The 207857-nt window shown below is 45.9% G+C and overlaps 10 protein-coding genes, 1 long non-coding RNA gene and 1 other non-coding gene across 17 annotated transcripts; 5 read left to right on the top strand and 7 right to left on the bottom strand.

Moving 5' to 3' along the window:
* Nucleotides 1-976: 976 nt before the first annotated feature.
* On the top strand, nucleotides 977-24673 carry LOC135383468 (uncharacterized). Its single transcript, XM_064612907.1, has 6 exons — nucleotides 977-1150; nucleotides 1261-1401; nucleotides 14192-14370; nucleotides 15659-15717; nucleotides 16166-16231; nucleotides 24306-24673. The coding sequence occupies exons 2-6, from the start codon at nucleotides 1297-1299 to the stop codon at nucleotides 24425-24427; spliced, it is 531 nt and encodes a 176-aa protein (XP_064468977.1). The 5' UTR covers nucleotides 977-1150; nucleotides 1261-1296; the 3' UTR covers nucleotides 24428-24673.
* Nucleotides 11616-13016, bottom strand: LOC135383467 (transcription factor Adf-1-like). The gene is made up of 3 exons (XM_064612906.1): nucleotides 12671-13016; nucleotides 12405-12567; nucleotides 11616-12097 (listed from the first exon to the last, which is right to left on the bottom strand). The coding sequence occupies exons 1-3, from the start codon at nucleotides 12861-12863 to the stop codon at nucleotides 11692-11694; spliced, it is 762 nt and encodes a 253-aa protein (XP_064468976.1). The 5' UTR covers nucleotides 12864-13016; the 3' UTR covers nucleotides 11616-11691.
* LOC135386418 (uncharacterized) lies at nucleotides 18573-19483 on the top strand. The gene is made up of 3 exons (XM_064616331.1): nucleotides 18573-18805; nucleotides 18922-19079; nucleotides 19158-19483. The coding sequence occupies exons 1-3, from the start codon at nucleotides 18573-18575 to the stop codon at nucleotides 19481-19483; spliced, it is 717 nt and encodes a 238-aa protein (XP_064472401.1).
* LOC135386417 (uncharacterized) lies at nucleotides 19859-22425 on the bottom strand. The gene is made up of 6 exons (XM_064616330.1): nucleotides 22391-22425; nucleotides 22040-22215; nucleotides 21806-21965; nucleotides 20987-21113; nucleotides 20795-20929; nucleotides 19859-20713 (listed from the first exon to the last, which is right to left on the bottom strand). Exons 1-6 carry the CDS (start codon nucleotides 22423-22425, stop codon nucleotides 19859-19861), a joined length of 1488 nt encoding a protein of 495 aa, XP_064472400.1.
* A 13638-nt stretch (nucleotides 24674-38311) lies between the features above and the next one.
* Nucleotides 38312-67281, bottom strand: LOC135385394 (uncharacterized). Of its 4 annotated transcripts, none has more exons than XM_064614682.1 (6): nucleotides 67165-67281; nucleotides 57645-57758; nucleotides 55902-56080; nucleotides 38762-38820; nucleotides 38603-38662; nucleotides 38312-38484 (listed from the first exon to the last, which is right to left on the bottom strand). In XM_064614682.1, the coding sequence occupies exons 2-6, from the start codon at nucleotides 57747-57749 to the stop codon at nucleotides 38369-38371; spliced, it is 519 nt and encodes a 172-aa protein (XP_064470752.1). In that variant the 5' UTR covers nucleotides 57750-57758; nucleotides 67165-67281; the 3' UTR covers nucleotides 38312-38368. The 4 variants fall into 4 exon arrangements, with proteins under 4 accessions (XP_064470752.1, XP_064470753.1, XP_064470751.1 ...); XM_064614683.1 differs by lacking the exon at nucleotides 67165-67281 and adding an exon at nucleotides 67074-67159; XM_064614681.1 differs by lacking the exon at nucleotides 67165-67281 and adding an exon at nucleotides 66884-66996.
* Nucleotides 67282-84835: 17554 nt separating this feature from the next.
* On the top strand, nucleotides 84836-109186 carry LOC135383465 (uncharacterized). 2 transcript variants are annotated; one of them, XM_064612904.1, is made up of 6 exons: nucleotides 84836-85052; nucleotides 99527-99640; nucleotides 100917-101095; nucleotides 105258-105316; nucleotides 105514-105579; nucleotides 108950-109186. In XM_064612904.1, exons 2-6 carry the CDS (start codon nucleotides 99536-99538, stop codon nucleotides 109069-109071), a joined length of 531 nt encoding a protein of 176 aa, XP_064468974.1. In that variant the 5' UTR covers nucleotides 84836-85052; nucleotides 99527-99535; the 3' UTR covers nucleotides 109072-109186. The 2 variants fall into 2 exon arrangements, with proteins under 2 accessions (XP_064468974.1, XP_064468975.1); XM_064612905.1 differs by lacking the exon at nucleotides 84836-85052 and adding an exon at nucleotides 87037-87245.
* Nucleotides 109187-118716: 9530 nt separating this feature from the next.
* On the top strand, nucleotides 118717-141688 carry LOC135385391 (N-acetylneuraminate lyase-like). Of its 2 annotated transcripts, none has more exons than XM_064614677.1 (11): nucleotides 118717-118894; nucleotides 119488-119543; nucleotides 121219-121289; nucleotides 128215-128302; nucleotides 128398-128455; nucleotides 129551-129626; nucleotides 131804-131896; nucleotides 131964-132109; nucleotides 132991-133122; nucleotides 133451-133490; nucleotides 141385-141688. In XM_064614677.1, the coding sequence occupies exons 1-11, from the start codon at nucleotides 118874-118876 to the stop codon at nucleotides 141549-141551; spliced, it is 948 nt and encodes a 315-aa protein (XP_064470747.1). In that variant the 5' UTR covers nucleotides 118717-118873; the 3' UTR covers nucleotides 141552-141688. The 2 variants fall into 2 exon arrangements, with proteins under 2 accessions (XP_064470747.1, XP_064470748.1); XM_064614678.1 differs by lacking the exon at nucleotides 141385-141688 and adding an exon at nucleotides 137242-137550 and having other exon boundaries at nucleotides 118730-118894.
* Nucleotides 141689-143161: 1473 nt separating this feature from the next.
* Nucleotides 143162-163427, bottom strand: LOC135385392 (uncharacterized). Its single transcript, XM_064614679.1, has 6 exons — nucleotides 163300-163427; nucleotides 159924-160034; nucleotides 154885-155063; nucleotides 152465-152523; nucleotides 147904-147969; nucleotides 143162-143601 (listed from the first exon to the last, which is right to left on the bottom strand). The coding sequence occupies exons 2-6, from the start codon at nucleotides 160023-160025 to the stop codon at nucleotides 143276-143278; spliced, it is 732 nt and encodes a 243-aa protein (XP_064470749.1). The 5' UTR covers nucleotides 160026-160034; nucleotides 163300-163427; the 3' UTR covers nucleotides 143162-143275.
* A 265-nt stretch (nucleotides 163428-163692) lies between these two features.
* On the bottom strand, nucleotides 163693-167598 carry LOC135385390 (uncharacterized). Its single transcript, XR_010420400.1, has 3 exons — nucleotides 167396-167598; nucleotides 164280-164359; nucleotides 163693-164154 (listed from the first exon to the last, which is right to left on the bottom strand). It is a non-coding gene; the product is annotated as an uncharacterized LOC135385390 (long non-coding RNA).
* Nucleotides 167599-168911: 1313 nt separating this feature from the next.
* Nucleotides 168912-171461, top strand: LOC135383464 (uncharacterized). The gene is made up of 2 exons (XM_064612903.1): nucleotides 168912-169045; nucleotides 169791-171461. The coding sequence occupies exon 2, from the start codon at nucleotides 169907-169909 to the stop codon at nucleotides 171140-171142; it is 1236 nt and encodes a 411-aa protein (XP_064468973.1). The 5' UTR covers nucleotides 168912-169045; nucleotides 169791-169906; the 3' UTR covers nucleotides 171143-171461.
* Nucleotides 171462-179458: 7997 nt separating this feature from the next.
* LOC135383463 (uncharacterized protein K02A2.6-like) lies at nucleotides 179459-183714 on the bottom strand. Its single transcript, XM_064612902.1, has 2 exons — nucleotides 179919-183714; nucleotides 179459-179865 (listed from the first exon to the last, which is right to left on the bottom strand). Exon 1 carries the CDS (start codon nucleotides 183533-183535, stop codon nucleotides 180098-180100), a length of 3438 nt encoding a protein of 1145 aa, XP_064468972.1. The 5' UTR covers nucleotides 183536-183714; the 3' UTR covers nucleotides 179459-179865; nucleotides 179919-180097.
* Nucleotides 183715-192604: 8890 nt separating this feature from the next.
* Nucleotides 192605-192678, bottom strand: Trnat-agu (transfer RNA threonine (anticodon AGU)). The gene has a single exon. It is a non-coding gene; the product is annotated as a tRNA-Thr (tRNA).
* Nucleotides 192679-207857: the final 15179 nt, after the last annotated feature.

The raw sequence follows: 207857 nt of genomic DNA, 5'->3' as shown, positions 1-207857 counted from the left end.
GAGATATTCAGAAAACTCTGAATTTTCTTTTTTCAAGTTACAGTATCACGTGCTAGCAGTGTGGTGTTCGTGCGAAGTAATACCTGTGCAAAGTGGAGACGCGCCATTGGGCCTGCTGATGGGTTATGAATATGATGAACGTGGCAGCTGCTTGAGGCGGATATTTTGCCCATCAAGAGTACATCAGAAATCCCTGATGGGGTAACATATTGGTCCATCGCAATCCTTCAGGGCGCCCTGACGGAGCACCTAGTAGACCACGCTGTCCATTACAATCTGCCAGGCTACCATCAGGTTCACTTAAAAACTCTTGATGGGTCATGAGACAGTTTTCCAATAGGGTCGTCTTGCGGGAGACGATGTGGCAAGGATGAGGGCTAACGTAGGAACAGTTGGGTGCAACGGCAGCGCGAGCAACCTTCCTTGCATTTCCTCCTTCCACATTCTCCCTCATCATCACCATCATCATCATTCCTGCTGCAACTGTCGCTGCTGCTACCACCAACACCAGTAATGGAACATACTGAGTTTCCACAGATATTTAGAAGCAACCCATAATTATTTGCGTTCATCACTATACAGTACGCGTGTTAATAAACACAAGCTTTTTATTAAATTGCCGGCTCATGGAAGGCCTCCTACTCGTTGGCCGGGTGGCACTATGGAAAAACTGACTTTTGGCCAGCTCATTGTATGCCAACTCGCTATAGACCTTACAGTATCTGCAGTTTTACCAAAGTTTTACCAGTAGTTCCACCAAACCAAACCAAATCTGCACTTTGGAATACTGCATTAAGAAAGAAAACATTCCTACGTATACCCCCTACCTTTTCCTGGGGGTTAATGACGTCTACGCACGTAATCTTTCTTTGGTGATGGTCATCAAACGTATCGTTCATGCGTGATGTACTTGTGATCTCCTTATTTTCCAGCCAAACCAACTGTGATGCGCTCAGATGGAGGGGGCGAGAAGGGATCCCCTTTGCTGTAAATCTTCGCTGATTTATTTTGCATCAGCACCACACACGAGTGCTCTTCAATGCCGCTGGGTTTGAGAGCACATAGTCGACGACGCAGGGCATTTTTGTCAGTTTTCCGGCCATTACTTATTGACTACTGACTCAGAAGAGGAAAAACACCGACTCAGCAGGTATTTGTTTCAGCGTGCAGAGCATCAATGTTCAGCTCTCGCGGACGATGTACATCCATCTCTTTGTGGGCCCAATATTCGGCCTTGCCATGAAACGATCACTCTTTCAGTACTGAGCACCGAAACCGACGCAGTAGAATATAGCAATGGGGTGGCATTGCAGCACCAATCTCATAGCGCTGGCTTGCCTACTAGGCATGCTCACAACGACTAGCGTTCATGGCTGTACACCACTTGGGAAATTCTACAAAGTAAGTGCACAACGCTTTACCCTGTTCATATTTTGCAGATATCCGCGTCACTCAAGTGCAGTGGTTACTGTATTGAAATTATATCGAACTTGTACTGCACAAGTTTATTTGGTCATATTAAATATCCTGATCGGTGCTTACCTGCACACAGAGTGCAGGTTTTCTTTGCTTAAAATCCCAGAGGGAACAAAGCAATCCATGGGACATCCCACAGATGTCGTGTGGGGAGATCAGGATGTCCATGGAGACATGAACATTTTAGAATACGTTCGTGTGCAGGACATCCTGAGGACATCCAGGTGGCCGCATTTCTTGAATTTTGTGGATATCCTGTAATAATCCTTACGGACGTTGATGTGTACGGGGTCTTATGTGCAACATGTATGGTGCATCTGCATCAGTTATTGCTTGGTTTAGATGATTTTCGAAAGCCAAATGCAAATTTTCAACAGTTTCGGATTAATAAATGCAGCACTCTTAAAAGTACATATCATCATAAAAAATTTGTAAATCTGAATTTTGTTTGTTTCTCGTATTTCCAATAAGAGACAACAACGCGGCGTTTCAGCGTCTTACAAACAAAGAACAAAAATATAAAAGTTTCCTGGACCACTAAGTCCAAAAAGCTCACTTCGAAGGGCACGACAAAACAGGTACTATATTTTAGTTGTTCTAGGTGGCGGGGGGGGGATGTAGGGGGAAGGTGCGGTCAACGTGCTCTGAAGTGGCTGCTCGGTGCACCCAGGGTATGGAGAAGAGGGGAGGGTGAAAGAGGGAGGGGAGAAATGATGGTGGCACAGGAGCGGGAGAGGTGTGCTAACGCTCTCGCTCTGCGATTTGGAACCTATCGCAGAAAACATGCGAGCATCCCTCAGCAGTCTTCATTGCGATGCTCCCTGTACCACGGTAACCGCCAGGATTATTGGCGAAGTTACCCCATCTTCTTCTGCAATCGACCGCAACTTGAGTGTCCTGCTCGCCTCTGAGTCAAAATGAAGGATGACGTGCCTACGTTTAATTAGGGCGTGAAACTGCCAGCGCGACGCTCTGAAATACGCCCCACGCGGTTCCAGCTTGGTACGCATGCCACGCTGTGATTGCCACGTTGCCGTCCCCCTGAGATATGAAAAGGCTGCCGACGCGCTGGAGTACGCGCCAGAAACCGGTTCTCCGGGTGAAATTTTGCACCAAGAGTACTACGGCGCGTTATTCGCGCTGAGATACGTGCCATGCGGTTCCAGCTTTAAAGGGACGGTCTCGTACACCCTGGCCCATCCACAAAGCGCACCATTCGATTCCTCATTGCTGAAAACGTAATATTGTGAATTCGCTCGTCCAGAATCGTCACGGTTATTCAATAAAGAAATTAAGTTGATAAGAACAGCGCCAGCACATCGCGATTTCTGTTGGCAACAGCGATATCCGCTACGATGGCATACCGCTTATTGGATGAACAAATCGTCTGCTCTCGCGCCTTTTTGCAGCGGTGAGAGCAGACGACTTCCAAAAGGTGCTCGAGGATCACGGCGACGGCAATAAATTTGATACATATGGTCTGGTCAAACGAAAGACGCGTATTGTAAAATGTGGCCGAACAACAATGTCAATACGTCTCGCATCTTCATTTCGAGCGGGAGTTTACGTGGATGACTCCACCTAATACAGGCTTTTGACGCTTATTTACTAACTTGTATCGTATCGTTCGGTATTTTGAGCACTTCTAGTTCGTCTTACCTGCGAAAAGAATATTCCGTATGGAAGTGGTGAAAACGTAACCCGGGTGTATAACAACTCTTTTGTCGACGACAATGTGACGAAAGTGGATATAGAAAAGCACCTGTTGGGAGTCACATACTCGAAGCATCTTCAACAAAAGGTCTGATTGTCACACGCGTGCGTGTACTCCGCACGTTTCGTTCACGATACATATGAGGTAAGAGACGTTCTGCGAGTACGATATGTATGGGACGGCGCCGGACACAGCTCAAACTAAAAGCTGTCGACCGTCACGCAGTCAACTGTTAGCGGCAACGGTGTCCAAAGAACTGGATACGCAGTATTGAAAGGTAGGTATTACTTTGTTGACAATAGTCAAAAGTGATGTGTACAGAAATTGTCAGCACCGCACGAAACGGCAGTCCCGCATACCTCGGTAGTACTGCGAGAAGGAAGTGCTTGATCCAGCAGGCTACATCAGTTTGCTTTGCATATAGCCTCTCTAAGGTATTATCCCTACCGGAGCAGTATATTGCCAAACTATGCCCAATAATGTTGTCTTGTACCCCTCCGTAGCTGACACTAACTGATGAGAGTAGCACTCCTTCCTGCCAGAATCAACACCTTTTAATGGGTCACGAATATAACAACTCAAATTCGCAGGCTCCACAGCTATATTTAATTTTTCCCTGCACATTGCTGATGTGAGAAAAGCATTGCATAATATAAATATATTTACGTATAAATATTTAGTTACGTATATCCACAAATCAGTGTTGTGGTTATATGATGTTCGAGCAGCAAAAGACAAGACAACCTTGTTGACAGGACAGGGCGACTGGTTGCTCAGAGCTTGCTGCTTGAACATCATTATGACTATCCGATACCAACAACCCAATTTTAACACAACTGGTCAGTGCTGTGGACGTATATTACAATAAGGGACAATAAAATATGACTACATAAACACTCAACTTCCGCAACCTTTATGATCAACGTGCTGGAATATGTTAGCTTGCAACCCGTAGCTGATATCGAATCAAAATGTGAGCCAGTATAGGCTCATGAACACACCGGTGTATAACATGAGCAAAAATAAGACTGACGACATGTCGACAAGTTGCAAACCGCTGGTCCATCTTACAAATTTGTCGTCCACATCTAGGTATTTTTTATATTTCTTAAACATTTCCACATCTTTCATATTCAACGTGGTGGACATGTTAGTGTGCAACCTAATATTGTATCAAAATCTGTGCCATTATGGGCTCATGAACACACCGGTGTATAACATGAGCAAAAATAAGACTGACGACATGTCGACAAGTTGCAAACCGCTGGTCCATCTTACAAATTTGTCGTACACATCTAGGTATTTTTTATATTTGTTAAACATTTCCACATCTTTCATATTCAACGTGCTGGACATGTTAGTGTGCAACCTAATATTGAATCAAAATCTGTGCCACTATGGGCTCATGAACACACCGGTGTATAACATGAGCAAAAATAAGACTGACGACATGTCGACAAGTTGCAAACCGCTGGTCCAGCTTACAAATTTGTCGTGCACATCTAGGTATTTTTTATATTTGTTAAACATTTCCACATCTTTCATATTCAACGTGCTGGACATGTTAGTGTGCAACCTAATATTGAATCAAAATCTGTGCCACTATGGGCTCATGAACACACCGGTGTATAACATGAGCAAAAATAAGACTGACGACATGTCGACAAGTTGCAAACCGCTGGTCCATCTTACAAATTTGTCGTGCACATCTAGGTATTTTTTATATTTGTTAAACATCTCCACATCTTTCATATTCAACGTGCTGGACATGTTAGTGTGCAACCCAATATTGAATCAAAAATGCAGCCACTATGGGCTCATGAACACACCGGTGTAACATGAGCAAAAATAAGACTGACGACATGTCGACAAGTTGCAAACCGCTGGTCCATCTTACAAATTTGTCGTGCACATCTAGGTATTTTTTATATTTGTTAAACATCTCCACATCTTTCATATTCAACGTGCTGGACATGTTAGTGTGCAACCCAATATTGAATCAAAAATGCAGCCACTATGGGCTCATGAACACACCGGTGTAACATGAGCAAAAATAAGACTGACGACATGTCGACAAGTTGCAAACCGCTGGTCCATCTTACAAATTTGTCGTGCACATCTAGGTATTTTTTATATTTGTTAAACATCTCCACATCTTTCATATTCAACGTGCTGGACATGTTAGTGTGCAACCCAATATTGAATCAAAAATGCAGCCACTATGGGCTCATGAACACACCGGTGTAACATGAGCAAAAATAAGACTGACGACATGTCGACAAGTTGCAAACCGCTGGTCCATCTTACAAATTTGTCGTGCACATCTAGGTATTTTTTATATTTGTTAAACATCTCCACATCTTTCATATTCAACGTGCTGGACATGTTAGTGTGCAACCCAATATTGAATCAAAAATGCAGCCACTATGGGCTCATGAACACACCGGTGTAACATGAGCAAAAATAAGACTGACGACATGTCGAAAAGTTGCAAACCGCTGGTCCATCTTACAAATTTGTCGTGCACGTCTAGGTATTTTCGATATTTTTTAAACATTTCCACATCTTTCATATTCAACGTGCTGGACATGTTAGTGTGCAACCCCTGATATCGAATCAAAATCTGAGCCAGTATATGGGCTCATGAACATACCAGAGTAACATATGAGCAACAATAAGGCAGACGACATGAAGTTGCAAACCGCTCTTCCGTCTTACAAATTTGTCACGGACGTCTAGGTATTTTTGATATTTTTGAAAGTTTTTAAACATTTCCAAATGTTTTATATTCAACGTGCTGGACATCTTAGTGTGCAACCCCTGACACAATCAAAATCTGAGCCAGTATGGGCTCATGAACACACTGCCATAACATTAGCAAAAATAAGGCTGTTCCATCTTGCACATTTGTAATGAACGTCTAGGTATTTTAGATATGAAATATTATAATCATCAATGATGATAAGGGCTTATTCGATGCAGAAGCATGGTCATTGATGCAGACATGTGGGATGGTCCTGAAAAGGTTTTTTTTTTTTTTTTCATAGGCCAGGGGTAATTGAAGACGTTGACGTAGATCAGCTCATCCTTGATTTTGTCATTTACTCCAGGTGTAATGACATGAATGGAAAGCCTTACTTATCACGTTGACAACCTCCTGCCGCTTGCGGGAATGGATAGAGAGAGCAGCTTTCTGCAGAAGACTGTCCAAGTTGTGATACATATGACGAAATGCCCAAGTCTGAAATTTTGCATAACGTACCATATGAAACACACATTTTTATATGCAAATAAAAAGCTGCGCAACAAACACAAACCTTACGACACCTTCCAGGAGAATACAACACCATGTGTACGTGACGGATCGAAACAGGTTCCGGATTGTGCGCACAACACATCCTGGTATTGGCGAGCAGTGGCTACACACACACACCTGCAATGTTTGTACAATTTAGAATGGTGTCACGATCAGGCGGAACATATATACGCAAAAAAGTGCGCTTTTATGGATGAGCCTTACCCGTCAATCGATTCGAGATCATCCATTATTTCCACTGGCTAACCACGTTGTTGTGGCAAAGGGTCAGCAGCTAAAGGTTCATCGACGTCCCCGTTACTCAATCGGTCGGCGCCGATGAGCTCATCTTCACCGCTTAGTGACAGGGACCCGTCACTATCGCTAAATTTGCTGTCAGACATTACGACGTCGCGCGTGACAACTTCCAAGCGCAAAGCGCATACACCTCCGACTGTATTGTGCATTGCGCTTCGGTCGCCCAATGGGCGACCTGCCACCATAAATCCCATAACCACGTCACATGTGACGTTGCATGAGAGGGAGTTGAATCTAGCTGCAACTTCCGTCGTCTGCTGTCACGGCATTCTTCAAATTTCTCGAAAACCACTTCGTTGTTCTGGATGAAACTTCGCGGCTGTGTTTCTGTAGCACTCTTGAATATAATTTCAGCTAAGTTTCGGAATCGCTCGATATGTACGAGGCCGTCCCTTTAATGCAGGTCACGCAGCGTTGCCGATAAAAATTGCATACAGCGATCCCACACCGCTCACTAAATAAAAGATGTAGATTAGTTATTCAAAGCTGTTACTAAAATGTGGTCCGATATACAAAAAACTGAATAATAATGCATAATGGCTGAGTATACCAGATAATTTCATACGAAACGGTAAATGTCCTATTCACGCCCAGATGTCCAGCATAGGCATTCATGGGACGTTCCCTGGATTGCAAAATGAGGAAGGTAATCTGTTCCCCTGGACGTCCCACGGTGACATATTTGGTTTACTGGAATATGACAGTAAATCTTTTCTCTTCGTGATAATCTCTCTTGTGGGTGTTTTTTTTAGCAATTCTTTGTGATGCTCTTTCTTCATCTTCTAGTTTCACCCTTGCAATAATCATATTTGCGTCATATCTTCATTTCGTTATTGCACAGGAGTGCGTTGCTGAATATTTTGGTCCAGTAATTTGTGAGGTACCACTTCACTGCCTTGTCTAAAGAATGCGCGAAAATAATTTATGTGGCCAAATTGTTCTAGATGACTGCAAGTGGCACTATAGGAAAAACAAACAAAGAAAGTTAACAAATCTGCTGAGGCGAACGCGTCTCGAAAAAACCATCAGCCGTATCAGAAAAAAAAAAAAAAAATCTCGTTGCGCATGAGGCATGAAAACTGAACTCTTAAGGCGCAGATATAGTCCGACGTTTTTGGCGTCGCAGCCAGCGACAGCCGAAGTCGGACACGTCACGTCAAGCCAGCCAGGAAATATGCGTTTATAGTCAGACGCGCGTCAGCAACGGCCGGCGGCCGTGGCGCATGCGCAAGGTCGCAGAAGCTGTCTGCTACCTTTCCCGCGGTTTCCGACAGTTGCGGCCTTTCGCGCGTATTGCGTGTTTTCGTAATAATTTGCTCTTGAAATGGCGTGGACGTATCCAGCGCGGCGAAAAATCACTACAGCATTGCTGCTGCGTCGTCTACGACGGAGACGGAAGCGGACTATGTACATCCGAGAGATATTCGACAAGCGGCCTTACATTGGGCAGTACCACAACCTCGTACAGGAGCTGCGGCAAGTGGATCCAGAATACCATTTCAAGTATTTCAGGTAATAATTGAAAGCATGCTTTCATAATAATAACAACAATAACAATAATACTAATAATAATAATAATTATAACAATAATAAGAATTTATTTGTGATCAGGCGCTCATAAACAACCCTAATATGTTGTTATGCATATTAATATGAATAAGTCCCTGCCTGTGGTTACCCTTATTTACTGCTTTAAATGATTTGCTAGCTGCTCCTGTTTGAACGCATGTAAAGACCCTCCCTTCCCTGCTGGGGAGTCGTTTTCCTGTGCATTAGTGGTAATTGCCTATTCCTGGGCACATGGTAGGTGCCAAGAACAATCTTCTTTAACGCAGCCAGTGTGTGTTCTTTATGCAGGATGACCAAGGCATCATTCGACCGTTTGTTGGGCCTGGTGTACTACAGGCTGTTGCATCCTCCAAATCATAGAAGACCCATATCTCCTGCGGAGAGACTAGCAGTCACATTGAGGTAAGCCCTTAACGATATTCACCCGAGAAGCCGTTTTGAGTTAAATGGCTTGGATTAAGGCGACTTCTGGAAACTCATATCGTATTTCATTCATGTTCTCGTCATCCTTGCGATTAAATCTTTTCGGATTCATATTACACCAGGAGGTATGGCCCGTCTTCTCTAATTCAACACTCAAAATACGCACAAGAACACATAACTGTGAAATAACCCAACAATGATGAACTTACATGAAATAAGGAGAAAATTCAGATTGGTTCTGTGCTTGTTCATTAATTTGCGTTTCGTTCTTTCTCGTGCCAGCCCTGGTGTTGTATGGACGTTTTTAGCGGTTTTCATACTCATTAACTTTTACAGATTCCTGGCAACCGGCAGTTCCATGCAGGACACCGCCATCAATTACTGTATGCATGTTTCAACCGTGTCCAACATATTGAGCGAGACCCTTGCGGCAATATGGGACTGCCTCTCACCACTCGTGTTAAAACCACCAACAACAGCCGAGTGGGAGAAAATCCGGCAAGTGTACAGCTCTAGGTGGAACTTTCCGAATGTCATTGGAAGTATAGATGGCAAACATTTTGCTATTCGGTGTCCGGACAAAAGCGGCTCTGACTTCTTTAATTACAAAGGGTTCTATTCTATTGTACTGCTTGCAGTGGCTGATGCAGAATACCGCTTTATCCTAGTTGATGTTGGGGCTCAAGGGCGAGTATCAGATGGTGCGTGTTTCAATGAAAGTGGTATCAAGGAACACTTTGAACGTGGAACGCTTGGACTACCTTCATCAGCCTGTCGATGTCCTGTTTGTATGGTAGGTGACGCAGCATTCCCCTTGCGACCGTACTTAATGCGGCCATACCCTGGGAGGAACCTAAGCGAAACAAAAAAAGTATTCAACAACCGGTTGTCGAGAGCAAGACGGTGCATTGAGAACGCATTTGGGATCTTGGTGTCAAGGTGGCGCTCATTTCTGTCTACTGTCACCGGAACGCCGGACTTCCTTACTGACATGGTGAAGGCAGGCGTCTGCCTACACAATTTCTTGATGTTGGACGCTGCATACTGTCCAGAAGGCTATGCTGATACTGTGTGTGGGGAGAATGTGCAAGAAGGCCTTTGGAGACAAACAGTAACACAAGTAGGATGTGAGGGTTCGTCTGGAGCAAACCGCCCAACTTCAGTGGCCATGGCAATCAGAGATGAAATTGCTGGTTATTTCATGTCTCCTGAAGGTTCCCTACCATGGCAGCTAAGGGTTGTTAGGAGAAGTTGAAAAGTGGTCTGTGCTTCCTTGGTACTCTGCACAAAACATGTGATACAGAACTGTGATAGATAAAACGACTTTTTGTCAGAACTATTTTATTACCTTACACACTGAACCTCAAACAATGCTGTTTTGTATGCTCAAAGTTTGTGTTAGTACAGGCATCTGTACACCTTCTTTGTTTTTCAGTTTTCTGAAATAAAGTACTAGGCATTTATATTTTTTCCGATAATCTACAGCGTTTTGTTTTACGGCTTGCGTGTCAGCAAGAAGGCAACAAGTTGTCTAACTGTGGGATGCATTATTATGAAGCAGACAAAAACTGCATATCACATTTAGTTTGCTGGTACTTTCGTTATTGTTTGGCACTTGCGTAGACACTGAATGCTTTTTTCTTGCATATCAGAAGGGCTTTACAAAAATTAAATGCTGTAGGCTAGACTAGAAACGAGACTAGATATACTGACTAGGTATATAATTCTACACAAGAAAATAACACAAATAGTACATTTGTAGTCATTTGTACAAATAGTAGTAGTCAAAAATAATTCAGGTATATCAAGTATATCAAGTTCAGGTACATCAAGACAAAACACTTTGTTCAGGAAGTGCATATCACATTTGGTTCATTGGCTCTTCTGTTATTGCTTGGTGCTTGTGTAGACTGCTTTGTTCTTGCATATCAGAAGGGCTTTACAAAAATAAAATGTTGGCTGAATTCGAAAAGAGACTAGATATGCCATTTTTTTTTTTTTTTATATTCATTACAAAATTTTATTTCAAGAGAAACTAGTCGCGCAAAATAGATGGCGTTTCAGCAGGTGGTTTATAAGGCCAGACAGACATCCTGTAGGACAGCGCATGCATGTGCTGGATGACTAATTAGCTAAAATTCATTAATTAACTGATATTAGTAAGATTTTTTCTGGGAAATGTGGGATAGCAGAATTGCAGCCAGTCATTATTGAAACCCATTGTCCTTATTAAACAGCCTGAGAAGCAACCATACTTCGAGATATAAATTGCAAAATTTCTCTATGCAAATTAGCCGAAACCAGAACTGAGCAGTATTCAAGCACAGAAACAGCTACAGGCAATCACGGGGAGAGGGCACATGCCTTGGAGCACTGGAGCTGGTTGGAGTAGATGCAAATCTGTGATCGCTCTCCTACCCAGATAAGGTGAAGGGTGCGTGGTTGTTGCGCTCGAAAAGTGAATAGTTGTAGTTTCGGCTCATTTGCATAGCGAAATTTAACATTTTACGTTGCTTCCTGGGTTGTTTAAAGGACGGTGGCTTTGAATAATGATTGGATCCAATCCTGCCATCTCGAATTTCCCCCTCTCCCCCCCCCCAAAAAAAAACACCTAATTATGAAGTTAATGAATTTTAGTTAATTAGTAGTACAGTAGATGCAAACACTGTCCTACAGGATATTTCCCTGGCCGTATAACCCACCTGCTAAAACGGCATCTATTTTGCTCTGCCACCTTTTAAGAAAAATTCTGTAACGAATAAAAAACACCTGTATAATCCTACACAAGAAAATAATAAACACAAGGCTAACTGCTTCAGGGTTATAAAAAAACTACAAGCCTTGTTGTCATTTCTACAAAAACAGGTAGTCAAAAATAATTCATTTAACAAGAACACTATAGGTCATACTCCGAAAGTAGCAACATCATTTTTGCTTTGCATTCTGCCGCGGTTGGCTTCGACAGCCTGTCCAAGGTCATCCCTACAGATAGGGCGAATGCATCATTCTCCGACATCCTTTTGTCTAGGTGTTTCAGCAGGTCTTGTTCAAAAGTGTCTGATTTTTTTCGCTTGTTCACTCTGTTTTCTGGCAGCTGACCTGACTGGACCGGTGTCTGTTCTCCTCTGTCCGTTGCCATCGTGACGGCTGGTATAAGGGAATCCCCCTGGGTAGACGTTGTGCAGGATGATGTTGATGATCTCGACACCATAGACTCGAAAATGCTTTCTGCAGTGCCGCTGGAATCGTCGTTTCCAGGATTCTCTTCGAGTGTAGATGAGCCATCCAGATTGCATGTTGTCCTCCAGAAAAACAAACAATTTGTCATGTAGCTGCAATGTCAATGAATCACGACGATACTCTTGTCTGTGTCCTGTATAGCAAGCATTGTTTATACGTAATGGCTGGTGTGCATTCAAGGAAACAAAAATAGCACTTGGAAGTAGTGGTCTGGTCATGTTTGCAAACGATTTGTACCCAGAAAGTGGCAGCAGCAAAATGCAAACTAGACGCGTGAACGTAGTCGACAGAAGCGTCATTGGAAACTCGTCACGGAACGCTATACGGAACATACCTGCACTCAGCACCTCAACAGACGAAACTACTTACTTTCTCGGACGTCCACAGTCTTTATAAAAGGCCATAGCCTCGAAAAATTCCCAGGCACGCCTGGAAACAAACGCATTTCCACTTCGTTTCATCACCTCCATTGCCTTGATCTCTCTGGAGTACCGATCTCTTAGGCGCTTCCACAGCTTATGACATTCTTCAACTAAACAGAGGGAAAGACAAAAGACAGGACAAGATGTGATTAATAGTGCCGCGAGAGACAAACGCCACTCGAAAGAACGCACAAGGTGGTCCGAACAACTTACCTGTGGCGAGGCCACATTGTTGTCTTATTATTTCCCAGGCGTTTCTCTTTCTTTGTGAATCCCTATAGTCCATTCTCTTCGTGTCAAACACACATGGATGTTGTCGTACACCCTCCAGTAGACGCTCTACCACAATATCTGATGGCCCAAGCCGCTCAACTGTCACTTCCGTGCCCGAACTGTAGTCCGCCATTTTGATAAAGCGCGGTGCATTCTGGTCTGACTGCTCGAGCGCGGCCGGTGAAAAATAGGAGATGCTGTATTCTGAGCGGGCGACGTTCTAGCGCGTTGAATTCCGCCGGCCGCGCTAGTGGCTGAACTATAAAAGGTGTGATTTTCCCTGGCGTAACGCAACTGTGCTGCGCGCGGACGCACAGCACTGTTACGTCGGACTATATCTGCGCCTTTAGGGGTTGTTCGTACTCCAGCGGCAGACAACGTAGCTCGTGCAGCGTCGCCCTGCGCGATCGGGCGCTTACGGCACGCTATGCTGGCGTTGATGTGCTGTTTATACTATGGTAACCTAGAATAACCCGCCATAGTATTACTTCGTCGTGAACCAGCGTGACGTTTGCTTCCTCGAGCACGTGCGTGGCCATATCAACGTCTGTGTCTACTTGTACATCGCCTTAACACCGCCATTTTTCTTTGCTGCTGCTTCTTCTCTTCGCGAACCACACGTGTGATTGGGGTACAGCGCGTGCCGGCGAATGCTGTCGCGCAACGACAGCATGAAATGCACCCATCACTGCCGGAGCACGGTTATTGACGTTGCACGTTCTCTGCCGCTCGAGTATAAACACTCCGGCGGCAGTCAACCTTTGAGCGGTAACTGCATACGACGATTTCGCGACGGTGAAACGGCTAACTTTCCCACCGGCACGACAACACAACGGAAAAACGGCGGGACCAACATGCACAGATTTCCCCTGCGGAGGACGGTGGCGCCCTAGCGGGCGTTTCGTTAGACCATCTTAAATTTTGACTTAAAATTAACTGATAAATATTTTGTTACACATAGAAAAGTTATAGTGGGACAGAGAATAAATTCTTGCGGTCAAAGCCTATTCGCGAAGCAAGCGCTACAAAAGCGCCCTCAGACAGCGTCGGGTGGGCGACACCATGCTTCCCAGTTGCCTGCCACGTCCGCTCGTTGAACGATAGCGCGTGCTATTGACTGCCGTCGAGCGGCCGCTTCCGCTCTTCGCCGGATTTTTCTGTCCACCGCTGTCGTCGAGAAATCGGTGAAGTTCCCATTGCTCGCGTCGGCTCACCAGAAAAACGGTGACGGTGGCCGGTTTTCCGTCGAGAATTCGTCGTATGCGGTTACCGCTTTGCGCTCGCTCTTCGTGGACGTTTCATAGGAGTACAAACAGCCCTTCAGATTGCACTCATTTCAGACAAAAAGAGAAAAAGTTACAGTTTGTAACTTCGGAAAATGTGTCTGTCGTTTCCAGTTTTTCTGTATGCAAGGAACGCGGAACTGGAAACACGTGTACGTTACAAACTTCTCACCTTCAGGACATCAAAGAAACTCCAATACTGCTCAGACAGTGTTTCCGAAATGGAACAAGCTTGGAACCCATTGATGCAGTCAGCATCACTGTAAACTGGACCGGCGCGGCATATCCACCAGACGAATTGGCTTCTGACAATACAGTTTCTTTCGCAAGAGCTTTGGATCCAGATACGTACACTTGGTAATTATCATCTCGGTATCTATCGTCGGCACTCAAAGTTCGACATCACTTCCAATGTACCCAACCATCGTCACTCAGCTTTATTGCTTACGTGATCGCCATATTTTTGTGTTTTCAATCAATCAATCTTGCTTACATTGCGCATGGCTGCCAGCGTTCTAGGATCTACTTGCTTGAAAAAATCAGATATTTTATAATCAGGCCTTCAGTGGTCGACACCAACACTAATTGCCAGGGCCATCTAGAACCAAAAATACAACAATTACACAATTGTCGCGATACAAACCTTTAAAGGCTTTTTGTTCATATGTATTTCCGTAAATATCACTATCAGAACACTTATTAGTATTGGCATTACCAGTAATAATAATAACATTTTATTACATAAAGATAAACTTCGGGCACTTGTATTGTAACAGCGCCGCGTAACCGATAGGCTTTAGTCGCTGGACCCGGTGGCGGTGAGAGACAAGCGCGATGAACCTCACATCAAAACATACTGCAGTTAGAAATAGTAATCTAATATAGAAGCTACTGATAAAAACGCAATGCGCAAGCAAACCGTTGTACGGCTGCGTCCTTTTGCCGAGCATTCTCCCTGCTTCTTCCTGTACGGAAGATCGGGCGTCCTGTGCTAGCTTCACAGAGAACTACGCAAACGTGTGCCTTGGAGCGTCTTAGAAAAATTCAGAACCTCATTCACAAAATATTCAAATATCTGTCTGCGACCAATAGATATTTATTTGAGTGTTGCTCAACGAACATTGGCAATGAACAGTTTGGGAGTATGGAGGTGCAGCGCTGCACGCCAGTCCAAAAATACGCAATCGTGCCTGTGTTGCCAGTATGTCAATACGAAAATCTGTGCGGAAAGTTCTATCGACAATAATACTAGTGATCATATGGCAGCATAAAGCAGAGCGTGCTTTTTAAGATAAAGGTTTGTCAATGTATCTACTTATGATACGTCGGTAGTTCGTACAACTGTTTCGCAGATTGGTTACATTTGAACGGAAGATACGACTACATAGGCACACACGAGCCACGCATGCCATGGCGTTGCTGCACATGGGAGCGAAGTCATCCACAGCGTCTTTAATGAAAGTTTGATGGCAATCCATAATGTCCAGAAGAGAATTTGAGTGTGCAGGAAAGAACGGATGGAAAAGTGCACGCCACTATGGACCAGACTACCCCAATGCAGAATTGGCACGCATGCCAAACTGACGAATGCATGCATTTGCTAAGAGTACCTGCGTTTCCTACTAATACCAACGTTTCTTCTCAGCATGAAGACAAAATCAAAATACGACAACGACACTGATACGGCAACCATCATGAATGAATGTAAGTCTCCTTTTCTAGAGCAAAACACTGCAAATGTTAAATGTAGTCTCTTGCTGCGTCATTTAATGAATTTGCACTATCGATTATCATGTTTTAAATGTGAAGCCCTAGTAAATGATTGCTTGTTGGTTGCCCTAGAATGCAATTATATCTTGAGAATAAATAACAACAACAACTTTATTTTGAGCTGATGAATGGGGAGCTTCATCGCCAGGGGCGATACTCTACCCCATTGCTAGTGGTGATGGGGGGAATGAGATATTCAGCCTCTTCACAATAAGGAACGAAGTCCGAGATAGTAAGATCTTTAATATGGGGCAAGCACATGCACAATATAGTGCAGAGTCGATATTCTTTTCATAACTCAGAAAACAATAAAAACGCTTCATACGGGGTTAAAACGAGGAAGCCATCATGCAACATTATTATTTTGTCATTACTTTTCCAGCAAGGATCGTCGTCTTTGTCCTCTTGCGAGAGCCTTACAACGACCAGGCGTACTTCATGAAACATTGTAAGTAAACAGATAATCTTTTCCTAGACTAGACAAACCGAACAAGCCGGTCCCAACAGTGTCAGACTATCGTGCTTACAGAGATTTCGGGAGCCGGCGCGGCACGTGCGGTCGGTGAGTGCGTGGTAAAGCGGCAACGAACTGTTCGGAGCCGCGCCAGGAAGTTTTCAAGAACGAAAGCGGAACACCGCTACGGTGCATGTGGCGCCATCTCTCGTTACGAATACAGAATAGCGATACTCTTCCGATGCACGGTAATGATTATTTCAGAGAACAACAACAAACGAATTGTCATGTATATTGGACCGATAAAACATAGTACAATTTACGAAGTAAAACGTCTGAACAGTTCTAAACGAGCAGACAGCAACCTCGCATCAAATGGCATTCAAAATAGGTGCAACAGTCTTCTCGGATAATTTTTACTGCGAGTTCCAGACTTTTAGTCTTACAGAAATATTGATACTCCGGGAGGTGAGGAACGAAGTTTGTGAGGAACCATTACGCCATCTGCTCTGCAGGATACGTGGCTGCTGCAGAGTAGGTGGAATCCACCGTATTTCAGCTCCGTTCGGGAGTCCCCGAAGGAGAACTATAGGTGGTTTGCAACTTCCTGTCAAGATGACGTAGGGGAAGTTGCGATGTCACGTGGGTTTACGCTTCCGGTCCGAAGTTCTGCTGAATTGTCATTGTGTTAGCAGGTTTTGGACTTACTTGAGGCGAAAATGGGCGGATGTTCAGCACTTAACTGTACTAATTCGGCGGAAAAAGGTCATAAAATGTATCGTGTACCCTGGGATCCTGCGCGGAAGATGCAGTGGGCTGTCGCAATTCGCCGCAAGAAGAAGAATGGTGACTTGTGGATACCGGGCGTCGGGGCTCGGATATGTTTCGCGCACTTCGTTGAAGGTAATAAAATTTGCTATGGTATCTTTACAGTGTCTGTTTAGTCTGATGTACTGTCAGGGACACTTCTAACTTTCTACTCGTTTCCGTGGTCTCGCTCCGATAAGCGCCACGCTAGCGGGCAAGGCCGCAAACAAAAAGTGGACTCCTCCGGAGGTGGCCGGGTGCCGACGAGGGATCGCATTGCCGCACGTTGGCCTTGGAAGGAACGTGTAAAAAAAAAAAAAAAACGTCACAAAAGGAAAGCAGACGGTGTGAGAGGGAATTATATCACTATCTTAATCTGTTGTCACGTGCCGTGCCCTGTTTTGTAAGGAGCAAGAAGATCGCGGTTTGTTATCGCGTCTGCTTTCTCTTGCTACGTTTTTCTTCATTGTTTTTTAATCGGTCCTTCCAACGCCTTCGTGCGGCAATGCGATAGCTTGTCGGCACCCGGCCACCCCCTGACGAGTCCACTTTTGTTTGCGAGCTTGGCCGCTAGCGTGACGCTTATCGGGGCGAGACCACGGAAACGAGTAGAAAGTTAGAAGTGTCCCTGACAGTACGTGTCTGTACAGGATCCAGGAGCGACGATCCAAATCATGTAGACTACGTGCCATCCATTTTCGAGTATGACGATGCAAGCCGCGCACGTTCATACCGCAGGATCCAGAGGTAATTAATACTCATGCCTCTGAATTTTTCCTTTTTTTCTAGGAGTTGTTCATAGTGAACAGCCATTGTTTCACTTATTATACTGACTTTCAGCCACAGGCGCCACGTCGCTGTAGAGAAGAAGCGTGCGACGGCGAGGGAACACGAAAACAAAGCCCCTGAATACACTGCGAATGAAAATCTGCCATCCGCATCGGTTGTGTCGGAGGCTCATGACTGCGGTGCCTACAATGACTATTTTGACTATCAACTAAGCCCTACAACATCGAATAGCGGAACAGTGGATGCAGGTAAGCTTCTGGTGTCTTCTGTGGGAGTAAGCTAGTGCTATTTACAGCGTTACAGTGTTGAAGTTCAGGAAGAAAAAAAAAACCTATGTATTGTGGGGGATGCAGTACAGGCACATGGAGTATACTTTATTTCCATAGGAACACAGACCTCAGATTATCATGGCTTCTGCTCGAACTGTAATACACTTGCAAGTGAGTGTGAAAAACTAAAAGAAAGCCTTGAGGCGTCAAGAAAGCAGTGCCAGAAGCTATGGGGTCGTCTTGCTGCTCAACAGAATGTTGAGAAGATGAGTGAGAAGAAAGTGGCCTTTTACACGGGTATGGTGTACTTGCAGTTCCACATCACCTAGGTTTCACCATCACTTTGCTGTCTGTTACTACTTACAGGACTCACAAAGACAACATTTCTAGCGCTGCTGGCAGTTGTTGCAGCTGTTGTGCCATGGAAGCGTAAGAATCTGCCTTGTGAAAGCCAACTTCTGCTACTGTTGATGCGACTGAGACTTGGGCTACAAGTTACAGACCTAGCCTACAGGTTCAACATCTCCATTGGTACTGCAAGCCGCATCTTCAAACTGTGGCTGGGACCAGTGGCATCTGTGTGCCGCACGCTCATTGTGTTTCCCAAACCGGACGTTGCTAGAAGCTGGCTGACAGACAGGGAGAGTTCCCATTTCCCAAATTTGAAGGGAATAATTGACTGCAGTGAGGTACCCGTTTCCAGGTAGGGGGCTCTAGCTTACAGTTATGATGATAGTGCACCGTGCTGCAAAGGTACCAGGTGGTACCTGTGTAGTTGAGGCTGGTCACAATACACAACTGTTTGTTGTATGATTTTAGGCCTTACAACCTGTCGACGCAGCAACAAGTGTGGAGTAACTACAAACAAGACTCAACACTCAAGTTTTTGGTTTGTGTAAATCCACACGGGTGTATTACCTTCATCTCCAAAGCATTTGGTGGAAGGATATCTGATAAAGAAATCACAATAGAAAGTGGTAAGAACTCTAGCCTAGCAATAGCATAACACATGTAGGCCACATCAGGGCCTTAAACCAGATCTGATCTTTGCACAGGCTTTCTGGAATTGCTCCTGCCAGGGGACCAAATTTTGGCTGACAGGGGGTTCCTGTTGCACGAAGAATTCTTCCTTCGCAACGTGCAACTCATCACGCCTGCATTCACAAAAGGAAGGACGCAGCTTCTACCAAGTGAGGTGGAAAGCTCCAGAAGGATTTCGTCCTCACGCATCATTGTAGAAAGGGCCATCGGACATCTTAAGAAGTGGAAGGTGCTCTCAAACACTGTTCCATATACGATGGTGCAACACTTCGACGACATCCTTACCATAATCGCAGGACTGACGAACACTGCTCCTTCTCTTTTAAGTGAATGTGAGTAGTTGCAAGAAGAACTATGTCAAGCGACTGGATGATAAATTACAAAGAACGTATACCATTCAGACAATTTATTTGAAGAAAGCTTTTGTGTAGTAATGTATACTTTATCAGGTTACAAAAATGTCATTAGTCGTTATGTAGGATGAGCAGGAGAGGAGGAATACATTAGTTTGCAAAAGCTGGGGTTCACCAATATCAGTTAACATTTGGACTGGGATCAACGGTTCCTTAACCTGAATTTCACGCTTAACTCTGCTTCACTAAAGGGAGTTTCTGTCACTGAAACATTCATCACGTCACAAACGGAAGTATCGACTGCTGCACAATGGTTTGTTCAACTAAAATTTTCTGGATGTTTATAACCATTATAAGGTCCTTTAACGCAGAGAACACAATCTTGGAAGCACAATCTTCGTGAAGAACTCTTCTAGTTTTGGCTTTTTGTGCACCATGAACTCGTTGTCCTTTTCAATAGGCACTAGTAGTCCACCCTTATCAACATGAAGATAAAGATAGCACATGTCACATCCAGCAGTGTTCAGGTGTATTTGAGCCTGCACTTGATAGTAGTATTTGTGTGTATGTTTCATTTGCCCATGTGAGTCCAAGCAAAAGTGTGCAAGCTTTTGCCCTTCTTCTATCATGGAGGAAGGGTCGACAGACTTAAGTGAATATATGCATTTCACTTCAAGCACAGCAGGCGCATGGCAGTCACAATGCAGTAGTGCATCTGGGCTACAGCCAAGGTAGGGGTAGCTGGGAGGAACCATGAGTCCGCAATCCTCCATACGTGCATTTTGGTGGCTCAACGAAAATATTTCAAGGGCAGTTCGTTTGGCACTTTCTTCATTTTCAATGCCATACTGCACAGCGGCAGTGTTAATGAACGTAGGCCGGAAGATTTTGTTGATGAGGGAGGTGCACTTAGTCATTCTCGATGCGCACACCTCTTTAAATATGGAAGCTGTTATACGACCTTTCCTGTGCTCAAACCAGGCGCTGCTATTCCGCTGCTGTCGTGTTGCTGCCTCAATAGCTTGTGAATCTTCATTTGTGATTCGTAACATTGTTAGAGCAGAGGTACAATCTGAGGGAGGTCGAAACTTGCTTAGGGGCTGACTGAGAGTTATATTGTAATGGAAACATTGCTCAGGTGTTTGCACATGTTCAGGTAGATTATTGTGCGCTGGATTTACATCCACTGCTGTAAAAAATCGTGCAGTTGGTGCTACCTGCAATGATTAATTTACACAGGGCATGAGTTGCATGATGATATTAATATTATCTTGATGCGCTTACTCTTGTACACTGACCTTTCTCAGTGCTGCTATGAATGCGCTTGAATCTGGTTCAGGTGTCTGCTTAACCGGCTGGGGGAGCACAGACTGCTTGTGCCCATCACGTGTGTCCCGTGTGTAGTTCAGTTGGTTGGCAGCCTTGGGCTGTACCTGTTTGAAGTTGTACTTAAACATGTTTACTTCATTTATGTTCATTAAATGGTTTACCCTTTTCAGACGGGGTGCCAGCCACTGACACGGAATGTCCGTAGGCACTGGTGTCTCCACCTTCTCCTTATTCCACGCCTCAAGTACGAAACATACTGCGGCTGCATGACTGCAGCACTCTCCGAGCCTTTGGAAAAATTGTAATCGTCAAGCAAAATCGAGCTACCTGGTGTAGGCACTTCTTACCAGTTCCTGTGCAATGTACTTACTGTGTGGAATTGTGCGTGGCTGTGATACCATTATAAACTCAAAATATGAAAATATCACTAAAGTCACGTCTCAAACTAAAAGGGAATGACTACATCTAACAAAGCAAGTGTTGGGCTCGTTGGTGCATATTTAATTTAAAAATGATTAAATTATTCGTCCTCGTCCTACCCAGCACTGTTTTTTTTATGTTTTTTAAATTTAACGACTACATGTGTATGGTCCTCAGAGTGTGGAAGATTGTTGTGTAAAATAGTGCCTGTATGCACATGTGCATTCATGTGAGGATTGAATTATTGAGGTTTTCTTTACAAAGAATATGAATACACAAATGCAAAACTACATATATTGTATAACTACGTTTTCCTAATGGGAATAAATTTTTATCCATATTCTTTACTACAGAGAACAAACAAACAACATAATAAAGGATGACTGCAGGGGGTCTAATGCTTCCAGGCCACGTAGTCATTCTTTAGAGGCGTTTTGAGAGCTGGGTAACGCAGGCAGCAGTTGTAGCCCTCCAGTAACTGCACAATATACAAGATGTCCAGACTTATTTAATGTTGTGACAAGTTCACTTTGCTGTGACCACATAAGGGAAGTACCTACCCTGCCATGCATGTACAGGTGGCATCCCTTATTTTGCCACATGTTTCAATCACCACCCAGCACACATAGGGTGCTGATGACCTTTGGGACGGGCTTACAGTTCCTTTCAGTATGATGTACCCTGGCTCTGGCACAGACACCAGTATGCTGTGCACTTTCCCTGTTTGTAGAGTGAACACAAAGTATGAAACATTGAAAGCAATAAACTGACAAAGAAATACCAGAGTCGCTTACCCGACGTAACGTATAAAAATGCATTCAATGATTTATACGCCTTCACGGCTTCGCCGTCAAATCCGGGTCTCCCTACAAAATAATCGCATATGTTGTCGTATGTGACACTTGGCCACAGCTCTTGGCATTCCCAATAATTTCTTTTCTCGTAGTGGTAAGTTTCCAGAAGCTTTCCACTGAAACATCAAATTAACCGCGTTTTAATGTAGCGGAACATTTCGCACTTCGTGTTAGCAGAGATCGCAACTTCAAAGCGCGCGCCAAACGGAACCGAAACATGCACCAACTGTGACGAAATCTAAACTTTTCCGAAAGAAAAGTGTCGGCAAAGTATCTACGTAGGTAGCTTACCTGTTTGGGGGACAGGCGTTTCCAGGCGTACTCATTTTGATTATCGTTGAAGCCCTAGATTACAGACTTTTCCTTTGCTCCAATTCAGCAAAACAAAAATTTCGGACCGGAAGTTCGAACTCCCAGCATGCGTAGCGCCATCTCTCCACTTGAAAACCACCTATTGGGAGCGAGCCGGTCGTCACCCCCAAGCGGTCAGTAGGATCGCCGCGCGGGAACGATAATTACCACGAGGTAAAGTGAATGCGCATCTCTTGTGTCTCTCCCAGGCTTGTACACGTTACTGCAAAAAAGCATTGATTACCGATACCGTTACCCTGTACGAAACAGTAATTTTTACCGCTACAAATTACTCGCCGGAAAAAGTAATGGAGTAACGTCTAGAAAAGTAATGCCTTATTTTGCCAATTACTTTCGATATCTGAGAGAAAAAGTACAAACAGAAGTGTCTGAACGCCGTCGTGCTTAACTGTTAGCGTACTGCAAGCTGCAAGGCACCGAGAAATTGCGTGCGTTAAAGCTTTTTTTTTTGTCCGTGCGCCATAAAAACCGGAATCATCATCATCATCAAAGCTGACCGGGATTTGAACGTGATATCGTTTTGTCCTTTCTCTCCACCACTCTGAACATGCCATATATAGTGAGGCTACGGCGACAAGTCATTGCAAATCGTCGACATCTTTGTGACATCGACAGTATTCCGCACAAGACTGACACGAGCTCATGAATGCTCAAGTCAAGAGTCGGCAATAGGTTATCGAGGTCGTGATTTATGTGTTCTCTGTGGATCCCACATAGTGGAAAAAGACAAAAGAGTCCCAGCTGGGACTCCCACAAATGACTCCTCAGGTTCATAGTACAACCTACATTCCAGGGTACTGAGGGGGAGGAGGGGGAGTGTCGTTGGGAGGAACCCGAGAGGTCTGCCTGCCTGATTAGGCGGCATGTTTCTCGGGAAGGGAAAGGTGGTGGAGAGGAGGAGAGGAAAGGGTGAAGTGGAAGACCGAGCGGAATCCGCTCGGGGGGAGGATACGTCCATGGGCCGACTTCAGGGGAACTGTGCCGGCATACGCCTATTACACATCTGAGGGAAACCCAGGAAAAACCCCAAACGGCACAGCCGGCCCGCGGATTCGAACCGCGGACCTCCCAGTCTCCAAGCGCACGTGTTACCGCTGCGCCACCGGAGCTGGTCCAGCGTACTGTATCCAGGCCGGATTAGGGAAAGATAGTGGACATGAATAGGGAGAGGACAGTGGTCTCAACAATACAATACACGTGCGGAATACTGTGGCAATTGACGTCGGGTGAGAATTTGTGGCAGAAGACGACTGTCTTGGAATTTGCAGAGTACACTTGATTTGGTCTTGCCGAACGATGTGGATTCTTTATCCTTAAAGTAATCGATTACTTGGTAATTGATAACTGGAAATTGTAAGTGAATTACTCGACAATTACTTGGCCAGAAGAGTGATCAATTACGTTACAAATTATTCAAAAAGTAATTGATTACTAGTAACGCAGTTACCTGTTACGTACAAGTCCGGACTCTCTCCCAACAGATCATACCTGACGTGCTCGGCGGTTCCTGAAAACTGTCTATTGAGTCACACGAACCACAGTACAACGATTCTTTTTGTTGTTTCTTTTTTTGTTTTTTAGTTTGCAAATTTGCAAACGTGACGCGCTACAGAATGGCTGGTAGGTTTGCAACTGTCACTGCGGGGTGTGTGAGAGTGAAAATTCGAAACTTAAATTTGCTAATATTAAATCTTGCGCTCGCTTTCTTGTTGCTTCTTTTAACATTGGCCACCTGGCATCGCATACCGAACGTAAATGCATTTGAAATACAGGGCATTTAGAAAGAATGTCGAAGGAGTGTCCAAGTTTATCTGTTGTGTTCAAATTTTTGCAGACGAACCGGCCTCTGATGTGGTCAGCTTCAAGATTTACGACACCGATGAGACCTGCGTAAACGCACGCCTGCTGTTTGACAGTCTTGGCGATGATTACAGTGGCATGGTTGCAACCGCATGATGCTGCGGATTAACTATCTGAAAGCGTCAGATAGAAGTGAAGTGTCCGAAAGACAAACGTGCTTATTTTAGTAGTGTTTCTAAATACACATGCCACGCAGCGAAGCTTGCTGACTAATTAGTCGAATAACTATGCTTCCTTGATCATTTTGTGCCTACCACACAGAAGCTTTTTGTCGTCACAGGAATTATTCTAATACTTCATGTATTCTGCAACATTTCAAACGCTTTCAATAAAGTGTTGTGCTAATAACATCTGGGCTTTGTACTTTTCTGTCCTGTCTGCGTGTAACTCCAGTTTTATTTGAACAATACCTAACGGAAATTGCTGACGAAACAGAAGAAGGTCTGCAAATAACTGATCGGCTGTTGCAGTTTGCATACCTTAAATTTTACTGGGCTGCTGTTATAGCGCAGCAGTGTTACCATTCCCCTCTCTTCCGCCCTCCATTTTTTACATGTTGGTTCACGTTCTTTGTCTTTTCCAAATCGCATGTAAAGCGCACCAGCAACAATTTTCTACTTGTCCTGTCTACTTGTTTTTGGTGTTCCTCTTCCTGCCACCACCTCAAGCTCAAAGAAATGATATCATCAATGTTTAGCTCCACGAGCCACTTCTTACGGGGAAGAAGCAGAGAGGTAGATCAGGGTGGGTGGTAACGTAAATGGTAGAGGTGAAACAAACTACAATTAGGACAACACAACATTTCATTATTCTATCATCTCCATATTTTTCTACTTTAATCCTAATCTAATCTAATCATCCTTCTTCCTCCTCTTCTTCTCATATCTGGATGGATTCTGGAGCCATGTGGTTTCCGTGGTGGGCACCTGAAGCACCATTTCCTTTAAAGGAGCACAAACGACTCGAGAACAAAAATGTGTAGGGTGAACTAGAAATTAGGCTTACAAGCCCTAGGACACGCATTCGCACAAAAACAGTAGTGCGTAATCCTGGAGCGCAAGAGAGCTTTCAATCTCCCGGGTCAGAAAACTTGCTCCCTCGGCTGCCAGTCTGCAACGTCATATGCCTCGCCAGTACGCGAGACTCTTTTCGGCTGTAGTTCGAGCACGGAGTAGAAGGAAGGAGACTGAACTCGACGGGAAACATGGCCCCTAATTCGCCGCATAGTTTCCGACCACGCCGTGGCGCACGGGCGCCCTGGCAGGCTGGATTACGAAACCATTAGCCCCGGCAGTGCAACAGTGCAATATTAACAACCTCATAATGCTTTATTATTGCACACAAAAAATTCAAAGGGCAAGCTATACGGTACGTGAGCATATACAAGCAAGAATACACATGAGTTTCTTTACCGTCACTATTAACGCTTCTTAGCTTCGAGCTGTCGAATTTCTTTAAGGTTTCGCAGTATTGCGCAATGTTTCACGCTCTGAAAATGTGAAGTTCGCATGGCTTGGCTTTCCCGTTACATTACTGGAACCAAACGCTGCCCAGTTAATTTGATAGATAACTGAGTTTTTCAAGAATTACTCACGTAAAGCATTCTCAGGCGCTTGACACTTTCGAAGGTTGCTTACACACAGTTTTGACGTTTGGGCGTCGTGAAACCAGCGGGCTACTGCGTCACATATCTAATGCTGTCGCATCTAACTAGACCTAAGAGCGTACAAAAAAGCTTATGAAGGTCACTACTCCTTGGAATTGATAGCGGTAATTAATCCAGCAGACATACGTGCAACAACCGAAGCACGCGCAGTTCGAGAGCGATTTGGAACCCTCTTTTAGAAATCTTGCACACATAATCAATGTACACTCATACTTACGCATTACATAAATATCATTTTCGAATTTAGACATCACTGTAAGTCGAATTTCTTACAAGCACAAACCTTTCTCCTACTTCGGGTACAAACCGACATATTCATACAGCTTCTATTGCCAATCAACCACTCAATTGTTTCACAAACACAGTTTATTATCTCAACCCGTCATTTTACCCGCACCACGCTTTTACTTTTCTCTTCCATTTCTAAAGCATACAAGCATTTGGAAAGTCGAAGCTACTTCGGAGAAACTAGTGAGCTATTCTTGTGCCTACACGGACTTCGAATTTACAGCATGATTTGCAATGCACAATGCGTCATCTGTGGGGAAGTATTGTGAAACAGTGGAATGAATCCGGCAAGCCTCAATCAACACCTTGCGATGAAACTAAAGAAATTATTGTTAAGCAGTTACATAATCAGTTAAACATAATAAAATTTCGCCTTGTAGTAGAACATCTGGTTCGCCTCACCCACTCCTACACCTAGTGGGTTCCTTTGAGGTCGTGCTGGCACAGTCACGGGTTCCCCCGACATCAGTTGAAAACCACTAACGTATACCATTGAGATTTGATGTCCAAAAAGTTTAAATATTGTCACGTGGTCCGGGACTTTGGGCATGACGCTAGACAGTGGAAGACGTCTATCTGGAAATACACATGTCCGGGACCTATGTCTTCTTTTATCACGTACATCTGCCTTGGTCCTTACCACCTGACCTCATGTACAGCAATGGTTGTGCAGGCATTGCCGCGCTTCCACAACTTCCACGCACAGCTCGCGATGCGCTCACAAAAGTGTATATACAAAAGTGTAAGCTATACGCTTAGCGACGTACTACATTTTAGAGTTAAGTAAATACGTATCAGGGGAGGTTGAAAAAGCCGGCGCAAGTGGTACACAGCATTCAATTTCAATTTTCAATTTCAATTTATCTTCCTTGCGGTTGGGAGAGCAGCAAAAAGCCAATGAGGCTTGACATTCATGCGTAATAAGCGCGGGAGTCAATATGGCGGCTTTGCGGCATTCATTTCTACAAATGGTGACTCCACCCTGTACAGAGGAAGCTAGTATTCAGGCACCATAAGCAGGCCTAGGGTGCCTGCATACGCACTCTCCTCCTCCGTCGTCATTGACAAGATGGTGACTTCATAGTGACGTGTCCGCGCTGGCGTATTAGGACAGCCGCCATTTTAGGTCATATCTTTCAGTCTTTCTTTCGTTTGGCTCATCCGAATACAATACAGATGGCAAAAATACAAATGAAAACGGTGGTGTGAAAACGCACATACATGCCAGGAATTTATGCATGAAACACAAAACGGTGGTTTGCGTTGTACAGGTCCAACCAAACAAAATTATGTTACGAGCAGATCGCTTTCCACGCCGAGACTGGGAGGTGACAAGGGTTCGAATCCTGTCACCGGCTGTGCTGTCTGAGGTTTTCCCTGGGTTTTCCGAAGACTTTCCAGACGAATATCGGCACAGTTCCCCCTGACGTCGGCCCAGGACGCACACTAACCTCCCGTGTCCCACACTCCTTCCTGCTGTCCTCTCTCCATCTGTCCACGTCTGTACGCCGCTCATAGCCACAGTTGCTTCGCGGCGCAAACACGGAATTAAAAAAAAATGTTAGGAGCAACTTCTATTTAACACGGTAAAACAAGATGGTGATTGTGATGTATGGTGGTGATATAGGGTGGTGACGTTAAAACAAGACTTTCGTGCAGAGCCTACCCTTCATCAGGTTGATGAACCTGATGAAGTGCGGGATCCGCACGAAAGTCTTGTTTTAGCGTTTCAAATAAAAGTTGCTCCCCGTCTTTTCGTTATTGTTGTACTATAGAAACGCGGATTGTTGACGTGAACTTGTTATCTGTTCTGTTGTGACTCCGGGACCTCAAGGTTTTTCTGCGGAACGGTATTTTGTGATAGACCCGGCATACATCCTGAAAAATATCCGTGGGCATCTCGTCTGTTCAGATGTGTTATTCCTAGACGAGGATACAGATCGTGAGCTTGACCTTCCGTTCAACGAGGTGTCCGTAAAATATGTTATGGCAGTGATTATGGAGTGAGGAAGAGAATGAAAATGGACCAAGAGCGGCCCATCGCATTTCAAAGCACCATGTCAGCAATGAACTTTTTTCCTTTTAAATTCAAATTAAGGTCTCAATTGCACTGCAACTGTTTCGAGAGGCACCATCGGAAATTCGCTATTATGTCAAGCAAGGAGTTTGAGAAGGTGCTGCAACAACAACAGCATGTTTTTTTAGTTTGTATTCGCTTGGTACACTATTATGTCATCACGTTCTGCCTGTACCGCACAATGCCTTCACAAGCCTGAGAAGCACGCCGAAGCTATTAGGAAGCTGCACGAAGTAATCGCAGTTATAATAAAGCTCAAAGTGAAACCTCTTTGGATTATGAAAGCCATTCCAAGCAGGCATACTTATCTCAACTAATGCGATATTGAAACTGCAGTATTACCTCTTGAACACACTGGAGTATAAATTTGTACTTCCATGACGATTCCGGCAGGATTGTCTGGAAAATTTATTTTCTGTTATTCGACTAAAAAAGTCAGTGCCGAACGCTTCGTACTTGAAGCACGCGTTGAATGTCATAAGTGCCAGCCGATTTGTGAAGACACCGAAGAACACCAACTACGACCTTGACGACAGCGTCTACATAATTGACCTTCTTCAGGACAACATTAAAGGAGCAATGAGGTGACCCCCAAAAAATATTTTTTTAGCTTTTCGGTGCAGAGTGTTCTCCAACAAATAAAATGTGCTCCTGCTAAAGAACGATAAGCGAAGATGACCTACAGAGCGAGCGCGAGTGCTCTGTTCCGCACACCTTTGAAACACCCTTCTCCTCGTGAAAAGAGCGCATCGGAGAACAAGAGGACGTCGTCAGGGAAAGGTAACGGAATCTTTTTCGTTTCCGTTACCACCTCCGTTACTGGCCCTTATTTCTGTTTCAGTTTCGGTTACCACCATTGTTGCTTTTGTTTCCGTTACGTGTCTGTTTCAGTTTTCGGTACCGCCCCACGCCCCACCTCCAGCTTTTATTTTCTTCTTTCTTTTTTTTTAAGACCATTGAGACCGTGTCAAAACTTCTCTCTCTACGTTCTGAAGTCTATTTTGAGGACTCCAGGGACACATGCATACATGAGACAACGTTCATTCAAAATACACATATAGGTCCGTAATTTCTGTGAACAGCTAATATGAACATGGCTTCCAGGAATGTTACTCACGCCTCCACCTTCCAGATCACCATAAGCGTATAAGAGCTCTGCTTCTTTTATTTACTGTATACTACTTACTTATATGGTCCAGTTTGATAGTTCATTTTAGTTTTAGTTCTTCAGTTAATTTTAGTTTGCTTCATTGAGGTTTATTTCATAAATTTATCTACATCATATGGTGAAAAATTGCAATAATTCGATTCCTGCGGTACCCGAATTATTACCGTAAATTATTGTTGTTTCCGTTTTTGTTCCAGGTATTCTAACAGTGCGATATCCGTTTCCGTTTCTGTTACCGTTACCTGCTATATTTCCGGCATAATACTGTTTCCGTTTCTGTTACCTTTCCCTGGACGTCCTCACGTACTTCCCTCACGTGACCAGTGCAGAGCTCGGCAGAATAACTCATTATCGCGATAACTCAGAATACGCACATTCACGATCGCCGTGAGTCCCGCGTGTTTTCACACCGCGTGGCAGCACCTCTGCGACAAATCTGCCGTCACGTTGGGATGGCAATGCGAAGGACCGCGATTATTGTGATCGCACTCACGCTGCGCTCAAATATCGTGAGCTCGCTTAGTGCACTTGTGCTAACGCGTCTCTCAGCAGTACAGCTGGGGACAAAAGTTTACGGAACACGGCGCTGGCGTATTTCTTCATCAGAACGCTAGATATCTGGAAGTGATCGAATAAGAAACGGATGACCGGCCATTCTGTCCATCTGTCAATGTGTGTGCGCTCCTGTTTGCTGCTAGTGTGTCACTCCAATGGAGAAATTCGGCCCCTCGATGTTCCGTAAACATTTGTCCAAAGCCGTACTAACGGGAACCACTGTGTACGGTTTCGAACAAAATCGTTCCCTTCAACGCCAGTGTCGCGTCAATCCGCGATCATTGTCCTTGCGTCTCTGTCTGTCGCTGCGGCAGTCTGACGTTGACGTTCAAATTGCTGCTGCACATTCGCACTTGCTTTCTTGAACGTTTTGCATTAGTCCATCTTTATTTCCATTTCTCCCTGCCAGAGGCAAGAGACCATGCTGTAGAATTAACTAATAGGGTACCTGTGTTTCTGTATTGCAATCGCGCATGCCGCTTACTCGCACATTTTCTCGCAACTTTTATTTCAGCTTTGAAGCAGGCGATTTTGGACAGGCACGCGTGCGTATGCATAATGATTCTGCCAAACGGTTCATGCTGCCCGTGTATTTGAATTTGATTTGATTTGAATTTGATTGATACTCGCTGCAGTAATTCAACTCAGCAACAATATACACGACGATGATATATAAGGAAATTCGTTAGGTGATTTGTGGTCCATCACACTCCCTGTGGAGTGAGCCTCAAATGACATGCATGTGCACTGATTCTTAGGTTATTGGGATGATTTCTGTTTTTTGATGTGTAGGTTTTCACACGTTCGGCGTGCAAAATCGTATCTGATCCGTGATTATTCCGCCAGGCCAGCACCTGCCGCTGGCTCCTGATGGTCGTATTTTAAAATGGAAGACAGCTGGTGGAAACTGAATCAGAACTGTACCATGCACACAGTGAACGCTCTGCTCCAGGCTCTAGCTAGGCCGGTTTTTGATGAAGCAGTACTGATTTTAAACTGGACAGGTCCTAAGCATAGCCCTAGTAGTTTGACCCCAGGTGGGAGAGTAGTTGATTACAATTTTCCTGGAAATTATTTGATTTCTTCCGTCCATTGTACAACAACAACAGCTTTATTGCGAGATGATGAATGGGGAGTTTCATCGCCAGGGGCTATACTCTACCAGATTGCTGGTGGTGATGCGGCGATTGAAATAATGAGCCCATTTACAATAAGGATAGAAGTCCTATGGTATCCAGAAAGGTGAGGAGAGCTAGGGCATAGCGTTGGCGGGCTGGGTGTGGCCATGAAGCCAAAGGAAATAATGCTGAGCGGGTTGAAGCGCTCATTCCAGAGATGAACGGTCTACAAATCATTTGCATCCACCACGTGAAGACTGCAGCGTTCAACGTTTATCGATGCCGCTTTTCGCTAAATACCGAAAGCCGGGAACCCTATACCTACTGACCTAACCTGCATGCAAGGAGATTTCAAATCGTTCAACACTTCTCTCCTCCCCTTTTCTAGTACACACTACTGAGTATTGTATTGTGCACAAAATTTTCTTTTCCCTTTTCTTTTTTTTCCTTTTTTCTATGTAATCAAAATTTCTTTTTTCCTTTCTCTTTATCCGTTTTTTTTCTACGTAATCAAACTTTCTTTTTCTTGTCGTTTTCACACGGCATAATTGGCAATACGGCTTCACGAAATAAAGCAAAACAGAAGAATTATTCAGTTACCAATCTGTTTATGAAGGTTCTAACCACATGCGGTCCAATCCCAAGCAGCACAATGTACTGAAAGTCGACTGCAATGGGGGTAGACGGTATATGTCTTATCAATGTTCTCTACCCGAGCAGCACAATGTACTGAAAGTCGAGTGCAACAGGGGTGGACGGGTAGGTGGAGGGCCTTGAACAGACTCATGAAGCTAAAGAACATTGATAAGACACATACCGTCCACCCCTATTGCACTCGACTTTCAGTACATTGTGCTGCTTGGGTAGTTTCACAGGTCTGTTCGAAGCCTCCCACCTACCTGTCCACCCCAATGGCACTAGATTTTCGGTACATTGTGCTGCTTAGGTTGTTCATGGAACATATGCATAAAAGAGAGATACGTTTTTTTCGAAACCCCCCCGCATGGCAAGGTCAAGGTCGCGCCAGAAATAAGTTTTGATATCAAGTAACTTAGTTGTACATTTACGGGTGTGATTCTTTACATTCCCTCGTGAGTGCCGTAATATGCCATAACCGATACCGCGTGTATCTTGACACCTGATATCGCAATTGCGAGAGTGCGATACGTCATAATCATTCGTATGGAGTACGCCTGGCGACGTAATCGTCTGCGAACGGCAACTTGTATCGCCTCGATCCGTTTGATTATTTCAACCTGCTGGAAATATTGTGATCACAATATTGCGATACTGGCATAGGTCGGCGCAATCATGATCGCAATGCCTTATCAAAGCCTGATGATCGCGATCATAAGTGCGATCACGAAGCACTGGCAAGGCTGCCGCGATCATGATCGCGCCGACCTATGGATACAGGGCGCGATATCGATGTTCGCGTGAGTTCATAATGAGTGTGAGGTCGATACGCTCTTATCAGATGATTGTGAGCGTGATTGTTCAGGCCAATATGCCGACCTCTGGACCAGTGACGTACAGCGGCACAGCTCAAGCATGTATAAGCGGCGCGTGAGCTGCGAAGAAAATACGAAGACACAAGGCACGTATCCTTCACTACGTCATAAGAGCATCGTGTCGCCCATCCGCGGCAGCTTTCTCAGACTGTTTTTTTTTTTGTAAATTCGATATCACAGCTATACGCAGCGCAGAGCGTAAAATATTTTGCATGGTGACTCGTGGTGGATAGCTGGACAGACGAGGCAGGTATCCGAGCGATGATAAATGTCACCTCATTTAGAGAGGTGCTTGACAACAACGAGGAATTACTCGATCAAAATGATGAGCTACCTGAGCTCACAAGTGCAGAGTCTGGCATTGTCAATCATCTGACCGGTTTCCTTATGAACAGCGTACTCTCCCAAACAAATGGCTGTCAGACGTGCCATGGAACCCTTCTAGCGTCTGCTTCCACTGACGAACATACTTTAACGATTAAGAGCTAGCTCCAGGCAGTATGACCTACCTAAGTACGGCGGCGTTAGCTACGACACAAGAATGCGAGCAGATTTTCAAGGCAGCATCTAACTCGTGCGATATTACCAAACTTCGACAGCCACTTCAGTGCCGTACCAGAGCCGTAGCGACGGGGGTGCGAGAGGGGCAGCCGCCCCGGGCGCCCTCGCCAGAGAGGGCGCCGAGCGGCAGGCCCTGGCAGGTTGGTTGGACAGTATCAAGCGGGGATGAAGAGAATTTCAATTCACGATCCCGGCAGTGCAAATAAGCGTTTTCTTTCCTTTGTTTACCTGGGCGTTAACTCGCCTCGCTACGGCTGGCACCAATATCCAAAGCAAGCTCACATAGGCACTACCGTTTTGTGATTCCCACAAGGGTTGTTGTAATACATTTCTGAAGACGTTTGCTCGCGTTCGTCTTCGAATGTACCTGAGGAACGGGAACCAAAACAGTGCACAAAGTTCGTACAGCAGGAAAACCTGTGCGGCTGTCAACCTACCGTGAACCACTCTACATATACATTGTCCCCTTGCTGGTGTCTAGTAAAGCCGATATAATGTTGAACAGGAATTAAAATATGCACTTCTGTGAGCTGCCCTATTGTCTATTTGTTGCCCATAAGTTGTCAATTTCTTGTTGTCCAGAAGCTGTACATTTGTCCTCGCGTGAAGCCGAATTGGGCTTCGCGGAACGCCCATCTTCCCGTAATGTGAAACTGCATCAGAAACGGCGTATGCTTCTTGGTTACGTCGGTCAAGTTGAATGCGTAGTCCCAGAAACATCTCATTCACAAGATGAATAAGAGCGAGGCCATGGCGGTGCCTTTTCATGCAGATACCACTCACAGAAAAAAATTTAAATGAAAAGAAACTAGGGGAAGGCTGACAGAGACATAGATGGACTATCGCAACACACTGCTACCAGCGCAGTTTATGACCGGAAATGACGGTGCGCTTGGCGCTGTCCCCATCTTGTCAGCGGCGACGAAGGAGGAAGGAAGGAGGAAAGCGCGCATGCAGACACGCTGTATTCATTCGAGCGTGTTTTCTGACGGCGCAGCGCCTGAAGGAGCGAGAGGGGTAAATGATAAGGCGCTGAGGCTACGCCCTTTTGGAATGCCTACACAGATAGTGTTCCAATGTGCTGTCAGCGCAGATGTTGGGGAAGCCGGGGATAACGTTCGCGCTGCGGCTGAACGTTGCAGCATTAATTTTATGTGCACGGCGCTTGGTACAGAATGGACGAAAGAAAGCGAAAATTGGTGGCTCTTGCTTTTCTCATTGACGATAGTGAATGCTGCCACGAAAAGAAGCGGTTAAAGAAGCTATGGACGAATGAATGGGTGCTTAGGAAAGAGTACGGTCTGGAAAATAGCCTTCTACGGGAGCTACGACACGAGGACCCATTTGTCTACCGCATAGCAAAGCACAGGAGGAGAGTATAGAGGCCAATATGCGGGACAGTATACTAGCCAGTCTTTCCGTAACCCGTCTGCAACAGGTTCGTTCGAATTATGTACGCTTAAACATGCCTCTAAATGCATAAAACCTTCGTAAATAAGAGTGAGCGGGAAAGAGTGTAGGAGAGAGTACTGCGAAAGCTGTGCGTCGTCGTTTTTTACCGTGACTCCGCAGCAGTCTGACGGTGTTGAGTGTGGTGTAAAGCAGAGACGGCTGTGGCGTAAAGGTCGCACCTTTCGAACACAGTAGAAACAGCTTCACCGCATAGCAGGTTCTGCGCCAATCATTGCCGTGAATGATAGAGCTCTCACTTCTGATTGGAGGACAGAGTGGGGCGTACACCTTTTTGTGTCAGTTGTGTTTGGTGGTTCTTCTGCCGCACGTTCCGCCAAAGCAAGAAACCTTGTCCTCTTTCTGCAGAAGGGAGGTCTTGCTCAACGGCCCATCTAATACTTTGCTCTCCCCGACGAACTCATGCACCCTCAACGCATCTCCACCCTTCATCCTCTATCCTCCATCCGTCTTGCTTTTTTTTTCGGCTAGCTTTGGTAGCTTCCAATTCCTGCGTTTCATTGGCCCCATTGTCTTAGGCGTTGGACAGGCCATGTTTTTGTGTCTACTACTCATTCCCAGCAAAACGTTCATCGCGTATACTGGTGGCATAGCGAGGCAGAGTTAACACCCACTCAAACAACCCTTATGATCTTTCCTGTTTCTTTTTTTTTTTTTTTTGTTGTTGTTGTTGTTGGTGGTGGGGTACGTTACCGTCCCATACATACATATAAAATTATGGAACAAAACGAAATTCACGAATTGGCACTTTTTGCATATCGCGTTATATAGGAAGCTCCCCTAGTGAATAATTATGAAATATGTCATGACAAAGCGAGACGCTATCACGTAAGTGTTCCATTTTTAGCACTATAGCTTTATCCAGGGGCAAAGCACGTTACTCTAAAGCGCTGTGGCAGTTCCCAAACTGTGTGGCCGCGATGAATGGGAAACGCGTAAGAATAGTGAAACCGCGGAAAACTGGCTCCCTTTATTACAACTGATCGTTCTCGTTGATGCTTGTCAGAACACAATGTATGCACACAGTGGCCCCCGCGAATGCGCTGCATGACGTGATGATGACCCCGGGGGGCTACCATGTAGGCTTGTGTAATGACAGCCCTAAAATATTATACCATTACACGGTTAATTTATGATGACAGACAACTATGAATATGCGTGACCCCAGAGTGGCCGGCTTGGGGAATAAATTTTGCCCCCCTTTGTCTTACCCGGCGTGCGGCATACTGCTGACACATTTCTCGTTTTTAAACGAAACTGCTAGTGTCCTGATCGGATACCTTTTGGTTTGGAACGCGAATCCTGCCAACTCGTTATTATTAATTAACAGCAACTGATACAACGACTGCGCCGTGAATATGCGGACCCAAGAAGTGTTTTGATGTACACATCTACCGTTCCTTCGACATCCGGGTGTCTCTTTTCCATTTCAAGAGCGATCTTTTCCCACATGGCATGTTTCCTCGGTACATTTCGGTTTTGCTCATCGGCAAGCTTCCACAAGATCGGGTGTTGCTCTACCTGGTGTATTAGATCAAAAATAATAGAGCTTGTAACATTGGCAACAGAGGGTGGCTTTTCTTTTTCGCTCCGTCTTCCTTCTGCGCGTCAGTCGTCAGATTGTGCCGTGCGAACAAACTATCCGTGTGGTTCTTTCTGACGGACGGAGCTGCTGAGCGCAGTCATGTTGCACAAGGCTCTTTGATATCTCGCCAAAAATACAATAAAAACGTGCGCGCTTCATAGATTCTGCTGCGCGATAAGCTCCGCACGCGACCGAATGGTTGGATGATTGCGTGAGTATGTTGATACCTCCTTCTCCTCCTTGAGTCGCTGCGCAGTCAGAAAAGGCGCTCGTGTGAATACACGGTTAGCAGGCCACGCGCTCCCGCGCTACGGTTAAGGGTGGCGACGCCTGTAAGAAGTTGTTTACAATGAGGACGGTTAGGTTTCGCTGTTGGTGACACTACGGCTGCATCATGTCAATCTAAAAATCCACTGTACACTTTGGCCCACTGCCTGCCAAGCGCGTACGGAACGCTAGCATTGCAGCTTGCGAAGGACAGTACCTCCGCTGTGACCGCGCATGGTTTGGATGACTTGTGAGCAGACTTGTACGTATCTTGAGTACGTACTCAAAATACAGTATTTTAAATACTTTTTCCGGTATTTTGGTACTCTACTCAATACTTTTTCGCGGCAAGTATTTTTAATGTATTTAAAATACTTTTTTCGGTATTTGCTACTCAGTACTCAAAATACTTTCCTTCCTCGTCAAGCCATATCCAGCACGCTTCCCGCCGTGCCGAGATTTTCAGCTCACTGGAATTTAACCCCCTTTTTCTTCGTTTTCTTTTTTGCGGGAATTCGCGAATCTGTCATTTATCCTCTTGTACAATAGGCTGGTCCCAAGCCTGGCCTTGCTTCTCAATAGCCAGCTTCGTCAGAAAATTTATTTCCTTGGTCATCAAAGCAATAAACACGTGCCAGAGGTTGAAAGACCCGAACCGACATACAGGAGGGATTACGAAGTTTTGGGTCAGAACATATCAACAAAGTTTACTTGGGTTCACCAAAGTTCACCAAACATTACTTGACACCAAGATGTTGCAAATGAAAGATATGCATGGCTGATGAAGTTTATTCCTTTCATTTGTAAGGCCACGTTCAGAATACGCGTTTCATTCACTGCTAATACGAAAGTACTTTAAATAGTATCTTAAATACTTCTTAGAGTATTTAGTAGTCTACCTAAATTACTTTCAGTTTTGAGTATTTTGTACTCTATTTTAAATACTTTTACCGTAGAGTATTTAGCATCTTATTTTAAATACTTTTGCGCAGTATTTTGTATAAGTCTGCTTGTGAGCGGCGCGACCACAAGCCTACACGTAGTTGCCATGGGCCTCGCGCAGAAACACGGGTGTCGTCTGCAAACGCCTTCATTTCACCTTGTCGGAAGTCAAATGCATGTAACAGGCAGATGTACGAAATCAGCTGTATTCAGTGACGTAGCGTGGGGGGAGGGAAGGGGGATGGTCGCCCGGGCGCAAGGTTTTTTGGGGCGCCAATTATCGCCAGAGAGAAAAAGTTCCAAATAGAAACAGTGAAACTGCTTATCACTTGAAAAAATTTAACATTTCTGAACATTTCTTTAACTTGTTTTGACGTTTGGGCGCTCTTGGAACGATTTTCTGGGCGCCTCAAAGACAGGGACGATTGAAGTGAGGTTCGAAATACCACGCTGGAGTAAAATTGCTTCGGCAGTAGACTGTGTGCGTTGCGACAGCAGAGCATATTCTCAAAGTGAAGCAACCGAAGCGCAAAGTCCATGAAGCTCTTTGTACTGGATGGGGGGATTCCGCTTATGCATTTCTGTTATATTTCATTTTATTTCATTTTATTTAACCTTAAAGGCCCTGGTGCAGGGCATTCCATAAGGTATATCTAAGGTATATGTAAGGCATATGTCTTGTTTGGGGGCGCGATACTCGTTTCGCCCCGGGCGCTGGGAACTCACGCTACGCCACTGGTTGTATTGCATCATTCTTGTCACCTTTTCTACACACGTGGCTATATATTTACTAATCTCAACATTAGGCTTCTGCAACTCATAAGACTTTTCAGGCAATGGTAGCCAGATCACCATGGGACTCGCTAAGACTCTGGAAGAGCTGGAGAGCATTCACACAACTGAAGTCTGTGTCATAGATCTTGAAACTTGTAGCTCTTGGTGCATCTGCGTGAGAGAGTGTAGCAAATTGAAGTATTTGTGTACATGATGGCACATTATGACGCCAGGGTGACACACTGAAAGCGAAATTTACGACGAAAAAAACAGCAAAACTGTCACCTACGTTGCTTGAAGAAGTAAGCCTTGCCGTTGTATCGAAGAAGGGAAAGCTTGACTGCTTTTCCTGAAACAATAGCAATAGACACGCACACGTTAAAGCAAGGTGTGCCTGTTTTCTAAAAAGTACGCGGTTTTGTCTCTCCAGATCCTGACTTGTGCTTACCTTTTCCTGTGATAGAGGCGCTGTCCGTGTTGCGGTTATATTTAGCTATGAATGTTGTGCTGCAAGAATACAACACCATTGTAAAGCTAGTTTCATCTAACAGCTTCATAACGTACACTCTAAGGAAGAAGGGTGTGGAGAGGTGGTAACTTCTATAGTTACCACCTTGGTCAACATGGAGTCTGATAAAGGGTGTAAAAGGGAGGTAAAAGCAATTATCAAATATCCAAATTGCTACAAAAAAGGCGTACGCCCCCTGGCTCACCCAATGAGAAGCTGTAACCCCACCATTCATACGTAGCAGGTAGAACTTTGCAACCTTTTAGGCACAACATATGCGACAGCTATTACCTCCTAAAAGGTGTAACTGCTCCACCCTTTTTTCTAGCTGCTGCTGTATAAGGAACACACAGTGTAACAAACGAAAACCAGAATGTGCAGCACAGTAGATTACCCCCGTGCATACTCTCGTAGCCTTGTGATTTTATTTATTTATTTTATTTATGACAATACCTCACGTGCCCTCGGGGGGCGTTGTGTGAGGGGGAGGCTACATCAACAAGTATATGATACAGAACAGAAGCAATTGAACACTTTGCAAAAAAAAAAAAACCTCATGTGAAAATGTTATGAAAACATATGCGATGATAGGGAACCGCTGGGACGCTGCATGTAGGGACGAATATTGAAGCTGTCGAGACGACACAGATTCGAAGGTATACAGGGTAGAAATTCAGAAATGTTTCATGTTCGTCTCATTCAACGTCTGAATGTCAGCTCGGAGCCACGCTTGTGATGGTGATTCCGTGTCATCGAACAGGAGGGTTACTGTGAACGAGCAGTTTATAAGCGAAAGTCATCATTTTTACAATACCTTATACAGGATGTTTCACAAAAATCCCCCGGCTGAATAATTCGAAAACGGCGCCACCTATCGGAAAACGTTTTTTGGTTAGCATCTTTGATGTGCCGACCACAAACTGACCGCTAACTTACTCATTTGCATTAAATAAACATCCTGACTTTTTTGTTCTACTTCGCCGTGCCTTGGTACACTCTTAAAAAAAAGGGTGTACTATAAAGACTTTTTTTGCCACATATATAACACCCTTTTGGAGAGTATAATTACGCTCAAAAGGGTGTCTCCTCACTCCCTCAAGGGAGTAGCATAACACTTTTCTCCCTACTGGAGAGTAATATTACTCCCCGGCAGGGAGAAGGTGTTATGCTCCTCCCTTGAGGGAGTGAGGAGACACCCTTTTGAGCGTAATTGTACTCTCCAAAAGGATGTTATACAGGGTGTTCAAAATTAAGTTTTCACTAGCACTTTATAAATAGGCGAACAAATGAAGACTGGTGCTACTTTTTCTGCTCCTTGAGTAAGAAACAGGTGCTACATAATTAGCAGCACCTGTTTCTTACACAAGTAGCGTAAAGTTATCATCCGGTTTCCTGTCATCGCTGTGTTTGCGTAGCGCTCGTGAAAGCTTAATTTTGAACACCCTGTATATGTGGCAAGGAAAGGAGTTAAAGTACACCGTTTTTTTTTAAGAGTGTACCTGTGCCGTAGCAATGGTCACTCTGAGACACTGACAAACCAGTAAGAAAACAGCTTCGACTTTTAGAGATTTTTTCGAGTAATTAACTGGTTTCGGTTTACAGATCTCTTGCGCAGAGCAGTGCAGGAATGCGCTCTTTCCCTAAACTATCCTGCGCTGAACTTCGTCTTCATAGATTCCAACTCGTCAGAAAAAAAAAAAAAGAAAAAAAAAACTCACTACACAGACAGCCAACTCTATCGCTATCATAGCAGTCGTACGAGAGGGCCCGCACCGTCTGAGTCCGTCACGGGCTGCAGAAAGAGAAACGCGAATGGCGAATGACAGATTCCAGGAATATATCGCATTCAATAAGGTGTTATAAGAAAATATCATATTAAAATGAATTAAAAACCGCAGTGCAGCAGGTGATGGCGAAAACAAGGCACTGTGATTTTTAATTGATTTTAATATGACATACCAACCCACCCGTGTTTTAACTTTACTTCAGAAAATGTATTTTGTAATTTAGATAGCCTAATAAAAAGTACACATCTGAGAAGCAGACAGTTCGTGGACGCGTGTCCTGAACAACTAAAACGACTGTACGAAGAAATAATGCTACACCTTGTTGATTTTCACATTTCTGAATTGGTTCATACAGGATTCGGGCGTGGACTTCAGGGGGAGGGGGTACGGCCTGGTAGCCCTCAATTACCGTCGACACATAGAGCTTCAATTGGCCTTAGGTAGTGTATATATAGCATGTTGTCCAAGGTAGATGCTTTTTTTTTATGTTCATTCGCATGAAGCATGAAGCATACGATTTATTAGGTATCCCTTATAACGTTCATCTTGACTGTCAGCAGTATTGACTTCTCGGAGGGGGCTCAGCCATTGGAAAGTTCAGGGGGGGGGGGGCTGTGGCCTCAAGCTCCCACACGGTCGGTACCTATAGTTACAGGTTTGGTTATCTTTTGTGGAAGTGATTTTCCAACAGTTCGAAACCTTATTGACTTAAGCTAGCATTTCGTGCCTCGATTATAAACCCTGCTGTGTCAATCAGACACTCACAGAGAGGCGGACGCAGCCATCAGTTATTTGACTGAAGCGCTAAGCACGGAATGCACTTTTATGCCGATTGAGATCAACTGCGCCGGCATCGGGCCTGCGAGAAAGAGAATATTCGCGCCATAACTGGCCGACGCAGAAAGCGGGACGCGTCTCGAAGATTCCAGTATATCGCGTTGCGTAAGGGTGTAATGAGAAAACGTCATTTGCTATTAAGATAGCCTAATAAAAAAATGTATATTTGACAAGCGGACACTTAGCAGACTATTGCAGTGTTCAATTCTTAACGATAGCTGTTTGTCATTTACAGTTTTGCCTAGTTTTTCTTTTTTTTTTTTCAGCTCAAGAGCCTTGATACTAACCAAAAACCATAGCAACGCATTCCTGCTACTCCGCCTTAGTACGAGACGGCGAAACCACAGAATTAGCGGAACTACAGAACTCGATATGAAAGCAATTTAGCTCGCATAACAACAGCGCCATTTGCAACATGCATGAACCTGGAAATGGACCTGCAATGGACCAACCTTGTGGGAGGTACAAAGGACCAAAACCGGTCCGGAGTGGGACCGACCAGCTCGCGCAGTTCGTGCGGTGTCCCCACTGGTCCCCACTTGTGTTGTCCCCCCAACATCGGCAAGCCAGTTTTTCGTCACCACCACCACCACCACAACCGATCCATCTAGTGAAGACGGAGATAACCCTTTCCGGCGCCCCAAGGTCATACACATGCGCATAGGCCTTTGTCAAAGAGGTCCATTCGAAACGAGCCGACCGCTAATGGATGCACGCAACATGTGAGAAGAAATTTAAGCTGTACTACAACATTTAAGACAGCTGAGAGAACCGCGGCTAGCTGGTGGAGATCTATAGCATCTTCGTGTTCCCTCAAGCTGGGGGTTTACTATGTTATGTACTGTAACAATTGCGCATTTCCCTATAAGATGGTCCTGTTTAGTGCGATGTTGTAACACATGGACGCAATCATTTTATTGTCACTTCACTCAATATCCACTGCCTATTCACTGCCATCACTCTCTATTGACTGCACAACACTGCAGCAACCCGCGACTAGAAAGCCGCTGAGTGTATCTATAACCCCCAGGAGTAGCCTAATTCCCTTATTTAATCGTCGTACGCGATACATTGAGCTATGTTTCATCACGTTGTGAACATCTTTTAAAAGGCGGAGAGGTCTAATTTGTTGATACTTGTCGGTAAACAGCGTTCATTTTCATTTTTTTTTTTTTTCCAAAGCAAACACTTGATGACTTTCGACATTTTTATACGAGGGGTGTTCAAGTCAAACCGCGACTTTCTGTCTCCTGAGTGTACAAATGGCTCGCGCTAATTCTTTTTCGTCATTTTCACACGCGACAGGCCTCCGCGTTCACCACGTGGTGGTCCAAAGTTTGTGCAAAACAGAAGACACGTGCTGGACAAGATGGCCGACAACGAGGTGAGCGCGCACATCGAACAGCGAATTGTCATTAAGTTTCTCGTGAATGAAGGCGTAAAGTCATCTGAAATTCACAGAAAACTTCAGGCTCAGTATCGCCACGATACACTTAGCCGCAGCAAAGCGTTTGAGTGGTGCAAACGGTTCGGAGACCGTACATCAGTGCTGGGCGATCCCAGCCGGGGCGGCTCAGAGCCCAGTGTCAGAGTTCCTGAGAACATCCAACTTGTGGAGCGCCTGATCCTCAAGGACCGACGGATTACATGTCTGGATATCAATAGTGCATATAGTGCGATCAATAGTGCATATTACTGCCAGGTTCTCGGAGATGTGCATAAGGCGCTGAAGCAAAAGCCGCCGGGCCTCGTCACCAAAGGAGTCCTCCTCCTACAGGACAATGGACACCCGCGTGCCGCGCATCTCACGACACGCACCTTACAGGAACTCGGGTGGGAGTTGGGTGGGAGGAACGCAGCGCGGCGTTCCAATACCTCGCGCCAGCGAAGCCGCCTGACTAGGCAGCTGAGTAGACCCCTTTGCTTGTCACTATTGGAACAGGCTTGCCTAGCCGAGGCGCCTGTGGCGCCATCTCGTTGCTCATTCAACAAATGCGTACGGCGCAAGCGCAGCAGGTACTAGCGTTTCCCGCTGTCAGCCATCCCGGCTGTCAGATGGTCAGGCGTATAACTAGACTGCATCGATGCGCACTAGGCTGTAGCCGACTGAATAGCGGACTTGGCGATATTCGGAACGAGACTTAACATGGCGGCACTTCCGGTTAGACCGCTAGTCAGTCGACTAACCGGGGCATTGGAAGTGCCGCCATGTTAAGACTCGTTCCAAATCTCGCCAAATCCGCCATTCAGTCGGCTACCGCCTTGTGCGCATCGATGCAGTCTAGTTATACGCCTGACCATCTGACAGCCGGGATGGAGACGCGCGTTGACGGCACCAGCGTGCCCGCTGTTTCTGCTGGCTTTAAATGTAAAGTTGCACATAGTTGTGTCACGGTCCTTCAATACTCTTTCTGGTCAGGAAACTCCGCTCGAATACAATAGACTAGGTCACTTAGAGACAATTGCTCCCGCTTGGGGGGATCGCGTCGTTCAGGGGGAGACACCCTCGGTGGAGCAGACGACGTTTCCGCAGCACTGCGTGTTTTCAGGAAATATTTGATGAGCTACTTTTTAAAGTTCATTTCGTGTTCATAGCAGAAATAATTAATTCTCGAAACGATTCATGATTTGAGCCAGCACATTTCAGTTCAGTGAATGTAAATTTAGAGACTTCCTGCGTATATTGCAGCTTTCGTTGTTGTCTTTCTTTGACACGGAAAATTTTACTTTTGCTCTCACTCGGGGCTCTCAATCGTGGTCGAGAAACATATTATTGCATTTTGTTGCACAGTCACTCAATCCAGTGATATATTGTAAGCTAATGACGCTTTCCGTAGTTATTGCGTGAGGGCGAAACTTTCCAAACGCGTGATTTTCTTCCTCGTAGCAGTTTGTTGTAACTTGAACAGAGATAAAATGACGAGGTCATTCTATTTCAGCGCAGACAGATAAGACATCAGAAGAAGTACGTATAGAAACCCAAGCAGCACAATGTACTGAAAGTCGAGTGCAATAGGGTTGGACGGGTAGGTGGAAGGCATTGAACAGACTCGTGAAACTAAAGAACATTGATAAGACACATACTGTCCACCCCTATTGCACTCGACTTTCAGTACATTGTGCTGCTTGGGAATCCTGTATTTTAATCGTCTAAAATGATATCTTGCGGTATGAGAGCCGAGGGATACACATGCTATAAATAGTATGCCTCGATCGTTTTCGGCGAGGAAATAGCTTACATTGTTTTTTGATGTGGTGCAGTGCCATGCACAAGGTTTAACATATCGTAGATAGCAATTTTTACACACTTTGGGATGAGATGATGGGAAAACTCGTTGTGAGAGATCACAACAAAACGAGCAGGTACAGTGATTGGTGCCTCCTGAATGTAGTTTGGACGAATACTCTGTATGGAGGAAATGGTATGTTCTTTTGCCGATTCCAACAGGATTCAAGCCGGGTTATTAAATTAGCACGATAGAATTTGCTCTTGCTGAGGTGTGGCCTGATACCGCTTTCCAACTATAGAATTTGGCTGACAAGATTCAGATGTCAACTCAACCGCTACACTATCATCGCGTTGTAGACAGCCGCGGCATATGAGTCAGATCAGTTCCAGGACATTTCACTGAGCAAACTATTTAAAATGTGGAATTGAGTTTTACTTGGGAGGACAGAAGGAAATTTTGGGATTGCCCAAAAACTACGTTTACGAGAACAACACGGTGGTATCTGGTAACAAAAAATAATAATAATGATAAAATAAAATAAATAAATAAAAATGGAAAGAGATAAGCAGGGGGATGGAGACAAAATCTCTTGTGTAAGCCTTTCTCTTCAAATTCAGGATGAAGACAAGGAAACTGTATGTTTTTAGCACTATACACGGCCATGAATGGGCTCTAGAGTCGTAGTTTATGGTCCGCAGAAGCTTTTGACGCATTGCAGGAGCATTACAGAAAGAAAAAAAAGGAAAAATGAATAGATAAAAAGAGAAAAACATCACCCCTCCCTCTGCCTGCTTCCGGTGCAACAAAAACTAGGTATGAGCGGACTTAGTTTACTAAGCCGACTTGGCATTACATCTTTCCCCCCAAGTTGTACCCCAAGACGAGTTATTGTATAAATATCATGTTGAATGACGTATATTTGAAAATTTCACGGTTCTTAGTGTCTGATGCTACTCATATCACACAGTGAACAACTTGAAGGCTGAACAAACCACGCTCATCGCAGTACATCTACAATAAGGCTATTAGCGAATGTTTCCCGTAGACCAAGTCATCTCTATCTTTTACACAAAGAAAAAGTACTTTCATTCAGTCCTCGTCGAGTTAAGGCTCCCCTTCTATGAAGAACATATAGTCATCACGAAATGTTGCGCGTTCGAATTAGGCGATGTCTCCTTGATATGTGCAGATCATTCTTACATACGAACAGAGTGCAAAGATCGCAATAAACGTCAAGGATATTTAAAAAAGAACCTCTGCTTACTTACTCAAAACGCAAGCACAAAGAAAGCAAGAGCGTACACTTCCAAACACTCATAGAAACACTCTGCAAGCCATACGCGCAGGCACCGGCAGACACGAAAGTCTCCCCCCGAACGATCGCCGCGCCACCACTCTCAGCTCGGCCGCCGAACTGAAGTTCTCGCGCGAGTTTCCTGACCAGAAAGAGTGTTGAGTGACCGTGGTTGTATGTTTTTTTAAAACTGCGTAGAGAGTTGCAACACATGTTTAGTTGTGAAGGTGACAGTTTATGCACAATGTCCTACAAACTTAGCGCATTAGAGTCCTGCTGCGCTTGCGCCGTACGCGTTTCTTGCGTGAGCAACGAGATGGCGCCACAGGCGCCTCGGCTAGGCAAGCCTGTTCCAATAGTGACAAGCAAAGGGGTCTACTCAGCTGCCTAGTCAGGCGGCTTCGCGAGCGCGAGGTATTGGAACGCAGCCTAAATTTAGCGGATTTCGGGGTCTGTCTAGGGACAAAATTTTGCATTTGGGATTAGCGGATTAGTTGTGTGAGATTTATGCGAGGCTGTCAGACATGAGGAAGCATGGCAAGTCGGAAAAACACGAGAAGGCATCGGAACCTTTTGCAAGCAAAACAAACCACCATTATGTGCCTCCGATGACAAAGCCACAGAAGGTTGAGCAGAGGATGTTCAAGTTTCCGAAATTCATTTACTTTCTCTCATTTTTATCCACTCAAACCCGTTTTTTCATGCCCTCTCTTGGCCGTTAGCACACTCATTCGTTGAAACATCCGGTACGTCTATCACCACATTGTTTCATAACAAGCGACGAACAAAAGGGGCACAGTGGTGGCACCGCGGCTTTCAGTTTCAATTTTAGCGTCTTTTAGCGACTTTTCGGGATGCGAATAGCGACTTTCTGTGGATAAGATTTGGCAACACTGGTTCCAACGGTGCTCGCTCGGATGGAGAACGAAGGAGGGGTTGTAACGGGTAAGCTGATCGTTTATATTTTTGGCTGTTTGTCAGCTTTCACTAAGTGTGTGATTGCACTGCAGGTATATTTATCCACGGCTTGTTGTCCTGTATTTGCGGTTGAGCAGCGGCTGCAGCCTTCGCTTCCGTCCCGTCCACGTAAGCATGTACAAAAATAAGTTCGTGGCCCATGTTGCTCCTGCTAATTTCAGTCTCGATTTTGTAGGCTTCGATTTGTGGAAAGGTAAGCTGGTGAACCAACGTACAGTTCGAACATGACTAATCTGTGATTGAACACCTCATTTCAGACTTGGATTTCTTCATGCCGCAATTCAATTGTATCTTGAAATGAACCGAGATTCATCGTACCATGATGACTAGACGAAACGAGGACTACACCGAGTCATTGTCTACCCGTTGTGCGATACCTTGTGACATTGGAGCATGTGTGCGTGTGAAACACTTCCCGACAGTGTGCACGGGATGTTTTCTGTGATTGTGTCAACCTGGATACCACTTTTAAGGTATGTATTTTCGTAACAAAATAGTGTGTTGCTCTGTGCCCCATTTCGTGTCTGTGTGTTTATGCGCGTCGCCTGTGTGTGAAACTCTTTCAAATTGGACTTCGCAGACGGCACGGTTCCCTTTTCGACGTCAGGTTGGAAGCTTGAAATGGCACGGGCGAATGAGACCTGACAATGTTTGACGTTTCTTTGGTCTCTCACGTCCGTGCATATGCTTCCTCCACTCAGTGGCGAAGGGGCATCGTATCGTATTGTACAACTTGCGCCAAAAGTCCACGGAACACGCGAGCGGCGTTTTTCTCCGCGCCGCGCCACCCTAGCGGCGGCCGGAAGTTGACGGGAACGGATAGGTCCATTCATTTTGAGGGGGCGCAAGGCATAACACAGGCAGCGACACACCGTGGCGTTTGCAGCAATTACCCCACAAGGGCATGCCCGTGAAGCGCTTCACCAGCTAAATTCCTATCGCAGTTCGCGGCTGAAAGATAACAGGAATGGACACAGAGCGACAACAGTTGGCTTCTGCAATTTCTTTTCTCTTTTTCGTTCTCGTCTTCCTTTTGTTTTGTCTGTGGATGACGGGCGCTGGCAAGTAAAAGCGAACGATATCGACGTAGAAACAAGAGAGGGAAGAAAGAGCCAAATGGCACCTCATTAATATTTTATTATCGCGTGAAGCCCCGTTCGCGGAGATCACAGCGGACATGCGGTCTGGCAGCGATTGATAGTGCCAGCCCATGAGATGTAGTACTACGTCTTCCTTGAGGGACGTCCATTCCATATTTATCGCCTCCCATAAGGCGTCCTTGGACCGAATCGGCACCCGCTTTTTGCTCATTATATATTTTCGATCACGTTCAGATCCGGGCTGCACGCGGGCCACTCAAGCTGCATGACACCAAGATCGTCTAGTCTGCGCTGGACAGTGGACGACATGTGAACCGGACTTTTGTCTTGCTGCAGAATAAAGCAACCGTCAGGGAAAGGACCGTCAAGGACGTATGGGAGCAGATGATCTTCGATGACTCTAACGTATGCTGCTCCGTTGAAGCGGCCATCTAGGCGGACAAGAGGCCCCAAGCCATGGTGCGAAAGGGCGCCCCACACGCTCACGGAGTGCCGTCCACTGGAGACCACGCTGTGAACGTACTGGGGTAGATATCTGGAAAGGAAAAAAAATGAATAGGGCCGTCTCGAAGCAGGCGCGGACTCTCAAGGTATTACCTGCAGTTAGGAGGACGCCAAACCCGCCTCCTCTGGGACCACTTCGTACTAAACGTTGCCTCATCAGTAAACAGCACGTGGCTCCACTGGGCGGGGTCACACTCCGCGTAGCGTAAGGGAAAGACCAGTCTTGCCTATCGGTGTTCCGGCTTCAGCGCGGGCTTCTGAACCGCAACTCCAGAACGGAGACCCTCGAGGCACGCTAATCTTCGTCGGATGGTTGTACTCGACGCTTGCAGGCTCAGCTCCGTCTTTAGATCGACAGCTGTCAGAAACGGGTCGACCCCGTTTGCAGCAATCATTGCCCTGTCCTCGTCCGACGTCGCTGCCCGAAGCTGTCCGGACCTTAGTGCATCTTCTAGTTGCCCTTCATCACGGAAGTGCTGAATGATACGGTTCACCTAAGACAAGCAGCATCCCACCTCTCGAGCAATCGTTCGCTGAGAATGCCCTGCAAGCGACATGGACACGATCTGTCGCCTCCGCTCGAGACTAATCCTGTCGCCGGTCATCTTGAACTAGTGCTGAGGTGAAGAAGGCTTTGTCTTTTTATACAGTTGCGTGATGATGGGGTGAGGAGACCCCAAGCATCATACAGCCGAAGAAGGCGGGGTCGGATGTTGCTGAATACTCTAGAAAAATGATATCTTAAAGGAGCATGAAAATGTTCGGAATAAAATATGACGGCAGAAGTAGAAATTAAGATTCTGAGCCCTGTGATACATATTCGCACGAAAAGTTTGAGCGTAGCGCGCAATCCTGGCGCGCGAGGGAGCTTTGAATCTCGCAGCAGAAATACCCTCTCTCTCGGCTGCCAGCCGCTGACATCATGTGGCCGCGCCGTCTTTTTCTTTCTTTTTTACGATTTGTCCGGCGTCGCGGCGCCGGCAGGCCGACCGAGCAAGAAGCGGCGTTGTTCATCGGACGTCGTGGAACATGTGATGAACTGAACGCTGTATACAGGCGACACGTCTGCTTTTCTTGACAAAACGTTTTAGGGAGTTGGAGCCTGAGCTCCGCCAGCTTTGATTTCGAAACACGAATGTCCCGGAGACTCGTAAGTGATGCTGCTATAGGTGTTAACAAACATTCGGATAGAAATACAGTGCTTCTTCTTGGTTAAAAATGCATAGTCATGAAGACCCGGCGCAGTGACCAGTGTTTTTATTTGAAGAGGTCGTCGACCATCATGACTTCTCCGTGTTGTGGTCAACACTATGGGCTCTGAACCGCATGGACACTGGCATCTCCGAGGCGAAAGAGCGGACCGATGAATGCATAGCTGTGTAACATTGCGCTTACCATATCTTACTGATACCAGGAGGGCAACATCTGCACAAGCGCAACAACATAGATACGAAAGTAAAGTAGTGGAGTTCATCTGCTCGCGATCTGTGGGAAACCCCAAAACACATGGCCAAATAAGCATTTTCCTTTTTTTAATGGTCATACGCAGCATACAACAGTGGCACACGGAATAAATCTTCAACTGACAGGAATGTATTTAGCCGTATCATATATATGCTGCACACACAGGCACAATACTGTTCACTAAGTAACAACACCTCAGCACAATCGGAACGGAAACCACAACCGCGTACGATCCACCTCAACCCGAGCCGTCACAGCAACACAGAGGCCTAGCCATACCTTTTACACTGCCCGCAGTCTTGTTTTATGCAAAACGTACGAGATAAATCATGTAAGAACGCAAGTGAATGTCAGACGCAAATAAATAGCAACAGCGTCCCAATCGGTAAGTCGCCACGATTCCGGAGCTAGCAGACGATTCTGGCTGTTGTTCTGGCGGGGAGCGGATGCTTGCGGCAGCCAATGAAGTGCTCGGCCACATGACGTCACCACACGCCAGACTCTGCTTGGGGCAGACTATCGCCGCGGTGCGCATTCTTGCAAACTAATTTTCTCAGGAAATTCGCGCTTTTCGAAGGAAATATTTTGCGTGACAGCTTATGAAGGTAGTATATTCATGTCAAGTGGGTGAAAAATATATGTTCCAAATGATTTCCATGCTCCTTTAAAGAGAAAGATAAATGAAGGATGAAAAAGAGAAAAGAAACTGCAGAAGTCAACTGTTGTCGCTCTGTGTCATTATAACTGTTATCTTCCAGCTGCGAACTGCGATAGGAATTTGCCTGGTGAAACGCTCCACGGGCATGCCATTGCCGCAAACGCCACGGTGGGTCGCTGCCTGTGTTATGCCCTGCTGTCCCTCAAAATGAATGGACCTGTCCGCTCCCGCCAACTTCCGACCGCCGCTATAGGGTGGCGCGGCGTGGAGAGCTGTACCTCATGCACCAAACCGTGCCATAACTCATATTCTATTAGGGTCGCCGTATATATTTCTTAAACCGTGAGTTGCAATTAAAAAACAAGTACGTCATGATCACGCGGTTAAACACGGAAGTTAGACAGCTATTGGCACTATCAAGCATTGCATCAATTGCATCAAAAAGACACACTTTCATTCGGAATCTATACCGCAGGAAGTTCTTAAGATTCACCTGATGAAGTATGTTCCCTTATTTCACGGTTTTTGAGATGCTTCTTACTTGTAACATTTTAGTTGTAATCTTTTTAAAGCCCAGTATATATTCACTGAATATAATTTTATGAATGGTATTCAAAAGATTGTCGGCAGAATAGAATACTGTTTTCTATAATGCATTTGTCAGCCATTTCATCATAATTATAACGGCTATAAGAGCTATATGTATGAAAAGTTGTGCACCCTCTTCTGATTTACAAGTCTTTCTCGCTCATTTGTAGGCATAAGCTTTTATTTTCTGACCGCAGACATTGTAAATAAAATGCCTAATAAGTTCATGTGTACTGTGTCTTTTCCACCTGTTACAGAAAACACCTTTGTCAGTAGGCTGTATACTTGGCATGGGGTGTACACTTTCTACCAGAAAGGAGTAAGTTGTGGTACCTAGGGTGTACACAAAAAAAGAGTATAATTACATCATTTTGGGGAGGGTGTAGGCCTCGAGAGGGGTGTTAATATACATTTGTAAAGGAGTAAGTTATGGTATGTGTGAATTACACCTAAAACAGTGTTTTAAGATTAGCAGTGCAGGCCATGTCCAAGGCGGGCGCTATTGTCTGCAACGAAGACTGCAAACGGGAGTCCGTGAATAACCAATAGTTCTGCGAGGAGTGCCTGAGTGCCTCCGTAAGGCAATAGCCACAGACGGACAGGCTCCTTTTAACAAGTATGTGCCATTGGAGATTTTGACAATTGTGCGTTTGTTGCGTGTCAGAACTCTTGGATCTGGGGCACATGTTTCGCGCTGGAGATTTCATGCGACAAATGACTGTTTCCTGTTTGTGGGAGGAGGTAAGCCAGCAGTGCACGTGTTGGTTATGGTTTTGTTGCATGGCATAAAGTTATGCAGAATTCTGTGTTGTGGTTCAGCGGTCTTTCTGGATTTTGTTTACACTCTTAGGTGGTCTGGAGCAAGTGTTCTGCATAACCTGTTTTGTGTCTATTTTACATTCACTGTTTGGAATAGTTTGCTACCTGTCATTTTACGTTCAATAAATCTCAGTTGCACCAATTTGTTGTGTTCTTTCAGCATACAGGGTGTTTCAAAAAACGTGTCATTCGGACTTTATAAAAAAAACGGGGCGACGGAAAAATACGGGGTAAACGGCATTTGTGAGGCAACTGAATTTGCCATCTTGCAAAAATATTTTCATTTGGTTTTAATTAAAATAAATTTAATTTCTTTAATTGAACTCCAAAATTTCCCAAGTCAACATATCGTGTTTTTTTTTTACAGAATTTGAGAGCCCGTAGCGAACTTAGTCAGATCCACCAAGAAATCCGCTCGATATTGCAAATGGAACTGCCCAAAAAAATTCCCGAAACTGAGGCTTCAAAATTTCGGGTATTCAACGGCGCACCAAATCAGTCGCAAAGATGCGCAGAGAGCAGCATATGCTCCTGCCCCCATGAAAGATAGAAGGTAGGAAAAAAAAAGAGGGCGGGAAAAAAGAGGGGCAATCATTTTTGTTTGCCGCTTATCAACGTATGGTCCAATGTCAACCGCCTTGTTATCGGCACGTCTTGTGCTGCACGCCGGTTCGGCGATAAATTGTACTAGCTTCGTGGGGGCAGGAGCATGTCAGGCTCTCCGCGCGTCTCTGCGACTGATTTTGTGCGCCGTTGAATACCCGAAACTCTGAAGCCTCAATTTCGGGACTTTTTTGGGGCAGTTCTATTTGCAATATCGAGCGAATTTCTTGGTGGATCTGACTAAGTTCGCTACGGGCTCTCTAATTCTGTAAAAAAAATTGTTAGGTTGACTTGGGAAATTTTGGAGTTCAATTAAAGAAATTCAATTTATTTTAATTAAAATCAAATGAAAATATTTTTTAAAGATGGCAGATTCAGTTGCCACACAAATGCCGTTAACCCCGTATTTTTCCGTCGCTCCGTTTTTTTATAAAGTCTGAATGACAAGTTTTTTGAAACACCCTGTATAATTCTAGAGAGGCTGTGCCATATTGAAGAACTGACATCAAATGCGCAGCATTTAGAGTTCTCTTCAAGCAGCAAATATCTGGTAGGGAAGACGAGTGGACGGCATTAAGTCTCGAAACTAAAGGCAAGCTCCTACTGGAAACACTTTTATTCATGCTCTAAAAACTAAACGGGGCGTACAATGTACGTCGTACAGTGTACGTGATGTATTAGGAATACATAACGAGGCTGCATTTCATAGTACAGTTCGTTCAGTATGAAAACAGTGAAGCGCTAGTTGCATTTGGGTGACCTTCCTAATCAGTGTTCACGTTGAATTACGAACCACTGAATGTATGACACCAGCTCGCTTGCATTTTAGGCATTATATTACTAATGCGTAGTCTCAAATACACTCTTACAAAGGAAAAGGACACTATCGTGAAGTAAGCAGGTAACGCTAAAATGTCGTTCGAAACGCGCGTCACTGATGAGCACGCCGCCTGTCTGCGCTGAACGCCACCGCCGATAACGCCGTCGCCGACGAAAACGGCATCGGCGCACACCTCTATAGTATAGGGACACGTGCGCTGCGTCAATTGAAAGAGTGCTAGGGCATTGTGTTGTGTAGGTGGTGTTCACTTAAACCGGGTGACACCAGGGCGCATGAAGCAGCCGCACAAAACTAGGTTGCACTATGCCACGCAATAGGCTGCGCAATGCTAGATTCAGTCAGACATAGCATACTGACTTGCATACTGGCGAAGCGCAATTCGACGTTGCGTAAGAGCGTGTCAGATAGCCTTATGAGAACCTAGGCCATGAACTTAAACGAACCACACAAAATGCTCACACGGTCACAATATCGCTGAGGAAGTCGCTGAGAAGGCGTGTTAGCTTAGCTCAATTAGTAGAGCCCTGGACCGGCAATCCAGAAGATGTGGGTTCGAGTCCTACAGCTGGCTAACCTTTTCAGTGACTTTCATTTTTCATCGTTAATTTCTTAGGCAACTTGAGGCCTTGTATGTGATTGTCCCTTCTATGTTGTTCCAGCCTCAGAACATCAGTTCTTTCATGTTCAACATTTGCCGCTTGCGTTGATCCGTGTCGTATGAATGTGTGTATGAGTGTGCAAAAATGTAAGAGTTAAAGGAGGATGAGTGAGAGAGAGTGACTGGTTTGTCCCTTCAGATGGCGCACCTGGTAGTGGCTGAGAAGGCGTGTTAGATTAGCTCAATTGGTAGAGCCCTGCATCGGTAATCCAGGAGATGTGGGTTCGAATCCTATAGCTGGCTAACCTTTCAGTGACTTTCATCTTTCATCGATAAAATTCTATTTAACAACCTACTTGTCTAAACATCATGGGATCAACAATCTCAGGGGAAATTTTGCCATTACTTCTGAGCAGGTTTATCAAATTTAATTCGCGAGAAATTGAACTATTCTAATTGAAATCCGAAGTTTGCCAAATCAACCTCACGTTTTTTGACGGGAACAGAAAGCGCACGCAGGATTTATCTTATTCTAGTACAAAATACATTCGCTATTGTAACAGCCGGAAGAAGAAAAAAAGCGAAATCCGTCATTTCGAAGATCACAAATTGGCGGCCAAGCTCAGTTCTGCGTCTAGATAATACAAGATCCAGCGGAAGGGGTCACCCGCCCCTTCCTGTTTCTTTCTCCCACTTCTCTTTCCGAAAGCATAAAGAAGGAAAGACGAGGCGCGAACTTACAACCTTTATTCAACAAATACAGCTTCACAATGATTACACAACGCTTTTAAACCCCTACCCACTAGGGCACCAGGTAGGCCACTGAAGGAGGGAAAAGAAAAGGCGGGGTTGGAGTTTGAAAGTGTTGCGTAATTATTGTGAAGCTGTATTTGTTCAGTGACGGTTGTAAGGTTGATGCCCGTATCATGGCTGTCTTCTGCCAGTGTTCCTGTTTGCCGCTACGAATTTTAAGTATGTGCTTGATGTGTAAAACTACCACATGGAGCCAGCGGTGTTTTGCCGATACAGGGTACGCTGTTGTCAGTGTGGCAGCGAGAAATTGCCACACAGGGACAGTTGTCCCCATCGGCTTAAAACTATAATAGAGGCAAAAGTGATTGATTATTATTATTTGCAGCAGGGTGCTTAAATAAGCCTTAAAGGCCAAGGCCTGTGGGGGATGCCAATCGATCGTAAGACACACCGTCTTACGATCGATTGGCATCCCCCACAGACCTGTTTGAACTAAATAAGTCGCCATCATTTGAAAATATATTTGTTCGCACTCTAGTCTTCAAGCACTACTGGAAGGACGACTTCAGGATCTAGGTCTTGCCATGTACGCTAAAGACTCTCTGTGGTTTTTTCAGGTACCTAATTTTTACATTTTATGACAAAGGGCAATGCTGTATCGTTGCTGTGTTCTCACTGTCTGTAGGTCGCTGCTGTCTTTACTCATTCTCAGTTGCCGGTCTGAACTCTAAACTTAGCCCTACTTGTTATGGCTCAGTTGTGACTCTGTTAATTTTATGTGAAGCTACGCATTTATAGAATGTTACGCTTTTGCCCGCTATCTTGTCACACTGTCTGCCAGCCACAGGCGACAAGAGTATGTGGCCTCGGCGGCTCAATATTGTTCTGGTCCCTTAAATATGGTGAACACACTTTTAAATGTATCGAATTAGTATTATTGTTGCTATCATTTTTGTTGTTTTAAATGTATGAGTTATATTGACGTGATCTGTTATTCTGAAAATTCCAAAAACTGAGTTGAAATACCATTGGAACTCGTCAGGATGAGAGGCCTTTGCGAAACACAAGGTGCTGTCCGTCGTGAAGTCGTTTTCCTTGTACCTTGCGCCGTCCCAATTGACGGTAATATTGACTGCATCTTGTGGTTCTAGACTGGTTCCGTTTCGATAGCACTGCTTCATCAGGATAGATGATTCCGTGAGTTGCTGGAATGGGGGAATATTAGATCAGAGCGGTACGTGTCATGTACACATCATTACTTGGTAACGATCGACATTACTCAAGGTCTAATGCCTAAAAACGAAAGTTGCCTTCTAAGAGGTGCGAAACAAGGAAATAATGTGAAATACGTGTGGAGAGAACGTCATTCCTGACTACCGTACAATACTCGCGTATTTAGCGCGTTCGTAATATGGGTGCAAGCTGCTGGTTTTCATTTCCCCACCCATTCCGTGTACCGCGGTTGAAGGAGCACGGTTATTACGTATTGCCGGTGCAAAACTCACTGAAGTTTGACCTGCATGCAGCGACTTCTTGCAGGCAAAAGCGTTACCCGCCATAAATTCCGTCATCAACGGCAGCGGATATGCGCCCGCATGCAGCAAGAGCCACGCTGTTGTCGGCGCGTTCCCAGTGTATAGACCGAACGCTGGAACCTTAGCGTGCACAAATGTTATTTCTGAAGGTATGAAACGCGTATCGTTGAAGTAATCAATAAATATGACAACAGCAAATAGAATGATGATGATGAATGGCAAAATAGAACTGAACAGTACAGACAATCAATACATGTGGTAACTAACTTATAGTTTATAAATAACTCGCCCTTCATATTTTCGTTAACTATTATACGGTGTCACAAAAGTGCACTGACGTCCTCGTACACGAGCCGGCATGCTCAACAACTGACACGCACCGGGGCACGCCTATGCTTAGTAGTTTGGTATTCTGTGATTCCACTTAGTTTTCTATTACACGCAATCTTGTCACTCATGCCCGTGATGTCTTAGAAGGAGCGGGATTATGCCCGTAACGTGGGCTGATTGACACGCACGAAAAGAACTTAGTGGCGTTCTACGGATATCGCGAACAGGAGCAGTTCCATAGGCTTTTAACTCGGAAAAGAAAGACTATACAACGTAACAATACGTACAGTACGGGTAGAAAAAGTGCGAAGCACGAACAACCTTTGTAGAGTTAGCCGGAGTATAGGTCAAGACGGAAGCTGCGGTAGTCGCGTGATTGCTTCGCCAGCTGTCATTGGGTAAAGCCGCGCCCCCCTTCCGGCGAAGTCGCGACGCCGAGCTATTTTCCGAACAACAACAACAACAGATATATTCTGATGATGAAGTGGGGAGGTTTTCTAGTCCGAATTTATACCGTGCCTACAGGATATCCGACGATATTCTGCGCGTGTGCATCAAGACTGGGCCGCGCCGACCCGGCTCAAGCCTTTTTCTTTCTTTTGTTTTCTTTTTTTTTTTGCGTGCGCAATTGACGGACAAATCCCTCCCTGGCAGTTTTCAGTTTTTTTTTGCTTGTGTAAAAAACGGGTTAATTACGTGGGCAGATATAGTATGCACGTGTGAGACAGTTGGACAACTTTCATCTTCATGAGCAAAGTAGTCACACTAAGATGCTACATACCGGGTAATCAGGATATGATCGTTCGCCAGTGCCAGTAAATGTCATTATACACCTCGCACGGTAAAGCGAATGCAACTTTCAGTGATCTACTTGAGCATCTGTTCTAGATAATAAGGTACCCACTTGGAAGAAAGTTTCCAACGGCGTACCGTCCTTTGTCTGGTGACTGGCTGGGATGTAAACTGCGAATATGGTTCCCACGAAACAGAGGCCTCTGAAGCTCGTCATTGCAGATATCTGTGAAAACCAGGCGCCTCTTTAACCACTTGCATCTTGACGTGCTCTGCTGTTTAGACACGGCATTGGAAATACTATACAACACTGGGAACGGAACACACATATCTAGAAAACAAAGGGAGGCAGAGTATATGCGCGCAATTTCTGGTCACTGTGGCATATGCATCTGCTGGGGTTGCATCGAATATTAAGCGATACAAATTTCCGAAAGAGAAAGAAGCGTTTATTTATCCACTAACTAGTTTATTATTATTACCCGAGTACACATTGTACCATTGCCAAATTCGGTATTTTTTTTCAGTAGCGTACTAGCGATCCCGGTACATTTTAAATGACAGATAAATAACGCGAGACGACGGCGAAGCAGAATTGTTTTTCTTGTTATCACTTTTGGCTACTTGTTGATCAGGCAGACTGATGTGACGACCTCCCTCTATTTGAAAACTCTCATAAGCTAAGCGCAATCAAAGACGTAGGAATATAATTTGTGTTACTCGGTGCTCTTTTTTGTTAACTCACATCTGCGAAAAAAAAAAACAGGTATGTAAAACCTGCTGAAAAATATTGCTGCAAAGCTATAGTTTCCAGTATATAATCAATTTCAAAACGAGTGTGAGCGTGTTGATAGCATATTTCAAGCTGAGTTTTGCAACGTTATAGTTTGGAGCAGATAAACAAAGCGTCGTGTCTTCTGGAACGGGAATACGCTCCGCAAGTACGTTTCCGGACAGCAGAAGAGAGCCACGCTCCCATTCGCCAAGGTCCCTGTCGCCTCCACGCGCGAACCAGAGAAGGCTAAACAGTTGGGAACCCGCCGTACGTTTCTTTTGTTTTCCGTTTTGCTAAGTGATACGTTATTAAATACCTGCTGTTTTTATGATTCTACTTAGTCGCATCTGGATGTCGTGTCACTTTTTTATTTCCAAAGCGCTTCGCTGACGGTGGGAGAACAAGATTAACTGTTGCACCTGCTGGCGGGTCCCAACGACATTCTACGGCTGGGGGAGTGTTTGTGTGCTTGTGTGTTGTGCTGTGTTTTACGGTGGCCACAGAAACAGTTCAAACACAGCGCGGTACCAAGGCTCTGCCTTCGTGGCTGAAACGAAGAGCACCACGGCAGGTCATAACTTAAGGTGCTGCTTTGAGTGGCCCCATAGAAGTCCTAACATCTACAACTCGCCCACACCGTTGCTTTGACTAAGTTCTAACATCTCATAACAATTGTAGAATTTCTTCACACACACACACGCACATACTGAGTTAAACACTCTTTAATACTTGCGTTTTACGTTCCATTTCAACGTTCAGGACCAAAAAGCGCGGACACCTTGCCATACCGCGTCCCGCCGATGCAAGACGCGACTCTCACCTTCCTCCGTTCAATGTCCAACGTTCAACAGCCCTTTAAACCCAAACAACTTCGCTGGCGCTCTACCGTATCCGATGTCATCTAGGCGCTTCAACATACAACTGGATCCCTCTCGCGTATGGGAAGAAACTAAAAACGACTACACTCGGCCATTCTGAAAGATTTAACGTCCCCGTTAAATTGCCACACGTAACTCTCCTCAGTTAAAGGGTAAATACGCGAACTTTAGGTAGGAAAAGGTTATATAAAAATATAGGTAGGTTATATAAAGGCTATATCCCTTTATAGGGGAAAACTAACACACACACACACAACTACAGTTAAAAGTCTCCAAATCTTGCTGGAGGTCGTCTTGTTCCTCTGGGGCGGTGCTCCCTATCTTCTGCGGATGCTTCTGGGATTAGTTGCTCAGGGGCTGGTGCTGGTCCCGCTGATCCTTCATCATCATCATCAGAGTCATCATCGAGCTGATGGGAGGATCTAGTTGTCATGGACCACCCCTTTAACTGTGACACATGGGCAGTCGTTCGGAAATGACTCGACTTGTCTATCGCTGAAACTCTGTATGTGTCAGATGGGAGGACTTCAGTTAGAACCAAGGGGCCTCGAAACTTTGGCTGCGTCATTGTTGGCTGTCCTGTGTGGCGCGGAGCAGTCCGCATGAAAACGATCTCGCCAACTTCATATTGATGGGCCGGGTAATGCCGCTTGTCATAGGCCATCTTCATTTTCTGTTGTTCGTGAATCAGCCGCTCTCGGACTGCTGCTTGAATCTCTTTGGGATCTTGCCATTCCTTGCAGTCGTCTCCAGAAAGACGTTGTAATGCAAGAGCGTAGAAATCGGGCTTATAACCATGCAGTACTTCGAACGGTGTTCTACCTGTCGTCTTGCTAACGGCGTTGTTTAGGTAGCTCTCGCACTCCTTGATTCGCTCGTCCCAGTCTCTCTGCTCAGGATCCCGCATGGACGAGGCAATCACAGGTAGCACAGTTCGATTAACTCGCTCAACTTGCCCGTTAGCTTGCGGACGTCGCGTAGAAGTAAGGACGTGCCTTATGGCCCTTTCCATGCAAAACTCCTCGAAGGCTTTCGATGTAAAGCACGACCCTCGATCAGTTATTAGGGTTTTCGGTAGTCCCCGCTCTAGGATATATTCCTCCATGCATCGCAGTACACATTTGGTTGAGGTATTCCTGACAGGGAAGAGTCGCACAAACTTAGTTAAGTTGTCGATCATGACAAGTAGGTATTGGTTTCGGCGCTTACTCGTCACAAAGGGACCTAGGTGGTCCGCATGCACAATCTCAAAGGGTCTTGAGCCTGGCGAGATTGGGTTAAGTTGACCTTCCGTTCTTCCTCCTGGTACCTTGTTAGCGATGCACTGAAAACATCTTGAGATGTGTGTTCTTACGTAAGCACGCATTCGAGGAAACTAAAACCTTTCCTTGATCTTAGCAACTGTCTTGTCTACCGAAAAGTGTTCCATTAAGTCATGACATCGTACAACAACGGCTTTGCGTAGAGACTTGGGAAACACGAAGCGGTTGTGTTGTTTGCCATTTATGACGATGACCTTCAACAGCTTGCCATCCACTGTAATGTAGTCTTTCACACGAGTTGACCCTTCTTTGGTCCAGTTGCTACGGGGCCTCTCGAGAATTTCCAATAACTCGCGCAGTTCACAATCTCCCCGTTGTAGGGCAAGGATCTGATCTTCCATGCTGTATGTCAAACATACTTCGAAACGGTCCTCGAGAACATTGTCTAGCGTGTCCGAAGGCTCTTCGACCGGCTCGCGACTCAGTGAATCAACGTGCTGCATATCAGTCCCCGGTCGATGTCTGACAGTGAAATCGTACTCCTGTATCAGATCACTCCAACGTGCGATTTGAGGTTTCTGTGTTCTGTTGGCATTCATGTATACGAGAGCCTGGCAGTCCGTGACGATTGTAAAGTGTATGCCGAGAAGCAGTGGCCCCAGGCGGTCAACGCTCCAAACTATTGCCATCAACTCCAGTTTTGACGAGTGGTATTTACTCTCGGCTTCTGTCGTTCTTTTGCTTACACAATAGACAAGGTGCCACTTTCCATCGCTCTTTTGCAGTAGCATCCCTGCCAGCCCTTTTGCTGACGCGTCCGTGTGCAACTCGGTCTCCGCAGTCGGATCGTACAGCTTTAGCAACGGCTTCTGTGTAAGTTTTGACTTCAGTTCTTGGAAACTGCGTTCTTGCTCAAGGCCCCAGACGTAAGGAGCTCCTTTCTTCGTAAGCTGCGTAAGCGTCAGTGGCTCGGCGATAGTTGCATAGTGTTCTATGAACCTCCTGAAGAAACTTGTAAGTCCCAAGAATCGTCTCACCGCGTGGACGTCCTTCGGAGCTGGAAACTGGGTGATAGGCTTAACCTTCAGGTCTCCTGGCATAACCATCCCTTTACTGATGCGAAATCCCAGGTACGCAATGCTTTCCATAGCGAACGCACACTTACTTAGTCGCAGAGTTAATCTTGCTTCCTTAAAGGCTTGCAGAACCTTGGTGAACCTATCGATCAGATCACACCATGATGTAGCAGGAATCATTAAGTCATCTAGATAACACACAGCCACTGGTCCTCTCAAAGGCCCAAGCACCTTGTTCATGAGACGTTGGAAAACGGACGGAGCGTTTGTCGAACCGAACATCATTCGTTCAAATTGTCCTGTCTCGTCTGGCGTTATGAAAGCGGTCTTCTGTTTGGCGTCCTCAGACAAAGGGACCTGGCGATACCCATGAGCCAGGTCGAGTACGGTATAGGGCGACGCGCAAGCCAGCCCCTCCAACTGATCACCCAAGTTCGACAGTGGGTATTTCTCTCGTACAGCTTGCGCATTCAAGCGTCTGTAGTCCACCACCAGGGGCTGTTCACCATTGTTCTTGCCAATCAGCAAGACCGGGCTTGCATATGGTGAATGGGTCTCAGTCACGATACCCAGCCTCTTCCACTCAGTCACAATCTTCCGGATCATCTCCCCTTCGATCGCACTTGCCCTGTATGGTCTTACGGCCACCGGTGTGCTACCAGGGATCTCTTCGATTTTCATCTCCAGCACATTCGTGCAACCGAGCTCCTCTGGAATCATCGCAAAACACTGGCGATACTCATTCAGAAGGCCAACCAGTTCAGCTTTTTGTTGTTCGTCTACTATTGGTCCAACCTTCACGTCTCCGAGATCTATCAATCTCCGCTCAGTCACCAGAAGCGTGTCGCTCGCACTGGTGCCCTCTTCCGCAGGGTTAAAGTCTGTGCAGGGGCTCTCCCTTGAAGCGCCACTCTGATCAGGCTCAAGCAGTACCGCTCTTCCCATGCGCTGACCTCTTCTGATCTTAGAGCCTCCTCTTTCGGTACATACGACAGGAACTTTTATCTCAGCTTGCTGCATATCGACGAAGTATTCCTCTCCACACTGCCTGTACGACACTTCACCACTCAGATTCTCGTCTGCTGTCAACGTAATCCAGTTCACAGTACCTTCTTGCAAAAGCTCATCATTTTTCGCTTTCAGCCGCAGTTGAGTATTTACCTGGACAGGCTCCAGATGTGAAAACGGACAGTCGTCTCTGTGCCAGAAACGCAATACTCCCCCAGTGCGCGCGTAGGTTATATATGGGAGTTCCGTGAACGTGCGACCCACAAGCAAGTCCACTGTTTGGGCTTGATCTGGTACCACAAGGACAGAAACATTCTTGCCCACAACTCCATCGATTTCCAGGTCTGAGGTACACTTTCCAATTGTTCTTGTCGCTGGAACAGCGCTATTCCCAAAACCATAAAGGGGCGTTGCCTCAAGCTGGACCTCGGCGCCGCAACGTTCTGCAGCAGATTTGCGTAGGAGACAGCCGGAGCTGCCAGTGTCGATCATTCCCACGAGGTTCGCTTTTCCATTCCAACGCACTTTTTTAAGGAGGACCTGTGGTTGCTGGACATCTTCCGATGGCTTTCCCACAACGTTGGTCTCATTTCTCTTAACGGAATCTGAACAGTGACGCTGAGTGTGACCAGTTTTTCCGCATCTAAGGCACGTTTGGGCCTTGAACAGTCTCGGGCGATATGTCCGTACTCGTTACAGTTGTAGCACTTCGCATCCCCCTTCTCGTTTCTTAGTGGAGGACGCAAGTCCCTTCCCGTTGAGACGACCCGACCTCCGGATTGAGGTTGCACGTCTTTCCCGTCTTTTGCCTCTTCGCTATGTAATTCATTATCTTGCGTCGGCTTCTTGCGGAGGACGCAAGTCCTTTCCCGTTGAGACGACCCGACCTCCGGATTGAGGTTGCACGTCTTTCCAGTCTTTTGCCTCTGCGCTACGTAATTCATTATCTTGCGTCGGCTTCTTGCGGACGGCGCCAAACCTTTCATCTCGCTCTCGCTCTACCCGTTCGAACTCTTGAATGTCGTGCAATAAATCGTCCTCATCGTCGTGAACACGTGCCATCAGCGAACTGCATAACTGCCTCGATCGCAATCCCACCAGTACTTGCTCTCTGGTAACTCAAAAATCCAGATTTGCTTCCGTGCACAATCGAATCTTGGCATGAAAGTACGCCACTGTGCTTTCATTCCGCTGCTGAACTCTCTCTTTCATGCGCCTGAACTTCTCTGCTGCATTAGCTTGACTTATGAAAGTCCTCGTGAAGCGTTCTTCGAATTCCTTCCATGACGTCATCTTGCTCCTTCGGCTGCGGTACCAGTCCAGCGCAGCTCCATTCAAATGGGACTTTGCTGTTTCGAGCTGAAATTCTTCTGGCCATTTATGTAAAGCCGCCGTACTCCTTAAGTTTTCCATCCAGTCGCGGGCTAACGATGAGTCGCCTTCCCCGTTGAAGTCTTTGATCCCCTTGCTTAAGTCCGGCATGACTTGAGAACTTGACACAGGTAGCTGGGGGTCAGCTGTACGTTCTCGTAGTAGTTCCATGATTAGCTTATCTTTCTCCAAAACCGTGCGCAGAAGTTCCGCCGTTGGAACCTCCGAGACTTCACCTTCCTTGTTGCCGTCTGCCATGTTTCCGTACTGCGTAGTTGGCTTTAGGCTTCGCTCTCTTCGCACATTTCTTTCGTCGTCACAGTCCAAGACGGATCTTTATCCCACTTCTGAAGTTGTAGAATTTATTGACACACACACACACACACACATATACTAAGTTAAACACTCTTTAATACTTGCGTTTTACGTTCCATTTCAACGTTCAGGACCAAAAAGCGCGGACACCTTGCCATACAGCGTCACGCCGATGCAAGACGCGACTCTCACCTTCTTCCGTTCAATGTCCAACGTTCAACAGCCCTTTAAACCCAAACAACTTCGCTGGCGCTCTAGCGTATCCGATGTCATCTAGGCGCTTCAACATACAACTGGATCTCTCTCGCGTATGGGAAGAAACTAAAAACGCACTACACAATGGAGTCTCACACTTCACCAGGAACGAGCCTGAGCATTGTCAGTTCGGGTGCCACTGCCGCAGTGTCAGGCTCCAGTTCCCTCACAGTGGAAGATGCAAGTGCATACGCGTGCTGAGGCACGGTTGTAGTCGTCCTGCCGTTCACAGTAGGTTAAACCATTGTAGCTGCCACGTAACTAAGTTTACCAAGTCTACGAGGCCACTTGCAGTCGCCCTAGACAGTTGTCTACTCCGCGAGACCGTAATTTGAACAAAATGCTAAAATGTTTGCAGGATGCTCGCACGAGCGAACTTATACGAGACACGAATAGTTCCAACTTCAGCAAACATATTGCGCTAAACTTCCGTTTGTGTCAATAAACCAAGATCACCCCCAACGAAATGTGGGACCAGTAATACAGAAATTAGAGCTGGTTAGTCTTCCGCGAGCACTCTGTGCATCGAATGTTCCTTTGTTTATCTTCATGAAGCGAGTGCATGGTTCCTCCGGCCAATCAGAAGCATCCTAGAACCGTCACTGTGACGTCATGCGCATTGACGTCGCGGACTTGCGGACCCTATACGAAAATATATCCGAAACGCAACAAGATATTGCCGTAGTCATTACACTCCAAATGTACCGACGAATTTGCTTTGATGGGTAAGTTCGTAGTTGCCTTGCAGGTGTGGCAAGGTAGGATTACCTATACGCTTACACAGGTTGCCGAACGCGACCTAGTTATTTTCTCACATTAAATACGTTACGTTGTGGGTACGTGAGTCATACAGAATGGATAGATAATAATATTATGAGGGTCAGTGTATGCCAACATGCTTATTAATCCTTCCGTGTTAGCGCGGGGAAGCAACTGGGGCTATGAGCGGCGTACAGTCGTGGACAGATGGAGAGTGGGCAACTGGAAGGAGTGGGGGACGGGGAGGTTAGTATGCGTCTTGGGCCGGCTTTGGGGGGAACTGTGCCGACATTCGTCTGGAAAGTCTTCGGAAAACCTAGGGAAAACCTCAGACAGCACAGCCGGTGACAGGATTCGAACCCGTGACACCTCCCAGGATCGGCGTGGAAAGCGATCATCCTAACCACTATGCCACGGGAGCTGGTGCTTATGAATGCTCTTTGCGCACTTCCTTAGTAGCGGTACACAGGCGCAATTGGTTGTTTAGAGCGTTCGACATGTTTCGGGAAAAGTTACATGTTTTTCTTTTTTTCTTTTTTCTGTAAATGCTTTTTTGCGGAAGGAGGTGATCTCAGACAGGTAGACTCTTCCTGGGGAACTCATGCTCCCGGAGAAAGTGTATTCCTATAGAGTCAAACGCTTTGTAAAAGAAGCTGCCGTGTTGCGGAAAGAAGGCAAGCCCAGGCCCTCTTAAAGCGCATGATCTCAAGTTGAATATGAAATAATATATATTGGCTGGAAGTAAGTAAATATTGCTGTGGTGGATGAGGCCATTCAACATAAAATGACAAACACAACACAAGCCCCGCAACGCTCATCTGCATGCCTCAACTGAACGATTGCAGTTCGTGAGCATGGGATATATAGTGCACCGTCTTAAAATACATTCGGCAACGAAATGCCGAAATGCCTGTAGGGTGTTGCGTACGTAAGGGTACGATAGCGGAAAAGTAGCGGCATAGTAATTACGCTAAATTCATTTCGTAGCGGTAGTATCGCGCTACTTTCGAAAATTTGTAGCGACACTAATATTACGCTACTTCTTCTTCTTCTTCTTCTTCTTTTTTGTGTGTTTTGAGTAGCGGGTAGCTGTATTGCGTTACTTCGTTTTGGTTGCGGGTGCAACACTGCTCGAGTACTACATGAGTAATACAGCGTGGTAAATTACATTCTGGATCAACCTGTAAATGAGGCTGTTACTATTCATCATTATAATATTCATTCATTATAATATTAATGTTAACGTTAATTCATCATTATAACATTGATGTTCGGAAAGTTTCATTTATTTTTCATTCGTGTTTATTAATGTTGTCATACAAGCCACCAGTATTGCAGCCAGCCCACACCTTACCCAACATCGCCCCAGTACTTCAAACCTCGCCTCTAAGAACATTAAATATTGCATTACGATAGGCAACAACTAGAACGTGTACAGCAAGAACAACAACACTCAGCCACAACAACTAGAATAGACTACTCTACATTTGGTAGCAGAAAATGCTAAAGTGAAAGCATGCGAAGCGGATGGGCAAATCGCAGAGGGATAAAGATAAAAAATAAACGAGATGAACATCGTTGTCCCCTTCGAAATATTAGGGGAATGCTCAGAATGTTAGTGAAAGAAAAGATTTGGCACATTGTCTACTTACGGATGTGCACTGAATATGACAATATGAGAATCACTCTTGCGTTGCCTTTCGTTTACCTATATAGGCAGAAGCTTTGGAACACTACTCAATACTTCCTCAGCGCTGCAAAAGAGACACGCAGATACTTCTAGCAAGGCAAACTGAAAAGAAAATGAGCTACAGACGCTACAGAGGAACCTCCACAACCAACCTGTTCTTGGGCGGCTATGAAAAACCGATGACTTCATGCATCTGCGAAGTGGCAAAGAGGAGCTCTCGAATGATCAACGATAGATACATACCTTGACACTTGACAATGGAGCAACACAAGACAAGAGGAATCTCTACGCAGACACCTTTATAGGTGTTCGTCAAGGTTTCTGAGAAATGGCAACCTCCTCCCGCACCAGGCAGTTTCCGACAAGGCTAGAATAATTCGCGGGAATGCGTCGGAGGATAGCCGCATACAGGTTCTGCAACGTTGGACAAAAAAAATCATAATAAAAGAAACAGAAAAACACTTCCACCGCGACACTCGTGCCTGATATTCGTTGGCGCGAAAACATCCGTAGCACCCTGTGATGTGGGCAATGTTCTACCAGTAGGTTCATGATAAAAGCGAAAAACTATAATTCTGTGAGTCCATGTTCATCTGTTTCGTTCAATGCGTCCAAAGGGCGTCACAAAGGGGGAAGTAATCATTTTAATGCCGACAGCGACTTGCTTTGGAAGTTTTAATTTTTTTTTTTTTTTGCAAAACTCAATTGATTTTTGAGCGCCTCCCACTCGTTCAAACGGTTCGCAACTTGTAGGCGGTGTCGGATAGATACTTTTAAAAAAGAAAGTTCTTCGATTGGTGTACCCGTTCGCGAATTATTTAGCCTGGGGTTTTAACTGAAAGACCCGGTATACACATATTGTGGGACAAACAGTATGTTATCGTAACGCGGGACAATACAGCACATTGTGTAATGTCTACACCCACAAGGTAGTGTTGATGCTGCTCTGAAGCACGCTACTGTGGTGAGTTAGCTACGTGTCGAGAGCTAGATGAATATTGGCTTTGTTGTGACGTTTTTTTATTTATTCAACCAACAGTCACTGGCAAAGGAAAAACACCTACCTCAGTCGACGTCAGTTTATTTCCATTCGCCTTAAAGTGGTACAATTCTTGCTTCTGGGATGAGTAAGCCTGCAAGAAAAAAAACCGTGAATAGGCTACAGTATTTAAAAAAAAACAGGCATTTGACTCTACATGGCAGGTTTTAATTTGCACAAGCTGCATACTTGTTGAGATGTGTCCGTTATTTCATACAAGGCTAGCATAACTCCTCATCTAGACAAAAATACCACAAGCCTTAAAAATGTGACTTCCAGGTAAACACAGAGCATGACCATGAAACTACTAATTCAGTTTCATTAGTTCATTCACTTCATGGAAACATGTGAATATGAAATAGTGATACATTACAATTCGTGAAATGATGCACGCATGACTTTCCTTTTCTCGTTTCTTTTTTGCACGAATTAACATTCGTGCACTACTTGACAATTTCTCACTTTACAACAGAACCGTATGATACATTTGTAATCTTAACAGCTCACCTCTTCGGTCAGGACTCTCTGTGCAGCAACATCCTATTAGCCATGTTGTTGTTGTTGTTGTTCTTTTTCGGAATCATTCGTGTAGCCACATCACATGACTGGAGTGGAAAAATAGCTATAAATAACAATGTATGTAACTTCCTCTTGAAATATTTATTCTAATTAGATATGCTTTTGAGCCTAGTATGTTGCGCGAAGGCACATAAGCACAACATTTGCAGATGTTCGTCTTAAGCAGTTCAAGAAGATCAATTCAACTACGCCGACTTGTATACTTTTATTTTTGAACAAATATGACGACAGATTTTAACAAAGAAAATATGGCTCACAATGATAACTGCTGCTGTACTGTGATGCATTATTGGTATCTCAACGTCTTAACTTCGAATACATTTGTTCTTCCTAAACGCGCAATCAACTACAAAGAGCGCATCTACTACAGGCACTTCGGCTGTTTTGATTCAGTCAAATTTCTCGTATGCGAATGTAACTATATGTGGATAGCACAGTGCTAAGCCAGACAGTCCACGAAAGCATAACTCACTAGAATTCTTGGTTGACTTGGCCTTGGTCAACACTGCGCGATATACGTTGGGACTGTGACAATTCATTCAACACAATTTCCACCGGAACAACACGCGCTGCTCGAAAGACAACGACGGAAAATAACGAGCCGTTAAAGTTCGCTAATTTGCACAATACAGAACTACAAATCGATAGATAAACATGTCGTAAACTACAACTGCTCGCTCACACAAGAAACGAGATACACAACGTTGCTAGACACCATCCGAAGTAAGAATAGCAAAACAACAAGATATGAAAATACGACTGGAACAAGACTATTGAACCTCCCCCTCTTTGTATAGCATGCAAAACGTGATTAGCGCTGAGATGATATGTCCATGACGCCAGTAATTTTCACTGATCAAAAGCAGGTCAAGTGGGATTGCGTGACCCTCGCGAAATGTGCAGCAATGAGAATGGCAAAACGAAACTTGTGAATCGTGCATTACACTTCATGGTAGCTGCCAGAAACTCGAAGGAAACTTAAAATACACTGGATTATAGGTATGTTGGCATCTTTTTCATTCCTGCGCATCATTTCACATAACACTGTACGTAGACACATGCGTATGGTGTCTCGCGATACTGGTGATGTATTTACATGGGGAAGTGTGCATGGTTCTAGACTTTTTATTTTTGATCCTGTAATCGGAATATCGGCACCTCTCGCGTTGTGGCTTGCATGTGACCAACCAAGAGCTGTTCCCCTACTAGCGCTTCCTACAAACGACAAAATCAAACATGTGCGAAAGCACATTTTTGATTACTCATATGTAACGAGAAAATGTAGCGTTTTCAGGTTGCTGCCACTGCTCCATTTGCCCGCAGTTGTCCTGCGTGTATGATTGAAAGTAAAGACGTCGCCCACCAAAGCGGAAATGGTTTGCGTACACGCGTTTCAGCATCTGCAGGTAACATCTGCTGCTTGCCCTTCTGATATATACTGGTTCTGAGTTTACATATTGTAGCTTAGAGTAATTCCGAATGCCCAGAGTGACACACGCTTATAACCTTGTGACATCAGTGCACTGGCATAAGCATTAATGTAGTGTGCAGGGGTGTGATTGCTGCGCCGATTGCGCATTTTTGCGCTCTCGCGAGGTCCTGCTACATTCTGGTACAAAAAGCGAAAATGTTGAACTTCCTGCGCCACTGTGCGCACATTCCGGTTTTCCCCATTTTGAACACCAACAGTGCGAAAACAGAAGTATTTGCTTCCAGTGGCTTCCACGTCCGGCTAACTCAACTGGCTTTGTCGCCTATCGAGTCAGTTCAAGCCATATGCTAAGGCATCTACTGTATCTTATCCAATCCGAGCCAAGCACTCTGCCGTGTGGCGGTCACATGGCTCCGGTTGTGCTTCTGGTGATACGATCTGCGTGTGCGCTCAAACAGGTACATATTGCGGTACCTATACATGACTATGGCATTGTCGAAAGTAAGGTAATCAGCTCATCTATTTCTTTTATTTTAACGTGACCTTAGTAGCTGATATTAGAGCCGTACCCACAGGAGAGAGTCTCCTTCATGAATACGTTCCGTGCGTCTCTCGGTCGTACTTCCTTTTGACAAAGAGAAAGGAGGTTCGGATGTGAATTATCCTTTGTCCCCAGCACTTCGTGACTGTCCCACGAGAGACGGCAGCACTCAACCGCAGACACGCGTCCAGCGAATGCCAACGTGGACCCTCTTGCACTTTGATGGCGCGCCAGTTAGTACGTAGTTGGGCTCTTGTCTCCGTCAGCGCCGGAAGTGCACACCCGGTTGTAATGATGGATTGGCCGTTGAACTCCAATTATGTCAAATTAATCTTGCACACCTCTATCTCTTCACTCACATAGGAATAGTAAGACGCAACGATGAATAGAAACCGATAGAAAGTGCCGATGCAAAATCTAAATACAAAAGAACGCTACAGGCAAGAATAAGTAATGCAAATACGGTTGGCATGAACTGATGTAGCTAATACACCCGTTAAAATAACGGGAGACGTAGATAACTATAGGTCAGGTAGAAACGCGTTACATTTCAAGTGAAAGAATGCAAAACGGAGGAATTCGGTGTTCCCATGAAACATTGCACGTCAGGCCGCCGTTAAAAAACCCTTTGACATACGACATCAGTACCACATAAGCAGGACACGCTATGCGCACGTCGCGAGTATGTCAGCATGCGCCTGCTAACAACGTGATGGTCTCAAGTATTCGCCAAACATATTGAATTCTCACTATAACCATCACAGCAGCTCGTTTTGACTCTTGCGCGATTTGCGTATGGACCGCCGCTAACTCCGACGACAGACAGACGAAGCTTCGTATTCCTCAAAAACTTGTGTCGTGCAAGCCACCACAGTATTTAACAGCCTCTCTTAACATTGCGTAGCGACTGGCGTCATTCCGGGGTCCCAGAGCCTTGCGAAAACACTGAAGAATCACATCGTTCAAGTGGTAAAGTGCGTACGCGTGACGCCTTTTCGCCTTGTATGACTTCGAGCCATCTTCTCAATAACGGCAAACATAAGACTGCCATTGTCTAGGCTTTCGACGAGTGAGGTGATCGTGTATGTCACTGAAGTAGCATGGGCGGTGACTTTCTGGATTCCTGTGAAGCTCTTCATTTGGGACATGGGCGAAGGCCTTGAAGAGAGCTTTGTACTGGGGAATTGCATGAACAGCTCGACGAATATGGCCACACTGTTTGTTTTGTTGCTTTAACAAATACGCTCCCACGATTGTCAAACTGCCATGCCTTCTTCTGGAAGAAGACCGGTCCGGGTTCGATCGTGTTCGACAGGCGGAGGGGGAGGGTGTTGACCATTCTCAAGGCTCCGTTGACAGAGTGGCGACGGAACGGTGGTTTTTTCCAGAAACAATGGTTCTTGGACACCTATCTGCTGTAGCAATGTGCAACGAAGGCTTGGAAAATACTTCCAGAGCACGAAACCACTACGAGCATGGCGCATGCCGCTGTGTTTAGATAAAGATGAAGAAATACCTTACGCTAGAAACCAGAAAAACTGTTTGAAGCACTTCCTTGAACGGGACTGTGCTGCCGTTCTTTATCCTGCTTTTATCAGCAAGAATGGCTGACATTCAGGAGTAAAGGTTTTCATGGCGCGGTTACCAGACGTCCCGTGCCCAGTGGTACCAGCCCTTGTTTGTTTCTGCTCATCGCTATCGCACGGTCACCGGTTTGTGCGACGTTGCCATTACACGCAGCAAATGAAAACAAAAGCTTTAAAATTCCTTAAAAGGCCTTAAGCCCTTTTAAGGAATTTTAAAAGGGCTTAAAGCTTTAAGCCCTTTTAAAGCATGAGGTAGCGTTCCACTCCGAGAGTGGAAAACCTCCCCACTTCATCATCAGAATATATATGTTGGTTGGTTGGTGGTTGGTATATGTTGTAGTTGTTATTGTATACCAATATGTAGTCTTCGTAAAAGAGCTATTTTTCTTAGCCTGGATAGGCTGGTGCCTCGAGAAATAACTAAGGTCATTTTTTTTTTTTTTTTTATTGGGTGTTAGCGCCGCGAAGCAACTGTGGCTATGAGCGACGTACAGAGGTGGACAGACGGAGAGAGGATAGCAGGAAGGAGTGGGGGACAGGGGGGTTAGTATGCGTCCTGGGCCGACTTCAGGGGGAACTGCGCCGACATTCGTCTGGAAAGTCTTCGGAAAACCCAGGGAAAACCTCAGACAGCACAGCCGGCGGTAGGATTCGAACCCACCACCTCCCAGTCTTCAGCACGACCTTGGTTACCACCAACGAGCGGACGCCTTAGCCCACTCGGCCATGCCGCTGGTAACTAAGGTCATGTTCAATGAATACGGTGTTTTTCGTGAGATAGAGGATGCCGCCTTATATGACTAGGGTTCCGCGTTTTCGGTAGTTATTCCTGGGGAGAGTCGGCGTGTGTTTCTGGGCATTTATATGTTTTGCCAAATTCGGATATTCTCGGCATTTTAAAACGGTGGTACCAAAAATTGATGTGATGCCGAAAAATCGGCAGCTCTATAATGCCTCGTACAGGGAGGGCAGCTTAGCATTAGGACTTTGAGATCGCAAAGGATTCCCTTTTCTTTGTTGGAGGGTACCACATGAACTTGAACCCCCTTGACCCACTGATAAAGCGTTACAGGTGAAGGTTTTTCCCTCAACTAGAGGATGGCGGCTCCGCAGCGGGATACTCTCCGCATTCTACCAGGAAAGGAGGTGAAGGAAATACGAAATTTTGATGGCCCGGAGGAAACAAATGCAGTCGGGTACTTGGATTTCAGGCATGTAGCACTATGTGCAAGAATATACTCAAGGGCCATTCCACGCCAAATGATCCAGAGGTGCCGCTCGACCCCCCCCCCCCCCCCCCGCCCCCCAGAATTTTATGTTAATTTTGTTGGTGGTTCCTTATGTCTCCAAAAGCAACGGAACCTTGGTCTTTTCTAACGAAATTGAAATTTATGGGGTGCAGAGCCCTTCAAAGATGCAGTGCTTGGCGAAAAACTCTGACGTTTTAAGCAGGCATTACGGCCCACGTAAGGCACGGAGCACGTCAAACAGCATCTTATTTGATAGGGAAGAGTCCGTTTTACTGTACGTTAGCAATTTTCACCAGCGCACCCGACGGGCTCGACGCTTGTGGCATGCACGAAATTTGCGAGGTTTGTGGAAGTGTACAATTTTTTAAATATAAAATTCAGGAATTTCTTCCTCAAAATTTTTGTCATATAGCACCCATGCTGTACTTTAAGAACAAGAAAAATACAACTCTGCCGGTGCACTGTAAGCCGCAGTAAAAAAATTGGGAAGTTGTGAAAATTCGACAAAATGCACATTTCTGACCGAAAAACTCGGTGTGAGGAGGTCAAGCACGATCAAGGTGTCATTCGGTGCATCGTAGCCAAAAAAAGAAAAAACCTCGGCACTTTTTGTTAAACTCAAATAATAATGTTTTAATTGAAGGTATCTTCGCAAACGTGTATGCGCGATGCGGCGCATCGTACCGAATGAAGAACTGAGCGGGCCACTCATAAAACACTAGATGGAAAGAAAACACTAGACAGTTTCATTATTGAATAGCAACTAACGATTGTAAACACGTGTTTCCCTCCTTCGAGACCCGACGGTTGTGCAGTGAGCGCTCATCAAGCTGGCCATTTTGTGCACCAGCGAAACTTTTAGCCAGCTCGCGGTGCTGGTAAGTGAGAGTTAAGGAAGTACTTGGAGATAGGGGTCCATTCAGGCTTCATGGTACCATGTGGTTGATTGTTGGCCGTGCGGCATCCGACATCCGTCAGTCGAGTCGTGTGAGGGCTGGCATTGTCACGCAAAGGAATTGCCCTTCTGGAGAAATCCCATGTCTTTTTTTTTTAATTGCGCTTCGTACGGCACAATTTATCAACGTGGAGTAGTACTGAGCATTAATCCTGACCCCTTAGAAGAAGTCCGCAGGATAACACCACACATGGTCCAGAAGACAGTTCCCATGGACTTCCTTGCAGACAGGTGCATATTGCTCTTCTTTAGCGGAGGCGAAGCCTTATGTCGCCATTCCAGGCTGCTGCTTTTTGTCTCTGGAGTGAAATGGTGCAACCAAGTTTCATCACATAAGGTGACTGTTTGCAAGAATTCGTCCCCCTCGGATAGAAACCGTCCCAGCAGCTGCTCAGAGACTGCCATGCGCACTCCCTTCTGGTCACAAGTGAGCAGTCGGGAACCCATCTTGCAGAGACTTTGCGGAACAGTAGGTACCCGTGGATCACATTACTATGGGCTGCAATGTCCCGAACTGTTACTGGCCAGTTCTCGCGTACTGCTTGCTCAACGCCTGCGATGTTCACTGGCATGACTGCACTTGGACGAACGTGTCCATGTGGTTCATTCTTCATCATACTCCATCCTTCGCCAAACTTCGTCTGCACCATCGTACATTCTTCCCGTTGACAACATTTGTTCCCGATACTGCTTCTGTAATATTTGCAAAATATCAGCTGGTTTGACGTACACCTTCACAAGGAACTTGATTATGCATCGCTGTTCCACAGCTACAGACGCTCGTCACCACGATAGCTCCCGTGCCGTTGACCCCAGAAGAATCGCACTTCGTCCTCCGAAAGTTTTATTGAGACACTAATAGCCGAAGGTTCATGGGGTTAAGATTGCAAGCATTTCGCCAAGCACGCGAAACTACGATGACCGTGGCATGTGTGTTAGGACGATACCAAAAGAATAAACAGAGAAAAAAAAAACACCGGGTGCCAAAAATGTGGAACAGGAAAGCTCGTTGCCGTGACTCGTTCCACGACCTTCTGCTATTAAAGAGGAGCCTGGAACGCAAAGCTCCCAGCACCGAGGTAGTACGGCGCTATAGTTACGACGGCCGCCGCTTCACTATGGGATTTGGCGCTGCTTTGCATTATTGATTAGGGTACTTGCAGAGCAATATAATAAATGGGAGTGTGGCCATTATTGGGTCATGCCTATGTGAGAAAATTATTCCAAGCCTGCTCAGATGGCGTGCGAAAGCAGCCCTGTTGGCGGGGGGGGGGGGGGGCGTCGAGGTAGCTTGCCGTTGTTGGCCGCACTCAAGTGGGCATCGTCACGACTATAGCAAAAAAGAGGAAAGTGGGAGAGGGGAGTTGAGGACTTCAAAGTGATGCATAGGCAGGATAACCGATACTGATGGGATGAAGGCACACTGTAGGTGAGAGGTGCACTAGAGTGGTCTTTCCACTAGGCCCATTTCTTGAAGAAAGCGCACTAGGCCGCGGGTTTTTGAAAGTCGTTCCGCACAAGAACCTTCGGGGAAGAAGACGTCCGTCAGTATACCAGGCCTGGCGTGGGGAAGATGAGTTCCCCGCATAGTATGGTATGCACGGCATTCTGTCAGGATATGCGCGATAGTCTCCGGACGATTACGGTGTCCGCAATTGGAGTCCTCCCTGGAGCCGATCTTGGACAGTTGCGAGTTCGTGAACGCAGATCCCGTGCGTAATCGATGGAGCATGGTCTGCATACCAGAGGGGAAGATCTTTCGTGGGAAGAGAGGGTCGGTGATTCTGCATGATGTCCTGTATGCCAGGATGACGCACCTCAACTAGCTTTTTGACGACCATGTGCCTGTCAGTGTCGGCCGGGACTGGTAATGATGGGCTGCGGCTGTGGTGTGCTGAGGAAGCTGGTCCGCTCGTTCGTTGCCTCTGATGCCTACATGAGACGAGATCCATTGGAGCGTAAGCTCACCTCCGGTTAGCCTATGCTGGGCACACGACCTTCTTATACATCGGGCTAGGATGCTACCACACATGGGGTTCATCACATTGTTGAGGGCACTTCTGGAGTCCGTAAGCAAAACGCCCTTAGTTATTCCGCTGACTTGAACCGCAGCAGCTGCGTGTAACAAGGCCAGGAGTTCGGCCGTCGTAGATGAGATTGGATAACGAACTGATTTCCCTTGCCAGGCCATGTTCATTGACCGGATGTAGTACGCGCTGGTAGCGCTCTCGGAACCGTGGTCAATGGAGCCATCCGTGAACACCAGAGCATGTGTGTGATAGGCGTCGCTTATCAGGTTCTCAGCCGCCATCCCGGCCACCAGGGGCTGGACTCGCTCTTCCTCCGTAGACCCGGGATGTGAAGCGTTGTTGTGGACACGAACTCCCGCCACGGCGATGTAGGTGGACTAGCTGGGAGCCGAGGAAGAGCCCCCCAGTTGGCTAGAGAGCTGGTGGCACTAGCCAGACGTCCTATGGATGTGTGTGTCCTTTGTTCGAGGTCGGTGAAGAGGGAATGCTTGTTGATAGGTGTTGATGCATTATCCAGAAACTGGAGTCCTTTGAGCTCAGAGTGGACACTAACAGGCTTTTCCTTAGCTTCCAGGTACGTTTCGGTGACGCCCTGTTGGCTGTGTGTGCGAACGCCGTTCCCGGACCAATAGCTGACAGGCGCCCTTCCCGTTTCGGGAAACTGAGGTCTCAAAAATGCGTAGTCCTTGGGACTAGTGTATATATTGTAACATGAACAGATCGGGACAGTGACGTTCTACGGACGCTATGCTGGTTGCTGTGTCCGTTCACTCCGACTCTCGGGGGCAAGCCCACTCGAAGTTTATTTCCTTACTGTTTTTCAGAAGTGAGATCAATTCCCTTTAGCCTCGACGTATTTCGGCTACGACGACCTGACGACGAAGGAAGCAACAACAATGCCACCAACGCTGCGGAGCAACGGTTTCGTGTCGACAACGGCCGGTGAGGACGACGAACGCAGTAACATGACAAACCAATCAGCGGAGATGACACCTGCAAAGCGAGTTGCATCGACTGATCAACTGAGCCAGCTGCTTGAATTGCTACGGTTGCAGGAGGCAAGTCGCGACAATATGCTTCGGGAGCTTCTCCAAGTAAGACCTGCGAGAGATGAGGGCCCCATCGTGAGAGCCGTGCTACCGGACCTGTTCAAGTAGGTACAAGCCTTTAGTGGAGACGGCGACGAACGGCATGCAGAAGAATGTCTTAACAGCTTTCGGCAGCTCGTTGTGCAATGCAGGTGGGGTGACTACTGCTCCTACTGGTCCTACAGCTACAGCTTCTACAGCTACAGCTCCTACTGGTTCAGGCCAAGCTCACCGGAGCAGCAGCGAAGTGGTGCCCCAGCAAGGACAATGACTAAGACGTGGGACGTGTTCGAGGCGAACTCTTGAAAAAATGTTTGTGCCTGATATCAGCGCTGAGGCAAGATATGATGACATGCGGAAACGAGTTCAACAAAGGGGTGAGTCTCTGATGCAATGATTTTATGTACAAAGTGCGCCTTTGCAAAAGATGCAGTTTAAGTGACGTAGGAACTAAAACGGAGGTATTCTTGTGTACGATAGGTACAAACGCATACCAAATGCTTGTGCCGAAACTGCACGCGTGTCTTGAAGATCTGCTTCACGACATGAAAATATGCCGGGCAATGGTACGGGAACAAAGTGAGATATTCGGCGCAGCCGCTCACAAAGCGCTGAACGAAATGTATCGAAAACCCGTAGCACCGGTTTTGAGGCAGAAGTGAGGTATGCCCCGCGAAGGATGCACATAGGAGAGTGCAATGCTGTAATTGTAACGGATACGCCGACCACGTCGCCAGGAATTGTCCTGGAGAAAAGAGAGTCAGGTACTGCAATGTCATGAAGAGTGGCACGCGCAGCGCGACTATAAAGGCAGCCCAGACAAAACCGAAAGAAACGCTTTGCATAGGAACGTCTAGTGCCGAAAAATGCATCAAAGTTTAAATTGAAAACTTGAAAAATTGATAAATGAAAAGTTTATCTTGAAGGACTTTATTGACCAAGGCAGCGCAGTTACTATCATCACGGCATTCATGGCCCTCCGCGCTGGCGCCGTAGTGCGACTCGCTTGTGATGACGGTGCTTTATTTGGTCTGGGACAGGCTAAGACGGTGCCTTTCGGTAACACCACTACCAAACTGGCCGTCGACGACTTCGTAGCATCCGTTCAAGCTTACATTGTACAGAACAAAGCCATCTTCTATGACATGCTGATTGGTCGAACGGTTATTGACAGTGACGACGTTTTAATGATTTAGGCGGAGGACCAAGTGAAACTCTACGACAGGAGCAAGGATGGTGCATTTAAAAAAGAAGGAAGGGCCGAAGACGGCCTTTCGAAGGGCCGAAGACGTAGGTATACACTCCACGAGCTTAGGCGAAAATCGTAAAGCCAGCCCTAGCTTGGCTAACCTCTCTATTATCTCATAATAAACAAACAAACAAGTCGTTCCGGACAGGGGAATGCAGCTTTTAACTTCAACGCAAAACGCCCGGCAGCCCATGAAACTCGAAGTTATTGTAAGATAGGACGTGACCAGAGAAGAAAATATCGCCCTGATTGCGGAGCTAAACGATTACCCCCAATGCTTTGGTATGAACCTATATGGGTTGGGGACAACACACATGATGTCTATGGCTATAGAAGAAATGGAAAACGCGAATTCTGTTTACTGCCGACCCTACCGTGCCACTCACGACGAAAGGGAAAGGTTACGGCGTATTGTCGAGGAACTAAAAGAGGCGGACATTGTTCGCGTCTCGGTGTCCCCGTACGCGAGCCCCGTTCTGCTCGTGAAGAAAAATAATGGGGAATACCGGAAGATCGTCGACTACAGGTGACTTAATCAGCAAACGAAGACAGACAGATTCCCGTTGCCTCTTATTGACGACCAGTTGGATTGGCTGAACGGAAATAAACTTTTCACGACGCTGGATCTGGCAAGTAGATACATGCAGGGTACCAATGAGCCCCGAGTCGATCGAAAAACCGGCATTTAGGACGCTCCCGACGGACACCACGAATACCTGTTTATGTACATGAGCTAAAAAACCCTACCGACGACAGGATGTGTACCAGCAGGTGGTTCTGCCGGCAGCGGTAGAACGACGGAAGCAGACGACAATTCCCGACGTGCTTTCCGCAGCCTATGTGGCGTTCATCAGATTGCACAAAAATCCACTAGTTTTGGAGATCGCGAGAACTATCCATTTCAATCCCGTTCAATCCACTTCCCATCGAAAATAGCGCTGCCCATGGGGGAGAAATAGTGAGGGTATGTTAGTGCCCCATATTTCAAGATGTCAGTGGTGAGAAAGCTGAAAAAGTGGGTGGAGTTTCAGGTATAGGTGTAAGGAAATAAACTTCGACGGGACTTGCCCCCAAACGTCGGAGTTAAAGGAACTGTAAAGCAGTAGACAAGCATGATATGCCGGTGATGTGACTAGAGACTTTGTTGCTTCTAAATACCATATGCAGAACCATACGACCGACAACGCGCTATAAATATTTTTAATTTGCCATGAAAGATTCGGCGTAGTGGAGCGGTGCGACGCCTGGTGTCAAACAACCCCCTGTACAGCGGGCAACAATGAAAATTGGTATTACACACTATTACATCGGAACTTCGTTATTTTAGTAACCATATTATTAGTTTTCCTGTTTACCTATGCATTCTGAAACCCCTGTTAACAGTTTAACCTGTTAACCCCTGTTTATGCGAAGTAACCCAGCGCTGGTCGCTGTTCGATGGAGGCTCTCCCTACTTCTCTGCTGCGCCTGCGCGCTCCTTCTGTTCGCGGCCTCTTTCGAACGAACCTCTCTCTCTGTGAACCTCTGTGAACAAACAAGTCCCGACGCTGTCTAGCTTCTTGAACGTCTCACACACTTTAATTCTTTCAACGGCTCAGCATTTCATTCCAGTTCGCTTATACGTTTATCCTCAGATGTGGATCGATGTGTGGATTGCAGGGGCGGATTTTATGGTGGATTGTTATGTCGGGCCCAGTGTTATACGCATGCAATGTGGTTGCCGCCGTATGTGTCAGGAGTACGGATTCATTTCGAATACCTAGTACAGTGTTGCCCGTAATCTTTAATTGCAATTTTTTAATTAATTGCACCGTCGATTGGAATGAAACTTGCGCAGTTTGGGTCCTGGTGGCTTGAACTATCGAATAGCCGCACTAAATGACATTTGACCGGTGCTGCTTTACAGTACCTTTAACTGACACTGCAACCCGCATGGATATCGTAGAATGTCACTGTCCACAATCTGTTTATTTTAGGGGTGGATCAAATATAAACGAGAGTTTTGTTGTAGAGTGCGTTCTGTCAGCACGTGCTACCGCTTGTGCACGTGCTAGGTAGGTGGGTCAGTAGTCACGTGAGAAGCCGGCCGGCCTCGTTACATTTCTTCAGTAGTCTGTCACACGATGCCTGAGAAAGAGGTACATCTGCCGATTGCGCAACGCGCGCATTATTATAAAGTTACTTGCTGGTGAGGGGTGCAAAACCGACAGAAATTACCACAGATTGGCGGCACAATTCGGGCATCAAACACTGTCAAGGCCGCCTGTGTTTGCCTGGCATAAGATTGGATTGAATTGGAAAAAGAAATGTGTGGAAGGCCGTGACGACGTCGAAAATGAAAGCCCCTGTCAAGGCCTCGGCAAGGCAAGACTCGGCTGTCAGCTGGCAAGGTGCTTGCAACTGTTTTTAGGACCAGATCGGCATTTTTCACATTGATCTCTTGCACCATCCTCGCACCATCAACGCTGCATATTACTTTTTGAGTGAGGTTAAACTTGCTTATCTAAAGGCTTGGAAAAGGCGTGACCACTCAACACGTAAAGTGATTATCCTCTATGACAATGCCATACCCCACACTGCAGCCGTCACATGTGCAAAATTTAAGGGAAACGGGCTGGACGCCACTGGAACACACTTCCTATAGCCCTGACTTATCGCCTTGCGACTATCATCTGTTTGGGCCACTCAAAGGAGCTCTGGGAGTCCAACGATTCGACGACGACGACGCATTAGAGGAGTTCCGTGCGCAACTCGCAAAAAGGAAAAAGGGAAAAAGAACAAAAAGGAAAAGAAAAACAACGAAATAAAGCAAAAAAGCAAAAGAAAGGATATCAAGGAAAGAGGGGATCAAAAAGATACCAACCCGCTGGGAAAATGCATTTTCACATCGGGAGATATTGTACAAACATAATGCACACTTGGTTTATTTCATATTAGAAATAAATAATATAAACTGAAAGTCTAGTTTATATGATCCACCCTCGCACAATATATACACTCGTCCCAAAGACGCAGCCTTTTGGAGACCAGTTCCCCGAAACGGGAAGGGCTCCTGTCAGCTATTGATCCGGGAACGGCGCCTGCACACCCAACTGGGCTGCTTTCGCAGGCCATCTCGGTCGACTTGTCAAAATTTTCTAACATTCGGTCATCTTGCCTTCATTTCGCCCACGAAATGATAGCGGCTCGAGGTTACGTCTCTCATATAACATTCAGCAGCGATATGGAGCAAAGCATAAATTTTCACAGTGTAAATGCAATCAAACCGAATCACATTGCGTACAAAATTGCACACACGAAAAATTCGAACAACACATAGATTTACTTCATAAACGTTCCCGTTCATACACATTGCTCTATCCAGGGTACGCTCATTATACAGTATTAGACAACGTCAGCCGACCATCAAATCTTAAATTAAAATCGCTTTACAAGACGTCCAGTTCAGAATTGAAAAAGCGGAAAACGTCGTTTGGAACTTTACAGTACACATTTTGCCACTTGGCAAGAACATACAGACATTGCCAGAACCCAAGATATACTATACACAACGCGAGCACTAGAAAGCACGAAGGCGCAATAACGCACATTAATACAGGAAATGGGTTCTCATTCTGTACCAGAGTCGTCGGATGTCTCGCGCGCTTCCTCTCGAGAAGTAGGTCAGAACTTTACCTGATCAGCATGCGTCGGTATCACAGGGTATACGTTGTCATAGCAAACGTGAATCATATTTTATCTGCGAGATTGCCTGCGATATCGCCAACCCTTTTCATTCCGAGGACACGGATGAACATGTGTCAAGGACGTGTTGAAGGAGCGCTTGTATGCTTTGCGAGCGTAATCAATAAATCGTTACCCATCATAACGAATGTATATAGGCATGTATTTCCGAAGACAACAGTAATCCAAAGATGAATACGCACAGTAAACCGTCATCTTCATGCTGCTCTGAGAACCAACGGGAACCGAAAATGGCAAAAACGAAACCACCAGCCATTCCAATCGAGATCAGTGTTCCAGCCATTCCAACACGAACGGCCAACACGATCATCATCATCATCATCATCATTCCACGCTGTGGTCTGACGAGTTTCGTGATGCAGGCGACGAACGAACGATAGCACACAAGCAAGTGATGTAGTGGGAAAATCTTCACTGCTTGTTTCTTTAAAAAATACATATGAGATACGCACATAGTACGCCCAATTTAAATAGTAAGTGATAAATTTAGGAAAACGAGCACGTCAAGTTTAGCGGAATGAAGCAGCCAACGGGAAGCAACGCCTTCCACGACCAACGATGGCAGCTGCCTTGTGGTCACGCTTCCGTGAACGAGTCCGACCCCCCCTGCTCCACCCATCTCCATCGCTACAAGTCACGTGGCCCTCTCACGTGAGAGGAGCGCTGTGCTCCCTGCGTTCCCGGTCGCCGTGGTTTCGGTCTCGACTAATTTGCATATCAGAATTCGGGGATGGATATTTTAACGCACGTGCGTGTTTCAGGATTTGTTGACGTGGAATGGCTGTCAACGAGGATAGTCTTTCATTCTGCTATCTCGCTTTTGTCCAAAATCACACAGTTAAAGAGTTAATGAATTTTGGGTAACTTAATCATCTTGTAGTTGCGTACTTTCTTCGAGAGGATGTCCGCCTGGCCGTATAATTCAATTGGAAAAACGACATCTGTTATCCGATATGTAAGCCTACTAAAAGACATATTTGTCTTAGCCCGGATGGACCGGGACACTTCAAAAATAACTAACGTCACGTTCGATGAACATGAACTTTTTCGTAAGATAAAGGATGTCGCCTTCAATGTTGAGGGCTAGAAGAGCTTTGATTTATTCCAGATGATCTTCTGTAATTCAACCTTCCGCCATTTCTTCGTGGCATGCATCAACCAGTCACCTTCGCCCAAGCAGAGCAGCAAAAGTGAACTGAGGGGCCTTTGATTCTCTTAATTTTTGTACTAATCTCAACTGTGCTGTGTGCGTGTACCACTCTTTTTGTCGCTGAGTTCTTTTCACTGATGTGCTAACTTACCTCTGCTAATCGCTTCATATCACCTGCGCTTTTCAAAAATATCAGCGGTTTACACCAAAATCTTTAAAAAATTATTTTAAAAAGCATGCCTGGGCTTCATGATATTCGCCAGGTCAAAGAGAAAATATGGTATGAGCATCCTTATGCGGTACATAACGACTGGGACTGAAGTGGACGGCGTGCTCTTGGTGTCCACCCTCTACACGCGATGGAAAAGAATTTCTACTTTCAGGCGTACGAATATTTTGTGTTTCCTAAAAATGTATCCCCAATTAACTGTCGTGGGGCACCTCTGCATTATATTTGTTACCCCATCCCGCATTTTCTGACGTAATCCTGCTGCTCATGCGAGAAACAGCGAAAAAAAAAAAAAAAACAGCAAGATGTGATGATACAATATGCATTTGCAATGCGCTGCAGTTGTGTTGTGTGTGCGGGGCCCACGTTTACTAACAGTACAAATATACATATTCGTGACACTGAACGTTTTCTTAACTTTGAGGACTTTCATCGAGGGCACTAGAAGCTGAGTGGTGGGCGCTTTCTTCTTTTCTTCCTATATAGATCGCTTTGTTTTCCCCTCTTTGTAGCAGCTTCCCAATAGGTGCTGCACCAGCGGAACTGGGCATGTGATGTATTCAACTTCTGGACTGGAGAGCTGTTCACAAGTAAAGAATGTTTCCGAAGCATTTTAAAGTGTTATGCTAACTGCTTCCAAACACGGTCACGCTTCACTTTTGCTACACCACTTTCAGTTATTTCATAGCCGCTCGAGTGATGTATCTTAAATCCTTGCGAAATGGGTGTGTACAGCTTCATAGTGAAGAAGCCTTCTTCGCGATGGGGTTCCTTCACCAGCTTGCCTCTATCTACGCGATTTTATCTGTGTGCAGCTTACTTTGTATTCTTTCATTATCGAAGCGGCGCTATTGAAGACACCCCAACCCGCGATGGAAAGGGCTTCTGGAATGATTAAAGAAACCTGTAAAGCTTGTCACCCAAGGTGTCGCCCGGTCCTTGGCCCATCCCGCAGACGGTCTGTGTCGATGGCGCGAAAGCTAAGGGAACGAGTCACGTCGTTGAACTTATGTGCAAAAACAAAAATATTAGGTTCTTTCTTTTCGTCTTTTCGTTTCTATACGTTTTTTTCTTGACGACCAACCGGATTTCGCTTTCCGTTTCCATCGCGCTATATTTTTTCACTTGTTGAAAATATAAAGGCGTCGGTGTTGGTTGATATGTCATTACATCGCCTGGTTCGCTTTGCTCTTCACGTTACATTCAGACGATACCCTTGGCTTCGTGAGATCATTGGCTTTGAGATCCCTGCAGTTTTGGTAAGCTCCACATGTATGAATTATTTTGTAAGGTAACAATATTCGATGCAGTTCATATTGTTATGCGGGAAAAGTTTTCGAAGCCGACGTTTGTAAATAACTGCATTATTTCTGTATAACAGTCACCCTGTGACGCGTAGCCTCTTGTGTCACATAAGGCGCTGCATTGGGTATAGAGTATAGACACAATTTTTTGGTCAACGTCAATGATCTTACAGACGGTATTGAATCGAATATACGCCTGCTCGTCGAGTACTGTGTCCTACATCGAACAATTTACTCACCAGTTGATCAAGCTATGGGAATCACCATGGAAGGTTGGTGCAGCAAGAATCTTACACCTTTTAATGTGTCCAAATGCTTTTTAATGTCTGAGCGGTAGTGCACTAGCTCGCTTCCCAGAAATTCCTGTGCTCTGGGGCGAAAACTCAGCTCGGGCGATAGATGGCGCCACGAGACCCGTGGGCGCATAAATATTTATGGCCGCGGTATGGAAAAAAGAAACTTCAGTAGTCGCATAGCGTCCACGGGTCCCATGCAGGAAACTCTTTTAACGCCCCCTAAAAGGATATGCAGGCAGAATGTGAACGGTTGCCGTGTTGTGCGACAATCAAACTCATTTATTTATTTATTTTCCCTCTGGGCCATGAGGCAATGCAGAGCGGAGTGCATGGTTAACATTTAATAATATAATGGTAATATGATCAACGTACCGACAGATTTACGAAGTCCACGTGAACAAATTGTACAGATACGCGAAGGTAAATAAATAAATAAAAGAAACCTTTTGGTCGATTAGATCAAACAATGACAGCACTAGTGTACAACACGGAGATAAAAAAATGAGTATGCGGCGAAATGGTCGCATAAACATTTCTTTAATCGCTTGGCGTCGGTAATTGAGGTAATGGCAACCGGAAGGCAGTTCCACCCCAGCGACTTACGAGGTAGAAATGAATTGTGGAATGACCTTGTTGTTGCCCCCTTTCTGTGGATGATCGGTACGAGCTGATATATAGATGTAGGCTGTTGGATTAACGACTCTCTAAGGTAATTATTACGATAATACATTTTGTGAAATAGACAGGAACGAGTTATTCTTCGGCGAGTAGAAAGCAGAAGGAGATTCAGGTTATGTTTCATAGCAGTAAGTGACACCGGCGGTGCCATTGTAATTACCGAATATGACATGAATCGGGATGCTCTGTTTTGTACTGTTGCTACTGAGTTCGAGATTGTGCTTTGATGTGTGTCCCACACGGAGGCTGCATAGTCCACCCAAGGAAAGACTAGTGGTTTGAAGGACCATCATCGAGGGAGCGACTGCGGACTCGCGGTTCCTCCACGTGCGCGCCGGGCAAACTACGTTGCGAGACGGCTATGTCTGCTACTTAAAGGCACGGTCGCATCCGGAAACCACCTATGACACCGATGTCACTATGTGCGGCATCGGTCGATGATCTGCTTGGCTAATTTTGTAGTCCGAAGAGTGCTTAGATATTTAATAAACGAATTCTAAAGATTCGCACTGGTTCTGCGGCTGCAGAGGCTCCGCCGGAGTGACGTAACACCCTAAGGTGGGGTCGGATTCACAAACAGTTCGTACAACAAAAATTGTCGCAAGTCCGTTGTAAGACAAAGTTGCGACAAAGTGCGGATTCACGAAGCGCGCGCGTCGAAAGATCGTCATAAGTTACGGCGAAATCCTAAGAGAGCCCCCGAGCTGTCGTAAGTCAATCAACAGCAAACATGGCTGCCTACTTGACCGCTGTGGATTTCGAACAGTCGGAATCACAACGAGCTTTCCGACGTGAGAGGGTTTTTTGGAATCGTGTGACCTTGTGTGACGTCTCCAAGAGCCACTTGCTATGCTACAACAGGCTGTCAAGTGCTGGGATTCGTATAGCCTGTGCGACGTGTTGGCTCCAGCTTTGAAGCGACCAACTGCTCGTTGCCACGCTATTCGCGGGGACGTCCAGGTGATGGTTGCGTTTCGCTTTTATGCAAGTGGGAGCTTCCAATCGGTGATTGGAGATTTGGCGGCCGAGAGACAAAGCAGTTCTTCCCGCATCGTCGTTGGTGTAACAAGTGCAGTAATGTGGAGCTGGCGATCGCTCAAGTGAAGTTCACTCGCACACCGAGTGAACTCTCTGGAGACCACTCTGGGGAGACCACTCACCGAGACCACTCTGGGTAACTTATATTTGGTCATGTCCAGGCAGTTGTTATGCAATGTAGTGTAAGCAAGGTTCTTCTCTCTCAACATTCCGTCTACCTGCGCATATTCTGAAATTGTGCAGGTGAAGTGCCCAGGGGATGGAGAGTGTGGTTGTTGTTTTGTAATGAAACACATTTATATATGAGAACGTGCCAAATATTTTCGTAACTGAAGTCAACACGCAGTCTATTCACTGTTGTCTCGGTTTAAGCTTCCGCCTGGCAATGCGTTCGCTCCATACTTATACTGCTTTATGGCAAACATTCGCCTTTGCACAACAAGAATGCCTGCTAAATGCTTCTCAATTTTCTTGTGAGCCTTCCTCTGCCCCACTGCGGCAGTCATCTCGGCGCCTTCATGAAATGCCATGCACACACTGATCTGACAAGACAGGCATAAAATTATTGCCTGTACACTACGAATGCACGTGAGGAAGCATAAAGAGGTACATTAGGGGGGTGTACCTTTGCCTCGTGGTTCCACTCCGAATGCCCCTGCTCCAACATGAGTCCTTGCTTAACCATGAGGCGGATGCCTGAGGCTGCTGAGCAGGCTCTACAAAGATATCATTCACGGTTGCTTCCTCTGAAGGTAAGTACACATTGAATAAAGCGTATACCCCCTGAAAGGGGCGTCGTTGGACCTTGTGGATGGGATGGGCCTGGATTGCTGAGTTCCTTTGCTGAGTCAGAGCTGAGCACAACATCCTCAGCGAATTAATTAACGCACGTTTGTGGTGAGTGTGTTCGATGCACTCACCCCCCCCCCCCCCCACACACACACGCAAACCAATATCGAAACTACCAGGAATATCATGGACAGCAGTTCATTCAAAACTTCAGCCACACTATCCTCCAGTGCCGGCACTGGTGGCACATTCGGGGTACCATCACCAGTCCTGGCTGTGCTGCGGCCCACACTTACTCCTGACGATTGAAATCAATATATGTGTGAATGTTATGAAATTCCATAACCGGCCTTGCCTTTCCTCTCTGTAATATCCACCCTAACAACTATGGTAATTCCCAAGAAACTCTGCCATTGTGCTGTTCCTGGGTACGTCCACACCTTACCTGTCTTATGCTCGAACTTTTAAAGTCTGATAACTTAAAAACCCGAGACTGGGGGACGAAAAAACGACAACACGGACAAGGTTTCAACCTTGAGACCTCAAACTTTTTGAGACCTTGTTTGTGTTGTCGTTTCTTGTCCCACAGTCTCGGGTTTTCAAGTTATGGATCCATACCACCAGCTCGCTTCCTACCTCTCTATCCTCTTTTAAAGACTGTCCACTTCTTCTTCTGCAAAGTTCCGTGTAATTCCCGAAACCGCGAAGAGAGACGCAGTGATGTGCTCCGAAGCCCTTTGCTTATTTTGAGCTCTCTTGCTCCATCGCCAGTGGCGTCGATAGTGTTTCTTTGTTTCATACCCTTCCACGAGGGTCCCTGTCTCCCCTTCCGTAAAATTCGGCCGGTGGACACCCTTTGAGGCCGGGTGAGTGTCTTCCATATCAACTTCACAACACACTTTTGAAAATACCACGCGGTTTTGTTGGCAGACACCGTGGCATGTGGCATGGGATACAACGGATCCCATTGGTTGAGCTGACGTCGTTGCTATGTAACATAACATACCCTCGAGCCCTCTCGCTCATGAAGCACGGTCACATTTCAGGAAGCACGTCAGCTGCTCTTTCTTGCTCGTTCTGCCCATCACCAACCTCCGTCTCCCTTACGATCCTTCCGTGAATACTGAGCCCCGCGATTTGCGACGATGTCTTACGACGGTTGTACACTACGACATCGTAGCGAATCTTACGAACTTGGTTGTGAATCCGACCCCTGAGGAGTAAGAGGGCAGCGATCAGAGGAGGAAGGCGCCGTCCGGACGTAAAACTTCATGAGACGACCCAGCACCACCATAGAGAGACAAGGCCTATCCATGCTTCCCGCTCCCGTGCTGTCACGTCACACAATCCCGTCCGGCTACTTTGTTTGCTGCACCGCGATTCTACATTGCTAGATGCCCCCGTCCCTCTGCATGCGTGATTATTTTACGACTCAATGAGCTTCCATTTCACTAAAAACAGGACAACACACACATAAAGCGCTACTTTCAACACTTTAATGCATACACACTGAAACCGCTGTTGCAGTGAACGAGCTTCTGAGCGTTGTAGCATGTTTTATCTGCCAGGGCAATTATGACACGAGTCTGAAACGAATGAATTTTAATCCTTCTGAACCCTCAGGGACAAAAGTAATAAAAAAAAGCTGTCAACTGTGTCCACGAGATTTTTTTTTGTTCAATTATCACTGGACCTTGCCCATTGAAGAAGGAGATGCACACATATACGTGTGTAGTTCATGAAGTACAGCACTACATACAAGGCACTCGTTGTGAAAATTCGATATTTCTACATAGGTTTGCGAGCTCCATTTTAAGAAAGAATCAATCACAGAAACATCAGGCTATGATGACCGCAAGGCAGGGAAGGTCGTCGTAGTCCTACTGGAGGTCACACGGCTGACTCTTGATGGTGTGTATTGTATCTGTTCACCGCCTGCACCAGTAATTTGTCTCTTGCAAGCATGTTGAAGAGGCACCTGAAAAGAAACTTAAAAAAAAGATAGCGAGCACTGACGCGAATGCAAGAAAGTCAATGCAGTCAATGATATCACTACCTTCTCAAATGTGTCAGACAAAATGGAAATCCAACTTTTTTTTTACATTTTTGACCCATTCCACCCCCTCTAAAATGTATTTGAAACAACTGGATCAACGAAAAGAAAACTATAAGGTGTTTTTTCTAACCAACCTTTAATGACATTGACAATGAAATCGACGTTGAAGGAGCATCATTTAGAGCACTGTATAATGCATGCTTTTGAATAGTCATTCAAGGCCCTCAACGAAGCAAACATTGAGCAACAGAATGTGAAGCTAGCGTTTAAGATCTCCTGCCGTTTTGTAGCCGTAACGCATACGTACGTTTCTTCGCAATGCTGCTCTCTATGAATCGTAATTCGGCGATTTCTGCACCAGCGAAAGAGAACAATAAGAAATTCCTCTCCTAGAATAATAAAAAAGGGACATTCAGCGTCATTGCTCAATACATTCGGGAGGAAGAAGAAAGCAAAAGGCGTTGAACTCTGGACATATTCTGAAACTTTTGTTTCAAAACGTTCTTGCTGTAAACACGCTGTTGAACAACAACACCAAGCTACAGAAGATCGGTTGCACAGGGAGAAGCAGCAAGCAACTCTTCGGAAACATGAGATAAAACTCAACAAGGCGAATACTAATCGTGCCATTTGATCAAAGCGTTCTACTGGTGCCATTCATAACGTAGCATCCAAAAACATATGTGCCTGTAGTTGTACGCCTCAAAGTAGAACTTTTGCACGTATTTTGAAGTATGCTGCTAACAGACCGCTCTAGAACTGTTGTGGACGAAGTATGAAAAGCTACACGAGGCCAAACGAATCCTAAAGCTGTTCAACTCACCTTCGTTGTACTTTCGTATACTCGCAACGAAAGAAGCTGGAAGTTGCTCGGCTTGCCGCTGTGTACGCAAATATTCCGTAAATTATGAGCACAAACAGTGCAGTAGAATCCCGTTCTTCGAAAGTGCACGCTGGTTCGCTGTTTCACATCGAGAAATCGGGTGAATTCGTCTTCGAAATGGCATCTCTGCCGAACACAACCACAACAAGCGGACGCCATGTTCTATTCCCGTCGGACGGGATGGAGTGATGTCACGGAACTATGGAGAAGCGAGAAGCCTTGTCTATCTAGGTGGTGTTGGTTGGACGCCCGCACAGCCGCGGCATTCCTTTCTCAGGGTCGCGCCCTCATTTGTTCTTAGTGAGTGACATTTTCTCGTTTTTCCAGACAGGTACTTACTCTCAACTCAGGCATACTTTAACGTCCATGATTGTATCACTGAGTCTCCCAGTTTTACGTAGACGAAGAACCCAAGACAGACTATGTTTACTTCGCAAGTTTTATCGGAACCTTCTTTGCAAAAACTTCATTATTCCATGAATTATTCAAGTGAATAAGGTCCAAAAGCAAACCTGTCGCTCCACTGACCTCACTTCTTTCACTACACTTCCTTCGCATAGAATAGCCCACATTCCTCAGCCGCTCAGATACCTATAAACCGCACCAGCAGTGGTTTGCCAGAATTTCGTCACTGGCGGTATGTCGGGCTCTGCAAGGGGGGTGACGTCACAACATGGAGGCTAATCCCATGTATTTTTATGCATTTTGGCAAAATATTGCGTAATAATTGCAGTGTCTCCCAAACCTTGGGGCTTAGAGGGTTGTGCGGGGCGGGGTTCTGGATAACTCACTGCGCACCAGTGTCGCAGCGCACACCGGGTTCACTTTCCAACATCATTATTCTGCTCACTACTGTTCATAGTATGCATATTATGTTTAGCACGTTCACTATTTGTGTGTTCATTATTTTGCTCTTTTGGTATGTAGGCATTAGTCTAAGCTTTTCGTTGTATGTTTCGGTATGTGCATGAATAGCTATATGTTTATATGTTTAACACGTTATACAGGGTGGTCCACCAACCATGATAGAAATTCATAGTAAAAAACGTAGACCCGGAGAGACATGCGTCAAGGGATTTTTTTCTGCCAATAACTTTTGCCACATATTGGTAACATTTTTATTTCATTTCAGTTGACGGAAAGTTAATTTCTTTAATTGAACTCCAAAATTTCCCAAGGCAAGGTAACGTTTTCTTTGCGGAAATGGGTTCCCCGTGGTCATTTTACTCAGTATAGCACATAATCCCACTCGTAATGCAGCGGCAATTGCCGAAATAAATTCCCAGAAAATCCGTGGAAATGAGCCCTTGGCTCCATCTCTTTTTTGACGGCTCGTAGTTCGAGCGCAAAGCTGCGAAGAAAGGAGGTTACACTGACACGCCACACAAGGGGGGAAAGGGTTACAAGCCGTCGGGTGACCTCATTTTTGATAAGATAGCTCTGATGCCCGCACTCACCGCGCGTGTTTGTTTCGTGGGTAAGGCTTGTACCCCTTTCCCCCTCGTGTGGCGTGTCAATGTAACCTCCTTTCTTCGCAGCTTTACGCTCAAACTACGAGCCGTCAAAAAAGAGGTGGAGCCAAGGGCACATTTCCACTGATTTTCGGCGAATCTATTTCGACAATTGCCATTGCATTACGAGTGGGATTATGTGGTATACTGAGTAAAATGACCACGGGGAACCCATTTCCGCAAAGAAAACGTTAGGTTGCCTTGGGAAATGTCGGAGTTCAATTCATGAAATTAACTTTCCATCAATTGAAATGAAATAAAAATATTACCAATATGTGGCAAAAGTTATTGATGAAAAAGATCCCTTGACCGCATGTCTCTCCGGGGCTTACGATTTTTACTATGAATTTCTATCATGGTTGGTGGACCACCCTGTATAGGAACAACCAACTACTTGTACTTCTCTGCCGTTTAAGGCATGCAATCGTCTCTTCCGCAGTCCCGTGGAATCAGAAAGCAAAATTCGTCTTACGAAGCACGCAGAAAGTGCTCACAGCTCATGGCGCTCCTTCAAACCAAGCGCAACATGACACCTGCGAACATACCTTTCAGTCCCTTCCATAACTGCGTTTAGCCAAAAGTACATGAGCTTATGTTTTATCACGAGCTACCTTGAAAATAACACATGTCAAAATCACCTGCGGCGATACGTTTCTTCGTATTGGTCAATTATGGCACAAGATGCGTCGCATACGTCTATGTAAAACCTGGTCCGCACATTGAATTTCAGTGCGTCCTTCTGCGCACCAACGCAACGGACACATAGGTTCTCCAGTTCAATTTTTGGACGGAGCGACGCATGAAATGCCTGTCGTTACCAGGTAACTGTGCTGCCGCGCCGCCCTTATCTTCTCTCACTTCACTTAACGTAGTCGGCTGTAAGCCGTTACTCGTAAAGAATCGCCGCAAAGGTGGGGACGTTAGTTGGAGACCCGTGCATCCGTCACACAGAGACGCTGAGGGACGGACTTATTGAAACGCAATAGAGCGGACCAGGTTAAAGGGACTCTGACCAGAAGTTCGACAAATATTTCGTTTGCATCTATTACGAAGGTATAATATGCCTCCAAGCCACACGCGAAATATTTTGGCTGTGCGCGGAGGCAAAGTTTACCAAACGGGGATGCTGAAAACCGACTTCGCTTTTCCCCCTCAACTCGCGCAATCGGGGCCGAAATCTAGCCTCTTTGCAGTGGACATCCGCCAATTTCCGTGTGCGTGACGAAATCACGAGGGCCACGTTTCATTGGGCGCCCGGACCGGAAGTTCTGTTGTTAGTGAGTTTGTGAGAGCGCCGGCATCCGTCCGGAAAGCGATCTTCAATATGGACGTCGAAGGAAGAAATGCGGAGACTTAGAGCCCGGAACTTCTTTCTGACCTTTCTGCGATCGAGAAGAAAATTCTGCGTGCTGAACAGCTCGGTAGGCTTTCGAAACGTCGCCGATGCCGCGAATGCGAGACGAAGTTAGAGCTCTACGAACATCAGTCACAGATGAAGCAAACAGCATGAGTCGCCTGTCTTCAGGTAAGCGATGAGCTTTTTAACGCGCACTGTGATCGAACATGTAAACGTTCTCAGAAATTTCGTGTTCTGATATCTAATGCGCACTTGCTGTTCATGGTGCCGGTGTGGCTGGTGTGTCATAATGCCGAAGGAGATCGAATGCTTGTGCTGCAAGGAGATCGAAAACACTGCCGAATGACTGCAGTATGAGTGCATTACAACCCACAAAGATTTCCAACTTCTATTCTTCAATATGACTGTCCTGAAGGTCGCATATTGAACTCCGTGGGCAGCGCGAACCTATGAGCGACTATATTCATAAGTAAGTCACATGTGTCCTTGTCGAACGATGTTAAAGTTTGGGCGCCCAAAACTGGTTTGGTCCTGCAATAAAGTCGTTAAAAACTCCAGTACAGGGCGCAGCACATAAAAAGGCTATACAGTACACGACTCTGAACTGGAGAAAACCAATATAAGCAATTTTGTAATTGTCAGTGTGCTGTGTCCTGAGTAACGTTTTTATGCATTGCCCTGTGCATAAGGTTTTAGCGTAGGTTTTTAGCGATATTGAGTGTTCTTGATTGTCGATTCAGTGAAAAGTAAAACAATGTTGGGTTCTAAAAGAACACAGCATGTGTAGTAATGTACAAGGTGTGGGCAGGTAAACTGCAGTTGCTCTCAGGCACATGTAGAAATGACATTGCACACACACTGTACTGTAACCGGTTACGTATTTGCCTAACTATATTTTATGTACATCTGTGTAGGCGATGCAGATACACTGCGTATTGCCAGTTTGCAAGGTGAGTATGGCACAAGCTTGGGAAAAACAAGATCATGGTCATCCCAGCCTGTGCAGTGAAGAGGGTCTGGCAAGCCTTTCCCACAGAAAATGCCACAGGCTTCAAGTACCCAAGATCCTAACTGGGGGTACCTCTTCGCACAGCTCGTCTATCACATTTAAAATAATTCAGCATCTGTATTAAGGATCATCTATAGCTCTCAGGATGATGCATGGTTCATGAGTTCAATATGTTGTGTTGAAACACAACACTAGTCCTTTTTAATGAGTCTTGCGGAACGATAGATGAGCACTCCTTTCGTGACATTGTGTACCATTGCTACAGTGAACAATTTCTTGAGCAAGACTGATGAACGAACGAAAAATAGAGTATTGTCTTCTAAATATGTATGTTCCTTGTAACTTCCGTATTTGTTAAGTGACCCATGTTGATGTCCCCCCTCATGTAATGCCTGCAATGGCCTTTGAGATATATTCATAAATAAATAAATATCAAAACCGGAAAAAGATGTAACACGTATCCTCTCTTTGCGTGAATGATACATAAACATTCTCAGAAGATTTGTACATAGTCACACTTTGCCTCATTTTGCATAAAGCCTAGTTCCACCTCTTACATCATCTCCACATCTTCAATCTCCAAAGCAGTACAAGGCTAAAGTAATCGGCTACTGCATAAAAAGAAGGAGGGGAGGAAAACAAACGCTGGCACATCTAAAATTCGAAGAAACCCTGGTACTCTCACGGGGCTACTCACGGCTCAGTGCTGGATCAGATCCCGATGGAAAACAGCTTTTCTGAGCCTCAGTGATAGATTCCCTTGATTGCACTGACTGTGAAGCACAACTCATTGGCTTGGTGGCAAGTGGTCTTGCGTCTGATAGTAAGATTTGGAAGAAAGGGAGCAAGGAACATCTCTCTACGGTCTTAAGAAGGATATCAACATTACCTGTCAAGGTACAGCATTTCATGTTGCTTTCAGTAAGTACAACACTCCTCATAGCAGTTACCATTCGTGTTGGGAAAGCATGCTGAAGTTAGCTCAGGCAGTGCATCCAGAACTGTGAATCGGGTTCATAGAGAGCACCTGGTGAGAGGGACAGCAACAGTGTCCAGTAAAGGCTCTCCAGGAATTTTGTGCAGGTTTGGGGGACACAGCTTTTAATAGTGTTGATGGAAAGCAGGGTGCGTGAAACACTGACTTCTGGTAGATGAATTCTTGTTATTTATAACCAGGTACCCATGTTCTAGTAATCTAGAAAAAGCCTTGGCTCTCTTGGAGGAAATTGCTAATGAATCTGAGTGTCTTTTGTGGAAACAAGTTGCAACTGCCTTTCTATCCACCCTTCTTAGTTGCCCTAGCAAAAGCAAATATGTAATGCTGTACACCATATCCGATGCTAGCACACTAATTGCTTTGAGTGTTCTCAGGCTTCTGAAATGGAGCTACCTCGTACATACGCTCTGCCATGTCGGCAAGAACATAAATCAGACTGCCTTTACTTTTTAAATTGGCCCTTCAGTGCTTCATGTGACTGCAAGAATGGCACCCCCACAACAATAGGCAACAAGAATGATTTCTGCAATGTATTCAGCTTTGTAAAACAACAACTTTATTTGAAAATATATTCCAAAAGCCGGGTGACAGCCTCATAATGTAGCGTCCTTTACTGCAAACACCGCTCAACACAACGAATAAAAACAGATCGTAAACGTTTTGTCGCCTATCCGGGTGGCATCATCAGTACAACAGAGGCCAAAGATGAGCACATCAGCCTATCTAAGAGGGAATCTTACACATCCGATAGGGGGCACTGAATGTACTACAGGCTGAAGCATCACGCCTGATAAAGCAGGATTCTGAGAACTTTCTAGGGCCCCATGGCTAGTCATGAGCAAAGGTTACTGCACCATCAAAATATATGTCCCTTAGGACAGCAGTGGTAGACTGATTCGGTCCTGTTTAGTTAAGCTAAGCATTAGTAGCCCTGACAACTGGCTCTTTGTCTTGTCCCATGTCTTTTGTCTATCTCGCCAATGTAGGTTGCATCACATTCTATGCAATCAACTTAATATGCACAGTCAAAATGCCTGATGGGCACAGTGCCCTCCAAATAGCGTATGAAATACGTTGGATGAAAGGAATGCGGACCACCGATTTGACTTCTTTGATGCTGTTTTTGATTGTTCTGTTGGAGGGATGATGCCACCTGGATAGGCAATGAAACGTTTACTCTCTTTATTCTTAATTGTTGTGTTAAGCCAGTGTTCTGAGTAAAGGATTTTACATTATGAACTTTGTTTGAATGATGATTAGTGGCGAGCTTCATACCCTGGGCCACTACTCTAACAATTGCTTGTGGTAGTGTGATGAAATGGAATAACGAGCCTTGTAGACGATTTACTTGGCAATATATTTATTTATCTCTCATAGGTTGAAGAACCCAGTGTGGTGTTACATAACGGAGGGGCACGTAATCATACAAGACCGATCACCAAAAGACCTTGCTTTTGACTAGATTAAAATGTGAAGCGATTGTAACATAACAAATGCTGCATGGTGGCGATATGATAGGTTCTCCTCACGAGTTGTTGCCAAGGTTACGGTTAGTTGAGAAACTGCATATCCAGGTAGCAGGATCAAATTTTAATTAGGCTACTTTGGCCAACACGCGAGCATAGAGCACAGTGTCAAAAGCCCTTACAAAATAAAAAGAATACTACATCTACGTGGACCCAGAAATCAAGACAGTTTGAAATGCTGTGAACGAATTCCACTACGTTAGTTTTGCCTGAATACCCTTTTCTAAAGCCATGCTGGAATTCAAAAAAAGAAATCGACAGACTCAACTTGGTTGACAACGTGGTAGTACATGATGTGCTCCATTAGTTTACAGGGAACCCTAAAAAGTGGAGCTGGTTAATAGATAGAAGGAGCATAGTTGTCACCTCTTCTGAAGACAGGAATTAGCTTGAGACTATGTCCTCGACTCGCACACATACTAAGAACCTTTGACACAGATTAACGTATCTTCATTCCAGCTCTTTCACTTTCAGATGTTCATCTCTGATGAGTGGTCTGTCATTCTTGTAATACAGATTGGAATTGAAATGCAGGTGCATAAGGGATGCTCTGAAAGAAAAGTGTTTGGTTTTAGTCCTCTTAATGTTTCTGAAAACGAAAACAAACTTCACGGTGACTATTCTTCTGAAATGAGCAATTCCAGGATGACAGCAAAAAAATATATCTCGCCATATCATTATATCCACCTGGCACTTCAATTGAATAATGGCAGTTGAAGATCACGATGATGCAATTTAATGACGCATAAGCAACTCGGGCTATAGTGTGCCAAAACCATGGTAAAACTGTGACTTGTTAAATATCAGACGATTATACTAAAATAATATACTTGGTTGGTTGGTAAATTGAGATATAGACAAAAACATGATATGATAAAAATAAGCAATTGAAGAAAAGGCAATTGTTGGCTTTGTGTGACTGATGTCGAGTTTGCCACACTACGTGTTGAATAATAATGTACGCTGATACGCTGTAGCATATAAAGTACAATCATACACACGCTCGATATGTGGTGGATATGTGAAACCAATATACACATACTTACATTTCAAACTTTCTTGAAAAAGGCAGCCCAAGTCTGTCGGATTTGCCAGACTCTATACAAAGCCAGTAAGCACAGTGTGGAATGACTGATTCATCTTTCGAAGGCGGAGGTGCAGCTACCACGACGCTTCGTCATCTCAATGCTTCAGAGCGGCATAGCCTAGTAAGAAGCCATCAGAAGGATCTCATAAAGATAACTTGGTTGAAAAAGTGGAGGGTTCTGTGGGATATGTAAGAAAGCATACGCGTTACACAACAGCTACGAGAATGATCGACTGCACCTGCATGGTTTTCAGTACGTAGACTTGGAACTGAAAAATAAATATGCTAACCTTGTTGATACTACGTTTCCGTCAGGACCACACGAGAGCACATTTGGTTTCTTTAGTTGAAGGTATCATCAGGTCCCCATGCTCCTTTGAGATGCAGCAGACAGAATTTCGCTGAGGCGAGTGACTGCCGTTGCGGTTCGTCGCTTCGCAGCAGATCAAAAACAGTACACCGCAACGATAGGTGAAACGTTCAGAATATGGTGACCAACTCCAACACCAACCCAATGACCCGAACAAAGAGGATGAACCGGGAGTCACACAAGTTCGCAGTTCGCAAGCTCGGCATACGGCATCCATTACAGCTGACCGTATACGGAAGCATATATCGAACGCCGTGTACAGATTGAAAAGAAAATCGTAGAAACTGTTGCAGGTGATAAATGCAGGGTATGTTTTTCTTTTTGAGGCTCTGTAACAAAAACATATTAACGTAGAAATGCCATTTCATGAAGGAAATTGACAGATATTGCGTGACCACGTGACGCGTTTGAGCCAATTGTGGGTGTTGCGAGTGGCCCCCGTGTTGACGTCATCTTGATGGTGGGCCGGGGTGGATATTCTATATAAACGTATGTTTTCTCGGTTTGACGCTAGGCGTGCTGCACTCGGATGAAGTCGAATGTTTAAAATTCGAGTTTAGAGAAACCGTGGGGTTTTAATGCGTGAATTTTCGCATGGAGAGTCCTTGTTGGGTGCTTTATCGACTACAAGTGCGAAAGTGCTCCCACAGTTTCTGGTCAGAGTCCCTTTAAAGCAGAACATGGCGATTCGTAGAGTGACATCTGGCTGATCGCGAGGTAGCAGATTTTTCAAAAGAAAGCGGCGTTACCTCTTCGGCGCATTCATAATTATTTCGTGTGTTCCACGTATTTCTTTTGTAATCTACATCTAGTTTCTTCCTTGTTTTTGCAGTGAACCACGATGTTTCCTTCAGGATGCATTCGGCTAGCTGTGACACTTGCAACGATGAGCACCTTTGCCAACTGCGCCTCAGCTGATGTTACGCCACTTCGGAAACTCTACGAGGTACACATTCTGTTGGGTGATTAGGAAGAATAATATTATAAAAGTTATTACGCTTAATCTTTTGATAGCCACATTGCGTAAGGGAGAAGCGAGAGGCAAAGGAAACATTCACACTTCTTCAGCAGTTACTACACTTGTGACGTAGACCAACATGGCCTAAATTCATAATCAAGGCAGTGGAAACGGAAGCGTTAGTCTGAGATAGTCCATACAACTCGTTGCAGATCTTGTATCTGAACAAGTGTGTGGTAGTACGCTGAAGTCCATTGGGATATCCTGAAACGGGCACGTCCTGTGAGATATAAATCGCCAAATTTTGATGCGCAAATGAGCCTAAACAATAACTACACACTTCTCGTACACACAGAAACGGCACGACATCCGGCTTATCTGGACCGGAATCTGGTAAATAGTAATAATATTTAGAGCAGATTTACACGTAAGGTGAGTCCGCCCACAATTGTGTGGCTACATGCTGCATGCGCCGAAGCGAAGCGAAGCGAATTTCGACCACCTGGGGTTCTTTCGACGTGCGCCGGAAATCTTCGACACACGGTGCTGGAAGCAACGTTTATCTGCCCCTTATTGCTACCGTCCTCGTACGGGATCGAACCCTCGATCTTGAGCTCAGCAAGACAACACGTTACCGAGCTACTCAGCTACCGACGCCAGCCGGAAGACAGTGTGTCTGCGCATCAGATCAGCTCCTACTCCAACTAGCTTCGTTGCTAGAAAATACGTGGCCCTCCGACGAGAACGTCCGTCGCTGCTTTTGCGCTCGAGAAGAGCGTGCTTTCAGTTTCGGCTCATTTGCGCAGGAAAACTTACCGATTTGTATGTCAAGGTACGAGCTCGTTTCGAGATATTTAAAGAGGGTGTTGATTTAAATAATGACTCGCTCCAATTCTGCTATCTCTCATTTCCCTGAAAACATCGAATTGATACGTTAATGAATTTTATTTATTTAGTTGCCCAGTAGTTACATACGCTTTCCGACAGGATACCCGAATGGCAGTAAAACCCACCTGCGAACATGGCATCTGTGCAGCTTCCATGGCACTCTTTTATAATACAATCGATAACGAATAAAAATGAACTCCCTATATATGCAACAGTACGTGAAACAACTGCGGCTAAGTGGTCTGGGGTAGCCAGACTGACGTCTCCATTTCTTTCTTCCTCTATTACATCACATCACGTGAAATACTGTGCAGGATGTTCTGTGACCTGCTTTGGCTTACACATGTCTTGAACTTTCACTATTGTGCGGCTTCAGAACATCAAGCGCGAACCGGTGACAGCAAAGCAGTGCTTCCGGAACGGAACAAGTCTGGAGCCCGAGGATGCCCTCCATGTCGTCCTAACCCTGGATGGAACAGCGTACCCTGGAGACGAATTAGTGTCTGACAATACCTTGTGCTATGCACAGCCACTCGACTCACAGCAGCAGAAATGGTAAACGCAAGCATACTTCCGAGAAAATCCGGTGTTTCCTCGGAAAGTAATCCCCCAAGTGTTCCGCAGTTATTTCTTTCCAGTGCGTAGTACTGCTTGCGACACGGTCCTCTTAAGTCAGCACCCCCTGGTTTATCCCATTTCACACCTCGAGGTGGTGCAAGATCATTTATTCCGAGCAAGAAACACATGCTGCTCGTGGTCAAAATTCAAATAAAATATTGGAACAACATTGTCGATGACAATTAAGGAAATAGTGGTTGCAGAACTACTTATAGGCGATTTCAGACAACCGTGTCGCGAGCAGTACGTCCGGCACTTCATCCACTACAACAGCGCAGAACCAACATTAGTCAAAAAAAGAATGGGGAGTGCTCTCCCCGTTGGAGAGGTCCACGAGGTTCTGGGCGTAGAATTGAGTTTCGTGCCTCTGGTGATGTTATACCCCTGTCACACGGGCATTTTCGATCCTGCTCGACCGAACCTGCTTGAACCAAATGCAGATCGGATAGTGCTACACGGCCGCTTCCAAGCAGGATCGAACTTTGATCCTGCTTCACTCAAGACAGTTCCCATAACAGGATTGAGAATTTCAAGACGGCTCGACGGCCGCCATTTGCAACCCCGACCCCGGTGAACTGTCATAACTTAAGACGGACATGCGCGCGAAGCTACAAATGATGCTTACATCGGTATACGATAAAACCACTAATATCGCTGTTATATAGGAAACGCGAAATTAAGGAGTTCCGTTTATTCATTTGCCTATATTCTCGACACCGTCAACCATTCAATGCGCGTTGAAAGTGGCCGTGTAGCAGCGTCAAAACTCGAGCGTGCTCGGGAAGTTCGATGCAGATCGGATTCGAGAAGGATCGAAATGCCCGTGTGACAGGGGTATTACATGTGAGAGATGACAGGAATGATGCGATATGTGAGATGACACGAATTAATGGGAGGTTGACTATCACTGGTAAGTTACAGCACTAGTTGACAGTTCGAAACAGCTGAAGAGCCCCTCACAGACGACGTTGACGCACGTTGACGTCCGTGCATGTTTGAGTGCGTTGACACGAAATTGGTGGAGACGCCGTAGACGTGGAAGGTTGCTCTGCAAGTCTACGCTCTCAGGACACGCTGCTGCTCCGTAACGCCAAAACGTGACATTAACTTTCTTAAGGGAGACATCGCATGGATTCGAAAAAAAAAAAAAAAGGTGAACCTCATATACGGAACACAAACCACCCCCTCGATACCGATTACATCTTTCGCATTCAGTCTGCGCGAGTAATTAATGCGTAAATAATAACAATACCAAACCGAACCTGAAATACAAGTAGGGGAAACCAGAGCTTCTTGCTGTGGGGGCTTCGTCCGGAGGAGGATACCGTGACGTCACCCGTGTCGTGACCGCGTCGTCGTCTACTTGGATACCATTCTCCCTTGCGTTTTGAACAAAACATAAAGGACGTTTCATGTAGTCAGCGTCTCTGTCGTGAAACGAGACCTGTTTCCGCAGCCACTTATGTAACGTATTTACCTGATCATGATGGCGCCGATTTCAACGTGGCATTAACGAATGCGCTCTAGAACAAGGTTGTATTCTTCCAGAGCACGTGGAGGACAAAAGCAGCAGTGCCGGGAACAGGCACCAAGGCGACGGGTCACGTGAGCCCAGTGTTGATTTCAAATGGCCTCTCGATTCATAAAGGCGGCGCGGCCGCTTCGTAGTGAATTCATTTCAATAAAATGTGAGCTGTTTTGAAGGGAGATCTTTCGTAGACATGTCCCTAACAACGGGAAGGCTACGTATATGCCACGTATACAGGGCGTCAACCCTAACTGTATAAGTAATTTTTAAAAATAGAAAAATCACGTTTTCCCAGTTTTAACCAATGGCGATGTACGTACTCTACCCCTAAAGGCCCACCTTAAGAGGGCTCAGGCAAGCTTCTGCGACAATGCATTAATTAACTTTCGTTACTTAACTTTTTAATTATCATCGATAGAAGATTGACCCAATGAGAACATCGGATCCCTTGGGGTCACTGGTAACGTTAGGCAGTTATAGCGTGAGGAAAGGAAATAAGGTGCTCTGGTGGTCATTTTTCGACGCTCAAGTAGAAGCGCTCCGTTTTCACTTTCTGTGCATGCGGGGTTGGGAAATAGGTGTCGAACCAATCTGTCACCATGCAATCTGTCCCCTCTACAACAGTGTTTTCCCTCCCCCTCATACAGAGGAAAGGAAAACGGGAGCGCTTCTACTTGAGCGTCGAAAACGACCACCAGATCGCCTTATTTCCAGGCCCTTTCCTCGCGCTATAACTGTCTCGATTTTTGTTCTGAAAACGGCAATGTTACCAGTGACTCCAAGGAATTCGGTGTTCTCATTGGGCCAATCTTCTATCGTTGATAATTAAAAAGTTAATTAGCGAAAGTTAATTAATCCATCGACACAGAAGCTTGCCTGTGCCCTCTTGATGTGTTCATTTAGGCGTACATCGTCATTGGTTAAAACTAAAAACGTGATTTTTCTATTTTTAAAAGTTACTTCTATAGTTACAGTGGACACCCAGTATATACCGATTGTAAATTGACAGGATCTTCCTTCTTACTGCCAGCACTGAGCGCACATGCGATAAGAGTTTTGGGCGGACATTCGAATGACGCCGACGTCGACGGGAACTCGGGAAAGTCTCCACTAAAATTGTAAACGCTGTAAAATTGTACAAACTGTAAAACTGTATATAACTCGCGTGTATTTCCTCGCTGTCTTCGTCAGTTTCGTTCACGTCGCTCCTGTGATAGTATCTTCTCCTTGTCGTCGTTTGTGTGCGGACATGCGAATACCGACGACGCCGACGCGATCGCGGGAAAGTCTCCACTATACAGCTGACGCTGCAAAAAGACAGCTATTTCTCAGATGCACCTTCAGGATTTGAGCCCATGACCCAAGAACGAAATCACATGATGCAATCGGGAGTCACGTGGCAGTGCTCCCCTCCCTTATTGACCCGTGCACGAGCAACATCTCAATATTGCGGTCGGGGAGCGATTCCAAGCAACTCGAGTTGCTGGAGGCTGACGGTGCCAGCCGACTGCCAGATACTCGTAAATTGCTCGTAGTCGCTAGAAAAAGTTGATCGTGTGAACTCTGCCTACCGTCAGCAAGTGCAGTATGTGCACGACCGACATTTCTCACATGTCATATCGTTCCCGCATATACGGCTGGAATATGACCGGAATAGAGGTGCGATGCGACATTCGTTAGGCAGAGCAATACTCACTCGGTGAATTCATTCTTTTATTTTTTTTAAATTTTCTCCAGATATATGGGTGCTGAAGCGATTTAAGCTGGTTGTGGCTGTACAACAACAACAACTTTACTTCAACAACTTTATTTCAAGATAATGAATGGGAATTGCTATGCAAACAAATCAATCCAAATAAAAGTTTTGACTTTTAAGAAGCGCGCGGTATGTTGTAACAGTATTTCTGCTCACGGATAAGAACCGCACCGAAGACACACAATTATAATTTAAAAGTACTGTAAACTGAATGGTAAACCTATAGAAACTGTGTGCTGTTCTGAAAACTTGTAACTTGTACGCTTGGGATGCGTATTAGCCCTGTTGTACATAGAGCATTTTTTAGCAACCGAAGTTAAATATTACTCTGCCAAGTAAAATATGCGGACTCCAACACGCGGCAACCCTGAGGCGACTCGCGGTCCTGAGGACTCTCTGGGACTCCCGAAAACGCCTCGGTTACCCTAAGACGTCCTTGCAATATCACAAGAAACCATGGGGCTAGCCTAAAATGTTCTGTGGTTTACCTTAGGAACCCTAGGGGTCTTACTAGGCGCCTCCTCAACTATTTTGGGTGTATTAAGAAAGTTCGTGAGGTGGCCCGTAAATAACCTAAACGCTCACAGTACCCCAGCACTACAAATGTACGCCAGTGCTGGTTGAGGATTTAAAATGTGTTCCTGGGGTTACCCCAAACGTGCCGTAGCACCTTAAAACCTCAGACTCTGACCCCAGGAACAAATTTTCAAGTGGGGTAGCCACCTCAATATCACGTGATACATATGTCCGCCAATCTCGGGCGGCACTTTAACGTGCACTGTGCAAATGATTTAATGCAAAAATTTTTGTTCCAGCGTGAAATTGCCAGCGAAGTATGACAGCGAGAGCGACAGTGCTAGTCTCGTTACCAAGAGTAAGTACGACTTCACTATATGTGACACGAATCGCATGAAAGAGGTTCGTCGCCGTGTGTATATACTATATAGCACCAAAGATTGTTCTTTACCAAACTTTTTTTTCGTCGTGATTAGCGGAGCCCTTGCACTTGTAGGTTTGCGAGTATCCAGCACATCACTGATGCTTTGATTGATTGTGCCATGTCCTTTGCAGAAGGAGTTCTCACGTTGTTCCTCCAGCAGGCTCCCTTTAACGGGAAGGCCTATCTAATCCAAAACTGTAAGTATGGTACCCGGATACTTTCTATTAATGGCAGGTGCGACTGTTTAACAAAAAGTTGGGGAGTAGTTGCTATATCGACTTGGCCATGATGCTGCCCCTATACACACTCTAAATGTGAAACCTGCGGACCAGGTCCGTGCGCCACTTTCGTAACACTCAATCACTGTACTCAAGTATGAAATATTACAGTTAACTTAATGACACCCGTATACCATTTCCAAAATCACAAGACAAACGCTATCGTCCTGGAAGCTGCTTGGCTATGAGCGCGTTATTGCGGTGCAGTTCTGTTATTAGAGGATATAAAATTACGCACGTACACATAAAGGTGAGATAAGAACAGCGCCGGCAATCGCTGTTTCTGTAATACACCGGACAGGTAGATAGAAGACCAATTATGCAAATATCCCGCAATGAAAGTCAGCCCGGATACATCGACAGTGAATTCCAGTCTTAGGAATGTCCTCGCTCGACACAGCGTTACAAGCTTTACCTTATGATTTTTCCATCTTTTGGTAAACACCGACTAGGTATACAATGATACACTGTTACGCTGTAGCAGTGGTTCTCAACATGTTTTGCTCTACGCACCCCTTTTGCCGTTCGTCAAAGCGTTATCTCCCTATAAACAACAGCAACTTTTTTTTTTTTAGATCCCTATCCCTATTTTGAGATGATCTCCCTATAATAACTCCAATGCACGCATAAAAGTTGGAGGTGTTCTACTGCTTATTCCGAGTTTCTTGAAAGTATCGCTTGCGGCGAGAGACCTTACCGCTAGATAGCCCTTCCAATACTGTGCATACCCAGCAGCCATCATGGCACACCCTCGATCCGTTCCTGAGGAGGGAGACGTCCTGTGAAAGATATACTACGTCGAGTGTGCGCAAGGGCCTATAAGCGGCGAATGTTACACGGTGTCATAGGGTGCGTTAAGCAGGCGCTCCTAAGCGTTTTCAGACTCCACTCACTTAACGCGACACAAGCGCCACTCGCGCTCCCGAGAGTGTGAGACTCGGTGGGACTTTCCAAGCCACCGCTTCATATGGTTGCATTGGAAGCAGACGACAAGCGCCCGGGCGCTTGAAATTTTCTATGGCTCACCTCCTGTTGGGCGGCGGCTGGACGACCTTCGAACTGTGGGCATGGAAGTAAAGTATGGACTGTCTATGTTACACAATGTTCCTATTAGAGCAAAACTGTAATATTTTTTATAAGTGTCATCATGCTTTTTTTATTAGTGAGCAACTTCCACACGTGTGTCGGTGGTTACTCGCGGGAAATACAGTGCTCTAATTCCGACACCTTCACGCCATGCAGTCATCCTCAAAGTGAACAGCTCCTATCGCGTCTGTGACAAATTCCCGTTGTATCAAAAAGAGAGCGACTTTTTCCATTTCATTCGCTGTTACATGGAAAACTCTTCAGAACAGCCGTCGTGTCTTCCAACGTTACTATAGGTTCCAACTAAGCCAACGTGTCCTCCGTCTGAGCACTGCACGAGCAGGCAACAGGAAGCGGCATCAGCGAGCGAGCAGTGTAGCGCTCCAAAGTTGCTTCTCGCTGTTTAGTGAGCGCTCCGACTGTGTCATATTCCCAATTTGAGTGTGCGAAAAGAGGGGCGCCTACTTAACGCACTCATTGCCCCCCATGGTGTTCTCAAAATCATCCCCACGGGGGACGTGGGGGAATTTGAATTCGCGAGCCATGCACCATAGAGATTGGACATACAGTAAGTGTGTTAAGTTACTCTGTATTTACACAAGGGACTTTCCCCATCAGAACAGTCCTGCGGAAGATGCGAGGAACATCGTAGGTTTCTGTTGCCACTTGAGCACGGTCGTTCAACTGTGTTTCCGTTCTCCTGTGACCGTGGGAAATATCCCGCGGCTCAACCACAAGATATTCCGTAGCAGACGACAGGACCGATGATGTCGTCTGTTATGCAGTACTCCATTTTGCCACTTGCTACATTTTGGCGCAGGTTGAGTCCTCAGCGTGACACGCGGCGGAACTTTCGCCTCGTGAGCAGTATTTTGCTTCACCTTCCTCTAGAATATTCCGTGGCGATGTCGCTCGTGTGAATACACGATTAGACCACTAGAAAACAGTTTCAGAGGATACCGCCAATTGCTTGGCTCGAGTTGGCATCGCATAACGTAACCATGCAACGCCGTCATTTCTCTACAGCGCTAATTGGGCCCTCTGCGTTACCGCTCTGTGACAAATTCTATTTTATGTCAAATCTTGTGAGATTACCTGTGCAGCTGATCCTGGACGGTACAGAAACTCCTGTGTGTACAGATATATGGTCATAGACAATTACATAGCGAAAAATTTACCCTAGGTAGAGACAGTATAATCTTAGTTACACAATAATTTGATTTAAAAATGCAGATATCAGAATGTAGTAGTTTAATCAGCATGGCGAGTGATCTATAACAGCATGTTACCTGTACAACAGATAACAAAATAAATAAATAATGGTGGATCACGGTGACGTGGGCGAATTCAGCAATAAAAATTGCAGCGGCGAGGGAAAAGACAGGCGGTATACTCTCAAAGTTGTTTTTCTAGTGCTCTATACACGGTTATCGGGAAAGTTACTACTCCATCAGAAAATAAAAGGCTCTTGATAACTTCCACAAGAAATTGCTAGCATCCCAGGCAGCGCAATGTACTGAAAGTCGAGTGCAATGGGGGTGGACGTGCAGGTGAAAGGCCTTCAACAGACTCGTAAAACTAAAAAAACATTGATAAGACACATACCGTCCACCCCATTGCACTCGACTTTCAGTACATTGTGGTGCCTAGGATGAAGACGTGTAGGGGTAATTTATTTATGAGCCAATTAATTTATTTACGACCAGTGTTTCTTCCTCATTGTTCTTCATCAGTTTCGGTCATTTCTATTGGTTCACGTAAGCACGTGACCTCTCCTTAGGCTGCATCATCAATGGTGGAAATTCCTGCCGTAATATCATACCCCGAAAAGTTTCCGTATTTGCGGGGCCTATACTTCCCACGAGTCTATTACCGCTCTTTGCTCTTACACTTGGAATCCAGGATCACATGATGCAAATTTTGTCTTCCGCATCTCCCGTGTTTTGTTTGATTGTACATTGCTCTTTTTTACATTGATCGTGCTTAACATGGGGTGGAGAATCACAACCCTTTCAACGCATAACTTGCAGATAGGTGAGGTCAGATGACATCACCTAATTGAATTCTAATTTCTCATTGAATTTCCTGTTTTGTTTTTTTTTCTAATTGTGACACTGCCCTTTTCGGCGACTGTTACTTTGTGATAGACACTTTGCTCTTTCACCTTGTTTTATCCCCATATTTTGCCTTTCTTCTTTTGCAGACGAATCAGCCACGAACAATGCCACGTACAAAATATACGACACTGATTTCTCCTGCGTGAATGCAGAGCAACTCTTGGAAACACTGGCAGGTCGTTACAAAAACATGGTTAGAGTAGACTGACAGATGAAAATCCACGGCTTCTGCTTTCTCTGTTGATGTGTCTCCATGTCGAATCTTTAGTGTGTGTTTTTTTTTTCGACGCACAATGGAAACAAAAACAATAAACATAAATAAAGTGAAGAATAAAGAATTGGCTTCATTACAAAGCCTCTAAAATCTGTAAGTCTCGAGAAAGCGAGGGCTTTCACGATTGCAACACCCTCGGGTATCGCATACAATTTCGTTATCAGGTGAGTGATTGTGTAGTCTTTTTACACAACGCAATTTTGTTTTCATTTGCAATAAAGAGCCGTCGTCGTGCTGTGTTTATGGAGCGCAGGTATTCGCTTAAATTTACCAATAACATATTTCGGTTGTCAATGTCATGGGAGAAGAAACCTGGCACGTTCCGCCGCAGGTGAAGTGAAAGGAAATTTTAATGTCCCGCCCAAGATAGGAGACAGACTGATAAGCGAACGAGACCTGTTTTAGTGCAAGGAAGCAAACACTTATTCTTCTTAGAAGTTGGCCGATCTCCACAATGTCGTCAGCAAAGGCCAATCCTACATAGTGGTAGTACAAGTGATTGAAGTTCACTTAAGAATATGCCATAATCAACGTATTGACATGGGCAGTTTTTTTTTTGTTTTTTTGCCTTTGAAAATTGTTACTTGAAAATAGCTTGTGATTGAAGATTTGTTACTTTTGAACATTCCTCTGTGGTGTCCTCACCATAGGTGGGGAGTAACGCGTTACAAAGTAGTGCGTTACCGGTAACGCGTTACGCTCGAGTAGTGAAATATGGTAACGCATTACATTTGGGAGAAAAGTAATGAGTAACGTAACGTCATTACATTTTTAATAACTAACGCGTAACGGCGTTATGCGTTACTGCGTGTTCGGGAACATTGCTTCATCGTCTAAACTTGAAAGTTTGAGCGAGGACCGTGCCTGCAGAATCCGGGAAAATTCAGGATTTTTTTTTTCTATTCACCTTCAACAATGACGAGAAGGTCACGTCGGAACCCAGGAAGAACGCAAAAGAAGGGTTGTTGACCTACCCTGGTTGAGATGTCACCTTTGTTTACCCACCTCTGTTTTTCACTCCCTCTGGTATTTTTCGGACGAATGGGGCAAAAGCGGCAGAAAAATAGCCTCTACCCTCTGAACAAGTAACAAAGTACCAACGGATTGGCTGTTTGGATATGTAGTGTGTGAGATAAAAGGTCGCCGTCTCTATCAACCTTGACAAGGAGCACTCACTTGCCATTGGGTGTCCTCTCAGCCCAACGGGCGAAGCTCACAGATGAAAAATTTGAACATCAACTACTTCTGCGTTGCAATAACATGTAATAACATACATGTAAGTTGTGTTCATGCGTGACCCTTGTTTGTGCCCAACATTGCTTGTATTGATTTGAGGAATGCACTTATGTGACTCAACCAAAAATTGTACATATTATATGGACAACTGGTGAAGTAATGCAAAAGTAACGGCATTACTTATCAGAAGTAACGGCGTTAGTAACGCGTTACCTACTACCGCAACAGTAACAAATTAACGCGTAACGCGTTACTTTTTGAAAAAGTAGTGACTAACGGTAGTGCACTACAAAATAAAACTAACTTCCCCACATATGGACTCCTCACTCAGCAGCTTCAGTATTGAATCGGCTAGGTCTGGGCTCGCTACGTCCAACGAGACGTTACATCCAACGCGCCGTTACATCCATCGGTGGACGTAACGGCGCATTGGATGCAACGGTTCGTTGGCTATAACGGCACGGTATGGATGTGCCGACACGTTGGATGTAACCGCACGGTGGACTTGGTGATCTTTTGGATGTAAATGCTCGATGGATAAGCGGCTTCAGGATATGTCGGTCGTGTCCTAATATGGCATCGATGTAGTTTTGGAATCAGCCACTCCGCAACACATATTTCGCGGCGTATCCTCGGAATGTTTTTGTTTGTTTGTTTTCATGATGTGATGTGATGTGATAAAGAAAAAAAATGAGGATGTGAGTTTCGACGACGTCGAACTGGCTACCCCAGTGCCCTTACACAAACAGATGATGAGATGATGAAAAACAGATATGATTTTTCTTTTCGTGAGAGTACGTCAAATTACGCTGTTTTATGATTTGATATGTTCACAAGTAACGGACAGAGTTGCTGTCGTGAGAGAATAAATTAGGTCAGGTTCTAAATGACAAGGTTGGTCCACAAGTTGAAACCCTCAAATCTCAAAATATTCACGAAATAATATAGTTGCGCATTAGGTAAAAAAGCTGCTGGTCGTGTGTGCCATATTCTGCTTGCCGTACGTATAGTTTGCCTCGCTGAGGGCGGGCCGCTCGCAACGACCAACGCAACAGCGCGCGTCCTAGGCCGACTTCCAATGAAACCGTGCCGGCATGTAATCATCAGGGGAAACCCATTCAAAACCTCCTGGCAGCACGGCCGGACTGGGCATAAGTAAGAAAGCACCAACACGGCTTTACGACAACGAATGGCGCGAAGGCAGCGAACGATAAAAGTGACAACAAAGCAGCGACAAAGATAACTTCCCGGAATGCAGACGCAGCATTGCGAGTTTCTTATTTTCAAAGTGCGGTCCGTTGACAATACAAAAAACCATCTGCTGTACACCTAACATTTATGCGCGTTGCTCCGCACATGTGCATTTCTTAGAGCTCAGTTGATGTTGATGCTGACGAAAAAAATAATAGGGAGAAATAGGGAACTCAGTCACATTCCTCATACCCTAACGACCGTGGTTTTGTGGTTGTCCAGGGATGGGCATAAATACATTTTTTTGAGTATTTAAGTATAAATACAAAATACTTTGTTGAAAGCGGTATTTAAATACTCTTCATAAATAGTTTTGAATATGAATATTTAAATACAAAATATAAATGCAGTATTTAAATACACCAAGTACTACGATAAATACTGTGAGGAAGATGGCATCTGGAATTACAGAAATAACGATGATCATAAGAACAAATTAGCAAGGAGTAATAGCATTTATTTGTTAGATTATTTTGGCGATTTTAATATTAGAAACTTATTTTAGGCATGCTCTGTTCGGCCGTACAATCAGATTCGCAAGGGCTTCTCCACAGGTGCTGATGAACAAATGCTTGTTTTAAATTTGACGAAGATGCTTCGTAGCACAAAGTAATCGGGTAGTCGCGACAGTTGTCCGCAACAACAGTGAAACGCTCGCCATCTACACACGCACACGCACATAAAGAGACGATGATGAGATGGGGCTGATGTGGGACAACAGGCTGGGCACTGCCCCAGTGCCATTTGTAGGTAATGAGAGATGATGATGGAGAGGAAGATTCCGGTAATCAAAGCAGGGTGGAGAGGCCTGTGGATGACAGCACATCCCAAAGGTGACGGAGACCTTGGTGCATATGAACGGTACTGGACCATGGTTTGTTTCATGCGCATGCTAGCGCAAACCCGGCATAATTGCGCTCTTCTTCCCGAAAGGTCAAATGCAGGGCAAATTTACTGTAGAAGTAACTCGTTACTGTAACTAAGTTCCTTTTTTTAGTAACTTGTAACTGAACTCGGTACTTCTGCGCCGTTGTAACTTTCAGAGGAACTCGTTCCTTTTTCAGATAACTTTGCCAAAGTAACTTAAGTTCCAAGTTACTTTTAACTCGCTTTTCACTCACGTCTACATATTTTCTTGCTTTCTCTCCGGTTCCTTCATGTCATTTTTTGCCATAAAACGTGATATCCAATCAATGACAGTATTTTATTCAGGAAGTAAGAACCGCTCGCATTGAAATGAAGCTGAACAGATAAAATGGTTAAAAAGCAAGCGAGCTGGTGGCTAAGATCCTTTTGCACTGGTGCAAGATCCTAAGAGCCTTTTGCACTGTCCCTCCTCCCCCACCTGATGTGTTAAAAGTGTGCGGTTGTCGATTAAACTTTAGCTGTGTTTGAGACTTTGTGTTGTGTCGTCTGTTTTTCGTCTTTTTCCCAGTCTCGGGTTTTCGTCATGGAAGCTGAACCATTGTGCGCCCACACGGAGTAAGATGCAAGCCGTTCGAATAGACCACTACAAGAGAAACGTCATCATGCCATTGGTAGACAGACTGAAACCGAAACAAATCGGAAGGAGACGGCTGGGTTTCACGAACGGGCACTTGTTCGCTGCCTCCCATTGAAAGAAAAGCAGAACCGAGGCTTATGGGCGCGACCTTGTTCACCTCTAGGTTCGAGCGTAGTTCAGTTCTACCAAATTTGTGGGGCTGTCGAACACTATAAGTCATTTATTTACAAACAGGGAGAGGTCTATTTTTGGACATAAACGAAAATGATCTAAGCGTGTTGCACTCCTCCGCAGGCAATTCAAGGTCTAACTCAACTGCTCACGCGCGCTGCACCTGTGTAATGCTATTTTGTGTCCGAAGTAACTTGGAAGTAACTCGTTCTTTTTTTTAAGTAAGTCAGTAACTGCGAGTTAGATTTCAGGCTGAAGAACTTCGTTATTAACTTAGTTACATTTTGCACACGGTAACTTAACTTGTAACGAGTTCTTTTTGACGGGTAACTTCTCAATCTATGGTACTGACTTATAGATGTATCGGCCAGAAATGGACGTAAAGTCTCGTTGGATGTAACGGTCGTTTGTATGTAACAGCAGGGTGGATGTAACGACTTGTTTTTGGATGTAAGAGCACGATGGACGTAACGGCGCGTTGGATGTAGTGGCACGGAATCCTTCGGCTACGGGCTACAGACCGCAACACTGCTCGCGCGTAAAGCACTGGTAGAACTACTGTAGGACGTCACTGGAGAATCTCCTCAACGTTCCTACATGCGGGGACATACTGACAACGCTGATCGAATTTCACTTTGCAACGTGCAGCCTTTCCTGTATCGATATGGAAAGTTAAGCCTTTTAATAGTGCCTCTGACGAAGAAACGCAGCACAAACTATCACAAAAATAAAATTATTCTTGGATTATGGTATGGTGACACATTAACTAATTCATAATGCAATATTACACAGGCTTGAATGTGAGCTTTTTCAAAATTTACCATGTAATTAGCACGTCATTTACTATCTGCAATCATCTAGGATGTACAAGATAGGGCCTAAAGTAAAGTAAATTATTTATACCTTACGTTACACCACTTTTACACCCCGTTTAAACGATGTGTCGGGTACAAAAACTGGAGCTATTCCTTCGGCTGCAACTGTGAGGATAATATGGGACTTCTCTGTCATATATATGCCAATTCAGAGAGCTCTCTTTTTATACCTATACCTGTGCAATATACGACACCACAATAATTTGTGGTGGAGACGGTTTCAATTCAGTTAAACTGTATTTTGAGCAAAAAGTAGTATTTTGCTCAATGAGGAGGAGTGATTTACAGCAAACAACAACCAACAACAACTTTATTACAAGATGATGAATGGGGAGTTTCATCGCAGGGGAGATACTCCACCCCATTGCTGATTTACGGCATCTGATATTCCGTTCCTGAATTATCCAAATCTACGTGTACACTTGTAAATTCGCTTCTGGGGTGAAAGCTGCTCAACCAGTATCTCTTCTCCAGCCAATGCCAAACTCTCCCACATTTCTTAATACGTGGCAAGTAATATGCACCAGCTGATGAAACTCCCCAATCATCATCATCATCATCATCATCATCAAATAAAATTGTTGTTCTTACGCACAAGCTCTCCTCTCCGCCTCACATCTATCATCTACGAGTATATATATCATGTGAATACGACTATGTGAAAGAGTTCGTGTATGTTTGCACGTTCGAATATTTCTTCCTCTTCTTCCCTAGCGTGGTGATTGTTAACGATGCACATATTCTTGTAGTCCTTTTTGGTTATTTGTTGCAAAGTTCACTGGAAGATACCAGCTGATATAGCACTTAAGTAGAACGCCTCCCCCCCCCCCCCCAAATCATACCACAAGGTTTTCACAATATCTCCAGAGGGGAACCTAGGAGTGCCACAAGAGGTATATGTTTATACCCTAAGATGCGAATTATATACCTTCAGGACGGTACCTTGAATAAGGTATATCATTTATACCCCCAAAGGTGTGCGCTGTGGGGCAAGCAGTATGAACACAAAAAAGGTATCAACATTTATAACAGCGTAGGTATTGCGGAATTTATTGTCAGAATTAGATACGTAAAATCGTGCGCGTGCATTGCGTAACATCGCTCCAGATTTGTGCAGTAACTTGCGCAGAGTATTTAAGTTACGTGTTCCAAATACTTTTGCGAGTAACTTGCTATGTTGCAAATACTTTCAAATATCAGTATTTATTAATCGAACTTATGTATTTTTTTTTTCAAAACCTTCTACTCATTTTTCGAGTCACATTGAAGATACTTCTCCATACGTGACACGGAGGTCAAGCGAAAGGTTTTCTTTTTGTATGCGCAATGTGCTTTGTGCAAGTCCGTACGGTACCATTCGCTTCTAGCGTGTGTCTCTGAGGAGGGAATGCGCCAGAGCGTGTTCCGTAAACTTTTGTCCAGCACTGTACATATGCTTTAGCGTAGGAACACATCCACGTGCCTCTTGGGAAGGGGTAGCGTGCAGCGCCTCGGGTTTGGGAGCGTGCCTGAGGCGATATGTTGTTGAATGGTATGCTGAATGGGGGCGGAGGGGGGGGGGGGGGTAAACCATAAAGACCTCTACCAGTTAGGATAGAAGACTAGTCTCAAAAGCCGTAGCGTGACAGGCCACGTAAAATATTGATTGCTCTTTATGAAGTTATATCAACAATAAGGAGAAAGAGACAGCAAACTATTTCGTTTCTGTAGGACGCGTGTTCACTATTAGTGGCAATGCGTTTAAGAAAAAACCGGGTCAGGTTATCGGAAAGTAATCTTGAAAATTAGTTGTTCCTGCGAGCTAATGAAGCTTTTTGGTAATGCCATTTTCAACTTCACGCTCTTTGATAGTGAATTCTAACTATGACACAGGTCAAAGTACCTTGAAAGTAACGAGTTCATTTTAAGATTATTTAATACTGTATCTTAAATAATTTTCATGAGTATATCCTGTACAAGACTTGCGTCGCTCCTGACAAAACAAAGAGGACGATGAGGACATCCATGCAAAGCGGCCACATTTCCTTTGGAAAGAAGGCCTGTAATGTAGAAGGTAGGCAGTTTGTGATTTATCTCGCGGTAAAGAGAACACAGCTGGGGGAAAGGGTGTAGTGACACTTTGCGCGAAGTTATGCCAGGTAAACGTAAAGGTCGGGTATTCGCGTCGATGTGAAGTTCTATACGGCAAATGGAGTAATAAACGCGTAGCAAATGGGCACCGCGAATACCGCAGCTCATCTGGAATGGGACAGCAGGACATAGGACATCGCTGCCAGTGAGGCAGCCGCGGGAGTGGTCACGTGCTTACGCGAACCAATAAGAATAGCAAAGACTCTCGCTTCAGTGACGTTGTCAAGCAACGCGGAAGTGTGTTCCGCATGTTTCATTTCGTGGTGTGTGTGACACGCAGAAAAATAATTATTTTATTTCTCAAGACTTCAGCGTACAGTGCAATGTGAGCAAGTGTCACAACACCGGACACTGTGGCGCCGTTTACGATCGTTGGTGCCTCGTGACTTAAAACGACCAACTATTAGGGTAACAACGGGGCTAAATGGGACAAGGGACACTTCGGACCAGTCACAACCCCAGTCTATCCGCATACGCACACACACGCGTCATTGTCCCGAGAAGTTAAGCCGGTTACTAGACTACTGGAGATTATGGGGTCAGCGACAACACTGTATTCATAGTAACTTAATTCTGACACATGGCTGTCACGGCAACGGGCTAGATGGGACAGTATCCTGAATGGTCAATCAACGAAACGCAGACTGACACACAGAGATCAGAGTTCTGCCACTAAAGTGCTGTCACATGTGTCACAGGGCGACAAGCTTGTTTTGCGGTTTTTTGTTGTTTAGCAGTTTTTGGGCGAGTCAATTGGGAAGAACACACTCTGGCTCGGTGGGCCATGACATCTTGCTGCTCAAATGCTCAAATTGATGGCGTCCAGATGCTTGGTTAGACTCGCGGAGGAACAGTCCCCGTTGAGAAACCCGACACTTCGACACGACTGTGTTTGCGCCCTCCGGGTTGTTCTTGGCACCCCGCGGCGCGACCAGCGCTGCTGCTTTCGGGTCGTTCGGACCGTGTACATTAACCAGATGCCACGTGTTGTAGAATAGAATTCTGTTTTAAGGTCCAGAACTTGAGGGTCGTCTTCGTAATGATGCGTTGACAAAAGTTTTCTTTTTTTTTGTTGTGTTGTTATTGTTTTCTTTTTCTTCTTTTTTTGCGTAAAAAATATGTACTAGCTGTGTTTTGGGACGGAGGGGTGATTACCTTTTCTCAGAAAAGGGGTGATGCTCCGTGCAGTAACATTTGGGAACCCCGTTTCCCGAGGTAATATAACGAGTAACTGAGGGAAAGTGGAGCAGTCGTCGCACGGTGGTCAGCTAAGAGTCCTAGCAAGAGAGTGGTGGAGAAGTTAGAGAAGTGGCGCGGCAATGTACTGCAGGTGGACGATTGCACAAGTTAGGAATGTGTGTGAAGGCTGACTGAGTTCGCGCAGTGTGCGACGTGTGTGAGGGAAGCGACGACTCAAAGGACCCACCGAGGACCTCCAGAAGTAGGCAGCGTTTGAGCCCCTCCAAGACAACGCAGGACTGAGATAAGTGTGACAGTTGTTAGAAGCGTTAGTAGCTGTGTGTTAATTTTGAATATTTGCTGTCCAATTGTGAGCTAGAGTAAAGATTATGTTGATTGTAGCTCTGTGTACGCGTCTAATCGCTCAGCCAGTGACTGTGATCGCGTGACCCGCTGAGTCCGAATCATAATTAGTCAAGGAGTTCCAGATATTACTTGGTATCGTCACCCGAACCCGTGACAACATGTTTCGTGGATCAGCCATTCAGGTGTGCTATAAGAAATACTTCAAATTTGCTACTGTCTACCTGAAGGCCAAGTACGCATATAAAGAAGAGGGATGTAGTTTGAATTGAAAACAAGCGTAGCTGACGGAAAGTACCAAAAAATCAGTGTGGACTCTGCGTCCGAGATAAGCAGCTTTATAAGCACCGACACTACCGTGATAATTTTTTCCTTATTTTTTGTTTCCTTTGCTTGGATAAGCTAGTAATCGCAAACACAACACAACTATAGCGCATCATCCGTTTAGTCAGTAAAAGCATTTTTCAATTAAGACCTTCTAAGATGTACCTCAGACATGCCAAAGATAACGTCTTTGATACATGACATCACCTAAAAAAACGCACATTTAACATAATTCGTTAACAGAAGCCACGAACATTCAAAATAAGAAACCGACTTCTTGATAAGCGTTCATATACCGGGTACTCAACATGTTGTTGCTGTACCTCTAAGCGTTTACGTAAGGCGAATCTTGAGTGGGTAAGCTTCTGAAATACGTTGCACATCAAGCAGCACACCTTTCTGTGTAACTGCTAAATTCGTTGAAACGCTTGTTGAGCTTTTCCTCCGTGCTTCAAACCTGCATTATCGCCCGCGATACGGGGGACGTCTTACAGCTGCACTTCGCTCCTCTAACGTTGGCTACAAGGTTCCTTCTCTGTGAAACGCCGCTTGCACGTGAGGCCCTGATATCTGAAACGGAGGAGCACTAGAGAATTACGTCAGATATAATGTCTGCTGGAACCCCGTGATAAAATACATCCATTGCTTCACTCACGTTCACTGTCCACAGGCTCCTCGAGGGACGGCGGTGCTCTTCGAAACTATGGAAGGGAAATTCGCAAAGGTTCGTCTCATTTCTCGTCGATTTTGTGACGGTCGGTCGGTGCACGAAGCATGAGGGCAATTTGTGTCCTACATGCAAGGACAATGTCGAGTCTCGGGTGTGTGAACCACCAGATAGCCTCTAGACCTCTCTAGATATCCGTCGGTACTGCATGCGGATTGGTTATGTGCATCTATTAGCACTCAATTGAGAATACAGATATATTTAGCTTAATCGAAATAAATGCGTATGTATATAACAGCACTAATTCGCGATTCTTTTGCTCGTTTTACAGTTTAAGATTTCGTAATAATGCCCCGTCTTCTCAGCCGTAAGAAAACTTCGGGGATAGTTTAATTATTTGTTGTGACGGTTACCGATCCCTACACTTATTTTTTTCTGAAATAATTTTCGGCGGCATAAAATTGTTTTCCCCCGGATTCCAGACGCCGAGCAAATGTCCTTTTGACCTCCATAATTTTTGTTTGCCGCACAAAAAATAAAAATAAAAATAGAAATAAAAAACGATATATCGGACAGTTTCAAATATTCTTCTTTGTATGTATTATTTTGCCTCTCCTGTACTGTACACACCTTGTATGTTCTGCACACAGATACAGAAGTACGAGGGTCTGTGTGTAGCTCCTGTGACGCCCTTTGACAACAATGGGTGAGTACCCGTACATATTTAACATGTACAGTAGTGTACAGTGCAGTGTAGTGTGCAAGCACTGCATCTCTTAGCGAGTTATGATTATATACTAGAACCGAAGTACGTACACCGGGGTAGAAATGGAAGTGCCTACGCTGGGATAGGCAGACTATAACGTCGGGTGTGACTTTTTCGGGTTCAATGGCTTTCTCAGATTCGGGGATGAAAAGTCTGGCGCTATTTTCACATCTATAATTCGGGGAGAAATTCGCGGTAATTGTGCCTTGGGGTGTTATCAGGTGTTCTCGTTTCTCCTCTTGTCTATTAACTCATTTCCTTTTTTTTTCTTTTTTGACCAACCAGCGCTAATCCCCGAAGGCATACACAGTGCTGACACACGTGGGTGTATTTCTGGGAACACAAGTGACCAATTCTTACATGTGTTACAAGTGGCAACCTTTGTCCGTCTTCAGTGGAAACGTCACTTGAGGATATCATAGCGACTGGAATTCGGGGAGAAATCGGGTTTAGCCCGAATTTGTCGGAGGTCATTTCGGGGGGAGGGGGGGAATAACGGTGCGGAATCTGGTTTAAACCGAAAAAGTCACTCCCTAACTGTAAGTGAATTACGCGAAGCCGCAACGAGAAACGACAAGTACTGTTGGCAAATGCTTCGTTCAAACGATTTACGTAATTTCTTTGCTTAAGGATCGGTATTGATAGGACGGCTGAAGCATACACATTGTAGACTATACAACATTGTGTGTCGGTTCTAGGATGTAGTAAGTAGTAGTAGGTTGTAGGTAGTAGTAAGTAGGATGTAGTCATGTAGTAAGGAGAGAACATAAAAGAAAATAAAGACGAACAAACACACAAATTTAGTAGCGCACCGGAACGTCCTTGTCAGTTTCGATATATACGTGACCCCCATTAGGCAAGTTGCTTCTCCCAATCATGAGCAACGAGATTAATGCAAGTGAACATTTTGTTCAATGCGGATAAGAAAATTAGAAAGTTCTTGTCGTGCACACACTTTTTGTTGCATTAACAGCTACTCAGCGGCACATCGTACAGGGGAGAGATGTCGATTAATACCTTGTGATTCGCCGCGCGTCTCACAGAGACTCAGTAAAAGAGGTCAGATTTCCTCTAAGCTCTTCTCATGTGCCTACGACTATATTACTGATAAGTGTATTTTTTAATAGTGGTATTCATAGTAGTTTTTTAATAGTGGTATTTAATAGTGGTAGTTCCATAGCTAGTACACCAGTTTCAAACATTTGCAACATTAAATTCCTGTTTCGCGCGAATATGGAGAGCTGCATAGTGTCAATGACGCTCAACGTCCGTTTATTTCACGCGTTTGTAATTAGTGATCTACACATAACTAACTGAGTATGGTTAAGTATATATGCTTGCAGGAAAACATATGAAGTACGGTATTTTAGGAATCTTCCGAAATCCACTTCCGGGTGTCGGCTATTCCTTGATATTGCGGTATATTCTGCATGATGTATGCACCCGTTTGTGTGTCAGCGAACAGTACACACACAGTCGCTAATTCGAGTATGACTCGCTTTCAAACGTCAAATGTCACAAATAATATTTGAAGAATTAGGGATGATTGAATGTGACAATATTTATTATTTCCGAGGGTCGTGCCGAACAATCAGTAACCCCTGTCCTCTTACAGGCACGTGAACCTCGAAATAATAGATAAATATGTGGAGGTCCTCCGGAAGCAAGGAATTACTGGCGCTTTTGGTGCGTATCCATTGTCATCATTTTCGTGCCCAATATGTTGCAAAACTCAATCGGAACATAAACAGCGGAATTAGTCAGACTGATAACATTTCAGTGAGAATTAGAATTACATTTAGATCGGAGCAACAACGCCAAATGCTAACCATAATATCTGCTCCCCTAACACAATATCTGAACCCTAATGTCTTCTGTACGGTTCATAAATGAGAAAGTATTATCTGAAAGAAAGAGAAAAAAAAAACAGTCTTGGAGCAGGGTGGCTGCAATAAGGACCCTGCAATTACGGAGATGGTACCTGGATTACGTAATATTAATTGCTGCTATTGATGTATTAAAGTCTAGTGTTTAACGTATGTATGAAACCATGATAAGCTCTTGTAACATGCTTGCTTTCGCCTGTGAAAGCAGCAAGCCTAGATGAGCCCAAGCAACATATTGTTTTGCTATCAACGTTTCCTAGGCATATTATAATTACAGCCTGAAGTTTTAGGGTTTTACCCGATTCTTCCCCGAATTGAAGGTTGCCTCTTTAGGGTGAAAGCCGATTTTTACCCGGCAAGTTGCCATCACTGGGATATTTCGAGGAATGCACTAGCTTACTTGTTTGGCAGAAAAATGCAGTTACGTTACCATTTGTACCAAAACACTAGAGTTATGTAGGAAAAGGACGACCGGAAGTCCAAACGAAGTGTAATGTTTAATGCCGCCAATGCGACCGAACAAACAAGCACCCCACTTTGTATCGAATGACTAAAAGAAATTCAAACCACGCGCAAAACCTTGCGGCTTGTGACTTGCGCTTCCTCGTCGTCTTCTGTAGGATGTCTTACAGCGCTCCGGGCGGCAGACGAACGAAGTCGTGTCGATGGCCTAGAGTTCCAGTTTGTTCAGGAGCTGAACTGGCCTACGAATCACAGCTCAATCAGGAAGCTGTACCTTACAAACACGGATCACCCCGTCGCTTCCGGGATAGGTTTCAATACTCCGGCCTAGGGGCCAAAGAACCCTTGAGTGAAATCTTGAAGGTACAAGCACTAGCTCCCCTGTTCGAAACGGAACGACTGCTCCGTACTGGAGACGACTGCCGCTAGGTAGCTCGGAGATGTATTCCCGGCTCCATCGAGTCCAAAACTGTGCGAGCATTTCTTCTCGCTTGCGGTTCCTCTCGAGTAGAGTAGAGTGTGTCTCTTCGGGATCATCTTGGTCATGGTCAACTTGCGGTAAGGCAGTCAGCGGCTTCCCCACAAGAAAGTGAGAGGGAGAGAGTGCAGAAAAGTCTCTGGGATCGTCTGACATGTAAGTCAGCGGTCTTGAGTTGACGATAGCCTCTACCTCGGTCAAGATGGTTATCAGGCTTTCAAAAGTGAGGCTGCTGCGTCCGAGAGCGTTCCGCAGAGAGTCTTTCACAGTCTTGATTAGTCTCTCCCAAAATCCTCCCCACCAGGCGGCGCGCTCAGCAATGAAATGCCACCTGATGTTGTGGTTGGCGCAATATCGCTGGAAAGGTTCGCCACTGATGATACTGAAGATCTCTCGTAGGTCACGGGAGGCCCGCTTAAAGGTGGTGAAGTTGTCGGAATATATCTTGGATGGAACAGACCAGCGAGAGATGAATCTTCTGAACGCCTGCATGAAAATCTGAATATTCATTGACGTGGTGAGTTCAAGATGTACAGCTCGGGTGACAGCACATGTGAACAATAAGATGTAGCACTTGTGGGTGACGTCGGAGTCGTACGGAAGGAAGTACAGAGGGCCGGCGAAATCAAGTCCGGTGACGTCGAAAGGTTGAGTCTTAGAAAGACGGTCTGCAGGAAGAGGAGCAGTTCTTTTACATGTGGGCTTGCTTCCAAATCTACGACAGACCACACAAGAATAAAGGACTTAACCGTCTGACGTCCATGTATAACCCAGTACTTCTCTCGAAGCTGTGCCAGAGTTCCTTGTACTCCAGCGTGCATTTGCTGAACGTGAAGATGCGCGATCAATAGCCAAGTAAATGGATGTCTGCTTGGAAACATAATCGGCTTGGTCGTTGCCTGGTTCAAGACACTGAGGTTCAACTGCATCTGCAAGCAGAGGACTCCTTCTTCATCGCTGAAGGTTGATAAAGCCCGCAGTTGCGTATGGCTATTAGGATGACAACCGAAGATGCTTCCTTGTACGGTTTTTAGCCAATATGTTTCGGCATGATACAGTTCTTGAGCTGTGATTGTTCCGACGTATCTGTTAGGTTCTGTATGCCTAGGGTTGTGAACAAAGCGCAGGACCCAGGCGGTTACTGCCAAATCATGAGGGAACTTGATGTAATCGCCCAACGAAAATAATGGTTGAGCAGAGGCCTGTGCAAGAGCCACAGATGTATTCAGAGGCTCATCGGTCGTAGCTTGATGCTTACTCGTTGTTGTAGGCCAAGCTGTGGATTCATCACAAAGCCAAGCAGGTCCAGCCCACCAAAGAGTCTCATTTAAGATTGCAGTTGCGGAGACCTCGCGTGTTAAGAGATCTGCAGGGTTGTCAGTGCCAGGACAATGTCTCCAACAACTCAATGGCAGGTGACGTTGAACCTCCAAAACGCGGTGGCTTACAAAACGTGCCAGACGAGAAGGTGCGGTCTTTATCCACGAAAGGGCAATCATGGAATCTGTCCATGCATAGCAGCTCGAAACAGGAATGAGCAAAGCGTCGGATACAGTCGTCAACAGTCGCGTCGCAAGCAGTGCTGCAAGCAGCTCCAACCTGGGAAGCGTCTGCCGCTTAAGGGGTGCAACTCGAGATTTTCCAATCACAAACGAGATCGTGTTCCCAGACGTAATTGCACTTCTGTGGTAGACAACGGCTCCATACGCTTGAGGACTGGCGTCGGCAAAGACGTGTAACGTAGATTTGAGCCGTTGAGGCGTCGAGGTATCAGCCAGAAGCCGTCGTTGTGAGAAACTTTGTAGAAGGCGAAGTCCTGAACACCATGTCTTCCAAACTTGGGTATCTTCCGGGGTCAGCTGAGCATCCCACGTAGACTTTTTCTCCCATAGCCGTTGAAACAGGATCTTGGCGTTGACGGTAAATGGGGCAAGGAATCCGAAGGGATCATACAACCGTGAGACACCTTGCAAAATATACCGCTTCGTATCTCTCTTGACGCTCAAAAAAGCGAGAACGGAGGCGAGGGAACATGAAAGTTCGTCATCAATGGTGTTCCTTCTGGGACCAATATGTTTCCATATTGGTCCCAGGTGCCGGGTGCCAGGTGGTATGGTGCCGGGTTTCGGCACCATAAATTCCATTTCCATCCCTTTCTCGTCTTGTCATGCATTCTCTGTGCTCAATTTCTTTTCGCATGAAGGTCATCAGGGATGAAAGACTCGAACTTTCGTCGAGAGTTCTACATTCACTGCTATTTTGAGAAGAGGATTCGACAGTACCTTCACTGCTGCCTTGAGCAGCAGACTCAACAGTGGCCAATTCGTTCGTATTAGGACTTCTCTGACGATAATACTCCAGTTCAAGGTCAGGTGGAAGCTTCCGCAGTAACTCTGTCATCAGCACAATGCCGTAGGAACCCTCTGAAACTTAGAGGCTCCTGAGGTTGCGCATCCGGACAGTCAAAAAGTCGTAGAGTTGCCTCAGTCTCGTTACGTCGTCAGAGGACCGCACATTTGGTAACTCGAGAAGATGACTCATGTGCTCGGAAATCAAACGGTGACGGCTACCAAATTGCTGCTTGAGAATATTGATGGCTGTCGGATAATTTTCGTTGGTCAAGTCCAGCCCCTTGATCGCAAGTTCCGCTTTCCCCTTGACCAGCGTCCTAAGGTATTGGAACTTCGCAATGGTAGAAAGGTTACGGTTGTCATGCATGCCGGAAACATATTGGTCCCAGAAGGGCTGCCATGATGACAACTCTCCGGTAAACGGCTCGATGTGTAGCTTCGGAAGCTTTGGTGTGCTTGCGTGATGATGTTGAGCCGACGCGGTCTGGCCTAAGCCTGCTCCGTCTGAGTCAAGTACCAATAGCGGAGTTGACTGCAGAATTGAGAGAAATCGATTAGCTCGTAGCGTGGCTGCCGTTATAAGCTCTTGGTAGTCGTCGCAGCCTTGCGCTTCTTAGTCGATCTCGTCGTCATCTAGAGCTACAGCGATCTCGCGGTCCATGTCTGACAGTATAGATGCCTTGGCTGTTAACAAAGAGAGCTTGAGCTCCAGATCTTCCCTGGACGAAGAAGGCGAGCTGACGATGTTCTTGATTTCCTCCGCAAGTCTGGTGATTCGAGAACGAATCGGGGCGCTGCCGGCGAAGACGTTTCATGACTTCTGTAGGATTCTCTGGTGTCCTTTCGTCCAGAGGCTGCGGTTCCCGGGTTTCGGCACCAAAAGGATGTAGGAAAAGGAGGACCGGAAGTCCAAACGAAGTGTAACGTTTAATGCCGCCAATGCGACCGAACAAGCACCCGACTTAGTATCGAATGACTAAAACAAATTCAAACCACGCGCAAAACCTTGCGGCTTGTGACTTGCGCTTCCTCGTCGTCTTCTGTAAGATTTTTTACAAGTTAATTTGAATAACTGAGCCCAGTTTCTCTTCGAATTTAGCGTACTTGTACCCCCCCAATTTAGAAAAAATACTTCCCGAAAACTTCAGTCTCTAATTATAATGGAAGTGTGGGTGTGAATTTTTGTTGTACTCAATGTTCCTCACCCGCAATGGAACGCTGACGCTCAATCTTTCTCATTCTTCGTGCGCGTCATGAACACAGAAATTTAGCGACTTCCCATGTGATCTGGTCATGTGGAGTCTACTATACCAGAGCTGTCCGCTGCAAGCGCTTTTCACATTCCTTTGTTTATTTCTTTTTCCCGTATGCTAAGCCTGCGGTGGCGTAAATAAGAGGAGATGGTACAGTTTTCGATTTTTTGACTTTTTAGCGCTGCTACGAAACCCTTGGAGCGTCTTTAAAGCGGTTCGTAGGAAACAATAAGTGCAAAAATCAGTTGCAATACAAAACGGACATCCCTCTCAAAAGTTCGTACAGTCGTGTTCAACCTAAGAAGAGCATCTGTGCAGGTACTCAGGGAGAGCTTTATAGTACGTTCTTACTATGAACTACGACTTTGACTATGACAATGCATGTTACCAAAAGCATGCATGACTCGAAGAAACTGTATGCACAACGCTTCAAACACTATGTTGCCTTCTATTGGTAAAATATAGTGAGATGAAAAGGCATCCGCAATTCCGTCATTATGTTGAATATGACTATAGTGTACGCTTGAAGTGTGTTCATATTTTTAACTTGCGAATGAGCTCTGCTCCTTTCTTCTGAACCTGATGAAGATCTGAGCAAGGGCGATCTGATGTGTCTTATACATGGCCGAGTAAGAGAAGTTGCATTTGCTCCGGCTTGTCAAGTCATTTCAGAAGAATACAGTAAGAATTATGCAACACAACCATGAAGCCGAATTCTGAACTGTCACGCAATGGCAAGAGTTCCTTCCTGCATAGCTATACACTCTAGAAGAGGGCGTAACGCACTGAGAAGCGACCGTCATTCAGAATGATAATGTTCTGTTTCCGGATGCGTTGAAGGTAGGAATGGAAAGCATTTTTGTATCAATTGGCATGTGTCCGGATTGATACAAAACTGTGTGCACTTCAATATTGTTTCAACACAACTGAGACAGCATTAATTCAACAAAACATGGATTGTTGCAACACAACACAAACAACATTATTTCTTTGCTAACTGGCTTTCGGCTCTGACTTGATTCTAACTTGCTTGGGTAGCATTTTTTTTAATACGCACCAACCTGTATTTACTGTCTGTGATCAAGTGTATGCTTCCGTTTTCGAAAGCACGTGCTCTGTCACACGGGCTAATTTAGTGTCACTTTCAACATGGGACACTTGCACTTAGCGTCGTTCGTGTGCTGTCACACAGCGTCTTTTATCACTCGGCAGAAAGTGAACTAAAGATTTAGTGAGTTCCCCAAAGTCGCTCCGCTTCTCTTCGGCTACCGAGTGCGTAGCCTCGATGGCTCGTTTGTGGTACAAGTTCAAATACTGAAAAAAAGCGAGGGGCCCTCACATCACAATATTTCACAAGAAGTTTCAACAGCGTGTTTATTTGATTTTAGTACAGTGTGACATTGTGCCAAAAAACATGTCATTACTCTCGCTAATAGCCTGTGAAAACTTCACGGTCTCGGTTATCCGGAGGCGGTCATTTTTGTTGTGGCGCATGTTTAAAGCCAATTTATTTTATGTTGGAAGAAGATTTGCAGGAAGTGTTCCTAAATGAAATAACTTGTGGCGCACACCTAAAAATTTTGCCGCTGTCTTTTCTTATCTATCGTAACTGCCATCATCGCTTAAGTGACGCTTACTTAAAGCGTGCAGCAAGCACGTAGTGAAAGTGACATTCGCTTGGTTGCACTGTACTTCACGAAAATGACACTAAATTAGCCATTGTGACGGGGTACTATTTTCAGTAAATTGAGTGTTGAACTATTCATTGGTGCATTTAAAAAAAGTTCTTGACTGTGTGTGGAGAAATCACCCAGTATCCACATGCTCGACCTGCCCGACCCTTCTTGTCAACTAGACTCTACCTCTTATGACTGGCTACGGTTACATCAAAGGAGAGCAAACATGTTTAGTGCAATTGACAACGTAGCTGAAGGCAGAGAAAAACACTCGTCGGGTAAAAAACGGCGGAAAGCTAACGGGATACCTACGGACTGAACAGCGTAGGCGTCATCTACCCTTTCCGAGGCGTAGGCGGCGATGGTACCGCACTCCACCGACAGCAACATTGTTTTTTTTTATTTAGCACATTAAATGCACTGAATGCAGTGTAGCAGGTCCCCATTTTCTTGTCACCCTCTGCATAATGTTCTTACATATTCCCCTTCGCCCATTACACTGCAGTCAACGGAACAACCGGAGAGGGCTTGTCTCTCAATGTTTCTGAAAGAAAGAAACTAGCTGAAAAATGGATACAAGCTGCTGATGGAAAGTAAGTATGTTTCTTTATTTAGCTTGGATTCACATTTCTGTGTGTGGAAGGCAGAGAGGAGACTAAACTGCGAGACATACCCTTTCGGCTTTCAGGCTTGAGTTGTTGATGATACAAGTCTACGCCGATTCATTACCTGACACACAGGATCTGGTAAGTAACGCATACATGTAGGTTAAGGGCCTTTGCTGATCGCATTTGCAAGAGAGAAATGTAATACCCCTGTCACACGGGCAGCCTTCAATGATCATTCAAACCAATAGTCATTGTGCAGGAGCGTGGCGCCAGCAAGCGTGTAAAGTGTCACCTTCTCAAAGAGCATTCGATCGAATGCTCCCTGACAGGTTGACACGTTATACGCTAGGAGGCGCTACGCACCTGTTCAATCGCCGTTGGTTTGAATGGATCATTGAAGGCTGCCCGTGTGACAGGGCTATAAGAGCACGCCGTGCCAACACTTTACACGTGTACTACATGCTGTTGAAGTGGACCAGTCCAGCCAAATACCTGGTATTATCTTTACTGTTCTTACATGGTCGGCAACATTTCGAAACTTTTTTGCGTCCCGGAGTCGAAGAGGCATTGACCATATCGTGGCGGAGACCTCGAACATATCTAACCACGTTTGCTTCACTCCCAGAGTAGTTGGTGCGTCTACTTACAGACAGCACATTAATAGTAATGCTGGTAGCGCACCTGTATTGGCGTACTCTTCCTTCTTTTTTTTATTTTTATAACGCGAATGAAGTCAGAGCAGGCATTTCAGTTTTCTACTGCAGGAGCTATCCTTGATGATTCTTCATTCGAAGCGAGCAAGGGTTGAAATTACAAATTGAAAGGGTTGAAAGCTGCGTAAAATCCGCAGTAAACGTCTGGATAATGTATTCCGGATAGCAGGCAAACAATTAGAATGCAGTACAATTGCACTCTTCGTGGTTTCTGTGCTTAAATTTTTTCTTGCAGAAATATTCTCACAGAATAGAAACTATTTACAGAAATTGAGCTTTAGCGGGCTCCTACGAGATTCCCGAAAGTACCGACACATTGTTTTTCTTTTTTTATCGAGACCCACTTCCCCTGGTAGAGGAATACGAACGTTGAAGCGCCTCGTGAGGATTTATGTTATATTTGAGGGACGTCTATGCCGAAGTCGCGAACCAACACACGAAATGATTGTTGTGTATTTCACATATAGTCCTTATGCAGGTGAACATAATTTCTGTGATTCTGCTTTGTTCCGAAATGTAGGCCCATCATGCTGAATCAATTGGTGCTGACGCCATTGCAGTCCTTCCCCCGATTTACTACAAATGCTGCAATAATGGTATGTCATCGGAATCGTTGTTTCATAAATTTGTGAATAACACTGGGAAATTTGTCAAAATGTTTCACTGCCTTTGTACACTTGGTGATACAAAACGAAGCTGGTTCCCATAAAATAAAAATAACTTTGCGCAGACGACTAAGCACAGGGTGTGTCGCCTGGCCACAGGAGCCATTGTGAGGCGTTTTTTTGTTTATTACCAATTTCCGTTCGTATATACATTATACATTTATTGACTCTGTAATTTCTTCACGGATTGTTCAATGAGTACTGTGATGAGGGTGGTGATGAAGGTCTCCTGAAGTCGTACGAGTACGTGCCTCAATGAGACGAGCCTTAGTTTTACAAATATGATACTCTGGTTCGGTCGTGTAAGCGTGATATGAGACACTTGACCCGAGAGTCTGCACCCCCCCCCCCACAACTGATAGAAAGGAAATATTAGCTGAAGCCGATTACGGCTCTCCTTCGCTGAGAAGATAAAGCGTAGCGGAAGAGCTATACTCCCTTTCTCTATGTATAGCTGCCCTCGGTGGCTCAGTCGGTAGAGTGTTCGCTCGCTGATCCCACGATCGCGGGTTCAAACCTGGCGGAGGACAGTGGCAACTTGGTGGAAAGGTACAAATTGCCCAGACACGCCGCCTTCCGCGAGGGACGTTAAGTGTAATGCTCCGTGTGTCGAAATTTCGGCTCAGGTGGGCAAAATTAATTCACAGACGCGACGTCGCCACTGTGGCGTCACTCATGATCTCAGTTGTCTCGTGATATAAAGCCCGCATTATTATTACTCTATATATCAGGCCATAGACAAGGAACCAAATGCAGAAAGACAGACGAAATGCTAGTGCGTCCCTTATGTCCCACCTTAGATAACTTAGGAAAAATAAGTATTTAAAGAGATTGAAACATTTATTTTACTGAAAAACAAGCTTTCGGACGGAGTCCGTCCTTCATCAGGTGCGATACATTGAACACTTAGCAGAGATATTTATACTAATGTACATCAATTGATGTACATTAGTGTAAATATCTCTACCAAGTGTTCAATGTATGTTTCATCCTTTTCATACCCTTGTTTTTCAGTAAAATAAATATTTCAATCTCTTTAAATACTTATTTTATCCACTTGCGAGTGCTAGACTTCTCCCATTTTTGCCTGTTAATAACTTAGGAAGTAAGACAATGGATTTATATGCCATCAGATGTATACAGTATACACCTGTTTCTGTGGGTCAGGTGGCGCGAGTGAGCAGCAACGTCAGCGCCCCAAAGTATGCAACACGCGGTAGTTTCGCAGACGACGGGGCACTTTTTTATGCGGATTTCCTACAAGTTCTGTAGCACTCCTTGACGCATATCGCTTTAAACACCACGTAGAACCCGCTGATGAAACTCCCTATTGTTTGGATTACTCTTTGGATCCGTGGCCGCTTGGGCAGGAAATGGCGATGTGCAAACTTGTCTGTAACAGCCCAATCACCAAACTTGCGACACAGAACAACGTTGGCTAGCTGAAATAACTTTCAGTTTATCTACTCATCGTATATAAATAAACAGCGAGGTGCTTGAGGGCATACGACGCTTTGGTACTTGTCATCGCCCTCTAAGCGATGACATCAAAGGCGTGCAAGTTACAATTACTCTGATTGGCTTGTAGATGTAAACACCAGGGCACCGGCCCCCAATGCGAAGCGGCACATTGTTCGCTATTCATCCCTAATGGCATTTTTTAGTGATCTAAAAGAGAACTTTACCTAAGATATGACCCTAGTCAGTCACCATTCAGAATGATGTCGCTTTCTGACTGTTCCAAGTGGAAGAGTATTTTCGGACACTCAGTGACAGCCACAGAAGAGTGTACTCCCCGCTATCTTCTTAGTCCCGGAGTGATAATGATGTCATCCCGTCAACTGATAGGACTTGAGCGTGCCATGTGATGAAATTCTGTTCTTAAGGTGTACGTGATTATTGACGCCAGGACGAAGGACTTTGATTGCACAATTATCGACTTTCGATGCTTCATTCACCTTCCCTTAGATTACCCTGCATGCGTCACAGGGACGGATTTTCTTGCATTTAGCTCCCATAACATTATCAGAATGTCATGTTAGGCACCAAGCTACTATCCCTTTCTGTTTCATGAAACGTGGTGCTTTAATATTTTTTCTTTCCGTAAGACCAACTTATCGAGTACCTGAAGAATGTTTCATCAGCTGCCCCGAAGACGCCACTGTTGTATTACCACCTGCCGGAACTCACCGGCGTATACCGTAAGTGACCGATGTCGACGTGTCGTCCCATCAGTGATGAACTTGTCGTCGTCTCCTGGCATTGCAGTCAAGTTCGATGACTTCCTCTTGGCCGCAAGTAAAGCTGTACCGACACTTTGTGGTGCGAAATATTCTTCCAGTGATCTCAAAGACTTATCTGGGTTCCTCAAACGCGATCGAAATCATTTGAAGATTTTCTTCGGTTGCGATGAGGTAAGCTGTCACTTTATCATGTAAGAATACGAGCATCATACGTTCTAATTAAAATCCTACCACCGAACACAGAAATCAGCTTGAAAGCTACGTTGGGAATGCAGCCATAAAAACTTTTCTATCTCTGTGATATTTCTCACAGTTAGAAGAATAAATCCGTGTGCAAGCGTGCGCTATGGTTAAGCATACACGTGTTTGTCCTGCACACGTGTCCTACAATGTTCGGTATAGTTTCTTGACCGACCGCGAATGACTCATCAGCGGAAAATTCCAGGGCACTCGAAAAGGCTCTCTCATGCAGTGGTAGCAGGTCTGTCATAAAGACAAAAGGAATAATAATCAGCAACATTGATCATTTTTATGGTCAGTCTTCTGCGAGCCGGACGCTGCAAGACGCCTTCAAAATGTGGTCTTTCTTGTTTTGAAATACACATTTTTCTGATGATGTGCAAAAAGATGGTTCATGTGCCATAAACACCCCTAAAGAAAGTTTCGGGAAAAGAAGATCTAGATTGAGCTCAAAACGCGGTACTAGAGGACAGGTTCCATAGGAAAGGTCAAGTAGATGAAAAAGGTGGCAGAAATTTGTGAAATCGAACTGTATCAGACAAAAACAAAACAAAGAAACAAACAAAAAGTAGTGTATGTAGTAAGTATAAACTCCTGAAATGGGGTACTCCTGAAATGTCAGAAATGGGGTACAAATATGTTCCGGGGAAATTACTAAGTATAATACAAAACATACCAAGAAAAGTCAGTCTGGGATGACGTCAAGTAACCTCGTGCATTGTGCACCATTTCATTAAGATAATGTACCTCAAGGATGCGGTCTTAGTAAATACGACGTTTGTATGTGACAGCTCTTTCTCTCTACTGGACAGATCCTCTTGTGTGCCCTTGCTCTGGGAGTGACGGCAGCCATTGGCGGAACTTTCACTTATCAAGGTTGTGTGGCCAAGGCGGTTTTCGACAGCTTTAGGAAGGGAGACTTGACTGCTGCCCGTACCCATCAGGCAAGGGCTACTTACAGCTACGTAACCTGTGTGATTGAAATAATGAGGAGTCAAAATGAACTAGTCGTTAGCTTGTCTACTATATCAAAGAGTGGCATTTACAGTGATGGGACAATCATGCATGATGCAGTCATGCTTAGTATGGAGAAAACTGGTGGACGAATTCAATGATGGTCAATGATAGACAGTCAATGATGAACAGTGGCATCGTAATGACTCAATACATAGTATGTCTAGACGTCATCGTAAATGCTAGTGAAGCAAAGTACTATGACTTTGTGTTTCGAAGAGTGCTTATGCTTACTTTACATTCTTATCCCTGTCTTAGCTCGCTGTGAGAGAAGGGGCAGGACTGATATCGAAGTACGGTAAGTGATTCGAAATATATGCTCCTATTCTTCACATTACTAATAGTGAAATGGACTTCTACACAACATTGCAGATGACCCTGTACTTAAAATGTGAGAACCCTCCCCCAGAACAACACGGAAGCACGGAAGCGCGATTTGCATGAGAACATAGAGTTTAAGCCGAGAAAGAAGCGCCACATATGCTCATCGAAAAAACCTGACACCAGCCCTTCTACATAATTCAAACTCCACAGCCTGCGCATGCAATGTCCTGAAAGTTGATATAGGTACTATCGTGAGCTTTATGAAAAGGAATTTGCGAGCGCGTGGCAGATAGCCTCGTCCGTTACTCACGGCGACGCCTTGTGGCTCATTCGGTATGGAAGTGGAAAGGGCGCTGCTGTGCCTTCTGTTACCGTCACCCCCATCACACTCCTCTTGACAAATGATAATGCGAGCGGCGCTCTTACGACCTAATATCACAGGCTGACAGGACGGGGTGCCGGCACCAGACAAAACAGAAAAACTCACTGTGTCGCCACAGAGCGCCGCCACAAGTAGCAGAGGAGGTTATCAGCCACAAGTGGTAGAGGAGGTTTCCTCTCATAAAGCTCACGATAGTACATAGGGTACTGCATAGGGATAGTACATAAGGTACAGGGGGGTTGTATGTATCTTATCAGTGGTGCACGCCAGAACTGTACCAGAAAAACAAGCTCATGCTAGGTGACCGAGAGACACGGAACAAGAGGGACGGACGACTAATCCTCAGGCTCAGCAAAAGATTTATTACACAGACCCAACTATATACCCAAGAGGCGACGCAGAGGGGGCGAAGACAAAACGACGGATTACTAATCACCTTGCCACGTGTGGCCATCTCGACAGACTCTTTCAGTAACCTCCGTCTTTTATCCTTTTCAAGCGCAAGTACATTGGTCTCACGAAACAACTCTGCGTCGCCTCTTGGGTATATACTTCGGTCTGTGTAATAAACCTTCTGCTGAGTCTGAGAATTTGTCGTCCGTCCTTCTTGTTCCATGTCTCTCGGTCCCCCACCACAATAACAGCTTGTCTGCACCGGCCCTCTCCCTTCTTTCCAAACCTAACAAGATCACAATATGTAGAATACATTTGTAGTTAGGTAAATGTAGTTAGGTTGGGCGATGTCAAGTTTAATCTCTTAGAAGCTTGATGTCGTAATGCTGTGTGGGATGTTCCCTATCAGGTTATCCCCTGCGTGGACATTTTGTATTGTAACTTCCGTACAACGACAGCGGGAAGGATAAATTTGCAATGCAAAACAAAAACAAAAAATAAATAAATCATCTACGACATAGACTATAACCGTGACTGTGACCCTGGAAACGCAAAAGACGCTGCGAATGTTTTGTAAAGCGACACCCAACAACCCATTTATATCGATGTTGATCAAACGTGCGGGAGACAATCATGTTAATGCGTGTATAACATTAATAAACCGGTATTTGCCGAATAAAAGTGGTCACCGTTGGCATCCAGACACCGCTGCCAGCGCTGTGCCATAGTTTGAAAATCATGCTGGAAGAACTGTCGCGGTTGTGATGTCAAGAACTCACCCGCTGCATGACACACATCTATGTTGTTCTGGTAGCGCCTCCCTGACAGAAAAAATCAGCTAGGCAGTGCTTCCTAAACTCTGCCACCCTGCGATGTACCGAGATCATACGATACCGCGTAACTCCCCCCCTCCCCTGAGCTTTTCGATTTTAGCGAATGAACAATGAACAGTAATACCCAAAAACTGTCGCTGAAATTTAATATGAAGGTTCATATAATGACAGTGGGTCAGCTGGGCTACAAACCACTGCACAATGAAAAATGACGTGTCTCAACAGGAATTGCTGTTCCTATTCGCTAGAGTCAGTTTGTTTGTTACAGACCTCGGGGATCACTATCACGAGCTCTTATGACGCATAGCAGTGGGTGGATCATGGTCTATGGACATCAATTGCTGTTCTCTTCATACCGAGCCGTTCCGCGACCCCCACTGAATCTGTCATGACCCCGCCGGGGGTCGCAACTCCCGGATTGGGAGACACTGAGCTTGGGACATGTGGTGCGAATATAGAGGATAAAGAAAATTTCGTGCCCTAGCTCAAGAGATGTCAGTTGGGACATATCTCTGTTACACATGGGAACGAGCGTTGTCATGCAAAACCGTGACCCATGACCTAGACAAAGACATCATGTTTTCTCTCCATTGATGGTTGCTTGTGGTGAAGCGGTGAAGCTGGTGTGTGCCTCGTTCATTTCTTGAAGTCCAGAGCAATCACTGCCCGAATTCATGGTTTCACCTTCTCTGAGGAAGACGCATGGTGAACGATTTCATCTAGAGGCGACAAGGCAGAAGGAGCTTTTGTTGAGGCCTTACACAGCGCCCTGAACGCTCAGCGGGACCTAACCGCTGTGTTGATCGTCGACGATTGTCGTAAGAGACACACTTACCATCGCTGGTAAAAAGCAATCCAATTGAAAAATCGCTTCTCGGTTATTTACCAGCACGCACTACGTGCTGAGCCGGCTTGTGCAGGGGAGTCATCTTATGAGACAGCCGCTTATCCTACTTTTTCGTCTTACCAGTTGCTGTCATGCGCCGCACTACGATGGAATGCTGCACACACCCTCTCAGCTATCGTATACAGGCTCTTGCTGTGTGTGAGCTTCCACGATCTGTTTCAGAAGCTAATTTGAAAACGATTGTGCCAGACATTCACATTGGTGATTTTCCAACGATGTGTAGGCTGTGCGATATTTCACAAACCAACGACAAATGGTGCGCGCGGTCTCTGGTTTAAACGTCGTTCGATCTTTTTTTCTTCCGCGAAGCGAGCAGGCTTGGAAAATGGTTATAACTCGTTCGAAAAAATGCACCCTCAGTTGTAATGCTTCCATTTTTTTCGCTTTCAGGGCACGTTGCTACACAACAGCACATCTAACATAACCAACTTAGCTTACCAGACAGTTGTCTAATAATAACGCGACATTCAACACGCAGTGTCAAGAGCCGATTCCTTTGAGCCCCCTTCGGGAATCTCAGCCAATCTTGCAAGCGGACATTTGATCATTGCACCATTGACATTTACATTGCAATTTAAGTTTCGTGGGATTATATGAAACACGTGGCGAGAAATGCCAGCGGTGTCTGCGACATTTACCCAGAACACTTGCGATAAACGCAACAGTGCAACTGGTACACGACATACAGCATCAAAATTTTACGGGTTCCAGACACGTAGTGTATTTTTTCGAGCGTACTGAAGACGAAATACCCCATGCTGCTACTTTTAAACAGTTCGACAACGTTCTGGAGTGGGCTGACAGCAAATTCGAGCAAGAAGTGCAGTTTTAGGTTTCTCTTGCTGGGGCCCGTTATTCGTGGAAACGGTCTCCAGTGCCACTAGTTTTACACAAATAAAAACAAAATTTTGCGTTTCAACCATTATGTTCTAAGCTCTCCGCAATGGTTAGCGAGGTGAAAAGGAAATGCTGGATGCCTCTACTGATCAGAGAACCAGTCTTTGGCAGTAAGCAAGTTACAGGTAACTTGCGCCTCTATCTATTTAGCCCTTTCTGTTGAAAGTAGCTCTAAAATGTAATTCATAAATAAGCTATTCATAAAGCGCCATGTTTTTCACATACCAGCCTTCACACGTCCTTTCGTCGTTATTCATAACGTTGTAGCGGGAAAGCTTGGACAGGAGCTGAACTGCATTTTTTTTTCTTTTAGGTCACTGGTTGTCAGGTCTCAAGTCGACAAGCTGTATAGTAACTTCTCTGGACTTTGGATGTACCCGTTCGCCTGTGTGCCCTATAACCTCTGAGAAGCTCAAGTTGTTGGCGGAAGATGTGCGCGATTTAGCGTTGACTATTCGTTAGAAACAATCAAAAAGAAACTATCTGTTTTAGTGTCTGTAAGATCGCTATGTTGCGGCGATACTATCGCTGATACTATCGCTTATATATCTAAACATGTTCAGTACATTAATGCACGATGCTTCTAATATGGCATTATTCAATGAACTTCCTTACACCTCTATAGAGTACGGTATATTTCAAGTGGAACATAGTCCATTCACATAGGGCCCATGTCTAGTTTAGCGGCGCCACTTGGTTTCAAACTTCTAATCTACATACCTGGATAGAATTTTGCATGGTGCATCGTAATCCAAAATAATCAAGCGGCGGTCGGTTCCACGAATTCCTCCAGAGATCAGTTTCCCCGGGAAAGTTTCGGCAGCGGCGACCATGTCATCTCCATGCGCCCCTTGTTTACGTATGACAGCTTACGCACACCTCGCACTCTTCCCAGCATGCATTTCGCCTGTTCCCTCTCGCTCGTTGCCAAGAATGCACGATGAAAGCACTAGATCTCGACGGGTATCGTTTGTGTGACTCCTACGCATCAGCCATAGAGCTTGGTTTTCCTCACTAAACGAAGTGTAGTGAGGTTAGGTTAGGTTAGGTCAGTACATATTACACGCTGGGGGGGGGGGGGGGGGGGGGGGGGGGGTCCGGGGGGGCGGTAGCCTTCCCCCCCCCCCCCCCCCCCCCCCCCCCCCCCCCCCCCGCAGTTGTTCGAGACTGTGCTGGCAGAAGACAGTGCCAATTTTGGCGCGGAGCAATTGCGTGAGGAGGAGGCCGACTGTCGTCCGATAGCGGAGTTTTTTTTATATTTTTATTAATACTGTAAGCCAATATGTGGCCCAAACAGGAGTGGCATACATGTTTGACACATACTCAACAATGGACAACTAAACAAACTAAACAGAGCTCAGTAAATCTACCCATCAAAACACGATCATACACTATATCTATTAAATCAACTTTTTATCAACACCACAAGGCATTCTATTGAGAACAAAAATAAAATTGCTCCACGTTACTTATAAAATTACCTGACTCGAAAACACTTCCGGGTAATGAATTCCAATCTTCTATCGTTCGAGGAAAGAAACTATATTTAAATGCATTAGTTCTTGCAAAAATTGGTGCTAGCATTTGTTCCCGCTGACTGTGTCGTGTTCTTCTCAACAAGGACGGTTTCAGAGAATTTGGTAAATTTAATGCGACATTTCCCATCAGACCCTTACGAAGAAATAATATCCGACAAATTTTTCGGCGCAGTTCAAGTGTCTGAATGTTGTTTACCTGCGTCAGCTTACTAGGTGAGTCAGTTCTTCTGTATTTCCCAAAAATGAATCTTATGGCTCTTCTCTGTACCCTCTCCAGTAGTGTAATATCCTTTTTCTGATACGGGTCCCAAACTACTGCTGCATATTCAAGTTTTGATCTAGCAAATGTGTTATATGCGAGTAGCTTTGTTTGTGCCGGTGCATATTTAAGTTTCCTTTGTATAAATCCTAATTTCTTCAGGGCTAATGCACAGATGTCAGAAATGTGATCAGACCACGTTAGTCTACTATTGATTGTCACCCCCAAGTATTTATACTTCTGGACTTGGGATATTTCTTGGCTCCCAAGCAAATATGGGAACACACTCGGTAACTTTTTTCTTGCAAGTCGCATCAGTACTGTCTTATCCAAATTAATCTTCATTCCCCATTGGCTACACCATTCTAAAACTGCTACCATAGAATTCTGTAATAATAAACGATCAGCATGGCTCGTGACCTCCTTAAAAATCACACAATCGTCTGCAAATAGCCTTATTGAAACACCTTCTGGAATCACAGTAACAATATCATTGATATAAATTAAGAACAACAACGGTCCCAATACGCTTCCCTGAGGGACACCGGAACTAACAGCACACATGCCTGAAGGACGATTACTAATTTCTACAAACTGTTGCCTGTCATTGAGGTATGTTTGGATCCATCTCACAACAAATGCAGGGAGCCCTAAGCTTTCCAAACGATATAACAACTTTCCATGTGGGACTTTGTCGAAGGCTTTGCAAAAATCCAAGAACAACACATCTAATTGACCACATTTGTCTAGTACACTGGAAAATTCATGTACAACATCCACAAGCTGAGTGACAGTTGACATATTTTTTCTAAAGCCATGCTGATATTTGGACAAAACATTGTGGTCACTTAAGAACTTCTGTATGTAGACAACAAGAACGTGTTCAAGTAATTTGCAACTAGTACTAGTAATTGACACCGGCCGGTAATTGCTGACAAGTAACTGATCACCTTTTTTGTGAATAGGGACTACACGTGCCTTAAGCCAATCACCAGGTAAAACACCTGTAGATAACGACAAGTTAAAAAAGTGTGTTAAAGAACCAGCTATCTGTTCCGCGTAGCGCCTCAGGAATACATTTGGGACCCCATCAGGCCCTGTTGATTTTTTGGGGTTCACATTGAGGAGCATCTCAAGGACACCCTCTCTACTTAGAAAAAGGTCACAACCAGAATCAGTAAGTTGATTCCGTAATTGGTAGTAATCCCGTTCCAAGTAGACAATTTGAAAATAGTTGTTAAATTCGTCAGCAATTAAACCCGCTTCAGTTATAGGTACATCATCTACACTTATTTTTGTTACTTCTTTTTGTGGTTGTTTCAGATAGCGCCAAAATCTCTGCGGATCGTTCTTAATAAATCCTTCAACCCTATGCTTAAAAAAGTTTGTTCTAGCTTGTTTAACTTTCGTCACCAAGGAACGTTTTAAGGATATGTATTCTGGCAAGTAAGTTCTAAATTTTTTACGTAACCGCTTAATTTTACGTTTCATGTGAATAATTTCACGGCTAATCCAAGGGTTTACTCTGCGCTTTGGGACTCTTCTTATGGGAACAAAATTGTCAATACAATACCCGACAGTGACACGAAACTGTCTGACGAGTTGCTGCGCGATACGACGACGACGAAACTGACGAAACGAAGCGACGAAACTGACGACGAAACGAGTTGCTGCGCGTCTTAGCAACGAACAGGCGAAAGGCATGCTGGGAAGAGTGCGAGGTGTGCGTAAGCTGTCATACGTAAACAATGAGCGCATGGGGATGACATGGTCGCCGCTGCCGAAACTTTCCCGGGGAAGCTGATCTCTGGAGGAATTCGTGGAACAGACCGCCGCTTGATTATTTTGGATTACAATGCACCATGCAAAATTCTATCCAGGTATGTAGATTAGAAGTTTGAAATCGAGTGGCGCCGCTAAACTAGACATGGACCCGCTGATGTGGAAACCTGCAGGAAAGAAGCCAACGCTTGCCACCTAGGGCATAATGTGATAACATCTCATAGCGTGTGTGAGATCACCGTTTAGACGGCTAGGTAACCATATTTGGGTTCCAGGTGGTGGTAAAGAACAAAATGCTTTGTTGGGCTAGTTGGTAATTCATTGCTAGACCGGGAAAAAACACAGCGCGAAAACGACAACCACGGGAGGAACATAAGACACACACGGGCGCTTACTCCAACTAAACTTTACTGCACTGAAGGGTGCGCAGCTACAGGAAAGAAACAGGAAAAAGCAAAACGGAAAAGCAGGTAGATAAGAACAACCAAGACAACTTAAAAAAATTTACTAGACAATCTAGTTCTTCGCCTGTTCAAGTAACCGCCTCTCACCCGAGGCAAGCGAGATAGATGTATCACTGATACAGAGAGAACCTTTCTTTCTGATAAAGAAGGCCTCCAAAAGTTCACGGGCAAACTTATCTCTGCTCCTGCCCAGATTCCTAATTGATTTAAAATCCGGGGTACATTTGCATTTTTTACAGTGGGTGGGTAGGTGCAATTTGTCCATACTTTTTAACGATCTTTCGTGCTCCCTAGCTCTATCATTGATGCATCTACCTGTCTGTCCGATGTAAACTCTACCACAGGAGAGGGGAATTTCGTACACGACACTTACGCGACATTCCACGTAAGGCGACATATGTTTTTTACCACAGCTCTTCACATCAACTGCAGGACCGTTGACCTTCCGGCAAAGAGCTCCCAGTTTCCGAGGGGCCGAGAGCACCAAAGGAACACCGAACTTGTTGGCCACCTTCTTCATGTTGTGGGTTACCCTATGTATATAGGGCATAACTACAGGTCTGAAGGAATTCCGTTCTAAAGCCGGTCTGCACCCTGGTGTTCAACCCTTGAACTTCTGTAAAAAGGCCTCCGCGACAGCCAAAAGAACCCGGCCAGGAAAACCCGCAGAACGCAACCTTCCCAGCTGATCATTAAAGCTGTCCAGCATAAGATGGGGACATGACCTGCTTAGCGCGGACTCCAAGCATAACGATGCTATAGCCCTCTTGACAGTCCTAGAGCGCGCAGAATCAAATGGTAAGATGTCCTTTTTGGCCCATGGCCTGTAGCGCCAGCACACTGTTTTACGCTCCCACATGATTTGAATGTCCAGAAACTGCAGGTTTTGACGTTCAGGCAACTGGCCCCACGTGGCGCAATGAACGTTCGACGAAGGTAATGAGTAATGTCACCCTGCTTTACTCAATCGAAATGTAATGCATTACCATCACTCATTACTTGCTGGCAAAATGTAATGCATTACCATTACTCATTACTCAAAAGTACTGCATTACTCCCCACCTCTGCGTCACACCACCGCCACCACGCTATTACGGGATATCTGAAGGAGCTATCGGGGTTTTCTACAGCTGACCGAAGATCTTCCTCACAGACTACTAGCCAGCGACGACAATTGTTTTTGTGCAATGAGGATGTTTCTTGTGCTACCCCACGCAAACCCATCAAAATAAGGTACTGTCGTTGTGGTAAGGTTGTTCTCCTGCAATCCCCTACAACGAAAAAGTAAAATGCTAACCTAAACTATGGAGTGGTCTTTCGCTAAGCGAAATGCGGGCGCGCACTTTGCAAGCCGCATCGATATCAAATGGTATATACTGGAAAAATCGTTTCAAACGTGCAAGGTTGAGCGCGGCGACACCACTATTAGTAGTTTCAGGTTTGGTCGGTTGGTGCTTCCTTTCCGAGAGGTCCTCCTGCAGACATGGCAGCCTGTTGCTCGGGAAATGGATTATGTGTCCTGGACTAAGTTCACAGAGAACTGTAACGACACTTGCATTTACGGCATCTAAAGAAAACACCCAATACAGCGCAGTCGGCGCAGGAATTCGTATCTGGATCACCTCCCGGGCTTGGCGTTAAAGGCGTTCCTCTTAGGCACTAAGGCACTTGAGGTAGTACCTTCATGCGTACACCATAAAATATATGAATAAGGCAAAAACACCGTGAGGTAAACTTTGCTTCCAGCACGGTGTGTAGGAGGTTTCCGGCACACGTTAAAGAAGCCCATATGGTCAAAATTAACCTGAGTCCATATATCTACTCCCAGATATTACGTCCACTCGGCAGGAGGGCGATGGCGCATGCGAGTTGGTACAGCTCCCATGAACCTTAATAATAACACTGGAAAAAATTTGGCCTCATTTCCGAGCGTTATAACAGCCACCCTTGGGGCACCGAGGGAATGTTAAGTAAACATAATCCTTGCGTTAAACTCACAGAATAATTTGTTCAAGTAAAATTTCCTCATGGGCCCAGGGGTTGCTGTGACCGCGCTCGGGAGCGAGACATATTTTTTCCAGTGGTGTTATTAAAGTTGACAGGAGCTGTACCTGACGGAAAAGAAGGCAAAACCCAAGACAAGGACGGGAGGATTTAAGGTTGAAAGCACACACAATCTCAATCCACAAATCGACAATACGGGCTTTTTATTTCCTCGCCTGAACATATGCGGGGCTCATTCCCCGGGCATTTTTCACAGTTCGGTCCCTAACGCGGGGGTGGTAGCGGGTTCGGATACTATGACTATTTTGGGCCTTCGAAGTCGAGCATCAGCACCCCACGTTTACGTTTCAATACATGCTTCGGAATAACAAACCTTTGTTGGGCTTTGCGGAAGTTCTTGAACTTTCTCCGAAATCTTCTCGACACTCGCGCTTTTAGCCACTTATAACCTGCGCGACGATTCGTTTTCCTTCTTGGCTGTTTGTTAGGAAACGAGGGAGTGTACATAGCCTCCATTTGTGTCTTCTCGCCGAGGCTGCCGTAGAACTCAAGTGCATTTGAGCATGTCATGTCTGTGTCGTATATCTCGAAGCGTGTGTTACGATTCGATTCATCGTCTGTGAAGTCTGTGAAGGAGAGTCAAAGGTAATGCATATTACGGATATTGGTAATGTAATACTAATAAGAGGTTCTAAACTACGAGATGACACAGCTTTATGATCATGATAGCTCTCTGGGTACTCCAGCAGTTCGATACGCTGGAAACTAACGTTATCTCTTTTTTCGATGTTGTGCTTGCCGCTGTGCGTTGTACATGACATTTAAAATGCGTCGTGACCTCATAGGCAAAAAAAATAAAAAATAAAAAGAAGCAGTGTTCCTGCGTATAGCCAATAGTCATGGTATGCTCCAGTGTCAGGTCAAGACTGTTTCTGTATCTTTAGGGGTGTTAACCAGGTCACTCTTGCTTATGGCTCCGAGGCGTCCCCACGGGGGGGGGGGGGGGGGGGGGGGGATGTCGTGTACTCGTTTGAGTGCATGTGAGCACGAGATGTGCCTGCACCGTTCTGGCATTCAGGCATAACATATCATACATAATCGAAGAGCTACACGAAAGGCGAGGTTATTGTTCATTAGCTAGAAAGAAATAGTAAAGCATTATCGTAGCTTGTTAACAAAACTTGAGTGACAGCGCGTGACTCAACAATACCGTGGCCTGTCCGGCACACGTTCCATACACCAAGTTTGCACCCAGTTGCCAAGATATATACAGTCGTGCCTCGTTAGTATGGACACTTTCGTCCCCGACTAAAATCGCCCATAAAGTGAATTGTCCATATTATCGAATACGGAGGAAATAACAAAAACAATGCTGAAGCTTTACTGAAAAACTTCGCGAATTAGTGTCTGCCCCCCCCCCCCCTTGAAGGTATACTTCGTTGCACATTAGCAAAACGTCGGCCACACGTGGGGCCTGTTGCTCACTGTCCTCAAAGAATTCAAGAGCCATAGCAGACGTGACTGTTGGCTTGACGTTGTTGAAGTCGTCCATGCCAGAGCCTGCCAACTTGCCTTGGCAACTGTGCAGCATCTGTTCTCGTGAGCTGCCGAGCCTCTGCACTAAGTTTAACTAAAGGCACAACTCCTTGCACGAGCAATCGCCCGTGGGTGGCGTTCGGAACAGTTCTGACGTCAGACAGGATTTTTCAGGCTATTCATGTCCACAAATATCCCCCTTTCCTCTTATAGTTGATGTGGACGGTGGTGAAGGAGAGGGTGTAGCTCCCTACGCAACGGAACATCCTTCTTTCAAAAGCTATCCTCCCGAATGTGAGGAGAGGCTTGCCCTCCATACCGGTACATCATAAAAAGACAAATATACAAGGGCTAGATATGGTTTGTACCTTGCTGAACCGTCCATTGGCCATAATTCGAGTCGTCCATATTAACGGGACACATACCAACGAGGCACGACTGTACACTCATGTCTCGCTTACCTGGAAAACTCGTTGTCCGGACTCACACACAGCAACGAACGTGCTACCATTGAATTTTGTCTCAGTCTTCCGGAATTTGTTATTAGTATTCCGACGGCAAGTACGGCGACCAATCTTTCAGGACCTAGGTCGTTCTGATTCGCTTATCACGGAAAAGTGTCAACGTCCTCTGTCGCTGGCATATGCTCTCTTCCTATTATTCCGGGAAAGGGTCACATCTCACCGGACATTCTGTACTGTTTGAATCATCTTTCTTCAGAGGTCACTCCCTTTTGGTGTGTGCGGGCACACGGTAGAGATGGTACGGTTAGCGGAAGAGGTGCCCTGTATCCACAGGGCGCAAGAAAGACACATGTGACACATGTCCAGGCCATCCGAAAGCATAGGCTGTCTTTTGGCTTATGGACACCGTGCGCTAGAGTTTTCTATCGACGGCAGCGGCCCCTCGAGGGGAAACGCGGCGTAATGCCCTGGTACCAGAAAGCAGCGCCTAGCAGTGCTGTGCTAGTTTCGCCGTTCGAAAAGAGCGATTAATTTGAAGCTCCTTGCATAGAAAGTCAATGGAGAAGATAAAATGAAAACCAATCTCATGTGGTAATCTGCCACGACAACCAAGTTAGTGTGAAAGAGAGGCAACTTGTCGTAAAGTTGTCGTCCTTCTCGCTGTATCGTCCCGCCGGTTCCACCGGTCACATATTTGAGAGACCGCTTTCAAAGCAATCCATCCAACTTCCTGCTCAATCTGTTGTTTCTAACTAAGAACTCATTCCTTGCATTTAGTACATTTGTCAGTGACCAGTTGAGCATCACGATACGGACTTATAGCACAGCAGCTGGCGTGAAAAAGTTGCGAAATACACCAATGAATGACCAATGAACATAGTGGAGCTTGGCTAAAATTAATGTCTGCTATATGTCGTACAGTATTTACTCGGACTCTAATTTTGCGGCGTGTCGCCGAAGACTGGCTTTTGGACCAGGTCTTCTTTCAGTATACAGCTTGCATGCGAACACAGGGGAATATGGGAATTATTTGTCCTCTCCGAGCTGCGTTTCGCAACCCGCCATCATTTTATGTAGGTGGATTCTGTCCCTATGATCTTATTATCGTTGCCAAATCTTGAGATCTAGGACTACAAGTGGTTCTTTGCTCCTTCCTATTCGTCCACGCACACACTCGCACACACAAAAGCAATCACGCGTTTGTCGAACAGCAGTTGTCTGTTTCTTCTTAACTCTTGTCGATTTTTGTTTTACTTTTTAGCATAGTTTATGTCGTGTTTTTCTTTTGCATGATATTGCTGGCTGCTTCTGTGTTGCAATTTGCGACAATGTGTCTGATGTGCACCTATACTAAGGCCGCTGTGGCCGTTCTTTAGCACTAATAAAATATTATTATCATTACATATCCGGTTTCCAACAAAAAAAACACTCCTTATTTATATCCTGAAACAATCTTGATTGACTGATTGATTTTTATTACTATGACCGTGGGTCCAATGCACGCACAAAGGGCTAAAAGGGCGTCCCTTGCCTTGAGCGATGCAAGATTGGGAACAAGTTGACTAAGAAACTCATCCTCACAGACGAAAACTTTTTTTACGCTGTCTTTATAATGTATATTCCAATTCGTTGTTGACTGTATTATTCTTACGAATTCTTCAGCGATTTCCGTCCTCATAGCGCAGGTACACTAGATGTAGCTAGTCTCCGCTGTGTAGTCAGTAATTGGTAGTCCCTTCCGGATAAATATGCAATTCACGCAGATACAGGACACAAATACTACACGCTTGTCTGCGCTACACACTGTGTCACACATTGTGCATAGACACGTAATGTTCCACGGGCATAAAGCTTCACCCTCGCATACATTTTACGTGTTTCGTATTGCAGAGCAGATGGCCTTTCTACAAACCACTTCCACACTTGTAGTCTCACGGGTTAATGAGGCCAAAGCCCCGAAGCTGACATATAAAATTCGGGAAACCACCCGGAAGCACCAAAGCTACACACGCGAAGGCGCCGATGCGGCGTCAGTACCACACAGTTACGCTCGAAATCGCCACGGGTGGCGCTGTCGCTCAAGCGACCGCAGCGTCCTCCAGCTAGTGCACGGTGCCCATACTAAAAACATTTACAAGAAGAACCAAAACATGTGCGCGGGACCAATTTTCTGAGACATTATCCTTCTTCGAACAGCAGGGTAACGCAGCGGGTACCGTGCCTGTGACTAAAATTGTGTCACACGCGTGCCTACTAATTTCAGCCAGCACACTTCGCATGAATTTTTCAAGTAACGATCTTTTCCTTGTTTCCTTTTCTGGAGCTATAAAGAAGTCTCCAAAATTTTTCCGGGTTTCTTGGGTAGTTTACCTGGTTCGGCTATCCGGAAATTCGTTATCCGGACGGAATGGGACGACGTGAGAGGTGTCCGGATGACCGAGACATGACTGTAATCAACAGATGGTGTGCAGTACCACTTGCTATGTGCGACACATCTGTGCGCAATCTACAGTTTGTGGTGGTGTCCCGTATTTCTCCCATTACATTGCGCACACGTTGCTACAGATGTCTCTGCAATCTATAACCCGTGGCGGAACGATCCCATGTCGGCCATGTCGGCCATGTAGACGTGTGTGCCACACAGGGCCACCAATCGGGTGGGGTACTTGGGTGTTATATCTCCTGCCTGCTGGCCTCCCCTCGGAGCCGGTCTTGGTATAGCTATCTTGTGCGCTACACCGTCGATAGGAGATCCTTCCGCCACGAGCAGGAGGTGGCAGAGAAGAGAAGTCCGCAATCAAATGGGAGAAATCCGCATTGCAATTACATTGCTTGCTACTTTGAATTGTATTTCAGAACAAAGAGAAGAAGATAAAATCTAAGAGCAATAATCGGATGGGGGCCAAAGAGTTGTAACGAAACACCTACATATTTTGAAGACGTACACTTTGTCTTTGTAAGGAGGTTCCGCGAGGCAAAACCTAAACGTGTCGTCTGAAAAGACAAAAAGAGAACGAAAATTAACGTAACGTGAATATTCAGTTGAGTTTGTAGCACACCCAGAAAACTAGTCTTTATTCAACCTATGTGGACGTGTGTCGTAGGGCGCTTCCGAATTATGGATCGTCCGTGGCGCTTGCGAACGCGCACACTTCTTCAGTGCCACCAGCTAGCGCCACTACACTCCTCCCTATCAAGTGGAGCCATATCGCTATGGCGCATGGTTATCTCAAGCGGGGTATATTTGAAATTGAGCTGCATGCGGTTGAACGTTCTCGTTGGCTCGTGGCAGCAGCCGTTGTTGTGGACCCAGCTCCATGTTCCCAGTCAAGCTCAGGTAGTCGTATCTGTAGATTGTCAGCATGCACCTTGTGTTGCCTCATGTTCTCCCTTACCACTTCAAGGTGTCACAGCTCCCAAACAACGTACGGTGGTAAACCTTTAAGCCAATCGTTCTTGCGAGATTTGCCTTTCACCCAAACGTGTTCCTGAGCAGCAAAAGCTATGTATCCCTTGCAACGGAATCCTAATTGGGTTTCTGTGGAAGCCGTCGCTGCCGCCGAGGCAGCGGTTTTCCTCATTCGGCGATTTTCCCTGTTACTTTCCAAGCGGTTTTAGTTTCCGTTCTAGTTTCAGTCCCTTATGCTACCGGAAAGAAACATTTCGTTCAGTCGGAAAGATGTTCCTATCCTCCACGATTACCCATGTGGTTGTGAAGTTAGTATTGAATGGAAAGTAAGCGCGAATAGAACAACGGTAATGGAAGCGAAGGTGTTTATGAAGGAAAATATTTGCATCCAAGAGTCAAATATTATCGACGACGTTCCCATGTGAAATTATGATTTTAAAAGTAACGATATGCGCAAGTTGAACAGATTGAACAGACGCAAGTGGCGATTCCGCGACGCTTTCACATCATTATGATATGATTAGTTGGTCACGTGCCCGAACGCATCGTTGAGTGGACTGGGAGGTACCCGGGTTCGAATCCTGGTGCCGGCTGTGCTGTCTGGGGTTTTTCCTGGGTTTTCGTCAGACGCTTACAGACATATGTCGGCACAGTTCACTTAGAAGTCGGCCCAGGACGCACATTCTCCCAGGGCGTCAGTCGTGACGTTGCCCATCTTTGTGAGACCGACAACGGCGAGCCCTCTCACCAGCACCACCACCCACCACATAAGATGCCCGCCCAAGCGTTGCCGACTACGGGTTCAACCCACCAAAATCATACCTTCGGTAGTGCGTTTGGGAGAGAGAAGCGATGGAGAAATCCTCCTTCCCCCCCCCCCCCCATGTAAAGTTCTCAGAGAATCCCTCCAGAGCTACTTTTCTGGCTACGCTCCTAACCACCACCCCACCCAAGTATGCAATTTGGTACCGCGGTGCAGTGCGCCTTGTGAACATATTAAATGTCAATATAGTCAGAGTAGTCCAAACAAGGGCTTTTCACATCTGTAGATGCCAAGGACAACCAAATGGCAGCGTTCTACGTAGCGCTGTTACTAGTAGCGGCGCTTCGGTATCCGTTACTTTTTTTGGTAGCGATTGGTAGCAGAGATCAGGCTACTTTTTTAAATTGGTAACGAAAGACCTACTTCCGTTACAAATTTGCGGTAGCGCAATCTTAGAGCGCTACCCCTACCGCTGCTATCATTAACGACCTAATCAAGCCTCCACTCTGCCTACCTTCAAACAAGCTGCCCAATATCACGGCCCATCCTACGAAGACCGTGCAAAAAGCCCGAAAGGAGGGCACAGAGGCCGTTATTTTGTAAAGAGGCTGTGCCCTCCACCGATTAGGTGGTGGTGGTGGTGGTGATAGGGCTTGCCGTTGTCGGCCTCACGTGTGTGGGCGATTAGACGTCAAAGAGCCCAACGTGCTGGAGCGTCCAACCAGCAGGAGGATCCAACGTTGGATCCTTCCGCTCGTTGTATACTTTAACACGTTAAAACTTCCAGCACGTTTGGACCCTCCTGGTCGTTGTATACTTTAACACGATGGATCTTTCAGCACGTTCGGATCCTTTAGCTTTTTGGAAACTTCTTCACGCGTTCCCCTATACTTTGCGGGAAAGATTAATACCGCAGTAACCAGATGGCCGAAAAACATTGCGCGCGTGCAGTTGGGGACTATACTATGCATCCGTGGTATGCACATCACTGCGAACGGAAAGCGAAATCAAAATGAACGGTAACATTCGTGTGTGTTATTCATACCTTGCTGAATGTCATTAAATTACTGTCAGTGCAACGAATGCCATTGCGCGGTCATTACGGCCAGCCAGCCTCATGGCCACGATATGTTTATATTCCTTTTAATGCAACTACTTTTAACTGCTCCATCACGTCATAGCTTTTTGCGCACTATGTTCTTTGTTGTGCCCCCAACCCCCCCACCCCCAACCCCCAACTGAGGCTCTTTCTCTCACTTTACTTCTATGTAGGGTACGTTAGAAGTGTTGTGGCATCATTTTGTGTTACTGTTGGGCCAAATCGCTATGCAGTACATACAGTGCTTTTATTTATTTCGACATAGTGTGCATTTATTTCGACAATAAACAAAATAGCGCGGAAAGGGACAACACTACGGCTGGGACGGGAAGATTCCTATTGAGGCTATACGATCCAGGTATCTCAGAACATCACTGAAATTTGTTTGGTAGTTCTCCAGGCACGGCCTGGCACCAACGATGTTTATCTCATGAGGGACGAAACCTGTAATTAAATTTTGTTACGTTATGTCGGAGCTCTCTACTTCACCATTTATTATTGTTGTTATCTATCATTGATCCTTCGTCTCGCATTGTATCCTTCCTCCCGTTGGATCCATGTTCCCGTTGGATCTTCCGTCTCTGCTTTGACCCATCTTCACGTCGGATACTTGTTCACGGTGTCACGTGACCCGATTGGATCCCTCTTCTCGTTGGGCCCATACGCTCGTTGGACCTTCGAGTCACAAGCGCCCTCCATCTACGTGTTCCCTATTTGGGATTAACCTTCTTGGAGATTGGATCACCACCCCCGCCTCTGGGTGGTTTACACAGATTCGCGGGCAGCGCTGCAGTGCATAGACAACATGGGCATCCGTGGCTCCTTGGCTCCGGTGGTAGTGAACATCCTAACGACACTCAAGGTTTTAGAAGACAGGGGCCACCGGCTCACCCTCCAATGGGTCCCTAGCCACATTGGAATAAGAGGCAATGAGGTAGCGGATCGGGCAGCTGCTGCAGCTCACCATCGCCGCTCAGCAGTCTCCATCATCCTTTCGAATGGAGATAGGCGCTCCCTCTTGTCCGCTTTGACGTCGCCCTGGGCCCATCAGGAATGGTGTCATGACATCACCCGGTGGTCGCTTCTGTATGCTGTTGACCCAACGCTTTCATTTGACATGCCAAGCGGTTTCCCTCGCCTCTTTACGTCTCTAGTGTGTCGTTTACGACTTAGCGTCGCATTCACCCCTGCACTCCGGTATAGGCTGGGCCACAGCACCACGGCGCTGTGTACAACTTGTGGTTTACCGGCAACAATCCGACACATTCTCGAAGACTGCAGCCAGTACGTACGCGAGCGACGGGCCTTTAAATCTCAACTTGAAATGCTGGATCAGAGGCCATTCAACATCTGCAAAGTTCTCGGCCCATGGAGTAACCCTGGACACCAGTGCCGTGCACTTGGCGCTCTTCTTTCCTTTCTGAGGGCCACCGGCCTCCTTCACGAACTGTAGGGATTTCCTTCCCTCGTCATCCTTTCATGTGAACCTTTGGAATGGGGTAGGGTCCTGCACTCAACGCAGGGAAACATCCCACATCATCATCATCCATTCATCTATGTTGTTGTTGTTGGAGATTCCGTGTATGGTTGGAGTTGTCCGCAAACTGCGGTCATTCGTACTGCATTGTAGAGCCGTCCCCGCTAGCTATGAGTCGTCCTAGCTAACGTCCAATTTATAAAGCACATCAAGGTACGTTTGCTAACTTCTCATTCCGGGCAAGCTCAGTTCTTTTTGTAACAAAGCTGAAGCAATTTTAGCGGTAGGCTTGCTTTATGTTTTATTTGCTTTAGGGGAAGAGAAAAAGATACGCCGGATATCGACCAAAGCGGCCTTTAGTAAATTTGTAAAAATGGCTTTCCAAATTATAGCTTTGGGGAGACCTACGTGTCACCTCCAAAAACTGTTATGCGTTGTTTTTCCTCTTAGCGAATTCGTTACTAGGTACAGGTACTTATTTTTCATTCCTAACAAGTAGCGCATGCAGTATCGCGTTACTTTTTACGGGTAACGGTAGCGGTATTCCGATACTTTTAGAAACGTGTAACGATATCGGGATTTCGTTACTTTTTGCTCAGGTAGCGCGTATCGGTATTACGCTACCTTTTTCGGGCAGCGGGTACAACAGTGCCAAATGGAGGCGCGAAGAGCACGGCCCTGTGCGCATACGTCACGCACACTGGAAGAAATGCTGGTGGGAACCATTCGAATTTTACTCACTTCTGCCGACAAGTGAGCCACTGTTTGTCGTGTTGTCGTACCTTGTTGGCACATCTACACTGTTAAGAAAGAACGAATCCAGCATTTAACCTTGAGTCACCCAACAAGACAAAGAAAACGCAGGAAAGGCATTGCAATGTGTTCCATAGAGACGAGCATGAGATAGAAGCAAGACGGAAACACAAAGGCAACTGGAATCCTGGCACTCTGGCAAGGCTTGACCTAGCCATGAATTTTTTTACCTAGCCATGAACAGCGTTTCGTTTTTATCGTTTACAAAGATTTTATAAAAATATATGAGCGGCAGAATTGACGTCGGGTTTGCCGTTGAGTTATACGGCCTGGTAGACATCCTCTCGAGGATAGTATGCAGCCACAAAATGACCAATTACCTAAACAACAACAACAATTATATTCTGACGATGAAGTGGGGAGGTTTTCCACCTAAAATTCATTAATTAGCTTTTTCATCAATTACCTCTTTCATTAGGGAATTTCGTGCAAAATTCAGATGTCAAAATAGGAGACCATCCTCTCTGAAAGCCATTCTATATTTTAAAAATCCGGAAACGAGTGCGTGTTGTGAAATATCTGTCGCGGAATTTCGCTATGCAAATACGCCGAAACCAAAACAGCGCACCTCAGGAGCGCAAATACCTTCGCCGACGAAGGCTTATCTCGGCCAGAAAGCGCTTGGTCTGGCCCGCAGAACAGCCGCTATTCCAATCACCTCCATCGCTCCAAAGCACGTGTTCTTCTAACGTGGAACGAGCGTTGTGCCCCGTGCGCAACACACGCCCCCGGCCGGCGCGGTTTCGGTTCGTTTGTATATCAAACGGGATTTTTCAGGATTTTTTTTCAAATGGAGTGGCTTTCAACGAGTATTGTCTCCCATTTATGAATTTTAGGTAATTAGTCTTCATGTATAGTTACATACACTCTTCGAGAGGATGTCCGCCTGGTCGTATAACTCAACCACAAAAACGACATCTATGCTGCTCTCATAGCTTGTTTATACGAAATCTGTAAATGATTAAAAAAAAGCGTGCTGTATAGCTACATACAAGGTACACGGCTCCGAAATCCTATAGCTAGAAACAACATTTCGTTCTCAATAGCTTCGTACGTTTACAGTAAAAGTGTTAGATTTTCTGAACTACTTTCACAACTCGTCCTCGCAAAAACAAGGGAAGCTCTTCTAATATGAATCATTGTTGTGGCAATGACATTCATTTCTGTGAATGTCGATATCGCAAGCGCTCGATCTTACTGCACAGCTCCCTGCTCACTACACACACAACAAGCGTATACACTGTTAAACCTTATTCACGCTTTTCTTAGAATTACACAACTACAGTGTATTCCATTCTATACACCCTTATTACACCTTCCGTAAAAGAAATAAAAATAAAAACGACCTCTCTGCATGTGGGATGTTACACCCCTGTCACATGGGTAGTCTTCAATTATCATTCAGACCAATGGTCGCTGAACATGCGCGTAGCGCCACGAAGCCTGTAACGTGTCAACCTATCAGGGAAGATTAGATCAATGCCCTTTGAGAAGTTAACGCGTAACACACTTGTTGGCGCCGCGCTGATGCCCAAAGGCAGTTTCTTTCCGTTCATGTGACAGGGGTATTACGTGGCCTTGTGTATTACGGCCTTCTATTATCAGTGACCTTTTGTACAAAGTCTGCTTGAGCATTGGTGTAGAAATGGTGTAAGAAGCGATATATTATTTCTATAATATCGTGAAGGATGTATTTACACGTTTGCACCGGAGGGAGCACATAGTGGGCTAGTAGACGTCTAATATGACCTGATCTGCACAACATTTAGACATCTATTACAGATTTCCTGCAAGGTGGCTAATGAACATATCTATATTGATGTCTATTGCGACGTTTAATAGAGAACTAAAGTGTGTCAAAATCGCACATCGAATGTCGTTGCGTGGCCATTGACGGACAAGCGCAATATTTTCAGGTCCGCAACGCTAATTAAGTTACAATGAGACTTACATAATATCGAAAGTAATCCTGGAAGTAATTAATTACAGAGAATCTAGTTACAGTATTTGTGTTACTCGTAATTAATTACTTTATAGGTCACAAAAAAGCTCATCAATCTATAATGATCCTAGCATTGCTGAACACAGATTCTCGAGGGGTGTGCTCTTGTCTGGGGATGCTGATGTGCACGGGGTCAGTTAGAACACTCCTACGTTGGACCCAAAAATATGTTAAAGAGAATCGAGACCCTTTCGGGATGCAGTAGTCAAGAGCTGTTGATACACCCCCCAAAAAGGAGCCAGTAATGCGCCAGTGGCCAGCCACAAAAAGCTGCTTTAACATTTAACAGACGCTTGCTTGCAGGCCGCTGCCCTGCGTACGACACATGGTCAATCAATGCAGTTACCATTTAACTTCTTGTGGTGCAGATTTTGTCGCGTAGCATAACTTGCCATCGGACGCCAAGTCCCCTGAAGGGTAGGCAGCACCTGTCCAATAGACGCTGACTTTGACTGCCTCTGCAGACTCCAAGAGCGTTCCGTTGCGGTAGCACAGCTTCATAAGCACCGGTGTTTCCTTTATGTCCTAGAGTACAGCATGAGATGAAAACTGAACCTGCTCTTGCGCTGTTGTAGAATAACAAACTTGATTTAAAAAGTGTACATTGGACAGGAAAGTAAATGATCTACTATGCTCAATCTTTTATTGCCAATTCATCGCAGATATCGTTTCACCATTCGCAATTAACCACTGGACATGCAAACGAAGGATCTTGTAGGCTCGTGGCCCGTAGTGTTGTTCCATTATAGGCTTGAATACGGTTGAGTGCGCTTGTCTTCACAAAACAGGTAGCAATAGTAATGCAACAAAGTCAAAACTGCCTGGGCGCTAGGTGTGCAACAGATGCAAATACGTATTAGATATAGTTAGGATAAACTAAAAAAGAAAGTCGTGCAAGTAGAAACGGCATGATCATTCTTGTCATCCCTGTCAAAATTGTTGCGCGAGTACGCCTTAAAGGGAGTTTCGCATTCGCCCGCGGTGCAGTCCGAAAGTATAGTGCCGTTTTATTTCTCGTTCGTCACCGACAATCACGCCGAATATCAGACCCGAATTTGTGAAGTGGTTTCTGCACAATTTGATGTAATGCATTGCAAGAGCAGAAGACGGATGTTGGGACTGTGCCGGAATTCCATCTCTGGAAATCGGAGAAGACGTCACTCGGACAATGCCAGTCAGGGAGCTCCCTTTGGCGCGGACAAGATCAACCAGAGAGCGACCTGGGGGCCTTTGGCGACCAGCGGGAGTGTGGGAGGGCGTCAGTCTGTAGCGGACAGTTATGATCGGCTTGTGGAATGTCGCTTCTGGGTTTGGCGTCGGACGTGCTTGTACAGCTGGGAGATTCACAACAGAAAGAAGACCGTTGAAAGCATCTAAATCTTATTGAGACGAGACTTTCGTTCGGAAGGCTGCACTTCTTCAGGTCTAACCTGATTACACCTGGTTAGACCCGATGAAGTGTAGCCTTCTGCAGGGAAGTCTCGTCTCACTAAGATTTAGATGCTCTCAGCCGTTTTCTTTCAGTTGTGAATCTATATAGTCGAATACTTGCACATTGCTCTTCTGCGTACTACATCCACGATGCGAGAGTGTTGAGAGTATGCCGGAATTCCCTGTCTGGAAATCGACGAAAACATCACTCGGACAGGGCCAATCAGATGGCGTTCTTTCGCACGGACGTAAAGCTTCGAAGACCGACCGGCGCGCTGTGGGACGGTGTCTGCAGATCGCGGAGTGTCTGCGGTTGGCTTGTGTAATGCCACTTCTGGGTCAGCGTCGGACGCGTTCGTAGAGCCTCGAGCGTATGGCACCGCACTCCACGCGACATGGTAGCGTCAGAGCTCACACTGCTAAGTGAAAGTTGGCGTATTTACTGAGGGTTTTTCACTTAGTATATCGCGGTGCGAACTCGAAGCAAAACAGCTAGTAGACAATTGCCGGCGCTGCGCTCCCAATCGTGTGCCTGGCTTATGTAATCTTAATGTTACTATCGCTGGGCTTCTTTAGCTGCAGAGGAAATACGACTCTTTAAACTCGTTGATTTAATATGTAAGCTGCTCTCGGAAGGAAACTTGGCCAAGTAGACCGTGAAATCGTGCAGAACATTACCGTATCGTTCTCCCACGCACGTTTTTGGATGCGATAGTCCATTTAACGACTGTCCAAAAACTAAATTTGGCAATGTGTCTTCAAACAGCATCAGCGCCTGAGTTTTACTCAAGATAAACGTAAAGCTGCTACAAAATAAAAACACATGTTATGTCCGGTATGCATACAGTGCGAGAAATGTACCAAGCAGATTGTTTGTTACTAGTACATGATGGGCTTGTCTGCAGGGGCGATAGCACACGTGATATATACACACATGTGGCATGTACAGATCTGTAAATAATACGGACAAGATAACTTGGTCACAGAGAGAAATGATATGTGCTAGCGAAAGTAGGTACGAATATGCCGTTTTCCATTACAGGATTACACAGGTACGATTACGCCGTATTCCCTTTCCGAAACATCGCTTCACAACCGACGAAGGAGGCTTACTCACTCACGGCATGGAGAGTGAGCGCATGAGAACTGTCCTGCAGGATTGTGTGGCGTTTCGAAAGGGCAGAAAGCACTTCTAGGAGCGCAGAATCTGGGTAGAGAGCATGACGCATCGCTGCCACTCCAGTCAACCATTTTGGGCAGCCATGCTTCAGTGGTCATGCTATCTCGTCTCCAGGAACGCTGTTAGCATCACTAGGGTTGGTTGATTTACGGCAATCTATTGCTAGAGCGGCCTTTCTGCCGATGTGACAGCACTGTTGACCAGGACAATGTTGGAAGCACGTAATCTTGCACTACGGCAAGCAAAGCCTTTTGCAGTTCTCCTTAGCTCTATAGATATGCTCAACCGTTCTGAATTAGTGGAGTGACAAGGAATCAATTTGTGTAATTACCCAAGAGTTTCACTTACGCAAAATCATTCAAAGTAAGGAAAAGAGGTTCGGCGCACAATGGTACCTGACGAAGCCTCGTGTGATCTATTATCATCACGATAAACAACACATATGAAGTGTACAGCGTTCGTGTTTGCCCAGTGGTAAAGCTCGAAGCTGCTTTTGTTGCATACGCTGTGTTACGACACATACCCAGGTGGTCGAAATTATCAGCAGTCCGACCCTATGCAAGCTGACAAATTGGCTGGTACCACCTTAATCTGCACTCAATTATTATTAAGCATGGCTCTATGTGGCTCTACCCTCTTGCACAACGAAAGCGTAGCTACATTTTAACAACAACTACATGAATGACGATGGGAACTATATTTTATGGTCCGTCGCTTTTTATGGCAAATTTAATCACAGTTTAAAGGGACGGTCGCATCCAGGAACCAATCTGTGAAACCGATACTAATATGTTCGGCATCTGCTGACAATCTGCCGTGCATTTTTTTTTTTTTTCATTCAAGACTCGCTTAGATATTAAATAAAGAAATTTTTAAAAATCAGTGCTGCTTCCGCAGCCGCAGAAGCACCGGTGGCGTGACGTCACAACCTAAGCGGAGGAGTGAGAGGTCGGGCGCTCAGAGATGAGAGAGGCGCCAGCCGCCGGCTCTAAAGCGAAACGCACCGCCTCCAAAATATTGTCGCCACCGGCGCGCGTACGCGGAAGATCTGTGATTGGCTGCGCTATATAAATATTTGGATGATCATTGGTTTAAAAAAACTGGCGTCAGTTTCCTACGCGCTGATTGGGCGAGAGTCATTTGACTGAGGAGCGAGCATCCGAACGCGCGAACCGCTCAACGGAAGCAGTCGAACGGAAAGAAAAACGACAGAGAGACATCGCGTCCGTCCGGCCACTCGTGTTCTCTCGGACTGCAACCGTTGTGCACGCAGACGCTAGGGGGTAGTTTGAGGGTTTTGAATGCTTTAGATTTAGATTGTGGCGAACTGCTAATGTGGGAACGGAATGGCACATCCACCTCATCATCACAACAGCGGGAAGACGAACATGACATGGAATCCCTGCACCTCCAAAGGACGCAGAAATCGTCAGAGAGGAAGTCTGCACTCTATCCGACGTACTGCAGGTGAACGGTAAGACCAGTTTGATTACTTTTTTGTGACTGAAGGAAGTAATGCAGGTTTATCACGTTAAGTGTACGTACAACATTTACGAGTCACTCGGTACGTTAGCGGCGTTTCATTGTGCAGTGCATTGCCGTAACTTGTACGTTTCTGATATGCCTTTAATCACATCATGTGTGGTTATCATTTAGGTGTGATTATCATAGGGGTAGTGTGGTTATGCTAGTTGCCCCTCATGCGCGTCGCAGCCGTTCATTCACTGTGATCTACGAACATTCGTGACAAATGCCTTGATGTTCGCAAATACGAAATCAAGATCGATTGCCTATCATAGCAGTGATTTTCGTGCAGAGTTACGGATCATCAATATATTTTTTGTTTTGTTTTAGTTCTCCCGCAGCCATCGGCAACAACGACGCACACAGCTCAGCATTGGCTTTTGAACTGCCCCGCGATGTCGAAGCACCTAAAGCTCCAGTGAAGCCTGTTACAAGACGTAAAAAGATATGTACCGTAGCTTTTTCCAGGCAGTTCCCGAGGACAAATAAAGTTGATTTGTCAAACACCATCGCTTTTTGATTGTCTGCTTTGGGACAGCATGATCGTTGCTCTACAGCAAGACAGGAAGCGCCGAAGCTGGGGGGGGGGGGGTAGGGGGGACGAGAGGAAAGACGAAAAACACGAGGAGAGACGGGAAAGCAGGTCGGTCTGCGCATGCGCACTGGGCCCCAGCTTTTTTCCCGCGCTGGCCAGCGGAGATGCTGTGAGTGGCTCCTGGGGATCACGTGGTTTGGGCGCACGCCATTTTCCCTGGACCATTGCGTAAACGGCAGCTTCCGGCGGATGGAGGCGCCGTCCAGACGCTCCGTAACTCTATGAGAAGCCCACACGGCCGCAGCATTTCTTTTCTCAAAGTCGCGCCCTCATTGGTTCTTTGGGGGGTAGCTGTCTTTTCTCTTTTTGAGAGAGAGGGAATTCCGGAAATGCTATAAACATCTTGCACTGCTCTTGTCATGTATTCCATGGAATAACAATCAATCTACGCAGCTATTTCGCATGGTATGTTCGGTACCGTTCAGTGGCCCAGGGTGAATAAAACGACACAACAGTTTCGGAATCAATTGCAATGGATACGAACGACCCTTGAATTTAATTGTTCGAAGAAAAATATGAAAATCAAAAGCCCTTCCGAAACGAGTTCCTCGTCTTGAGTATCTAAAGATAGTGACGACCAAAGGATGTGTTCGCGTGTTGTTCGCGCTTCGCGGTTAGCCTCAAGCTGTGTTGATGAGAAAGTACGAATATATACCTGGTAAAATTTTTGAAGTGGCGTGGTGTCGCCTACGCCAAGAGTAGCTGAGAGCGCTAACATGACCAGTCCCACCATCCAAACGTCGCCTCTGGAAGTCATTCCGACCAACTGCGAACAAAACTTTGGTTATCGCATGCAACGATGCGCTGTTGTAGCCAGAGGCAGATTTAGTGTGTATGTGTGGAGGTGGGGGGGGGGGGGGCGGATAGTTTGACCCCCTAAATGCTTGTTGTATTTTGTTCACTGCTCAACATACAGCAGTGTTTGTATTATGTATTGCCCACACCTTCCATGACAACACGGCGCGAGGACTATAAAAATAAATAAATATATAAATTGCTGTCGTTACATAGAGTTCCATTTGACCTAAGTAGTGTAGTAGGATGCTGTCAAAGGCAGGACCCCCCTCGCCCCCCAAGAGAAATCCTGTATCCGTCTCTGGTACTGCAATATTACCTGATTAAATATAGTCTGCCCCTGTAAACCCAGCATTTGGCGTGTCCGGCGACAATGTCCGGATTGCGGGGATACGCATAAATAAAACACGGCAGCAAACCAGCAATCACTTGCCAACAAAATCTGTGTTCATTTCGGACGACATAGGGAACTCTTCATCGTCAACCGTGTGAAGTTGAGCTCCTATGTAAGCTCTTGCTGATGGCATTAGCTCGAGAAACCCTGTGCCCTGACCGCATTCGCAAGGCTCAAAACACTGGGTTCCTCACTGCCACCCGATTCGGTGAGAGCGACAATGTTAATCACTCCGCGCAGGTCTCCTCATGCCAGTCAATGTTGACATACTCCAGAACTATGTCGCCAGCCACAGCTGTCGAGCAGCAGTTCCCACATTAGAGAAAACAGGTCAGTATACAGTTCTCATCATTCAGTGGATAATCTGCAGTGGACTGGACTGTACAATGCAATGCAATGTGCGCGATATAGTAGGTAAATGGGGAAGAGAGATTCCTCAATGCTGTTCAGCCGGCTTGACGAAATTCAGGTCGAACATTCTCTCCGACTCTAGTAGACTGGACAAATGAAGCCGCTTGGTTTCTATATTCTTCCGCGGTTCCTGAAAATTTCCAGGTACGGAAAGTGACTCCCGGATAAATGACGGCAAATTACATAGGCTAGAACTTCTCCCTATCTTTATTTTCCGGACAGCGCGGGAACCGCACAAGTGAAGCAGTGATTAACGGGCGCCGGCTGCATTAATGGTTCCTGAATCAGCACCCGGGTTTCAGTCAACAACAACAACAACATATATATTGTGATGATGAAGTGGGGAGGTTTTCGACTCAAGGGGTGGAACGCTACCCCATAGCTAGGGGGTCTAATATGAGTGGTGACAATGATGAGTGATGACGATGAGAGATGACGGGAATGATCGGAGAGGCGATGGCGATGCTGAACGTGATGGTGATGGTGCGAATGTGCGAGAGAGCTGCTGGGGTCATAATTAGTCCTTTAGGCCTGTCGCCTCGAAGAAGCCAAGCACATGACGTAAGGCCGCCCTGCAGTAGGCCGCGGTGTCCCAAGGGCCGAGGATGGTCGACAAGTTGAAGGGGCGGCAGCCAAGGGTGTCAAGCTGTGACTGCAGTGTACGCCACTCGTTGATATAGGTCCGGCAGCGGAGGAGTATGTGTTCTACGTTGGCAAGTACACCAATCTCGTTGCACATAGGGCTAGCCTCACAGCCTAGCTGGTAGCGATAGAACGGAGTGAAGGCCACATTCAGACGCAGCCTGTGGATGAGCGACTTCAGAGGACGAGGAAGCTTTGCAGGCAGCCGGTATGACCGCGTTGGGTCGACACTTCCCAAAGAGGACCTAATAGTTGGAATGTCGTGTTGCCACTGTAGGGTAGACCAGGAATCGGATAAATGCCTGAGGAGGGATCTTCTGTCTCCTCTCGAGAGTATAATGGACATAGAAGGCCGTTTTTGATGCGCAGCGGCAGCGGCATCGTCGGCCTCGTGGTTCCCAGTTATTCCGCAGTGCCCTGGAACCCACTGAAAGGCAACTGAGTGGGAGCGATTTTGTAGGGACTTCAGGGCGCACAGGATATCTATCACCACTGAGGAAAGGGAACCGCGGATGCCCATGTTTTTAATGCACAGGAGAGGTGCTTTGGAGTCGATGTAAATTACCCAGTGCCGCGGTTCACAGTCTTCCGCACATGTCAAGAATAACAAGATAGCATAAATTTCGGCGGATGTCGATGAGGTCGGCAAGACGGCGGCAGCAAAGAACAACACGTGACGTCACTGCTGGCGCATGCGCAGCGCAATTCATTTTCCTCTCCCGTAGGCCAAGTATACTAATCGACAATGTCGTCCATGTTGAAGCCGAATGTAAACGCAGAAAAGTAACGAGTAACGTGGGTAACGGGTACTGATTTTTATAACTGAATACTTTATTAGTGTGACAAAGTAACTAAGTCGTTACTTCTTTACCGGAAAAAGTAACTGGTGTAAGTAAGTAAGTACTTGTAACGAGCTACGTACTACTCTGGCACGGAGGTGTATAGGGTACATGTACGAAAGAACATCCTGCTGTGGACTACAGTCGACAGGGCGAACCATGCTCGTAGGGATAGGCGAGCTGAAAAGCATCATATCTGCAGGTGATTCATTTCTTTCTTTCTTTTTTTTTTCAAGAAGAGCGACGTTGCGGAGTGGACTCTCTTTGGTCAAACGATTTGTTCAATCACCGCAGGAGATTGTTTGGGGAGACTAATCCGAGGCCTCTCCGCGTTGACGCGCTTTCTGGGAAGGAGAGTGAGAGCGAGCCCAACCCCAAATTACGGTTCATCTCGCTCATAAATCACGAAGAGCGCAACGTATGAACCCCGTTCCTTTTGTGTTGGTGTTAAGGTAACGGCACCTTTCATTCCGGTATGCTAAATCCTTACATTTATAGTGTCGCTTTAATGCGACTCGCGACCTTCATATTTAGTTATCGATCTTGCTTTTCATGTGTGCATCGCGAAGCAACTGCGGCTATGAGCGGCGTACAGATGTGGGCAGATGGAGAGAGGACAGCACGAAGGAATAGGGGACAGGAGGTGCTGGCATGCGTCCTGGACCGACTTCAGGGGGAACTGTACCGAAATTCGTCTGTAAAGTCTTCGGAAAACCCAGGGAAAACCTCAGATAGCAAAGCCGGTGGTAAACCCACTACCTCCCAGTCTTCAGCACGACTTTGGCTACCACCAACTAGCGGGACGCCTTAATCCGCTAGGCCGTTAGTTATTGATCTGGACTGTGTTGAATTTAGGCGGGTAGACCGATGCCCACTTAAGTGCGGCCAACAACGGCAAGCTATATACTTCGACCCCCCCCCCCTCCTATAAACCGGTACATCGCGCTTACCTCTTCGATGTTCCGCTTCAGAAAGAGATAATCTTTCACTTTCGGGTCGTAGGCCTCATCTGGGGAGTTACTCCATTATGACGAAAGCAACTCGTTTGAAGAGCAATGCATTCCGTCTCAATACGTTCCGTCTTATACCACCTGGACACTCGACGGGCAGTCTTTTTTTATTCTTCTTTCTTTTTAGTCGCCTGCGCTTCCGCATCCCCATTATTGCATTTCTAGGAAATCTCATTCGCATACACACGCTAACGAAACGAATAATCGAGCACGTGATTTTATCGGAGAAACAAATGTCCTAGACTCCCATGTGCAGCTGGTCAAGGTGCTTTTTTATGAGATTGCGAGGGAAAGTAGTAATTTGAGTGGCAAGCAAAACATACGCAGCACAAGTAACGTAGTCCTGGTTTATTTATGACATCCTGTGGCGGTGAAGAACATGCATGTAAATGAGCGAGTGCCGTGTAGTAACAGGTGCTTATAAAGAAGCACATCATTCCTGACCATGATGTGTGTGTGCGTGATGATGTCTTGAGGTTAATTGATTTGACATCCACATACTCTTCAATCTTTTTTGTCTTCCGCTACAATAATTCTCTCCCTCGTCCAGTCTGATATAACCCTTGAAATGCGAAGAGCCTGCTAAATAACCGTTTTCGTATCGAGAAATGTTCCCACGAAGGCGGCTTCTTTTCATCCTCTGACAGCTCTCGTGAAGTCGCCCATCCACGTTGCATTACAATCTGCAGCAATTACGTCCGCCAGCAACAACGCTTATGCTCGGGAACAGCTCGCCGCTGAATGGACGACCTGTGAATCGCTGTGCGTTGCTGTTTATCGGTTCAAGCTGAAAAGCTGCAACGAGAAACATAATTAACAAGCGCTGTAGTAGCTCGGTTTTCCAGCTCCGCTTCCAATGTGTGAAACAGTGAATGATCATAACAGTTGTATATTTGAAATTGCGATTTTAGTTTTCGAACCTTTTAGAAACGAAAACGAGATGCATCGTCCGACAGCTGCTAGAAAGCAGCTTCAGTCTTCCCTTGGTGGAGTTAATGACCTGCATAACGCAAGATATGACATATGTTAGTCGTGTTGGTCAGTTATAGCAGTGACCACAACTCGCTTTTCTGTGTTGTTTGGAGGTATTGAAAGTAAAATTTTTAGTCGGCATTCGTGTGGTACTGCTTTTCCAAGAAAAGAGGAAATAAGTGGGGAAACCTTACAGTGCTCGTTATCTGTACAAGAAATACTCGAAGCAGGAACACAACATATACACAATGCAGCACTGCTTCCTCAGATATGATCTACAAAAAGACCCTTCTGAGGTTCAGCTACCCAGGGAATGTACATTCTTTGCAGGATTACGTTGTGGAGTCATCTGGCACTATACACGGATAACCTTCCCAGCCACTCACAATATACTAGGCGTTGGGGCATATAAAAAAATGCGATTTTCTCGGCCCCATATTTTCATGAAGCGACAACAGAGGTTATATGTGCGCCCACTGCATTTCGCCAACTCAGGGTTAAAATCTGTGACTGGATTAGCTTACTTGGAACAAAGCCCGATATTACGCTCACAGCATTTCGTAAAAGCAGCATTGATACACAATTTTTTTACACGCTTTGCACTAGTATGAAAGATTTATATATATATATATATATAAATGAGCGACGAATAAATGCTCTCGGTTATTACACTCGAGCTCCCCCTGTACAGACATAACAAACCACCACGTGAGTCCTACCATGCTTCTATGCTTGTGCACATATATGAATTCTTCAATTATGCGCGTAGTTGAAAACATGACGCCGAAATTTGGTGTTTCCCATCAGATATCCCAGCAGCCACAACGGAGTATATTCTCCTGCGACAAACATTTTGTCTATTATCCTGTGCCACCAAACAGGACACATAACTTTCGAAACCAACAGGCACGTAAAAACTTGACAATTTTCCGCCTTTTTGAGCTTTCTGACGGTTATCGAATGCCCTGGATCTACACCGCCCACATCTGACGTACAGGAAAGTGCGCGCGTGTTTGCCGCGAGGGGCGCTGGACTACAATACTCAGTGCGCCTCTACGAAGTGCGGCTCGCCTATAGGCGTGCAAAAGCTCCCCTGCAGATAACAGTGGGTACATAATCCCACGGCATTGTACAAGTACATGACATCTGTCCTGAAGACGGGAGCCCGGCCCAAGAGCAATCTGGGAACCGAACACTGGGTATGAAAAGCGCACAAACAATGGCAAACCTTATCACGATACAAGAATATACAGGTGCTGACGCGCTCTGCTAAAGACGGTGGAGATCGCGGAAAAATTATATTGGGTGGCTGCCTCGAACTAGGGGGAACTCGGTGTGGGCTGGCGCAGTGGTTGAACCAAATTAGTCGCTTAGAGAACACGGCGTCAGTGTGGAAATGAAGTTTCCAGGGAACTCGCGGTTTGTGGATTCTCAGAAAGCCCGAATGCGACTCGTGTCCGAAAAGTGTCTCTGATGGCAATAAAAAGCTGCTCTGCGCATAGCTTTGTGTAGGATTACCGCTCAGGTAATGAATTTGTCGACGAACTGAGGCTTGGTGGAAGTTGACCGGTGCCGCAGTGACTCTGTGCACGTGCGAGCAGCTTGGAGGTCACTGCGCTGTTGTAATCTGTGAAGTCTACATGAAAGACTGAATGCTTGCATTTAGACATATTACGGCATTCTCACATGTTTATCCTTAGACCATTACCAAGACTTTTGCAACGCTTCACTTGGCCTTGAGTGCCTTCAACGACAAACCGCGAGGTTACATAGTGCAGGTTACCCGACGCACGTTGTGGTACCTGTAGCTGAGGCCTTGCTCAGGCAACTTCGAGCTCATGACCCCAATCAATTGACGGCACCATACCATGACAGAGGAAGGGCTGTTGTTATTCCCTATCTGCATAACATCTCGCACCGCCTAAAAAAGATCGGTGAAACAGCAGGAGCAAGGGTTGTTATCTCGGCCCGGAAGAGCTGAGTAAGCTCAGTAAATTGAGTTGTCCCCAGGTTGTGCACAGTTGCAGTACCGAGCACAGAAATCCCTTTGTCTCGTGTGATGAAGGAGTGGTGTATAAGTTACCACTCACTTGTGGAAAATGTTATATAGGTCAAACTGGGTGATGCATTAATGCGGCGCTTGCCTGGATACCGAAACCATGTGAACAACAAGAAAAAAGAGGGGTGGTTGGCTTATCATTGTAACACTCATGGATGTGAACCTATCTATCGAGATTGCCATATCATCGCAAGAAACAAGACTAAACTAACTAGGGAAATAATAGAAGCAGAAAAGATAAGTAGCCATCAAGATGCGTGCGTAAGCACACCTCCGGTACCTTTAACCGAAAAGGAACTGATCTTCCTCAGAACCGGTGCGCCCAGAGCGGTGACACTTGTGCTATGAAGGTGGTTTCTTTTTTGCTCATTTTCTTCAATAAACGTAGTTCGAAGTTAGCGCCCGTCCTGTCTGATTCTCCGTTCTTCATCCGTGTTTCTCGCGCTCTCAGTTCAGATGTCTCAATACCAACTAGCCCAATCCTCAACCCTGCTCGAGTCCAGAACGACGGAAATGAGGCACTGCGCAACATACTTTTTCAAAGCACGAAGATCCAGTGTTGACACAATCATACAAAACATCCAGCGCGCACTGTCGGGAAGTGTTTCACACGTACACATACTCCGATGTCAGAAGGTATTGCACAATGGACAGGCAATATGATTCGATGCAATCCCCGTTCTTCTGGTGATCAAGCTACGATGAATCTCGGGGCATTTCAAGATCCGTTTGAATTGCGGCATGAAGAAAGCCAAGTCTCTGAACCACTGCAGACAAAGGTGTCCGAAATACAGGGTTAAATCCCAAATGAGTAACGTTCGAACAGTAAGTTGGTTCCCCAAGGTTTCACCATGGGGAACCAACTTGGTGAACAACCATGGCTTCACCATCGCTTTGTCGAAGGGTAAGCTGTGGCTTACCCTTCCACAAAGCAAAGCCTGCAGAATCGAGACTGAAATTAGCAGAAGCAACACGGGCCACGAGCTTATTCTTGTACATACTTACCTGACGGGACGCAATCTCAAGACTGCAGAAGCAGCCCGATAGGAAATACAACACAGGGGCCGTGGATGAATACTGGAGCGTGACCACCGTCTTAGTGAAAGCTGAGAGCATAGACTATCAGCATAAACAACAAGCATACACTATAAGCTTACGTCTACGACGCAAAACAACGTCTTCGTTTGTTCTTTCATAGGCGGGCACAACGTTCGGGTGATATCGTGTCGATATGTGTTTCCTGGAAGGCGAGACTCCGAGTTTCACGTTGTATGTGCCAGAAGCGAGCGGAACTTAGCATGACATACGATACTGAAGAAACAATAATACAAAACCAGCTTTTCAACGCTGTGAAAAATTTACTTACGGTTTATAGGAGCTATATACAGGGTGTCCCAACTAAATGCGAACATGATTTTTAAAAGTATATACATCACTTTTGCCGACATGAAATCACTTGCAATATAGCATATGCTGAAAGGCACTCGTTAGGAGGGCATTAGCAAACTCCTAAGGAAATTGTCTTAATTAAGTTTTTAATTATAAAAGCTACGAAGTTGTCCCAATGAGAACATCTGGTCCCTTTGGTCACCTGATACCGGAGCAGTTTTCCGAACAAAAATCCGTTCGATAGATCGTCCGCAAAAAATTCGTGAAACAACAACTTTTTTTCTTTATTTTGTTCATTGCGCATCTCCGGGGACGCGACTTTCCTTCACCCACAATGGGAGAGGGTGAAAGAGCACACTATCGCCTCTTGCGTCCTGGAAAAAGATCAATAGAAAACAGAAAATGCAACCCAAGATAAGGGCAGTTCCGACAGGAGTCACCCGATACATTTGTTTGTGTTTTGCTTCCGCGAGTTAAAGATCATCTTGCACGCATGAGGCGGCACTGTGCTCCTTCACCCTCTCACATTAAGGGTGAAGGAAAGATGCTTCTGAACGTGCAATGAACAAAATAAAGAAAAAGAATGTGTTCCTTCACGAATTTTTTTGCGGACGATTTATAGAACAGATTTTTGTTCTGAAAACGGCTCCGACGAAAGGTGACCGAAGGGACCAGATGTTCTCATTGCGACAACTTTGTTGCCTTTACAATTACAAAGTTAATTATCGAAAGTTAATCAAGACATTTCCTTAAGAGTTTCCTAATGCCCTCTTAAGGAGTGCCCTTCAGCATATGCCATATTGCAATTGATTTCATCTCGGAAAAAGTGATGTAGTATCTATTAAAAAAAAATATGATCGCATTTAGCTGGGACACCCTGTATAGCCCGCATAGCTAAAATGTGACTGTCTTGCGGAATAAACTTATGAAGCGGTGAATGAACTTATGAATAAACTTATGAACTTACGGTCTTTTCTGCACCCACACGGTTTAGTCAACCCGTGTCCGTGTTCTAGTTTCTGTCTTCCTAACAACAAAACACTGATACAATGATTCCGTGGAATTTTTTCTTCTTTTTCTTAATTTATTCATTTCATTATTGGGTTTCGACAATGATGGGAAAAGCGTCACACCGGCATCGACATCGCGGGCGGAGCCAGATCGCGGTTCGCGGGTTCTGTGGGCAAAGAAGACAGAGCTTGCTGCTCTCTAGCTTGGTGGGGGGTAGGGTGTTAAGTAGCTGACGACGTCACCTCTACTCAAAAGGTAAGTTCATGTTCTATATTAAATGCGAGTCTTTTTGTATTGCAACAATTAAGCCTTTTCTTAAGACTTGTCTTCTGGTCGTATGGACACTTGCTTTGAAATTCCGGCAGCAGTATTGCAAAATTGATGCTTTTTTACTAACGTTGACATGGTATGCTTTGGCCAGCTGCTATTTTCACCAATTGCGAGCTAGCACAATTTCTTGGGGATCTCTGCTCCTTTTCGACGTATAACTGTGTTTAAGAAAGCCGGGAAGTGCCTTATAACGCCGAACTGAAAGCTACTCGCTACTGTTCAAAATATTTCCCCGAAAGCTGCATGGCCGCTGTGGCCTCCAACTTTCGGACAGTTTTGCTCTTGGAAATAAGTATGGATCATAGATAGATGAGGTAAGCGATCTACCGCAAAATCTAGCTCCTCACACTAACATGATCAGGCAACGCGACAGAAAGGAGGACAAACGACACGCACATAACAGCGATGATCATGTTTCAATGTACCAACCAAACACCCTCTACACCTTCTCGCGCTTCTTCCCTCAAATTAAAGAACGAAATACTCCCACATTAGAAATGCGACTCGCGCGAAGGTTATGAATATTGTCAGAAGTACGGAAATAACTATGACTGACACCCTTGTGCCATACAAATCATCAGACTTTGCGGTAGAAAAACGAAGACTAAGTCACGTTACCCTAAGTTTGTGTTTTGTGGAAATTACAATTTGCGCTGTTTTGTTGTTCCAGGCTGCATGCGCCGGGCATCAACTGACACCTGTCCAGTCTTTATCCATGCTAGTTTGAGTTCTCCGGTGTAGCCACGTGGTTCAAGCACTTCGTAACGTCGAGCAGTTGGTTTCAACATGGCGGACCTGCTGTGGGAAATCGACATGTTTCTATATTTAACTGCCCCTGCGTCTGAACAAGCGGTTTTGTGCCCTCCGGTTCCCAACACTCAAGGAGAAGAATTAGACATACCAGACGTAGAATGCCGTCAGAACATGGAGGTTTTACAAGAGGAACTGCCCGCACCTTCAACCTTCGAGTTTGGCGAGCAACAGTTAGACGGCGCTGTGTCATTCGACGACGAACTAGCCGACGGTATATCAGTTTCAGAATACGATTTTACCATAGATGACGTAGATAAAGAGATGGACATGGCCTTCCTGCCAAGCAGCCCGTGTTCGTGCGAGAGTGAAGTGGACTTACACTCCATGAATGAAGAGTCCCATTTGAGCACTGTAGAGGTGACGTCCGAGGATGACACATTGAACGAACTCATGTATGAGGACGAATATACCCCTGAAGTAGATACCATGAAACTCCACGAAGTACCAGAGATTTCTCCATTATTCCCGGCTTCGATAATACAAGAAAACGGGGATATGACCAGGGATAGACAAATACGCAGGACACCCAATAGTATTCAAAAACGTAACGTGCAACACTATCGAAAGAACCCAGCGCGTTCCAGTAAAAGCGACAGCGTTATCATGGTGCCGCAGCAGGAGAAAGACATTGCACTACAGCAGAAACGTGCATATTCGTATTCACGCGAATGGTCATGTGATCCTCACGAGCCTAGGAGGAAGCGGCCAGCGTTTGACCGGATGTCGACACATCATTCTGCTCTCCTCACTTCTCTGGGACGTTGTGAAGAAACTGAGCTAAGAAAACAAAAAACATGGAACGCTGCATCAATACACAGACGCAGGCACCAGGTCAAAGTTGGATGTTCAGGATCTTCCACAAGTTTCCTTAATAGGAACGTTCAATGTCTTCGAATAGCGCCAGTGAGCAACGCGCAAAATTCTGCAATACTGGCAAGCCGAGACGGACAGGGACGCCGAAAGGAGAATTATCGCACGCAAAGGCTTCCGCACACCAGAGGAGCGCAGTTCAGGTGTGATGGTCTTCTCAACATGTCCAGAACAGACAGTGTCCGAAGACTTCCCACAGTGGATGCAGCAGTTTACGAGACGGAATACGAAGCTACCGCGGACGGATATTATTTCGATAATGCGAGAAACGATGACACGCACGGTACGCTGCCAGCGCAGATGGAAGATGGTGAAGTTATTGACGGCGATAAGCCATAGCAAGCACGGCATCGAGCCAGATCCTCGTGGTTGCGGCACAAAATTCCAAGAATGAAAGGGAGAGACGGCGCAGATGTCAGGAAAGTCGCTTCTTGCTGCAAAACTGTAGTGCACATTGAGCAGCAAAATTTCCCAATTTATGTGGGAGGTACAATATATGCAACATACATGGATTGAGAAGAGCATATAGCGTTTGGGGAATGTGCCGGAAGGTTGCGTGAATATTGCAAATCACTGCACATTGGTTAGGCAGAGTTTTCACAACGAGTCCCACTTTACGCAGCAGTCTCGTTTAGTAAACAATGTACCAGAAAGCAGACATCGTTATTTTGTGTTTGTCTTCGAGCTCTCCTGTTGTCCGTGTGCCCTGTAGGGAGAGGTGTGCGCCGTCGTCGCCTATCAATTTGTGTTCGCCGCCGCCGGGTCGCTTGAATTAGAGCCTCTCAACACTTTCAGCTTTAGCTATTCAAATTACGGATTTGCTATGCAAGCACGACAGCTGGATGTAGCTGCTGAACCTTTCGCACGAAAAGAGGGTAGTATAAAAAGCAATATACATGATGTTTAGAAATCACGTAAGAATATTAAATAGAAACACACGGGGGGGGGGGGGGGGATATGCAATCAACGATAGAATTACGCTATCACGTACTGCAATTAGTTTTATCGAAGTTTAATTGAAGTTAATTTAATCCCGTGAATTGGAACCCGAAGTTGAATTCACAGAGCAATGAAAGATGAAAGTCACTGAAAAGGTTAGCCAGCTGTAGGACTCGAACCCACATCTTTGTATCCCACAAATTGAGGCTTTGTATGTATTTGTCCCTTCTATGTTGTTCCAGCCTCAGAACATCAGTTGTTTCATGTTCACAGAGCAACTTTATTTTAATGATGGTGATCGGTGAGTTCCACCGCTTGGAAGAGGAGGAGACTCGCGACAGGAAGGCTGGCAAACTACCATTGTGGAATGTACTTCGTAATGGAATGGGGTAATTCCTATATGAAAAACTTTCTCCTTGTGTCAAAAAATGTTACATTGGTTTGGCAAATTGCGGAGTTCCACTAAAGAAATGAAATATCTTCCAATTAAAATTTCATAAAACTACTTCCAGCACATGGCAAAAGTACCCTACGAATAAATATCGTTGATCGCATGGTAGAGATAAAACAAAATAGCCGTTTGGTTAAAGCTTACTGGCTGATTGCGAAGAGGAACACAGACAAACGCATGTACTGTAATGTACTGTACATGTACGCAGCGTACTTTGTCTCTCACTCTCTCTATTTTTCCCACACAGTCACTGAAACACCCGGTATACGTTGCCTGAATCAATGCTGGTGTACACAGGCTGCTCATCCGTTCACATTGCCCCCCCCCCCCCCCATACTACCAAAACGAGAACGTTTTCTAAAAATTGGCGTAAATAAGCGCTGTAATGTTAGCGAACTAGCAATAGACCTCTCCCTGTTTGCAAACGGATGACATCAGATGGTACATTAGCACCACCAACTTGGTAGACTGGAACCACTATACTAGAAAATCAGTGAGTGACAAGAAAGCCACAACAAATATATCATTTGATATTCTATGAATTTTGTGTAATAGCTTACATATTATTAGTTCTATGGCCTTGATCTGCTCTACTCTACCTGTAGCCCTACCTGTTAGGTAGCCCATTCTACAGATGGCTACCATGCTCCGGGGCCTCATGAGTATGTGTTACCCTCGGAGTACACGTAGTACTTCTTCGTGTACTAAGCAAGCGCGAACTAAGCCGTACTAACGGTAACATTTTGCACAGGATTACGACATTGACTTTCTTTGAGCTTTCTTTTCTTTCCGCAGTGGACAGGAGACGCGAAGCGAATGTTTGTGAGGACACCGAAGCGACTAAAAACGACCTCGTGACCTTCGTGGAGGAATGCGGCTGAGTGACACGGCAGCTTTGTTTCGGTTTCACTATGTCTACCAACGTCATGATTACAAAGTTTAATTGAAATTAATTTAATCCCGTGAATTGAACCCCGAAGTTGAATTCACAGAGCAACTTTATTTTAATGATGGTGATCGATTACGTCACGGTGACGTTTCTCGGGTAGAGGTCTGTCGTAATAAATCGAAGAAATCCATTGGTAACTCTGTCTTGATTCAACCAGGTTTTTGCAAAACACATTTATAGACAACGCAAAATGACATCGCGACTCGTAACATTACCCTTTGATCTAACACACAACACCCCCAAAGCGATGAACTGCCATCAGTTAGCAATAAAACCGGATAGCTCGCGGTACTGATATAACAATGATGGTGAGCAACGCCGAGGTTGTGAGTTCGATCCTCATCTCGGGAATGTCCTTTTGTAACACTGGATGCCACGACCTCAGCCTTATGTGAACATTATTTCCAGGGATGATTTTCGGTTCAAAGTCGCTAGCGTATGTTCCCCAGTGGCGCAACGGGTTAGCGCGCGGTCGTAGAAGAAAGTTGTCGTGAGCAATGCTGAGGTTGTGAGTTCGATCCACATCTGGGGAATGTACTTCTGCAACACTGGATGCCACGACCTCAGTCTTATGTTAACATTATTTCCAGGGATCATTTTCGGTTCAATGTGGCTACTGTATGTTCCCCAGTGGCGCAGCCGGTTTGCGCGCGGTCTTACATGAAAGTTGTCATGAGCAACGCTGAGGTTGTGAGCCCGATCCTCACCTGGAGAATGTCTTTCTGTAACACTGGATGCCACGACCTCAGTCTAATGTGAACATTATTTCCAGGGATGATTTTCGGTTCATGTGGCTAGTGTATGGTCCCCAGTGGCGCAACCGGTTTGCGCGCGGTCTTATATGAAAGTTGTCGTGAGCAATGCTGAGGTTGTGAATTCGATCCTCACCTGGGGAATGTACTACTGTAACACTAGATGCCACGACCTCAGTCTTATGTTAACATTATTTCCAGGGATCATTTTCGGTTCAATATGGCTACTGTATGTTCCCCCTTGGCGCAGCCGGTTTGCGCGCGGTCTTACATGAAAGATGTCATGAGCAACGCTGAGGTTGTGAGCTCGATCCTCACCTGGAGAATGTCTTTCTGTAACACTGGATGCCACGACCTCAGTCTAATGTGAACATTATTTCCAGGGATGATTTTCGGTTCAATGTGGCTAGTGCATGTTCCCCAGTAGCGCAACCGGGTAGCGCGCGGTCTTGTATGAAAGTTGTCGTGAGCAATGCTGAGGTTGTGTGTTCGATCCTCACCTGGGGAATGTCTTTCTGTAACACTGGATGCCACGACCTCAGTCTAATGTGAACATTATTTCCAGGGATGATTTTCGGTTCAATGTGGCTAGTGCATGTTCCCCAATGGCGCAACCGGGTAGCGCGCGGTCTTATATGAAAGTTGTCATGAGCAACGCTGAGGTTGTGAGTTCGATCCTCACCTGGAGAATGTCTTTCTGTAACACTGGATGCCACGACCTCAGTCTAATGTGAACATTATTTCCAGGGATGATTTTCCGTTCAATGTGGCTAGTGCATATTCCCCAGTGGCGCAACCGGGTAGCGCGCGGTCTTATAAGAAACTTGCCGTGAGCAATGCTGAGAGTGTGTGTTCGATCCTCACCTGAGGAATGTCCTTCTGTAACACTGGATGCCACGACTTCAGTCTCATGTTAACATTATTTCCAGCGATCATTTTCGGTTCAATGTGGCTAGTGTATGCTCCCGAGTGGCGCAACCCCAGGTGAGGATCGAACTCACAACCTCGGCATTGCTCACGACCATTGTCATGCGTGAAATGTAACGCGCGTGAAACTCATGTGATATCACTGTAAATATGCCATAATCGTGAATAAAAATGCAAGATCAGGAACAAAAATCCCAAGTGGCGCAACCGCGTTTAACTGCAAAGAAAAAAAAAACATTGTATTGGGGCACAATTGCAGCAGTAACACCAACCCCATTATACAGGCAGTGCAGCCCTCCGGGACGTTCCGAGGGAGTTCTGAAATCAGAAGATTAAAAGTCTCATCTGGGTCCAAAGACTTCTTCGGTTAGCGCGCGGTCTTACATGTCTTAATGTCCTTCTGTAACACTGGATGCCACAATCGCAGTCTAATGTGAACATCATTTCCAGGGATCATTTTCGGTTCAATGTGGCTAGTGTATGCTCCCGAGTGGCGCAACCGGTTAGCGCGCGGTCTTACATGAAAGTTGCCATGAGCAACGCTGAGGTTGTGAGTTCGATCGTCACCTGGGGGATGTCCTTCTGTAACGCTGGATGCCACGATCGCAGTCGTATGTGAACATCATTTCCAGGGATGATTTTCGATTCAATGTGGCTGGTGTATGCTCCCCAGTGGCGCAACCGGTTAGCGAGCGGTACTTATATGACAGTGGTCGTGAGCAATGCCGAGGCTGCGAGTTCGATCCTCATCTGGGGAATGTCCTTTTGTAACATTGGATGCCACGACTTCAGTCTTATGTTAACATTATCTCCAGGGGTGATTTTCGGTTCGATGTGGCTAGTGTATGCTTCCCAGTGGAGTAATATAATAGCATATCAAGGAATGTGTGAAGAAACCAAATTGACAGAAGCTCATCGCAGTCTGGTACAGCTTGAGGCGAAATACTCAGGCACATGTTTTGACGATATAAAGGAAATCGAGCTCCGGCTCGACCTTTTCAGCGAACATAGGTATGAAGGCGCAAGAGTTAGATGTCGAACAAAGAGATATTTGCCGGATGAAACGCCAAACAAAAGCTATTTGGCAACAGAGAGGAAGCAGACGCGTAGTAGGCACATTGAAAGTTTAGAGCGCGGGGGTAAAGTAGTGGGTGACTCTGAGAAAGTGAGGGAGATATTCGTCGATTACTATAAGAGTTTATTTGAACAAACAGCACGAAAAGTCGATGAGGGTTTGATAAATAGGTACATTGCAACCATGCCAAAGCTAAGTGAGGAGGAGAAAGAAATGTTAGGGTCGTTCATTGCAGCAACAGAAGTACAGTGTACAATCAAAGAGTTAGCTTTCAACCGCACTCCCGGGCCGGATGGCTTGGGAGCAGAGTTCTACAAGAAGTACGTAGAGCTGCTCACGCCTGTTTTACTTAATCGTTACGGAGAAGCGGAGGAAAATGGCATTTTTTCTCTTAGTTTTCGGAGGTCGCACACTGTATTAATCCCGAAGAAAACAGCTGAGGGGTCCACTCTGAAAGTGACTGACTATAGGCTGTGGGAACCTGTGTTTCCACAACCTCGGGGCGCCAGCCCGTCCGTTCCGTCACCAAGGAAGACACAGCAAGCAAAAGGTTCAAACAACAAAGGTTTATCTCATACCTTGTCACACAGTCACACAGGCGTGATCCCAACCGCGCAGCCTCGTCCAAAAAACCAAGTCACGCAAACCACACGTGCCCGTGTGCCTATATCCCCCTCACCCGCCACGCCCCTCTCCTACGTCGCTCACACCTTCGCCACCTTGCATCGAATAAACAAAACCGAAGAGAAAGAAGTGCCCACACTCCCCCACCCTCAAAGTGTCCAACCGTCTATAGTTCGTCATCCGGCATGTCCAGGACTACGTCCTCATCTGTCCTGCGAGGGAAGGACGCTACGAAAACACCGGGTGTCGTCCGGGTTGGGGCTCGGGGAGCAGCATTGGGGCCAAAAGGTCCGGGGTTGACGAGTAGGTCAGGGCGGTAACGTTGAATGGTGGCGATAGCGGAGGAAATGTCAACGGGACACCGGGTAGCGTCCAGTTTGGCGAGATGAAGCTGGCTTCGACGATGAGTGCGACGGTGTAACTCGGGAACGCCACACAGCTGGCACAACTGTCGACGCTCATCCTCTGAGAGCGGGATTGGGGGATCGTTGGGGTGCCTATCTGCCAACGTTAACCCCCGGAAGGGAAGCGGCACTCTGCTGGGGTCTTCACCTCGAAGAGGGCGAGGCTGCGACTGCCACTTGGACCGGGAAGCCCATCCTACCGGACGTCCAGCGGAGACCACCGTCCACGTGGACACCGACCTTCGTAAAGGTGTCCCAGAACCCGGCCTCGATGGGGAACGGGAACGTCTTGAAGACCCCCCAGGCTCAGCAACGGATCTTGGGTGGCCAGAGGCTTTCCGACCACGCATGTTCCCACGAGAAGACATTGCACCTGCGAGAGGGCAGAAGGGGAGTACGGTGAGAAAGCTATTTCAAACCGCGAGAGCCTGAAAAGGCTCTCCCCCAGAAGATTATAGTTGAAGACTGCGAAACAGAAATCACACTAAGAAAGACCAAGTATTCAAGAGCACTAGGATTTAGCGACTAGGATAGTGGCAGCTACGTGCGCCGCCTGCGGGGACGCAAACTGTAACGCCTGGAAGGTCCGGGAACAGGATCCTGGTCCAGGTCTAGAGGAGGAAGCTGACCGTCTGCTTCTTCACTCTCGGGGTCTCGGAGGTGGTAAGTCTTCAGGTCCGAGATATGTACTGGCCCCGTTTCTTCGTCCGTGTCACAACGACGAAGCCTGTAAGTGAGGCCGGAGGAGCACGCACTTACCTCGAAGGGGCCATCCCACCTATCTGCGAGCGAAGCTGCAAAGCCACGTGACGCATCACTATGCGGGTGAGTCCGTCGAAGGACAAGATCACCGACGCTGTAGGTGAGATTCCGTCGTCCACGGTTGTACTGGCGAGCCTGGTCCAACCTTGCGACGTCCAAGTTCTCCCGAGCCGTCCGAGCTGCGACGTCCAGTCGGCTCTGGAGGTCCTCAGCGTACCTTGAATAAGGAGGCTGGGTACTGCCATCCCGGAGGCCCAGAGCATTCTCTACTGGAAAAGGAGCCTCTCGTCCCAAGTTCAGGAACGCCGGGGTGAAGCCTGTAGATCTGTTGACCGTTGTCCGTGTAGCGAACGCCAGCTCAGTCAGGCGAAGATCCCAATCACGGTGGTGCTGACTAGTAAAAGCAACCAACATCATCTTCAGGTTCCGATTAACACGTTCGGTAATATTAGCCTGAGGGTGATACGGGGAAGTCTTCTTGTGCTGAATGCCTAAGACAGCGCAAGAATATGAGAACACCTTACTTGTAAAGTAGGTTGCGTTGTCAGTGATCAGCTGAGCGGAAAACCCGAACCGGTAAAAGGTGTCGAGTAGTCGTTCCCATACTCTTTAGGAAGTCAGCGTCCTGAGAGGAAACAGCTCAACCCATTTTGTGAAATGATCAGTAACTACAAACAGGTACTGGTTACCTCTAGGACTACGAGGAAAGGGTCCCATCACATCACAAGCAACTATCTGCCAGGGCCTATTGCTCTGAACCGGCTGTAAGCGCCCGGGGGGTAAAGCACCACGAGGTTTTGCTCCCTGGCATATCGGACAAGTACGAACATACTTAGTTACGTCCTGCCTCATTCCTGGCCATGTCGCAACACGACATAACTTTTCATAAGTTTTCCTGCCACTGCTGTGACCTGCCAAGGCCGAGTCATGAAAGTAACGTATGAAAGACTTACGCAGTTTCCTGGCACTACGACTCTGAATGGGGATGTACCGTCATCGTCATCCGCCTGGGGTATGTACCTGAACAGGATGCCATCCTCGCCCAGCAGATAGGAGTCGTGCCGTCCGTCAGACGTTCCGGTGTCTGCCGAGACCTGCTCAGCTAACCATTGAGACACCCGCTGACAAAGGCCGTCCGCTCTCTGAGCGTCTAGGAGCCTCTCTCTCTTCACGACCGTGCCCCAGGACGAGGATCCGTCCCGTGCCACTTGTGCTGCTGCCAGGAGTTGAGAAGGCGCCTCGGTGCCTACCTCTTCCCCCTCCGGTAGAGGCGCACGGGATAGTGCGTCCGCTACCACGTTCGTGGAGCCCCGCCTGTACTCCACGTTGAAGGAGTAGCCTTGTAGCTTCAGGGCCCACCTGGCAAGACGTCCAGCTGGGTTGTAGAGCCGCTGCAGCCATGAGAGTGCCTGGTGGTCAGTCTGGACGGTGAAAGTGCTGCCATCCAGGTTGAGATCAAACTTCGTGAGAGCGAAGATGATCGCCAGGCACTCCTTTTCCGTGACGGAATAGTTCCGTTCTGCCGGATTGAGCGTGCGACTTGCAAAAGCCACTGGACAGAGAATAGCGTCATGTTCCTGCAAGAGAACTGCGCCAACACCATAATTGCTAGCATCTGTTTGCACAACAAACGGTTTATTTAGGTCGGGCAAATATAGCCTGGCCGTATTAGCGATTGCATGTGAGATAACCGTAGGGTGGGTTCAACAAACCTCTTTAATAGAAGACTGAACAGGAAACCGACATGGCTTCAACAGCCCAAGAACTCAAAGAATAACTGGCACACGCCAGAGTAGAATATGGTGCTCTCGCGCATCTTCTTCTTGGTAGCCGCGCCACCACAATACCTCCCCCTTTAAGTCGGTTGGAACCGATCTACCGGCCGACGCCTCCTGACCGGATACCTACGTGTGGTTGTACTCAAAGGAGGAGACTTTTCTCCTGAAGGAGCAGCTCCTGCCACTTGAGACGGCTGGGCATCTTGCGTCGTACGGTGGTGGCCGTCCTCACTGCAAGTGTCCTCAACTTCCGGGAAGGGTAGAGGAAATGTTGGTTCTTCCGGTGGCTCATGTTCTGTCGGGGGTTTGGGAAGTTCTTCAGCATCCCAGGTATCGGAAGACTCTCTTGCCTTGAGATGGTCTTTGTGTACCCGTTGTACCTTCCCAGAAAGATCCCGAACCTTGAAAATGACTGATCCTTCTTTGTCCACAACAGTGCCACATTTCCAATGACCTTTCTGATGAGGGTCCAGCATCCACACCTTCGCGTTGCTTCCAAACGACCTGTCGCGCGCTCGCCTGTCATGACATCTCTTTTGACGTTCCCTGGCACCTGAAAACATCACCAAAGGGATTGGTCCAGGTGGTCGCACAAGATCCAAAACAGGGCGGTAGTGTCTGCCATTGAGAAGCTCACAGGGTGGACGCCCTGTGGTCACATGGGGAGTGACTCGGTACTTGAAGAGAGAATTCCCCTATGCTTTCCCTTCCCCCTCCGCTTGAACGGCGCAGAGCAGTCTTAAATGTCCGCACAAAATTCTCTGCCAATCCGTTTGATTTGGGATGGTAAGGGGGCGTTAGCACATGGTGAATTCCCTGGTCTTCGAGAAATTTCCGAAACTGTTGACTTGTGAACGGAGGTCCGTTGTCCGTCACGAAAACCTCAGGGAGCCCATTTTGAGTGAAGATGTCTCTGAGCGTGTCTATCGTTTTGTCTGCAGTCGTTGTTGTCATAGTCCTCACGTCTGGCCACTTGCTAAAGCTGTCGATGACTATGAGATAATGCTTCCCATGAAGCTCCGCAAAATCTGCGTGCAGACGATACCACGGCTTATCCGGCGGCTCCCATTGGTGAAGTGGCACAGGAACCTCTTGCGCTGCAACGGACGCACATTGATCGCAACCTCTCACTCTGGATTCAATGTCTTTGTCCAGCCCTGGCCACCACAGATATGAGCGAGCCAACATCTTCATTTTATTTTGTCCTACATGACACTCGTGGAGCGTATCCAGAAGGGCTGCGCGATACTTTTGAGGTATAACGGTGCGTAGGCCCCAAAGAACGCACTCACGGTGTGTTGTAAGTTCAGCTCGTCGTTGCCAGTACGGAACCAACTCCTGTTCTACGCGTTCGGGCCAGCCACTTGCAATGTACTCTTTTACTTGCTTCAAGTATCGATCCTGAAGAGTCGCCTCAGCAATCTGCTTAGCTCTGACTGGAAGAGTGTGCATGCGAAAATCCTGCACCGCATTAATCTCCTCGTCCACAACGTTGAAAATACCTTCTTCCATTTGCTGATCGAACTCCAGATCGGCGCCTTCGGGCAACCTAGACAGGCCATCTGCATTTGCGATGTTCGTCGTCGATTTAAACTGTATGTCGAACGCGTAGCTCATTAGAATGATGGCCCACCGTTGCAGACGACTCGCCGTTGTCGCGGGAATGCCCTTTGAGGGTCCAAAAATTACAGTTAACGGCTTGTGGTCGGTGAAGAGTGTAAACTTCCGTCCCCACAAATACTGATGAAATTTTCGGACGCCAAAAATAATAGCAAGGGCTTCCCGTTCTATTTGAGCATATTTTGTCTGGGCTGGTGTCAGTGTCTTCGAAGCGTGCGCAATCGGTCGGTCTTCGCCGTTGATGCGATGATAGATGACGGCCCCAATACCTTTCGAAGAAGCATCCACCGCCAGAAATATGTCCTTCCGTGGATCATAATGGGTGAGTACTTCAGCGGAGGCGAGCTTCCTCTTGATTGTTTCAAACGCATCTACGCAAGACGCAGACCATTGCCAAGATGTCGACTTCTTGAGTAGGCTGTTGAGTGGAGCACAAATATCGGACAAAGACGGCAGATACTTTCCGTAGTGCTGTACCAGCCCCAAAAATGAGCGCAGTTCTGAAACTTGTGTTGGCGGTGGCATGTTCAGAATCGCTGATACTTTTTTGGGTGATGGTCGGAAACCTTCCGCAGTAACCACATGTCCCAAATACTCAACCTGCCGCTGCAGGAAGGCACATTTCTCCCTCTTGAGAGTGAAGCCGAACTCGCGGAGACGTGACAAAACTTGCTCTAAGGTTTCCAGATGCTCTTTGTCGTTTCGGCCAGTCACGATGATGTCATCGAGATAACAGGCTACAGAAGGAATCCCTGCGATCACCTGTTCCATGGTACGCTGGAAAACGGCTGGGGCAGATGCGATGCCGAAGGGCATTCGATTGAATTGAAAAAGGCCCTTGTGAGTATTGATCACCAAGATTTTCTTAGCTTCTTCGTCCAGCTCCATCTGTAGGTATGCTTCGGACAAGTCTAATTTCGTGAACTTTTCACCGCCATTTAATGTCGCCAGAAGTTCTTCAGGTCTAGGGAACGGGTACTGTGCGATTTCGATCTGCGGATTCACAGTGACGCTGAAGTCTCCGCAGACTCGTACGGCTCCATTTGGCTTGGGCACCACTACAATGGGAGTGGCCCATTCCGACACCTCGATAGGTTCCAGCACCCCATTCTGTACTTGCCGTTGCAGGTCAGCTTCAACCGCTTCCCGAGACGCAAAAGGGATCGGCCGGGGCTTGAAGAATTTCGGCTCAGCGTCTTTCTTGAGATGAAGGTGGACTAAAACCTTGGTGCACCTTCCTAGTTGGCTTCGAAAAAGATCCGAGTACGTTCCTAAGACGCCTTCCAACTTCGGAGCTGTCAATATCTTGCCCACGAATAATGTGTTGAGGTCGATGCCAAGCTCACGTATCCAATCCCTTCCAAGCAGATTGGTATGTTCCATCCGGGTAAAGAGTGCCTGAAGCTTTTCTACCCTTCCACCTATGGAAACATCGAGATCTGCTGCTCCACGAAGTGGTATCTCGTCCTTGTTGAAAGCACGAAGACGGTACGGAGATTGGTATAGCTCTGGCTCACCCAACCTCTTGAACGTCCTTTCATCCAGAAGTGTTGCCCGCGATCCCGTATCGACCTGCAGGATGACGTCCTTGTCTTTGATACTACAAGCAATGAACTTCCCGTCTTGGTCGTCCGCAAGAAACACGTCGGTCACAAGCTTCACCTTCCGAAAATGTTTACCTTTCTTCCGCGTTCCCTGTGAAGCGGATGAACGACACATTTTCGAGATGTGTCCGGTTTTGCCACAGGCGTGACAGTCCTCGTTGCGGAATCTGCACGTTTCTTGCGAGTGGTTTGAATTTCCACACCGGAAACATCGTTCCTTGCTCTCCGGCTTGACTGTCACCTTGTGCACAGAGGGTTCTGCATGCAACTGCTTCGACTCTGCCTCCGCGGCCAGAAAACTTTCAGCGAGCCGGATCGCTGTGTCCATTGTCAAGGTCTTTTCCAGAACAAGTCGCGCGCGGATGCGCTGATCCCGGAGGCCTACGATGAACGCTGTCATCAGGGAACATGCTCGGACGTCAGACTCTCCTTCATATTCACAGCGGGAAATGATTGCCGACAACCGCTCAACGAAATCCTTCACTGACTCACCGTCCTCTTGACGATTTGAGAAAAGCTTGTATCTCTCAAACTCCTTGAACCGTTTCGGAGTGAAATGGTCAGATAACGTTGCAGTAAGATCCTTGAAAGGTACCTCCATGATGTTCCTCGGTTGCAGCAGGTTATAGAGCCGCTTGAAGACTGCCGGACTCAGCGACGAAATTAGAAGTCCACTCTTGTCCGCATCGTCCGTGACTCTTGCCACACGTATAGCCGCTAGAAACCTGATCTCATAGAGGTTCCAATCTTCCTTGTCAGGATCAAACGTTCCAGGGCTGCGAAACCGCCGAACACCATCGTCCGAACCTGCTCCGGTTGAAATAACTCGAGACTCATCCCCCTGCATCTTCTGAGAAGTCCTTCGCTCGTCGCCAGTTGAGATAACCGTAGGGTGGGTTCAACAAACCTCTTTAATAGAAGACTGAACAGGAAACGGACATGGCTTCAACAGCCCAAGAACTCAAAGAATAACTGGCACACGCCAGAGTAGAATATGGTGCTCTCGCGCATCTTCTTCTTGGTAGCCGCGCCACCACAGCATGAGATAGAGCTCGGAAGGATTGTTCCTGCTGTTCTCTCCAATGCCAGCGTGTGTCTTTGCGCAACAACTGGTTAAAGGGAGAATCCGCATAAGGTCCCTTCCGAGATTTTCGAATATTCGTCACCTTTAGCCATCAACGACCATGCCTGTAAAATATCTCCTTCGAAAACTGAGTCAAACTTGATAAAAATGATTTTCTTCTATGACGCGCTCGGTGACAGGGTAGTGCGAGCCACGAGCGCTTTTCCGCAAGCAACACCGAGCGTGATGTAAGTCGCGAGATATCCCGCGCCGTCCGCCTTGCTTTGCTGTGTGTTTTGGCAGTTTTGACGAATGAAATTTTCCGTAGCAATTGTGTTCGTTACGTCGCACACTGATCTTACACCCACTACGATGGCCGGTAAGACATGCTGTATAATCAGTTGTGGCAACAGGTCGTATACAACAACAGACGTGGCATATTTCCAGTTTCCGACGGCCAAACAACGTCGTTTGGAGTGGGAAACGGCGCTGCGCAAAATCAAGTGGAAGAAGACCAGCTCGAGAACGATATGTTCTCATCATTTTGAGCCAGGAATGTTTGACACGAAAAGACGGCTCATGCGGGAACTCGAAGTGGCACCTGCGGGCACCTGCGGGATGCACCGACCGCATGTGCACCTGCAACATGTTTCATATTACGCGTGCACCCGTGGCACTTATACAGGGTATCCCAGAAAACGTGTCATTGAATTATAATAAAAAAACTACGCCACCTAGAATCATGCGGTCAACAGCATTTGTTCTTATTAGTTTTTGCCACCTCCTAATGTGAATGTCATTACTCCAAGTTTAATTATGTAAATATTTGCGAACTGAACTCGGAAATTTGCCAAGTAGAGGTCACTTTTTTACCCCACCAATATGAAGAGCGTGCCGAATACACTCAAATTCATGATAATTCACAGTGATATTCACGAGCTATTCCATCGGAAAAAATAGCCGAATATCATGCCTTTCGGAGCACCGGACAATAGCGCGCGATGACGTTTTGAGCGCAATCGCTCTGAGTGCGACGAAAGGAGGTTCCGAAGCCAACCCACAGAGTGATAGTAGAAAAAGTAACAGTTCCTAAAATTGGGAGAGGGAAAGCAAAATCCCAGCGAAAGTCGGACATGATAAGCCGTGCCTGTTTTATCTCTTTCTGCAATGTCGGGGAATGCTGGGTTTCCAACCTCCTTTCGTCGGACTGACAAAGATTGCGCTGAAAAATTCATCGTGCGCTATTCTGTGCGACCTCCGTAGAGTATGATGTTCGGCTATTTTCTCCGATGGGATAGCTCCTGAATATCCCTGTCAATTATCATTAATTTGACTAAATTAGACACGCTCTTCACATTGGCGGGGTTACAAAGTTACCTTTACTAGGCAAATTTCCGACTTAAGCTCGCAAAAATTTACATAATTAAACTTACGTTACACGACATTCATATGAGGAGGTGGCAAAAACCCAGTAAGAACAAATGCCAGTGACCGCATGGCTCTAGTTGGTGTAGTTTTTTTATTATAATTCAATGACACGTTTTCTGGGACACCCTGTATAAGAATGTGCGACAACCTATTAGAAACTCATCATTAGTTACTCCGAGTTCGACAGTCTTCAGTGTATGGGTCCGAGGCTTCGGTTTCAAGCGACGCGCGCACTGGTACAGGGTCCGTCGAATACGGCGAGTCGTTGTGGTTTATGGTGGCGGTCAAGTCATTCTCCTCATTAGAATACACGTCTGAATCGGGCTGAAGTCCCGTGGAGTTCTATTCTGATGCGGAGTCGGTTTCCATGACTGCACGTTGAGCGTAACTTGCTTCCTGGCGTCTTCAATGCAATACAACACATGGGAATCACGGCAGACGAATCTCGCGACTGACGTCACGGCGTGGCGCTCCTCGATTCCGATGCCACCGCCTGCTCTCATAGTTTCAGTTTCGCTTTATCGTTTTCGCTGTTTATAAATTATACGCGCACATTTATACGAAACGGAGGCTGCTGTCAGCATCTGGGGGGTGGTCTCTGCTGAAATCAACTTTCACTTAATTTTGGGCACAACCGTTGCGGACCCTCCCTTTAAGCGGCTGCGCTAACTGAGCACAATTAGGAATGAATTGCCGGTAAAAACCAACCATACCTAGAAAACGCTGCAAGGCTTTTACGTTACCGGGAACCGGGAACTCCATGATTGCCTTTAGCTTGTCATCGCTAGGACTGATGGTGCCTCCGTCCACCATGAAGCCGAGAAGGCTGATCCTAGGCCATGCCAGCTGTACCTTGCGGGGGGTAATGGTTAGCCCCGCCTGTTTCATCCTTGCAAGGATGATTGACAGGTGTTCCAAGTGTTCCTGAAAATTTCTGGAAAACACTACGACATCATCCATGTACGCCATCGCGAAATTGTACTTCGCATCTCCTAATACGGTGTCCATCAACCGCTGGAAACTGGCTGGTGAGTTAGACAGACCGAAAGGCATCCGTACGAACTCGAACAGACCCCTATGACAGATAAAGGCTGTCTTCGGGACATCCTGCGGGGCAACTTGGATCTGCAAGAACCCTCTGCTACAATCAAGCGTTGAAAACACCGCAGCGTTGCCCAGGGAATACATGATTGATTCGATGGACGGGAAGGGATAAGAGTCCCTTACAGTTACTGCGTTAAGTCGACGATAGTCGACGCATAACCTTGCCGTACCATCACGTTTCGGAGCCAGGACGACAGGAAACGCCCAAGGGCTCTGGGATCTCTGAACTGCACCGGTTTGGAGCATTTCTTCTAGAGCAGCGTCTAACAAAGCACGCTTATGTACGCTCAAAGGTCTTGGATTACAACGCCAGGGCCTGGCGTTACCCGTGTCTATGCTATGCTGTAACAGAGACGTCTTACCGGGTTTTTCCGTAAAGATACCGTCGTACTGCCGCAATACTTGTTGAAGCTGGCGGCGCTCCTCCTCAGGACCATGGAATGACCCCAAGACAGTCGGGAGTGCAGACGGTTCGGTGGAGACTGCTGCAGCTTGCTGTGCTGTGCAATCGTCCGCTGCCGTGGCGAAGGGGAAGAACCCTGTCGAGCCGTGGTATACGTATCCTCCATTGGGCAGGTCCAGCGCCAGCTTGTGCCGGATGATGAAATCCCTGCCCAGGATGACGGGCACTGCCAGGCCAGGAAGGTGGACGAAGCGCTGCTTTCGCCGTCTCCCGTCAAAACGGAGCCAGAGCACAACTGCAGATTGTGCTGGAATGACGTCATTGGAAGCAAGACGAAGGGTGACCTCAGTAGTCTGCAGAACTACTTGTCTTTGCAGGCAGTGCTCGTAAACACAGTCGCCGATGAGAGAGAGTGTAGCTCCCGTATCGATAAGGGCGATGTAATTTCTGCCCAAAATGCGAACTGCGATATTTGGTTCTCTGTCCTGAATGCCATTCCGAACAGAGAGAGCAAAAGGAGCTAATGCGTCTCCTTTGGTTGTCTTGCTGCTTGCAGAGCCAGCTTTTGCATGATCAAGGCCGCTGCTAGCGACCGTTCGTTCGCTCTCTCGGCGGATAGCCGACGTCGTTAAGCGAGCGTTCATGGACGTCGGCTGCGGCCGTTTCCCGTTGGCACATTACGGGCATTCGGCCCTCGGTGCGGACAGTCCCGACGGAAATGTTCGGGGCTGCCGCAATTCCAACAGCCGACGGACCTTTGCGGCTGCGGGCGCGGCAGACGCTGCCGTTCCCGCTGCCTGTCGGTAGTTTCGCCAGCTGTATTGCCGGGTTGACCACGATAATTAGGCAGGACGGGTCTGTCATGGCTCGTTCCTGCGGGGATCGCCCTCTGTCCATGACGGAAGGGATCAATTGCTCGGCGGGATGGCTCCGCCTAAGGATTGCGGTGGTGCTCATCCTGTCCCACTGCAGGTAGGCGTTCGACCGAGGCTGCTCCCGCTGACCACGCACCGCGTGGTTCTAACGCCCATTCAGGCGGCGGCGGGGGCCGATATTCGAGTTCGGCTAGGAGGTCGCCCTGTATGGTACGAGCCTCCTGCGCCAACGCTTCAAGACTATCAAAGCGATGGGCTCGAAGGTAGGGCCGGAAGCGGGGGTGGCACTGACGGATAGCCCGTGCTACTCGCTGCTGCTGTGTTGCAGTTGGTTCTGCTCTGCTGTACAGCTCTTGTAGGGCCCGTACGAATTCTGCCAACGTCTCATCTGGATGCTGAGTACGTTTGTGCAGCTCCTCCAGGATACGATATTCGCAATCCGGGGGAAGGAATTCGTTTTTGAACCGCTGCTTGAAGTCCTGCAAGGACGTGAACCTCGACTGCAGTCGAAGCCAGCGGGCGGCGTCTCCTACCAAAGCAACCTGCAGGATGCGTAGGATCAAGACCTCGTCTGAGATTCCCATACCAGCCTGATAGGCGGTAAGGTCATCCAAGAAGTCTGCGACTGACTTTCTATCGGTATACCCTGAGAAGGTAGGAACAGGGATTGTCAGTCGGACGGGCGCTTGTGCCTGCAGCGGCAAAACCAACCCGGCATCAAGGCGTCGCGTCATCAACGAGCACAGCTCTGCCATACGTGACAGAAGCTCTGCCGTTGCTGTGGTGTCTGACTGCGGCACTGCAGATACCGTAGTCGACGTACCTTGGGATGGAGGCACGGCAGGTGCCTTCACATCGTCGGCCGGTCCTCTCGGCTCCGTAGGCGCCGGGGCGACGTGTACCGGCCGCTCCTCCGAGTGGGACCGTTCGGGTACCGGAGCTTTTGCTCCGCTCCGGAGGTTGTACCCGCGTGGAGGCGTACGGTCCATCAGCTGTACGGGTCAGGCACCGGACACAACTAGAATACTCAAACAAAACCAGCAGCAAAAATGCTGCCCCAACAAAGCGAGATACAAAGAAAAAAATGAAAGAACACGAAGTAATTGAAGTACCACAATCCGGCGGTATCACACTGAAACAAAACTTGACACACTAAAATGGAACGAAAAAAATAGAACGTGCCACGTCCTCCACGTCATCGAACGAACGAGCTCGGGCCCCACGTCTGGGCGCCATTTGTGGGAACCTGTGTTTCCACAACCTCGGAGCGCCAGCCCGTCCGTTCCGTCACCAAGGAAGACACAGCAAGCAAAAGGTTCAAACAACAAAGGTTTATCTCATACCTTGTCACACAGTCACACAGGCGTGATCCCAACCGCGCAGCCTCGTCCAAAAAACCAAGTCACGCAAACCACACGCGCCCGTGTGCCTATATCCCCCTCACCCGCCACGCCCCTCTCCTACGTCGCTCACACCTTCGCCACCTTGCATCGAATAAACAAAACCGAAGAGAAAGAAGTGCCCACAAGGCCTATTACCCTCTGCAGTGTTGACTACAAAATTTACGCTAAAGTGCTTGCTGCACGTCTGCAATTTGTGTTGCCCCATCTAGTAGGGGAACATCAAACGTGTGCCATCAAGAATAGAAGAATACAAACCAATATACATCTAGTTCGTACAGTGTTTGACTGGTGCAGATATGAGGGTGGGCACGTTGCGATGCTACAGTTGGATCTTTCGAAATCTTTCGATAGAGTTTTGTCATACATACCTGTTCGCATTGCTGCGTCATGTCAACATGGGAGATAGGTTTGTAAATCGCATCCAGTTGTGCTACAAACTAGTTGCAACGAGTCTTGTGGTGAATAGATTCATTGCCACCCCGATTGCGCTTGGAGCTTCGGTCCGGCAAGGTTGTCCTTTATCGCATTTACGTTTCGATTTGTACTTAGAACCGTTGCGTAGACACGTAATCTGTCAGTATGACGTTCATGGCTTTCAGCTGGGTGGTGTTGAAGTTAAAGTTGTGGCGTATGCAGATGATATTGCGTTCTGGGTGAAAGATAAGAGAAGTGTCGAAAAAATAATGGAACAGGTCGACTTGTTCTGTGCAGCTTCTGGAGCTCAAGTAAACAAAGAGAAGTCTTTAGGAGTATGGTGTGGGCTTTGGGGTTCAACTCCAGAAATATCTTGCGATATCAAGTGGCAGACGGGCAACCCGGACCACCTGGGGGTGCCATTACACGCAAGTAGAAACACAAACAGGATGTGGTCAGAAAGAATTGATAAGATGAAAAAGCTTGCATTCAACTGGAGAGGCAAGGAACTGTCAATATTCCAGCGGGCTTCAGTTTGCAATGTGTTTTTGGTGGCGAAAATGGTATACATTTTGCAAGTATTCCAGTGTTCCCGTAAAATAGTACATGCATGCCATCGGGTGTTTGCCACCACGATATGGTGCTCAACATTTCAAAGAATGCGCCGAGAAAACGTTTTCAAGAAAGTCAAGGATGGAGGTTTAGGACTACAGCACTTGTTTGTAAAGCAGCTAATTATGAGACTCTGGTTTTATAGGCAGTCTGTGCACCCGCTATTAGACGCCGTGAAGAGAGCAGTAGCCTACAACTATATGTCTGATATACGAGGGGCGTTCAAGTCAAACCGGGACTTTTCATTTTTCGCAAAAGTAAAATGAACTTACAGGCGAGAAATTTGTTTTATTTTTCAACGTAATCTCCAGCTGCACTAATGCACTTGTCCCAGCGTTTCACGAGGTCTTGGATGCCAGCGTTCTTGATCCACCTGGTAACAAAATATTATTGAACGACAAGTGCTAAGTGCTTTAATAACAACAACTGCCGCGAGAAGGAAAGAGAGAAAGAAAATACCTGGACACACACGCACGCACGCACAAACGTACCCACAAAATCATATTCACAAAGTGAAGACCTGTGTAAAACATACAGGAGTGCTCGTGCAGATTACTAGTCACGCAAGAAGCAACGTTGGAGGATTTGGTGAAGAACAGATACTGGTATAATACATCGTGACTTCGCAAAATGTGGGGCGTCTTCGCCCGGCGAGCAACTATATGAGTGAGGACGCGTAGATTTGGTCATTTCAGGAACAAAGAGCACGCTGCTATAAACCACTCCCCCTATTAATTACGATGTAACCGTATTGCTGACTATGTTTCTTAATTAAATTACTGCTTAGCTGAGATGGTACTGTCCCTACCACAAATTAATGTGGTACCACAGGTTCATATCTAAAGGTATACAAAATACCAAAGGTATAAACGGAAGCGAGAAGTACCTTATTATACCCTCAACTGACGTGGAAGGTATAGCCTCGGCGATTTATACCTCCCACATGATTTAAACGGGGTATAGACCTTGGTGAGGTATAAATATAGTAGCTTAGTCCTGGTTTATACCTTTGTTATACCTCTTGTATACCTTTTCTTCTAACAGTGTACGTGTCGTGAGACGCGCGGTATGCGGGTGTCCATTGTCCTGTAGGAGGAGGACTCCTTTGGTGATGAGGCCCGGCCGCTTTTGCTTCAGCGCCTTATGCACATCCCTGAGAACCAGTAATATGCACTAATGATGGTGGTACCACTGGGCAGAAAATCAACATGAACAACGCCAGCCTTGTCCCAGAAAACTGTGGAAAACTTGGATGCTCTCATGAACTCTGACACTGGGCTCTGAGCCGCCCCGGTCGGGATCGTCCTGCACTGATGTACGGCCGTCTCGGAACCGTATGCACCACTCAAACACTTTGCTGCGGCTAAGCGTATCGTGGCCATACTGAGCCTGAAGTCTTCTGTGAATTTCAGACGACTTTACGCCTTTATTCACGAGAAAGTTCATGACAATTCGCTGTTCGATGTGCGCGCTCACCTCGTTGTCGGCCATCTTGTCCAGCACGTGTCTTCTGCTTTGCACAAACTTTGGACCACCACGTGGTGAACACAAAGGCCTGTCGCATGTGAAAATGACGAAAAAGAAGTAGCGCGAGCCATTTGTACACTTGACTTGACTTGACTTGAACATCCCTCGTATATTTTGGCTTCTACGAACGGCTTGCAGTTGAAGGGGTTTGACAAGGAGATCGCAGACAGCATCAGCTCTTTTAAAGTTAGATTCACGTTAGAGTAGCTATTTTCTCTTTCAAAGAAAATGTTGGCAGCCCATTTAATAGACACCTTGTTTCTCGTGACAACCTACAGACAAATTTCGTCTGGGTAGCCTAGAATGGACGTCTTACACAGGGTTAAAACATGCAGATGAGCTGAATCTGAAAACATTCTTTTTAAGCTTCATACATCGACGCTCTTTTGAAAGCATGGTTGGAATAGAAAGGCATATATGTCCCGTGCTTTGCCAGCTGCAGGTTTCTCCAAGTCCGTGAAACCGTTGAGCACATTTTTCTTGATTGTATGGGAGCATACTTTTTCTGGAACGATATACAGATTAAAGTGTTGAATAAACACCTTTCGCTGAGCCCGGACACAATAAGATTTCTACCCTTACATATGGATGAAGAGGTTCGCTACGATATTATCGTGTTGATAGTGTATTGTTACGTGTTATATGTTACGTTTCGATTTTGTATTATCATGTTGATGTATTGCATCTGGAAGCTGTGTATGGTAGTCAGAAGCGAACAGCCATTCGTGGTGCCCGTGCGGTATTTTAAAGTCGAAATAACGCAGCTGAAGATATGTTGCATGCAGCAGCTGGAAGCAACCCCGTGGTTCGAAAGTTTGTAAATTGCTGACCTGTATGTAAATTATTACTCTCTATGTGTGATCTGTGTAATCTGTGTGTTGTGTATCCGGCATTTTTGGTATCCTGTGTATTCGGATGCATCATCCATGACTCAATAGCCTTGTACAGTCATAGCTTATTTTAATATCTGTAGATAAATGGTATTGCCAGGTGGAAAAAATAACGGCGCCCACAGCAGGCCACTCACCGTTCCCTATGCGTAGTAATTTTGCGGAATCAAAAATAACCTCCCGTGTGCGTCTACAAAAGGCACCGGTGGGATTCGAACCCACGATCTCCTGTTTACTAGACAGGCGCTTTAACCAACTAAGCCACGGCGCCGACCTGCAAGGCCACTCACCGTTCAGTGTACGTATCAATTTTAAAGGGACAGTATGGTAGTTTTTTTTTCGTTTCGTGTTAGCGCCGCGAAGCAACTGTGGCTATGAACGGCGTACAGACGTGGACAGATAAGGACAGCAGGAAGGGGTGGGCGACAGTGGTGGTGCCAGCCGACTTTGTGGCAAATGTGCCGACATTCGTGTTGGAAAACCCTGAAGAAACCTCAGACAACACAGTCGGTATTAGGATTTTAGGAAAAAGTCTTCCGGAAAACAGCACCATTAGCGATGCTGCCCGACGACCGTTTGATAGGCCGAGCGCGTTCAAAGACACGGCACACCAGGGGGCGGACCGCGTTATCAAGGGGCCCCTCTCCAGTACATGAGGGACCCCCTCCTATTTGCCTCCCTCCACCGCTTGTATTGCCAGCTGTAGGATGAGACAAGCGTGATCTAGCCCGCATCCACCGCTCCATCTCTTGCCTCCGCCGCTTACATCGATCTGAAGGATTCGAACCCACCACCTCCCAGTCTTCAGCACGACCTTGGCTACCATGCCGCTGGTTGCTGTTCGAAATATCGGCGGCTTCTGTCCTGAGGCAACTCCCATCTAGAGTCACTAAATAAGCTACGCTTCGCGTAGCTTATTTAGTGACTCTACTCCCTCTCTATGCCGCTGGTCAGTGGGGTAGTGTCGACGAACATCGAGATTAGGGGTGTGTTTAACTGAGTTGCCTTTGGACGCCAATTCTGCAAAATTTCAACCAACGGAGCGCCGTATTTGTTTTAGATATACGTACAAGGAAAGCGAACGACACTTTAACATCCGCTTTCGGATTTGCGGTGAAGCATGGCGTGAGCTATCGCACCTTGGCGGACAGTGCAAGAACTGCATATTGGGGCGACACAAAGCCAAAAAACAAAAAGCGAAGTCGTAACTTTCAACTTTTACTTTGCTTCTATTACAAAGAAATGTACCTCACATGATCACAGCATATGCGTCTTTCATCTTTTACCCGTACCATCCCCGACCTGTAGTAGGTGTTTGTTTTTGATAATTTCTATAACCCCGTACCATCATCATTCCCGACATGTGTCTATAGCTGAAGAAACAGAGGCCTCCCTCCCCTGTACTGTGTGTTATAGGTGTCACAGCTCTCCTCCTTCCCTCATTTCCCGCTTTCCAAGAGTACAGGTGTGCAAAACAGTCCTGTCGCACGTGCTGCAGCTCGCCTGCGTCCACTGATGTTTCGCAGGAGCTTCTTTTATTCGTTGCAGAACATACCGCACGAAAAAAAAATGAAAGTGTTTTTTCGGCCTGCTCGGCGCACCGAGACCCGACCGAAACGTCAGAAAATTCTGTCCTACGGATGTCCATCGGATATACTTTCACGGAGATACGGATATCCGCATAATAATGAAATTTCTCCAGTGGAGATACTACGGAGATCCACTTGGCCGGGCTTCGAACTTCCTACGAACGTGCACTTTACGGACATAACCAGGAGATACGGACAGAAACAGGAGCTCTCTGGGATGTAGCGTGTATCTCGAGCGCGTGTTACTTTTTTATTTTTCAGAAGTCAGTATACGCTTTGTAGTAAAATATAAAGCGTGTTTCCGCCATTTTTTTTAACGTCTGCCACCGTCGCCGGTCGTTTCACTTTCTGTTGCTCCGCTTTGCTTCCCATGAGGGAAAATCAGCGCAGCGTTTAAAAAAAGAATAAATAAATAAAAAAATAAAAAAGAAAAGAAAGAAGAAACAGCAACAAGAGATTGAGCCACTCAGCCGAAATGCCATGGAAATGAAATTGCATTCACTTCCAAACAGGGAACAGACACTGTACATTGGTGTTCTCGCGAGCTTCTACACATTCGAGAGCCCTGTTCGCCTGTGAGTCGAAATGAAGGGTGAGCTGTCTAAGTTTAATTCGTTTGCATGCACAAACAACGGCGAAATGAGAAATTGTTTGGCGTATGAAGTCGACGTAGAGGTAATGTCTCTGTTTCTTACTCATGTGGCTTGAGAAAGTGAGTTGGTTCATGGAAAGCCGAATTTCCGCAGTGCTACATCGTCCCGCGTTTCTCTCTCTCTTCAAATACATGATCCGTACAGCATCCCATCACGGAGCTGATTCGGACAATCCGTGAAACGGCCGCAACAGGACCTCCTGCGGATATACGGCTACGGATATCCTTCCATAAATATCCGAGGAGAGTCCCACGGAGGTCAGTTTTCGGATATGGACATTGGGATCTATTTCGGACGTCCGTAGGAGATGGTATTCTGTCTGGGAAGACTCCGGATCAAAAACGTGTCACGTCACGTCTTGAGGTGATCATGTCACGTCTTGACGTCAAGTGACATCAAGTGACGTGACATGAATCCGTATGATGTTTCAATTGACACAATTTTTCGTCCCCATATGGCACAGACGAACATTTTCCTTTGAATGAACATGTTCCTTTCCTTCGGCGCTGCTCCACAGAAGGGTGGTCCAGCAACACTGGGCTTCATCTGACCGGTATTCTTCGCGTGCACCTTTCTGTGGGTTCCGGTGACGCGCACTTCGCAACGAAATCGAGAAAACAGATGTCTCGTCATCCGTGTCGCACGAACAAGTGACCAAGTACGAACCCGAAACTAGGATAGCGGATGGCCCGCGCGAGACTACCTGTGACGTCACGCAGGGTATAAGAGGCCGGAATGGGAGACTTCAGGAGTTTCGGTTTCGATATAAGCTACAGGGCTCTTTTGGCAACAAACGAGTCCCCGACTGCCGAACCACTTTGCTTCTCATTTCTGAGGAATCTTCCGAACTTATTTACACTGTCATTATAAGAATTTCGAATTGTCCCGGAGTCTCCTTTTAAAGGAGCGGGGAAAGCACTTGCAGCACCGTTATATGAACCTGAAGGAAGAGTCACTCACACTTAAAAAGCAGAAGAAGAGTCTCGCAAAATATTTCCTTTGGGAAGTGCGAATTTCCTGAGAAAATTAGCGTACAAGAATGCGCGCAGCGGCGGCCATCTCGCCCGCCAGCTGCTCCTCGCGAGCGGTGACATCAAGTCAGCGGAGCACTTTTTAATTCCTGCCTAGAATCATCTGCCATCGAGAACGACCGGTCGAGACCAACAACGAAATAATAGCCACCTAAGAGAAGGCCGCTCCGTAGCTCCGTCATACGTCTCCGTGACATCACCACATCTCATCCGACGGGAATACAACATGGCGTCCGCTTCCTGTGGCTCTGTGGCAGAGATGCGATTTTGAAAACGAATTCACCCGTTTTCTCGATGTGAACCAGCGTGTACAGCAGCATTTTTGCTCATAACTTACTGAATAACTGCGTACACAGCGGCCCTGAGCCCACTTACAGCTTCTTTGTTCTTTGGTTACGAGTATATGAGAGCACGAACGAAGGTGAGTTGAACACCTTTACTGCTGGTTTAGAATTGTGTAGCTTTTTTTAATACTTCGTCTAGAACAGTTCTAAAACCGTCTGATAGCAACCTAATTCGAAATACGTGCAAACGTTGTACTTTAAGGCGCACAATTACAGGTGCATCTGTTTCTGGATGCAACATTGATTACGATATGAATGTGGCACCCGTAGAGTGTTCTGATCAAACGGCACGATTACTATTCGCCTTGTAGTGTTTTGCCGTCTCTTTTTGAGTAGTTGCTTGCTGCTTCTCCCTGTGCAACTATGTCTTCAGCAGATTGGTGTAGTCGTTCAACAGCGTGATACAGGTAGAACGTGTCGAAGCAATAGTTCCCCAATGTCCAGAGTTGAACACCTATTGTCCTCCAGAATGCATTGAGCAATGACGCTCAATGTCCCCTTCAGATTATTCTACGAGAGAAGTTAATTCTGATTACTCTCTTTTGCTAATGCAGAACTTGTCGAATTACTGATGCATGAAGAACAGCAGTGATAACAAACATGCATGTTTCGGCTACAAAGGGGGTGGAAATCTTAAACCTCGGACAATTCAGTGTCCAGCCAGCCAGTGTCAACCCAAGAGCGTTTTTTTTTTTCTACGCTGTTTCTTGCAAGCGCGTAGTAATTAAACAGTGCACTAAATGATGCTCCCTCAACATCGATTTCATTACCAATGTCATTAAATTTTATCATTCCTTTGGTTGAGCCAGTTGTTGCAGATACATTTTAGAAAGTGAACTGGGTCAACAATTTAAGAAGAAGAAAAAAGAGTTAGATGCCAGTTTAGATTTGAGAAGGTTGTGATATCATTGACTTTCTCGCCCACATGCAGCTGGCATGGCTTCCTAATCTTCACATAATGGCCAATCAATAGGTCGTTCTGACAGATAACCGTGTCTATGGTGAATCACCACCTAGAACATGTATGAATATTATACCTTTGTTTATGTTTGCCTGTTTCCGTTGTGAGCGCTGTCCGGAATATGGAGAACTGAGGTGAGTGAACCACATTCTTTAGGTGCTGACATGATGCACCCGTCTTTTCCTTCCCTTGTTCATGGGTCTTCATTGACTTCATCACGTGTTGTTGCAAAGCAATTGTTTCAGTACTTGCTTTTCTTTTCTCTTTTTTCTTCTCATGTGCCTCTTGTAATGTGTGCTTGCAGTAGACAAGTAACTGGGCCTGGCGGTGAACATACACGTGGCCTTCCTATCCGGCAGAAGACGTGATGTCACGGACAAGCAGCCCAGGGGAAGCAGCTTTTCTGACCCGCGAGATTGAAAGTCTCACGCACAAGGATTCTGTTCTGCACTCATTTTTATTGCGTGAACATGCATGTATTCAGGGGGATCGTATTCCGTCCCTGGAGCGTGACTGCACCACTGCGTGCACTGCGTGCGTGACTTGTGGCGTGTCACCTCACTCGTAAGTATTCCCGCATTTTCTTATGAAGAGAAGAAGTAAGTAGTCGCTTTCAATGGCCAATCTACGTTGCATTGCGAGAAACGCGGGGGAGGATGCTGCCCAAAGCAAGTGGATCCAACTCCAGTAGGTTCGAAGCAAACTATCCTTATATCGTGAAACAATATAGGGTTATCTTGATTGTGAAACTAATCAATTATGTCTTTGATTCAGGGAGAAGACGGCTCTGCTGACGCATCAGTGAGCACGACGTGCAAGCTTCGTAATGTATGCAGTCAGTATGCAATGCAATGATGTGCAGTTTCACGTTGACATATTCAAGTAGCCTTTTCGCGCTGCTGTGTCTGCCCACAGAGAGAAAACTGGATGCTTGAAGCGGCGATCAGATGTACAAGCATCCAAGAGTGCCGTACTTAGCAAAAGGCACAGCAGGAATGCTAGCTCATTGTCTCCGCCAGCCATCATTCCTCGCGCGTGCACGGCCGGCCCGGTGCCGGCTGTGCTGTCTGGGGTTTTTCCTGGGTTTTCCTCAGACGCTTTCAGACATATGTCGGCACAGTTCCCTTAGAAGTCGGCCCAGGACGCACATTCCCGCAGGGCGTCAGTCGTGACGTTGCCCACATACGTGAGGCCGACAATGGCAAGCCCTATCACCACCCACCACCACCACCACCGATGCCCTTCTGTTATGTCACGACACTTCTCAGCGTTTCTCGCAAACTGCGCAGCTCCGCTGTAGTTTGGCGGGAGAAACTCGCCTGCAAACAGTGTCCATACCCAACGGATGGCTGCGTACTGAAGGTCACACAGGGAAATAAGCGAATCGCATGGGACGCGCACCAAATCCGACCTCTAGTCTTAGTTCCCTATCTCTGTGAAGAAGAACGCGTAGCCCAGTTCGGGTCACTGACGCTCCTTTCAAGGCTACCAAAAGTAAATCTACAGGTTTTCTCGCTCAATTTAATCCAGTGGTCACTCAATTTAATCCTGTGGTAACTCATTTTAATCCCATGGTCACTGAATTTAATCCTATGGTCAACGAAATTAATCCACTGGTCAGCCAATTTAATCCGGTCTATATCATTGCACCTTTATGCGGGACTTTGAGCTTTTCATGACTATAACCTACATTATAGACTATAACTGGACTATTTCGGACTACCCTTGTCGGAAATGGTATAATGACATGAGTTATGACTATGCGGGACTTTATGAGCTTTTTATGACTATAACCTATATTATAGACTATAACTGGACTATCTCGGGGTAACCTCATTGTAGAGAGTATAATGCCATGATATATGACTATGTGGGATTTTATAAGCTTTTCATGACTAAAACCTGCATTGTATACTATGACTGAACTATTCGGACTACACTTGTTGGATATTGAAATTATGCCATGACTCATGACTATGCGGGATTTTATTAGCTTTTTATGACTATAAGCTGCATATAGGCTATGACTGAACTATCTCGGACTACTCTTGTCGGAACTGGTATAATGGCATGAATTATGACTATGCAAGACTTCATGAGCTTTTCATGACTTTAACCTACATTATAGACTATAACTGGACTACTTCGGACTACCCTTGTCGGAAATGTTATAATGAGATGAATTATGACTATGTGGGACCTTATGAGCTTTACATGACTATAACCTACATTATGGACTATGACTGGACTATTTCGGACTACCCTTGTCCTAAACGTTATAGTAAGATGAATTATGACTTTGTGGGACTTTGAACTTTTCATGATTATAACGTGCATTATAGACTATGACTGAACTATTTCGAACTATCTTGGTCGGAAATGGTATAATGACATGAACTATGAGTATGCGGGATTATGAGCTTCTCATGACTATAACCTACATTATAGGCCATAACTGGACTATTTTGGACTACCCTTGTCGGAAATGTTATAATGAGATGAATTATGACTATGCGGGACTTTATGAGTTTTTCATGACTATAATCTGCATCATACACTATAAACTGGACTATTTTGGACTACCCTTGTCGGATATGCTATAATGAGATGAATTATGACTATGCGGGACTTTATGAGTATTCTATAACTATAACCTACATTATAGACCATAAGTGGACTATTTCGGACCGCCCTTGTCGGAAATGGTATAATGACATGAGTTATGACTATGCGGGACTTTATGATCTTTTCATTATTATAACGTGCATTATAGACTATGACTGGACTATTTCGGACTACCCTTGTCGGAAATGTTATAATGAGATGAATTATGACTATGCGGGACTTTATGAGTTTTTCATGACTATAACCTGCATTATAGACTATACGTGGACTATTTTGGGCTACCCTTGACGGAAATGTTGTAATGAGATGAACTATGACTATGCAGGACTTTATGAGCCTTTCATGATTATAACCTACATTATAGACCACACGTGGACTATTTTGGACTACCCTTGTCGGAAATGGTATATGAATTATGACTATGCGTGACTTTATGGGTTTGTCATGAGTACAACCTACATTATAGACTTTAACTGGAATATTTCAGAGTAACCTCGTTGCAGAGTACCATGATCTCTGTCTATGTGGGATTTCATGAGCTTTTCGTGAATAAGTCTGCATTGTATAATATGACTGAACTATTTCGGACTACCTTGTTGGAAATTGGATAATGTCGAGAGGAAGCGCTTCGCTGAAGCAGACGACACACAAGACAACGGCACTGTCCACGCGGCGACCGTAGCGCCGTTCTCTGGTGTGTCGTCTGCTTCAGCGAAGCAGAAGCGCTTGCGCTTGAGAGCGCGTGCTCTCGACATCGTCTGCTCTCGACAGAAGTGTCTCATATTCACGACATTTGAGTACGTCTGCCTTTTTATTATCGCAGTACAGTTTTTCATGGCAGACATTTTAACACGCGACTTCCTTATCTGAATAGACCTTTCTAACTTCACTTTCGACGGGCCTCGGAAAGTACTGGTGAGCAGACGATGTCGAGAGCACGCGCTCTGCTGAAGCAGTCGACACACCAGACAACGGCTATTCGTGAGCTGATTTTGAACCGCATTCGTAGTGCATACGCGGTTGATATGAGCAACGAAATTGAACGGGAAGGAGGAGGCAACCGGCGAGGGCGTCCGGGTAGAGACCCCAACGACCCTCTGAGAAAATATGCAACAGTATCGCAGCAGGACAGGGAACGTCTTCTCGACTGCCACAGGCGAGGCGGCGACTTGACATCGACTGCTAACACGTTGGGAACTGCTCGCTCCATTGTGCGCACGGATAGAGACACACCAAAACCAAGAAGAGGATCTGAGAAGAAGTTTGGCCCTGAAGTGGTAAACATATTGACCGACCTTTTTAACACACATGCTGCGTACACACTGCAGTAGTTAAAGCGAAAGCTTATAGAGCGTATGCCAAACCTAGAGATCAGTTTGGCAACAATTGACCGCCTCCTAGACGGTCATTGTTACAGCCTGAAGCAGCTAACACTTCAACCGGCGGACCGAAACAGAGACGACGTCAAATGCGCACGGCGGAACTATGCGATATGTGACTGCAGTCGGAGGGGCCGCCAACGCTACGATACTACGTAGACGAAACTAACTTCAATATCTGGTGCAGTCGTGGCTACGGGAGATCAAAAAAGGGCACACCAGCAGTTAAGAAGACCACAAGTTCCAAAGACTCCAATGTTAACATAGTGGCTTGCATGTCCTGCAATGGCGTGCAGCTGGTGGGCAGTAATGGAGAGGGTAACGCACGTTACCTGTAATGAATTTTAGGAGGAACTTTCACGCTCTATATCGGAGTCCGAACCAGGTCAGCATGCCGCTATCCTCATGGACAACGCCCCAGCTCACAAGCGTGCGCAAATGGCTGAGCTATGTAAAGGACATACAGTAAAGTATCTTCCTCCATACAGTCCTTTCTTTAACGCAATAGAGGAGATGTTTGCGAAGTTCAAGCTTCATGTTCGTGCCTTTCTAACCAAAGGGAAGAAGATATTTTGGCAGCCCCGTCTGGAGTAACCGTACGCGACCACCGCCGTACCATTTTGTTGCAAGCCACTCAGCGATGCATGGAGAGCATCCATGGCGTGGACTGTGCATCTTTTGATCGTAATCACTTCCGTTACATAACTCAAGCTCTCGAACGTGTAGACATGTGGAAAGTGCTTGCAACCTTGTGAACGAAGCCTTTCTCTTTTCTTTTCAGTGTTTTACGTTAGTGCACCAGATAAACATGAGCCTAACGCTTACTTCGTTTCATGTAAATAAAAACGTGTTTGTGAGATTAAGATAACAAATGTTTCGCGCCGCACCTCATAGTCACTCCAAATATATTGGGTTGGTAGTTTATGCCACGTGGGCGCGGGTCATCGTTTAGCGTTGAATTGGGACATGAAGCTCCGTGTGGACTGGATTGGAAATAAAAAGAAAGAATGGACAAAGTAGGAAGAAGAAAAAGACGAAGCTCCGTATAATCATAACCTAAAGGTCCACTTCCGATACCCACTCAGGAACAGCATGTAAGTACATGCACGCACGCCAGCTCATTATACTGCTTGCACAGAAGCTATTTCGATATATACTGTCTGACTTGAAAGTCTGCAACATGGCCTGTCGTCGTGAAATTGCCGCAGGTTACCTCGGTGGTCATAACTTATCTTACGGTATCGGTTATGACGATGGCAGTGCTGTCCTCCGCTTGATGGAGCATATACATCGAACCGTCAATACCCCAACACTAACATGCTGTATCATTGCACCATTTGCAGTTAGGGTAGTTCAAATGGTTGTCCATAACAGGCCATAGTCATGAAAAGATCATCAGATTCCAAATAGTGATGTCGTGACATTATATACCATTTCCAAAAAGGGCAGTGCGAAACCGTCCAGTGACAGCACATGTAACAGATTATAGCATAGTCATGAAAAGCTCAAAATGCTCAAACAGCAATAGGTCATGACAATATTCAATTTCCAACAAGAGTAGTTTGATATAGTACAGTCATAGTCTATAATGCACGTTATAATCATGAAAAGCTCATAAAGTCCCACAAAGTCATAATTCATCTTGCGATAACATTTAGGACAAGGGTAGTCCGAAATAGTGCAGTCATAGTCTATAATGTAGGTTATAGTCATGTGAAGCTCATAAAGTCCCGCATAGTCATAATTCATCTCATTATAACATTTCCGACAAGGGTAGTCCGAAACAGTCCAGTCATAGTCTATAATGCACGTTATAATCATGAAAAGCTCATAAAGTCCCGCATAGTCATAACTCATGTCATTATACCATTTCCGACAAGGGTGGTCCGAAATAGTCCGCTTATGGTCTATAATGTAGGTTATAGTCATAAAATGCTCATAAAGTCTCGCATGGTCATAATTCATCTCATTATAACATATCCGACAAGGGTAGTCCAAAATAGTTCAGTTATAGTCTATAATGCAGGTTATAGTCATGAAAAACTCAAAGTCCCACATAGTCATAATTCATCTCATTATAACATTCCCGACAAGGGTAGTCCGAAATAGTCCAGTCACGGCCTACAATGTAGGTTAGTCATGAGAAGCTCATAATCCTGCATAGTCATAATTCATGTCATTATACCATTTCCGACCAAGATAGTGCGAAATAGTTCAGTCATAGTCTATATGCAGCTTATAGTCATAAAAAGCTCATAAAATCCCACATAGTCATAAGTCATGGCATTATTCAATTTCCAACAAGAGTAGTCCGAATAGTTCAGTCATAGTATACAATGCAGGTTTTAGTCATGAAAAGCTTATAAAATCCCATAGTCATATACAATGGCATTATACTCTCTGCAATGAGGTTACCCCGAAATAGTCCACTTATAGTCTATATGAGCTTTTATGACTATAACCTATATTAAAGTCCCGCATAGTCATAACTCATGTCATTATACCATTTCCGACAAGGGTAGTCCGAAATAGTCCAGTTATAGTCTATAATGTAGGTTATAGTCATGAAAAGCTCAAAGTCCCGCATAGTCATACGTCATGACGCAACAACAATGTAATAAATGACGAAGTACTCGCAATTTGTCATCTTATCGTGCAGTAGCAGTCATATATTACTGGCTTATATTGATTCCAGTAGCGGCAGATGCAATGATATGGGCCGGAATAAATTGGCTGACCAGTGGATTGATTTCGTTGACCATAGGATTAAATAGATAGATCATAGGAATAAATTCAGTGACCATGGGATTAAAATGAGTGACCACAGGATTAAACTGAGTGACCATTGGATTAAATTCAGTGACCCTTGGATTAAACTGAGCGAGGAAACCTGTAGTAGCCAAGAAAGCGCGAAGAACAGAAAGTGTCCCATTCATAATCCGAACCAGAAACAAGTTTATAGAGGGTGTTTAGAGAGAAAAAAAAGAAGAAGAAAGGGAAAAACAGTCCCAGCTTGTGGACGCCTTCAAGACCTGGTTTATCGGAGGACATGCGTTTGCAAATAATAATGGTGCCATGACGTTACACGTAAGGTTTGTCTGCCTATAGACGACCCTCTGTTCCGAAACATGTGACGTCACGAGAAGACCGGTTCGAGGTTATATTTGCTGTAGTTGGCAAGAAGCGGGGAAATCGCGTCGGCTGATAGGCTGATAAAGCTGGTAGTGCCCACCAGCATGCTTTGCGCAGGGTGAAACGTAATCGATGACGCAGGGGCTCAGGTCGTCGGGGCGTACGGCGACATGTTGCACGTGACGCAAGATTGCGAATAATTTCGGCCACCTGGAAATCTTTTCACGTGCGCTGGAAACCTCCGTCATGCGGTGCTAGAAGCAGATGTTTACCTCTCCCACATTGCTGCAATCCTCGTTCGGATTTCCTTCCACTTCCGGTTGTCCCTCTCCGTTCTATACTTGACGTCCGGCTCTACACTTTCAATTGCTATATGTAAGTCCATCTCATAAACCTTTAATTAGCCAATTACTTTGAATTACCCTTACCCTTACCTTACCCTTACCTGCAGTAATATTGATTCATAATTTCATTGTCTTTCCCTGAACTGCATATATCATACATTCATTTCCTTCACACTAAACTTTCTTCCTTTAATGACCTGTAATTACTCATACCTCTTACTCTTAATTACCGTGAACTGCTTCATTTTCATATCATTTACCTTCATATCCTCTTATCTGTTCTGATCCATGTGACTCACCTCGATTACACCATTCCTCTCACACATGTACAGCTTTTTCATTTTTACACTCATATTGCTAATGCATTGATAGGCTTACGTGAACGGGGATAATGACTAGAAAGACCAGTAGGATCACTACGGAGTTTTAGGTACTCGTAAACAGAATTCGATTCCGGCGCTGTGTATCTGTTAGTCCATCAGATATCAGCAACGCCACGTTAGTCACTCCAAAGGAATCAGGCGAGTGGCTTACCATGTTTTCGGAAACGTTAAGGTGAAACTTCTACGTTTTTCTTTTTTTTTTTGTCGTGTTAGCGCCGCGAAGCAACTCTGGCTATGAGCGGCGTTCAGATGTGGACAGATGGAGAGAGGACAGCAGGAAGGTGTGCGGGACAGGGGGTTAGTATGCGTCCTAGGCCGACTCCAGGGGGAACTGCGCCGACATCCGTCTGGAAACTCTTCGGAAAACCCAGGGAAAACTTCAGACAGCGCAGCCGGTGGTAGGATTCGAACCCACCACCACCCTGTCTTCAGCACGACCTTGGCTACCACAAACGAGCGGGACGCCTAAACGCGTTCGTCCATGCCGCCGGTACCTTCTACGTTATCCTAATACTCCCTATTTTATTTATTTATTATACATGCAACAAAGAGCAATTTTAAAAACACGACTACGCACATATCACATTTTTTTACGACTTAAATCGATTGCGATCTGGTGCAAAACGTACTGGTGCGAGCGTTGATTGTTTCTAGAATGGTAGGATTATAAGAATACTCAGTACGTATGTTCCCCAAATGAAAATGTGGAACGAAAAAAGGGACTTCATTTCTATAAGCCGACGAGAAAATTTTACGCATAAAAGTGATAAATCAGACAGCAGCCTGAGCGAGTTGAAAAGGCTGTTGGGCGACCATGACTCTGAAGATGTAATAGGAGAAGAGCACACCACTGTTAGATCTACCCACTGGCAAGAATTATCTCACGCCAGGTGGGGCAGAATTTATGTCTCTAGCGAAATCAAGCCAGAGGAATTTAGAGGAAATTGAATACAAGGTAATGCCAATGGCCTTTACAGATCACGCTCTAGTGTTTGCGCAACTGACAACAAACACGAATCGAATGAAGGGGAGATGCTGAAAACGTCGTAGCTTTCTGCTGCCACGTGAGCGCGAGCGTTCAACGTACACTGCCAACACCACCTAGATACAGAAAGCCTGCGCGCACGTCGACGTGACGTAACAGTTAAGAGTCAGCCAATCACGAACGTGCTTTGAGCGGTCGTGGCCATGGAGAAGAACCACCGTCATCTGCGAGTTGTGATTGAACGTCCCCGCGTACTAAATGGGAAAACTTGGAAATAAAGCACAAAACAGTCTCGATCTTTCTCAAAAGTGATTTTCTGGAAAGTGCCTTGCACTTTTTGTCTCAATATTTAGGTCCTGCAGGTTTCAGATGAGCTGCAGTCATTTGTGAGTTCTTGAATTCGCAGAACGGTGAATCGCAGTAGTAGACGAATTCTGACTCTTAATGTCCACGTAGCGAAGGAGGGAGAGGAGGCAATGAGCAGCCTTTCTGTATCTAAGTGGCATTGACACTGCTAACCGTGGGGAACACCCTGCGACACATCCACAATATGTTCCGTAGCAGACGACAGGAATAAACGCTGGCGGTATCGTCTGCTAAGTGTGCAGTACGCCACTCCAGATATTCCTCGGCGTGTGAATGCTCAACATAAGAACGGACGAAACACCGGCTCTACGAGCAGTGTTTTCGCTTTTTCTTCCACCAGAATCTTCCGAGGATGTCGCTCGTGTGAGTACACGGTGAGTGGTGGAATCGCATACGCCAAACCGATTTTGATCGCAGCTGCGGGAACTGCGCCTCATGCGGTTTGACACGCGTATTTCGGCATGCTGCGTGGGCGGGCAGCATACTGCGCAGCTCATTCTTCGCTGAAACCTGCACCGTGCGTGTTGGCCTTTGCCCCACACTACTATACGCACTTTAAGGAAAAAAGGGTGTGAAAGGGTGGCAACTTCTATAGTTACCATTAGGTCAACACAGCGTCTGATAAAGGGTGTAAAAGTGTGGTAAAAGCAATTATGAATGATACATCCAAATTGCTACAGAAAGGCGTACGCTCCCCTCGCTCACCGAATCAGAAGAGGTAACCTTCTCATACTTGGCAGAGAGTGAGGTAGCAGGTACGACTTTCCAACCATTTAGGCACAACATATGCGACAATTCCTACCTCCTAAAAGGTGTAGCTGCTCCACCCTTTTTTCTAAGAGTGAGTAAGTGAGTAAGAGACGTAAACCTGGAGATCAAAATCCAAGTTCAATGTCTTTTCCACTTCAGATACCAAAGCAAACCAGAAATACGTGCAGCCCTGCAAATGGTGCAAACTGGGCACTTGATGAAGTAGGTCGTTACCACGCAGGCCATCACGAAGGACACGTCAGCTGTGAAGTTCGAGAAGCAGGCGTAAAGTGGTTAAAGTTTTTCGTGTGGCATTATTTGTCAATGGTTAAAAAGAAGCCCCTGTATATGCGACACCGTGATCAAGGTATGCCCGCCTCGACTTTATGGACAGCGGTTCACAGGAGTCACGAAGCCGGGCATACTGAAAAGCAAAGAACATATGAATGTCGTTCTCGGAGGAAATGAACAACACAACGAAGAGCTGTCTGGACATGGTGTAGATGAGGTAGGTAGCGAGCTAAGTCGTCGGAATAACATCAAGCAACGTGGCGCACATTTTCGCGGTACATAGCGTTTTAAGAGGGAAAACAGGAGATCTTTAATCATCCCATGTAATAACGCATATGTATGTGTGTTGTGGGGTGACGCAGTCCCACGGCTGCAACGTTATCTCGCCGGGAGAGGGCAAACTGGCTGTCTCTCCCGCCGTAGATTATTTAAGTGGCTACCGTAAAGGCACGGGGGCTTCTTGGCTGATACGTCCTTTTGAGGAGACATTCGTTCCGCGTTGTATCGTCCGGAAACAGTCTGCGTAGGTCACGTCCTGTGAGGAAACAGTCCATGTAAGTTTTCCATGTGAATCAGTCATTAAAAGAGTGTGTCTGTTGACTTGTGTCTGTGTCTCT

The sequence above is a fragment of the Ornithodoros turicata genome, chromosome 2, assembly GCF_037126465.1.
Source record: "Ornithodoros turicata isolate Travis chromosome 2, ASM3712646v1, whole genome shotgun sequence".
NCBI lineage: Eukaryota > Metazoa > Arthropoda > Arachnida > Ixodida > Argasidae > Ornithodoros > Ornithodoros turicata.
Note: the sequence above shows the minus strand (reverse complement) of the source record. Positions and strands in the feature narration are given on the sequence as shown.

Coding starts and splice junctions, on each gene's coding strand:
- LOC135383468 (XM_064612907.1), top strand. CDS start 1,297: ATGGGGTGGCATTGCAGCACCAATCTCATAGCGCTGGCTTGCCTACTA. Junction 1,402..14,191: donor CACTTGGGAAATTCTACAAA/GTAAGTGCACAA, acceptor TCTCACCTTCAG/GACATCAAAGAAACTCCAAT. Junction 15,718..16,165: donor GGCAACCATCATGAATGAAT/GTAAGTCTCCTT, acceptor TTACTTTTCCAG/CAAGGATCGTCGTCTTTGTC.
- LOC135383467 (XM_064612906.1), bottom strand. CDS start 12,863: ATGGCGGACTACAGTTCGGGCACGGAAGTGACAGTTGAGCGGCTTGGG. Junction 12,568..12,670: donor ACAATGTGGCCTCGCCACAG/GTAAGTTGTTCG, acceptor CCCTCTGTTTAG/TTGAAGAATGTCATAAGCTG. Junction 12,098..12,404: donor GACTGTGGACGTCCGAGAAA/GTAAGTAGTTTC, acceptor GTTTTTCTGGAG/GACAACATGCAATCTGGATG.
- LOC135386418 (XM_064616331.1), top strand. CDS start 18,573: ATGCGACTGAGACTTGGGCTACAAGTTACAGACCTAGCCTACAGGTTC. Junction 18,806..18,921: donor AGTGAGGTACCCGTTTCCAG/GTAGGGGGCTCT, acceptor GTATGATTTTAG/GCCTTACAACCTGTCGACGC. Junction 19,080..19,157: donor AGAAATCACAATAGAAAGTG/GTAAGAACTCTA, acceptor ATCTTTGCACAG/GCTTTCTGGAATTGCTCCTG.
- LOC135386417 (XM_064616330.1), bottom strand. CDS start 22,425: ATGAGTACGCCTGGAAACGCCTGTCCCCCAAACAG. Junction 22,216..22,390: donor AACGCCTGTCCCCCAAACAG/GTAAGCTACCTA, acceptor TTGATGTTTCAG/TGGAAAGCTTCTGGAAACTT. Junction 20,714..20,794: donor TCATAGCAGCACTGAGAAAG/GTCAGTGTACAA, acceptor TAATCATTGCAG/GTAGCACCAACTGCACGATT.
- LOC135385394 (XM_064614682.1), bottom strand. CDS start 57,749: ATGACGAGCTTCAGAGGCCTCTGTTTCGTGGGAACCATATTCGCAGTT. Junction 56,081..57,644: donor CGTTGGAAACTTTCTTCCAA/GTGGGTACCTTA, acceptor CCCCCATTCCAG/CAACTCACGGAATCATCTAT. Junction 38,485..38,602: donor GGCTTACTTCTTCAAGCAAC/GTAGGTGACAGT, acceptor TCTCTCACGCAG/ATGCACCAAGAGCTACAAGT.
- LOC135383465 (XM_064612904.1), top strand. CDS start 99,536: ATGTTTCCTTCAGGATGCATTCGGCTAGCTGTGACACTTGCAACGATG. Junction 99,641..100,916: donor CACTTCGGAAACTCTACGAG/GTACACATTCTG, acceptor GTGCGGCTTCAG/AACATCAAGCGCGAACCGGT. Junction 105,317..105,513: donor TGCTAGTCTCGTTACCAAGA/GTAAGTACGACT, acceptor TGTCCTTTGCAG/AAGGAGTTCTCACGTTGTTC.
- LOC135385391 (XM_064614677.1), top strand. CDS start 118,874: ATGGAAGGGAAATTCGCAAAG. Junction 128,456..129,550: donor TACCTGACACACAGGATCTG/GTAAGTAACGCA, acceptor TCCGAAATGTAG/GCCCATCATGCTGAATCAAT. Junction 132,110..132,990: donor TTTTCTTCGGTTGCGATGAG/GTAAGCTGTCAC, acceptor TCTACTGGACAG/ATCCTCTTGTGTGCCCTTGC.
- LOC135385392 (XM_064614679.1), bottom strand. CDS start 160,025: ATGACTTCCAGAGGCGACGTTTGGATGGTGGGACTGGTCATGTTAGCG. Junction 152,524..154,884: donor GCACCACAAGAAGTTAAATG/GTAACTGCATTG, acceptor CTTTCTTAACAG/TGTAGATGTGCCAACAAGGT. Junction 147,970..152,464: donor TGGCTCACTTGTCGGCAGAA/GTGAGTAAAATT, acceptor TTGTCTTTTCAG/ACGACACGTTTAGGTTTTGC.
- LOC135383464 (XM_064612903.1), top strand. CDS start 169,907: ATGGCGGACCTGCTGTGGGAAATCGACATGTTTCTATATTTAACTGCC.
- LOC135383463 (XM_064612902.1), bottom strand. CDS start 183,535: ATGCAGGGGGATGAGTCTCGAGTTATTTCAACCGGAGCAGGTTCGGAC.